Genomic DNA, 243,793 nt, shown 5'->3' on the forward strand with positions numbered 1-243,793 from the left:
AAATGTCTAGACAGAGGAGGCTTGTAATCAGTAAACTTCTTACCAAGAGATCCTCCTAGGGGCTCTCATTTGTGTTAATAAAATTCTCAGTAGTAGGTCCCTTACCACTGATAATATTTTCAACAATGCATCAGTGCCAACTCTGGGGCTATAATGCAGCACTACAGTTGAAGACATGAGTACAATCTGACCACAGAGCACTGGAACACCTCTTAAAAATTCCAAAACAAGTTTTTAAAAAGTGAGTTAGGGCTTTTTCCTCTTAAAGGATGAAGTGCAGCCACTTGGCAAGAAGCTCTGTGAGCAGTATGTTATTATAAACATATTTAGCTTTGGGGGAGTAAAGTGACTAAAACTAAAACAATCTGGTTAAACCATTAACTACAACAGTTCAACTCCCAAAAGCAATGGTTCAACTTAAAAATAAGTTAATATTTACTGAGTGCAAACTATGTACCAGGCATCATGATAAGTGTTACGGGTTAGCTGAAAAATCTATCAGACATAAGTTTCTGCTGTGTCTCAAGGATATATAGTTTAATAGTGGAAATGGGCTGTACCCAGATAACAAAAACAGAGGGCAGGCCATGGTAAGGATTAATCCTTTCTGGGTCAAAACCACCCGTCATTCAGTGTTACACTGACCAAGGTCCAAGGTTTTTGTTCCTGTCTTAGCTCTGGCTTCATACAAAATACCATAGACCGAGTGGCTTAAACAACAGAAATTTATTTTCTCTCAGTTTTGGAGGTTAGAAGTTCCAAGATCAAGGCAATTCAGCTTCTGCTGAGGTCTCTCCCCATGGTTTGTAGGTGGCACCATCTTGCTGTGTGATCACATGACCTCTTCTTTGTGGTCATGTGGAGAGGGAGAGGGAGGGGGTGGGAAGGAGAGAGAGAGAGAGATCACTGATGTCTCTTTTTATAAGGATACAAATACTATAGGATCAAGGACTCCCCTTATGATCTCATTCAACCTTAATTACTTCCTTAGAGGCTCTCTCTCCAAATAAAGACACACTGGGGGTTAGGGCTTCAACACATAAATATGATGGTTGGGAAAGGGAGTAGTTTGCACACAAACATTCATTTCATAACAGCTCCCAAACCTGATTTACACTGGAAATTATATTATTTTCCTAATAGAATGTAAATCCAGGTAAAACAAGGGTAAGCTCTGTAGTAGGCAGAATAATAGCTTCCCAAAGTTGTGCACACCCTAATCCCCACAACCTATAAAAATGCTAGATTAAATGTCAAAGGAGAATTAAGCTTGCAGATGGAATTAAGGTGCTAATCAATGGCCTTTAATATAGGGAGACTATCCTGGATTATCCAGTGGACCCAATGTAATCACAGGGGTCCTCAAAAGTGGAAGAGGCTCTCAGAAATTAACCCCAGAGAGATAGCAACATAAGAAGGAATTGGTAGTGTATATATGTCAATGCCACTCTCTCACTTCATCCAGCTTACCCTTCCCCCTCCCCCATCCTCAAGTTCATTCTCTACATCTGCATCTTTATTCTTGTCCTGCTCCTAGGTTCTTCAGAACCATATTTTTTTTTAGATTCCATATACATATGTGTTAGCCTACAGTATTCTTTTTTCTCTTTCTGGCTTACTTCACTCTGTATGACAGACTCTGGGTCCATCCACCTCACTACAAATAACTCAATTTCATTTATTTTTAGGGCTGAGTAATATTCCATTGTATATATGTACCACATCTTCTTCATCCATTCATCTGTCGATGGGACACTTAGGCTGCTTCCATATCCTGGCTATTGTAAATAGTGCTGCAATGAACATTGTGGTACATGATTCTTTTTGATTGAGATAGTGGCACTGACATATATACACTACCAAATGTAAAATAAATAGCTAGTGGAAAGCAGCTGCATAGCACAGGGAGATCAGCTCGGTGCTTTGTGACCACCTAGAGGTGGGATAGAGAGGTGGGAGGGAGAGGCAAGAGGTAGGGGATATGGGGATATATGTATACATATAGCTGATTCACTTCGTTATACAGCAGCAACTAACACAACAATATAAAGCAATTATACTCCAATAAAGATGTTTAAAAAAAAAGAATTAAATGAAGACACAGAACATTTTCAAGGTATTGAAAGAACTGTTATCAAAGAGCTTGGGTAATCCAGCTCTTTGGTAACAAGTGATAAACCGGGAATAGAGTCCTGATTCAGCCTCTGCCACTACCCTGTATCATGGGCTCAGACAACTCAACCTTTCTAACCTTAGTTTAGTCATTTGTAGAATGAAATGGTCAGACTACTTGATTGCTCGAATTTCCCCTAGAAGGTGCTAAGTGCCGTCTTCCTGATCTCTTTCTCCCTGTTTGGATGGAGGGATGGGTCGGGATTCTTGGAGAGTGAGACACAAACTCTTTCTTCTCCTTTCTTTTCTGGAAGCTGTAAAGATTCAGTCTCATTTGTGAATACTACACTTTAGACTTGATAAATGCATAACTGATTAAACTTTACCTCTCTACAGAAAAACATCTTATGGAAAGAGAAGTGTTCCATGACTTTTAGGTTGAAGAAAGGTATGGTTGGTTTGAAGACCTCAGCTGGGAATATACGCTCACGCTCTTGTACATCTGTTAGAAAAACCAAATGCCATAGGAAGTAAGAATGTTTAACGTATACAGTAGACGTTTGTTTCTAGAAGTTGCTCAGAGATTGCTCCTTTTAAAACGCACACCGTTGGTAATTGAAGGACGATTTGCTGCAGCCAGTGCAGGGCAGTATGCTGCAGTCTCCTATTTTCAGGACTGAAGATGGCTACTCAGCATTTTAAGGAAACCCCTCTGGGTGACAGCGATAGGGCAGTGAGATTGTGTTCTGCGTTAACATGTCATGTCAGAGACTCTCACTGGTAATGCTGGAGCTGTGTCAAATCACAGCCATTATATATTTAAGGGGCAGCAAGTGTTTTAAAGCTGTGAATTAGAATTGTGCAGACATACATTTTATTTCTAAAATGCCTGTTTGGATCACTATGCTTTTTTGGAATTGAGATGTCTAAAATCCCCATATCTTGGAACAAGTCTAGCCCTCTCTGTTTGGGATAAACTCTTATCTACTGTGCATGAATTCTGCTTTACTTCTGGTCTGAGGACCATAGGTGGTCTAAATCCAGCTTTTCTATATCTTGGTCAGAATATCAGCTGAAACATTGACTGCTGGCTTTGTTTTCCTTATAACCATAAGAAAGTCACATTTGCATAAAAATTCTTGTGAATACTTGTTAAACAGAATTTTCTTCCATTGATGGTCCCTTCGTATTGGATTCCATGGTTACTGTAGGCTACAGACGACCTTGTATGTTTTGTGAACTGCTGTGTCCACAGTGCCTGGAAAACAGTAGGCACACAAGAAACATTTGTAGAATGAGTGAGAGAATGAATGAATGCTCATGTCTTCTAACCTTAAAGGATTCAAGGTTATTATCTGTTACATAAACAAGTAATTAAAGTGATTGTTGGAAGCATCAAAAAAAAAAAAAAAAAAAGAAAAAAGAAGGAATTGACCTGACACCTTTGGCTTTAAAGATGGAGGAGGTGGGATCATAAGCCAAGGAAATTTGACAGCCAGGAAACATATTCTCCCCAGACCTTCCAGAAAGTATCACAGCCCTACTTTGATTTTACCCCAATGAGATACATTTTACCCCAATGTGTTGGACTTCTAACCAGAACTGGAAAGTAATAAATTTGTGTTGTTTCAAACCACTAACTTTGTGGTAATTTGTTACAGCAACAATAGAAAACATAGAGAAAAAAGAAAATAGAGGTCCCACATTTTTTTTTTCCCATAAGAGATGGGGTCATGCTTTGGAAAGACTTGATAACAAGTTAAGTCAAAATTGGGCTTCCCTGGTGGTGCAGTAGTTGAGAGTCTGCCTGCCAATGCAGGGGACGCAGGTTTGTACCCCGGTCTGGGAAGATCTCACATGCCGTGGAGTGGCTGGGCCCATGAGCCATGGCTGCTGAGCCTGTGCATCTGGAGTCTGTGCTCCGCAACGGGAGAGGCCACAACAGTGAGAGGTCTGCGTACCGCAAAAAAAAAAAAAAAAAAAAAATTGTTGTCATATTAACTGCAGGTCAGACCCATTTTAAAACATTGGTGGAGGACACCCCTGGTGGCACAGTGGTTAAGAATTTGCCAGCCAATGCAGGGGACATGGGTTCAAGCCCTGGTCCAGGAAGATCCCACAGGCTTCAGAGCAACTAAGCCCATGCACCACAACTACTGAGCCTGTGCTCTAAAGCCCTCGAGCCACGAAGACTGAGCCCACATGCCACAACTACTGAAGCCCAAGTGCCTAGAGACTGTGCTCCTCAACAGGAGAAGACACTGCAAGGAGAAGCCTGAGCACTGCAACAAAGAATAACCCCCAGTCTCCACAACTAGAGAAAGCCTGCGTGCAGCAACGAAGACCCAATGCAGCAGAAATAAATTAATTAATTAAATAAATTTATAAAAAATAAAAATAAAACATTGGCAGAAAGGCAAATGGGGCAGAAGCAATAGCTGAAGACTTGATGGCTAAAAATGCATTTTAAAATTATGGAAAGATGCTTAGCCACAGATTCAAAAGACATTATATATCCCAATGAAAATATCTTTATAAAATTGATTTAAAAAGACAAATAAAAAGAGAAAATATCAAAAAAAGAAAATGGATCTAAAATAAAATTATCTTCAGCTGACTCTTACCAGAAACAATAGAAGCAAATATATATATATATATATATATATATATATATATATATATATATATATATATATATATGATGTCTTTGAAGTGATAGAGAAAATTACTGACAACTCAAATTCTTGCACCCAGGGAAAATATTCTTCAAAAACAAAGGTAAAACAAAAACACTTACAGACCAAAAAAGAGAGAATTTTGTCACCAACAGACAAAAAAGAATGCTAAAGAGAAGGAAAATTGTCACAAATAGAAGTTATATGGAAGGAAAAATAATTACTATGTGTAAATCTAAATGAATAAATGGATAAATAAGAATAAATAAAAATAAAATTTCTTATGGAGTTTGATCTATAGAGAGAATTTAAATAACCAATAACAATAACAGATATGTCAAAAGTAGATAAATGCAGTTAAAGGGTTCTATCATCCTTCTAGGGACTAGGACATGAAAAAGGCAATAATTATATTGCATTTTATAAGTCATAAAAACATATTGTAGAGGGAGACCTTCAAGATGATGGAAGAGTAAGACATGGAGATCAACTTCCTCGCCACAAATACATCAGAAATACATCTACATGTGGAACAATCCCTACAGAATACCTACTAAACACGGGCACAAGATCTCAGACTTCCCAAAAGACAAGAAACTCCCTACATACAAGGATAGGGCAAAAGGAAAAAGAAAAAACAGAGACAAAAGAATAGGGATGGGACCTGCACTTCTGGTAGTGAGCTGTGAAAGAGGAAAAGTTTCCACACACTAGGAAGCCCCTTCAGTGGTGGAGACAGGGGGTGGTGGAGGGGAAGCATTGGAGCCGTGCAGGAGAGTACAGGAACAGGGGTGCAGAGGACAAAGTGGAGAGATTCCCACACAGAGGATTGCTGCCAACCAGCACTCACCAGCCTGAGAGGCTTGTCTGCTCACCCGCCAGGGTGGGTGGGTGCTGGGATCTGAGGCTCCGGCTTTGGAGGTCAGATCCCAGGGAGAGGACTAGGATTGGCTGCATGAACACAGCCTGAAGGGGGCTAGTACACCACAGCTAGCCAGGAGGGAGTCCAGGAAAAAGTCTGGAACTGCCTAAGAGTCAAGAGAAAATTGTTTCGGGATGCACGAGGAGAGGGGATTCAGAGCACTGCCTAAACCAGCTCCAGAGACAGGCGGGAGCCGTGCTTTTCAGCACCAACATCAGAGAAGGGCATGAAATGCTAACGCTGCTGCTGCAGTCACCAAGAAACCTGTGTGTGAGCACGGGTCACTATCAACATTTCCCCTCCCAGGAAACTGTTTAGCCCGCCACTCACTGCCAGTGTCCCATGATCCAGGGACAACTTCCCCAGGAGAACGCATGGCATGCCTCAGGCTGTTCCAATGTCATGCTGGCCTCTGCCACCACAGGCTCGCCCCACATTCCTACCCCTCCCTCCCCCAACCTGAATAAGCCAGAGCCCCCTAAACAGCTGCTACTTTAACCCCATACTGTCTGAGCGAAGAACAGACCCCCTCAGGTGACCTACACGCAGAGGTGGGACCAAACCCAAAGCTGAACCCCAGGAGCTGTGCAAACAAAGAAGAGAATGGGAAATCTCCCCCAGCAACCTCAGGAACAGCAGGTTAAATCTCCACAATCAACTTGATGTAAGCTGCATCTCTGGAATACCTGAATAGACAACGAATCATCCCAAAATTGAGGCAATGGACTTTGGGAGCAACTGTAGACTTGGGATTTGCTTTCTGCATCTAATTTGTTTCTGGTTTTATGTTTACCTTAGTTTAGTATTTAGAGTTTATTATAATTTGTAGATTTGTTTCTTGATCTGGATGTTTTCTTCCTTTTTTTACATATAGATATATACTTATTTTTCCTTTTTCTCTTTTTGTGAGTGTATATGTGTATGCTTCTTTGTGTGCTTTTGTCTGTATAGCTTTGCTTTTACCTCTTGTCCTAGGGTTCTGTCTGTACACTTTTTTGATTTTCTTTAGTATAGTTTTTAGTGCTTGTTATCATTGGTGCATATGTTTATTGGTTTGATTTCTCTCTTCTCTCTATCTTTCTTTCTTTTATGACTTTTTAATTTTTTAATTTTTAATAATATATTTTTAAATTTTAATTATTTTATTTAATTATTTTATTTTTTCTTTCTTCTTTTTTCTCCCTTTTCTGCTGAGCCGTGTGGCTGAAAGGGTCTTGGTGCTATGCCCAGGTGTCATCCTGTGCCTCTGAGGTGGGAGAACTGAGTTCAGGACTTTGGTCCACCAGAGACCTCCCAGCTCCACATAGTATCAAATAGCAAAAGCTCTCCCAGAGATCTCCACCTCAACGCTAAGACCCAGCTCCACTCAACAACCAGCAAGCTACAGTGTTGGAAAACTTATGCCAAACAACTAGCAAAACAGGAAAACAAAATCACCTATTAGCAGAGAGGCAGCCTAAAATCATAATAAGGTCACAGACACCACAAAACACACCACCAGAGGCTGTCCTGCCCACCAGAAAGAAAAGATCCAGCCTCATCCATGTGAACACAGGAACCAGTCCCCTCCACCAGGAAGCCTACACAACCCACTGACTCAACCTTAGCCACTGGGGGAAGATACCAAAAATAACAGGAACTAACAACCTGCAGCCTGCAATAAGGAGTCCCCAAACAAAGTAAGTTAAGCAAAATGAGAAGACACAGAAACACACAGCATATGAAGGAGCAAGGTAAAAAATCACCAGACCAAACAAATGAAGAGGAAATAGGCAGTCTACCTGAAAAAGAATTCAGAGTAATGATAGTAAAAGTGATCCAAAATCTTGTAAATAGAATATAGAAAATACAAGAGATGTTTAATAAGGACATAGAAGAACTAAAGACCAAACAAACAATGATGAACAACACAAAAAATGATATTAAAAATTCTCTAGAAGGAAACAATAGCAGAATAACAGATAAGTGACCTGGAAGATAAGTCAGTGGAAACAACTATCGCAGAGCAGACTAAAGAAAAAATAATGAAAAGAATTTAGGACAGTCTCAGAGACTCTGGGACAACATTAAATGCAAAAACCTTCGAATTTTAGGGATCCCAGAAGTAGAAAAGAAAAAGAAAGGGACTGAGAAAATACTTGAAGAGATTATAGTTGAAAACTTCCCTAATATGGGAAGCGAAATAGTCAATCAAGTCCAGGAAGCACAGAGAGTCCCATACAGGATGTATCCAAAGAGACACAATCGAAGACACATATTAATCAAACTACCAAATATTAAACACAAAGAAAAATATTAAAAGCAGCAAGGGGAAAACAACAAATACCATACAAGGGACTCCCCATAAGGTTAACAGCTGATCTTTCAGCAGAAACTCTGCAAGCCAGAAGGGAGTGGCAGGACATATTTAAAGTGATGAAAGTGAAAAACCTACAACGAAGATTTCTCTACCAAGCAAGGATCTCAGTCAGATTCAATAGAGAAATCAAAAGCTTTAGAGACAAGCAAAAGCTATGAGAATTCAGCACCATCAAACCAGCTTTACAGCAAATGCTAAAGGAACTTCTCTAGACAGGAAACACGAGAGAAGGAAAAGACCTACAAACACAAACCCCCCAAAATTAAGAAAATGGTTATTAGAACATATATATAGATAATTACCTTAAATGTAAATGGATTAAATGCTCCAACCAAAAGGCATAGGCTAGCTGAATGGATTAAAAAAACAAGACCTGGATATATGCTGTCTATAAGAGACCCACTTCAGACCTAGGGACACATACAGACTGAGAGTGAAAGGATGGAAACAGATATACCATGCAAATGGAGATCAAAAGAAAGCTGGAGTAGCAATTATCATATGAGACAAAATAGACTTTAAAATAAAGACTATTACAAGAGACAAAGAAGGACACTACATAATGTTCAAGAGATCAATCCAAGAAGAATATATAACAATTGTAAATATTTACGCACCCAACACAGGAGCACCTCAATACATAAGGCAAAAACTAACAGCCAGAGAAGTGGAAATTGACAGTGACACAATCATAGTAGGGGACTTTAACACCTGCTTTCACCAATGGACAGATCATCCAAAATGAAAAAAAATAAGGAAACACAAGTTTTAAATGATACATTAAACAAGACGGACTTAATTGACATTGATAGGACATTCCACCCAAAAAACAACAGAATACACTTTATTCTCAAGTGCTTATGGAACATTCTTCAGGATAGATCATATCTTGGGTCACATATCAAGCCTTGGTAAATTTAGGATAATTGAAATCATAACAAGTACCTTTTCTGACCACAATGCTCTGAGGCTAGCTATCAATTACAGGAAAAAAATTGTAAAAAATACAAACACATGGAGGCTAAACAATACAATACTAAATAACCAAGAGATTATTGAAGAAATCAAAGAGAAGATCAAAAAATACCTAGAAACAAACGACAATAAAAACACGACGACCCAAAACTTACCGGATGCAGCAAAAGCAGTACTAAGAGGGAAGTTTATAACAATACAATCCTACCTCAAGAAACAAGAAACATCTCAAAAAAAACCTAACCTTACACCTAAAGCAATTAGAGACAGTAGAACAAAACAACCCCAAAGTTAACAGATGGAAAGAAATCAAAAAGATCCAATCAGAAATAAATGAAAAAGAAATCAAGGAAACAATAGCAAGGATAAGTAAAGCTAAAAGCTTGTTCTTTGAGAAGATGAACAAAATTGATAAACCATTAGCTAGACTCATCAAGAAAAAGAGGGAGAAGACACAAATCAATAGAATTTGAAATGAAAAAGAAGTAACAGCTGACATTACACAAATACAAAGGATCATGAGAGATTACTACAAACGGCTATATGACAATAAAATGGACAACCTGGAAGAAATGAACAAATTCTTAGAAAAGCACAACCTTCTGAAACTGAACCAGGAAGTAATAGAAAATATAACCATACCAATCACAAGCACTAAAATTGAAATTCTGATTAAAAATCTTCCAACAAACAACAGCCCAGGACCACATGGCTTCACAGGTGAATACTATCAAACATTAAGAGAAGAGCTAACACCTATCCTTCTCAAACTCTTCCAAAATATAGCAGAGGGAGGAACACTTCCAAACACATTCTACAAGGCTACAATCACCCTGATACCAAAACCAGACAAAGATGTCACAAAGAAAGAAAACTACAGGCCAATATTACTGATGAACTTAGATGCAAAAATCCTCAACAAAATACTGGCAAACAGAATGCAACAGCACATTAAGAGGATCATACACCATGATCAAGTGGGGTTTATCCCAGGAATGCAAGGGTTCTTCAATATACACAAATCAATCAATGTGATAAACCGTATTAAAAAATTGAAGGATTAAAACCATTTGATCATCTCAATAGATGCAGAAAAAGCTTTTGGCAAAATGCAACACTGATTTGTGATAAAAACCCTCGAGAAAGTAGCCATAGAGGGAACATACCTCAACATAATAAAGGCCATATATGACAAAACCACAGCCAACATCATTCTCAATGGTGAAAAACTGAAAGCATATCCTCTTAGATCAGGAGCAAGACAAGGTTTTCCACTGTCACCACTATTATTCAGTATAGTTTTGGAAGTTTTAGCCACAGAAATCAGAGAAGAAAAAGAAATAAAAAGAATCCAAATCGGAAAAGAAGAAGTAAAGCTCTCACTGTTTGCAGATGACATGATACTACACATAGAGAATCCTAAAGATGCTACCAGAAAACTACTAGAGCTAAACAATGAACTTGGTAAAGTAGCAGGATACAAAATTAATGCACAGAAACCTCTTGCATTCCTCTACACTAATGATGAACACTCTGAAAGAGAAATTAAGGAAACACTCCATTTACCATTGCAACAAAAAGAATAAAATACCTAGGAATAAACCTACCTAGGAAGACAAAAGACCTGTATGCAGAAAACTATAAGACACTGATGAAAGGAATTAAAGATGATACAAACAGATTGAGAGATATACTGTGTTCTTGGATTGGAAGAATGAACTATGTGAAAATGACTCTACTACCCAAAGCAATCTACAGATTCAATGCAATCCCTATCAAAGTATCAATGGCATTTTTCTCAGAACTAGAACAAAAAACTGCACAGTTTGTATGGAACACAATTAGCCAAAGAAATCTTGAGAAAGAAAAATGGAGCTGGAGGAATCAGGCTCCCAGACTTCAGACTATACTACAGAGCTACAGTAATCAAGACAGTATGCTGGCGCTAAAACAGAAATATAGATCAATGGAACAGGATAGAAAGCCCAGAGATAAACCCACACACATATGGTTACCTTATTTTTGATAAAGAAGGAAAGAATATACAATGGAGAAAAGACAGCCTCTTCGATAAGTGGTGCTCGGAAAACTGGACAGCTACTTGTAAGAAAGTGAAATTAGAATACTTCCTAACACCATATACAAAAATAAACTCAAAATGGATTAAAGACCCTAAATGTAAGACCAAACACTCTAAAACTCCTACAAGAAAACACAGGCAGAACAATCTATGACATAAATCACAGCAAGATCCTTTTTGACCCACCTCCTAGAGAAATGGAAATAAAAATAAACAAATGGGACCTAATGAAACTTCAAAGCTTTTGCACAGCAAAGGAAACCATAAACAAGACGAAAAGACAACCCTCAGAATGGGAGAAAATATTTGTAAAGGAAGCAACTGACAGAGGATTAATCTCTAAAATTTATAAGCAGCTCATGCAGCTCAATATCAAAAAAACAAACAACCCAATCCAAAAATGGGCAGAAGACCTAAATAGACATTTCTCCAAAGAAGATATACAGATTACCAACAAACACATGAAAGGATGCCTAACATCACTAATGATTGGAGAAACGCAAATCAAAACTACAATGAGGTATCACCTCACTCCAGTCAGAATGGCCATCATCAAAAAATGTACAAACAATAAAGGCTGGAGAGGGTGTGGAGGAAAGGTAACCCTCTTGCACTGTTGGTGGGAATGTAAATTGATACAGCCACTATGGAGAACATCATGAAAGTTCCTGAAAAAAACTAAAAATAGAATTACCATATGACCCAGCAATCACACTACTGGGCATATACCCTCAGAAAACCATAATTCAAAAAGAGTCATGTACCACAATGTTCATTGTAGCTCTATTTACAATAGCCAGGACATTGAAGCAACCTAAGTGTCCATCAACAGATGAATGGATAAAGAAGATGTGGCACATATATACAATGGAATATTTCTCAGCCATAAAATGAAATGAAATTGAGTTATTTGTAGTGAGATGGATGGACCTAGAGTCTGTCATACAGAGTGAAGTAAGTCAGAAAGAGAAAAATGAATACTGTATGCTAACACATATATACGGAATCTAAAAAAAAAAAAAAATGCTTCTGTCGAACCTAGGTGCAGTACAGGAATAAAGATGCAGACATAGAGAATGGACTTGAGGACACAGGGAGAGGGAAGGGTAAGCTGGGGATGAAGTGAGAGAGTGGCATGGACATATAAACACTACCAAATGTAAAATAGATAGGTAGTGGGAAGCAGTCACATAGCACAGGGAGATCTGCTCAGTGCTTTGTGACCACCTAGGGGGTGGTATAGGGAGTGTGGGAGGGAGATGCAAGAGGGAGGAGATATGGGGATATATGTATATGTATAGCTGATTCACTCTGTTATAAAGCAGAAACTAACACACCATTGTAAAGCAATTTTACCCCATTAGAGATGTTAAATAAAGTAAATAAAGTAATTACAAAACAATAAATAAATAAATAAATTTTAAAAGATAAAATAAAAAGTCCAAAAAATAAAAATTGTAAATCTCAGAGTTACCAGTAAAAGTATATGTCAGTAATATATTACATTTTTTAGTAAAACTCATTATGTATGTTTTGTATAACAATTATAATATGTATAGTGCAGTAAGTTACAATACAGTATGTAAATTTTAATAACATGCTCATAGAAGGGAAGATTAGAATAATTTTTTGAAAGAAAATAGTAAAGAAGAGGAAAAGGAATAGGGTGGAACAAGTTTTTAGATGGGATTGACTCCAATGAGGCAAGATAGAACATTATAGAGTGACAGAAATATTCTATATCTTGATCACAGTAGTGCTGACAAAGCTATATAACTTTTTAAAAATTAATTAAACTTTATACTTATAGAATGTGAGTTTATTGTATGAAATTATACCTCAATAAATTGGATTTAAAAAGTAAATACCTGGTATGACCCGGTAGACCTTAAGGAAGAAATATTACTAAATTGGAAGAGGGCCATTTTATGAGATAAAAGTTTTATTTATCAGGAAGATGTAGTATCTATAAACAAACATGAAAAAAAATGGCCTCTAGACATCTAAAGCAGTAATAATAAACAGATCCAAACAGAAAAATATGCAAATCCACAGTCAAATGGTGGATATTAATACAGCTTTCTCCTTAATCAATAGAACAAGTAGACAAAAGCAATACAAATATAAAAGATTTGACAACATGGTAAACACAATCAACCTAATTTACTCACACAGAATGCTGCAAGCAATAACTGCATAATACATAAGCTGTCAAGTATACATGTGGGGTATTTACCAATACATTAAAATAAAGCAAGTCTCAAAATTTTTCAGAGATTGAAATCACACAGAATATAGTCTAACTACAGCAGAATTAAGCTGGAAATTAATTTTTAAACGATAACTAGAAAATAATCTTATATTTGAAAATAAGGAAGTATTCTTTTGAATTAACTCTGAAGTCAGAGAAGAAATCACAATGAAAAAATATAAATATCTTGAAATTAATAATAAAAATACAATATATCAAAATTTCTAGAATGTAGATAAGTTGTGTTTAGAGTGTAATTTATAGTCTATTAGAAAAAGATAAGTTAAAACTCAGTGATCTAGCATCAATCTGAAGAAGTTCAAAGAAAAACAACAGTATATTAAATCCAAAGAAGAGAATAAAAAAGATCAGAAATCAATGAAATAGAAAAGAAACATGCAACAGTGAGACTCAACAATGTCCAAAGTTTGTTATTTGAAGATACTAATACAACTGATAAACCCCTAGCAGGAATAATAGGACAAAAAAAGAAAAGGTTGAAACCAACATCATAAATGAAAAGGACGATAAAAGTAGAAAATTCTAGAAAAGAAAAATGTAATAAGATCAATGGTTTCCTGAGATTAAAGATGTGGGATGTTACTGACCAGCCGGGGGGAGAAGAAGGGTTCTATATCTTGTCTGGTGTAATAACCTCCTGGTTACACATGTTTGTCAACATTCATTGAACTGTATACTTAAAAGTCATTCATTTTATTGTATATGAATTTTTCCTCAAGAAAGTTTACTTTAAGGAAAAATGTAGTAACTATTAGAAAGCAAGGGGAAAACTACCAGTATTCAAAGATATGTAGAGAAGCCAAAGGAAGTACACATAAGCTGTGGAAATTAATAAGTTAATATAGCAAGATTGCTTGGTACATGGTCAATATCACAAGAATCAATTGTATATCTAATTACCAATAACAAACAGAAAATGAAATCCAAGAGAAGGTATTATTTACAACAGCATTAGAATATACTCCATGGCTTAACTATCAACAGAGCTTACACAGTCATTGTAAAATATCCATTGAATGTTGATATTAGTTTCTAAGCAAATTATGATAGAATTGAAATGGTGAGATAGGAGAAATGTGATAACAGCAGAGGCAGGAGCTGGGAAGAGAGGTAAATACCTATATCCAGTGACTGGAAGTGAGAGGGTGAAGATTAAAACAGATCAACAAGTGACAATGTAAGTAGTTTATTTAGAGACATAAAGGTAGAAATATGAGTATGCATTGTTTTGACAAATTTAAAATGACTTTAAAACAAGAACATGAACTTTGGAATCAGATGGCCCTGAGTTTGAAATCTGTCTCCTTCATTTTCTAGCTGTGTAAACTTGGTGGATTCACATAACATTCCCAAGGCTTAGATGTTTTAACATGTAGACTAGGAATAATAGCACTTACTTTATAGGGTTGCCAACTAAAGTCTATGATTCTCTGTCTTCTACTGAGGGAATCTATCAAGATGGTAAAGGCATGGAATTCACCTACCCCCCACGAACACATCAAAAATACATCTACATGTGGAAGAATTCTCATTGAAAATTAACTGGAAAATGGCAGGAAGACTTTCCTGCAACCAAAGCTGTAAGAAAGATCCACAGGTAATTGGGTAAGAAGGAAAGAAAAATGATCAGGTCAGTACCTGTGCCCCTGGGAGGGGACTCAGAGGAAAAGGGAGAATATATGTGCAGAGCCCCACCTTGGGGAGTGAGGAGTGAGAGCCACAGACTGGATGCCCCAGTCCTGGTCTCCTACGACGAGGATGACAAGCCTCCTTAGTTGGTTGGAGGACCACTGGCTGAGACAACCAGGAGGGCTGTGGGAAGCCTGGACTCCACTCATGAGGGACACACTCACTGGCTTACCCCCAGGCAGGGTGGAAAGGGTGGTTAGAGGTCTTCTCTAGAGGCTGCCAGGTTTCCTGTGGCTGCCTGGGTGCACACTCCAGCTCCACTCACTCCACGTCACAGTGTTGTACTGGATGTGGGACAGCCAGGTCTGGGGAGAAGACTCAGCTCTGGGACATAGAGGAGACCCAGTCCTGGGGCAGGGCCTGGGCGGGGTTGCTGTGGCCACTGTTGGTGCGTATTCAACCAGTTCATCAGAAGAAGCCCAGAATTCTGACAGCGGCCACTCCACCACCACTCAGGCCCCGGGAATCCACGCCAGCACTACCTGCCTTGTGGTGTGGCTCCCCATCAGGGAGGGGGGAGACGGCTGGGGCCAGTGATCAGCTGTGAAGGAAAGGGGACTTCCACGTGATGCTGTGCCTGAGAGGAACGAGGGAAATAATTGCAGGTGCTGCACAGACAGCGCCTCAAGGACAGTTCAGAACCCTGTCTGTGGCCAACATTGTGGCAATTTATAAACCAAGCTAGCATAGGAGCAGCAGAAGATTTAAAAATGATTGGAAAAGCCTTTAAGTAGCCCATCCCACCCCACCCTAAAATCCCTTCAGAGATTGGAAAAGAATTCTCTGTGTACAGAGTGGGATTCGAGTCATTTTGTTTGGATCTCCAAAGACAGCCTGGCTCAGCTGACATTTGGATTCAAAACAAGAGCTGGACCAGAAGGAAATACATGGAATCTTCTTCAGATGATGTAGCCTTGAATGGGCCCTGCATGGGTCCCATTTTCTTCAGCACTCCTCTACTCTGGGGCAAGGGTCCCAATCCTGGGAGAGGGGTTAAAACACACACTTAAAGGGAACAGAGCCAGCTCAGGCCCAACCCACAGGGCTTCTGCTCCAGCAACTTGGGATCAGACCCCACCCCCAATAGGGTGGTGATGGGCATTGAGCAGAGGGGAAGACCCACTTCACTCGCTTGAGCTCCAGCCCCACCCCCTACCAAAGTGATAGCTGTCAGCACATCCTGAGGAAAGATGTGACTGCTGTGTCCATGTCAAATCCAGTCCTCTCACCAAAGGCACTGGGCACATGTAGTCAGTATAGGGACTCTCCCACAAAACAACACCCTTTCAACACCACAATGGGTTATTGTTTCATCTAAATTCATAAAGGCAGAGAAAGTTAAGCAAAATGAAAAGGCAGAGGAAGAGCTCTCAATTGAAAGAGCAAGAGAAAACCCCTGAAAAAATAAATAATGAAACAGATAAACAATTGACTAGATAAGGAATTCAAGGCATTGTAATAAAAATGTTAACTGAATTAGGGTAAAGAATGATAAACACAGTGAAAAATTTTACAAGGAACTAGAAAATATAAAAAAAGACCCAATCAGAAATGAAGTTAATGAATTCAATAACTGAAATAAAAAACAAACTAGGAGGAATGAATAGCAGACTAAGTGATAGAGAAGAACACATAGGTGATCTGGAAGATAGAATAATGGAGATCACCCAATCAGAACAGCAAAAATAAAAACAAATTAAAATAATGAAAACAGCTTTAGAGAGCTTTGGATAATTTTAAGTGTACCAATATGTGCATAATAAGGGTCCCAGAGGGAGAAGAGAGAGAGAAGGGGATTGAAAATGTATTTGAGAAAATTATGGCTGAAAACTTCCCAGACCTGAAGAAGGAAACAGATATCCAAGTACAGGAAGCACAGAGGGTCCCAAACAAGATGAACCCAAACAGACCCACACCAAGACATATCATAATTAAAATTGCAAAAGTTAAAGAGAGAATTCTAAAGACAGCAAGAGAAAAACAGTCATATACAAGGGAATTCCTACAAGGCTATCAGCTGATTTCTCTACAGAAACTTTGCAGGCCAGAAGGGAGTGGCATGATGTATTCAAAGTGCTGAAAGGGAAAAATCTACAACCTAGGATACTCTATCCAGCAAGATTATCATTTAGAATCAAAGGAGAGATACAGATATGATCAACAAGGGGTTAATATCCAAACTATATAAACAGCTATTTACCACTCAATACCAAAAATCAAAAAATGGGTAGAAGACTTGAATAAACTCTTTTCCAAAGAAGACATACAGATGGTAACAGGCACATGAAAAGTTGCTCAACATCACTAATTATTAGAGAAATGCAAGTCAAACAAGCACTGAGGTATTGCCTCACACCTATTAGAATGACCATCATCAAAAAGTCTACAAATAACAAATGTAGGCAAGGATTTGGAGAAAAGAGAACCCTCATACACTGTTGGTGGGAATATAAATTGGTGCAGCCACTACAGAAAACAGTATGCAGTTCCCAAAAAACTGAAAATAGAACTACCATATGACCCAACAATTCCACTCCTAGGTATATATCCAGAAAAAAACAAAAACACTAATTTGAAAAGATGCATGCACCCCAAAGTGCATAGCAGCACTATTTACGATAGCTAATATTAATATATGGAGGCAACCCAAGTGTCCATCAACAAATGATTGGATAAAGAAGATGTAATATATATATATAGATAGATAGATATCTATAGATATATAAATATTATATAATAGTACTATTATATAATATATAATATATGTATATATATAATGAAATATTACTCAGCCATAAAAAAGAATGAAATTCTGCCATTTGCAGCAATGTACATGGACCTAGGGAATATTATGCTTAGTGAAATGAGTCAGACAGAGAAAGACAAATACTCTATGATATCACTCATATGTGGAATCTAAAAAATGAAGCAAGTGAATATATACAGCAAAACCGAAACAGACTCACAGATATGGAAAACAAGCTAGTGGTTACCAGTGAGAAGAAGGAACAAGGTGAGGGGCAAGATAGGGGTCTCAGAGATATAAACTATTATATACAAAATAGATAAGCAATAATATCTTGTACAGCACAGGAAGTTATAGTCATTGTTTTGTAATAACTTTTAGTGGAGTATAATCTATAAAAATACTGAATCATTATGCTGTACACTTGAAGCTAATATAATCTTGTAAGTCAATTAAAAATGTTACTATAATCTTATTGTATTGAGTGGTAGGCATATTTTAAATATTAAGAGAATAAATTGCCAACTACCTTCAAAGTTCATATACCTACATTTCATACCAATAATTGACATACCTCTCCCTTAACTCCTCCTTGGAAGGAAACTATGTACAAATCAGAAATAAATGGTTAATATGTACATTTTTTAAATAAATAAAGTCTATGATTCATATGGGTAAGATGAGATTAATACAGTGCCATTCATCTTTCAGCTGCTAAGGAACATTGTCCACAATGCCTCCAAATCCTCCATCCTCCACGGGTTCAGCTTCCCATCACTGCCCACTGCTCTGCAGTCTCAAATGAGGGCACTTATTGTTTCCTTTTCTCCAGGCTTTGAGACTTTTGCATGAATGAGATCTTTGATCTCCCCTTGATCAAAGGCAGCAGGCAACCTAGAAGGGAAACCTCATTTACAACAGGTACACCTCACTGTGGAATACACAAAAATTACAGAGAGACAAGGAGACAGAGAAGAGGCAGATTGATGTAGAGCTTATCCAAGATGTGTAAAGTTAAAAAAAAAATCCAATTGCAGAACAACATGTTAGTATGATACCATTTTTGTTAAATCTCTCTCTCACACACACACACACACACATCGGTTTATTCATTAAATAAAATGAACACGATAATATGCAGAACCTATGAGAGAAGGTTGGGATTATGGACAATGTTTTCTTTATAGGCCACATGTTTCTGTACTCTTTCAATTTTATTTACAGTAATCACATTTTACTGTTGTAGTAATAAAAATAAGAACTTTAAAGATTTAAAGGAAAAGAAGAAAAGCAGTCCATTCTGCCAACAAGGACCCCAAGATGCAGACCCAGGGCAGTTTTCCTGAGTATACGATACAGGAAACATTGGCCTTTATAATAGAATACTATTTTTAATTAGAACTAAATGTGAACAGAAATGGGGTCAGCCATGTTATCTTCAAACATAAAAAAAAAAGACAGCAGAATTTTCTTTCTAATGGCTTTCAGAGTACTCTCTGACAGAAAAACACGTGGAAAAAAAAAATGGACAAAGCCCATCAGTAAGAAATTTTCATTATCTGATAGATTGCTTGTAGCTTACCAGGAACCTAACGTCAGGAATAATTCATCAGATAAGACTTCACATCACTTTTGAATCTTGAATGCTTTCTAAGTTTATATAGATATCACTGTTTAACAAGCTTGCTTTTAAAAGTATTTATTAATCTATCGCTAGTACTTTCTTTCTCATGCCTATACTTATTCAAGTTCTCATTAACCTTTTCTAGTAGATTATCCTTTCTTCTTTTGTTAAATGAGAAAACAGAGGTTCAGAGTGGCTAGAAAACTTGTCACAAGTCCAGTTAGTAACAGAAATAACCTGATTACTGATCACCTTGATAAGAGGTAAAATAAGGAAAGTGTGTATGAAGGAAACAATGTTCCAGCTAGAAGAATCACAGTGATAAGCGGACACCAGTCTCTCATTTCATGGAGAACTTGCCTCAGACAACTAGCTTAGAGTTTCCCATCTATTTGGATCTGACACTTCCCTAAATGTTTTGGGAATAGGGCTCCCAAACAAAAGTTTAAAGAGTCCCTGAGGTCCACACATGGGTTCCCCAGGAAACATTCCTGGAATTTGGGAACTGGGAAATATCTTAGGCTCCTAAGAACTCTGATCCATTACGATCCCTATAAACTCGTGAAGGGTGGTATTTGAGCGGACATGACCTGCTCTATCACAATGAAAATAAGATGCCTTATCATTTTCCTGACTTATCTAGAAGAGTTCTTATTTCATATATTCTAGCCATTTGCCCCTTTAGGTCATTCTGTTCAGACTTTGGGATTTGAAAGATATGGCCACCACACTGATAGTTTATTAATTTCATTTTTTGCCTCAAATTAAGAATTAATCCATTTCTCTCCTGATAAATATGCCAGGAAGATTATGAAATGACATTTGATTTTCTCGTGTTTTTAAATCTACCTATTTTCTTATTAGTTTGAAGGAGATGCTGAAGGGCTTAGATTTTCAATCTTCATTTCCATTGTTAACTTTCTTGCCAAAAGTATGTATAAAACATGAGTTTCTTGTTTATTAAGTGTTCATTTCTATGCTGTCAGCTGCTTGATAATTGGTTATTTGTACCCCTTCTGGTACTTACATCACCATGATGGTTTTGTGTTCCCATCTAAACCTATGCAGTCATGAATCAGCTGTAACTTCTTACCTGTTATAACAACTCTTAAAATCAACTTACCCTGACAAAACTCCACAACTGATGGTCTTCTATTCAAAATTCTCTACTCTAGTGATGGTGGTGCATGCCCATAGACATGTTTTACCCTAGAAGTAAACAAAGGTGAAGTTGTGGCTATATTTTATACAACCACGAGGGGGCAGCAATGTGCAAATAACTGCTCGGGGTCTCACCTTTTGGCCTAGTTTGGGAGGAAAATGTGGTTCTCATTCCCCATGTGCTGCTCAGATTTAAAATAATGGTAATGTAATCATTTCAGTCTTGCTCTGGAAACTGTCAGAGCTAATTCATTTCAGACAAAAATATACTGACTATCCACATATGCATCCAAATCAGTCTTTTCAAGATTCAGGCTCTGTTCATTCAGGCATGTGTTCATCTAGCCTGTACTCAGAACCTATTGCCTAGGTGCCAGGCATTGCTCACATCCACACCACCTTCTGAGGGGCTTCCCCAGCAACCCCGTCTAAAATCACAACTCTCCCTCTTCTTCAGCTTCTCTTAAGCACTCACTTGCTTGTTCTATCTTAATTTTTTGTTTGTCTACCCTGCTCCTTAAGAGCTGAAGTTTTATTAGTTCTGTTCATCAGTGTCTCCCCAGCTCCTAGAACAGTGACTGACACATAACAAGGACTCAAAAATATTTGTGGGGCTTCCCTGGTGGTGCAGTGGTTGAGAGTCCGCCTGCTGATGCAGGGGACACGGGTTCGTGCCCCGGTCCAGGAAGATCCCATGTGCTGCAGAGCGGCTAGGCCCGTGAGCTATGGCCACTGAGCCTGCGCATCCGGAGCCTGTGCTCCACAGTGGGAGAGGCCACAACGGTGAGAGGCCCACATACCGCAAAAAAAAAAAAAAAAAAAAAAAAAAAAAAAATTTGTGGAATAAACAAATATAAAGTTACCAACACATGCTGCCATGGAGGTGGGTCTGAACCTCTTCATCTGAACTAGGTAGTGCTAAACTGTTTCCATTTTTCATTCCCACCAGCCATGGATGGGAGCAATGCCCAAAAGGAATGTTATTTGATATTAGCATTTGAAGGAACTTGGGACGTCACTTAGACTCTCCTTTTGCAGAAGAGAGAATTGAAGTCCATGTGGAGGAGGGATTTGCCCAAGGTTACATCTATCTTGAATGGTTGAATCGTTCCAAGCCAGGATTCCTGACCTCTGCCTACCTTGCTGCCTCCCTGACTTTTTCATTTTCCTTAAATACCACCTCCTGGAAAAATAAGTTTCATTCATTGATCACCTGATCTGTATAATATTTATTTGGTAATTGGCTGAGAAAAGACTTGGGCATCTGCTTCCAGGTTCCCCAAACCAGCACTCGCAGAGACATCTCTGATCAGACTCTGCATGAGACCCAGTACTTCTCTGCCAGCACCTGCCTTGTGCTAGGTCCTTCAGAAACATCCAGCCATTTGTTCCTCACAAAAACCCTATGTACTTTTATCCCCATCTTACCAATGAGAAGGGGTACATCATATCCACATGGTGCTTATCATGGACTTGGGGTTGTCATAAGGGGTCCATGCTTATAGCTCACCTATTTCCCTTAAGAAATTTTGAGGTAAGTACAGCTGTTTTCACTATCATAGATGTGGACACTGAGGTCGAGAAAGGTAAGAACCTTGTCCAAGTTCCCTCTGCTATGAAGAGGCAAAGCTGCCATGTGTTTTATTACTGTGCTCTGCTTCCCGACAGAAAACAAGGGCTGGGAATGGTGCAGTGGGCTGCTACCATCTGACCCTCCTTTTGTGCATGGTTTTTCCACAATATTAGGTTGTAGATTTGGGCCAGAATCCTTTTGTTAGAAACTCACAGGTTTGAAACTGGGCAGAAAAGAAGAGACAATGTTAATGCAAAAGCTGCCCAGGCTGAAAACAATATTCCTCCCCTGTCTATTCTCCTCTAATTTGCTGTCGTCTGCCAGGATCTTTCCCTGGTGCCACAACTGCTCACAGAAAACTCTTTAAAATATGGCATTAACTTGCCACGCTTCTGTCTGGGCATCCAGATGCTGGCTGTGCCATGGGTGTGGAGGACTCCCCAGAGCTTGTCCATTCCAGTCTCAAATGGACAGTGAACTGAAGTTACCTCATAGAGACTTGGAAATGGTGTTTGTGGGAACGAAGCTGGTTAGCTCTGTTATTCTGTCAAACGAATCTGGGATTGAAGCCCCTTTGCAACTCATCAGGAAAATACAGTCTAAAAAGTCTACGCTGGCTGGAGATGTCCTTGCTGATTGAACTTTTACATCTGGTGTGAAATAAATGAGCAGAAAAGGCTTGGTTTACCGATTCTATACCTCTAGTTCATCTCTGGATGTCTGGCTGGAGTTCTGACCTCTGGAAATGGAATGTACTGGTGACTCACAGAGCCTCTTTCTGGTGGCAGAAAACAATGTGTTGAAAAAAGTCTTCAGAGTCCAATGGACCAGGGATGCTTTACCAAGCACTAGGTGAATGAATATGGGCAAGTAACTTTACCTGTCTGAGCCTCAATGTCCTCAGCTGTAAAATGGGAGTCATGATAAGGCCCTTCTCATGGGGCTGCTGTAAATATCTGGCATTTAGTATATGCTCAATAAAAGGTGTAAAAAGCACAAAGGAGCAGACCCGAGTCCCTGCTCCACCGCCTGCTAGGTAGGCGGCATCAGACACACCACTTCCCCTCTTGAAGACTTGAATTCCTCCTCCGTGAAGGGAGGAGATTGAAAGATCCCCCTCTCTAGGGTCTCTGACCACTGTGTTCTCCTACCAGATGACCACTCCCTCCCCTGTAGCTGTTTTTCTAGAGTTTTCAGGGGGATAACACAGAGATCATCAGGGTCTCCACTGCCAGTCTCTGAGAGGAAGACAGTATTTACTGAACATCTGCTAAGTGCCAGTCACTGATCCAGACACTGTTCCTTTGCTATCCCACATAAACCTGTCAGTAAACTTCAATGTGCATTCTGCTATCACTAGATTACGAAAGAGGAAACAGGTTGAGAGAGCATAGGTAACCTTCTCAAAGTCACACTAAATGAGAGTGGCAAAGTCTATACCTCCATCCAAGTCTGCCTCTATCCCAACCACCCCTGCCCCCAGACAATCTCAAGACATTGGATAAATGAAAGTTATCCTTTAGCAATCTTGGGTCTATGAAAAACTGACTTCAAGTATTGCTGCTGATAATACTCACTTTTCCAATGCCATTATGATGCTCAAATGGGAAGCAAATAAAAAGGGTATTTCCCAGCTTTTTGCAATGGACTAATTTACAATTTAATTTAGCCATACTGGTCTTATAGAGTACTAATCATTTAGATTTAACAAGAAACCTCATGGTAAACAATCCCAAGTAGCCTTTGGAATTCTCCCCAGATACAAGGTTTTGGAGTTTCCCATATTTTGGCTGATTATCTCAGCTGTAGCAACATTGGCCAGTTCATTGCACATTGCACATGGCAGAAGAAAAGGCAGATATCAATTGGAGCAAAAAAAAACACAGAGGAAAAAATGAAGTTCTTCTTGCCTTGGTTTTTCCCCTATTATATTTTTGATGATATCTCTTAGAGAAATGATCAAAACAACTAGGAAACAACTTGAAGTTTTCCTCATTTCACATGCCCTGGGCAGCAGCTGTTGGAAAACCAAATTACTGAAATGCATGAAGTTGTTGGCTAATTAGGGGGAGCATGCCCTATCTGAGGATTCAGACATGATGTAGCTGGCACACTCTACAGGGCAGAAACCTATCTGTTCTTTCCTCATTGTTAAATTCCTCTCTTAAAATCCTTCTCCAAGGGAAAACTTTAATTTAGAAAGGTCATAAGTTGGAGCTTCTGCCAAAAACAGCACAGGCTGGGAGAACAGACAATAATTTTGCCACAGTAATCATTGACCACCAGAGACAATGGAGATAGCTTCTTTTTTCCCCTTAAGATGTTATTTTTCTATTTGGTCATTTTAGTTGTAACAACATATACCAGATTATTAAACCTCAAAGCCAATCTGTTTACTTTACTGAAAGAATTTCTCTCAACCTTGAACACAAACACACACACACATACACATATCATTGGAAAGATATTTAAGGGAAATATTTCTGTCTAAACATGTACTTCTTGATATAATTCTGTTTTAGAACTGGTCAAATTTCTCCCATGAGAAGTGCCAGTTTAAAGATTCAAGGAGGCTGATCTGAAGCCTCAAAGTTTGGGGCAAGTGAATGTATTGAATTAGAGAGCAAATGCGGTAACAAACAGCCCCACATCTCAGTGGCTTGATACAGTCAAGGCTGTTTCTTGTTAATTACAGTGAAAGTCAGCTGGTAGAGGCCTCTCTGTTGCATTCAAGGACCCAGGCTCTTTCATCAGTTGCTCTGCTATCATTTCTAGGGACTCAGACTCCTTCATCTACTGGCTCCAACATCCCTGAGGCCTCAGAATCTGTCACTGGATACCCTGACTCCAAAGAGCAAACAAAAGAGGAGAGAGATGGAACTTCCCTCGTGGCACAGTGGTTAAGACTCCACGCTCCCAATGCAGGAGGCCCAGGTTTGATCCCTGGTCTGGGAAATAGATCCCACATGCATGCTGAAACTAAAAGTCTGCATGACACAACTAAGGAGCTGGCAAGCTGCAACTAAGACCCAACACAACCAAATAAATAAATAAATATTAAAAAAGAAAAAGAGAAAGAGAGAGAGCACTGAGGTTAGCATGGGAGATTTTAGGGATCAGGCTTAGTGGCATACATCTCTGGTGCCCACATTCCATTGGCTGGAACTCAGTCACATGACCCCCCCCAACTGCAAAGGAGTCTGGGAGATGCAGTTTAGCTATGTGCCCAAGAGGGAAAAGGAAATAGGAGTTGATGAATGCATAGCAGTCTCTTTATTACCAAATGTATTGAGAAACTACTGTGACAGTCAAAGTGTGTGACAGTTTGTCAGGACAGGTTAATTATGGCTTTTTGTTGCTGAAGACATTTAAATGGTCTAAGCAGTTTAATTGTTCAGTGAATGATAAACCTTTCTGATAGGAGTTTAGGAAATATGAGTTAGGGATGAAGTAAAGGTCAAAACTGAGATGAGGCTGAATGATGGAGACCCATTTGGCACATAACTTGCTTTTTCTGTGGCATCTAAAAGGATATGTTTGGGCTGTAGTTTCCTGAAGCACATGAGTCAGTGTGTGAATGCAGACTCCACAGGTGGCAATTATCAAAGGCCAGTTCTGGAGCAGCCAAAGCCATTATTGGTTCCAAGGAGAAAATATGGAGCCAGGAATGGAAAATTAGGTCAAAAGGGGTTAAGAGACAGGAAAATACAGAATCAAAATCGGATTGAAGGCAGTGGCATAAAGGAGCCAGGAAATTCTGTCACAAACATTTATTTCCTCCATTTTCTGAATGTTCATTGAGCACTTTCAATGTGCCAGTTTCCATGCTGGAGAACTCAGTCTCTGCCTACAAGGAATCCAACATTCTCTTTGGGTGGACACTGGCCACATGGTACATGGGTGAGCTTGTCTGACCTAAAGTCCAAGCTCGAGGGGAGAGGCAGACCTCTTCATGAAGAGATCTGACAAAATAGCAGCTTTAACAACTGCTAAGATGTCTTCAAACAAAAGACCCTCCTTCTGAGATTGTTTCCATCCTTCCTAAGAATTCTATGCCATGCCACAGCCAGCCCACATCATGGAAATGCTGAATCAGGGAATTTTAGAGTTGAAAGATCTCTTATAAATAGTCTTAGTCTGGGCTTTTTTTTTTCAGCAGAGGAAAGGAAATCTGTGATATGGCGGTTGCCATATCACTGTGGGTAGCCCAGCCCCAAAGACTCACTTTTTACACCAAGATCATGCAGCCAGCCCCATTCCCTTGAAGTGTGATCTACGTGGCATGGAAATGATTAAAACTATTTCACTTCACAAGCATCTATTGAATTCCCACTTATAAGACCCACTCACTCTCCTTGATGATCGGCTTTCACATGTCTATCATGTCTTTTTCTTTAAACATGCCACTACGTTTCACTGAAGTTTCCCCACAATGGTCTTAGTTCTCCTCCCTGGAACTCTATGGAATGTGTATGATTTTTCCCCCATTTTAATATATGTAATTAAATTTTATCAAAAAACTACTGAAACCGTTAAGAGTTTCAGCAAGTCAGGGAGAGCACATTCAGATGGAGCCCTTGAGAAAAATTTAATAAAGTATTATATGTCCAAAGACTTAGATAGGATTAAAATGAAACAATGGTGTGATGCACTAACCAGAACTGGCCACAGAGGGGAGCCATTACCACCTTCAGCACCCAGGAGGGGCTGGGGTAGGAAGTGGTTAACTTCAAGAGAGAACCAAAGACTGAATCTGTGTTTTGGGTGGAAAGATTCGCCAGCACCCTTGGACCTACTTGAGAAGGTGCAGAGGAAGGAAAACAGATTTCCCCCTTCCCCTGCCTGCCCCTCCCATTGCCAGAACCTGACCAGAAGTCAGAGGTCAAGGGAAACCTATTGATGCAGGTAATGAAAGTCAGCTTCTCAGCTCCAGAACAGGTTGGAGTAGACGGGGTGGGTGCAGAGGGGCAGATGGAGAATACCGAGCCCTCCCATCATTGCCAGGCACTATGCTATCCCTGAATGTGGAGGAGTTGGAGAAATAGTCTTGGTCCATGACTTCACAGAATTTACTGTAAATTCTGCATTGGTGCATGTACCACTGGGTCATTGGTGCATGCACCAATGAACTTGGCTAAGCATTTGAAGGAAAAAATAGGCACCATAGGAGGTAATAATAAGGGATCACTTTTAGACTGGAGATCTTCTTGTGGATGTACCATTTCAGCTGAGCCAGCCAAGTGGATGATTAATAAAGATCATCCCAGACCTAGGTAGAGCATGAACAAAGGCCTCTGACACATACAGCTCTTTAGATATTTGACTCCTTGAACTTCATTTGAATTTCTGTGAAATACATGGGTGTTATTTCTTAGGAATTCCCAGAAGTGCCCAGATCAAACGGAAAGACAGTGGCTTGGGAGTCAGGAGGCCTGCTTCACCAGCCCTGTGTCTGGACCTCACTGTCCAGGAGACGTGGCCCAGGTCACTGTGTCTGTCTTTGCTTCCACTTATTATCTGTAAAGTGAAGATGTAAGCTTGTTGGCCCAAGGCCCTTCCAGTTCTAAATTCAATGCTGGTCATGGACTTTATCTTTTTAAATATGTTTTTCAACACTTTCAAAATTCTATTTTCTGCTACGTGAATGCCCAAGAGCAATTTAAATTTTCTTTAGATCTTAAGATGAATGGCAGTTGAACAAGATCTGTGCTGAGCACAAGCTGAGTTCTCTGCACAGTTCTACAGGGATTAAATAATATTCTTTGGTATTTGGCCAAAGTAAAAACACCAAGTCATAAAACTAAGGGAAGAGGCTCCAGTTGTATGTGTGGTTTTTAGATAGATTATGTTTTATAGGATCAGAGAGTATCTGGGTCATCTCTCTGACCCCATCCCAAAACTTGATTCCCCCTCCAGCAGCCCCACCCTGATTACACACACCTGTGACAAACACTGAGGAAGGCCATGATGTCACCAGTCAATGCTGGTTTCTCTGAATGTCCCTTTACATCAACCTGAAATCTGTCTCCAAGATGTTCCCTCAGATTCCCCATCATTCTGCTTTGGGTCCTATGGAATTGGATGCCCTTCAGAAACTCTAATTACCATGTTCCCTCTTCCTTCCAAATTCTCAAACTCTCCATTCTGTCATCCTGGAACACTGCTCTCTTCCTCTCCAAAAAACTCCTTGCTTCTCCCTCCCAAGAGTGATACTTCAGGTCTCAGCTGAAACGTCTCCTCCATGGGGCAGCCTTCCCGTACTGAGTTAAGTAGGATGCCTTCCTATCATTCAGGCTTAGCAGCTGTCTGTCACCTGCCTTTGCTTTATCACTTGTCTTCCCTCAAGACTCATGCTCAGAGGGAGCCCAGATCGTGTTTGCTGTTCTAACCTGGCACCTAGAGCAGCAGTGAGGGACGTTTGGTTAATTTCCACTGGAATGAGGGATTTTAAGAAGACCTGCGTTTTGCTAAGAATTTTGGAGTCCACAGACTAGAGTAAGAACTAGGAACACTTTACTACAGAGCTTTAGATAAATGACCTATCACAGGCATTGGGTGCCTTTGGATATCTGTCTCCACTTGGTGAGAACACTTTAAAAGATGTGATAAAAACCATAGTCTCTGTTCTGGCTGATTCTGAATTATTTTCTGTGTGTCACACATTGTAAACAATGATTTGTTGTTAAGTTGAAAGAGCAAATTTCCAAACAGTGTCAGCTGTGAACCCTATTTCTGTGAGCGAAGGTTTACACACACACACACACACACACACACACACACACACGAACACAAAGAGAAGGTCACAGCTTTTGTGGATCTACAGTGGTGGGATATAGAAATGTTTAGAATCTCAGGATAAAATCAAAATACTATAAATCCATACAAGCTTTTAAAAAACTGTCAGGATTCAACGAATTTGAAATCTAAAGGTCTGAGAGAATGTTCATTGATGTTTGTGCTATGAGGAGGGCCCCCTTTGCTGCTAATCAGGAATCTTCACCATCTTGGGGTCCACATGGCTGTCTGCTCTGGCCCTCAGATGAGGGATTTCTTGGACTACCACACTGTTAAAGATTCACTCTTTTTAAAAAATTTGTTTTTATTTTATTTTTTAATTGACGTATAGTTGATTTACAATGTTGTGTTAATTTCTGCTGTACAACAAAGTGATTCAATTATACACATATATACATTCTTTGTTATATTCTTTTCCATTATGGTTTATCCCAGAATATTTAATATAGTTCCCTGTACTCTACAATAGGACCTTGTTGTTTATAACTGTTTTGATTTTATATTCTCAAATAATGTTGACCAAATTTTCATTAGAAAGTGATACTTGAACGGGAAAACCTTTCTGAATAATCAACTTTGGAATTGAATACTAGATGCAATTAGGTGTTACAAAGAAGGTCATAATATGGCCTGAAATGAGATGTTGTAGTGTAAATTTTGGAGTGAGAAAAGCATGAAATGAGACAATGGTTTACCAAAGTCATCATGTAACCAGCAAAGGATAATGAAAAACTGGAAGAAAAAAAGTCTGGTTACTTGGTTACAAGATGTACATGGTAAAGGTGTCCTTCAGCATAAGGGTTGTAGATTCACATGAACCAAGAATACAATCCCAGCTGCTTTATATTTAATTCCTATGAAAGAATCAGTTTCAATATTTGCTATTTTTAAATTAGGTGAACTCTTTAGAAACCAATCCCTCAAATCAAAGGGAATTATGTAGATTAAAGCTGGGATGATATACATTAAAATATTAAATATGGCAGGTTCTTGGGGATGGGATAAAATTATAAGTGGCTTGTATTTTCTTCTTTATACTTACATTTTTTCTAGTTTTTAAAAGTTAGTATTTATTGGCTATAAATAAATAAATGAAGTGTTACATAATCAGCTTTTAAGAAAGAACTAATGCCAAAGGCAGTAGACGGTTGAAGCCAGCAGCATCTGTACGGTCCGGAAGATTCTTCATGCCAATGTGTCATAGCCTGACACAGCACAGATGTGTCCCAGCACCCTTGTTGGGAGGAATCTCATCCCCTCCAGGAGAAGTTGGCTCCTGAGGATACATGTGATTCATGACATACATCATTGAACATGGGCAGGAAAAGGAGAGAGGATGGGAGGCAAAGAAAAATACATAAAAAAAGAAAAAAGAAAAATACATAACCACCCTCCAATATGTTTAGACTGTTTTAGAGCCTAAAAAGTTAGGAACTGATGTGAGTCGACAGTCAGTTTATACACTTAAGTCCCAGAATATTTGAGAAGGCATTTTTCATTCCTTCAACTAGAAGGGAGATTCCTATTCTAAGTCCTTTATCTGAAATAATGTATGACTTAAACTACCACACCAATGTCCATCTCTAAGGATAGGGTCTGAATTATTCTTCTGTCTAAATTTCTAAAGGTGTCTCTAGTGGTTCCCCAATCTGTAAGATCGAATAGAACCAACTGTTAATTGTGAGAATGTCTCTAGTTCTGAAGAGGGATATGGCCCTCTAGGGAATTTCTGGTAATGAAGAAAAATGGTAGAAGGAAAAAAAGCCCTCTTATGAGCAGGTGTCTTGGGCATATGATTTTGTCTATACAACCATTTCTGGAAACCTTCCTCACCTATTCTTATCCCCGTTCCCAGGCATGAGCAACTGACCAGGACTGGACAATCAAAGATACTTCCACTTTCTGGCCACAGTGACTGGCTTAGGTATGGACACTTGAACTAGACCAGGTCAGTCGGTTACTCCCCAGATCTTTTACTGGAATTTTCTGAAAAGAGATGCCCTCTTTCCCCTGGGATCATGGTCTGGAAAGATGCTACAGTCCCAGAGTTGCCCTCAGTCATCTTAGCCTCCTCAGGCAAGTGAAGCAATGTTAAGGAAAAGAGACACAGGCCTCAGAGCATCATTTGCACACTTGGTCCAGCACCTGGAGGCCAAGTGCACCCTTTGAACTTCTCAGTTGTTGGACACAAATTTCCTTTTTTATGACAGTCATTTTAGTTGACTTTGAAAGGTGGAAGGAAAGTCTTGCAAATGAGAAACTCCTGAGTAATAGGATAGATCTTATTCTAAGAGTGAATTCTGCTCGAATATAAAGTATAGAAAAACTACTTGGGTCTCAGAATAACTCATTCTTCTAATTATCAGAACTCTGGGGCTATTCATTTGTTACCTGGTCTGACATATCCCTGCTAATACAAACTTACTGGTTTCTGATATTAATAATAAGCCCCATATTTTGAGCACCCATTATGAACCAAATATTATATTAAGCACTATATTTACGTTATCTCTCATTTTACCATGACCTTCAAGGCTGGTGTTATTATCCTTGTTTTATAAATGGGGTAAGTGAAGTGAAGAAAGATGAAGAAATTTGCCTGAAGTCTCCCAGCTGTTAACTGGCCACACTGGCCCTCGGATGCAGCAGTGGCTGGTCCTACTACACATGATTTTCCATCATGGCACGTTGCCACTTGTCTGCCAGGATCCCCAGGTCATCTCCCTCTCCAGAGGCTTATGGGACCCTTGCCTCCTTCCAGTCAGAGTGTCTGGTCAAGGAGAAAGGTCAGGCTTGGTGAAGGTCATGCACTGCTGATCCCCAGTCTGGCTCATTGTTCAGAACTCTCACCAACTCCTTCGGCTTCCCTGATCTTGACCACCACCCCGTATCAAAATCTACATGCCAAATATTTTATATTAACCCCTGTGGGGTCCATTTAAATTTCCAGAACCGTCCTGATCATGGACGTCAGGCACCACCTAAAAAGTGAGCCTCCCTAAGCACTTGATGTTCTTCATTTTCAACTGCCCTCCTAGGTCCATTTTTCCCTCCTGATCCTGTTCTGCTTCCCTCCTTGCTACTGACTTGACTAGGCCTTTCGCCAGTTCCTGTGCTTCTCTTCTTTCAGAGGTGGGCTTGTTCCACTTGCTGTCCTGGGGGAACCACACTCCCTCGCTGACTCGGCCCTACAGCCCTCATACTCCAGCCCAGCTGCACAGATGCTCATTGTTCTGGGCTGGTTCTCGTGGGATCCACAAGCAGCAGCCGGGCCATTTAATCTGAATTCCCAGAAGAAAGCAGGATGTGGCAACTGGCAGATGTGTTAGTCTAGGCCCTCCAAGAAGCAGATGCCAAGGCAGGATTAAAAGTGCCAGGATTTTATTGGAGGAAGTGCCAGTAAAAGAGAATGAAAAGGGAGACTGGAAAGGCTGGGAGGCCATCAGAATATGATGAGAATCTGACTAGGTGAAGGGGAGAAGAAGATGAGATTAAGTGGAGGCATCGTAGACTGTCTGCCATCAAGTAAAAAGAGGATTTGGCCAAGGGACCAGTGAGTCCTTGAGATAAAGCTGCCCATCAGAGAAGTCCCTTAGTCTTCCTAGTATCTCCAGTACCATGTTCAGTCCTTAGCAGCAACAGCCGTGGAAGGCACAGCCTGGGCACAAACGTGACAGATGATTTCAAAGCCTAGCAGCTGGGCCTTCGTAGGACTCAGCTCTCAGTGTTCGAGGGTCTGGAGACACATTCTCGTGGCCCCCATGGCAGGCCACTCTTGCTAGGATTTGCCTCTGATTCTTTAGACTCTGAAAGCCAATCCTGCTTGAGGAGCACAGAACATGAGAAACTTCACTGAGTAACACAGAAAGGCAGCTCCCATTGTGGGGCAGTGGATTTCCAGCTCTTCCAGGCCGCTCAGGAGTCCCCAGGGAATTGACTCAGGAGCAGCTTTGGGAGACAAGTGGATGCTGATCTGATGGTACTCCAGACCTATCAACATTACGTCTACTAGAGAGGCTGACTTCTGACTTATTTCACACCCTGGGGTCACAAGTAGGAACATTTATGTAAAAGAGCAGAACACTTAGAGAATTTTAAAGTCTCATTTGCAATGGGATCAGATGGGTCCAATTCTCCTACATCTCTATTTCTCCAGTTCCCTAGCACAGAGCCTCACCTGCAGAGGCACTTAGTAAAGGCCTCTACTAGTGTATGAACAAATGAGTGAACGAATGGAATTAGTCCATGTAAATTCATTCTCAGAATGGCTCTTTGAGTTAGATTATCATTGTCCCCATTTTACTGATCACAACTTAATATTCACAGAGCTGATGTTAACTGGTCATGACCAAGAGATTATCCAGCAGGAGCACTGAGAGTGAAATCCAGGTCATTTGAGCCCAAACCTTGAGACCTTCATACTGCACTCCTCTGCAGACACTGTGTTCTAGGGCCTTCTTTAAATTTCCCCACTCTGTGTCTGCAGCACCTAACTATAGACAGTGTAAGTCTCTAACATTTTCAGTTTTTCACAGTTTTTCTCTCTACAGGCCGTTGGCAACAACTACGCCCCATTCTGGGTTGTCAACAAGTTTAAAAACATAATCTTCACTCTGCTTATTTCTACATTCCTCAGAAAACTTTCAAATGCTCAGAGGCCATATCCTCTCATGGTACAGATGAATTACAGGCCTGGGGTGAGGGAACTTGCAGACTCATTGGTTCTCTTGCCATGTTGTTTTCTCTGTACTTGAGAAGGTGCACCATGTCCAGAGCAGAATTATTCAATTGTGGGCTGCTGCCAATGATGATGCAAGAGATGCTGAGTGAACAGGATGGATTTTTGCTGTGGCTCTTGCAGGAAATATATCTTCTTGGTGCTTAAAAGTTTGAATTATGTCTTTGATGTGAAATTTACATGGAAGGAAAACCTTGGACAATTGGGCTAGCTAGGAAGATTGAAAATAAAAATAATAATAAATACTTTCTCGGGGGACCAGATGCAGTGCTAGCACTCCATGAAATTCATCTCATTTAATCCTCCAACAGCCATAACAGTAGCTACAATTAATATCCTGGCTTTATAAATAAGGAAACTGAGTCTCAGATGGTAACTTGGCAAAGGAAATGCAGCAGGTAAGTAATGAAGTTGACCTGTAAATCTTAGCAGAGCACAATTAAAAGCAAATGCAAGTATTAAGGACAGAATTCTGAATTAATGCTGGTTATATTTTATATACTATAAGAACAGGGATGTTGCTGTTAGTGTATTTTTAAATTTTTCTTAGATTAACCGGATTCCAGTACTTAATGGCAATAAGGGTATTAGTCGATACGTTACATCATTGGATTACAGGATGGTTTTATTTATTTTTTTAACATCTTTATTGAAGTATAATTGCTTTACAATGGTGTGTTAATTTCTGCTTTATAACAAAGTGAATCAGCTATACATATACGTATATCCTTATATCCCCTCCCTCTTGCATCTCCCTCCCACCCTCCCTATCCCACCCCTCTAGGTGATCACAAAGCACTGAGCTGATCTCCCTGTGCTATGCAGCTGCTTCTCACTACCTATCTATTTTACATTTGATAGTGTATATATGTCCGTGCCACTCTCAGTTCGGCCCAGCTTACCCTTCCCCTTCCCCGTGTCCGCAAGTCCATTCTCTACATCTGTGTCTTTATTCCTGTCCTGCCCCTAGGTTCCTGATTTACAGGATGATTTTAAAAAGCCATCCTTGGAAACCTCATTAGAGTCCCTGGCTTCCCAGTTTCTAAAAAACTTTTCCATATTAAAACCATCCCACTTCCTGACATGATAAATGATTACAATTTCATGAGCCTCAATTCTCACATTTGTTTCATTTCTTCTACTAAATCTACACAATTACTTGACATCTTTGCAAATGTTCTTAAAAAATGTCTCTTCATGGACTATAATAACAAAAACTTCACTATTAAGATACACTGATAGCAGAATATAGCACTTGTGGAATTCAATCCGTCACTAATGCTCTCTTCCAAAATCCTCAAGCCAGCTATTACTAATGCTTCCAAGAGTTATTCTTTTTTTTTAAAGGAACATTTATTTATTTATTTATTTATTTATTTATTTATTTATTGGCTGCATTGCGTCTTTGTTTCTACGCGTGGTCTTTCTCTAGTTGCAGCAAACAAGGACTACTCCTGGTTGCGATGCACAGGCATCTCATTGTGGTGGCTTATCCTGTTGTGGAGCATGGGCTCTAGGTGCACGGGCCTCAGTAGTTGTGGCTCACAGGCTCTAGGGCACAGGCTCAGTAGTTATGGCGCACGGGCCTAGCTGCTCCGTGGCATGTGGGATCCACCCAGACCAGGGATCGAACCCATGTCCCCTGCATTGGCAGGTGGATTCCTAACCACTGTACCACCAGGGGAGTCCCCTCAAGAATTACTCTTAAAAATACTCACTATATTATGCCCGGTAATATAGATTATATACATATATTTTTTATATATATTTATATATCTTAATATATATATATGAAGTAATACAAAATTCCTTTAGTGTGGCCCTCCATTAGGACTTTTTAAAAAATTTACTTATATATATATTTCATCTTCTTTTTGGCCTATGCAGAGAAAAAAGCAAAGGATTCATTCAATAGTAGGTACAAGAGAGACTCCAATGGAAGACAACTCCCATTAAAGATGAATTCATATTTTTAAAAGTTACAAAGCACCCAAATATTGCAACTGTTAAAGGAAAGGGTGGGCCAGTTGATTCAGTAGGTAGGATAATTCACAACTAAACAGTTAGTGATAATAGAATAACATGAAAAGGACTTATAAATAGGTAAAACATGTTTAAATAGTCAAGTCAAGAAATAAGGTAATATAAAACAGAACTTTTTGAATAAAATAGCAGGTACAGTCAGCCCTCCATATCTGTGTGTGTGTGAGTTTCACATCTACAGAGTCAACCAACCTTGGATTGAATATTAATTCCAGGATATCCATGGATACTGAGGGCAACTGTAGATTTCAAAATGAACTCTAAAATAACCTAGAAATGAAGAATTTCCAGAATTTCAGCAGAAGATGAACCAAAAACTCATTAAACAATTAAATTCAACTAAACACAGTTGAGAGAGAATAAGAAAACAATAGAATAGAGATGAAGAAATCAATCAGAAAGTAGCTCAAAGAGATAAGGAGATGGAAAATATGAAAGTGGAGGTGAGAGATGGGAAGGAGAGAAGTACAGTATTGAACAGGTATCTAATGAGAGTTCCAGAAGTTGAGAAGAGAAAGAATGAGATTGAGGACAGGAATCTTTGTCTACTTTGTTTACTAATGAATCTCAAATTACTAGAGCAGAGGCCGCCATAGTAAGTGCCCAGTGTGTGTGGGGAGGTGGGGTGGGTGTGCATGCACATGCACATGTGTGTGTGTGTCTATTAAGCAAGTAGCATAAATGGGCACTTGGATAAACAGAAAATTTTAAAAAATACCAATTATTATCCGATATGATATCAGCAGTAGTCTCTCTGAGATTCTCTTGGTCTTTCCCTTATGCTTGTCACCTCGTGGTGACAAGGTGGTAGCTTCAGGCTTAGACATCAGATCTTTATTCAAGACAGGAAAAAAGAAGAATAGTTCAGGATAGATTCTGCAATTTTTAACTTATTTCTCACTGGCCAGAACTGAGTCAAATTATTATTGGAGCTACAAGGAAGGTTGGAAAATCAACGATTTCACCTTTACAGGTTCTATAATGGAGGCAGTCATAGAAAATTGGGTTGATTTTAGAGCTTGGGTAAGCCAATCTGTGTCAGCCACATTCAAAAAGAAAGGATTTGAACCCAATAGGAAGGAGAGGAATGTAAGAAAGAATTTTAAAAATAATAGAAACATCATATCATAACAAGAAAATAAAGCAAGAACTTTTATTTTTGTAGTATCTCAAAGGTTACAGTCTGAAGAAAGATATGATGACCAGAAGGAAGGGGAACAAGAGGGGAACAAGACAGAAGAGCAGAATGCCCCCTATGATACCATAGCCTGCCTCATACAACAGCTGGAAAAGTGTTTTCTTCTCAAATCTCTCTCCCCTCCAAATTGGAATTCATTCCCAATAAAACCAAGGCTCTTAATTACCAATAGGCAGAGGAATCCTTCCTCCCACTTCTGGATAAAATTATTTCTGTGGTGTCAACAGTGCAGCAGTCTTCAGACAGCAAAATAAGAAAGAACCAGACTTTGAGATGGAAGAAAAGATACCATTCGGCCAGATGGCTGGAGTTTGACACCCTTCTTCTCTGCATTGCCGAGAAACTGTGGAATGTGGTCAGGCCTTGTTCATGAGTAAAGAAGCTGCAGCTGTCGCCTGGGTTTTCCTTTTAATGATGCATTGGAAATTCATTTAGAAATATATACACCCTACTGGCCACTGGTATACGTGGGGACCCAAGGACAGGACAGTAAATGTCACAATTTATCAACATGTCATGTAATTGTTATTCTCTTAACAACACTTATTAAAAGCCTGATTTTCTAAAATATGGCACAAATGAACCTACCTACAAAACAGAAACAGACTCACAGACATAGAGAACAGACTTGTTGTCACCGGGGGTGGGGGGTGGGGTGGGGATGGAGAAGGACTGGGAGTTTGGGATTATCAGATGTAAACTATTATATACAGGATGGATAAACTACAAGGTCCTACTGTACAGCACAGGAAACTATATTCAATATCCTGTGATAAACCATACTGGAAAAGAATATAAAAAGATAATGTCTAAATGTGTATAACTGAGTCACTTTGCTGTACAGCAGACATTGGCATAACATTGTAAATCAACTACACTTCAATTTTTAAATTAATTAATTATTATTATTTTTTTTTTAAAGAAAAGAGGTTGAAATGTCTCCTGCCAAGAGGAAAAGGATGTTGGATTGATGTCTGTAAGCCCTTGATTGGGACCCAGGCCCGGCTCAAACCCCTTCTCTGTCTCTTCCCCAAAGCTTCTCCCTGACTTAGTGCTGTCCATGGCTGTGATGACCTGATTCTGGTCACACCAGGGGAGGACATAAAGGGGGCTTGGGAGAGAAAAAAGAAGGCTTACATCCAAGTTAGGCCAGATCTATTTGAAGGCAAGTCACACCAAGACTTGCACAAACAAGAGAAATGCACTGACAAGAGAAAGAAACTCACATCAAAGGCAGACTGTGGGAAGGTAGGGGCAGGAATCCACCCAGGCTGCCTGCTGGGCATCAGCCATCCAGCCAGAGCGGGGGCAAACCTGGCAACGGCAGTTTCTGCAGCTGTTCTTTTTGTTTGTTTGTTTGTTTGTTTGTTTGTTCGTTTTTGGTTTTTTAACATCTTTATTGGAGTATAATTGCTTTACAATGGTGTGTTAGTTCCTGCTTTATAACAAAGTAAATCAGCTATACATATACATATATCCCCATATCTCTTCCCTCTTGCGTCTCCTTCCCTCCCACCCTCCCTATCCCACCCCTCTAGATGGTCACAAAGCACCAAGCTGATCTTTTGAAAAACAGGGTCCAGGTAATTTCCCGATCAGCCCTGTTTTTCTCACTAAGTCATTAAACAGAGAGATGCCTTGTGGCCTTGGACACTGGATTTTCTTTATCTAAGTGGAAGTCATCCTGCAGAGGGAACTCTGGGTTTCTGCCATTGCATCCAGAATCCACTCTCTCTCAAAGGTGGTTTTGCATGCAGGGGCTGTCGGCTCCACTGCGCTTTATATTCAGGTAGAGTTTGCTGCTGTTTTCCTATTAAATCTGAAGAACAGTGATCCTCTTTCCATGCACACCTCCTTCAAAGCAGGGAAAAGATGACTTATTATAGCAGAAGGCAGTGGTGGAAAGAGAGAAACTTTGAAACAAGCTGGACCTGATTTGAAAACCTGATTTCTGATAGTTTCCTCATTCTCAAGGATAATACCCATCCATCCTGCAGAGTTATTATGAGGACTACAGGTAATGCATGTAATGTTCTCAGCATGTGCTCTGTATGGATCAAGTGCTAAATAAATGACTCCTATGTATTCTGATGCCTATTTTACTGGGCTAGATGCTTTCCTGTTACCTCATCAGATTCAACACACACACACAAACACAAACACATATGCACATACCCCTGAATCTCCAGGTCCCATTAGGTGGACAAACTAAGGAAACACTATGTGTGTATTATGTTGATTCTGTGTTGCCACCAGGTATTGTGTTATAGAAAATGGAGTGTGGTAGGAAACGTAGTTCTAAACCACCCTGAAGATGGCCCAACCCTGGGTAATATACTCACATGTTTAATCGTAGAGGAAAGAATAATGGACTAAGTGTCTGGGTTTGTGGGCTTGCTTCTGCCAACACCACGTACTATCTTTATATCAAGAACATACAGTGCAGAGGGCATCAAACAGGAACTTTACATGTAGCACCTCATTTAAAGGCCCTTAAAGGACAATGATCTGAACACACAGGGCTTTTCTCCACCCTTCATATCCCCTCCCCAAGGGAGAAAGAAAGGCTTCCCTAATGTATGCTCCCAAGAGAAAGAAGTTAGCAGCAGCACCCTGCCCCACTCCCATTCATGGACACACATACTCTCTGATCCTGGATTTGACAAGCTTCCAGGGGAGCACTCTGCTGCTTCCTAAGATGTAAGTGGTTCTTGGACTCCACCTGGCAATAGCAAAGGAGATAGAATTCAGGGAGGACATTTTAGGAAGCTCACGTAGGTATAGAGTCACACCACATTTCTTCAATTCAGCCTTGATGCTAATAAAACTGAGGTTTTGATCTCCACCTGTGTGATTCTTGCAGGTGTCTTTCAAGGGGCTCCAGACACAGTGGAGGTGACAGGGGTGTTATTTAATGGTTCCCTTAAGCCCCCCAAACAGGTACTTCCATTCCCATTTTAATATATGAAGAATCTGAAGCTCAGAAATTAAGTAACTTGCCCAGGGCTGTTGAGAGACAGTGGATCATACAGGTGGAATTGAACCCAGTCCTTCTGGCTTCGAAGCCTATGGCCCATGCTCATGCTAAGCTGCCATCCCAGAAAGCTATGTTCCACCCTGAGTTAACTTGAACAAGCGATCTTCTTTTTACGACACAATCTGGGGAAGTAACCTCCCCTTCTTGCTCTTGTTTTTCCATATCAACAAAATCAAGAGCTTGGATAAACACCAAGGAAGTTCCTCCCAGATCAAAGACTTTCCTTCAATTCACATGATTTCTCCCTCTCCAGTGTATCTTCAGTGCTGTGGCTCCACAGGTTTTAAACCTCTGAAAGCAGAGGAAATTAAGTTTTATACCTTTCATTATAATGAAACATATAAACCTGAATTTATAGATTAATAATTTTTAAAAATAAAATAAAAGCAGAGCTGGTCGGGTTAAGGTGGCAGTTGAGAATGTGTAGTCAAATGTTTCTGGTCATCACCAACCTCCCATCACAGTTTGAGGCATCTCAGCACAAACCTGGATCACCCTGAAACCCAACTAGAAATTCACTTAAGTAGCAGGAATAACATGAACTTTGGGGCCAGAAGGCCTGGGTTTGAGTCTCAGCCACTGCATTTATGAGCTGCTTGCCCAAGACAAGCCATTAACATTTCTGAGACTCAGATTGTCATCTGTAAATTAAGAGTCTAATTATCCTCAAAGTTGCTAGAAATGCTCAACATCATTAAATATTAGAGAAATGCAAATAAAAACTACAACGAAATATCATCTCACACCAGTCAGAATGGCCATCAAAAAATCTACAAACAATAAATGCTGGAGAGGGTGTGGAGAAAAGGGAACCCTCTTGCACTGTTGGTCTGAATGTAAATTGATACAGCCACTATGGAGAACAGTATGGACGTTCCTTAAAAAACTAAAAATAGAACAACCATATGACCCAGCAACCCCATTCCTGGGCATATACCCTGAGAAAACCATAATTCAAAAAGAGTCATGTACCAAAATGTTCATTGCAGCTCTATTTACAATAGCCAGGACGTGGAAGCAACCGAGTTTCCATCAACAGATGAATGGATAAAGAAGATGTGGCACTTATATACAATGGAATATTACTCAACCATTAAAAGGAATGAAACTGAGTTATTTGTAGTGAGTTGGATGGACCTAGAGACTGTCATACAGAGTGAAGTAAGTCAGAAAGAGAAAAACAAATACCGTATGCTAACACATATTTATGGAATCTAAAAAAAAAAAAAAAAAGGTCATGAAGAACCTAGGGGCAAGATGGGATTAAAGATGCAGACCTACTAGAGAATGGACTTGAGGATATGGGGAGGGGGAAGGGTAAGCTGTGACAAAGTGAGAGAGTGGCATGGACATATATACACTACCAAACGTAAAATAGATAGCTAGTGGGAAACAGCTGCATAACACAGGGAGATCAGCTCGGTGCTTTGTGATCACCTAGAGGGGTGGGATAGGGAGGGAGGGTGGGTGGGAGGGAGATGCAAGAGGGAAGAAATATGGGGATATATGTATATATATAACTGATTCACTTTGTTATAAAGCAGAAACTAACACACCATTGTAAAGCAATTATACTCCAATAAAGATGTTAAAATAAAATAAAATTAAAAAAAGAAAGAAAAAAAAGTTGCTAGGATGCAAACTGTTTTGGAAAATGTTGAACTGTACAAATGTGAGTCATATCAATAAGTATCAATTGTATCATTGTGAGTATAAATAAGGTAGTAATTTTTTTATCATTCATAAGACCATATCTTCCTATGAAAATGATCAGGGAATGCCATCTTAGAGGCTCAGAGAAGCTTTGTGAAAAATCAACAACTCAGACTAAGCAGGATTAAAGACAAATGGGATTGAAGATGCTGATGCAACTTCTCAACTACTCCCTAAAATGCTAGCACTCTCCATGCAATTGGGTAACATGTGTTTTCAATGTCATGCAACTTTGTACTGTGACTGGAAAATCTAGTGTGTGGCAAAGAGCTCAATTTAAAACTGGAAAGTTGGGATATTAGTCACTTCTCTTCCTTCTACTGCCTTTAGCCAATTGGACATCATTTTCCTAATGAACTTCTGTATAATTTTTAGGAAGCTCATCTTTATGACACTTAACCTTCTCAAAGAGAATTGATCACTTTCTCCTTCTCTGTGTTTCTATTGCAACTTGTATTCTTATATCTAGAGTTTATTCTCATTATCTGCAGGAGTTATTTCCTGTAATGTCATCATAAAAACTAATTTGGTTAAGTACTGAACAATTGCTCCTAAGGGAAATACAGGGTTAGGTTCTTGTGAACCTCTGATCACAAGTTTCTTGTCAACTGATCAATACATAACCTTGTTTCATGTACATTTCAGTCTAGAGTCCCTTATGTGGTATATTATTGATATTTTGTTGATTCATTAACACCAAACTCATGACCAAGAACATTGTAACTCATACTTGAAGAAAGCTTATCTAACACATGTATTTTCTCCAAAAGGCACATCACATCCTAAGTGTTCTTGTACTCAGGAACACTAGACTGCACTTTAGTGCTATGCCCAAGGGCCATTTTAAACAGCAAAATCACCACAAAAGGTACAAAAATGCAGAAAAACATGGCACTAAACAGACCATGGAAAGAACAACTTGTTTATAGTAGAAGAGCTAAAACAAGAAGGTAAAGCATCAACTCATCTAGCTTCAGCTGGCAATGTGTGTTGTGAGACAAACTTTTCACTGCTTTGTGCATATCTGCAAATGACCTGGAAAATGCTATGATTTTGGAGTTACAAATAAATTTTAGCAAGTAGGCACATTTGCAAATATGGAATCACAGCTTGTGGGGAGAGTCTATCTCTACTATACAGCTTTTATAAAGTAAATGACCCAAACTAGGTAAAACACCTAAAACTTCAAATATGATTATTTTGCAGTTACTTTCTACACATCTGCAGTTCTAGCCCCAAACTTACTCCTCAGTGTTAGAATCAAGTTCCCATCTGCTCATCACGAAGGGGACACAAGCTCAACAAAGCCAAAGCTGAAGTCACCCACTTTTTCCCTAAGTTTGTCTTTTCTTCTTCTATTTTGCAATATGGATCTCTTCTTTCTAGAAAGCCTCAGTGTCCACCATCACAGACATATTTCTTGAGGGTTTACTCAGAGGCAGTTATCCCTCTGAGCAGTTTACTTTTATTATTTCTTTTGATCCTGACAAGAACTCTATGAGATAGGTACAACTATTATTTCCATTTTACAGATGAAGAAACTGAGGCACAGAGACTATAAGCACATGGCCCCAAGTCTTCCAGCAAGTAAGTATTAGAGCTGGGTTTTGAACCCAGGTAGTCTGACTCCAAAGAATGAGTTCTTTTCTTAACCACTCTGTTACACTGATGTAATCTTATTAAATGTAAGCCATTTTGACAGTCAACTGCGTAAGTCTTCAATAACTCTGTATGGCCTGCAGAAAATAAATAGATAGATTGATAGATAGATAGATAGATAGATAGATAGACAGATAGGTAAAATAAAAGCTCCTGGACAGAAATTCAGGACCATTCCTTATCTCGTGCCAAATTTTCTTTCCTGATTTAGAGTCATTTATTTCTTTCATGAATGTTACACTTCCAATACCAAGGATGACCATTTTTCATGTTACCTTCCTGCCTTTGTGCTTTTATGCATATAAAAGTCCCTTCCACCTAGAATACTTACTCCAGCAATGTGGACCTAATCCTACCCATCTTTGTGCACAACTCATCATAACATAATCAGCAGAAGAGCCCAACACAACAGAGGCCACCATGTTTGTTTAGTGGTAAAGGTCAAAGAAAGTTTCTGCATGGCATAAATTTTCAAAGCAAGAGGAATGGCAGCATATTCCTAGCTGGAGGGACAGCATTCCACTCCCCCACAAGGATGCTAATGCCGTACATGATGCAAGGTTCTGCCATTCTCACTGGGTGTTGTTTGAGGGGCAAGAGTCAATATTTTCCTACCCTTCTGGCTGTTGCTGGACCCCAGGAAGTATGCCTGCCTGTTAAGAAAGGCAATATAATCTCTATACATCCCTGAGTGTTTTCTGCAAAACTGGTTAGTTAGGGACGAAGTCTTGCTTATTTTTAGGTATTTTAACACTAGCAGGACCCAAGCATCCCTTAACCCTGCTTTTGGAGACACCATCCTCACTGGCCTTGCATCTGGGTGGTGCTTGCTCTGAATTTGTTTGGTGGCCCATGACCCCATATCCAGTTGCCCATATTTTAAAAATAATTTTAGGGACTTCCCTGGTGGTCCAGTGGTTAAGACTTCACCTTCCAATGCAGGGGGTGTGGACTCAATCCCTGGTCAGGGAGCTAAGATCCCACATGCCTCATGGCCATAAAACCAAACCAAAACATAAAACAGAAGAAATATTGTAACAAATTCAATAAAGACTAAAAATGGTCCACATCAAAAAAAAATCTTAAATAAAAAAATAATAATTTAAAATGCATTATGTCTTCCAATAGGACTTTCTTTCCCCAACCAAGTCATGAACTTGTATGTGGGGGAGAGCAGCCATTTCCTGAGTACTTTACAAACCACTTCACTAAGAAATATTTCAAATACACCAGCTCATGTAAACACCAAGTGTAAGAATTATATCTTCCTTTCACAAACAAGGAAGCAGAGGTTTGAGGAAGGCAAAAAATACACTCAAGTCCACACAGACAATGAAAGAGAGAGTCAGGAATTTTTTCCCATTAAACAGCAATATTTAACTGACCATTAGGTTCCAGGTACAGTTCTCGAATACAGTAAGCCCTCTGTATCCACAGGTTTTGCATCAGTGGATTCAACCAACTGCAGGTAGAAAATATTTTTTAAAAAATTTCCAGAAAGTTCCATAAAGCAAAACATGAATCTGCCACTTGCCAGTAACTATTTACATAGTGTTTATGTTGTATGTACAACTATGTACATAGCATTTACCTTGTATTAGGTATTATAAGTAATCTGGAGATGATTTAAAGTATATAGTATATGGGAGGATATGCATAGGTCAAATGTAAAAACTGTGACATTTTATGTAAGGAACTTGAGCATCTGTGAATTTTGGTATCCACCTGGGTTCCTGGAACCAATCTCCTGCAGATACTGAGGAACAATGGTACTGAGAATACCATGAGGGTAAAGTCAGGCAAGCTCTCTACTATCATGGATGAGACAAATATTAATCAAATAATCAAAAAATTCAATGTATAGTTGCAAACCATGATAAGTGAAGAAAGGGGCAGCCATGCTGTGAAATGGACAACGTTTGAACCTCTCCTTGTCTGGGAAGTCAGAAAAGGCTCTTTTCTCAAGGTGAGTTGCTTCTGCTGCAACCTGAACAATGATTTGGGGCTAACTGGGAAAAGAACGGGAGTGTTGGTAGGGACAATAGAAGTGTACAGTTGTGAGAGATATTTAGGAGATAAAATTATAGGACTTGCTGAGTGGATATAGGACTGTCAAGCGTGACCCTAGATTTCCAACTGAATTGGAAAGATTCTGCTGTTCTGTTCTTGAGAACAAGAGAGTGGAAGGATCTTGGACGGGAAGGCAGAAAGGAAATTGTGAGTTTGGCTTTGGAGTTGGTGAACGTAAGATGCCTTTGAATTACCGTGGTGCAGAGGTTGAGTGGAGAGATGGAAGGAAGGCCTTGACTGATATAAATGCATGTCACCAACATACAGATGATGAAATTGAAGCCATGACGCTGATGAAGTTGTTTGAGGAGAGACTAAGGAAATGATTTAAGAAAATGATCTATGTTGGAGTTTAATGTAAGGAACAAAAAGAGGAGGATAAACCTGCAAAGATTATTGAAAACAAAGAATGTATTGTATCATTGAAAACAAAACCAAGCGCTTGTTTCAAAAACATGAAATTCTTCTGACATCAAGTGAGATTATAGTTGAAAAATATCCTTTGGATTTAGCAGCTTAGAAGCCTTTGGTGACTACTAGCAAGAGCCCTTCTGGGGTGATGATTATCCAAGCCAGATTAAAGTGGCTGATCAGGAAATTGAAATGAAGATTATAGATGACCGGTGTGAGAAGGATGGGTAGCACAAGGGCTGTAGATGACGGGCGGTCCAATAACAAGGCCGTGATCCTGATCACTTCACTATTTCACCTCTCCCTCTTAAGGCAATGAAGGGATTCTATTTTATATTGGTTCTATTTTTCCTCATCTTCTAGCTAATCAGTGGTAAACTGAGTCCTGTGTCATTTTAATTAACCAACTAATAGAGTTTAAACTATAGTCTGACACATAGTAGAACCTCAGTTATTGTTTATTAAAGGAGCGGTATAAGGAAGGAAAAAAGGATGGAAGGAAGGAAAGGAGGGAGGGAAGGAGGGAAAGAGGGAGAGAGGAAGGAAGGGGGGAAGATTTAGGAGCTAAAAACATGAATCTCTTTATTCTGAAACAAGGTTCTACTACATAGCACAGAGAACCATATTCAATATCCTATGATAAACCATAATGGAAAAAATGTTTAAAAAAGGAATGTATATATATGTATAACTGAATCACTTTTGCTGTACAGCAGTCATTAACATTGTAAGTCAACTATACTTTAGTAAATAAATAAATAAATAAAATCTTTATTCTGGAGGGTGAGGAAATGGTGAGACAGTTAATTGTCAAAAAGAAATATATAGGCAACTAACAGCATAAAATGTTTAACTCACACTATCTTCACAATGGTTTCCTCTCCCTAGTGAGAAAAAAAAAATCTTTTGGGGAAAAATACCCCTAAACTAATGTTTTTATGAATAACTACTTTTATGATCATACTATATAAAGTAAATTTTGCAAAACCAATTTGGCATGAACCAGCCTTTAAAAAAATTACTTCAGATAGAAAGAATTTTGCATAGAAGCCAAGTTCTTGAAAGGGTGTTAAGGCAATTTACATCTATTACCGAGGTACACCACTGCTGTAAGTGTCCTGGAGGGTATGTTATCCGCAAGTAATGACACGTCTCTGTTCCCTCAGGCTTTCTCCTGAGCACTTGTCTCTTGATCCCATTTGAGTAACAGATCATCATTCATGTATGGGGAGAGCTGACTCACCCTGAAAGATCTCACTTGGGTGTGCTTGCCAGGTTCTGAACATGGGTACCCTTTATTTCATTGTTTCAAGAAATATGAGTCATTGCACACAGACAATAGCACACAGCATCCAAGTTTCATATTTTTGGCTCTGTCACTCTGAATCTAAACATCATACCTTTGTTTATACAGAGCTTATAAATTCTGCTCATGCTACTGTGTTGACTGAGCTTAAAACATAAATTACATTCCTTGTGTTTCAACAATGTTCACATTAGGAAAACATTGTCCAGTGGACAGATTGTATTCACTGTTTGGCCAGGTGATTTGGAGCAGATTCATGTCATCTCAGGATGTTTCAGGGTCTAACTTCTAGAGAAGGAAAATTAGTCAGACTTACAGTCCCAGCGGCTTTGTAAGAACTGATGGGTTCAGGCCATATTCCCTTCAGGAGACTGATGTGTTAAGTTGCCAACATATAGCTGGTCATTTATCAATTGCCATGAGAAAATAGCATGCAAATTATTAATTCAGTTGCTTTTGCTTTAAGCTAGTCTGGTATGCAGTAAGGAGACACTCAGTTTAGTGAGGGGGTTAAGGAGGAACCAACCAACTTACCTTAATAAGAACCTATGAATAAAACATGCTGCGTCTGATGACCATGCACTCAGCTCCCAAACTGTTGTTGGCCTTGGTCCTTTACCCTTCCCATCTCCTCCTCAGACGTGACAATGGAAACCTCTTCTTCAGTCTCGACCCTTCATTTTTCCTACTAAATCATCAACTTAGAGTGAATTCTTGGTTCAGTCACCTTCTGGCCATTCTGGGAAAATGCCAAAGCCCGCATCCCATCCCAGGAACATCCACCTCCCGCTCCTCACCCTGGATTCACAGCTGTGCAAACCTGGAATAAGCAACCTACCAGTCTTTCTAAAAACCCTACTAACTCTCATTCCTTCTAGAGTGACTACTGTCAATTAAATGTATAGGTTCAAGTTAATACTATCAATGATGAGGCTCTTACATGAAATTTAAAACCCCAAAATTCAACTTTTTAATAACAGTAATAATAATGCTAGCTAATATACTCTGTGTGTTGTGGACATCCTTCAGAAACAGGGGGGACCTCACCCATTCCAAATCTGGTTCCGACGTCAAGACTGATAATGTACACCAACCAAGAAAGTACAAAAAGTTTTATTATTTACATAATAAGGCTTTTCAGGGAAAGCAGAGCAAGCCTCCCAGGCTAGCCTGAAACTGGTTTGAAACAGCAAGGAGAGGAGACTGGCTTGAGGTTTTGATTGTGGTTAAGGGGTGGAGCTGGTTGGGGATTTCAGGGGCTTAAATAGTTTGAATCTCCCATCAATTCCAAAGGAGGGACCACCCTGTCTTTCTAATCAACTTGCCCAGATATGAGGCAGAAGTGGGAGAAGGGAGGGGTAAATCTTAAGAGCTGTCAACAGTCAGATACCAAAAATGGATTCAGACTGTTTATTACACTGAGGCAGGTCCTGTACTAAGGACTTTATTTGTCAGCTCATTCATTTGATTCTTTCCTCAACTTCATGAAGCAGCTGATTAGCCCCATTTCACAGATGAGAAAGTCAATGCCCAGAGAGGGCCAGATGCTCCCCAAAGCCAAAGAGCTAGAGCTGGGACTTGGACCTATGTCTGTCTAAGGACAAATATCTTGACTTTGACTTTGACCAGACAGCCAGGGCAGCCTAATCCAGCCTGAAACCTGGCAGGTAATGAAACTCACAGCTAGGCACCCTCACACCATCAACTTATGTCCTTGTCAGTACATACACTGGGGGTGGAAATCATGTTTTCAATAATGAACTTGGTGGAATAGAGTCCAGATCTTGGGCAGAAAGTTCACATAACAAAGCAGGAAGACCTCAGGCATTGAAATCAGAGAGATCTTGAATTGAACCCTACCTTCCTCATTTGGGGGAGTTCAGAAAAGTTCCTTATGCTCTCTGAACCTTAATATCCTAATCCATGAAATGGGGACAAGAATATTTACCTTAAAAAGTTTTTATAAGTATGTTAGAAAATGTCAGGTATCTAGTACCTAATGCCCAGTAAAGTAGCTATCATGATCCCTATTCCTAGGTGCCTAATATAGCCTGCTAATTAGCACATTGAGCAATTTAAGAATCTAGAAGCTTCTATCATCCTTTTTTTGTGATCATTATTGAACATAAGACTTGGGAGTAGATTGGTTGCTATGTATGCCTACACATCCATTTTAGCATTTATGTCCAGATTAATGTTTACTGGCCAGATGCTAGAAAAATGGCATCAGGTAAAAGCAAAAAGTTACAGACAGGTCCTCCGAGAGCTATCAATGAGTTGCTGTGAAAACTGTTTCCTAATCTAATCTAATCTAATCCTAATCTGTCTTAATCCAGTTACTAAAGAAAATCAGGAGTGGTTTTTAGTTCCAAATGGTTTCTCCTTCTCATCTGATAACTCCTCAGGACAGATCTGGTGAGGCTACCCCAATCTAATTCAAAAAGTGTATGTTGCATTTTCCATTAATTTCATGTAAAACACAGAAAGAAATCCCAGGAGAAACTTAATGTCAATGTCCATAAATGAAGCTGGTTTCTCTTCAGAACAGCTCATGTTCCAAGGTGTGCCTGTACTGTGGCAGCGTCATTCCCATTTCCTTGTGGTTCTTCCATGTTTACGTGTGCCAATTTAGTTAGATTTCCTGAGGTAACGTTGAAAAACAGTGAGGATAAATGACTCAGAGAGCCACTCTGCAGGGTGGAGAGAGCTTAGATAGCCTGGGTATAAAGCTGGGTGTACCATCACTAGTCATGGGAACATGGGTGAGTTCTCACTGCTCTCTGAACCTCTGTAAAATGGGAATGATATTCCCTATCTGTAAACTGGGGACAATGTTCTCTCATGCCTGTGGATGCTGTGTGGATTAAGAGAGATCCAGAGAGAATGGTGTCTAACCATTTGCCTGGCACACAAGTAATGTTTTGTGGTATACGCAAATGACAGATATCTAACTCAAACCATGTTAATAGAAGGTGGAGTTGATTTTGTATGCTGTTCATAACCAACCATGAGTCCAAGGGTGGGTTCTCTGTATGGCTTAAAGCCAGTCTAGGCTGATAAAGTCAGTACAGAAGGGAGATGATCAAGGCTATGCCTTCTCGCCACCCTTCAGATCTAATTGCCTCTTCTTGGCTTTATTCTCATACTGGTTCTATTCACCTGGTTGATAAGATAGCCACACAGAACTTTGGACTCACAGCCTCCTGATTTACTAATGCTAGTGGAAGGAGGACTTCTTTACCTGATGCCCATACAGCAATCCCAATGAAGACCTGACTGGCCCTGCTTGGCTCGTATGTCCAACTCTGAATCAATCATTGTGGCCAGGGTAATATGGTACTATGATGGACCAGCATGAAACTAGCATCTCTGAGTAGAGGGCAGAATACCCAGACCATGGAGTGGGGAAGACTGATTTCCCAAAGTAAGAGCCACTGATACCTGAAAAGGAGAATCAACGCACTGCAAGCAAAACTTTAGGACACAATCCCTTCCCTAAATAGGTGAATGAAACCACTAATTAAGAATGTTTCCCTCCACCCTCACTCCTCCCTATACAGCTCAAACCCCATCTGGCAGAGTGAGCTAAAACAAATACATGGAGCATGAGCCAGTATCCACAGAAAAAACATAATATGCAATACACGATTTCTTATAGATTGTCTTGCAATTTTCTAAGCAGCTAAATACAATTTCTTCAGTGAATTGGATAAATAGAAGAGCAGGTTGCATTTAGCCAGAGAAATGGTAGGGTGGTGATGTTTTTTGTTCCCCAATATTTGAAAAGTAGTGACACATTATTGTCTTGGCCTGCAATCTTATGGAAATTCGCATAACAGTTCCCTTCCTCTCATAAGCAATTTCCTTCCTGACAGGCTTAAGTGGATGAGTGATTGCATACCTGCTGTCTTCTTGAGGATCTGAGTGAAAAGTGTCTTGGAACCAGTACCGCAATTTTAGAATGTTGTCTGCTCAGCTCAATTGTAAAGACTTACATTCAGTCTCTGATGCAAACCTTTATCAAAAAATGTAAGGCTCCTTAATCTACAATTCAGACCACCAGTAGAAGCATAATTGTAGCTGAGTGGACAAAAAGAATATCCAATTTATTACAACTAACTTTCAAGAAGTTGTGTTGCCCATCAGAAAAACACTGTGACTCTTTGAGCCCCATGGCAGGTGGCTGGATCTTCCATGGGGGATAATGGTTGATGACACTAATGGAAAAAAAGCATCCGTGAGAATGATGAGTGGTGTTCCAGAGATCTTGGTTAGCGCTCAACTTTTTTTTTTTTTTTTTTTTTTTTTTTTTTTTTTTCGGTATGCGGGCCTCTCACTGTTGTGGCCTCCCCCGTTGCGGAGCACAGGCTCCGGATGCGCAGGCCCAGCGGCCATGGCTCACGGGCCCAGCCGCTCCGCGGCATATGGGATCCTCCCAGACCGGGGCACGAACCCGTATCCCCTGCATCGGCAGGCGGACTCTCAACCACTGCGCCACCAGGGAGGCCCAGCGCTCAACTTTTTACAGCAGGTCTCGGATGAAAATGAAGATTAAACCACACCCGCTTTCAGCCACAGGAGTGTGTCACCAGGAGCATGCACACACACGTGCTGTGTGGGAGAAGGATGTTGTGACAATGGGAGTGATCACACATCCGATCACCTGGGATACATGTGAAGATGGAGCCCTGAGACCAGTTTTCCAAAATAAGAGGATGGGACAGGAGGAGAAGGTGTGTGTCTCATGTCTATAGCTTTGTCACTGATGACAGGTCACAGATTAATTTCCTCATGATGCTTTTGTGCACCGGCAGCTTTTTGGCATGAGCCTAACTTCACTGAAATGGAAATATGTGCTTCAAGAAATCAGCCCAGGCTGTCAGCTATGACTGATGACTTAGAAAGGATTTTATATTATCCAGGTTACTGCTGTAATTGGATAAAAGCGAGAGGCAGAGATGATGTCATTTGGGGCACTGAATTCCCTCCAACAAGTGAGTGCCAGACAGCAGCTTGAGCTAGACATGTTTAAAGATCTGAAGATAATTTAAATACATAAAGTAACATACAAGTAATGATTCAGTACCTAGAAAAAGGTCCTTGTACCTGGTAAGTAGTTTGTGAATGTTCATTACATAAATGAGGGAATTCCAATCCCTTTTCTTTTCTATCATACACTGTACCAGAATCACAAATGTTTTCAGGTTTAAACTAATGGGCCTCTAGCAACATCTTTACGGGGTGCCAAAAAGGGCCTATGAATTCCTTTCCTCTCAATAGCTGAGGAATCTGAGACATGAAGAAGTTAAGTGATTTGAAGATAATATTCAATAAATCCTGGATGAGGTGGACAGAAAACATATCTCAAAATTCCTGCTTCCCCTCCAGAGAATATTCCATTTCTTTCACTATTTCCGTCAACTTGCTGCTTGAAGACACCCTATTGTACAACAATGTGAGTAAGAACCTTGATTTTCAAGCAGTGACCTGGAGCAGATCTGTCTCTAGGTCCATTTAAGTATGATGCCAAGAGAAATGTCCTTCCTCCTTTCTCATAAAGTTAAATTGCCCCCCCTCCTTGACTTTTGGGGATTGTTGCACTCCTGCTATGAGTTCATACTAAAATGGCAACTTAGAGTGGATTCTTGCCTCAGCTGGCTACTCTGGGAAAATGCCAGAGCCCACCAACCCAGCCCAGGAATATCCACCTCTTCCTGCACTGGAGCTGGACTTGTCCCAACCTGGAGAATGGGGACAGAGACGCCCTGAGAAGATGGGCAATAGGTGTGACCTCAGCCCACACCCCACCTTCAGCCTGTACTATGGCTGAAATCATGCTCTGAGCATGCCCAGTGGACCCAGGGCCCTAAGCATCTCCAGAGTCACAGAGAGAAATTCTAGGGCAGGGCTGGTCATTCCATTATGCAACTGGTTTTCTTGGACTGCATGCTTTGTGAGATTAAACAAGGTATTCTCCCTCATCTGTGTTTGAGATGGACTGGACATCCAGATTGAGTGAAGGATTCTAATCTATACTAAGCAGTCAATGTGTTTAGCTCTTGAAAGAAATACTCAAAAAAGAAAAGGAGTCAAGAGGTGAAGGAGTCTTCTTTATCATTATAGCAACACTAAATTAATTGCCTTTTGAGTAATATTCTTTATTATGGCTAGTGCAAATGTTGAGCAGTTGGCCTTATGCCAAATAATTGTTCCACCTTTAGAAATTTAAGAACCTCTAGACAAAATAGACATTTTCAAAATCCCCTGATTCAAATACACACAAGCTGCATGACCCTGGGCAAAAGGATTCAAAGTCTGGGGTTCTTCATCTGAAAGGTGATCTTCCAGATTTCCTAGGTTTGTTTGAGGATTAAATGAAATCAGGTTTTTCTAGGGTCTAACACAGTGTTTGACACGTACAAAGTTTCAAGACACTGATTGCATTTCTCTTTCAAGTACAACTGAACTCTTTTTCTTCCCACCTGGAGATGTGCTCCTGATAACATTCCTTAGCTGCTGTGTGATAAAACCCAGTCAGACCCTCTCTGGGCCCAATTTTCCTTCTTCATAAAAAGAGGATGAAGTTGAGCAATATATGAGACTTCTGTAGACTGTGCTGTTTTGATCTTCCCCAGAGAAGATGTCTCCCATTGTGAGGTCCTCAGCAGTTTCTGTTCCCTCCCAGTTCTATTCTTGTCCCTCCACGTGTGAGGTATGGCAGTAGTTTTCTAGTGTCTGTGACCATGATGCTGCCTTTTTTGCCTAAAAGACACAAGAAGGGAACACGCTGGCTTCTCTTCTTTTCCATATGCCCAGGCAGGAACCTTGGCTGAAACTGTGAGAAAGGGGACCTGGATCTCAGCTTCCACTTCAGTAACTCTTTAGTCCAAGCACACCCAAGGATAAGGAAGAACATACACTGCTATCAAACCAAGTGCAGAAAGCCACCCACCCATTATTTCATTTATATTTCATGATAAGCATTTACACTCTATAGACTGACTGGGACCATAGATCAGAACTCCAACCTTCCAGCTGTGCAACTTTGAGCAAGTTACCTGACCACTCTGTACCTCAGGGTCTTCATCTATAAAAGAGGCATCATAAGAGAACTTGCCTCATAGGGTTGTTGTCAAGATTAAAAATGTTGTAGATAGGTACTGAGGAGCTTCCGGGTAAGATGGCGGAAGAGTAAGACGCGGAGATCACCTTCCTCCCCACGGATACACCAGAAATACAGCTACACGTGGAACAACTACTACAGAACACCTACTGAACGCTGGCAGAAGACCCCAGACCTCCCAAAAGGCAAGAAACCCCCCACATACCTGGGTAGGGCAAAGCGGAGAGATCCCCACACAGAGGATCGGTGCCGAGTGGCACTCACCAGCCCGAGAGGCTTGTCTGCTCACCCGCCGGGGCGCGCAGCGCTGGAAGCTGAGGCTCGGGCTTCGGTCAGAGCGCAGGGAGAGGACTGGGGCTGGCGGCGAGAACTCAGCCTGAAGGGGGCTAATGTGCCACAGCTAGCCGGGAGGGAGTCCGGGAAAACTCTGGAGCTGCCGAAGAGGCAAGAGACTTTTTCTTCCTTCTTGGTTTCCTGGTACGCGAGGAGAGGGGATTAAGAGCGCTGCTTAAAGGGGCTCCACAGACGGGAGTGAGTCGCGACTGAAAGCGCGGAGCCCAGTGACGGGCATGGGACGCTGGGGCTGCTGCTGCCGCCGCCAAGAAGCCTGTGTGCGAGCGCAGGTCACTGCCCACACCGCCCTTCCGGGAGCCTGTGCAGCCCGCCACTGCCGGGGTCCCGGGATCCAGGGGCGGCTTCCCTGGGAGAACGCACGGCGCGCCTCGGGCTGGTGCAACGTCACGCCGACCTCTGCCGCTGCAGGCTCGCCCCGCACTCCGTGCCCCTCCCTCCCGCCCGGCCTGAGTGAGCCAGAGTCCCCGAAGAGGCTGCTCCTTTAACCCTGTCCTGTCTGAGCGAAGAACAGACGCCCTCCGGCGACCTACACACAGAGGCGGGGCCAAATCCAAAGCTGAGACCCAGGAGCTGTGAGAACAAAGAAGAGAAAGGGAAACCTCTCCCAGCAGCCTCAGAAGCAGCGGATTAAAGCTCCACAATCAACTTGATGTACCCTGCATCTGTGGAATACATGAATAGACAACACATCATCCCAAATTGAGGAGCCCGGAGTCAGTGCTGTGCCTCTGAGGTGGGAGAGCCAACTTCAGGACACTGGTCCACAAGAGACCTCCCAGCTCCACATAATATCAAACAGCAAAAATCTTCCAGAGATCTATCTCCATCTCAACACCAGCACCCAGCTTCACTCAACGACCAGCAAGCTACAGTGCTGGACACCCTAAGCCAAACAACTAGCAAGACAGGAACACAACGCCACCCATTAGCAGAGAGGTGGCCTAAAATCATAAAAAGTCCGCAGACACCCCAAAACACACCACCAGACGTGGACCTGCCCACCAGAAAGACAAGATCCAGCCTCATCCACCAGAACACAGGCACTAGTCCCCTCCACCAGGAAGCCTACACAACCCACTAAACCAACCTTAGCCACTGGGGACAGACACCAAAAACAACGGGAACTACGAACCTGCAGCCTGCAGAAAGGAGACCCCAAACACAGTAACATAAGCAAAATGAGAAGACAGAAAAACACACAGCAGGAGAAGGAGCAAGATAAAAACCCACCAGACCTAACAAATGAAGAGGTAATAGGCAGTCTACCTGAAAAAGAATTCAGAATAATGATGGTAAAGATGATCCAAGATTCTATTTCCCAGATCCAAAATCTTGGAAATAGAATAGACAAAATGCAAGAAACAGTTAACAAGGACCTAGAAGAACTAAAGATGAATCAAGCATCGATTAAAAACACAATACATGAGATAAAAAATACTCTAGATGTGATCAATAGCAGAATAACTGAGGCAGAAGAACGGATAAGTGAGGTGGAAGATAAAATAGTGGAAATAACTGCTGCAGAGCAAAATAAAGAAAAAAGAATGAAAAGAACAGAGGACAGTCTCAGAGACCTCTGGGACAACATTAAACGCACCAACATTCGAATTATAGGGGTTCCAGAAGAAGAAGAGAAAAAGAAAGGGACTGAGAAAATATTTGAAGAGATTATAGTTGAAAACTTCCCTAATATGGGAAAGGAAATAGTTATTCAAGTCCAGGAGGCACAGAGAGTCCCATACAGAATAAATCCAAGGAGAAATACGCCAAGACACATATTAATCAAACTGTCAAAAATTAAACACAAAGAAATCATATTAAAAGCAGCAAGGCAAAAATAACAAATAACACACAAGGGAATCCCCATCAGGATAACAGCTGATCTCTCAGCAGAAACTCTACAAGCCAGAAGGGAGTGGCAGGACATAATTAAAGTGATGAAGGAGAAAAACCTGCCACCAAGATTACTCTACCCAGCAAGGTTCTCATTCAGATTTGATGGAGAAATTAAAACGTTTACAGACAAGCAAAAGCTGAGAGAGTTCAGCATCACCAAACCAGCTTTACAACAAATGCTAAAGGAACTTCTCTAGGCAAGAAACACAACAGAAGGAAAAGACCTACAATAACGAACCCAAAACAATTAAGAAAATGGGAATAGGAACATACATATCGATAATTACCTTAAATGTAAATGGACTAAATGCTCCCACCAAAAGTCACAGATTGGCTGAATGGATACAAAAACAAGACCCATATATATGCTGTCTACAAGGGACCCACTTCAAACCTAGAGACACATACAGACTGAAAGTAAGGGGATGGAGAAAGATATTCCATGCAAATGGAAACCAAAAGAAAGCTGGAGTAGCAATTCTCATATCAGACAATATAGACTTTAAAATAAAGACTACTAGAAGAGACAAAGAAGGACACTACATAATGATCAAGGGATCGATCCAAGAAGAAGATATAACAATTGTAAATATTTATGCACCCAACATAGGAGCACCTCAATACATAAGGCAAATACTAACAGCCATAAAAGGAGAAATCGACAGTAACACAATCATAGTAGGGGACTTTAACACCCCACTTTCACCAATGGACAGATCATCCAAAATGAAAATAAATAAGGAAACACAAGCTTTAAACGATACATTAAACAAGATGGACTTAATTGATATTTATAGGACATTCCATCCAAAATCAACAGAATACACATTTTTCTCAAGTGCTCATGGAACATTCTCCAGGATAGATCATATCTTGGGTCACAAATCAAGCCTTGGTAAATTTAAGAAAATTGAAATTGTATCAAGTATCTTTTCCGATCACAATGCTATGAGACTAGATATCAATTACAGGAAAAGATCTGTAAAAAATACAAACACATGGAGGCTAAACAATACACTACTTAATAACGAAGTGATCACTGAAGAAATCAAAGAGGAAATTAAAAAATACCTAGAAACAAATGACAATGGAGACACGACGACCCAAAACCTATGGGATGCAGCAAAAGCAGTTCTAAGAGGGAAGTTTATAGCAATACAATCCCACCTTAAGAAACAGGAAACATCTCGAATAAACAACCTAACCTTGCACCTAAAGCAATTAGAGAAAGAAGAACAAAAACATCCCAAAGTTAGCAGAAGGAAAGAAATCATAAAAATCAGATCAGAAATAAATGAAAAAGAAATGAAGGAAACGATAGCAAAGATCAATAAAACTAAAAGCTGGTTCTTTGAGAAGATAAACAAAATTGATAAACCATTAGCCAGACTCATCAAGAAAAAAAGGGAGAAGACTCAAATCAATCGAATTAGAAATGAAAAAGGAGAAGTAACAATTGACACTGCAGAAATACAAAAGATCATGAGAGATTACTATAAACAACTCTATGCCAATAAAATGGACAACCTGGAAGAAATGGACAAATTCTTAGAAATGCACAACCTGCCAAGACTAAATCAGGAAGAAATAGAAAATATGAACAGACCAATCACAAGCACTGAAATTGAAACTGTGATAAAAAATCTTCCAACAAACAAAAGCCCAGGACGAGATGGCTTCACAGGTGAATTCTATCAAGCATTTAGAGAAGAGCTAACACCTATCCTTCTGAAACTCTTCCAAAATATAGCAGAGGAAGGAACACTCCCAAACTCATTCTATGAGGCCACCATCACCTTGATACCAAAACCAGACAAGGATGTCACAAAGAAAGAAAACTACAGGCCAATATCACTGATGAACATAGATGCAAAAATCCTCAACAAAATACTAGCAAACAGAATCCAACAGCACATTAAAAGGATCATACACCATGATCAAGTGGGGTTTATTCCAGGAATGCAAGGATTCTTCAATATACGCAAATCAATCAACGTGATACACCATATTAACAAATTGAAGGAGAAAAACCATATGATCATCTCAATAGATGCAGAGAAAGCTTTCGACAAAATTCAACACCCATTTATGATAAAAACCCTGCAGAAAGTAGGCATAGAGGGAACTTTCCTCAACATAATAAAGGCCATATATGACAAACCCACAGCCAACATTGTCCTCAATGGTGAAAAACTGAAACCATTTCCACTAAGATCAGGAACAAGACAAGGTTGCCCACTCTCACCACTCTTATTCAACCTAGTTTTGGAAGTTTTAGCCACAGCAATCAGAGAAGAAAAGGAAATAAAAGGAATCCAAATCGGAAAAGAAGAAGTAAAGCTGTCACTGTTTGCAGATGACATGATACTATACATAGAGAATCCTAAAGATGCTACCAGAAAACTACTAGAGTTAATCAATGAATTTGGTCAAGTTGCAGGATACAAAATTAATGCACAGAAATCTCTGGCATTCCTATATACTAATGATGAAAAATCTGAAAGTGAAATCAAGGAAACACTCCCATTTACCATTGCAACAAAAAGAATAAAATATCTAGGAATAAACCTACCTAAGGAGACAAAAGACCTGTATGCAGAAAATTATAAGACACTGATGAAAGAAATTAAAGATGATACAAATAGATGGAGAGATGTACCATGTTCTTGGATTGGAAGAATCAACATTGTGAAAATGACTCTACTACCCAAAGCAACCTACAGATTCAATGCAATCCCTATCAAACTACCACTGGCATTTTTCACAGAACTAGAACAAAAAATTTCACAATCTGTATGGAAACACAAAAGACCCCGAATAGCCAAAGCAATCTTGAGAACGAAAAATGGAGCTGGAGGAATCAGGCTCCCTGACTTCAGACTATACTACAAAGTTACAGTAATCAAGACAGTATGGTACTGGCACAAAAACAGAAAGATAGATCAATGGAACAGGATAGAAAGCCCAGAGTTAAACCCATGGACATATGGTCACCTTATCTTTGATAAAGGAGGCAGGAATGTACAGTGGAGAAAGGACAGTCTCTTCAATAAGTGGTGCTGGGAAAACTGGATAGGGACATGTAAAAGGATGAGATTAGATCACTCCCTAACACCATACACAGAAATAAGCTCAAAATGGATTAAAGACCTAAATGTAAGGCCAGACACTATCAAACTCTTAGAGGAAAACATAGGCAGAACACTCTATGACATAAATCACAGCAAGAGCCTTTTTGACCCACCTCCTAGAGAAATGGAAATAAAGACAAAAATAAACACATGGGACCTAATGAAACTTAAAAGCTTTTGCACAACAAAGGAAACCATAAACAAGACCAAAAGACAACCCTCAGAATGGGAGAAAATATTTGCAAATGAAGCAACTGACAAAGGATTAATCTCCAAAATTTATAAGCAGCTCATGCAGCTCAATAACAAAATAACAAACAACCCAATCCAAAAATGGGCAGAAGACCTAAATAGACATTTATCCACAGAAGATATACAGACTGCCAACAAACACATGAAAGGATGCTCAACATCTTTACTCATTAGAGAAATGCAAATCAAAACTACAATGAGATATCATCTCACACCAGTCAGAATGGCCATCATCAAAAAATCTACAAACAATAAATGCTGGAGAGGGTGTGGAATAAAGGGAACACTCTTGCACTGCTGGTGGGAATGTGAATTGGTACAGCCGCTATGGAGAACGGTATGGAGGTTCCTTAAAAAACTACAAATAGAACTACCATATGACCCAGCAATCCCACTACTAGGCATATACCCTGAGAAAACCATAATTCAAAAAGAGACATGTACCAAAATGTTCATAGCAGCCCTATTTACAATAGCCCGGAGATGGAAACAACCTAAGTGTCCATCATCGGATGAATGGATAAAGAAGATGTGACACATATATACAATGGAATATTACTCAGCCATAAAAAGAAATGAAATTGAGCTATTTGTAATGAGGTGGATAGACCTAGAGTCTGTCATACAGAGTGAAGTAAGTCAGAAAGAGAAAGACAAATACTGTATGCTAACACATATATATGGAATTTAAGAAAAAAAAATGTCATGAAGAACATAGGGGTAAGACAGGAATAAAGACACAGACCTACTAGAGAATGGACATGAGGATATGGGGAGGGGGAAGGGTAAGCTGTGACAAAGTAAAAGAGTGGCATGGACATATATACACTACCAAACGTAAGGTAGATAGATAGTGGGAAGCAGCCGCATAGCACAAGGAGATCAGCTCGGTGCTTTGTGACTGCCTGGAGGGGTGGGATAGGGAGGGTGGGAGGGAGACGCAAAAGGGAGGGGATATGGAAACATATGTATATGTATAACTGATTAAATTTGTTATAAAGCAAAAAATTTTAAAAAAAAATAAAAAAAAATAAAAAAATAAAAAACAGGGACTTTCCTGGTGGAAAAAAAAAAAAAAAAGTTGTACTGAGACACAAAAGACCCCGAATAGCCAAAGCAGTCTTGAGGGAAAAACAGAGCTGGAGGAGTCAGACTCCCTGACTTCTGACTATACTACAAAGCTACAGTAATCAAGACAATATGGTACTAGCACAAGAACAGAAACATAGATCAATGGAACAAGAGAGAAAACCCAGAGATAAACGCATGCACCTATGGTCAACTAATCTTTGACAAAGGAGGTAAAGATATACAATGGAGAAAAGACAGCCTCTTCAATAAGTGGTGCTGGGAAAACTGGACAGCTACATGTAAAAGAATGAAATTAGAACACTCCCTAACACCATACACAAAAATAAACTCAAAATGGATTTGAGACCTAAATGTAAAACTGGACACTATAAAAGTCTTAGAAGAAAACATAGGAAGAACACTCTTTTTTTTTTTTTTTTTTTTTTTTTTTTTGGTGGTGGTGCGCGGGCCTCTCACTGTTGTGGCCTCTCCCATTGTGGCGCACGGGCTCGGGGCGCGCAGGCTCAGTGGCCATGGCTCGCGGGCCTGGCCGCTCTGTGGCATGTGGGATCTTCCCAGACCGGGGCGCCAACCCGTGTCCCCTGCATTTGCGGGCGGACTCTCAACCACTGCACCACCAGGGAAGCCCCGAAGAACACTCTTTGACATAAATCACAGCAAAATCTTTTTTGATCCACCTCCTAGAGTCATGGAAATAAAAAGAAAAATAAAGAAATGGGACCTAATGAAACTTCAAAGCTTTTACACAGCAAAAGAAACCATAAAAAAGATGAAAAGACAACCCTCAGAATGGGAGAAAAGATTCGCAATCAACAGACAAAGGATTAATCTCCAAAATATATAAACAGCTCATGCAGCTCAATACTAAAGAAACAAACAAGCCTATCCAAAAATGGCAGAAGACTTAAATAGACATTTCTCCAAAGAATACATACAGATGGCCAAGAAGCACATGAAAAGCTGCTCAACATCACTAATTATTAGAGAAATGCTAATCAAAACTACAATGAGGTATCACCTCACACCAGTTAGAATGGGCATCAACAGAAAATCTACAAACAACAAATGCTGGAAGGGTTGTGGAGAAAAGGGAACCCTCTTGCACTGTTGGTGGGAATGTAAATTGATACAGACACTATGGAGAACAGTATGGAAGTTCCTTACAAAACTAAAAATAGAATTACCATATGACCCAGCAATCCCACTACTGGGCATATACCCAGAGAAAACCATAATTCAAAAAGACACATGCACCCCAATGTTCATTGCAGCACTGTTTACAATAGCCAGGTCATGGAAGCAACCTAAATGCCCATCGACAGACGAATGGATAAAGAAGTTGTGGTACATATATACAATGGAATATTACTCAGCCATAAAAAGGAATGAAACTGAGTCATTTGTTGAGATGTGGATGGATCTAGAGACTGTCAAACAGAGTGAAGTAAGTCAGAAAGAGAAAAAGAAATATCGTATATTAACGCATGTATGTGGAACCTAGAAAAATGGTACAGATGAACCGGTTTGCAGGGCAGAAGTTGAGACTCAGATGTAGTGAACAAACATATGGACACCAAGGAGGGGAAAACCGCGGTGGGGTGGGGAGGGTGGTGTGCTGAATTGGGTGATTGGGGTTGACACGTATACACTGATATGTATAAAATGGTTGACTAATAAGAACTTGCTGTATAAAAAAATAAATAAAATAAAATTCAAAAATTCAAAAAAAATAAAAATAATAATAAAAATAATAAAAAAATAAAAATAAAATGTTGTAGATATAAAGTGCTTCCAGTAGTGCCTGGCATATGGGGAAAGTGCTCACTGTTGTGTTTGCTGTTCTTTTTGATTTTACTGTTCTGTACCAGAGTCTTTGCTGATGACTAGCCATCAGTTATAAAATAGTTATGGCCCCTACTCTCAAAGAACTTGCAGCCCCACAAGACAGACCTGTGCGTGGCTTACTTCTGTATGTGATCAGTCTGCCGGCCAATTCTAGAGTTCTCACCATGCACCAAGCCCTCTGTTGGGTGCTCAGGACACGAAGATGGACATGCCATATCCCTGACTAGATGGAGTCAGGGGAGTCATGGGGAGGCCCATGTAGAGTTTGGCTGCCTTGATTTGAATCTAAGGTGCCGGTTGTTAACCATGCATGTGACCTTGAGCATGTTCCTTGATCCCTGCAACCTTCCATTTCCTCATCTGCAAGATGAAGAGGCCAATGGCACTGACCTTGAGCTTTGGATGAGATGTGATGCATAAAGACCTGGTCCAGGACACAGCCCATGTAGACCCAAGCAGCTCCTTCTAGGTACTTAGAGCAAAGGGTGGGGAATGCCATGAAGGCAGTAGACCACAGGGGCTATGGAAGCACAGAGGAGGAACACCCAACTCAGACAGGGATGAGAGGAGGTGCCAGTGAGGCTTTCTGGAGGAGGGGGGTCCTTGGGGTGACTGTCAAAGAACAAGCCAGGGCTGACTATATATGGTGTCGGAGAACACTCGAAGCAGAAAAATCATGAGATCCAGGATATTATGCAGATAGCCTTCTGCAGAGTTCTCTCACCACGGGGGTACCCTGGAGGATAAAACAGCTTTACTGCCTAGTTTAGGTCAAAGGAAGTTGAATCCTGAAGTTTAAAAACTTGATCTTGAGTTAACTGCCCATAAGGGACCAGTTTAGCTTCAACTGCAGAGCCAAATCTCCCAGATTTGTTTGGGACACTGGAACTCAAAGGGAAGGATGGAAGGTATGTCTCGGGAGTGTCATCATCCCTTGCTACCTACATTCGATGTGAAATTTGACACAGATTAGAGAGAGCTTGGCAAAGCCTGTTTTGATTGGTTCAAAGTTGAGCTAGATCATACCCATCCGTGCTGTTCCTCAGAAGAACAAAATTATACAGCGAGGAGACACAGCGTAAGGAAGATCAGCACATCCCCCATCTAAGAAATTAGCAAAGCTGAAAATTCTGGCAGCTTCTCCCCAGGCCCAGGAGAATCACAAGGACAGACTACAATTACATTTTGCAGACATCAACTACAGGGGGAAAGGCTGATATTCAACATTCACAGGACACCTCTGAAAACAGAAAATAAATTTTCTGCAACAAATGACCCCAGGAAACAAAGCCACCCCAGACTCCTAGCTCCTGCAGCTTTAAACTAGAAGTCACATATGGGAAGGGTACTCGGAAAGGCCAGTGGGATACAAGCCTGTGTCCTTCAGGGGATTACTGGAAAAACTCAAGAAAACATGGAGGAAGATGCAAAGTATGAACAGTGCAGGAATATACCTCTGCTGCCCTTTTCTTCAGCTTAAGCATGCCCCATTTAGATAAAAAGATGTTGTGATTTGCATTCACATGAGAGTTTTGCTTGCTTGTTTGTGGACTGGTCTGTACACCCTTTCACTGGTTCTTTGGTAAACGCAGCTTCAGGGTGTGAAGTGAGCCAGGAAAACCCAAAGGTGGCATTTGCTTCCCTTGGCAGTATCTCTATATTAATTAAAACCATTAGTCCTTATCATACATGAATTTACAGAAAAAAAACATTAGGATGTGGAGTTGTCACCCAAAGATTTATCTCTTTGTTGTTGTTGTTGTTTTTAATTTTCAGGAGCTCCTTTTTATTTTTTTTTATTTTTCTCACATCTTTATTGAAGTATAAATGCTTTACAATGTTGTGCTAGCTTCTGCTGTACAACAAAGTGAATCAGCTATATGTATACATATATCCCCATATCCCCTCCCTCTAGAGCCTCCCTCCATCTTCCCTATCCCATCCCTCTAGGTCCTCACAAAGCACTGAGCTGATCTCCCTCAGCTGTGCAGCAGCTTCCCACTAGCCATCCATTTTACATTCCGTAGTGTATATACGTCAGTGCTACTCTCTCACTTCATCCCAGTTTCCCCTTCCCCACCATGCCCTCAAGTCTGTTCTCTTCGTCTGTGCCCTTATTCCTGCCCTGACACTAGGTTCATCGGTACTGCTTTTTAAAATTCCATATACATGTGTTAGCATACAGTATTTGTTTTTCTCTTTCTGACTTACTTCATTCTGTATGACAGATTCTAGGTCCATCTACCTCACTACAAATAACTCAGTTTTGTTCCTTTTTATGGCTGAGTAATGTTCCATTGTATACATGTGCCACATCTTCTATATCCAATCATCTGCTGATAGACATTTAGGTTGCTTCCATGTCCTGGCTATTGTAAATATAGCTGCAATGAACATTGTGGTACATATCTTTTTTTGAATTATGGTTTTCTGAGGGTATATGCCCAGTAGTGGGCATTGTGGGATTGTTGGGTCATATGGTAGTTCTATTTTTTTTTTTTAAGGAACATCCATACTGTTCTCCATAGTGGCTGTATCAATTTACATTCCCACCAAAAGTGCAAGACAGTTCCCTTAACTCCACACCCTCTCCAGCATTTATTGTTTGTAGATTTTTTGATGATGGCCATTCTGACTGGTGTGAGGTGATACCTCATTGTAGTTTTGATTTGCATTTCTCTAATGATTAGTGATGTTGAGCATCTATTCATGCATTTGTTGGCCATCTGTATGTCTCCTTTGGAGAAATGTCTATTTAGGTCTTCTGCCCAGTTTTTACTGGGTTGTTGGTTTTTGTGATATTGAGCTGCATTAGCTGATTGTATATTTTTGAGATTAATCCTTTGTCAGTTGCTTCATTTGCAAATATTTTCTCCCATTCTGAGGGTTGTCTTTTTGTCTTGTTTATGGTTTCCCCTTCTGTGCAACAGCTTTTAAGATTCATTAGGTGTCATTTGTTTATTTTTGTTTTTATTTCCATTTCTCTAGGAGGTGGGTCAAAAAGGATCTTGCTGTGATTTATGTCATAGAGTGTTCTGCCTATGTTTTCCTCTAAGAGTTTGATAGTGTCTGGCCTTACATTTATTAGGTCTTTAATCCATTTTGAGTTTATTTTTGTGTATGGTGTTAGGGTGTGTTCTAATTTCATTCTTTTACATGTAGCTGTCCATTTTTCCCAGCACCACTTACTGAAGAGGCTGTCTTTTCTCCATTGTATATTCTTGCCTCCTTTATCAAAGATAAGGGTCTGAAGTCAGGGTGCCTTATTCCTCCAGCTCCATTTCTCTTTCTCAAGATTGCTTTGGCTATTCGGGGTCTTTTATGTTTCCATACCAATTGTAAAATTTCTTGTTGTAATTCTGTGAAAAATGCCATTGGTAATTTGATAGGGATTGCACTGAACCTGTAGATTGCTTTGGGTAGTATAGTCATTTTTACAAAATTGATTCTTCCAATCCAGGAACATGGTATATCTCTCCACCATGTTTATGTTATCTTTTATTTCTTTCATCAGTGTTTTATAGTTTTCTGAGTACAGGTCTTTTGCCTCCTTAGGTATGCTTATTCTTAGGTATTTTATTCTTTTCGTTGTGAAGGTAAATGGGATAGTTTCCTTAATTTCTCTTTCTGATCTTTTGTTGTTAGTGTATTGGAATGCAAGAGATTTTGGTGCATTAATTTTGTATCCTGCAACATTACCAAATTCATTGATTAGTTCTAGTAGTTTTCTGGTGGCATCTTTAGGATTTTCTATGTATAGTATCATGTCATTGGCAAACAGTGACAGTTTTACTTCTTCTTTTCCACTTGTATTCCTTTTATTTCTTTTTCTTCTCTGATTGCTGTGGCTAAGACTTCCAATACTATTTTGTATAATAGTTGGAAGAGTGGACATCCTTGTCTTGTTCATGATCTTAGAGGAAGTGGTTTCAGTTTTTCACCATTGAGAATGATGTTGGCTGTGGGTTTGTCATATATGGTTTTTATTATGTTGAGGTAGGTTCCCTCTATGTCCACTTTCTGGAGAGTTTTTATCATAAACAGGTGTTGAATTTTGTCAAAAGCTTTTTCTGCATCTATTGAGATGATCATAAGGTTTTTATTCATTAATTAGTTAATATGGTGTATTATATTGATTGTTTTTAGTATATTGAAGAATCCTTGCATCCCTGGGATAAATCCCACTTGATCATGGTGTATGATCCTTTTAATGTGTTGTTGGATTCCCTTTGCTAGTATTTTGTTTAGGATTTTGCATCTATGTTCATCAGTGATATTGGTCTATAATTTTTTTTATATATATTTGCCTAGTTTTGGTATCAGGGTGATGTCAGCCTTGTAGAATGAGTTTGGGGTTGTTCCTCCCTCTGCAATTTTTTGGAAGAGTTTGAGAAGTATGGGTGTTAACTCTTCTCTAAATGTTTGATAGAATTCACCTGTGAAGGCATCTGGTCCTGGTCTTTTGTTTGTTCAAAGATTTTTAATTAGAGTATCTACTTCATTACTTGTGACTGGTCTGTTTATATTTTCTAATTATTCCTTGTTCAATCTTGGAAGGTTGTACTTTTCCCAGAATTTGTTCATTTCTTTCATATCGTCCATCTTAGTGACATATAGTTGCTTGTAGTAGTCTCTTATGAGCTTGTGTATTTCTGCAGGGTCAGCTGTAATCTCTCCTTCTTCATTTCTAATTTTATTGATTTGAATCCTCTCCCTTTTTTTCTTGATGAGTCTGGTTAAAGGTTTATTAATTTTGTTTATCTTCTCAAAGAACAGCTTTGAGTTTTATTGATCTTTGCTATTGTTTTCTTTGTTTCTTTTTCATTTATTTCTGCTCTGATTTTTATGATTTCTTTCCGTCTACTAATTTTAGGTTTTCTTTGTTCTTTTTCTAGTTGCTTTAGGTGTAAGGTTAGATTGTTTATTTGAGATTTCTCTTGTTTCTTGATGTGAGCTTCAATTGCTATGAACTTCTCTTTTAGAACTGCTTTTGCTGCATCCCATAGGTTTTGGATCATCGTGTTTTCATTGTCATTTGTTTCTAGGTATTTTTTGATTTCCTCTTTGATTTCTTCAGTGATCTCTTGGTTATTTAGCAGCACATATTTAGTCTCCATGTTTTTGTGTTTTTTATTGTTTTTTTCCTGTAATTGATTTCTAATTTCATAGAGTTGTGGTCAACAAAGATGCTTGATACGACTTCAATTTTCTTAAATTTTCCAAAGTTTGATTTGTGACCCAAATATGATCTATTCTGGAGAATATTCCATGTGCACTTGAGAAGAAAGTGTATTTTTCTGCTTTCGGGTGGAATGTCCTAAAAATATCAATTAAGTCTATCTGGTCTATTGTGTCATTTAAAGCTTGTGTTTCCTTATTTATTTTCTGTCAGGATGATCTGTCTTTTGGTGTAAGTGGGGTGTTAAAGTCCCCCACTATTATTGTGTTACTGTCAATTTCCCCTTTTATGGCTGTTAGCATTTGCCTTATGTATTTAGGTGCTCCTATGTTGGGTGCATAAATATTTATAATTGTTATGTTTTCTTCTTGGATCAATCCCTTGATCATTTTGTAGTGTCCTTCCTTATATCTTGTAACACTCTTTATTTTAAAGTCTACTTTATCTGATATGAGGATTGCTACTCCAGCTTTCTTGCGATTTACATTTGCATGGAATACCTTTCTCCATCCCCTCACTTTGTTTGTATATGTTCCTAGGTCTGAAGTGGGTCTGTGTCTTTTGGTTGGTGTATTTAATCCATTTACATTAAAGGTGATTATTGATATGTATTTTCCTATTACCATTTTCTTAGTTGATTTGGGTTCATTTTTGTGGTCTTTTTCTTCTCTTGGTTTCCCGCTTAGGGAAGTTCCTTTAGCATTTGTTGTAAAACTGGTTTGGTGGTGCTGAATTCTCATAGCTTTTGTTTGTCTGTAAAGCTTTTGATTTCTCCATTGAATCTGAATGAGATCCTTGCTGAGTAATCTTGGTTGTAGGTTTTTCCCTTTCATCACTTTAAATATGTCCTGCCACTCCCTTCTGGCTTGCAGAGTTTCTGCTGAAAGGTCAGCTGTTAACCTTATGGGGATTCCCTTGTATGTTATTTGTTGTTCTTCCCTTGCTGCTTTTAATATTTTTTCTTTGTATTTAGGTTTTGATAGTTTGATTAATATGTTTCTTGGCATGTTTCTCTTTTGGGTTTACCCTGTATGGGGCTCTCTGTGCTTCCTGGACTTGATTGACTCTTTCCTTACCCATATTAGGGAAGTTTTCAACTATAATCTCTTCAAATATTCTCTCAGACACTTTCTTTTTCTCTTCATCTTCTGGGACCCCTATAATTTGAATGTTGGTGTGTTTAACATTGTCCCCAAGGTCTCTGAGACTGTCCTCAATTCTTTTCATTCTTTTTTTTATTCTGCTCCCTGGCAGTTATTTCTACCATTTTGTCTTCCAGCTTACTTATCCGTTCTTCTCCCTCAGTTATTCTGCTATTGATTCTTTCTGGAGTATTTTTAATTTCTGTTATTGTGTTGTTCATCACTGTTTGTTTGCTCTTTATGTCTTCTAGATCCTTGTTGAATGTTTCTTGTATCTTCTCCATTCTGTTTCCAAGATTTTGGATCATCTTTACTATCATTACTCTGAATTCTTTTTCAGGTAGGTTTCCTCTTTTGTCTTCATTTATTTGGTCTGTAGGTTTTTACCTTGTTCCTTCATCTGTAACATATTTTTTTTGTCGTTTCCTTCTTTTTTTTTTTTTTTTTTAATAGCTGAGGCTGTATTCTTGTCCTACTGGTTGTTTGGCCTGAGGTGTCCAGCACTGGAGTTTGCAGGCAGTTGGATAGAGCCGGGTCTTGTTGCTGAGATGAGGACCTCCAGGAGACCTCACTTTGATTAATATTCCCTGGGATCTGAGGTTCTCTTTTAGTCCAGTAGTTTGGACTGGGAGCTCCCACCACAGGAGCTTGGGCCTGACCTCTGACCTGGGAACCAAGATCTCACAAGCAGTGTAGCATGGCAAAAAAAAAAAAAAAAAAAAGGAGTTATACAATAACAAAGAATAAAAACAAAATAAAATTAGAAACATAAAAAAATTAGGAAAAATAAAAATATAATTGAAACAACTCCAACAAGGTAAAATAAAACCACAACAGAAGAAAAAAAAAAAAACCTTGGCTATGGGGGTAGAGTTTAGGTGGGAGTGGAACTAGGCAGGGGCGAAGTTTAGGTTGGGGCAGAACCTAGGCGAGTGGGGGGTGACGTTCAAACGTGGGACAGTGCCTCTGCTTAGGACCTGTGTGCAGAAGGGGAGAGGCAGCACCTCCAAAGGAGGGCCTCCAGAGTGTGGAGTTCAGGAGTTTGGAGGTAAGGCCCTGGGTGAGGGTTTGTGGGTGTGGTTTAGGTCCAGCACAGTTGAAGGGGGTCTCCGAGGGGGTCTCCGAGTGTAGAGGTGGGGCCCTGGGTGGGGGTGTAGGGGCGGGGCTTGGGCTCTGCTCAGTAGGAGGGAAGCTCCGAAGACAGAGGATTAGGCCTGGGAGCCCAACAGGCTCCCTGGTGCCTAAGTGGACAGGGAAAGTGCTGGCTGCATTCCCTTCTGTTCCTCCATGACCCCCAGCCATGGGTCTCCCCCAGGGTCTCACCCGTCCCTGCTGGACCCCTAACCATGGGTGGGTCCCACTTGGTGTGAGAACTCCTCCCCTCCCCCAGCCACCACTCAGGGGTGCCGGTCCTGTAGCTCTGTACTTTACTTTTGCTCCCCCTTCCCTCCCTCCCACTGCCTCAGGACTGGCACAGCTGGAGGGGGCCTCAGTGGGCAGAGGATCAAGCCCAGATCTCAGCAGGCTCCTGGGGGCCCAAGTGGGCAGGGGAAAACTGGCCACACTACCTTCCGATTCTCTGCCCTCCCAGTGGCCCCTGAATTTCCCCCTTCAAGCGTGGGATCCCTTCCCCTCCCCCAGCCACCCCTCAGGGGCACCAGTCCCGTCCCACCTCCACTTCTCCTCCCCCCTCACTCCTCCCCATGCCCCATGTCGTACCCTGTCACTGAGGATTCCTCCCATCCCCTTAGGTGTCCATTGTCCCCCACTGGTGCCTGGTAGGTGCCCTAGTTGTGTGGAGACGCAAATTCTGCATCCTCCTAGTCTGCCATCTTGACTCTGCCCCCCAAAAGATTTATCTTTTTAATGGCTATTTTGCAAGCTTCTCTCTTTCTCCCTAATTTGTAAATGTTGCAATTACCCCAGACTCAGTCCTGGACACACTTTCCTGCTTTCTTTAGGTCATCTGTCTCTGTGGTTTTAACTGATCTATGATTTTCACTTCTATACTAGTCAGCAAGGATTAGGATATGCTGTAATAACAAACAGTCTCCAAGACTGAAAGGCTTTAAACAACAAAGACATATTTATCTTTCACACAAAGTGCCCTGAGGGTCTGGGTGACTCATTCTATTGGCTTTCCTCCATGTGATGGTTCAACCTTTTCTTCTGTCTGTTATTGCTAAGGTAGGAGAAAATTGGGTGGTTGAATCTCACATGGGCAATTAGTTGATTGGCCTGGAAGTCATATCACTTCCACTTACATTTGGCCTGGCAAATCAAAGCACATGGTCCTACTTCACGCTTGCTTTTCCACCCTCACCTCATGACCCTCACTCCTCTCTCACTTCCATCATACCAGATTGACGCTCTCCAAAAAGAGTTGCATTCCCCATGAGGACTTCCCAAAGTGTGGTTGACTGTTGTTGTAATTGCTCCCGAATGATTCACATCTCCCTGTTCTCTTACCCTCAGCCCCCTGTCTCATTGACTTTGAAATTTGCTTTGGCCACAAGACAATAGAACTTGTGATATAAGCAGTTAGTTGATCACTGGGGTTTTCTCTTTCTTTTGCTCTTTGGAACCTTGAGACTACCATGAGGAGAAGCCCAAACCAGCCTCCTAGAAGAAGACACAATGGAAGGAGAAATGAGGCAACCAATTGAGGACCCTTGAACCAAGCATTCTACCAGCCACTATACATCTGAATGGAACCACAGTAGACCCTCCATTATGCCAGCTGAAGAGAGAGATCAGCCCAGCCAGCCCTGAGCAGAAAACCACCCAGCTGGCCCAAAGATTTGTGAGGAATAACACATGTTTGTTATTTATGGCTGGTTTGTTATATGGCAAAAGCTACCAGACACAAAAGAACTGTCTTGTTGAGAAGGTTCTTTCTCTTACTTCTTTACCACACTGCTTCCCTTCTTATCTTTCAGGACTTGGGTGAAATGGCAACACCTTTAGATCCTAATCATAATGATAGCTTGACTTACACAAAATCATCAACAATCATTCTTGATTTATAGCTTCTGATTGTCTGGGGCCATTGCATGGTTTTTGTTAAACATTTTCTATTGATCTAGGCAACAATATTTTTTATACCCACTGCACTGTTCACCTCCATTCCTTTTATGTACTAAAACCACCGTCATTCTTAGATTTTTACCTTAAAGTTTCTCATTTTGTTTCCTTACCTACCATGTCAACAACTCTTCCTAAGATACTTGATTTAGCTTAATAAATGTTTCTGGGAATCTACTACATGATAGAATAAGCACTGAACATTTATAAGTAAGTAAACCACATCTCCTACACTTGACAGTTTACAGTAATGGAGCTAATGACAAGTGAATAAATAGAGTGCAGAAAGAAAGATGCTTGTAACAATAGATATGCAAGGAGGGGCAGATCTAGTACAGAGATGGAAGGGAGGGAAGGGGGATGGAAAGCTTCATCCATTGAATAGGGCTTCTTGGAGATTACTCTTGGAGCTACATTTTAATGAATGAGAGACAGACAAAGCAGGGAAAGAGTGTTCCATGATGAGAAAAAGACCATGAGTAACTTAAAGCAGTGAACAACACAGGGTGTGGGTAACCAGAGTCGGGGGAGGCTATAGGCAGCCGTGTGTCACGGAAGGTAAAGTGAGGTGGGCTGACCGAGCAGGAAGGCGCCAGATGACTGCAGACATCTCCTGCCATCTCAAGGAATTTAGATGCTTCTGATGTCCTCTTCCGTCTCCCTTTATTTCATGGATTATTGGGCCTGGAAATGGTGACTTATCTGTATCTCACCCATCTCCATTCAATCTCCACCACCTCAACATGAAGGTTTTCCACCTTCCTTTAAGATAATAATTTCCCGCTTTCTTAATCTGTTCTTACTCTTTCTCCTCCACCCCAACAGCTCCCTCTATCCTTATCTCCACCAGCATATGCCCCCATACCCCGCCTGCTGTTTCTCCTGTCATTGTTGGTTTCATCACTAATAACCTCCTTCCTCTTCTCCTTTTCTGTCAGCCTACATCACAAGTGGAATGACTTGATGAAGAAGACATTCCAGACAGAGATCAAGGTGTGACCAAAGATTAGAACAAGACTGACTTAATGGCAGGATGGGGGTTGGAGTGAGAGGGGATCCCAACAGGGATTTATTTGTTAGGCTGAAGTCAAAGATTCATGTTTAGGGAGCAGTGAGTAGGAAAAGAAGGCTGTGGTCAAACAGTGGTGGACCTTGAATAATAGGCCGAGAAGTTCATATGTCTAACCTGAAGGCAACAAAGAGCTTCTGAAGATTTTTCACCAGATGATCCAGTATTTTACTGGGTGGAGGGGAAAGGAGTTGTACACTGCACTGGTATAAATTACACGACACATAATTAAGGAAACTGTTACCAGAACAAGCAAGAGATGAAGGGACCCAGAAAGAATAGAAGAGTAATCATACAGCGTAAGGAAGTGTAGTCAGGCTCTGACTACGTGTCAACTGTCATGTGTTATATGTCCAATAACATGATAAGCCCTTTACATATGTTCTCTCATTTAACCTCATTAATCCTCACAATAGCCATGTGAGTTAGATACCATTACCCCCATTTTCCAGTTGAGAACGAGGCCCTGGGAGATTTAATTATTTGAACAAGGTTGCACAGATTATCAGAGATGGAATGTAGGTCCCATAATCATTTTATGACACTTGGAATACTAATTCCAGGCCCCCTAACAGGAGGCCATGGCCTGAGGGTCTCCACACAGCCCGAGTTTAGACAGGCTCTTCCTTTTCTATCTGTTGAAATAGAAATATGTGCTTGGTTGGTTTCCCATCTGCAATTTCATGTCAAAATGAACTTTGTTTCCACGTTCTCCTCTTTTGAGTTCCAACCTCTGTCTCTGTCATTAGTTTTCAATGTGAAAGTGACCACAGAGGCCTCCTTTGCTAATGCCTCCTCTCTCCCTTTGCACTTGTGTTACTATGATTTACAGGTTGGGGCCTCCCTGCTGAGGGTGAGAGGAGGGGTGACGTGTCTTCCTGAAGGTGTCCGTTAAAACCCAGTTACTGAGCCAAATGCAGTTATATCCCTCCCATGATGCTTTCTCTTTCTTACACCTGCAACCACTTTCTCATCCTGTATCATCCTGTTGTTTGTCCTTCAGGTGTGCTCTGTCCTCCCTCCATCCATCTTCAGCCAGTCCAGGCACTTGCCCTGTAGGGTGGCTCTCCCCTACCACCCCTCCTCACCCTGAACGTCTCTCTTACTTTGCTCTTCTGCCCCAGTGTCTCACTTTCTACCCATGAATGTCCAAACTCTCCACTTCTTCCAAGCCCAGCTGTCACTGTTTTCTCTCACACCTGGATATTTACCATTTCCTCCCAATTGTCCCTTGTGACTTATTGATACTTCATGTGGTGTTACTCAATGAGGTTGACTGATTAATGGCCCCTCAAAGATATCCGTGACCTAATCCCCCACTAACTGGGAATATGTTACCTTACCTGGTAAAAAGAGGCTCTGCAGATGTGATTAAATTAAGGACTTTGAGATGGAAGATTATGCTGGGTTTTCTGAGTAGCCTCAGTGTAATCACAAGGGTCCTTACAAATGGAAGAAAGGCAGGAAAGGAAGAGAGTGAGGTAATGTAAGGACTCAAGCTATCACTGCTGACACTGTAGATGGAGAACAGGGACCATAAGCCAAGGAATCAGGACAGCTTCTAGAAGGTAGAGAAGACAAGGTAATGGGTTCTCCTCTAGAGCCTCCATAATGGAATGCACAGATGAAGGAACTGAGGCCAAAGATCATGTGAGCAATAAAGGATAAGGGCAGCTCTTCCTAGTACCAAAGCCTGAGTTCTTTCTATTAAACCTTACTTCTATGGTAGGCTTGTCAGAAAATAAGAGTCTATTGTATTAGAGAAGTAGAAGGACTTAGGTCTTCTGAAGACCCTTCATTAAGCACAGATGCCTCTCCTTATTGAACTTATTCTACCATCTCTAAGTTCTTGCATATCTGCCTCCCAGCTCTGGGTGTATTTCTGCATCTTCAGGGTTTAGCACAGTAATCGACAATACACAGTAAAAGCTGACTGAAGAAGGGAAGAATAATAATAGCCAGTGGTTATTGCAAATTCACTATGTGCCAGGCACTATTCACTTCATCTCTTCTGGCCTCAGTCTCTTGCTTTATAAAATGGATGGATGGATGAACAGTTAGGTGGATGGGATGGATGGATGGAAGGATGGATGAATGGATGGATGGATGGATGGATGGATGGATGGATGGATGGATGGATGGACGGACGGGCTGACAGATGGAGAGATATTTGGTTGGCTGGTCAGATGCTCAGATAGGGGAAATATATCTTAATATCTAAAATTTTTTTTTACCAAAGTATTGAATCCGATTGCAATTCCTCCTCTTTTGTGTAATTAATTGCGAGCACAATCAACAGAGTACAGAGCTGGAAATGTTCTCTAGATGGTCTTAATCCAACCATTCTGGGTATTAATGAGTTATTGCCCAGAAAGTGCTTTAAAAATACAATTAGGAGGAAGTTTCATGAAGAAATAGGAAATGAATTGCTGGACTCTATCACAGTATATACATGCCTCCTTTTTAGGGTTTTTAAAAGTTCTTTTTCTTTTAAGTTCAATTTTGTGGCTTTTTTATAAAGTTGATTATTTTGATAACTGTTTCTCACAATAGCTCTAAGCAAGTAGATGACAAGGATAATATTTTATTCTCTCTATTTCTACTATGAAGCATAGAATCTGAAATGTATTGTTTGTCAATAAATACAAAATAAATGAATAAATGAAAGAACTTGATTACTCTCACTACACATTTGAATATTGAGAGTTTATAAACTTGTCATTCTTCTAACAAATGCTAATTTTAAAAATCCTGCTGTCCCCAAGGTCCTGTCCTGCTCACACTGATAGATGCACATGATACTTTAGAGGCTAACATAACTTCACATTGGCTGCATGTGGAGAAACTGAGAAATCAGGTCACTGAATAGGCCCATTCACACAGCAAACGTCTATTGACCACCAGCAACATGCCAGTGAGTGGTGGTGACTTTGTGAAGAGCCTGGTACTTTATGCAGGGACCACGCGTAGTCATTAGTGGGCTCGGTGTTGAAGTCAGAGCTGAGCTGCAGAAAGAAAAGGGAGAGAAACTACTGTTATCAAATTGATAAGTAGCTAAACATTTTCTCCCATAAATGCTGAGCCATGTGTGTCTCTGTCATCTCTATCAAGTTCTTTTTGATTTTCTAAATCTCAAAAATAAGAACTTTGCTGTATCACTGCATGGTAATGGAGAACATGAAATCTGAGGTCAAAAGGACCTGATTCTGAGTCGTGGCTGTGCCTTTGATTAAGAGTATGATTTTGGGCAAGTAAGGATCTCTCTGGGCCTCAGTGTCCATGTCTGCAAAATGGGAGAAATAATGGTACCGCTTGCACGGAATTACAGTGAGAATTCAATGAAGTAATAAATGTAAAAGACTTAGGTCTGTGCATGGCACACAGTAACCACTCAACAAATACCTGCCAACCGGGGCACTGTAGACATTGGGTGGAAGGGGCCAGCCAGTTATTGGGCACCGAACATACGACAAGTCCTCTACTGGGTGCTCATGCATGCATTTATTCAGTGAGCTTTATTAAACCTCTACTAGGTACCAAGAACTGTTCTAAGGACTGAGGTCACAGCAGTGAAGAAAACAGAGCAGGAGAAAAAGTCCTTACCTTCAGGGAGCTCTTATTCTAGTGACACTGCTTAATCCTCATAATGTGCCTCAATTTCCTCATCTGTGAAATAGTAATAAAAGCTGAACTTTCCTCATGGGGTAGTAAGGGAAATTTGCTTATTAAATATGAAGTTCTCCAAACTGCATCTGGCACAGAGTAGGGACTACATAAGGACTTGCCGTCTAAATAATATCTGCTGCTGTTGTTATTATTATTATTATTATTATCATCATCACCATCTACCTTTGTACCTCTGGCATCAGCTACAGGGATTTTTATCTATTTTTTACAAAGAGGTTGAGTAGTTTTATTAAAATGACACAATTAGTAAAGGCAGAGCCAAAAGTTGAGCAAAATCTGTCTCCAAAATTGATATTCTTACATGCTACAAACATTCCCAGCTCCCTCTCCACCTGCCCTTGAGAAAAACTTATTTTACACCCACTCACTAGTATAAACAATTATATCATATACTTCCTTTCCCAGAGTCATTTAAGTTCTTAACAAACGGGTTTTTCTGATTATTTTCAGTGATGAATGATAGAATTAGCAGCGCCTTTGGAATTTTTACTTCCAGGTTGACCTCATTAGCCTTGTTTATAGACCAAGCAGGGCAGACAATGTTAGATCCTGTAAAACAAGGAAGGAAGGTCTATTGGATGGGGCAGCTTGCTTTGATTACCCATTTTGGACCATGGAAGCCTATACAGTAGTTATTTTATTAAGTGTTTTAATATGAACCAGTGAGACAGCTTTGGAGTTCCAAAATGCAGACAGGGATTCTTTTGTGTGTGTGTGTGTGTGAAAAGTGACTTTTAAAAGTCTGAAAATTTGTTGTTCTTTCTTCCTTCCAGTAATGAATAGTATAGACCTTTTTTCTAAAGACAATTTGAAGTCCCCTTTAATCTACAGATTAACACCTTGTCGGAAATTACATTCTTTCTCCGATAAAAGGGACAAATAAGACAAAGATCAATATTGTGTGGTGATGTTTCTCAAAGAGCAAAGTTCAAAGTTAAAGCCGAAAACTTCATGGGGGGAAATATGCAAAGTATATGAGAGGAAAAGTTGCAAGATGCAAGGGAAAAAATAGATTAATAAAATCTATGCCAGTGCAGGAAATCAACCTAGACATATTTTATTTAAGCCTTTGAGTTTCTGTTTGGGTTGATTTCCAATGGCTTTGAACTTTTTCAAAAACATCTAAAGATATTTCTTCCAGAAGGAGGATGCTTGGTGTGAATACAGGAACTCAATGAGATCCATTAATTATGTCAGTTCCTGAAGTCCTTGTTAAAGTGCCGAGATTCTTCTGGTGAATGAGACTCTCTTGCTGCTTACATTGTACCTGAGGAGCTTATTAAAACTATCAGTTCCCTGGGGCTTCCCTGGTGGCGCAGTGGTTGAGAGTCCGCCTGCCGATGCAGGGGACACGGGTTCGTGCCCCGGTCCAGGAGGATCCCACATGCCGTGGAGCGGCTGGGCCCGTGAGCCATGGCCGCTGAGCCTGCACGTCCGGAGCCTGTGCTCCGCAGCGGGAGAGGCCACAACAGTGAGAGGCCCGCGTACCGCAGAAAAAAAGAAAAAAAAAAAAAAACTATCAGTTCCCTGACCATATCTGAATTGTACTGAATTAAAAGCCCAGATGCAGGGGTGGGGGTGAGTGAGGAGCTCGTATTTTCAACAAGACCATGCATGACTCTGAAGCAGACAAGGACACTCTATTTCCATCTTTCCTCACTGGTCTAGTGGTCCATTTTGTGGATGGGAAAGCTGAGAACCAGAAAGGGCAAGTAACTCACACTGAATTTTTTTATTATGGTAAAATATACATAAAATTTACCATTTAACCACGTGTAAGTGTGCAATTTTATGGCATTAAGTACATTCACTCTGTTGTGCAACCATCACCACCATCCATCTCCAGAAATGTTTTCATCATCCCCAACTGAAACTCCATCACCTTTCAACGATAACTCCCTGTTCCCCACTCCTTCAGCCCCTAGCAACCACACCTTCTTCTTTCTGTCTCTGTGAATTTGACTACTTTAAGTACCACATATAAATGGAATCATATGATATGTAACCTTTTCTGTCTGGTTTCTTTCATTTAGAATAATATCTTCAAGATTCATCCATGTTGTAGCATGGCTGCAAATTTTATTCACTTTTAAAGCTGAATAGTATTCCACTGCATACATGTATATATCACATTTTATTTATCTAGTCATCCATTGATGGATATTGAATTTGGATTCTTAACCCTCTTGGACCAAGGACAGGACATTTCACTTAGATATCTTTATTCTCTCATCCCCTTCATAGGGTTACCAAATTTAACAAATAAAAATACAGAGTGCCCTGTTGAATTTCAGGTAAAATATATATATATATGTACATTTTGAGTATAAGTATGCCCTATACAATATTCGAGACATAGTTATACTGAAGATTATTCATTGTTTACCTGAAATTCAAATTTAACTGTGTGTCTTGTATTTTATCTGGCAGCCCTATGGTCCACAGATAGTAAAACCATAAGGAAGGAGATTCCTGTCTACTTGGAACCTTGAGTTGCCAGAGTTCTTGTTTTTGAAGCTTATCTTAATCAAGATTAATGTAAAGCAAGCAAAAGCACAGTATAAGCAAGCAACCTTTGTACACATCTTCTCAGGTTCCAAAGCTTTGTCTGATACGTTGCACCCTCTCCTTAATCCTGCAACCACCATCTCCATTTTCTACATAAGGAAACTGGGGAGTTCCTAAACTCAAACAAGTGGTAAAAATCAGAGGTTTGGCTCAAATCCAAGACTCCCAGATTTCAAATCCAGGCCATTTGAAATTTTATTTTTCACTTTAAGCATAGAAATATGATAGGCTTTGGAAGAACAAGTACACTCATTCAATGCTGGAGGGGATGCAAAGTGCTGCTACTCCAAGAGAGGGAAATTTGGTAATACCTAACAAAATAACCTAAACATAAAACATAAGCACATCAACCCAGTAATCCCACATTTAGGAATTTACCCCAAACATACACTTTCAACAATATGAAGTTACATGTGCATGTGATTATCCATTGCTTTATTTATAATTAAAAATAATAGAAACTACTTAAATGTCCAAATATAGGATATTGGTTGAATAAAGTATAATACATAGATACAATGGAGTACTATGCATCTGGAAAAATAGAATGAGGAGGAGCTCTAACAACTGATATGGAGTGATTTCCCGGAAATAATGTTAAATGATGAAAGCAACATGCAAAAAATATATCCTTTGTGTAAAAAAGAAGAGGAATTAAGAAACATATACCTGCTTAACTTTACAAAAGGAAACCCAGGAAGGATAAAGCAGAAAGTACTGATGTTGGCAGAGGGAATACAGGGCGGAGGAAATACAGGAGTGGGTGACATTTCTCTGAGTAAACCTTCTGCATAGATTTGACTTTCAGAAGAAAGTTTATTTTCTACATATTTTAAAAATAATCTTAAATCAACGAGGATGGAAAGGAGGAAAGAAAACCTAAAGCAGAAAATAAACTAAAATAAATAAACCCAAATGTATTTAAAATGAATACTGATGGGGTTCAGTAGGTGGATAACTAATTTGAGTAACTGTGACACAGTGTGTCACTGTGTACTCTTAGTCTTAAATGTGGTTGAGGACTGGGGAACAACTGAATTCCTCTTAGTAGATTTGTTTTGCTTAGTGGTGTGGGTAAAGCAATTTTAAAACTATTTTAGATGTATAATAAGATTGAGCAAATGACTAATATGTCATTGAGGTTGTTTGTATCCAGGCTTATCACTAAGGAAGAAGGGAAATTTAAACATGGAACAGGGATTGGTTGAAGAAGATATGGTATACATATACAATGGAGTATTACTCAGCCTAAAAAAGAATGAAATCTTACCATTTACAGCAACAAGGATGGACCTAGAGAATATCATATACTAAGTGAAATGTCAGACAGAGAAAGACAAACAGTATATGCTATCACTTATATGAGGAATATAAAAAATAATACAAATGAATTTATATATAAAACAGAAACAGACTCACAGGCATAGAAAACAAATTTACGATGACCAAGGGGGAGAGGAAGAGGAGAGTGACAAATTAGGAATATGGGATTAACAGATATAAACTACCATACATAAAATAGATAAGCAACAAGGAATTACTGTATAGTACAGGGAATTATACCCAATATCTTGTAATAAACTATAATGGAATATAATCTGCAAAAAATAAAAACCTGAATCGCTATGCTGTTCATCTGAAACTAGTACAATATTGTAAATCAACTATATTTCAATTTTTTTAATTAAATAAATAAAAATAAATAAAGATGGAATGGGAAAAAACAAGAACAACCACCCAGACTGGAGTTGGAGTTTTCAGTCAGTGCACACACATGATTCCCAAAATGTACATGTATGTGTGTATGCATGTGACTGTGCATGTGTGTGTATGTATGTGTGTCAGTGGCATGCCAGACACAGCCGTACTGGCTCATGAGATCTCATTTTTAAATTTCCAGACACTCTGTGAGCCCATTGTTAGCACAGCTGTTATTAAAATTAAATTATATAAACTTAAAGTTAAATAAATAATATTAAAAATAAAGGTAACAAATATAAAAAACTCATAACACCTTCAATATTTTACTACATTTTATTATTATCTATGCTCTTGATGTTACTTGCATTTATTGTACCTGTTCCCAACTCCATATTCAGTGGTGACATCACATTGGTAGCTTAAAATTGGCTGTAGTGGGAGTAATTATACCATTGAAATCAGTAATTACTACAAAGCAGAGTCTTATTTGCTTGTTTGTTTGTGGTTGTTATAGGTACCAGGATACACTGAGTGTGTGTATATGTAAGTATGCAAACATATTTCCAGTTTTTATTATTGCAACTTTAAAAATGCACATCTAAGAACTGGTGAAATATGGTCTTTGTTCAATTGACCTCTGTGGTCTGCCCCAATCCTTTGGGACATACATTCTGGAAGAGCAGAACTTTGTTTATTTTGTGAATTGCTTTAATTAAAGCCTAGGACACAGCCTGCCATGCAGTGGGTGGTTGATAACTGTTTGCCAAATGAGTGAAAAGACAAATAAGTGACTAATAATTCTCATTTAAAAGTTCAAAGCGGTCCCTGATTCATCACAGTTATATCAAGATGAGCCTACCAAAGAATCCCAAGCTTCTAGCCAAATTTGAGTTTAAGAGACCACTCTCTCCAGCAGTGTAAATAGAATGTCACATGAATTCATGGGCTTCCACACACAAACTGGTGTCTCCCAACCTCCCGCTCCACCAGTGCCGCCGGGAAGATGGGCCTTTTGTGATCACTGCCAAATCCCCAGCTCCATGTAGTAGTCCCTTGACTAATGAAAATGGATTTTTTTCTGGTAGTTCTTCTCAAAGAATGAACTTGAGCCTTTCCCCTTTTAGATCAGCACCGTATTCCCCCCATCAGCATTTACAGGCACAGCCATTGTCCCTTAGTTAACATCTATGTGACTTCAGATAAATCGAGGGAAGTTATTCATGGAAAACAAAAAGTTGAAAACCCAAGTATTCAAATTCAGTGAAGAATACTTTTGAAATCAAAGATTATTCATTGAAAAGCAAAATTGGCAAAAGGATAAGTCACTTTGGAGAGTCAGCCAGGTCAGGTAGCACAGGAGGCCCACCTTATGATGTTCTGGTCCACGGTCTGCTTAAGTTAGGAATTCAGAGTTCAGACTTCTTTAGACACGGGCTCCACTGCAAACCTGTACTGTGAATTGCTAGCAACTCATGTGGGCTCCCTCCCTGTTTGAAGATAGCTCTGACCTCTGATTTTTTCCTGCTGCTTCCTTTGCAAATCCTTCAAAATATCATATCTTCCTCTGGGATTCTGGGCACCTCATCCATTACTTAGATCCTGAACTTCTTCCCATTTGAGAGGGGCCCCAGACACCATACTTCCCTCTATGTCATAGGCTTGTCTCCCTTTCCCACTTGGAGGGGAGAGCTGGGCTCCAGCTGGTGGTTTTCCAGTTTCCCCAGGGAGTGTGAACCTGAGCTCTTGCCTTATGACCAGGAAGGATAGAACTGTTTGGTCCTAGAGATGGAGATAGGAACACCATGTCCTCAATAACTTGACCTGTAGATGTCATGTTTGGTTGGACTCCCCAGTTCTCCAGAGTAGCCTTGACTCTCCACTATCTTGTACACAGCCAGCACATTCACTTATCTTCTGGCTCCCAAAAGCATTAGAGTTTGAGCATCTCTGGGATGTATAAAATTAAATGTGCCTCGCCACCAAGAGAATTAATTTCTTTCCAAAAATTCTTGTCTGGTCCACATTAAAAAATTTATAATCCTGCTCCTCATGTAACTGACCTCATTTCTTGAGCACTAATAAATTTAGGCATATTATGCATTTGTTGGTCCCTATCCTTCCTGCCAACTCCACCCCCTCCTTCCTGCCCTGAGTCACATTGCAATGGTTCCAGCATTGAAGGGCCCCATGCCCCAAGAGTTTCTCTCTAATCATTAGGCTTCTCCACTCACCATAGGAGGGAAGATCAAAGAAGAGTTTCTGATGCCAGTGATTTTTGCAACCTTCTGGATTGCACAGATAGGATAGAGATGGCTATTGCAGAGATAAAGGGACTGTCTTAAAACCAGACAGACCCAGGCTCTGCATTTGACTTGCTGGGAAGACTTGCACAGAGAAACCCCCAAGTCTTAGAGCCTCCATGGTTTCATATCTAAATGGAGATAGCAACGCACTACTTATAAAAGTGAGACAACATAAAGAAATGAAAATCACTTCTTACGGTGCAAAAACCATATAGATACAGAAAATTGCTACTATTTTTCAATCCATGCACTTCCAGTTTCTCCTACATGAAGTGATCCTTCTATCCACATCCAGAACCAACAACCAACCCTTGACTTCTTCAGTGTGCAAACGCTGCTGACAAGCCCGTTAGAAGGCAGATGTGGATAATCAGAGACATAACTTCAAAGGGGAAACAACAGCACCATCATCATTATGGTACTGGTATGATTTCAGGAGAAGGGCTTCCTTTCTGCCCATCTATCCCCAGCAATTGCTTTCAGGTTCCCTTCACAGAATGATTATAACTTGATCCCCAATTTGGCTGCTCATGTCAATGATAATCATCTCCATTGTCTGTAATATATTGAAACCTGCTGAATCTCTACCACCACCCACCCTTGGAATAGGAAAAAGGACTAAGAACATGGTCAACAGATGTGACCAAATAAGGGGGATGAAATATGGGAATCCACAAGGAACTCTTCCTTTGTACATTCCTCCATCTACTGCAACATGGAGAGATACAAATTAAAAATAATAATAAACATTTATTAATGCCTCCAATATGCCACTATTTCTCTTAACTCCTGTGGATTCTCTAGAGAAACAGAACTCAAAGAGATGATAGATAGATAGATAGATAGATAGATAGATAGATAGATATAGATGGATAGATATAGATAGGTAGATATAGAGAGATCTAATATATATATATATTTTAAAGGAATTGGCTCATGTGATTGGGGGCTGCTAAATCCAAAATCTGTAGGGCAAACTGGCAAGCTGAAAATTCCATCAGGATTTCTATGTTACACTTTTGAGACAGAATTCCTTCTTCTCTAGGATACCTGTTTTTACTCTCAAGGCTTTCCTTGGATTTGTTGAGGGCCACACATATTATTGAGGCTAGTCTCCCTTACTGAAAAGTCATTGATTATAGGGCTTCCCAGGTGGCGCAGTGGTTGAGAGTCCGCCTGCCGATGCAGGGGACACGGGTTCATGCCCCGGTCCGGGAGGATCTCACGTGCTGCGAAGTGGCTGGGCCCGTGAGCCATGGCCACTGAGCCTGCGTGTCCGGAGCCTGTGCTCTGCAACGGGAGAGGCCACAGCAGTGAGAGGCCCGCCTACCACAAAAAGAAAAAAAAAAAAAAGCCATTGATTATAGATGCTAATCCTATCTACAAAACACCTTTCCAGCAACATCTAGACTGGTGTTTGACCAAACAGTTGGCACCATAGCCAAACTGAGACAAGATTGACCATCACTCTCTGTGAGGAAGGCTGTAGTAGGCCCATTAGTGTGGGGAAGCTGAAGCTCGTGAACATTAGATAATTTATGCAAGGTCACATCACTAGTGAGAAAGGTAGATAGAATTTGACCCTAGACGAAGGCCATTCTCTCCACTCCAGCACATTACGATATGGAGAGACAACTGAACTTGTAAAATAAGCAAACTACAAGAACAATCCTAGAAAAAAAGACTGCCAGGAAAAAAAGTAGAGCTAATAATAACAATTTATTTATTTCCTAAATGATATAATACTGGTGGAAAAGAGAGTTTGACCAGCATTACTGTAATGTTTGTGTTCTTTCGCATCTTGCTACCCAATTTAATCTCCAGACCAGCAGCATTTGAATCACCCGGGAGCTCATTAGAAATGCAGAACCTCAGGCTCCGTGCCAGACCTACAGATTCAGAATGATCATTTTAGCAAGAGCCTCAGGTATTTGTTTTCTATTTCTACATAACAAATTACCATAAACTTATTTTTTTAACTTTTATTGGAGTATAGTCGATTTACAAGGTTGTGTTAGTTTCAGGTGTACAGCAAAGTGAATCAGTTATACATATACATATATCTTAGTGACTGAAAACAAGACCCATTTATTAGCTCCTAGTTCTGTAGGTCAGAAGGTGGGGTGGGGTGCAGTACAGGGTCAGCTGGATATCATATTCAGAGGCTTAGAAGCCCAAAATCAAAGTATTGGCCTGGCCACTCTTATCTGAGGGTCCTGAAGGAGAATTGCTTCAAACCCATTCAGGTTGTTGGCAGAATTCATTTTCTTGGGGTCATAGGACTGAGAGCTTAGCTTCTTTACTGTCTGTAACCTGGGGTCCACTCTCTGCATTTGCATTTCTCCTCACTGGGCCACCTCCAAATTCAAAACAGCAACAGCACATTGAATCCTTCTCACCCTTGGAATTCCTCTGACATCTGGCGTTGCCACCAACTAGCCAGAAGAATCTCTCCACCTTGGGGGGTGCCTGTGATCAGATGAGACCCACCTATATAATCCCCTCTCTTCAGGTCAACTGTGCCGCATCGTAAAACACAATCACCAGAGATATATCTCATCACATTCCCAGGTTCCAGGGATTAGCCTGTATGATAAGTGTTTTTTTTCTAACACCTCAAGCAATTCTCCAATTCTCAGCAAAAACTGACCTGGCCTCCCACAAACTTAACTCAATTCTGACACTACCTATCTGGAGATGGTGTCAGATATCACAGATTAAGAGCTCGGCCTCACAAGACTACCCCTCCTGCAATGGTTAAGAATCCGCCTGACAATGCTGGAGGTACAGGTTCCATCCCTGGTCCGGGAAGATCCCACATGCCACGGAGCAACTAAGCCCCTGCACCACAACTACTGAGCTTGCACTCTAGAGCCCTAGAGACACAACTACTGAGCCTGAGCACCACGACTACTAAAGCCCACGTGCCTAGAGACAGTGCGCCACAAGAGAATCCACGGCAATGAGAAGCCCATGAACCACAATGAAGAGTATTCCCTACTCACCAAAACTAGAGGAAGCCCACACACAGCCATGAAGACCCAACTCAGCCAAAAATAATAAATAGATTTGTTTAAAAAAAAAAAAAAAAAAGGCTGCCCTTCCACCCTTCAGACACCAATCACAAGTCCAGGTTATCACCTGCGCTTCTGAGCAACCCGCTGTGAATGGGAGGTTCCCACGACCTCTTTCTCCCCAGATTCAATTAATTTTCTAGAGCAACTAACAAAACTCAGAAAAATATTTTACTTACTAGCTTACCAGTTTATTACGAAAGAGTATAACTCTGAAACAGGCAATGGAAGAAGTGCATAGGGCAAACTATGAGCAAATATAGCTCATTTTAGATTGCATTTGCATTATCTCATTTAATTCTTCAATCAGCTTACGTACGATAATGGGTACTTTCCTTCTGAAGATGAAGAAGTTGAGACTCAGAGAGCCTCAGTGTTCCACCAAGGTTACAGGACAAGTGCACAGACAGCTGGTATTTAAATCTAAACTCCTGCTTAAAAGTTAAGCATGCTTCCTTTCTCTCTCCTTCCTGCAAATAATATTCCTATACACTTAAGGAGGCTGGTTTTCCTAAATTATTAGAAAAGCAACTCTGGTATTAAGTTCATTTTTTTCTGACATGCAAAAGACTGATAGAATAACCAATTAAATAGTTCAGTGTTTAGTGGGTGACTTGCTCTAGTGAACAAAACCAACTATCATCCCTGTCCTCACTGGAATGGGATATCAACAGTTAGCAGACAGGGCACTCCAGGAGCTAATGGCTCAGGGCAATGATGAGGGGTCTAGGAAGCTCAGGAAATCTTTCCAGAATGACTTGCAATTTATGGGAGTCATTTCAAAGACAAGGCACCCAAATAGCATTTTTGAGAAGATATTTTTAGATGGAGGGCCTTGCCTCTTAAATCTTTTAAATCATACCCTGGGAGTGATATAGGCGTGCCACTGAATCTGTGCATAACATAAAGAACATTTGCCTTGGAGGAAAGTTTGGAATCTAGAGCTCAGGCTCTCAACCAGGCAACAGCTGTTGTCATTGGAGTATCATGTACTACCTCTGAGCCTCTGATTTTGAAAAACCTTGGTTGGTTTTTGAAAAATCTTGGTTGGTAAATTAACTTTATGATCCTTCTGTTCAAGGATGCTGCCCTAGAAAGAGCTGTAAGGTGAAGGAGGAGCTCATGAAAGGAGGGGACCAAATACCTGGAAACAATTTCTTGGAAAACATCCCAACCCTGGTGGCCCCAGGCTCTGCTCTTAGTCCACATGGCTGGGTGCAGAGCTGAATCTAAGTCATAAAGCAAAAGCCAGGAAGGCTGGTAGCATCAGAGTGGGCCAAAAAGAGGTAGCCTGGAGGAATTCTGTTATTGACAATTATCTAAACATAGCAGCCTTGTAATTTGGATTAAGTGTTGCTGTTGCATGTGTGATGCAATCTCCTCTATTTCCTCTCAAAAGCTTTAGTAAATATACATTTTTCACCAGTATGTTTGAGATTAAGTTTGTATTTATAAGCCAGGTACCTAAAGTAGAAGTTACCCAGCGAGATCCCATCACATTCATGCTACAATTATTATAAACTTTGATAACATTAAAAAGTATATAACACTATATGCATTATATTACTGAACTCTTAACTTTATTCCAGTCTAATATTTTGGTTTGAAGAAGAAAGACAGAAATCACACAGCAAGTTTAAAGAACCACTATCATCAATGAAAATATATTATTTCAAGTTCTGGCCAATTCTGAAATAAATCTGAAGATCTACCCTAACATTTTATTTTGACTTTTTGTGAATTGAAAGAATCACGCTCCACAATCAGGTACAAGTTCATCCATGAAAGCAAAATAAAAGTTGAGCCAGGGATTTTTGTCCGTCCCTGGAACCGAATCCAAGCAAAAATGTTTTCTTGACTCTCTTCCCATTTTCCTCTTTCATTCTGGCAATGAACTACCATCAGAATGTAATAATTTCAATTTCACACAGTCTCTCTCTTCCTTCACAGGGTTCACAATATGGTAACATCCAGTCCCAAGATTATATCTGGTAGTACTTCACATCTGTTTGAAAATGGATGAAAGCATACATGCCCACCTTAAATTTGCTTGGTAACTCTGAACATGTTTTTACAACATAACCTTCCAAATGGTTTTTCCCTTATGTGGTTTCATTTGGTAGCTTTTTTTTTTTTTTAGTATGCTCATAAATACAAAGTATCATGTGAGGCACCATGGGGATAATAGAAAGTTACAACAAAGGCTAAGACATAATCCCAGCCTTTGAGAAACTTATACTTCAATATGAAAAAAAAAAAAAGCAGTCGTATAAAGAACTGACATAAAGCAGAAAGTGATAAATACCTTGTGAGTGAGATAAATGACTACAGCTTGAAAGTATTGAGTGTCCTTGTAGGCAGGGTTTTGCTGGGACAAGAGAACTATGTATGTAAAAATTAGTGGCCAAGTGAGGAATAAAATAATGCTCTTTAATAGCTTTGCAAATGCCCATTCATACCACACCCTAGTCAAGGAGATCGAAAGCTGATTTTTTCTCATGCTTAGTGTTGAAGCACAAGGTTTATGCTTCAAATTCCAAATGAGCATTGCTACTTTCCATCTTCCACCCCCAAATCCACAAACCAATGCCAAACCCACTTACTTAAGCAATTGTTTGGCCCAAAAGTCTAACAGAGTGAAAGAATGGTGGACCTATCTCTGGGCAGATGACTTTCCTGTTATTACATGGAAATAGGAAATTGAAAACCACACACCTCACCAGGGGAAGAGGAAGTGAAAGGGTAAACAGGATAGTTGTCTTTGCCCAGCCCTGAGAGCAGAAGTCATCCCCTGTTCTATCACAGAATCAGAAGAGAGCTCAGACAACAAAGCCCCAGGCTGTCAAGGATGTGTCTCCACCCAGTGAACTCTGACTAGTAAATTTCAGTCTTGGACCAAGCAGACCAAATCTTGGACCAACTTTTTCTCCATTAAAGGGACACTAGACAAGGAAAGGAAGATTGTGGAAAGAAAAAGTAGTAGTATTATCTCTTTCTCTCCTAAGGGCTGAAGATGAGATGTGAGGAGAGGGATGGAAATTTTCCTTTCTCCCAAAAAGTGTAATTACCTTAGAACAGCCTCTTCCTAAATCTGCTTTGCACAATATTTGTACCATAATGTGTGCCTCAAAATAGGCATTCTTTGAATCAAGTGTTTCTTTAGGAAAAAAGATGGAATATTTTTTCCCCTTAGTGGAAGATTGATAGCACCCATGGCACAAACTTTTGCACATTCTTGCATCCATATCTGAATTGGTAGACTCTAATGCTGACCCTGGGCTTGAACATGTGACTTGCTTTGGCCAATGATTCAATAGCAAATTTGATGCAAGCAAAAACTTGAAAAATGTGTTGCGTATTTCAACTTCTTCTCTTAGACTCTTATAATTACCTGAGGACATGTCCAGACTATCTTTCTGGAGAATGAGAGCCACGGAAAGGAGTCATGTGCCATAGCCAAGGCCATCCAAGATAAGCCAACAGCCAGCAGACCACAAGACATATGAGGGAGTGCCTGCCAAGACCAGAACTGCCTAGCTAAGCACAGCCAAGATCAGTGGAACTGTCCAGTCAACCAACAGATTCATGAGGAATAATAAATGACTGCTGTTTTAAAAGCCACTAAAAAGCTGTTTTAAAAGCTGTGGGGGTTTTTGTTTTGTTTTGTTTTTTACATAGAAATAGCTAAGTGATACACCCTTCTTAGAGAGCGCTACGGACTGAACTGTGTCAACCCAGAATTCATATGTTGAAATTTCAACCCCAAATATGATGGTATTTGGAGATGGAGATTTTAGGAGGCAATTAGGTTTAGATGAGGTCATGAGGGTGGGCTCACTTTAGGATTAGTATTAGTAAACATGTGCTATCTTTCAAGAAAAGGGAAGAAGAATCAGAGACCATCAGTGTTGCCACTCTCATAGCAGACCCAGAATACACTGCATGCAGCAAAGCTGCCTCCACGTCTGTTTCACAGAGTGGGACCACCAGCAGCAAAGTCACATGGGTTGTGTTACCCCACTAAGACATGGCGATGACAACCACCCCAGTGGGTCTGAAGGGCAGAGCATTGAACCAAAGAGAATTATCCTAGAGTCTTAAGATCTAATGCAAACTGACATGCTATGTTTTGGACTTGCTTGAGTTCATCACCTCTTCCTTCTTATTTCTCTCTTTTGGAATGAGACTATCTTATGCTGTTCCACTATTGTATTTTGGAAGCAAATAATGTATCTGGTTTCACAGGTTCACAGCTGGAGAGGAATTTTGCTTTAGGATGAGTCATACTTCAAGTCTCACCAACATTTGATTTGATGGTATTTAGATGAGAATTTGTACTTTAGACTTCAGTTGATCCTGGAATGAGTTAAGACTTTGGGGGTTATTGGGGAGGAATGAATGTATTCTGCATATAAGCACAATATGAATTTTGTGGGGTCAGGGGCAGAATGTTATGGACTGAATTGTGTTCTTCCAAAGTTCACATGTTGAAATCCTAACACTCAATGTGATGATATTTGGAAATGGAGCCTTTGGGAGATAATTAAATTTCGATGTCATGAGAGGAGGGCCATCATGATGAGATAAGTGCCCTGTAAGAAAAGGAAGAGATGCCAAGGCCATCTAACATGTGAGGGCACAACATGAAAGCACCTCTACAAGATAGGAAGAGACTTCTCATGTTGGCACTCTGATCTCAACCTTCCAGCCTCCAGAACTGTGAGAAAATAAATGTCTGTTATTTAAGCCACCACTTTGTTACAGCAGGCCAAGTTGACTAAGAGATTCCCATATATAACTAGTATCATGCAAACTTATTTTACCATTATGTCCCTCTCCATGGAACATTTCACAATATGATCCCATAGACTACAGTCCAGAGAGACACTGGGGTAAATAAATTGCAATAAATAACTGCTCCAGGATGTCATATTTTAGAGACGTAATAAAGAAACGACAATTAGGATTTAATGATGGGATGTCTTAGGGAAGTAGAAGAGGGAGTAAAAGCAATAACATATGTTTAAAAGCCTGAGAACTTGAGAGGATTGTGGTATATTTTTGTTCACACATACACACTGTATTTTATTTTTACAAGAGATAAATAAACTGACACAAGCATTGTAAATGGATGACCACAACAAAAGCAACAATGATTGCAATTACCAAACATGAAACACACTCATACTATGTCATAATATTGACATTCAGTCCAGTAATCCTCCACTCTAACAGCTCCTATACTTTACAGCGAAAATTGATTTGTATATCTATTGTCTCTGAGTCCTTGTGGGATTTTTTTTTTATTCAAACAGAAACTCACAAAAATTATAATCATCCTCATCAGTTCACTCAGTCTCATGTAATTAATTTTTTATCTTTATCTTTTGCTAGCACTTTTATGAATTCTTTGGTTTTCCATTAGAGTTCTGAAAATGCTTATTCATTCAGTTCAGCAGTATAGTCAGTTACCAGAAACCTGTACTTGTCAGTCTTTTCCATGAATTCCTTGAAGATGAAACCTTTTATAGGAACATTTTTGCAAAAGCATCAGAGATGTTTTTACACCCAGAACTGTCTGTAAGTGACAAAAGACTTAAAAATGACCACACTTAATGATTTGATGAAAGTTCATAATAATGCAATTGACAAGGAAATTTAGTTATTTCTGAGATGTACATTTTAAAGTAATAACTAGAATTATGACTTATAACATTATACCAGAATATATGATTTTTAGAAATTTCACATAATGTCTGAAACATTTATATTAACATATGTCCATACAAATAAACCAAAGAAAGTTTAGTATTAGTTGTTTTCTTGGTTTGTTTGTTTTTTTATACTGAAGGTTCTTATTAGTCATCAATTGTATACACATCAGTGTATACATGTCAATCCCAATCGCCCAATTCAGCACACCACCATCCCCACCCCACCGTGGTTTTCCCCCCTTGGTGTCCATACATTTGTTGTCTACATCTGTGTCTCAAATTCTACCCTGCAAACAGGTTCATCTGTACCATTTCTCTAGGTTCCCCATACATGCATTAATACAGGATATTTGTTTTTCTCTTTCTGACTTCCTTCACTCTGTATGACAGTCTCTAGATTCATCCATGTCTCAACAAATGACTCAATTTCATTCCTTTTTATGGCTGAGTAATATCCCATTGTATATATGTACCACAACTTCTTTATCCATTCATCTGTCGATGGGCATTTAGGTTGTTTCCATGACCTGGCTATTGTAAATAGAGCTGCAATGAACATTGGGGTGCATGTGTCTTTTTGAATTATGGTTTTCTCTGGGTATATGCCCAGGAGTGGGATTGCTGGGTCATATGGTAATTCTATTCTTAGTTACTTAAGGAACCTCCATACTGTTCTCCATAGTGGCTGTATTAATTTACATTCCGACCAACAGTGCAAGAGGGTTCCCTTTTCTCCACACCCTCTCCAGCATTTGTTGTTTGTAGATTTTCTGATGACGGCCATTCTAACTGGTGTGAGGTGATACTTCATTGTAGTTTTGATTTGCATTTCTCTAATAATTAGAGACGTTGAGCAGCTTTTCATGTGCTTCTTGGCCATCTGTATGTCTTCTTTGGAGAAATGTCTCTTTAGGTCTTCTGCCCATTTTTGGATTGGGTTTTTTGTTTCTTTAATATTGAGCTGCATGAGCTGTTTATATATTTTATAGATTAATTTTTGTAGATTAATCATTTGTCCATTGATTCATTTGCAGATATTTTCTCCCATTCTGAGGGTTGTCTTTTCGTCTTGTTTATGGTTTTCTCTGCTGTGCAAAAGGTTTGAAGTTTCAATAGGTCCCATTTGTTTATTTTTGTTTTTATTTCCATTACTCTAGGAGGTGGATCAAAAAAGACCTTGTTGTGATTTATGTCAGAGTGTTCTTCCTATGTTTTCCTCTAAGAGTTTGATAGTGACCTGTCTTACATTTAGGTCCTTAATCCATTTTGAGTATATTTTTGTGTATGGTGTTAGGGAATGTTCTAATTTCATTCTTTTACATGTAGCTATCCTGTTTTCCCAGCAACACTTATTGAAGAGACTGTCTTTTCTCCATTGTATATCCTTGCCTCCTTTGTCATAGTTTAGTTGACCATAGGTGTGTGGGTTTATCTCTGCGCTTTCTATCTTGTTCCAATTATCTATGTTTCTGTTTTTGTGCCAGTACCATATTGTCTTGATTACTGTAGCCTTGTAGTATAGTCTGAAGTCAGGGAGTCTGATTCCTCCAGCTCCATTTTTTTCCCTCAAAACTGCTTTGGCTAATCGAGGTCTTTTGTGTCTCCATATGAATTTTAAAATGATTTGTTCTAGTTTCATAAAAAATGCCATTGGTAATTTGATAGGGATTACATTGAATCTGTAGATTGCTTTGGGTAGTATAGTCATTTTCACAATGTTGATTCTTCCAATCCAAGAACATGGCATATCTCTCCGTCTGTTGGTATCATCTTTAATTTCTTTAATCAGTGTCTTATAGATTTCTGCCTATAGGTCTTTTGTCTCCCTAGGTAGGTTTATCCCTAGGTATTTTATTATTTTTGTTGCAATGCTAAATGGGAGTGTTTCTATAATTTCTCTTTCAGATTTTTAATCATTAGTGTATAGGAATGCAAGATATTTCTGTGCATTAATTTTGGATCCTGCAATTTTACCAAATTCATTAATTAGCTCTAGTATTTTTCTGGTGGCATTTGTAGGACTCTCTGTATACTATCATGTCATCTGCAAACAGTGACAGCTTTACTTCTTCTTTTCCAATTTGTATTCCTTTTATTTGTTTTTCTTCTCTGATTGCTATGGCTAGGACTCCCAAAACTATGTTGAATAATAGTGGTGAGAGTGGACATTCTTGTCTCGTTCCTGATCGTAGAGGAAATGCTTTCAGTTTTTCACCATTGAGAATGACGTTTGCTGTGGGTTTGTCATATATGGCCTTTATTATGTTGAGGTAGGTTCCCTCTATGCCCATTTTCTGGAGAGCTTTTATCACTAATGGGTATTGAATTTTGTCAAAAGCTTTTTGTGCATCTATTGAGATGATCATATGGTTTTTATTCTTCAATTTGTTAATATGGTGTATCACATTGAGTGACTTGCATATATTGAAGAATCCTTGCATCCCTGGGATAAATCCCACTTAATCGTGTTGTATGATCCTTTTAATGTGTTGCTGGATTCTGTTTGCTAGTATTTTGTTGAGGATTTTTGCGTCTATATTCATCAGTGATATTGGTCTGTAGTTTTCCTTTTTTGTAGTATCTTTGTCTGGTTTTGGTATCAGGGTGATGGTGGTCCCATACAATGAGTTTGGGAGTGTTCCTTCCTCTGCAATTTTTTGGAAGAGTTTGAGAAGGATGGGTGTTAGCTCTTCTCTAAATATTTGATCAAATTCACCTGTGAACCCATCTGGTCCTGGACTTTTGTTTGTTGGAAAATTTTTAATCACAGTTTCAATTTCATTACTTGTGATTGGTCTCTTCATATTTTCTATTTCTTCCTGGTTCAGTCTTGGAAGGTTATACCTTTCTAAGAATTTGTCCATTTCTTCCAGGTTGTCCATTTTATTGGCATAGAGTTGCTTGTAGTAGTCTCTTAGGATGCTTTGTATTTCTGCAGTGTCTGTTGTAACTTCTCCTTTTTCATTTCTAATTTTATTGATTTGAGTCCTCTCCCTCTTTTTCTTGATGAGTCTGGCTAATGGTTTATTAATTTTGTTTATCTTCTGAAAGAACGAGATTTTAGTTTTATTGATCTTTGCTATTCTTTGTTTCTATTTCATTTATTTTTGCTCTGATTTTTATGATTTCTTTCCTTCTGCTAACTTTGGGTTTTGTTTGTTCTTCTTACTCTAGTTCCTTTAGGTGTAAGGTTAGATCGTTTACTTGAGATTTTTCTTGTTTCTTGAGGTAGGCTTGTATACCTATAAACGTCCCTCTTAGAACTGCTTTTGCTGCATCCCATAGGTTTTGGATCATTGTGTTTTCACTGTCATTTGTCTCTAGGTATTTTTTTTTTTTTTTTTTTTTTTTGCGGTATGCAGGCCTCTCACTGCTGTGGCCTCTCCCGTGTGGAGCACAGGCTCTAGATGCGCAGGCTCAGTGGCTCACAGGCACAGCCGCTCTGCAGCATGTGGGATCCTCCCGGATTGGGGCACGAACCCATGTCCCCTGCATTGGCAGGTGGACTCTCAACTACTGCGCCACCAGGGAAGCCCTCTAGGTATTTTTTGATTTCCTCTTTATTTCTTCAGTGATTTCTTGGTTTAGTAACGTATTGTTTAGCCTCTGTGTGTTTGTGTTTTTTACGTTTTTTTCTCTGTAATTTATTTCTAATCTCATAACGTTGTGGTCAGAAAAGATGCTTTATATGATTTCAATTTTCTTAAATTTACTGAGGCTTGATTTGTGACCCAAGCTGTGATCTATCCTGGAGAATGTTCCATGTACACTTGAGAAGAAAGTGTAATCTGCTGTTTTTGGATGAAATGTCCTACAAAAATTAAATCCATCTGGTCTATTTTGTCATTTAAAGCTTCTGTTTCCTTATTTATTTTCATTTTGGATGATCTGTCCATTGGTGTAAGTGAGGTGTTAAAGTCCCCCACTATTATTTTGTTACTGTTGATTTTCTCTTTTATAGCTGTTTATAGCTGTTAGCAGTTGCCTTATGTAATGAGGTGCTACTATGTTGGGTGTATATATATATATATATATATATATAATTGTTATATCTTCTTGGTTTGATCCCTTGATCATTATGTAGTGTCCTTCTTTGTCTCTTGTAATAACCTTTGTTTTTAAGTCTAGTTTGTCTGATATGAGAATTGCTACTCCAGCTTTCTTTTGATTTCCATTTGCATGGAATATCTTTTTCCATCCCCTCACTCTCAGTCTGTATGCATCCCTAGTTCTGAAGTGAGTCTCTTGTAGACAGCATATAGATAGGTCTTGTTTTTGTATCCATTCAGCAAGCCTGTGTTTTTTGGTTTGAGCATTTAATCCATTCACGTTTAAGGTAATTATCGATATGTATGTTCCTATTACCATTTTCTTAATTGTTTTGGGTTTGTTTTTATAGGTCTTTTTCTTCTCTTGTGTTTCCCACTTAGAGAAATTCCTTTAGCATTTGTTGTAGAGCTGGTTTAGTGGTGCTGAATTCTCTTAGCTTTTGCTTGTCTGTAAAGCTTTTGATTTCTGCATCGAATCTGAATGAGATCCTTGCTGGGTAGAGTGATCTTGGTTGTAGGTTCTTCCCTTTCATCACTTTAAGTGTATCATGTCACTCCCTTCTGGCTTGTAGAGTTTCTGCTGAGAAATCAGCTCTTAACTTTATGGGAGTTCCCTTGTATGTTATTTGTCATTTTTCCCTTGCTGCTTTCAATAATTTTTTCTTTGTCTTTAATTTTTGCCAAGTTGACTGCTATGTGTCTAGTCATGTTTCTCCTTGGGTTTATCCTGTATGGGACTCACTGCACTTCTTGCACTTGGGTGGCTATTTCCTTTCCCACGTTAGGGAAGTTTTCAACTAAAATCTCTTCAAATATTATCTCTGGTCCTTTCTCTCTCTCTTCTCCTTCTGGGACCCCTATAATGCAAATGTTGTTGTGTTTAATGTTGTCCCAGAGGTCTCTTAGGCTGTCTTCATTTCTTTGCATTCTTTTTCTTTATTCTGTTCCACACCAGTGAATTCCACCATTCTGTCTTCCAGGTCACTTATCCATTCTTCTGCCTCAGTTATTCTGCTATTGATTCCTTCTAGTGTAGTTTTCATTTCAGTTATTGTATTGTTCATCTCTGTTTGCTTGTTCTTTAATTCTTCTAGTTCTTTTTTAAACATTTCTTGCATCTTCTCTATCTTTGCCTCCATTTTTTTTCTGAGGTCCTAGATCATCTTCACTATCATTATTCTGAATTCTTTTTCTGGAAGTTTGCCTATCTCCACTTCATTTAGTTGTTTTTGTGGGGTTTTATCTTTTTCCTTCATCTGGTATATAGCCCTCTGCCTTTTCATCTTGTCTATCTTTCTGTTAATGTCGAGGATTGTGGTATTAATGACAGAATTAAGCAACTCAGGAGAAGTGGGTTTGAGTGAAAATAGATTTGCTTTAGAGACATTAAACCTGAAGGGAATGTATTATCTCCAGGAAGTGAGACTTAGCAGGCATCAGAAAAACAGGAGTGATGCCAGGGGAGAGAGTTGGGTTGGTTCTGCAGATTTGAAATGGTGAATGACCAGCTCATGAAAGAAGACCCTGCAGAGGGAAGAAAGTCAGGAGCTGAGTGAGACACCTCAAAATGCCATGATATAGGTGAGCCATACATACAGAGGCAAAGAGTGGGATAATGAGATTGTACCTCATTTTGAGGTACATTTTAAGGCAGATTTGAGAGACTGTACTTTAAACTGTTGATTTCTTGGTAACCTTACAACAGTGCTCATGTGTTATTTAGCCATTAATTGGATATTGATTCACTGGAGGGCAACCAACCAAGATGGTGACCTAATTGCTATCATGTTGCATGAAGAACAGTTGAAATCACCAGAATCAATGAACATGGAAAAAGGAAGAGGAAGCTGTGGTGGAGGAGGGAGACTGAGAGTTGCCTTCACATATTGTAAAGGCTTTTATGGGTGGAAAATGGAGCAGGAATAGTCACTGTTATTTAGAGTATTCTTCTATGTTTTGTTGTGGTTCCTTCCCCTGGGAATCATCAAGCAGAGTGAAGTAGCCAACTGCCAAGGCTATGAAGATTGATCATGAATAGTAGGAGAGTGAATTAAAACACCCTCAATTCTGCTTCCAAATCTGTGATCCTGGATCTACAAATAAGTCATCTCCTTTCCTAATTTTGACTATTTTCTATAGGCTGATCTGCTCCCCTATATCACTAAGAAAGTAAAAAGGGAATTCAGATTTGCTCCCCATTACCAAAATCCATGATGAGTTAGCCAGAGACTGCAAACTCAAAGAAATGTCTTCTGCTTCATCTGTGTCTCCAGTACCCAACAGTGATGAGCACAAAATACACATCTGTGTACTACCTGAAAATTTGGAGAAGATCAGCACCTCCTGTGTGGCTGCACCTTGAAGTTAGGATTGAATTACAGTCAGCCCTCCATATCCACCAGTTCAACACCTAAAGATTCAACCAACCATGGATAGATTTTTTTTTAATTCCAGAAATTTCTAAACAGCAAAACTTGAATTTGCTGCTCACCAGCAACTGTTTACGTAGCATTTACACTGATTTACAACTATTTACATAGTATTTACTTTTTATTAGGTATTATAAGTATTCTGGAGATGATTTAAAGTATACAGGGAGGATTTGGGTAGGTTATATGCAAATACTACATCATTTGATATAAGGGACTTGGGCATCATCAGATTTTGGTATCTGCCAGAGTCCTGGAACCAATCCCCATGGGTACTGAGGGATGACTTGATTTCCTACCACTCTCAATAAATAACATTTCATTTGGTCTCCAATCTCCAACCTTTAATAATGTCTTCCAAGAGGAAGATGAAGTTTCCCATCAAGGTTCATTTCTTCTTTGGCCTCTTCCTCGATGTCTTCACATGTTTGATAAAATTCAGCAAAGGCTTTATTATAAAATCCAGATGAAACCATCTGGGTTTCAGGATATAATTGGAAACTTGGCTGCTTTGATGCATGCAAAGGAGATGAAATAAAGTCAACTATAAGAACACAAAGCTTAATATATGAAAAATGTTCAAACTTTGTAATTACATTCAGATAGGGAAGTACATGTTTTCCAAGAAAAACAACCTGCTGCCTCTAAGAGTTTAGAGTGTCTTTCAGAAGTAATCAGTACTCCAATGCAATGGATGCTAAGGAAAATACATGATGTAAGCATATTTTCTTTATTTGGCATGAAGAATGTGTTTTAACCAGCATTTAAAATTCAGGTACTGGAACCAGACAACTTGGTTTAAATCCCAGCTTTGCTACTTACTGGCTGTGTGACTGGAATTAGTCACCTAATCTCTTTGTGCTTTAGGTTCCCCAGCCATAAAATGATGATAATGTTAGTATATACCTTATAGGATTATTGAAAGGATAAAGTGAGTTAATACATTTACAGAGCACATGAAACAGTGCCTAGTATGTAGTTAGTGCTCAACAAATTGTAATTATTGTTGCTGTTGCTTTAAAATAGTGGAAGAGAAAAAGGCCTACCTCTTTTTGAGTTTGTGGAATGAAGGAAGCCACATGTCTATTGGGAATTGCTCAAAATACCTGAGGTAGAACCAAAATATATCAACCAGGGCTTTCTATACCTCTGTTCAAAGACAGTATAAAAAAACACATGGGGGCTTCTCTGGTGGCACACTGGTTGAGATTCCGCCTGCCGATGCAGGGGACACGGGTTCATGCCCCGGTCCAGGAGGATCCCACATGCCGTGGAGCGGCTGGGCACATGAGCCATGGCCGCTGAGCCTGCGTGTCCGGAGCCTGTGCTCCGCAACGGGAGAGACCATGAGAGGCCCGCATACCGCAAAAAAACAAAACAAAACAAAACAAAAAAAAAAACACATGGCCTGAGTGGGGGGCAATTTTCAGAAAAATTAACTCTCAACTAGTATTAATGGGATATTTACCCATTTCTACAGAGGAGTAAGTAGCCTGGAACAGTCAATGTTAGGATGATGGATTTGCTCTGTATACATAGTAAAACAAATGTATTTTGTTTTGGAGTTTCCTAGTTAAAGGTTAAGGAGAGTACTTAACTTGTAACTTGGAATTTGTAACTTTCTTTATCCCCTGCTTTGAAGGTTGCTTGTGAAATCTGACAGTAAACCACTGGACAATTTTCTTAATAAATGCATATATTTTGAAAGACAGGGAATAAGTTTTGTTTTCAACATCTATTTCTCTCTCTAATCTTTCCATGGTTTACAATTTATCTTGCCAATTAGCACACAATGTAGAAAACCTAAATTTACAGAAGTACTCACAACTGACATTTAGCTAGACTCATTTTGCAAGAGCAAGAAAGTGAGAAATTATCGTTAATATGAAAATAACTATCATTTGTTGAGCACTTATTGTTGTGTCAGGCCCTGTTCTGCATTCTTTACCTCTATTATCTCAGTCAATCTTCCAAAAATCTTTCAAGATAGCTATCTGTGTTAGAGTAACTGATGCTAGCTAACTCTGACAAATAAACCCCCAAACTCAGTGGGGGAACTCAATAGGTTTGCATATTACTGAATAATGTCTGATGCAGGTCACACAGCTTTCCTGGGTAGCAGGCCTCTAAAGGATGCCTTGAGGCATGGGCTTCCTTCTATTATAGGGCTTCAGCACCTCTGAGTCTTTTGCTTCTTGCCCTGTAGACAAGGAGAAAGAAAGAATGTGGCATAGTTATACCAGTTTCTACCTACCTCAGCCCACAATTAACCTACATTACTTCTGCTCAAATCCCATTGCCCAGAAATCAGTCACATGGTCAACCAAACTACAAGAGAGGCTGGGAAATGGTGAGGAAAATGTAGACACCAGTAGACACTTAAAATATCCTCTATAGTTTACCCTCTGGTCACCAAATATATTAAGATTTCCTTCCCTCTTTTCAAACACAGAGCACACTTAACCCTCCCAAAAGGAACTCCCATCTGGTCACTGCAACCAGCTCAAAGTCCAGGACTTCTGGTTCTGTGAAGTTCTTGTTCTTGTCTAAGTCTGGATGTGGCATCTCTTGATCCAGTGTCCTATGAACCAAAAAGAAAGTGATCAATAAACCAAAGTAACAAGTGTGCTCTTTCTCTCACACACACACAAACACAAATACACACAAAGTACAAATGGCATAATAACAATAGGATAACTATAATAAAAATTCCTGTCTAGAAAAGGAAAAAATGGGAGACACACAGCAGTCATTGATACTGCATATGGCCAGGCTGACACACCCACCCTCTGCCTTGTGGGTAGAGAAGATTCTTCATAAGGCACCAGATCTGCTCTCTTGTGGGACTCCTTGTCTGTTTTTCTCTATGGCCAGAAGTTACTCCTTCCGAGAGGGTCCTCTTGTCCACCTCTGAGGTGTGTGTTGAAGACCTGGCCCTTCATGCAGCCAACAGTCCACCTTCTGCTTGTGGAAGAAGTGGTTTTCAGTCTTTCATGACATTTTTCAGATAGGCTTATGGTTATTTTAACAATATAAGTCCCTCAAAAAAATTGGCAGTCTCTTGCAAGCCATCAAATTTATGTACTGTCTCTATTCCCTTTTATTTCTCTTTGTAATTTAGCTATTTCTTTCCCGGGCTCATCTCATTCTTGAAACACTTGTCAATGCAGTCAATAGTGGCCACCACACACAACTAATGATTTTCTCCGCATTTTCTCCTTCTAGTTCTACGAGGTTACTTGGTACACAGAGCCTTCCAAGTTGAGGAAGGCGTCAGTTTAACCAAATGTTTTGTCACTGCAAAACGTAACATCTCACCTTTCCAGCATTTGGTATCAGTTTCCTTGCCACCCACATCCTGACTATTAGGCCAATACCACCAAGTTTAGGATTTTGTTAGAGCAACATCTCATGTCTATTACCAATTTTGGTACTGGTCAGGGGAAATAAGGCTAGGTGCTGTGTTACATCAAGGTGACTCATAAATAGGTCTTGCTAAGTACCTTATATGTAGTTAGGTGCTTATTAATATTATTGGAAAATGCAGTATTAGGTGTATATTTGCAAATCAGTTGTTTGAACATATTTGTATTTAATCTTTCGCAATTAAGGAAACCAACACTTAAAGAAATTAAGTAACACATCAGAGATGTGTTACTGGAATCTGGAACAGATTGATCCAGATATATCTGGAATGGTTGATTCAGGTCTATGACACCACCTGTGCTTGTGCCTCTGGACGTCTCCTCAGTAGAAGCCAGAGCAAAAAATATGCTCCACCTTGTTCTCTGCTTTTATAGCAAAGGAAATCTGAAACCTGACCATTTCCCTGTAGTTTCCTATCCTTTCTCTCTTTGCACTATTTCAGAGGTATTACTCTCTGTCCATAGCATAATAATAGTTACTTAAGATGACTCAAAAACACAGTGGAAAATAACCTGTAGTTTTTTACACAATGAATGAGGTATTTGTCTCAAAATTTATTTAAGTAAGCTTACACAGTGAGCTTACTTAATGGATTGTGCCGGTGTCAACATTTCTATTCTCCACTGAATGGTTTATTTGTTTAATGAATGTTTTCTGTATTCATTTAGGGAATTTTATTATACCATAACCATTAATTAAATGGCAGAGGTACACATTGTCGTATGCTTACTCTCTGTACAAGCTTTGACATATTAACCTTCCCTATGGGAACATATATGCAAACCAAAATTGTCAAAACTGTTGGTTGATCTGAGCCTACACAATACTTTATTCATCCAGTAAATATTTATTAAGCACTTACCATCTATCAGGTGCTGAGCAAGACATGCTTTAAGATAGACTATAAATATGTTTTAAATCACCATTTTCAGTTGACCACACTTTACATTTGCTGAAATGTCAATTCACAAATGTGTGTGTGTGTGTGTGTGTGTGTGAGAGAGAGAGAGAGAGAGAGAGAGAGAGAAATTAATGGCAGTTTGGTAAGGGTAGTGGAAATCATAAAAATTGCTAACATTGGTTGCAGACAATGTCAGAAGGTTTCTTCAGCTACACGGAAAGATTGCAAAGCAAATTTCCTTCCCTGAGGTTATGATTTGCATACAGAATAAAGGTTAAAATAAGACCAATGCAAATAACATCATTTTAGATATTTTCCCCTCTTAGTAAAACATAATGTACACTAATTTAAATTTTCAAACAGATACATTAGGGAGGAATTGTATGGAAATAATTGTGTCAGCAAAAGTGATGTTTAAACACAATTTCACTAACATTATTGTTCCATAAGTAGGGACCTAAACTTTCCTATGTGCTTTTTGCTTCTAGTGAAGTGATACCACTTGGTCTTAAGGCATCACTTTAAAAGGCAAAGGCCACTTGAAGGAACACGGTGAGAAGAGCAATGCAAAAAAGAGAGAAACAGAACTGTTTAGATATCTGAACCCTTGCTTTTCATTTGCCTCAGCCTGAGGTTTGCAGAAGGACGTCGCCCACTCCCACTGATTCCTAACAAGAGTATATATTAAGCTCTTTGAAATGTGAGTATTATGGAAAGGATCACAGCTGCTTTAAATTATAGAAGTTGGCAAGTGCCGGGGAGGAGAGGGAGGTTTTTTAAACTGAGAAAGACAGTTGCAAAACTTTGCACAGCAGCATGAACTCCAAGCTTCAAAAGCATTCTCACGCGCAGACGGGCACTTTATTTTTCATCAAGTTTTTTTTATGTGTGTTGTTTTGAAGCTGCTTTGAATGATAAACACATATTTCTGCTGTAAACTTTTTTAATGGTTTCTAAACTCATGGGACAACCAAAGCAAGAAAGCCTCATGATTTGGGGCAAGGTTTGATGTCAGCAATGCCTAGAAAAGGTAAGCTTCTATTTTCACTGCAGTTTTTCTCTGGTTTTTTTTCCCTTCTATTTGGCCTTTGTCAACAATATTTACTGGAAAGACTTAAGACAGCTACTTGTAGAGAAATGGGGAACTTGTAGAAAGTATGTCAACAAATGATAAGTCAGAGGTCGGAAAACCTCAGCTGTAGTGTTTTCTCCTACTTTCTATTCCGCTTGTCGCAGGAACAGCTGTGAACTATTTTTGACTATGAAAAATGCCATTTCTCTCAGAAAGTATGTGCACATCTTCAAAATCTCCAATCTGATGCACCTAGCATTCACCAGTGTGGTGATGGGCTCATTTATTGTAAAGGTCAGATTACCTATGTTTTCTTATCCCATTATATGCAGCTCAACTTCCAGAGCTATGATCTTTCTATTAACTCAGAAATCTTTCCCATGGAAGATTTTAACATCCTTCCAGAATTTCTCTGAAGGGTGCTTACTCTGACTTCTTATAAACTTGTTTTTCAGCCTATGTTTTTTAAAAGTTAAATAAATCGTTTTACTTTTCCTTTGGAGTGACATGAGAGGACCATTATAGATATTGTGTCCTGGGCAGAGTGAAAAAGTTCAACTCAAAATCTGTGAAGTTTTTGTTGACTGGCAATGCTCTCATCTGAATAGGGTGGCTGTGTCTTCTTGATTGCCTCAGAAACAGGTAGGGAGCAGAGAGCTTAAGACAGTCCTGGTTTTTCTATGCATGGGTCATAGGAGAAGCATCCTGTGGTGTTAGGTGGAGGGGCAAGTAAATGTCTGCTGTGTCCTTATTATTTCCTTGAGAAAGTCTCTCTTATCAGTGTTGCCATCTTTCCGAAGCAGAATTCCAGGTGCAAAAAACTAGATATCCACGGAGATCTGCAAATCCCCCCAGCAGGGTGCGATTTTAGCAGAGCTCACATTCATTCTTCACTCACACACATGTACTCAGAAAGCCCTGTAGGTTTGCTGGAGCTTGAGTGCTTTGGGACATCCAAGCGACCTCAGTCTGTGAAACCCACTGCTGCAGAAACTCTAGCAACAAGGCAGTTAGGCCTGGGTGAGGAAGTGAGATGCTGCCCCGAAGCCATGGCTCTTGGGGTGCAAAGGGCTCTAGCTGCTTTGCTGTACAAGCTGTTGATCTGTTTCTGGACTGTGTTTCCCTGTGTGTCAAATTCTGTTGACATAAAGTGGATTACAGCGACGTCCCCTGCCTTCTGTGATCTCAGGGAAGGAGAGAAATTCAGATCAGAGAGAAGGATGTGATTGTAGAAAACCGAGAAGGCAGTTCCATCAACTCATGGCAAGGTCGCAGGGAGAAAGCATTACTTCCTTTCTCCATCCGCATTTGTGAATGGAGGAAGTGAGGGACCCCGCTTATGGCTTCACTGTCTTGCTCCTTCCCAGACCCTCTCTGCTCTCCCTCTCTCCCTCCTGTTCTGTCCAAGCCAGCCATGCAACCTCAAGAAAGGGAACGGTGGGTTGGACAGACAAGATGATTAGCATCTGCTCCTTCTCGTCCTCTTGGCCATTCCCAGTCCAGTTGGGGAAGTCCCCACCCTATTTGGAGGGGCGTCTCCAGGACCCCACCCTGTGACCTCATCGCAGGCAGCCAGAGAGCTGGGATGGCCAGGGGTTGCGTGGCGCCTGAGTGCACCCTGGGGATGGGTGCGGCCACGAAATGTGCAGTGTGGCGTGAGGTGACTGCCAGGGATGGAGTGCGCACTTCCCATCTTGGGCTCCCATGGCAGCTGGCGGCATTTCTGGAAGCCAGACCCTCCAGGCCCCACCTCTGGGCCCGAGGAGGCCCCAAAGAGGACAAAAACAAAAAAGGAGGGAGGGAGATGCAAGAGGGAAGAGATATGGGGACATGTGTATATGTATAACTGATTCACTTTGTTATAAAGCAGAAACTAACACACCATTGTAAAGCAATTATACTCCAATAAAGATGTTAAAAAAAAAAAAAAGCAATTAGAGTTTCTAATGAAGCCCCAAGCCAGCTGACTCATCTGAGGCGCAGCCACTTGGGGGTTTTGTGATGAAACCTGGACAGAGCCCTGGAAAGGAGAGGTCAGGGTTGTCCCGAAAAGGACACTGATGATCAGTCCATTGCGACCTAATAGTGTCTCCTCACCTCAGAGAGGCTGAGAGAAAGGCAACATCTGCGAGGGACAAGGGAGGAGAGTATTAACTAATGAGCTGCCAGGGAGTGCAGAAGCCACGCTGTCTGAACCTGTAAAGAGTTTGAACCAGGTTTAGCCCAGGTTGCCAGCTACAGCCTCACACCCCAAGTCTGTAGATCAGGACCTGAGAAGCCCCAGACTTTGGAATCAACCCCTAGGGCACCTGGGATAAAGACACCATCGCAATTCAATAAACCTTAATTGTGTGTCTACTCAGTGCCAGAAACTTTATCAAGGCTCTTTGAACTTGACCCTTGACAGAGAGACCAAATGATAACAGCCTGGAAAGTTCATGGCAAACACAAAGAGGGGCTTTGCAAATCAGCCTTCTGAAATCAAAGAGAGCTTCTAGTTGCATTTGAACTAGACCTTGGAGGAGGAGTAAAATATCATGGGAGAGACAAAAGGGTCAAGAGCATCCAGGCAGAAGCCAGGGGACAAAGGCACAGAGATGTAAAGGTCATGGCTGCTTCCCTGTGGGTGTTGAGGCGCTATTTCCCCAAGTGCATTTTAAGGAATACCAGTTTCATGGGTTATTAATAAGAGGATAACCAAAAGTATTTCCTGGACAGGCAAATTTAGGAAAGTGAAAAACTATACACCACAGAGGATCAGAACTCAGGCTCTCGGGTCACAAACATCTGACTTCAGATCCCTGCTCCATCCCTTAACTGCCATGTGAACTTGGACCCATTCAATCAACAGTTTCTTCATCTGTTAAGTGAGGTTCTTATATACATTCTTATGGGGGCATTTTGAGGATTTAATTAGAGAATTCATGAAAAGGGCCTACTATCAACGTGTCTGGCATATAAGAGCTCCATGAATTTTAGTTATTCTTACTAGCTATTAGATGCTGGTTTCTTTACTGCAGGAATTCTCACATGCTTTAGTTCCTTAACATGTCCTCTGTCTCTCCATGAGTGGGTTATTAGACTCTAATGTTTCCAACATGTTAGAATATGAAACCACTTATTTTCCCCAAAGAGTATCACACAAACCATGCAACTCAGAATGCATGCTGGAAAATGATTGGGTTGGCCCAATGAGTTGAGGATATATGACCTTCAAGCCAATGACGTTTCCCAAGATTTAATTGAAATTTATCAATCTCCACCAGCCACTTCACGAATTGTCTTCCATATTTCTATGAAAAAAAAGCTCCCAAACTGGGATTCTCCTGTCAAAGGAAATTGACTTTTTTCTTAAAACTATTGTCAATTTTTAGAAGGAAGAGAAAAGTAACAGCAAAGCAAATTCTTGTCTGTCTTAGCTTTCACACCCAAAAGGCCAACCTCTGCCTATGGTTTGAGGGCCTGTGTATAGAGGGCAAAGCAAAGGCAAAAACTAGGATAAAACATGATCCCACCTTCAAGGAGTCATCAGCTGAGTGGAGAAAATAAAATGTGTGCTCTTATGTCTAAAATGCAAAATTAGGTTTACAAGGAAGGCTATAAGAGGGGTTCAAAGTGAATGGGAATTCAGAGAAAAGGAGACCTTGGGTCCCTGGAATAATCAGAGTAATAGGTAACATTCTTTGACATATACCAAGTGTAAGGAATTGTGCTAAGTACTTTCCAATATGATAACCCATGTGTACTTTATAAGGATACAAGGTGGGTGTTGACTTGCCCATTTCACAGATGAACAAACTGAGCCCTAGAGAAAAGCAGTAACCTGCCAGAAGTCTTCCAGGAAGTAAGGGGCAGAGTACGGTCTCAAACTCAAGTCCATGTGATGCTCTGTATCCCTTACCCAGGAAAGACTCTTCAGAGGAGATAATGTGTCACTTGGTCTTGAAGAATGGATAAGGATTAATGGGAGGGGAATTTCAGGCAGTGAAAAGAATATCAACAAAAGTATGAAAGAGACCAATGTGAGGAGTAGGAGGAAAGCCGCCCTGGTAGAACAAAGGGTGTGCATAGAAAGAAGAGGGAAATGAGCTCAAAAGACTTGGTTGGATCTTAAATGTTTTCACCACAAGAACAAAAATTTATAAGTACGTTTGGTGATGGATGTTAACTAGACTTATTGTGGTGATTATTTCACAATATATACAATTACTGAATCATTATGTTGTATACCTGAAGCTAATATAATGTTATATGTCAATTGTATCTTAATTTAAAAATAGAAAAAAAATTAAGAAAATTCTATAAAAGAAAATGTAGGAAAATGCATTAAGCTAGAAAATGTTGGAAAATAGTGTTATATCATTATAGAAATGTATAATGAATAAAAAGTTATGTTATTTTCTGGAAAAAAAAAGACGGTTAAAAAAAAAAAAAAAAAAAAAAACGTGGTTGGAATCAGATCCTAGAAAGCCTTGAATGCCAAACCACAAAGTTTGGATATTTTTAATGGAGGAATCATTAAAACTTTGTAAACAAGAAAGTAACAAGAATGTAACTCCCTGGTGGTTCATTAGAATAATAACTTAAGATGATTAATCGGTCTGTACAGCAGGGGAAGAGACTAAACCTCCAGTTAGGAAGAGATGTTTGTCCAGGTGGGAGATGGCAGTAGTTGGTGCCACAGCAGCTAAGGGATGAAGATGCTCATTGGACCCAGTCTCCTAAACCTGCTACACCAAAGCCTTGACTGTCATAGTGGTCTTTCAAAACAACAACCTTGAGGCCTCACTAAATCCAGATTTAACCCTTAAGATGACAGGGGGTGGGAATGGAAGGTCCAAAAGGAGCTGGTTGACCTCTGAGAGCCTTCTCAGCTTTCAATCTCCATGGAGATAAACTCTAAGCACTTTTATGGAAATCACTAACCATACAGTTCCCTATTCCATCACCAGTTTCCAGACTTCGTATCAAACAGGCATATTTCCCAAAGAACTTCAGAGTCTGCAAAACTTTTATGAGTTTCCAGCTATGGCAATTACATAACAGTGGTAGCGGCATGCAGTGATTGGGGGAGAGTGTGTTTTAATATATCCCTTCAGGGGAAATTTTTATCCATCCTCTTGGCTGTCTGCCTTTTGCAAAATTCAGCTGTCTACCTCTTGTGACTGAAAACTCTTCCTGCAGTGCGCTACCACATCAGGATCTTGTGGTGCTTTGAATGACAGTTATTCATGCAGGGCTCATATGACTTCCGCCAGTTCCCACATAGGGTGAGTTTCAGAGAGTAGGAATGAATTCATCTTTAGATTTTCCAGTGCCTTACAATTATAGTAGGTCTGAATCAATCTACAAACACAGGTCTGCAAGAAATTTCATATTTTTCCATTTTATTTAATACAACTTAAATTTGATTCTAAGAGTTAATGGCAGCAGGAACTTTACTTTCAGAAATGATCAGGCTCCTACTCCCACAGATACCGATAACGGCGAGGTCTTCCTTCACGTCAGCTATGCCTACCTTTATAAATTGCCTGTTCTTTTGATGTCTGTGGATTCTGCTTTCCAGCCCTGCTTGGGAACTGGCAGTCACTGTCCAGCCAGGAACCTGGGGTCTGAGCAGTCCTAGGCAGCCCTCCCCTCTGAGGTCTGGTCACACAGAGTGAGCATTTCCACCTCTCACAGATCCACAGTATCTGACACCCAGTCCCTCCAGGTCTGGGGAAATCTCCCATCAAAGGCCCTGCCTTCTCCCCTTTCCCACCATATACTCTTGGGCTTGGACTTTCAGAAAAGAAAGGAAAAAGTATTATTTTCAAGAAACTTCTGCTTTCTGCTCTGCCTATACAACCTTGAAACAAGGAAGAACAAAAAGCCGGGCAACATTCTTGGGATAAGTTGGGAGTGGAGAACACACACAAATAAATATTTCCCTAAGTTATTTTGTTGCATACCCAATAGGTATTCAATAATGGTCAGTGGATGCATGTCCCAATAATTGATGAAATGGTTTCTCCAAAGTTGCTCCGTTTGCCACAAGAGTTTAGTAGAGGCTTTTTATTAAGAACCTACTATGTGCCAGTACTTCACATGTACTTACTACGTGTCCCCATTTTTCAGATGAGAGAGGTGAGTCACTTATCCAATGTCCTATGAGCACTAAGGGATGGAGTAGGTGTTTAAAGTTGTTCCCATCTCTAAAACCCATACATTTTCCACCCTGCCACATGGAGTCCTGGAAAGGATTCCTTATTCTCTAACAGAGCTCTGTTCTTGACTAATCCTTCAGTAGACATTTCCAGTTAACATTTTTAAAATTTATTTAATTGAAGTAAAGTTGATATACAATGTTGTGTTAATTTCTGCTGCAGAGCAAAGCGATTCAGTTATACATATACATATATATATATATATATATATCTTTTTCATATTCTTTTCAATTATGGTTTATCACAGGATATTGAGTATAGTTCCCTGTGCTATACAATAGGACCGTGTTGTTTATCCATCCAATATATAATGTGTTGCATCTGTTAATCCCAAACTTCCAACCCATCCCTCCCACCCTCCTCCCCCTTGGCAACCACAAGGCTGTTTTCTATAACATTTGTTTTAAACAGATATTTTTCCCACCATGAACATAGTGTGATTCTCTTTGACATATTGATAATCTCATGGAATGGCTTTTTACCCCATCTCATCACTCATCTGCAAGGCAGCAGAGAGGGAGACTTAATCCTATTTGAAAGATTAGAGCAAGGTAATGTGACTTGCCCAAGGCCACAGAGCTAGAAGGAAGCTCAAAGTCGAACATGCATTTGTCTGTCTCTGCCTCCAAGCCAAGGGGAAGAAGTTAGTCCTAATCAATCAAAAGCTAGTTACAAACCAGTATTAAATATTTACACTTTTAGTGCCTTCTCATACTACCAATAACAGAAAACCATAGCTGATGTCATTGCTTTAAAACGCATCCTGCCAGATGTACACTATGATACTTGAGAGCTGTCATTAAAATTTTAGCTGGTGGCCTTGCCACCTCAAAGCAGCTTATTCTCTTAAACTGGTAAGTGATTGTTTCAGTTTCTTTCTTGCATCATTAACTTTTTTAGAAAAGACTTCTTAGGAGTAATTTTGACCCCCGGCCACTCTAAAATCTAATTTAACATCAGTAGAATCTCAGTTTAGGGATTCTATTTTTTTTTTTTTTTTTTTGCGGTATGTGGGCCTCTCACTGTTGTGGCCTCTCCCGTTGCGGAGCACAGGCTCCGGACGTGCAGGCTCAACGGCCATGGCTCACGGGCCCAGCCGCTCCACGGCATATGGGATCTTCCCAGACCGGGGCACGAACCCGTGTCCCCTGCATCGGCAGGCAGACTCTCAACCACTGCGCCACCAGGAAAGCCCTAGGGAGTCTTTGAATTATCAACGCATTTTATCACAGGTGTTCATATCAGTTCCTCAGATCATTAGCATCCCCTCTTTTCTTTCACAATAAAGACCATATTCCTTGACATGGTAATCGGGGGGCTTTGAAAATTTGTCTCTTACCCACCTTCCTCATTCCCTGCACCCCTACTGCTCCCCTCCATATATCTATATGCCCATGTACACCAAATACCACAAACTAGGTGGTTTAAATAACAGAAATTTATTTTCTCACAGTTCTGGAAGCTAGAAGTTTAAGACCAAGGTGCCATAGGTTTGACCCTTTCTGAGACCTCTCTCCTTGACTTGCAGATGGCTGCCTTCTTGCTGTGTCCTCACGTGGTTTTTCCTATGTGCAGAGCATCCCTGGTGTCACTTTGTGTGTCCCAATTTCCTCTTCTTATAAGGATACCAGTCAAATTGGATTAAGGCCCATCCTCAGGGCCTCATTTGAACTTCATCACCCCTTTAAAAGTTGGTATCCCCAAATAATCATATGGTGAGGTACTTCAACATGTGACTTTTGGGGAAGCCCAATCAGTCTAGAGCAACCCAAAAGCTATGCACAGTGAAGTCTTCACAGTTTCTCATGCATCCCTTTTCTCCATATGACATAGGTCTAAAGAATTGAGTCTATTCCCTTGCCTTTGTATAAATTATGTTGAGCCTTATACAACTGCTGACCTTCAACTATTCTATTACCTACAAAAAATGGCAATTTAATATAATTCTAATATAATTTAGAGACTTAAAAACTCTCATTTCTTGAAAACAATTTATGTGTGGTGTCCTTATAATATTACAGAAATTGTTGGTCGTCCTCCTGTTTGTCCTTGAGTCTGAGATAAAATGGTCTCCAAAAAGACTTTGAGAATTTATTCACACTACAGACCCTACCTTCAGGTTCAACACCAGCCATAGCCAAAAGCTCATACTTAATAAAGCAGCCTCTTCCATTAAAATACCACTGGTCACCAGAAAGTTCTTTCTTATGCCAGAATCTGGCTCTTTTTTAATGGTTCTCCCCTGGTCCTTGTTCTGCTTTCAGCAGTAGCAAGAAGTCCACCTCTTTCCTCTGGCTTCTTAAATATTTAAAGACCATCACCATCTCCCTTCCTAACTCTCTCTAGGGTATCCCTGGACTTGCAGGGAGGAATTTCCCCAGACACTATGTGGTTCACCAAAAATATTCATGCCTCTCTTGAAATGATATCTATACCTGAACACCGGACACCAGATGAGTTTCACATCTAGAGCTAGCTCCATATCAATTTCCTGGGATGGGTAACAGCTACGCAGAGCCCTGTATTGAGAAAAATCTGAACCCAATCTAAGGTTAGCAGGAAAGAATGTAGAGTTTGATTAGTGATGCCTTAGGGAGAAGCAGATACTCTCCAGAGCTGCACTAACTATTACTCTGGATACTGTCTGACAGCCTAGGGCACAGGGGAGTTATTACTGTCTGTGATTTAAATACTCTATTTTCCTTAATGCTAAATTTGCATCAGCTTTGCTAGTCAGCCAATCTCATAAAAACAACAACAACAACAACAACTAAGACACTCAGATTATTCTTTAACTTAGTTACAGCAAAGCCTATTTTCATCCATGCTGTGGTGCTGCGTTTCTTCCTAGTTAACTAAAGAAATGAAGAATCTGGAATTGTGATCTCCTTGTGTGGCAGTTTCAGTCCTAACCCTTCCTGGTTGTGTGATTGTAGGCAAGTTATTTGAATGCTCTGAGCCTCTGTTCATCACTGAAAATGAGAAAAATAAGTACCTAGTCCAGTGGACCCATTGGTATCTTAAATAAGATATTATGTGAGAAAAATTTGCAAGTCAGAAGGTGAAATGCAAATACTAGTTAATGTTAGGAGCCTGTTAGTTTTGGCTGGCCAGCTAATTTTTTACCTTAGCCTCTTTGTCTTAGGGGATTTCTTCTCATTGGACAAACTGACATCTAGTAAGGGATTAGAAACAAAAGTACAAGCAAGAGGAATGGACACACACTAGATACTCAGTGAATGGACTTGCACGTGAATGTAAACTCGTCAAAGGAAATAATTTCGGCCAAGATGAAACTGTTTCCACCATGTTGTCAAAGCAAAATGATGAGTGAAATCCAGAGTGCCTCTCCCTGGTTGTTTTGATTATTCAAGGCCAAAGATGTTTGGTTTGGGATGATTTGTGCTTTCCATTTGCTTACACAAATCTACATTGCTGACCTAATGCTTTTGCCTGGGAAAGAAAATATACCCAGTTCTCTGGCTGTTGTCAGCAACACATTAGCGTAGCTCTGCACCATATGCTGTATCAGGGGCGACAATCCTAAATCTACAGGACCAAGCTGTTGTGCATGAATGAATAAGCATATGGCAGAGACCCAGGAGGCCTCAAACCACAAGCTCCACCTAACATGGGCAGTCACCACCTGCTCCAGCGGGGGGTGTCCAGGTGCAATGTGACCTTATGGCGCCAGATCTTCAGATTTTTCAAGAAAATCCACATATCTGGATTTTTATGTGACATGTTCCTATTTTAAAAACACTTACTGTGTTTCTGACCTATAGAAATGACAATGTCATATGGTTCAACCTAATATAATCTAGAGACATAAAATCTGTTCCCATTTTCCTGCTATGTGGGAAACCTCAGGAGCCCTCACCCTTCAAAAAATTTTCTTTTTTTTTTGCACACACACACACTATTAATAACAATAGCTAACAGAGACCACTTCCTACACAGAGGTATACATCTAGATAAATCCTCATTTAATCCTCCCAACACAGCTGTAAGTTTGGTACTATGTTTAATCCTATTTTACAGATGAGACTCAAAGCCCCACCATCAGTTTTTAGTGACACATATGTACGTGAATACATGATCCCCTTGCCAACAGAGCCGGAGTCCTTCTGTCTCTTGAATTTCAGGAAGAAAAGTAAAATGTATTTTACTGCCCATGTGCCCAGAGATGGGCAAGGTGGGGTGAAAAGTGAGTCTCCTGGCCGCTTCTGCTAACTTTAAATCTCCATATGCCTTGTGTTAGTCCACTAAGGCTGCCATAACAGGATAATGCCACAGGCTGGGGGCTTAAACAACAGAAATTTATTTCCTTGTGGTTCTGGAGGATGGAATTCCAAGATCAAGGTGACAGCAGGGTTGGTTTCCAGGCAAAATGTTCTTTCTGGCTTGCAGATGGCCAGCTTCTCTCTATGTCTTCACATGTCAGAGAGAGAGAGAGAGAGAGAGAGAGATCTGGTGTTGAGTCTCTTCCTTTTCTTATTTTTTAATTTTATTTTGTTTTTTCTAATATCTTTATTGGAGTATAACTGCTTCACAATGGTATGTTAGTTGCTGCTGTATAACAAAGTGAATCAGCAATATGTATACATATATCCCCATATCTCCTCCCTCTTGCATCTCCCTCCTACCCTTCCTATCCCACCCCTCTAGGTGTACACAAAGCACCGAGCTGATCACCCTGTGCTATGTGGCTGCTTCCCACTAGCGATCGATTTTACCTTTGGTAGTGCATATATGTCCATGCCACTCTCCCAATTTGTCCCAGCTTACACTTCCCCATCCGCGTGTCCTCAAGTCCATTCTGTATGTCTGCATCGTTATTCCTGTCCTGCCCCTAGGTTCTTCAGAACCATTTTTTTTTTAAATTCCATATATGTGTGTTAGCATACAGAATTTGTTTTTCTCATTCTGACTTATTTAACCCTGTATGACAGACTCTAGGTCCATCCACACCACAAACAACTCGATTTTGGTTCTTTTTATGGCTGAGTAATATTCCACTGTATATATGTGCCAATCTTCTTTAACCATTCATCTGTCGATGGACACTTAGGTTGCCTCCAAGTCCTGGCTATTGTAAATAGAGCTGCAATGAACATTTTGGTACATGACTCTTTTTCAATTATGTTTTATCAGGGTATATGCCCAGTAGTACGATTTCTGGGTCATATGGTAGTTCTATTTTTAGATTTTTAAGGAACCTCCATACTGTTCTGCAAAGTGGCTGTATCAATTTACATTCCCACCAACAGTGCAAGAGGGTTCCCTTTTCACCACACCCTCTCCAGCATTTATTGTTTCTAGATTTTTTGATGATGGGCATTCTGACTGCTGTGAGGTGATAACTCATTATAGTTTTGATTTGCATTTCTCTACTGATTAGTGATGTTGAGCATTCTTTCATGTGTTTGTTGCCAATCTGTGTTTCTTCTTTGGAGAAATGTCTATTTAGGTCTTTGCCCATTTTGAATTGGGTTGTTTGTTTTTCTGATATTGAGCTGCATGAGCTGCTTGTAAAATTTGGAGATGAATCCTTTGTCAGTTGCTTCATTTGCGAACATTTTCTCCCATTCTGAGCGCTGTCTTTTTGTCTTCTTTATGGTTTCCTTGGCTGTGCACAAGCTTTTAAGTTACATTAGGTCCCAATTGTTTATTTTTGTTTACATTTCTATTTCTCTAGGAGGTGAGTCAAAAAGGATCTTGCTCTGATTTATGTCATAGAGTGTTCTGCCTATGTTTTCCCCTAAGAGTTTACACTGTCTGGCCTTACATGTAGGCCTTTAATCCATTTTGAGTTTATTTTTGTGTATGGTGTTACAGTTTGTTCTAATTTCATTCTTTTACTTGTAGCTGTCCAGTTTTCCCAACACCACTTATTGAAGGGACTGTCTTTTCTCCATTGTATATTCTTGACTCCTTTATCAGAAATAAGGTGACCATATTGCGTGGGTATATCTCTGGGCTTTCTATTCTGTTCCATTGATCTATATATTTTTTTTTGTGCCAGTACCATACTGTCTTGATTACTGTAGCTTTGTAGTATAGTCTGAAGTCTGGGAGCCTGATTCCTCCAGCTCCAATTTTCTTTCTCAAGATTGCTTTGGCCATTCAGGGTCTTTTGTGTTTCCATACAAATTGTGAAATTTTTTGTTCTAGTGCTGGGAAATATGCCACTGGTGGCTTGATAGTGATTGAACTGAATCTGTAGATTGCATTGGGTAGTATAGTCATTTTCACAATGTTGATTCTTCCAATCCAAGAACATGGTATATCCCTCCATCTGTTTGTATCATCTATAATTTCTTTCATCATGTCTTATAGTTTTCTGCATACGGGTCTTTTGTCTCCTTAGGTAGGTTTATTCCTAGGTATTTTATTATTTTTGTTGCAGTGGTAAAAGGGAGTGTTTCCTTAATTTATCTTCCAGATATTTCATCATTTGTATATAGGAATGCAAGAGTTTTCTGTGCATTAATTTTGTATCCTGCTACTTTACCAAATTCATTGATTAGCTCTAGCAGATTTCTGGTCGCATCTTTAGGATTCTCTATGTATATATCATGTCATCTGCAAACAGTGACAGTTTTACTTCTTCTATTCTGATTTGGATTCTTTTTATTTCTTTTTCTTCTCGGATTGCTGTGGCTAAAACTGACAAAATTATGTTGAATAATAGTGGTGATAGTGGGCACCCTTGTCTTGTTCCTGATCTTAGTGGAAAAGGTTTCAGTTTTTCACCATTGAGAATGATGTAGGCTGAGGGTTTGTCATATATGTCCTTTATTACGTTGAGATAAGTTCCCTCTATGCCTACATTCTGGAGGATTTTTATCATAAATGGGTGTTGAATTTTGTTGAAAACTTTTTCTGCATCTATTGTGATGATCACATGTTTTTTCTCCTTCAATTTGTTAATACGGTGTATCACATTGATTGATTTGCATATATTGAAGAATCCTTGCATTCCTGGGATAAACCCCACTTGATCATGGTGTATGATCCTTTTAATGTGCTGTTGGATTCTCTTTGCTAGTATTTTGTTGAGGATTTTTGCATCTATGTTCATCAGTGATATTGGCCTGTAGTTTTCTTTCTTTGTGACATCTTTATCTGGTTTTGGTATCAGGGTGATGTTGGTCTCATAGAATGAGTTTGGGAGTGTTCCTCCCTCTGATATATTTTGAAAGATTTTGAGAAGGATAGTTGTTAGCTCTTCTCTACACGTTTGATAGACTTCACCTGTGAAGCCATCTGGTCCTGGGCTTTTGTTTGTTAGAAGATTTTTAATCACTGTCTCAATATCAGTGTTTGTGAATGGACTGTTTATATTTTCTATTTCTTCTTGTTTCAGTCCCAGAAGGTTGTCTTTTCTAAGAATTTGTCCATTTCTTCCAGGTTGTCCATTTTATTGGCATGCAGTTGCTTGGAGTAATCTCTCATGATCCTTTGTAGTTCTGCAGTGTCGGTTGTTACTTCTTCTATTCATTTCTCATTCTATTGATTTGTCTACCCCCTTTTTTCTTGATGAGTCTGGCTAATGGTTTATCAGTTTTGTTTATCTTCTCAAAGAACCAGCTTTTAGTTTTATTGATATTTGCTACTGTTTCCTTCATTTCTTTTTCATTTATTTCTAATCTGATCTTTATGATTTCCTTCTTTCTGCTAATTTTGGGCTTTTTTGTGCTTCTTTCTCTAATTGCTTTAGGTGTAATGTTAGGTTGTTTATTTGAGATGTTTCTTGTTTCTTGAGGTAGCACTGTATTGCTATAGAGTCCCCTCTTACAACTGCTTTTGCCACATCCCATACATTTTGGATCGTCGTGTTTTCATTGTCATTTGTTTCTACTTATTTTTTGATTTCCTCTTTGATTTCTTCAGTGATCTCTTGGTTATTAAGTAGTGTATTCTTTAGCCTCCATGTGTTTGTATTTTTTACAGTTTTTTTTCCTGTAATTGATATCTAGTCTCAGAGTGTTGTGGTCAGAAAAGATACTTGATACAATTTCAATTTCTTAAGTTTACCAAGGCTTCATTTGTGACCCAAGATATGATCTATCCTGGAGAATGTTCCATGAGCACTTGAGAAGAAGGTGTATTCTGTTGTTTTTGGATGGAATGTCCTATAAATATCAATTAAGTTCATCTTGTTTAATGTACCATTTAAAGCTTATGTTTCTTTATTTATTTTCATTTTGGATGATCTGTCCATTGGTGTAAGTGGGATGTTAAAATCCCCTACTATGATTGTGTTACTGTTGATTTCCTCTTTTATGGCTGTTAGCATTTGCCTTATGTGTTGAGGTGCTCCTATGTTGGGTGCATAAATATTTACAATTGTTATATCTTCCTCTTGGTTTGAACCCTTGATCATTAGGTAACGTCTTTCTTTGCCTCTTTTAGTAGTCTTTATTTTAAAGTCTATTTTGTCTGATATGAGAATTGCACTCCAGCTTTCTTTTGATTTCCATTTGCATGAATATCTGTTTCCATCCCCTCACTTTCAGTCTTTATGTGTCCCTAGGTTTGAAGTGGGTCTCTTGTAGACAGCGTATGTACAGGTCTTGTTTTTGTGTCCATTAAGCCAGTCTATGTCTTTTGGTTGGATCATTTAATCCATTTACATTTAAGGTAATTATTGATATGTATATTCCTATTACCATTTTCTTAATTGTTATGGGTTTGTTTTTGTAGGTCCTTTTCTTCTCTTGTGTTTCCCACTTAGAGAAGTTCCTTTAGCATTCGTTGTAGAGCTGGTTTGGTACTGCTGAATTCTCTTAGCTTTTGCTTGTCTGTAAAGGTTTTAATTTATCTGTTGAATCTGAATAGGATCCTTCCTGGGTAGAGTAATCTTGGTTGTAGGTTTTTCCCTTTCATCACTTTAAATATGTCCTGCCCCTCCCTTCTGGCTTGCAGAGTTTCTGCTGAAAGGCCAGTTCTTAACCTTATGGGGATTTCCTTTTATGTTATTTGTTGTTTTTCCCTTGCTGCTTTTAATATTTTTTTCTTTGTATTTAATTTTGGTAAATTGATTAATATGTGTGTTGGCATGTTTCTTCTTGGATTTAGCCCGTATGGGACTCTGTTCTTCATGGACTTGATTAACTATTTCCTTTCCCATATTTGAGAAGTTTTCAACTATAATCTCTTCAAATATTTTCTCAGTCCCTTTCTTTTTCTCTTCTTCTTCTGAGACCCCTATAATTCAAATGTTGTTGCATTTAATGTTGTCCCAGAAGTCTCTGAAACTGTCCTCCATTCTTTTCATTCTTTATTCTTTATTCTGCTCTACAGTAGTTATTTCCACTATTTTATTTTCCAGGTCATTTATCCGTTCTTCTCCCTCAGTTATTCTGCTGTTGGTTCCTTCTAGAGAATTTTTAATTTCATTTATTGTGTTGTTCATTGTTGTTTGTTTGCTCTTTAGTTCTCCTAGGTCCTTGTTAAACGTTTCTTGTATCTTCTCCTTTTTATTTCCAAGATTTTGGATCATGTTTACTATCATTACTCTGAATTCTTTTTCAGGTAGACTGCCTGTTTTCTCTTCATTTGTTTGGTCTGGTGGGTTTTCACCTTGCTCCTTCATCTGCTGTGTGTTTCTCTGTCTTCTCATTTTGCTTAACTTACTGTGTTTGGGGTCTCTTTTTCACGGGCTTCAGGTTTTAGTTCCCATTGTTTTTGTGTCTGCCCCCAGTGGGTATGGTTTTTTCAGTATGTTGTTTAGGTTTCCTGGTGAAGGGGACTGGTGCCTGTGCTCAGGTGGATGAAGCTGGATCTTGTCTTTCTGGTCAGCAGGACAGCGTCCAGTGTTGTGTTTTGTGGTGTCTGTGACCTTATTATGATTTTAGACAGCGTCTCTGCTAATGGGTGGGTTTGTGTTTCTTTCTAGCAGGAAAGGAACACAGTCTCTTCCTCTTCTTATAAGGACACATGTCCTGTTGGATCAGCGCCCCACCCTCATGACCTCATTTAAACTTAATTAACTCCTTAAATGTCCTACCTCTAAATATAGTCACATTGAGGATTGGAGCTTCGACCTCTGCATTTGGGGGGTGGGGACACAATTACGTCCTTCTCACCCAACCTCTTCTACAGATAATCAGCCTCTCCTGTCTTTTTCTCTTTTCCACCCTTACCCTTAGACTTCTTCCCACCCAGCCCACACCATTCAGCCATTTCCCTCTTTCTACCCTATTCTTTGTGTCCTTCAGTTCATTATTCTACACAGCTTCTCTTTTCTCACTTTCTGTAAGCTCCTCTTCATGTATTCTCCTCCTATTTCTCTCTTCCTCTATTTTCTCAGCCTTTCTCTTTTATCCCAACCATCACCTTCTCCAAAGTCCTCTCTCCTCTCTTCATTTTCCTCTTGTCCTCTTCTCCACAACAACCCCTGAAGTCTAAATTCTATGTTTCGTTTGTTCATCTTTACACTTCATACCCTGTAGAATGTATGCCCCTATAACTGGAGTGCCCCAAGCAGTGCCTGGTACATAGTACAAATCTCATAAGTGTCAGAATGCCCCTTTTACACAGGATTTGAAGCAAGTTAAAAGAAATGTGCAAAATGAAGCAGTTTAAGTAGAAATTAAAAAGTCAAGGCCCTGAGGCAAAAGGGAAACAAAATATGTGAACCACAAGACCCAATTTGGTTACTGTGATTGAGCATGAAATTTCACTTCCTGGCAGCCAAACGCAGAGTCCTTTCAGGCTTAAAGTGACCCATGTGTTCTCTGGTGTGCTGGGGTAAAGTACTGGAGGAGAAGAAATGAATTCCTTTCCTCTTTCCCTGACCCAGGCAACTGTTTTCTCCATATCTTGGAGCAACTGTTTTCTCCATATCTCAGCTTTCTTTTCAACAGCTCATTAATCTCTCACTGGCTATCCAGTGTTGTATTGTGTTAAAAGCTCATTCAAATCCTATTTAGAATATTGTTTTTTGTAGTAAAGAATGCAAATCTTATAATGAAGGAATTTTGTAGTTGAAGGCATTGCTAGGAGGTTGCTAAAAGAAATCCTCAGTATTGTCAGTGTCGTGTCAAATCCAGAAATCACAAAGCAGAGCCAGCGATATTTTATTTGTAGACAATCAACTAGAATGTATAAATTATTACTGGCAGATGATTATAATTCCGAATCCCTAACACTAATAAAAGGAAACCCAGAGCATCTTGATAATAATTTTTTTCTTTTTCTTTTGTTCCTGGAAGTCAGTAGAACAGCAGTTGTATGTGGTTATATTAGTCTCAAGATACTTAATTTGCTAACCTTAGTATTTCAGAAAAATATTTGTATGTATTATATTTGTGGGAAGCAAAAATAATGGTGTGAGATTTTTATCAACTATGGAGAGTAGTTATGTATGAAAAAAAAGTTTACTGAATGTGGGTTCAAGCAACAGCTGTGAAGTTCATGAGAGAAAAATAGCAAGGAAAGAAGGAAGAGAAGAAGGGAGGGGAGAAGGAAGGAGGAAGGAAATGTTTCTCTGAATCTTTTTCTACTTTCCCCTACAGATACTCAGTTTCCTCATCTTCCCTTCCATTGTACTCTTTCCTCTTTTCTGTCACTGTCACCTTCCCTCTGAAGCCTGCAGAGAAACCTGTATCTCCATCTCAGACTACTCCCTCTCCGTGAAAACCTAGTTCTTTATTTTCAACACTTTCTCCTGAACATAGAAATGTAACCATCATCACAGATTTTCTGTATTGTTACTGATTCAGCCATATCCCAAAATGTGCCTAAGGCTATCACTGTTATACTAGACTCTGGACACCACATGCCAATAGGGCCATTGTCAAGCTGAAGTAGAGGTAGCTTGTGTGACCAGAGGATGAGAAATATTAAAACCAAAGCACACAAACAAGGATTGCAAGGTCCTACCCTGGAGACGGGAAAACTAATGGGAGATGTGAGTATGATTTCAGGTATTTTAATATCTCCCTCAAGTAGGACTTTGGAAGCAATTCTCCAAGATTTGGCATCAATTACTTAGGATTCTAATACAGAGAGGATTTGACCCGAGTTAAAAATCACAGTTTTGTCATTTTTCTAGGATTGTGTCCTTGGGGAAATAACTCTGCCCATCTCCATTTCTTTGATGTAAAAAATGAGGATAATAGTATCCATCTCATTGAGGTTGCTATGAGGATATACCATAGTGCTCAATCAGTCATAGCTAAGATTAATATTCCTGGTATTTCTGTTGAAATGCAATAGAAGAGAAAGCATTAGATACACAGGGTTATTTTTTGGATCATAAAGCATAAGATTTTCTTTCCTTCCTTCATTTCCTCATTCTTTCCCCATCGTATCCAGCCATACCTTGAACCTGCATTTGGTAAGCTTTCTGATTAACCACAAGTGGCAGATTTCCTTTAGCAACACCATAGCAAAAAGTCTAACTATAAATTGCCTTAACTGCAACACTTGACTCCTTTATTACAGAAAAATACACTGTAAGAGTAAGATTTGAGGAAGACCCCAAAAGAAATTCAGAAGATGTGAAACAGAGCTTTGCAATATTATACAAATAAAAGAGAAAGAGAGTCTTAGCTGTAGTTCTCAACCCTAGCTGCACCTTAATCATCAACAAGGGAGCTTTGAAAAAACCTAAAGCCCAGTTTGCACCCCAGACCATTACATCAGAATCCCTGATGCTGGGATCCAGGTGTAAATAATTTTTAAAGCCCCCCAGGTGATTCTAATATACAGCCAAGTTTGAGAACTACCTTTTTAGAGAAAGTTACTAGCCAATGGTGTGGAAAGCTGCAGAGCTGACGAGGCTGGATGTGTACACACTGGTGTGAGCACATCGATAATTTTCTAAACTCTAGAGATACTTTTCAGGAGAGCTGTGGGAACAGAAATCAGGCTTAAAAGGAAGGAGTGAGTGACTAGGAAGAGTCTACAGCAGGTGTAGCTTAATCCTTCAACAAATATGGTGGAACACAGAAAGGAAGAATGAGGAAGACAGCGTGAGGAGTTAGCAAAAGCAAAACGGGTTATTTCTAGAATATGGGAGACCTAAACATATTTGAACCAAAGCTGAGTCTACCACGTCTTGTACACTTCCAAATTAAATTTGGGGAAATAGTGAAAAAAATGTTTGCACTGATCAAATAGATTTCATCTTGATGATTTCAGATACATCACAGGATCTTGACCAATTATGCCCTCTGCTTTATGTCTCACCACTCCTTTCATCTTAACTGCCAATTGTTCCATTTTCTGCTGTGTGTCAAATATGTCACTTGATGGCTGCTCTTAATCCTCACAAAATCCTGTAAAGTGGCTGCCTCCCATTTTACAGATGAGGAAACTTTTCAGATGAAGAAATGAGATTCAGAGAGGCCCCGTGGTTTGTCCAGAGTCAATAAGTGACAAAACCGGGCTTCCCTGGTGGCGCAGTGGTTGAGAGTCCGCCTGCCAATGCAGGGGACACGGGTTCGTGCCCCGGTCCGGGAAGGTCCCACATGCCGTGGAGCTAGCTAGCTCCGTGAGCCATGGCCACTGAGCCTGCGCGTCTGGAGCCTGTGCTCCGCAACGGGAGAGGCCACAACAGTAAGAGGCCCGCGTACTGCCAAAAAAAAAACAAAAAAAAAAATAAGTGACAAAACCAAGATTCGAACTTGAGTCTCTATGACCCCAAAGCCCACAGTCTTTTTACCCTGGCCCTGTGCCTCCAGATAAAGCACAAGTTCAATCCTTGGAGAGTTGTGTGCTTCCTTTGAAATCTGCAAAATGACAAAAACTATGCTGTGAAAGGTGATGTCCTGGCTCCAGGACCTCTGGATGAAATGAATGAAAAAGTGAAAATGTATCCGAGGCTGCAGAAGGGCTTGAGCAAGGGACAAAGCATTTCAGAGAGAGGTGGGCATGAGGTCTGTCATCACTGACACAGATGCCCAGGAAGATAGTGGAGGGGCAGCCAGAATTGAGGTTGCCCACAGCAGACACTAACCTGAAAATGCTCCATGCGCAAGTGCAGCGGGGTTTGGACAGCAATGGTCATTCTCAACATCATTCCTCTCCACCATCTGTCCATGTCTTCCTCCTTCCCTGGACTTATCATCCTTGCTGACTTCTGCCTGCCAAATCATCCAACTTGTGCCAGCTCATTTGGCCATCTTCTCTTGCTCAAACTGAATCTCCACGCCCCTTGATTACCCCTGAAAACTGATCAGTATCCATTTGCAAGCAATATTTTCCTCCTAGTACGTCCAGGTATATAGGGTCCAGAGGGCTGTTTGATTTCTGGGATATTAGCTTAGAGGAGAATGAAATTTAATAAAAAAGTATGGGTTCCAAATAGCTGCATCATGTGTCAAAGAGATGATTTCCATTTGGGCTGCCACCTGTAGATATTATTATCAGTTATCCCTTATACTCAGATGGGGGAGTGAGCAAAACATTGTTTTTCCTTCCAATCAAAAGGCCTGGAAATTGCTGATGCAATGTCCACATGAAAGAGCCAGAGATATTTTGTGTTGCCTTTTTAAAACATATTTTAATATTATATTTTAAAAGAAACTGGCTAGCAAGTTCATTCCATGACAAGTTTTAGACTCTTTGGGAATCAAGTTGGGTAAGAACATAACAGAGGCTGTTTAGTTTGGACAGAAAAATTGCCAAAATGCCCATATAAGGAAGGATCAGCTGAACATTTTCTTCTGGCTCTTATTTTCAGATTTTCTTCAAAAATTAGTCTAATAAAAATTCAAGAGAAGCCATGCAATACACCTATGAAATACAAACACTTCAGGTAGAGCTTGTATCTCAGACAAAAATCAGTCCAGGGAACATGTGGTAATTTGGACAAGATTCCTCTCTGTGATGTCCCGGATTGATTACAAAATTCATCAGAAGGAAAGCTGGGCATTTGCTAAGTGCCAATTTTGTGTCTGGCATGTGCCTTACACATGCCAGACACAATAATCGATGAACATTATCTCATTCAGTCCTCCCAGTTACCCCTTCAGAATGGTATTAGTCCCATTTACCAAGAAAGAAAAAGAAGTAGAAAATGTGGCAAGTGTGTGGATAAGATATGAGTTGAAGCATAGATTGAGACTACTATTTATCCAAACTCTGTTTGAATCAGTGAATGAATGAAACTTAGAAGGTAACAAAAAAGAAATATATTATATACTGAGTTGATAAGCCTTGTATTCATTTCAACACTTGGAAACTGGAAGCCAATGTTTTGTGTGAGTCTAAAACTTCAGTCAAGGGACATCCCAATATTCGTGGATCTCCATGAAGAAGCATGACCATCTCCTCCTCCTCCACAGCAGTTTTTGTGGTCGGCTAGTTTAATGAACTTAATCCTCAACACAACTCTCTTTCCAACTAGGGAAAATGAGAATCAGAAGTCTTCAACATCAAAAGAGAGAAGGTTGGACTGGGTCTTGAAAGAATACAGACCCCCACACCCAGTGGAGAACAGAAAAAAGAAAAATTTGCAGATGGAGTCTTTGGTGAAGGCCAAGTATCCCTGTTTGATCAGAGAAGAATGTTCCGGAAGGAAAGTAGTGAGATGAAAGCTAGATAAGGGTTGGAGAAGGTTCAAGCCGTGAAGGACACAGAACACAGGAGAGGTAATTCTGACTTTATTTTCAAGGAACTGGGAACACATCAAAGGCTTTTGAGTGAGGGAGACAAGAAGGAAACAGAGTTTTAGAAGGATTAAGCTGGCCATGGTTTGGAAGAGGGACTGGAAGTGGGGAGACCAGCTGGGGGACTTTCCTCAGAATTCCATGACACTCAAGGCCATGGCTGTCGGGAGGCTCTGCATGCCATTTTGGCTGTGCTGTGTGCTGTTTGGATGAGACAGGCATCTTTAGGTTGTTTGTGCTCTGTCCGATGGGCTCCCATGGGATGGCCTAATTCCTGTGGCCTTTGATGTGGAAATGTCACCCTGACAGTGAGCGAATTCCAGGAACTCTTCCAGCAGAGAACACCTACTAAAGAAGGGGAGCCCCCACTACCAGGATGTTGACCTTAGGAAGCAAGGAGATGGTGATGAGAAGCAAGCTGCTTGGGGAAAAAAAATGTGCTTGCCTCTTAGAGAATTGTTCCCAATGCCCTAGAACACAAATTTAAACTACGGTCCCAAAGCAGGAATGGCAGAACATGGAGGGCTCACTTGAACTTCACACTTAAAGAACAATTTTCCATAGAGACATTGTTGCCTCACCCCACCCCTGCTCTGCACCGCTGGATCCTCGCTTTTATCAGAGCAATCTCCAGAGTCCATTGCATTAGGAACATCTTAACCAGACCTTGCTTTTCGCAGGTAGTGGGTCTGTGCATAATTCAAGAAGACGGTGTAGGAGAAGAGGCTAGAGAAATAACATTGCATCTCAGCTCACTTAGACATCTGATCTTGGGCAAATTCCTTCGGCTGCAGAATAGTCATAAAAGCATGAGAATGAGATGAAATAATATACATGACAGCATTATACTCAAAGTAAGGGGCTGACTACAGAGGTCAGCATGATCATAAATCAATGCCTCCAGAGCCAGGCAGGAAATGCAAATGAATGCACTGGGCTGAGTGAAGACCTGAAAACCAGAGCTTCCATGCTCTGGTACCAGTTTCTCGGACACCCTCAATTTACTTCCCAATGTTTAAATAATAGCAACTAATTCAGATCACCTGTAAAACCCCAAACAAAGCAGTGGATCAAATTCGGCTGCCAGTTTTCAGACATGGACTGGCTACTTGAAAACTGTTATGCTCAAACCCCAGTTCTGCCACTTTCTAGTTGTGTGTGTTAGACACGTCTCACACCTTCTCTAAAGCTTATTTTTCTCATCAAAGAAATGTGGATAAGAAGGGCAATGTAGAGAGCAGTGCTGGAGATTAACTGAGATCAAGTGCTCCGGGCTCAGCAATCTGGAGGTTGGAGCTGGGGGGTGGAAGCCCCCTGCTCTGCCAGATATTAACCCTTTAGTTACTGGTCTGCAGAGAAATCTGCTGGGTGGGAGATTGGCACAACAGCTTTCACCAAAGCCCTTCATACATTTTTTAGTCTTCTTAATGCTCAGTAAGTGTCAACAGTTATTTTTATTAACTGAAGTATAGCTGATTTACAATGTTGTGTTAGTTTCTGGTGTATAGCAGTTATACATATATTTTTTTTTCAGATTCTTTTCCATCATAGGTTATCACAAGATATTGAATATAGTTCCTGTTCTATACAGTAGGTTCTTCTTGTTTATCTATTTTATATATAGTAATGTGTATATGTTAATCCCAAACTCCTAATTATCCATCCCTCACTTTCTTCTTTTTTTTTTTTTTGGCTAGACAAGACTTTTATTGGGTACAAGATGATCATTTTTGATAAAGAATTATAGTAGAGATCTTAAATGAAGATAACAAGGCTCAAAGAAGTTTGGTCAAAAGACCAAAGCAGATCCAGACTTGCTACCTGCCTTGGAATATGGGATTATTACCTGTTACCATTTCTCTGCAGTGCTTCAAGGTGCTACTACTTGTTACAGGGCTTAAGAAGCAACTATCCCCTAAATAACAGTACCTGCCTCAGAGGGTTATTATGGAGACTGAATAAATACGAAATAGTGCCTGGCATATAATAAGCTATTATTAAAGGCCCCGGGAATCCTATACTGCCGCTCATAGTTCTTGCTTGTCTGAATACTGGAGGGGTAGGTAGGCTGGGGTAGCCATGTCTGGAAGGTGTCTAGAAGGGCACCACATGATATACAGAAGGATTCTCAGTCCTGAATCTGCCCTAGCCTCAAGAGCCCAGGAGGAATCCGCCTTTGCCCCACTGACAACCCTCCCTCAGGACAATAATATGAGGACAAGAAAGAACTACCCTTAAATCAAGGATAGAAACCCAGGGAAGCTACGAGGTGCTCAGCACTGTGCTTTTGACACAGAAAGTCCTACCCTATGAGCACCAGTGCTTGTGTTTTTCTCCCCCTCCCGCTTTTAGTTCCAAAGCTACTGAAGCCTATATCTCTGATCTTTTACAGAACAAGTACCAGGCATTTATCAGAAGAGGCCAAGCTTCAGGTTTTCATACAGCCCTCCCAGTAGTATAAAAGTAAATGTCAGTAATCTCATTGGGCTCTTAACCTGCTACCCAGTTTATGCATAAATTGCAGTGCCTTGGCCAATACTATAGTAGGTCTTGCTTTTCTCCAGATATGGTGAAATGAAACACCTTGCTTCAGGTCCATTCCCTGTATCTACTTGCATTTCCTCTCAATATAATTTCCTGATTCTGAGGCAGCTCTCACACCTCATTTTCCCCTAAAGAGGGAAAGCAAAAAGTGAATTCCTCTTACACTCAAAGGCTAATGCCCCCCTAAAATGAAGAATCAACAAGGTCTCAGCTCAAGTTTAATAAAACTACAAAAGACAAAAAGTGATACCCTACAACTATACACATCAGTTTGCCTGCTCCATAATACAGCTCAGGCTATTCCCTCCAGAGGAAGAAAGGCTGGCCTCCCCAACCCCTGCAGGAAAGGCCTGTCCTGTCCCACACCACATCTGGGCTGAGTGTAAGGTCTGTGTTTTAAGCATGACAATAGTACAAAAGACAATAGTTTTGTTCTCATGGCCATCTACTGCAGCCTGGCCCTAAAATGGCCCAGTGCTCACTTCTGCTTAGAGAAATATTCTTTGCTCTTCTGGACATCAGGCTTGATGGTATCACTGGCAGGCTTTCAGCCAGCTGGGCATACTTCCCCATGTTTGTCAGTAAACTAGAAGGCCTGAACTAGTCTCAGTGTCTCATCCACAGAACGGCCAACAGGAAGGTCATTTATGGTAATCTGTTGAAGGATACCTTTTATCATCAGTAATAAAAAGGCCCCTGAATGAGATGCCTTCATCGTCCTTTAAGACCCCATAGTCCTGAGCAATGGTGCACTTGGGGTCTGATATCAAGGGAATGTTCATGGGTCCCAGTCCTCCTTGTTTCTTGGATGTGTTGATCTATGCCAGGTGACAGAAGTGAGAATCTACAGAAGCACCAATCACTTGGCAGTTGAGTTTCTTAAATTCTTCTGACCTATCAGTGAAAGCAATGATCTCCATGGGGCACACAAAAGTGGAGTCAAGAGGGTAAAAGAACACAACATATTTTCCTTTGTAGTCAGATAGGCTGATATCTTTGAACTGACCATCTGACATTACAGCAGTTGCTTTAAACGGGGGGCACGGTGCCCAATTTTGGCATTTCCTGAAGACATATTGCTATCAGCAGTTTTCACAGACAAACCACAGAGGAGAGTCAGGAAGGAGACATGCCCCCTTTCCTCTTTGGTAACCATAAATTTGTTTTCTATGTCTGTGAGTCTGTTTCTGTTTTGTAAATAAGTTCATTTGTATCAGTTTTTTAGATTCCACATATAAGTGATATCATATGATATTTGTCTTTCTCTGTCGGACTTATCTCACTTAGTATGATAATCTCTAGTTCCATCCATGTTGCTGCAAATGGCATTATTTCATTCGTTTTTATGGCTGAGGAATATACCATTGTATATGTATATACCACATCTTCCTTATCCATGCATCTGTTGATGGACACTTAGGTTGCTTTCATGTCTTGGCTATTGTAAATAATGCTGCAATGAACATTGGGGTACATGTATCTTTTCAAATTAGAGTTTTGGTCTTTTCACAACAGTTATTTTTAAGGCTTGTTAAGGTTCACTGCTATTCCCCATCCAGAAAGATTTTCATGTCACTTGAAACTGTGCTCTATATTAAGGGAGATTAAATAGGAGGAAAACACAGGCCCTAACTATTAGAGGACAGACTATATTTAAATAACTCATCACAGAAAAAGGCAATGTCACTAGACTTGGGCTGTCCCTAACCCCTGACTTGGTTGGGTTTGGCCTCCTCCATCAAGGTCTGGCAGGTGTAATAGCATGGTCTGGCTCACTGAAAAGCCTCAAGTACTCCACATGGACAGCCAGGTATCCTCTGAATAATTAGGGTTTTGGGATTGGAGTGGGTGACTAGGCATTTGAGAGTTGGGTTCTGTGAGCAAAAGGACTCCATCAGTGTTTTAAGAACACATATAGTCAATTCTTGCTGTTCACAGTAGCTATGTCCTATTTAAGGTCATTCTAAAGGCTGAATTAGCAAATTCATTTCTCCTAGGGGAAATACAAAGTTAGGTTCCTAGAAGTTTCTGGTCACAGCATTTTCAGCAATTGACCTACACATACCCTTGTGTTACATGTGTTTCTGTTTAAAGACACTTTAATACATATGTTGATTCATTAGCATTGAATGCAGGCAACAGAAATGCAACTCATGCCTGAATGATGCTTATCTAACACACGTATTTTCTCCATAAGGCATATCACAGCCTTCTTGTGCACTTAGGAACACTAGACAGCACTTCTCTGCTTGGGGGTCAATTTAAACAGCAAAATCACCAACAAAAACCAAAAAGTGCAAAAAACATGACAGTACATAGACTGTGAAACAGATTCTTGTTTATAGTACAAAAGCTGAAAGAAGAAAGTAAACCATAGCCTTGGTCGACCTCAGCTGGGAACATGCATGTCAGGTGACTCAAATTTTTGCAGTTCTGTGCATATCTGCAAACAACCAGGAAAGCACTATGAGTATTGATTTGGGGGTTGCAAATAAATTTCAGCAAGTAGGCAAATTTGCAAATACAGAATTCACAAATAATGAGTATTGACTGTATCTAAAAGTTATTCACACACTTAACATTTGCATTTAAACTCAGCCTGGCAGGACTCTGGTCAATTTCTATCAACTCAATTTATTTTTAAGATGTGTAAGTATTAACTAGCACAGAGGACACCATGGATGTTGAAAAAGATAAAATGTTGCATTATAGAATTGTTTTTTTTCCTTGAAAGGACACAGACAACAACTGGAATTATCCCTGAGACATCTTACCAAGATACTGAATCAGCCATTTGCATATTTTAGCATGAAATTGATTTAAAAAAAAAAAACTTCCTCCTATTAAGGCAGACTCTCTTCCTGGGACTTCTACTAATTGATCCTAGCTCTGTCCTTGAGAATTACCCAGAACAGGGTCAAGCCTCCTTCCACACGGTGGTCTCTCAAATATCTGCAGATGCCACCAGTTCCCTCTTTCAAGTTGGCAATTTTCCACATTCGAAATCCCCATTCCTCATAATTACTCTAATTTCACCATCTTTGTTGCTTTCTTGGAACATTGTTTCTAATCTATCAGAAATTAATTGTCATGTCCTGCTCAGGCTCTAGAATGAAATGAGTAGCCTCAAATTCTGTTGGTTAAGGTATCAATAAACAATTTTACTGAGGAGTGCCTTGGCAATATATGTGACACTCTTTAAAATAAGCACATCCTTCCATGTCTTAAAGTTTATACTAAGGAAATTATTATGGACATGTGCTATAATTTAGTTACAGGGAATTCCCTGGCAGTCCAATGGTTAGGACTCCATGCTTTCATTGCCAACGCCTCAGGTTCAATCCCTGGTTGGGGAAGTAAGATCCCGCAAGCCGCGTGGCACCGCCAAAATTTAAAACCCACAAAAAAATAAAATAAAATAAAATTTAGTTTAGATGTTCATTACAGGGATCTTTATTATCCCAACATGCGGAAACACCCAAGAATAGAACAATATTAAATTATGGCACATCAATACAGCTATTAAAATGACAATGTGAACAAATCTACATTGACTTACCTAGGTATTTATAAAATTGTAGTAGAAAAGAAGATTATAAAAGAATGGTTACAATCTGATTACATTTTATTAAAACATCCATCTATAAAAAAGGAAAACATTCCCAAGAAGTTAACAAACCTCTCGAAGTTTGGTTCAAAGTGTTTCCCTTCTTCTTTATCTATTTTTTTTCTACAATAAGCTATTACATTCATAATTTAAAAAACACAGTTCTGTTCAGTGTTTTAAAAGACTACAATTAAAACAACCCTTTGTTAGTTCCCTATTGCTTTCAGGAAAGAGTCCAAACACCTGGCTTGGGAAACAAAACTTCTTATGATCTTACCTCTTAGGTTCCATCACCTAACTGGCCTCACAAGTAATTTCCACTTTGGTCATAATGAACCATCTTAAATATCCCCAGTTTTTATCCTTGCTTTCCACCTCACACCTTCTGCTTGAGATATCCTCTAGGTTTAGAAACTGGTTTGGGGAGATTATCCAGAAATTACACAACTGGCAAAACCAGTCTTGGCTGCCTGACTCTGAAACCCATGCTGCATCCCCAGGATCAGAATGAAAAACTGACACAGTCAACCTGATACTTTTCTAATTATCTTGGTGCCATATTTAATCTTAGCATGGGCAAGTGAGTCACTTGAGCATTTACAAAGTTATCTGGAAGAGAAAGAAAACCTTGAAATACAGCCTATTCCATTGACATATATTCAGAAGGTCAAAATGATTTCAAAAATGTGTTTTTTCTTTTGGAGAGGAATGGTCCGGGGTATTTAGAGGAATATTTTAGCCAGAGAGTAAAGCCAAGTTCGCCAATCTATGTCCTGTTTGTCAGATTTCGCTAATCTGGCCCACTCTGACTTCTTCTCTTTCATTATAAGAAGTTAATATTGAATTTCAAAACCCAAATGGCATAAACAAATTCCAGATGTCTTCCCAAATTCCTAAATCTCACATTAGAATAAGGAGAAACTTTGATGTATATGAGTAGAGGGTTACATTTTAATTCACTGAAAAGCCAAAAGGATCTCTGGGCAATCCTTCAGCCTTTATTTCACCAAGAAAACACATGAACTCTTTGGACTTTCTTAAGGAAATGAGTCCTCAAGATTCACAGCCCAGCTGTCTGACATATGTTCTGCTTTATTTCTCCCCTTAAGAGGTAAAACAACATCATCATGAAATGCAGGGCCCTGGAGCCAAGCTACCTCTATTCCAATCCAACTGGGTGATTTGGGGCAAGTCACTTAAACTCTCTATTCCTCAGTTTTCTCATCTGGAAAATAGAGGAATAGAGAGGGATAACCATAGTACCTACCTCACAGGGTTGTTGTGGTGATAAGTGACTTAATAATTTAAAGTATTCAGCACAGTGCCAGCCACACAGTAAAATGTTTGCACTCATTATTACCTAAGAGGTGTAAGTATGGAGAGCTGATGGAGCCCATCTTAATGGTTAGAAATTATTTTCCCTTCTTCTCCTCCAGATAAAAGGGCTTAATCCAAGGTTAAGGAGGCTCTCATCCTTCCATGAGTGATTAATAATCTAACTTCAGATCCCAGACCTTTCCCCTCAGCCTGGTCCAAACCCAGACTTACCTATCTGAGTCATCGTTCCTCAACCTTCTTCCTTAGCCATGCCATCCCACCAACTTTGCATCCAGGATAACTCCACTTACGTAAATGTAAAAGCTCTGTCCTTGGAGGATTTGTGGATGCAGCTTCACACCTCCAATTAATTATAGGAAATCCTATATGTAAAACACCAAAGTGCCATAAGTGCTCAAAAAAATTATCGTTTTCTTCCTTTTTTCCCCACCGCCATTAATGTCTGATGCCTACGTTTGCAGAAACATTTAATTATAACCATGCAAGACCTTGATCGATCATCTTCAACAGAGAATTTACAGTCCATATATCCTTTAGCATCTCAGTTTCACACCTCTAGACCATGCATCCGTGCTAGAAAGCAACTAGACAAACAGTGCTATTTCATACTTGACGTGTATTTTCACCTCTCAATAACAATGAAAGCTTGTGTAATATTTTAGTACGTACAGATCCCTTTCACATATATCACCTTACTTTTACATCAACTCTTTAAGTAGGTACTGATGTTGTTGTTGTTCTTATCATTATCATCATAATTTTGCAGGATAAAAAACTAAAGCCTAGACCAATGAAAAGGCTTGCCCCAAATCCTGCAGCTGGTAAGTGATTCAGCGGGGATTTGAAGCTGGATTCTCTGCCCTGAAATTCTTTGCTTTTCTTCTAGCAAATTTCATTGCTGAAGTTATAGGATTAAAGAGTGCAAGCCTTAAAAGAAGCCTTATGAATTCCTTGCTTGCATCACTTTCCATTGGATGTCCTTTTTTATTTTAAGCTCTGATTTTTGTTTTCTCTTATGTTGCCATGGTTGGCAAAATCAAGCTCAGCACAGTCATTCAGCCAGCTTGGAGCTGTTTCTGTAGGCTATCATGATCGTGTATTAGATGACTGGTTTAAAAAAAAAAGACATGTTTAATTGGTGTTTTCTTTCAAGCAGCATTTTGTTATACTGCAGCCAAATAATGCCTCATTTAGAAAGAAAAATGAACTATTCCAGAAAGTTTGTTCAAAAAAGAGGCCAAATCTTTTGCAACCATGAAGTATTATACACAAATCTGAAAATAGTCCATATTGAGAACAGGGTGGGAAGGTGAAGTAGAGCTGTGCCAATCAAGAATGTCTGACTTCATATATTATAACCGAAACTCAACTTCAATGCCCTGGCTAAATAGGGGCTTGTGGTTCTCACCTAAAAATAAGTGAGTTTGGAGGTTTGCAGTTAGGGTTGCTACAATGGCTCCACAAGGTGATCAGAGACCCAGGTTCCTTCTACCTTTCTGCTTTTCCATCTTGGTATATGACTCCCTTTATCAGGATCACAAGATGTCGAGTCTACATCAGTGTCATAACTGTCTTCTGCGTGAAGACAAAATACAAAGAACAAAATCTGAACAGGTGACACCAGCTGTCTTTCCCTTTTTGGAAGTTTCCTAGCAACATCTTCCATCAACCTCTGTTTACATATTATTGTCCCTACTGGGTGGGTCACATGACATTCACTGACCACAGGGAGTCTGGGAAGATGGGTATTTACCAGGTGCCATTGCTGTCCCCAAACAGATGAGACCTCAGTTAGTAAGAAAGAATATCAAAATCAGCATTGAGAAGCAACTAACAGAGTCTGCCAAGAAGACTACCATTCACTGGGGTCCTGCAATGTGATAGACACAAACTAAAACAATGCTAAAAAAGAAAGAACACTATCCTTGTATTAGAACTAAAGAAAATGATATCCAGAGAGATGTGAAGTGTGAAATGCATTTTTCTCAGAAGATCTCCATGTGGATTTTTCTCATGTGACAATGCCTGGCACAGAATAGACACTCAAAAATGGTTTTAAATATTTCCCTTTTCTTTGTCCTCTCTCGCAAAGGAAATTAGAAATGCAGTACCAGCTTCCCCTTGGAGTGCCTTTATATCTGCATTGTCTAATTGATCTTGTTATGATCTAACTATAGCTACTGGTCTGGCCAGTGTGTCCATATCCCCAACCTCTGGCAAACACAGCACTGCTGACTTTGTTAGATCATGTCAAATTTTTCCTGCATGATATATTCTCTATTTTTGATTTTCTCTCCAGAGCTGTAATGATATTGTTTTCACTTGCAATGTCATCAGCTAAGACATAAATAGCCTTTTGTTTGGTTTTTATCAGCATCTTCTTTTGCTTGGCACTTAGTAGGAGCTCAATGATATCCATTGAACAAATGAATCTCAGCTTCATCATTTACCAGGTGTGTGATCTTGGACAAGTTTCAGACCTACCATGGTGATAGAAAAGAAATGCTTGTTTTAGAGATCTTTTATCATGCTGCAGTATTATAGCTGCAATAGCTGATGACTATAGCCTGCCACCAGTTAGTGAGGGAGGGAAATTCATGCAAAAGAGATGCTCAGCAGTTACTGCCAAAGATATTTATGATAGAATAACATCCATGCTGTAACAAGACCCTTTTCTCTACCATTTGTTAAAATTAATAGACAATCCTGAATTATAATAGCCTCACATATAAAAAATGCTCAAAAAAATGACACAGGAATGTCTCCAAATCCTACTCTGAGGTTTTTAGAGCATGTAGAGCACCACCATGGAAGGAAATGTTTTCCGAGCAAGCATCATTCTGTTGCATTAGTGGGCAAGTGCATGGGATGCCGATGATAAAGGAAAATACCCAGAATGCTTATCTCACTGGCACAACTGCATTATAAATGCATTAAGTTTGAGTTATGGGAAACAATTAAGCAATCCCTGTACAGAGAGCAGAACGGGCAAGGAACCTTTCCTTTGTAAAAAATTGTATCTCTTGATTGTCAGTGAAAACCAAAGCTGGAGTAAATTTGGAAATCTGATACGTGGTCACCTGGAGGTTTATCCCTACCAAAATGTAAATTCACACCAGTGTTGAATGGGGTTTCCATCTTGCTTGACACACTTATGTATCAGACCTCTCTTCATAAAACATCCAGTGAAACTGGAATTTTGGAAGCAATAAGCAGGTGTTTGGCACCATATACAACTTCATACGTAAGGTATGAGTCATAACCTAGTGTCTTTTCAAGGCATTTGTTAGATAGCAAAAGGTAGCTCTCAAGATATTTCTTTTTGTCAGGCAGCATAAACAACTGGAAATGTATTTGTGTACTTAAGAATCAAACACACCTGGATTTGATTCCAGGTCTGCTATCTAATAAATGTGCAACACTAGGCATACTACTTATCACCACTGAGTTTTTTCCTCACCTGTAAAATGGAAATAATACTTAAGTTGAACCAAGTGAAATTGCCATATTTGAAGTCAAGAGAAGTCAAATATTGGAGATTTCATATGGTTCAGCCTGTACCTGTTTCACAGGACTGAGTCCAGATTAGAAGACTAAGTCCATGAATGCCTACGAGTCATAACTCTACTGTTGCACGTGATAGGCACCCGACTCAAAGTAGCTTTAGAAAAAGGGAATATATATCAAATCACCACAATGTACACTTCAAATATCTTTCCATTTTATTTGTCAGTTATACATTGGTAAAGCTAGAATGTTTTTAAAAGGGGAGAGAATGCACTAACTCATGTAATTGGGCAATCTAGGAATGGTGCCACCTTCATGCATGGCAGGATCCAGGGGCTCAGATAATGCATTGTATCCTCACTCTCTCTCTCTCTCTGCTGCCCTACCTCCTTCTGTGTCTGTTGACTTTGTCATGTATGGTGGACAGGATGACCAGTGATAGCCTTCACCAGAAGCAAAAGGGACTGCTTTCTCCCAAAGGCTGTTTTTCTTGTGTTACGTGTTCAGCCCTCAACTAATCACTGTTTCCATTGTGTCAGGTGCCAACTACTAGGCTTGGTCCAGCCTGGTTGATTTTCTCACCTCCAGGGAGATGGCGGGAGTGAAGGGCACTATACATGAGAGCCTGATTAGAGCCACAAAAGATAGTGAAGCAGTACCCAAAGAATACTGGGGTATTAGACAGGAAGGGAAAAAATGTCCACTACAGTATGTACAACACTTATTACAGATCCTGGCACACAGAAGATGTGCTAAAATTAGCTGAACAGTTTCCTACACTATAGTCAAAGGACATAAGACAAAGTGACCAACTTTTCTCAGTTTGCCCAGGATTTTCTTGGTGTTAGCAATGTATAAGTCTCACACCCTGGAAAATTCCTCAGTCCCATGCAAACCTTCCTGATTTATCTAATGTATCCTTATTTTAAAACTGAAAGTCCCACGTTGGGGAATTCCCTCATTCCCAGGCAAACCGGGACAGTTGGTCACCCTGATCAAAGATAGCACTTGTAAGTGTAAATCTTAACTGCATTTGAGGTCTTGTTAGGTCAGTTTATTAGTTTGTTGCATCAATAGAAGAATGACGTGCTATGGTACACCCAAAACCAATGAAATAGTAGGGAAATACTATTTCTATAGATAGTCCCATGGAAAAATGCATAGACCATGTGTTTTATTTAGAGTTACATGATCTGCTCCTTTGCTTTGCATTCCCCCTGTTCTCTTTGTTTTTATCTCAGTGTTTTTCTTTCTCCCTTTTCCTCTTTCCTTTCATACTTTCCTTCCTTCCCATCTTCCTTCTCTCCCTTGTTTTCTTCTTTTTCTTTTCCTTTCTTGTTTGGCAACATATTCACCTTTCAAATAACATGTGATTTAGATTTGTTTGTGATATCCAAAGGAGCTTTTATGTGTTGTCTGACTAAAACATACCAGCCTCACTAAATACATTTATAGTGGTTAATCCACCAAGTAAGTGGAAACTTCACTGTTGATTAGGACAAGAAGTGTATGTGCAATTACTGTGGGCTTGCTGAGCCAGCATGGTCATGATGCAGAGCATGAAGAATGAAAAAATTGGGGCGGGGGGAAGCAAAGCAAAGAAGATGGTGATGATTGTGAAATGAGTAGACTGGAGACTGGAAGAACTTTAGATTGAATTCTTTCAAGAGACCTTTTGGTTTAACTGTTTACATAGGGGTTGCATCTACTACTAATGGAAATTGCTGAGATTTGGGAACTCTTTCTTCTTTTAAATCAATATTATCATTAATTAAGCAATGTAAACCAGGAAATCCTTCTTGGTTACAAACTATGCTTTGAAGCCAGGCCTGCATTTGAATGTTTTCAATCAAAATCTTAAAATAAAATTAGAAAGAAAGCAATGTCTAGTCTTTGAAGGAGAATCATCTTGAGGAAAACAGAGCCTTCTGAATTAAACTTTAGTGAGGGATGAGAATTTTGTTGCCATTATTAAAGTGCTGAATTTCTAAAGAATTAACTCCACTTTGGAGGCAAATTCAAATGTTCCCTCATGACAGGGGTTCCATCCACAAGTCAGGGTCACATACTTGGGACTTCCACTACCTTTGGGTTTTCCAAATAACAGCATTCACATCAATTTCACAATTTTTGCCAATACATAGTATCACTTGTACCATTTATTTACATAACATTTTCCCACAAATTTACTTTTTCAGACTAAGATGATGTAGCCAATGCAGTTCATTAGGGCTCATGCATAGCATGAAAACCCAGGCTGACTCTCAGACTCTAATGATTTTTAAACTTTTGTGGGAAGAAAAGTATTTTCACCCACAAGAAAAGCACTATATTCTGGTGGCATTGAAAATACTTGGAGCCTCACTACCTGATTCTTATCTTGGTTTTACATTTTGGTAGCCTCGAGATTTTGGATAAGTGATTTTAATTTTCTATCCATATGAGTGTGAGGATTAATTAAGACAACGCCTAGAAATAATCAATGAACAGTGCCAGCACTTAACAAATGTTAGTAAGGATTTCTTCTTAGTTCATTAGTGGAGAGAATGAAGGCTTGCATAGTCCTGTAGGGCAGACAGTTCATTTATTCTGGGAAAGCCAATTAAATGTGGAATGTAATGCAAAGATTAAGTTCTGAAATAAATGGTTTCAAGTCATTTTGATGCATTATGGGAAATAATTTTTTAAAAAAATTTAATTTGAAGCCAGAGGGCATCTCTGCAGATGAGGGCACTTTGGGAGGAAATGTATCTAGCTCCTTAGGGACAAACAGTGTTATAGCGTTTGTTGCTAAACTGGCTTCCCCAAGGCCAGATTTATATCACTTGTAGTTATTGAGTCAGAGGTAAGAATCTGAAGGGAAAAAAATATATTTTACCAAGATTTTGTGAGCCTCTTTGCACAAGTTAAGCTGATTAAGTGCCCAAGGGAGAAAACACAGCCTAGAGTTAGGGAGAGGCTGATCTCCCCTTCCTCTGCAGAGAAGCCAGCCTCATTTTGCTATCACAAGGATTTTTGATAATTTTTTAAACATTCTATTCTATATATGATTATTTTGGGAATATAGGAAAGCTATTTTTAGTGTATTCTTTTTTTACTCTGGCAGCCATATTGAAGATACATAATTTCTAATAGCCTTTTTAAAATGTGTTTGTGTTGTTTAGGTGCACAATTGTATTATCTGTCAATAATAATAACTTTGCTTCCTCCAATCCAATTCCTATACCTCTAATTTTTTGTTTCCTGTGTCATCACATGTAAATTATTTTACCATTATTTAGGAATGATTAAAATAGTATTGTATTTTTGATCCACTGTAATAAGGATGACTTTGAGAGTATAGCAATTAAAAGCCCAAGAAATAACTAAAAATCTGTTGCAGTAAATGATGTAATGTGACAATGCCCTGGGCAAAGCCAATGGGTAAAAAAAACAGATGGAAAAAAGTACCAATGAGCAATAATTTTTTTCATTTTTTTATTGAAGTATAGTTGATTTACAATGTTGTGTTAATTTCTGCTGTACAGCAAAGTGATTCAGTTATACATATATATATATATATATATATATATATATATATATATATATATATTCTTTTTTTAATATTCTTTTCCATTATGGTTTATCATAGGATATTGAATATAGTTCTCTGTGCTATACAGTAGGACCTTGTTGTTTATCCATTCTATATATAAAAGTTTACATCTGCTAACCCCAACCTTCCATTCCATCCCTCCCCCAACCCCCTCCCCTTTGACAACACCAGTCTGTTCTCTATGTCCATGACCCAGTTTCTGTTTCATAGGTAGGTTCATTTGTATCATATTTTAGATTCCACATATAAGTGATATCATATGGTATTTGTCTTTCTCTTTCTGACTTACTTCACTTAGTATGGTAATCTCTAGTTGGCATCTATGTGGCTGCAAATGGCATTATTTCATTCTTTTTTATAGCTGATTAGTATTCCATTGTATATTTGTACCACATCTTCTTTATCCATTCATCTATCGATGGACATTTAGGTTGTTTCCATGTCTTGGCTATTGTGAATAGTGCTTCAATGAACATAGAGGTGCATGTATCTTTTTGAATTATAGTTTTTTTCTGGATATATGCCCAGGAGTGGTATTGCTGGATCATATGGTAATTCTATTTTTAGTTTTCTGAGGAATCTCCATACTATTTTCCACAGTGGCTGCACCAATTTACATTCCCACCAACAGTGTAGGAGAGTTCCCTTTTCTCCACACCCTCTCCAGCATTTGTTATTTGTAGACATTTTAATGATGACTATTCTGACCTTTATGAGGTGGTATCCCAACGAGCAATATGTTAATTGAGTAAATAAATGTAAGAAACAAAACTTAACTACAAGGCTTTAAATATGAGATAACACCAGGAAATTATCCATCATACCAGTCAGGATTCAGTTAGGTAAAATCACTCTAGGTAGGGATTCAAGATGAGAATCAAAGCCTTAAACAATCATTGAAAGAACTATAGAGAATCTATATGTAGGATCAAATTTCATTGACCTATACAACACGCAAAGGAATCCATGCAAAAACTGCTAAAATCTGAATAAGTCCTGTAGTCTAGTTAATACTATTGCACTGATGCCAATTTCCAGTTTTGATCTCCTATTACAGTGATGTAAGATGTCACCCTTGAGGGAGGCTAGTTTTTGTTTTATTTGGTTTTTATTCAATTTTTCAACTTCCTCTGAATTAAAATTATAATTATAAATTATTAGTATATATTAAGTATAATAATATTATATATTAGTATATTATATACACTAGTTGATTCATGTATAATTATTTCTAAGTAAAAAGTTTTTTAAAAAGGGGGCTGTAGGGGCTTCCCTGGTGGCGCAGTGGTTGAGAGTCCACCTGCCGATGTATGGGACACGGGTTCGTGCCCCGGTCCAGGAAGATCCCACATGCCGCAGAGCGGCTGGGCCCGTGAGCCATGGCTGCTGAGCCTGCGCGTCCGGAGCCTGTGTTCCGCAACGGGAGAGGCCACAACAGTGAGAGGCCCGCGTACCGCAAAAAAAAAAAAGGGGGGGGGCTGTAGTACTAACAGTTGAAGAAAGAACATACTGTTTTGCTGGAAACCCAGAGTGCAGGATTGCTAGGAAGCCACACTAATGTGTGATTACAGGATCTCACATAGAAGCTCCTGTAAACCTTGCATCAGTTGACTGTCTTCACGCTGCCTGCAACTGCCACCAAAGAATGTCCTCTTAGTCCTTTCTGCCTTTTACATACCTGTGATTACCCTCCTTGTCTGTCTCTGATCAGGGACCCTGACTGCAAGGGATTCTGGGAAATTTTGTTCCAGGCTCCCACTCCCTGGTCTGTAAGAGAGAGAGAAGAAAGGTCCAGGGATGGATGATGCCAAGCTGAAAACATATACCCCAGCTGACTGATATTTAACAGATACTATAAATTTATAATCTAGTCTTTAAAAAGAGGATTAGAAGAAGGAAATTAGACAAAATTTTCAGTTTATAAATAAAAGAAATTCTTAAATAATTTGGTTTCCCAGCATAATTCCTTGGTATCTCTTCCAAGCTATCTTCATACAAAATAATTTATAATAAGCAAGTTTTCATAGGATTTTTCCAGTTTTTAAAACAATTCCACATGAACTCTCTCACTGACCCACCAAACAATGCTGAGAAATAGATAATAATGAAAACACAAAATATTTATCTAACTCTTTTATTTATAGTATCACATTTCCTTGCCAGCCACCAACAAAAGTGTGTTCCTTGTAGTTCTCTGAAGAAAAAACACCATCTTTTCATGTCTTCGTGCATGTGGTTTCTTTAGCTGAGAATGTCTATCCCTCGTAACAAATTCCTCCTGGCAGGCCCTATACCACTTCATACCCTGTCCCACCAAGGTCTTACTTCCTCTCTTCCCTGAAAGAAACTGAGTCTGGTGGGATATGAACAGGCATCTCCATCATGCAAAGAGCCAGGCTGTGCTGCCCTTGCAGGAATCCAGATGTGGACAAGCAGGCCAGCAGGTGTGACACAAGATCTGTTCCTCAGCTACCCCTCCTTAGTCTAAGAATTCCATCTTTGATCAGCCAAATCTAGAACCCCCATGCAAAATAACAAGGAGAAGAATAAAATTGGTGGTATGCAGAAGACTTAATAAAGCTTCCAGTTAGATGGAGCTCTCTCTCAGGCATATATGTGCCAGTCACATGACTGTAAAGGAATCTGTTATCCTCTTTCTACTATTTATTTTCCTTGGTTCACCTTTTCCTACCCTTCCCTTCCTTCCCTGTATGTCCTCCTGTTAGTGGTCTAATTGCTGCAGATACTTCAGTGGGAAAAACATCCCTGCCCTCAGGGAGTTTACAAACCAGTAGAAAGACAAACATCATGCACATTTTCTTAGAAGTACTATAGCTATTGTAACAACTACTACAACTGTGAAGAAACATTCATGAAGTTTTACAAAAGGAAAAAAATTATGAAGGGGAAGTATAGGATAATATGTAAGAGAGAGCAAGGGAGAGCTAAAGTAGGTGAGGAGCAGGTCAAAGAAAGCTTCCCTGAGGAAGGAACACAAGTTGAGTTTGAAATGATGAGAAAAATGTATCAACATAAAGGAGGCTGAGAAGAAAGCAGGGAGAGAACATTCTGGGCAGGCTCTCCACAGCTGTCAGCCTAAACTCAGTGGGGACCCCAAGGGAAACCACAGAACTCCCTCTACCCACTTTGCCTTCTCAAAGTGCTGTGGGTAACAATGTCCTGCCTCAATGCAACTGAGCTGGGATTTAGCATGAAAGAGAAATAGAGGTTCCTGGATCAGAATCAAGGAGAGAAAAAGAGGTGGAGGCAGAATGTGTCTTGGAAAGAGCAGAGCTTTGGTTACCACAGTTTACATTTGGACACGGCCCCTTATTGACTTTGTGACCTTGGAAAAGGAAATACCGACTATCATAGTTGTTGTGAGGATTGACTGAAAAAAGAAACAAGCAAGACCTTATGCCCGGTAAGGGCTCAATAAATGTTAGTTCTCTTCTCTCACTTTCTCCAGGTTCACTATGGACCGAATTTGTGTCTCCCCCAAAATTCATATGTTGAGACCCTGACCCCCAATGTGAATGAATCTAGAGATAGGATCTTTAGGAGGTAATTAAGGTTAAATGAGGTCATAAGGGTGGGGCCCTGATCCAAAAGGACTGTGGCCTTATAAAAAGAAGAAGAGAGAAAGAGATGTCTCCTTCTCTCCATTGTGAACAGACACAGCAAGAGGCAGTCTACAAACCAGGGAAAGGGCTCTCCTCAGAACCCAACCATGCTGGTTCCTTGATCTCAGGTTTCCAGCCTCCAGAGCTGTGAGAAGATAAATTTCCATTTTTGAAGCCACCAGTCTATGATAATTTGTTATGTCATCCCAAGCTGACTAAAACGAGGCTCACTTAGAAAATTGCTCTTATAAGATGATCAAGTGCAAATCTTAATTGCAATGACATTTAAAGAATAGATTTATGAAAGGGCAAAGGAAGTGGTGGAATAACTAAACATGAGCTGGTTTGGGGCTGAGCATTTTAAAAAATGAGGCTGACCTTGATTCATTTGGTGTTTGGTTGTGACAACTTCCAAAACAAAGATCCAGTCTGTGTCAAGACTTCAGATACTTTTCCATGTGATTGAGCAAAATGTTTTCTCCTTGTTTTTATTCTTACTGTTGCATGAGAAATGGAAGGACACTTAAACTCTAAGAAAACCAGTAGTGGCCAGCATGGGGAGACAAGTGCCAAGAGATGGGATGATGGGGAAGAAAGGTGAAATATACTCCTTAAAAGGAGAAGAAAAAAAGGCCAAGAACCCAGGATCTCAGGCACTAAGTGTTGTGAGCCAATGCCACAGATGAAAGGGGAAGTGATATTTGCACCACCCCATCAACAATGTGTTCTGTGTGAAGTGCTGTGCTGAGTGCTGGCAAACACTGCTTTCCAATTTCAAAGGCTGCACAGGCTGATAAGCACCATCTCAATGAAGACCTCATTTGAATTTCACCACAGCAAAAGGAGGTGAGCACAGCAGGACAAGGATCATGTCTCCAAGGATGACACTGTGGTTTGGAATATTTAAATGGGGCTCCCTTGGCTGGTAAGTGTTAGAGACAGAGCGGCCAAGCCTTGATTTTCTGATTCCAGACCCGGTGTCCTTTCCATAGCAAATGTCAAGCCTTGCTCTACCTAGTCATCTGATCTTGACCTGGTTTTCCAAGGTTAAAATTTTCTCCATGCCCCATACCATTCTCCAGCCAATATTTTCCTTTTCCCCCAAGGTCACTTGATGGCTTCTTCTAGCACAGAAAATAATGTTGGTGGAACATGAGAATGGAAAGGAGAAGAGAAGCATGTAATTTGGGCCAGGTTGATAAAAGTCCATCATATAGTGTAATTGCTTTCATCCTTGATGATGCTTATTCATAGAGATCACCATATTGTATGACCAAGCAAGGAGAGCTGTTATTAGGATTCCCATTTTGAAGCTGGGTAAACTGAGGCACAGAAGAATTAAGGACAGAAGTATCCAGTGACATGTGTCCTAAAGATCAAGAGCCAGACCTCAAAATTTTGTGTCTGTCTCCACCTACCTGTAGGGGACAGAGTTCTGGTTTGACTGCCAGGAGGCCTTTTGGTTCCAATCCTTCCCCTCACAGCCTGTGTGATCCTGGTCAAGGCCTGTCACCCTTCATCTTGATCTTCTTCCTCTGTAAACTGAAGGGGCTGGATAGCCTGGTCTCTAAGAACATTCTTTAAAGTGGCTCATGAGAAAACAACCACGACCTGCCCTGAAGACCCATCAAAGGTGCCCCCAATTTCCCCCAGCAAGAAATATAAGATGCCGTTCAACTTGAATTTTACACTTTTAGAGCAAATATTCTCTAGACTCTTTGTGCTCTTTCTCAAGTGTGATTCGGGGAGTGAGTTAACTGATAGAGGAGGAGATTTATTTTTGTTTGTGAAGTTCACAAACCCTTCTTTCAGGCTCGATCGAACCATTGGGAGGTCTGTGTAGGCCGTGACATCTCCGCACAGTGTGGGCCTGGCTGGTTCCTCTCCCTTTGCCTCTGCTCGAAGCCTGGGAGGATGCTTTGGAAATGAATCAGGAAATTACTTATCAATCTGAAGCCCCGAAGAGCTATGAGTCCTCCTCACTGCCAAAGGGAGGGAGATTTCAAGTGAAAGCTCCACATCTGTGTGCAGTAGAGTTCAAAGACTCAAACTGTTGGAAGGTCTTGCAAGCGATGTAAGTAAAGATCCCCATCTCCCGATTGAAATGAACTTCTTCAGGCTTTTTTTCCTCCCAGAGATGAGTCATTTGGCTCACGCTGGTGTTACTCTTTCTCTGTTCTTCTCTGAGGTTTGGGGGTGTTTATTGACCTGGACTTTCTCAATGAAACATCTCCTCTGGGGGCAGCTCATGTGGAACAGAAGAGAGAAAGCAAAAGTCAGAATCGGCTTTGCTTGGGTTAGTTTTGAAAACAGCCCTTGACTTGGCAGATATGCTCTCTCATGGCTATAGATCCATAAACAAGAGGAGTAAGAGGCTGATGGGCACATTTGTGGGAGCAAACAGAAGGGGCTCCGTCACCTCCCCTGAAAAACAGAATGATCATCGAGTCAGTGGCTACATAATTCAAGTTGAAGGTTTTTGCTTTGTTTTGTAGGCTTTAAATAGAGGAAAAAGAAAACATTAAAGCTCTTATTGTCTTGTGGAGATTTCCTTGTAGCAGTATAAACCCTGTGCTCAATTTACTTTTGGTTAAGGGTGCTGATTTATTTACTGTTTATTTTATTAAATAAATGTGCCCATAACTGCATATAGCTTTGGAAAAGACAATGCATTCATTGCAATATATGTATGTAAATATCTAGACTGCACTGGTAAAACTACGAGTTTGTATTAATAGTAATTCTATGAATGGATTGCATAGTTTCATAAATAATACATTGTTCTAGAATATGTGTCATTTATAAGTATTTTTTTAACATCTTTATTGGAGTATAATTGCTTTACAATGGTGTGTTAGTTTTTGCTTTATAACAAAGTGAATCAGCTATATAAATACATATATCCCCATATCTCCTCCCTCTTGGGTCTCGCTCCCATCCTCCCTTTCCCACCCCTCTAGGTGATCACAAAGCACCGAGCTGATCTCCTTGTGCTATGTGGCTGCTTCCCACTAGCTATCTATTTTATATTTGGTGGTGTGTATATGTCAATGCCACTCTCTCACTTCGTCCCACCTTACCCTTCCCCCTCTCTGTGTCCTCAAGGCCATTCTTTACGTCTGTGTCTTTATTCCTGTGCTGCCCCTAGGTTCTTCAGAATCTTTTTTTTTTTTTTTTAGATTCCATATATATGTGTTAGCATAGGAATTTGTTTTTCTCTTTCTGAGTTACTTCACTCTGTATGACAGACTCTAGATCCATCCACCTCACCACAGATAATTCAATTTCGTTTCTTTTTATGGCTGAGTAATAGTCCATTGTGTATATGTGCCACATCTTTATCCATTCATCTGTTGATGGACACTTAGGTTGCTTCCAAGTCCTGGCTATAGTAAATAGAGCTGCAATGAATATTTTGGTACATGACTCTTTTTCAATTATATTTTATCAGGGTATATGCCCAGTAGTAGGATTTCTGGGTCGTATGGTAGTTCTATTTTTAGATTTTTAAGGAACCTCCATACTGTTCTGCAAAGTGGCTGTATCAATTTACATTCCCACCAACAGTGCAAGAGGGTTCCCTTTTCTCCACACCTCTCCAGCATTTATTGTTTGTAGATTTTTTGATGATGGGCATTCTGACTGGTGTGAGGTGATAACTCATTATAGTTTTGATTTGCATTTCTCTAATGATTAGTGATGTTGAGTATTCTTGCATGTGCTTGTTGGCAATCTGTATATCTTCTTTGGATAAATGTTTATTTAGGTCTTCTGCTCATTTTTGGATTGGGTTGTTTGTTTTTTTGATACTGAGTTGCATGAGCTGCTTGTATATGTTTGAGATTAATCCTTTGTCAGTTGCTTCATTTGCAAATATTTTCTCCCATTCTGAGGGTTGTCTTTTTGTCTTGTTTATGGTTTCCTTTGCTGTGCAAAAGATTTTAAGTTTCATTAGGTCCCATTTCTTTATTTTTGTTCTTGTTTCCATTTCTCTAGGAGGTGGGTCAAAAAGGATCTTGCTGTGATTTATGTCATACGGTGTTCTGTCTATGTTTTCCTCTAAGAGTTTGATAGTGTCTGGCCTTACAGTTAGGTCTTTAATCCATTTTGAGTTTATTTTTGTGTATGGTGTTAGGGAGTGTTCTAATTTCATTCTTTTGCATGTAGCTGTCCAGTTTTCCCAGCACCACTTATTGAAGAGGCTGTCTTTTCTCCATTGTATATTCTTGTCTCCTTTATCAAAGATAAGGTAACCATATGTGCATGGGTTTATCTCTGGGCTTTCTATCTTCTTCCATTGATCTATATTTCTGTTTTAGTGCCAGCACCATACTGTCTTGATTACTGTAGCTTTGTAATATAGTTTGAAGTCAGGGAGCCTGATTCCTCCAGCTCCATTTTTCTTTCTCCAGATTGCTTTGGCTATTCAGGGTCTTTTGTGTTTCTATACAAATTGTGAAATTTTTTGTTCCAGTTCTGTGAAAAATTACTTCGGTAGTTTGATAGGGATTGCACTGATTCTGTAGATTGTGTTGGGTTGTATAGTCATTTTCACAATGTTGATTCTTCCAGTCCAAGAACATGGTATATTCCTCCATCTGTTTGTATCCTCTTTAATTTCTTTCATCAGTGTCTTATAGTTTTCTGCATACAGTTCTTTTCTCTCCTTAGGTAGGCTTATTCCTAGGTATTATTTTCATTTTGTTGCAGTGGTAAATGGGGGTGTTTCCTTAATTTCTCTTTTAGATTTTTCATCATTAGTGTATAGGAATGCAAGAGATTTCTGTGCATTAATTTTGTATCCTGCTACTAGACCAAATTCATTGATTGGCTCTACTAGTTTTCCTGTAGCACCTTTAGGATTCTCTATGTATACTATCATGTCATCTGCAAACAGTGACAGTTTTACTACTTCTTTTCCAATTTGGATTCTTTTATTTCTTTTTCTTCTCTGATTGCTGTGGCTAAAACTTCCAAAACTATGTAAAATAATGGTGGTGAGAGTGGACAACCTTGTCTTATTCCTGATCTTACAGGAAATGTTTTCAGTTTTTCACCATTGAGAATGATGTTTGCTGTGGGTTTGACATATATGGCCTTTATTATGTTGACATAAGTTCCTTCTCTGCCTACTTTCTGGAGGATTTTTATCATAAATATATGTTGAATTTTGTCAAAAGCTTTTTCTGCATCTATTGAGATTAACATGTGGTTTTTCACCTTCAATTTGTTAATATGGTTTATCACATTGATTTACGTGTATTGAAGAATCCTTGCAATTCCTGGGATAAACCCCACTTGATCATGCTGTATGATCCTTTTAATGTGCTGCTAGACTCTGTTTGCTAGTATTTTGTTGAGGATTTTTGCATCTATGTTCATCAGTGATATTGGCCTGTAGTTTTCTTTTTTTGTGACATCTTTGTCTGGTTTTGGTATCAGGGTGATGGTGGCCTGATAGAATGAGTTTGGGAGTGCTCCTCCCTCTGCTATATTCTGGTTGAGTTTGAGAAAGATAGGTGTTAACTCTTCTCTAAATATTTGATAAAATTCACCTGTGAAGGCATCTCGTCCTGGGATTTTGTTTGTTGGAAGATTTTTAATCGCAGTTTCAATTTCAGTGCTTGTGATTGGTCTGGTTATATTCTCTATTTCTTCCTGGTTCAGTCTCAGAAGGTTCTGCTTTTCTAAGAAATTATCAATTTCTTCCAGGTTGTCCATTTTATTGGAATACAGTTGCTGGTAGTAATCTTTCATGATCCTTTGTAGTTCTGCAGGTTCAGTTGTTACTTCTCCTTTTTCATTTCTAATTCTGTTGATTTGAGTCCTCTCACTTTTTTTCTTGATGAGTCTGGATAAAGGTTTATCAGTTTTGCTTATCTTCTCAAAGAACCAGCTTTTAGTTTTATTGATCTTAGTTATTGTTTCCTTCATTTCTTTTTCATTTATTTCTGATCTTTTATTTATGATTTATTTCCTCTGCTAACTTCTGGGGGGGGTTGTTCTTCTTTCTCTACTTGTTTTAGCTGTAAGTTTAGGGTTTTTATTTGAGATGCTACTTGTTTCTTGAGGTAGGATTGTATTGCTATAAAGTTCCCACTTAGAACTGCTTTCACTGCATCCCATAGGTTTTGGTTCGTCGTGTTTTCATTGTCATTTTTTTCTAGGTATTTTTTTATTTCCTTTTTGATTTCTTCAGTGATCTCTTGGTTATTAAGTACTGTATTGTTTAGCCTCCATGTGTTTGTATTTTTTACAGTTTTTTTTTCCTGTAATTCATATCTAGTCTCATAACATTGTGGTCAGAACAAATACTTGATATGATTTCAATTTTCTTAAATTTCCCAAGGCTAGATTTGTGACCCAAGATATGATCTATCCTGGAGAATGTTCCATGAGCACTTGAAAAGAAAGTATATTCTGTTGTTTTTGGATGGAATGTCCTATAAATATCAATTCAGTTCATATTAATGTATAATTTAAAGCTTGTGTTTCCTTATTTATTTTCATTTTGGATGATCTGTCCGTTGGTGAAAGTGGGGTGTTAAAGTCCCCTACTATTATTGTGTTACTGTCAATTTCCACATTTATGGCTGTTAACATTTGCCTTATGTATTGAGGTGCACCCATGTTGGGTGCATACATATTTACAACTGTTATATCTTCTTCTTGGATTGATCCCTTGATCATTATGTAGTGTCCTTCTTTGTCTCTTATAATAGTCTTTATTTTAAAGTTTATTTTTTCTGATATGAGAACTGCTGCTTCAGCTTTCTTTTGTTTTCCATTTGCATGGAGTATCTTTTTCCATTCCCCCACTTTCAGTCTGGATGTGTCCCTAGGTCTGAAGTGGGTCTCTTGTAGACAGCATATATACAGGTCTTGTTTCTGTATCCATTCAGCCAGTCTATTTATTTCGGTTGGGGCATTTAATCCATCTACATTTGAGGTAATTATCAACATGTATGTTCCTATTACCATTTTCTTAATTATTTTGGTTTTCTTATTGCAGGTCTTTTCCTTCTCTTGTGTTTCCTGCCTAGAGAAGTTCCTTTACTATTTGTTGTAAAGCTGGTTTGGTGGTGCTGAATTCTCTTGGTTTTCATTTGTCTGTAAAAGCTTTAATTTCTTCATTGAATCTGAATGAGATCCTTGCTGGGTAGAGTAATCTTGGTGGCAGGTTTTTCCTTTTCATCACTTTAAATACATCTTGCCATTCCCTTCTGGCTTGCAGAGTTTCTGCTGAAAGATCAGTCGTTAACCTTATGGGGATTCCCTTGTATGGTATTTGTTGTTTTTCCCTTGCTGCTTTCAATATTTTTTGTGTTTAGTTTTTGATAGTTTGACTAATATGTGTCTTGGCATGTTTCTCCTTGTTCTTATCCTGTATGGAATCTCTGTGCTTCCTGGACTTGATTGACTATTTCCTTTCCCATATTAGGAAATTTTCCACTATAATCTCTTCAAATATTTTCTCAGTCCCTTTCCTTTTCTCCTCTTCTTCTGGGACCCCTATATTTCAAACATTCATGTGTTTAATGTCCCAGAGGTCTCTGAGACTGTCCTCAATTCTTTTCATTCTTTTTCTTTATTCTGCTCTGCAGTAGTTGTTTCCAATATTTTAGCTTCCAGCTCACTTATCACTTCTTCTCCCCCAGTTATTCTGCCATTGATTCCTTCTAGAGAATTTTTAATTTCATTTATTTTATTGTTCTTCATTGTTTGTTTGCTCTTTAGTTCTTCTAGGTCCTTGTTAAACATTTCTTGTATTTTTTTCTTTCTATTTCCAAGATTTTGTATCATCTTTACTATCATTACTCTGAATTCTTTTTCAGGTAGACTGACTATTTCCTCTTGTTCTGGTGGGTTTTTACCTTGCTCCTTCATCTGCTGTGTTTCTCTGTCTTCTCATTTTGCTTAACTTACTGTGTTTGGGGTCTCCTTTTTGCAGGCTGCAGATTCGTAGGTCCCGTTTTTTTTTTTGTTGTCTGCTCCCAGTGTGTACGCTTGGTTCAGTGGGTTGTGTAGGCTTCCTGGTAGAGGGGACTGGTGCCTGTGTCCTGGTGGTTGAGGCTGGATCTTTTCTTTCTGGTGGGCAGGACCACATCCGCTGGTGTGTTTTGCTGTATCTGTGACCTTATTTTGACTTTAGGCAGTCTCTCTGCTAATGTGTGGGGTTTTGTTCCTGTCTTGTTATTTGTTTGGCATAGGGTGTCCTGCACTGTAGCTTGTTGTTCATTGAGTGGAGCTGGGTCTTAGCCTTGAGGTGGAGATCTCTGGGAGAACTTTCACTGTGTGATATTACATGGAGCCAGGAGGTCTCTGGTTGACTGATATCCTAAACTGGGCTCTCCCACCTCAGAGGCACAGGGCTGACATCTGGCCAGAGCACCAAGACCCTGTCAGCCATACGGCTCAGAAAAAAAGGGAGGAAAAAAAGAAAGAAAGAAAGAACATAAAATAAAGTTTTTTAAAAATAAAAAATTTAAAATGTTATCAAAAATAAAAAATTAAAAGTAATTTTAAAAAAAGAAATAAGAGAGCAACCAAACCAAAAAACAAATCCACCAATGATAACAAGCACTAAAAACTAAACTAAGATAAATATAGATCAGAAACTAGTCAGTTGCATACAGCAAACCCCAAGTCTATAGTTGCTCCCAAAGTCCACTGCCTCAATTTTGGGTTGATTCTTTGTCTATTCAGTTATTCCACAGATGCAGGGTACATCAAGTTGATTGTGGTGATTTAATCCACTGCTCCTGAGGCTGCATGGAGAGATTTCCCTTTCTCTTCTTTGTTCGCACAGCTCCCTTCAGCTTTGGATTTGGCCCTGCCCTTGCGTGTAGGTTGCCTGAGGGCTTATGTTCCCCTGCCCGAAGAGGACGGGATTAAAGGAGCAGTTGATTCGGGGGCTCTGGCTTACTCAGGCCAGGGAGAGGGAGGGGTATGGAATGCGAGGCAAGCCTGCAGCAGCAGAGGCCAGTGTGACACTACAACAGCCTGAGGCACACCGTGCATTCTCCGGGGAAGTTGTCCCTGGATCACAGGAACCTGGCAGTGGTGTGCTGCACAGGCTCCCAGGAGGGGAGGTGTGGATAGTGACCTGTGCTTGCACACAGGCTTCTTGGTGGCTGTAGCAGCAGCCTTAGTGTTTCATACCCGTCTCTGGGGTCCGCACTGACAGCCGCAGCTCACGCCCATCTCTGGAACTCGTTTAGGTGGTGCTCTGAATCCCATCTCCTTGTGCACCCTGAAACAATGGTCTCTGCCTCTTAGGCAGGTCCAGACTTTTCCCGGACTCCCTCCCGGCTAGCTGTGGCGCACTAGCCCCCTTCAGCCTGTCTTCATGCAGCCGACCCCAGTCCTCTCCCTGGAATCTGGCCTCCGAAGCCCGAGCCTCAGCTCCCAGCCCCTGCCGATCCCGGTGTGTGAGCAGACAAGCCTCTCGGGCTGGTGAGTGTTGGTCGGCACCGATCCTCTGTGCGGGAACCTCTCTACTTTGCCCTCTGCACCCCTGTTGCTGTGCTCTACTTCGTGGCTCCAAAGCTTCCACCCTGCCATCCCCTGTCTCCGTCAGTGAAGGGGCTTTCTAGTGTGTGGAAACTTTTCCTCCTTCACAGCTCCCTCCTAGAGGTACAGGTCCTGTTCCGATTCTTTTGTCTCTGTTTTTTCTTTTTTCTTTTGCCCTACCCAGGTACGTAGGGGAGTTTCTTGCCTTTTGGGAAGTCTGATGTCTTCTGCCAGCATTCAGTAGGTGTTCTGTAGGAGTTGTTCCACATATAGATGTATTTCTGATATATTTGTGGGGAGGAAGGTGATCTTCACGTCTTACTCCTCCGCCATCTTGAAAGTCTCCCTTTACGTGTATTTTAAATTAGATTGTGGTTAAGGGCTGAGAAGTAATTGCAGGAGTGTAGCTCACTTAAAAGAAATAGTTCTGTTTAGATCAACCTCTGTTCCATGAGTCCCTACAGCTTCCCCAGGACCTCATGTCCTTTTCCAGGGTCCCTCATCAAGAGCTCTATGGCTGCTGGGCCTGTGCGTCCGGAGCCTGTGCTCCGCAATGGGAGAGGCCACAACAGTGAGAGGCCCACATACCGCAAAAAAAAAAAAAAAAAAAAAAAAAAAAAAGAGCTCTATGGCTGCAGGGAACATGTGTGATGCAGTGAATCATAAGGTGGAGGGATGTATGTCTGGAATGTGAACGGAAATTCTTCAAATATTGGGAAACATTTACTGAGCATTTGCCATATGTTTGGCTGTCTACTGGCCATGTATCATGTGGTCTTTGGAGCAGGTGGCTCACTGGTAAAGAGTAGTGTCTCTGCAACCAGAGCACCTGGGGACACATGCTGAGTAGCCTCTGTGTGACCCAGGGTTGGTTATTTAACTCCTCTGTGCTTCAGTTTCCTTTCCATGAAATAAAGGTAATAATAGTGGGGTTTCCATGAAGCTTGAGAGTTGATGTAAGTAAAGTATTCTTTTCGTCTCACATATATGAGAAACTGAGGCTAGCAGTAACTAAGTAACTTGTCCATGGCCACACAGGTGATGGCTGGCAGGGCTGGATTTGGGAGTAAATGATCCAGCTTTATCATAATGGAGGAAGTCCACATTTCTAACTACTGCCTCCTTCCCTTGTGTTTTTGGGTTCTTTCACATGCATCCTTTATCCATTCTTCTTTGTCTCTTGAAATAGTCTTTGTTTTAAATATATTTTGTCTGAAATGAGAATTACTAATCCAGCTTTCTTTTGATTTCCATTTGCATGGAATATCTTTTTCCATCCCCTCACTTTCAGTCTGTATGTGTCCCTGAGTCTAACGTGGGTCTCTTGTAGACAGCATATATATGGGTCTTGTTTTTGTATCCATTCAGCCAGTCTATGTCTTTTGGTTGGAGCATTTAATCCATCTACATTTAAGGTAATCATCGATATGTATGATCCTATTACCATTCCTTCTCTTGTGTTTCCTGCCTAGAGAAGTTCCTTTAGCGTTTGTTGTAAAGCTGGTTCGGTGGTGCTGAATTCTCTTAGCTTTTGCTTGTCTGTAAAGGTTTTAATTTCTCTGTCAAATCTGAATGAGATACTTGCTGGGTAGAGTAATCTTGGTTGTAGGTTTTTCCCATTCATCACTTTAAATATGTCCTGCCACTCCCTTCTGGCTTGCAGAGTTTCTGCTGAAAGATCAGCTGTTAACCTTATGGGGATTCCCTTGTATGGTATTTGTTGTTTTCCCCTTGCTGCTTTTAATATTTTTTCTTTGTACTTAATTTTTAATAGTTTGACTAATATGTGTCTTGGTATGTTTCTCCTTGGATTTATCCTGTATGGGACTTTCTATGCTTCCTGGACTTGATTAACTATTTCCTTTCCCATTTTAGGGAAGTTTTCAACTATAATCTCTTCAAATATTTTCTCAGCACCTTTCTTTTTCTCTTCTTCTTCTGGGACCCCTATAATTCAAATGTTGGTGCATTTAATGTTGTCCCAGAGGTCTCTGAGATTGTCCTCAATTCTTTTCATTCTTTTTTCTTTATTCTGCTCTGCAGTAGTTACTTCCACTATTTTATCTTCCAGGTCACTTATCCGTTCATGGCTTTCTAGGTAAGTGTTGTTGACCATGGACCGTGAGGATTTCAGACAAGGAAACTGAAGCTCAAAGACTTGAAGACGTAACCCAAAGTCATACACTTAGAAATTAGCAGGGCTGGGGGTGAAGCACAGAGTTTTGAAGTCCTGTGCTCTTTTCACAACCCCATCCTCTGGACCGGGTCAGGCCCATACTGCACCCTGCAAGGAAGACTGAGCTAGTGAAGGATGATTATGTTTGTCATTCAGGAGGCCTTTACTCTGTGCCTCATTAACTAAATAAAGCAGGTCCCTGGGTCCCTGTGTTAATCATTCACCAGAGGATTCGGATCTGCATCAAAGTTTGACAGTCACTCTGCTCAGCATGTTTTGTAATCTGGAGAAAAATGGATTGTGGCATCCCATACGACCTTCACCTGAAGGAGGTGAAAAGTTCTGTTAAGGACAATAGATGGAGCACTTTCCCCCATTCAATTTTTTGGATTTCCCTGTGGTCAGAATCAACATTATTTCAGAGTGATTTACTGTTTTGTTTCTATCCCAGTGTTTTCCTCATCTTTCAGCACATGTTGCCTTCTAAGCCCTGTAACCATATGAACTTCTTGTCATAAACCCCTTTGATTGCATCAGGCTCCAGTGTCAGCAGATGGGTCGATTTCTTTCCCTTTATAGGCCTTTTATTATAAGTCAGTACAACTCAGTGGAATTCACCACCGTGTTGGAAGAGCATGAGCTGTATCTATAATCTGAGAAAATTACTCAATGAACTTTACACAGAGAAACCAGCAACATAGAATATTCACAGTGCTGAATAAAACATAATCATATTGATTTCTCTGGAGATTAGGGCAGCACAGAGACATACAAGCCAACAGGGAGATGTCAAAACACATACCGGGAAGTCCAGATACCTCAAAGAGAGGTCACGGAAGGTGTGGTAGAGCAGGAACCATTGAACACTGGAAATAATTCCCAGTGTTGGCCAGCTTCAGGATTTGAAGTGAGTATCCCTGGCTTTGAATCCTGGCTTCACCACTTTCTAACTCCAAGGCTCCAAGTATGTCATTTACCTCTCAAGCGTGTGTAACAGACATAAACAATCAGCATAATACCCAGCATAGTAGATGCCCAATGAAGAGAAGTTCCTTTCCTCCCAGTTATGGTCCATTCAAGCCACAAATATTTATTGGGCACCTACTATGTACTAAGTATTATTCTAGATATAGTAGTGAAGAAGAGCCCAGGTCTCTGCCTTCAAACCTTTAGAGGAGGAGTCAACAGAATTATAAATCAGAATGTAATTTGGAAGACTGATAAGTGCTATGAAGAAAATAAAATGTGGTCATGAGACAGAGTGACTACAAGTGTGGGGAAGGGGATACTTCTTTAGCTAAGGTGTTCTGGGATTGCCTCACTGAGGAAGTGGTAGTTAGCACCATCACGGATCATAAGAAAAACACCAAAGCCATGGTTAAGCCACTAACTCACCACATGACACTAACCAAATCATTGAAACTTGTTAGGTCTTGGTTTCATCACCTCCAAACTGCAGAGGTGGAGGAAATCTATGGGGCTTCTGTTAGTACTGAAAGTGGGTTTTGTCGGTTACTTTCCCTGTGTTAGGATATTATGCTATGAGTGATTGTATAAGAACAAGAAAAACAAAATCCCTGAACCAAACTATACTACAGTTATTTCATTCTTTCATTCTCTGGTTTTTTCAAAAAGTTTTTCTTAACAAAGATAAATGAATAAGTCCTAAGTGAATGACGATTAATTAGTGATTCCTTTTAAAACGTTCAAATCATCACAATTCCTAGGGATTACATTGCTGGAAAAGACAAGAACCACTGTATGGCAGATTTTTAGAGATGAATTGTGTGAGCTTCCCAATGACTTCATGTGTGTCTTCAAGTCTGAAATTGCACATATGATAGTGGAGCCAAGACACAAAGCTGCCAGAAGTTGGCTGATCCAACATTCTATTAGCCAAGAGTCATGTGCATGGCTTTAAGAAACAATCCATGGTCTGAAATGTTTCCTTTCTTAAAATTGTGCAGCAGAGCTCATTTGGGGCTGAGACAGCAACCATCCAAAGTGAAGGTCACAGTGCAGATAACTTGTACCAGAGGAGTCTTTGTCTCCCAATCCACCAAATATTTGTGGTCAGAGTATTGTTGGCTGGAACAATCCAGATGATTGTCTAATTACTCAATTTTGCTGTTAGCACCATGGTGTAAACCCCAATTATGGATCAACAACTTTTGTATGCATGGCAACCTAAAATGTACAGGTCAATGTTTTTGATTCTCAAATACTGATATTTGGTGTTTAATTTATAAAAATGTGATCTCTCCAAATTGCAAACACATTTTTAAAAATGATTTTGAAAACAAGGTCCAAAGTTAGAATCCAAGCATTGAAAAATAAGAGCAAAGAGGATGAGATTAGGCCTTTGAATTTAATTAACTGGTAGTAGAGAGTTATGGGCAATTCAGGGATGCTCCTTGAAGCTCTAAAGCTATTGTAAGCAGTGAGCTGCTGTCCAGTAGGGAGAGCAAGGTGGGAGAGAACTACTATTGTATACTCACTGTTTTATTTTTTTATTTTTTTGGCTGTGTTGGGTCTTCGTTGCTGCGTGCGGGCTTTTTCTAGTTGCGGAGAGCAGGGGCTACTCTTTGTTGCGGTGCACAGGCTTCTCATTCCGGCAGCTTCTCTTGTTGCAGAGCACAGGCTCTAGGTGCGCAGGCTTCAGTAATCGTGTCTCATGGGCTTGTTGCTCTGTGGCATGTGGGATCTTCCCGGACCAGGGCTCGAACCCATGTCCCCTGCATTGGCAGGCAGATTCTTAACCACTACACCACTAGGGAAGTCCTGGGTACTCACTTTCAATGCAAATGATATTCCAGCATTTTACGTACATTAGCTCCTTGCCACAATCCAAGTATAGTGTGGCTATGTCTCTGCTTATTTTACAGATGAGAAGCTGAGGCTCAATGTAGTTAAGTAACAATCAAGTTCACTGGCTAGGAAGTGGAAGAACTACAACTTGAATCTAGGGCTGCCTTACTCCACAACCAACCAACTTGCCACTCCACTACTCTGCTTTAGAAAGATAAAGGGCTTTTTATTCCCACATGCAATGCACATTCTATTTAAATAAAAAAAGAATTTACTGCAAGTTTTTAAGTGTTGAAATGGCCTCCTGGGGAAAAGTCAGAGGATTTGTCATCTTTGGAGAAGAAGAACTACTATGTATGCTATTTTAATTACATTTTTCTTTATTAATACTAGAACCAGATATATCGACCAATAAGCAGTACAGATTTAAATGATGTTCCTGGTAGTTATGGTGTTGCTGGCAGTTTCTTGGGCTTTATCAGATTCTATTAAAACAGGATTGGTTATCATATGTCTGGTATAACTCCAGAGGGGTCCTTCCCCAAGGGGAAAAGATGGACAAAATGATTCCCCAAGTTCCCTTCTAGTTTTTCCAACCAAAGACTAAGTCTGCATCCAAGCAAAGCAAAATGGTGGTGATGGGTTAAGTCCAGCCACCTTACTCTCCCTTTCCTGCTCCTCACCGATTGCTTTGGGTGGAGTGATGTCCAGACTTTTTGGAAGAAACATAGTCTCTATGATCACAGGCTCTGCTGGCCATTTTCCCACAATTAGATTGGGGACTTAACTCTGTTCCAGTTTGTGCCCAACTAAATGAACACCATTCCAATGAATCTAGTATCTAACTTGAGTCTGTACTTCCAATGCTTCAGAACTATAAATCAGGACCAAAGTCACATAAAAAATGGAACACTGTTGGAAAGCAGGAGTGTCTTAAAATTCTGGCTATTATGTGTATCAGTTAGGATTGCACTTGTCTGTGAGTATCTGAATGCCCAGTTCCTTTCACGTGGAAGGGGCTTATTTTTCTCACATAAAAAGAAGCTGAGAGGTAGGTGATCAAAAGATGGCATAGCTGTTCAGATGTCACCAAGAAACCAGGCTCCTTCTATATTCCTGTTTCACCAGCATTAGCATGTGATTTACATCCTCATGATGGCAAGACAGTTGCTGTATCTCTAGGCAGTGAGTGCATATTCCAGACAGGAAGGCAAAAAACTTCTTGTCAAACCTTGGCTTTTTATTGGGAAGGAAAGTCCTCTTCTGGGACTCTCTGTGTGCATCTTATTGACCAAACTGTGTCAGATGGCCACCCGTAGCTGCAAGGGACTCTGGAAGCTTGTGTATTCTGTTTCCAGTCTTCTATATAGAGAAAGGCAGGGAAGAAGTTGATTGGGATGGTTTGTTAGCCGGTCTACAGTATTTGCCAAAATATGCTATAAATTCCTATTTTTGAAAGCAATAAATTTGGAATTTGATACATAAATAGAACTACATTACATAGATATTTTTAGCTGCATTTATTTTAATACTTAATTGTGAGCATGACAATATTTTAAAACAAGTAATAAGAAGTAGGTGGGGACAGGATTCTACCTAAAGTGCTACAGAGTAATGGAAAGAAGTGGATTGGACATCAGATGAAGGTATGGATTCCAGCTCTATACACAACTAGGTGTGGAATGTCTCTGGACCTCATTTTCTTTATATCCAAAATAAGAGTAATAATAGCTACCCATAGAATTGCTTTAGAATTAGATTAGATACCCTATAAAGAGTCTGACAGATAATAGACATTCGAGAAATAGTAGTTCTCTTCTCTTTTTGCTTTGCACCTTTTATTTGGCAAGTGCAAAAACCTTCATAAAACCAAATTCAGCCAAGAGCTGACAGTTGAAGAATCAACGCTTTGACTCCAAGAAATTAGAACAAAGCCCCTGAATGGTGTGTAGGCTTTCTTGATCAGCACACACCAAGATTCTTTCATTTTGGGCTTCACCACATTATCTTAGCAAACCAGACAAAAATGTCTAAGCAATTATGTTTTTCAAGCTGCATCATATACTTCAAAGTGCCATCTGCTTATGACATGTTACAAAACAGAGTCAATAAAGCCATTTGGTGACATTTTAAAAAGTGACTTCAGTGTTTGTTACCAAGGGATATAATTCTTAGAATTTGTGCAACTTGTTCTGTGCTGTTGAGATGTAAACTGAAACCTTCACGGAGACGTTCAACCGTTTCAATACATTATCTTCATCTTAACCCAGGAAGCCAAGTTTTAAATTGAGTTTCTTTCTATTTTAATTATCTCCTCATGTCACTCTGACCTTTCCAGTCAAAGATGGATGACTAAAGCTTATTACGTCATAATCACCATTGCAAAATTAAAAATGGAAACAAAACAAACCAAAAAGAGATCACAGAATCGAAATCTGGTCATCAGCCAAAACCTCATTTCTGCACTATGGTAAGGTGGGAAAAAATGATAGAATGTAATTCAAAGCCATGGATTATTGTTCACGTATGAATTCTGTGACCTTTAGCAAGATATTTAAACTTATTCTCTGGATCTTTACCTGGAAAAAGGAATGAACACACGTGTCCCACCCCTCTCACCTGGTTGATAGGAAGGTTATTGAGATAATGCAAGACCTGCTAGTCAAAATAATGTATGATCTTCTCAAGTCTATTTTGTATTTCCTACCTATTACGGTACAGTTTGTACCACATTGTAGCATGTAATGAATCCCATAACCTTCTCAGACTTCCATCTGAATTCTCACCTTATTTTTACAGCCAAACTTTCTTAACAAGAGGCCATTATCTTTCTCCACTCTCTTTTTCATACGCTTAGTCTGAACTTAGCCACTTCTTCCTGGAGTGTAGCACGTCAGACTAAATATCCAGCTCTCTGCAGGCTGACCACTTTTTCTGTCCCCAATGCAATCAAATTCATCTCATTTTCATTGGATATATGTATATTTTTTCATTTTTATTGGAGTATAGTTGACTTATAATGTGTTAGTTTCAGGTGTACAGCAAAGTGAATCAGTTATACATATACATATAACTGCTCTTTTTTCAATTATTTTCCCATATAGGCCATTACAGAGTATTGAGTAGAGTTCCCTGTGCTATACAGTAGGTTCTTATTAGTTATCTATTTTATATATAGTAATGTGTATATGTCAATCCCAATCTCCCAATTTATCCCTCCCCCCCCTTACCCTCTGGTAACCTTAAGTTTCTTTTCTACATCTGTCTAAATATATATTTATTTATTGAATCAGGAGTGATCCAAACAGACAAAAATCTCTTCCCTTTTGGAGATCACATGTCAGTCCTCTGGCCTCCCCAGGCCAGGCATACTGATAAAGACACTGATAATATCAACAATCCAGTGTCATGCCCTCTCCTCTTTCTGAGCAACTTCCCCCAAATATCTCTGTGCTGTGCCCACATGTGCTCCTGAATTCCTTTGCGACAGTCCTTATGCAAATCATGGTCCAAATCACAGTCCACTATGCAAGTCATGTACCTTAGTGGTGTCATCTTGAGAATGGTAACTTTCTTATGAAGAATGCAATCTCTTGTCTTCCCAAAACTGATCATCTCCATGCAGCCAGTGTTACTAAGTTCTGGGCAGAGATGGAGAGAAAGCCACCTCTCCATGTTGAGTCACCTGGCCCCAAAGTAGTTGTGCTTGTACCCAAAGACTCAAGTCTTTACTGGAAATGTCTTCCTGAAAAGTTTTCCTAGAAACACTGCTTTCAGCCCCTGACATTAACAACTCTCTCTATAAAGCCTCAAAACCAGAACAGAAAAAAATCTCTACTCCCCACTGTCTTTATATATCCCCCTCCCTATTCAGACACTTGTGCAGACACATCCCCCAAGACTTTCACCCTTAATTGTCAATCTCTAATGTCTCATTGATCTTGGCTAGACCACTCTAGAAACCAAGGAAATCTGGGAAATTTATGGCAAGTTTTGAGCCTTCAAACTGATATAGTTTGGAAATAGTCATCACCACCTACTCCTAAGCACAGAAAGGCCGGGCACATATGGATGCTTTCAGAAAGTGGTTTCTGAAGAGTTGATATGCTTTCTTCACCCCTTTTTGGACCTATGAGATGCCATTAACCTACAGGTTTTGTTTTCCTTGGAAGAACAGAGACGCATGGTGGTTACAGGTGGGTCAAGGGAGCAAAGTCAAGGTTATTTCAAGGATGGAAAGAGACTTGAACATTTGTACAGGCTGAGAGAAAGCAGTCAGTGGTGGAAGTTGAAGATACCTGAGAATTAGAGAAGGTCATCTAGGTAAGGCAAGAGGTGGGTGGAAACAACCACCAAGGGGGAAGGCTTGGTTTTAAAAGATCATGAGTCTTAACTCACACCTGTTTCCACTGAGACAGGCAGGAAGTGAGTGAGGATGGTTGGGAATGTGAATAAATTAAGGTGAGAAGGGAAATTGAGGGAATTATGATGATGCTTTTTTGTTTTTCTCTAGGAGGTTGAAACTGGGGTCATTGCTCAAGATAGGACAGTGAGCTGGTCAAGTGTGCACTGCAAGCACCCAGACTAGTTCTTGTCATAGAGTAAGTAAGCACGAGAAAAAAAATTATATTCCCTTCTTTTCCCCTGACAGATTGAAATTTATAGCAAATGTTTATCTTCAAAAGGCCTCATATAAAAATAGCCAGCATGACATCACCCATATATTTTGCACTTTAAGCGAAACACATGAGTCTTCCTGAAACTTTTATTTTAAATCCTGAACTATAATGACCTCTCTAAACTCATCTCAGTTTTGAAAATAACTTGGCCCAAGTGCAGACTGTCAGAGAGGCCCCCTGACCACACATATGCTCTCTTTGTGACCCACAAGTCTGAAGAATGTTCTGGAACTTCTCCAGCAAAGAGGTGTGTGTAGGAGGAAAAAGGAACTCTTGGAGCTTTTGATTTTAGTGCTGTGACAATTGTTGCAGACATGACGAATGAGGGAGATAATCTAAAACATGGGCCGTTTGCATGTTTGGCCTTTGAAGATTTTAATAAGCATCAGCTTTCCTGGGCCAGATCAGGTTCTTAGCTCCCAAATGTTTCAGATTTAGACTGTCTTCCTTTGATTATTTAAAATCCTAAGGGTCAGTTCAGGGAAGTTTCGTGCTCAGACTTGTGGGCAGCTGGCGGGTGAACCAGAGCAGGTAGTGACCTCTGGGGGAAGCTCCGACTTCTCCTTCCCTGGTCCTACCTTTCCTCTCCCACATCACAGTGGGAGGAGCACAGATATGGGTGGACCGGGTCTAGATTCAGCCAGTGTTTCAGGAATCCCCAAACAAGAATTCTCTTGTGAGAACAAGGGTAAAACTTGGGGGTTTCCTGAACAGTGGTTTTCTCAATCTCTGTCTCTGTCTCTCTGTGCCCCTCTCCCTCTCTCTCTCCCCTCTCTCTTTTCCCCTTTCTCTCTTTCCCTCTCTCTCATCTCATCTCTTGCAAATAAGTAAGTACTGGTCTCTTTGGCTTGCCTGTTACGACTTCTGGTCACTCACAAAACCAGTACAGTCACAGGGAGGCAGGATTAAGTATCCACAAAGTGCCTGGCACTATTCTAGGCACTTGAAACAGAGCCATGATCAAAACAAATTCCCTCCTGCCAGAGTCCAGTTGAGGGATAGACAGACAAAGAAAACACAAAGATGTGTGTGTGTGTGTGTGTGTGTGTGTGTGTCAGAGGTGATGAGGACCACAAAGAAGGAAGTGGGGTAAGAGAGGGCAAGTGTGCTGCTTTAGGCAGGTGGGTCAGAGAAGGCTGGGGGCAAGGAAAGCTAACATTTGAGCAGAGACTTGAAGGCGAAGAGGAATGAGCCACAGCAGCATCTGGGAGAAGAGTGTTCTGGGCTGGGGCGTTAACAAGCAGGAGAGAAAGCAGGATTGATGACTCTTGGCTTGTTGCAGGAACAGGAGGATGCCAGGTGGCTGGAAAGAAGCACATGAGGTGGACACGTGAGGTCAGAAAGGAGTGGGGATCCAGAGCCTCTAAGGCCTTTGCAAGGGCCTTTGAGCTTTATCCTGAGGGATTCTCGAATCTCTTCCTGGGTTTTGAGCAGGAGAGTGACTGACAGGTTCAGACTTAAATTCTGTAAGACCACTCTAACTGCTGTTCAGAAAATGGACTGTAGGGGTGGCATCATCCCCGATCTAGCACTCAGTAGACTTTCCAGGACTATTGTGGTTTCAACACCAGTAGCAGGCTCCCTTGATAAATAATTCACAATAAAATGGACATACATTAAAAGTTTGACAATCTTCACCTTATGGATTACATTTTACATTATGCTGCTCTGCCTAAGAACAGACAAAGCCCATCATAACACAGTAATAAAATGTAATTAAGATGACTAAGGACATTCTATTTGTGGCATTTTATTTTGCCAGTGAAAAAGCTCAAATACCAAACTGTTATTTCAAAACCAGACCTAGAAGCCAAAGGAAAAAGCTGTCTGTTTGTCTTTGTTTTCCCTGGACCTGCCTTTCCTGGCAATCAGAGTGATATCCACAGAGAACATGAATGATAACTGTGTCCCAGCTCAGCCCACCAGGGTTCTGGGATCCTTCTCAGGCATTTGTGACCAAAGCACCAACTGTAACAAGATGTTCCTTTACCTGGTCTGTGTCCTGTGCATGAGACCCTTCAGGTGACCATGTGAAGGGAGGCTTACTACAGAAATTAGCTAAATGAAGACTTAGATATGAGCAGTCATGGGTCCCAATTAAATATTGTTTATCAACATTGCTAGCTTTGATTTAATTATTTCATCAACACATACACGTCCCTAATACTCACCAGACACTACTCTAGATGCTCAACACTCGGCCACCAAAAGCACAAATGAAAATACCTGACCTCATGCATCTCACCTCATGCATCATGGGGAAAAAACATGGTAGAAAAATAAATAAGTAAAACACACAATGTTGACAAAAATAAAAACAAACAAACAAAAAACACACAACCTAAGAGTTATAAGATATATTTTATTCGGGGAACTTACTGAGGACTATAGCCCAGGATACAGCCTCTCAGATTGCTCTGAGGAACTGTTCCAAAGAGGTAAGGGAGGAGCCAGGATAGAGAGGAGTTTCTTCTGAAAAAAAAAAATGTAATCAAACATTAAAAGAGTACTGCTAACCACAAAAAAGACATCTCAAGTTAATGATTTAGGTGCTTTCCTATGTATGGGAAGGTGCGAGAGTCTGGCCTTTTTGAAGTCATTCCTTAGATACGCATCTTAACTATCTAGAGCCAGTGTTCTGTTTTTCTTCATCCTGAATCCCCTCAGGGTGCACTGTCTGGGGTGCTGCAGTGGCTGAGGGCTTGATGGCAGCAATGTCCTTTGTTTACTGGAATGGCAGGCAACCTTCTTTCTCTACTGAAGTGACAGGAAACATTTTTTTGTTCACAATAGTATGTTAGATAATGATACATGTAATGGAGAAAATAAAGTTTAAAAGGGTACAGAATGGTTAGATTTGCAATGTTAAGAAGAGTGGTCAGGAGAGGCCTCACTGGCCAAGTGAAATTTGAATGCAAACTTAAAAAAAAGTGATAGAGCAAAATGATGATACAGGTACAGATATAGATGTAGATGTCAGTGTATAGGTATAGGTATTGGTGTGAGTGTAGATAGAGGTAGGTATGTATGATAGAGAGAAACGAATGTAAAAAATTAATAAACAGAAACCTCAATTAAATAAAATTAGGAGGCAAGAAGGGGGAGTTCTCATGCCCTGTGATCAAAGACGCCTGTTCCTTCCTGACAAGGACTCACCAATAAAAAGCCATGAACTCTTTGTTTACCAGAGCCTCAACTTCCTTTCCCCTTCATAAAAGCATTCTCTTTCCCCTGCCATGTGGGGACCTGCATGCAGCTCGTCATGGTTTTGTAGATGACAAATTGCAATTCTCTGATGATTCCGAATAAACATTTTTTTTTCTGGAGAAATTACTGGAAGACTATTTGATTTAGGTCAAAAAGAGATGATAATGGTAGGGAGAGATACAGGTTTAGATGTAGATGTACGTAGATGTACGTGTAGGTGTAGGTATAGGCAGGTGATATAGATATAGGTATAGATGATTACAATTCTAACTCCAATTGCAATGTGTGAAGATTTTTCTCCACAATAAGAAATTCTCTGTGACACCAGCTATGATTCTGCTCCTGTGCCAGCTGGGTGTCCTAAAATTCAACTCAACTCGGACTCTCTCTACTCAGAGATAGCATCAGATCCTACATGTTAAGCGCTGTCTTACAAGGCTGCCCCAACTTAGATGCCAATCACAAGTCCAGGTTGGGGCCTATGCTCCTCACAGAAAAGCTGTAGATTAGAGGTTCCAACGACCAACTCCTTGGGTTTGATTAGTTTGCTAGAGAGGCTTACAGAACTCAGAGAAATACTTTACTTACTAGATTATGATTTGCTATGAAAGGATATAACTCAGGAAAGGCCAGATGGAAGAACTGCACAGGGCAAGATACGTGGGAAGGGCACCAAGCTTCCATACTCTCTGAGAGCACCACTCTCCCCAAATCGCCACGTGTTCCCCAACTAGAAAGATCTCTGAACCTTGTCCTTTTAGGTTTCTATGGAGGCGTCTTTACAAAGGTATGACTGATTAAATTATTAGCCATTGGACTGAACTCAATCTCTAGCCCCTGCCCCCTCCCCTGAGGTGGGGATAAGGGATGGAGGCAGAGGTTGGGGCATGGGACCAAAAATTCCAACCCTCTAATGCAAGTGGTTTGTTCCACTGGCAACCAGCCCCCATCTTAGGAGCTTTCCAAAAAATCACCTACTTAACATAACAAAAGAAACCTTTAACGCTCTCATCATTTAGGAAATTCCAAGAATTTTAGAAGTCCTGTGTCAGAATCTAGTGGAAGACCAAGTATATACTTCTTATTATATATATCACAATAACATAGACAGAGACAGAGATTGAGATAGAGACACACATCTGAGGGAAAAGCTTTCCAGGCTGGAAGAAAGGTGTGTGCAAATATCCTGTGGCAGGAATATGCTTCAGGAGTAGCACAGAGACAGTATGATTGGAGCCAAATGAGTGAAGAAGAGAGGAGACTATGAGGTAACATGGTGGGGAAGAGCAGGCCTGTGGCTCCTTCTAAACCTTCAATTTTCACTCTAAGAAGGGTCACATGGACCTCTTATGAAGGATCAATCAGGGAGTCATAGCATAACATTTCTCTGTTGAGTGCCTTCTCCAAGGGCAGGAGCAAGAGGACCAGATGGATGTCGTCACAATAATTCAGGCAGGAGACACTGTTGAAAGGGACAAATGTGGCAGCGGTAGACATGCTGAGCAATGGTGAGATTTTGAGATAACAGTTAAGATAACTGAGATAACATTTAAGGAGAGTCAGAAGGATTCTGGGAAGGAAGAGCATCAAGGGGTTTCCAAGTTATTTGGTCTGAGCATCTGAAAGAATGTTTTACCAATTAGTGAGCTGGGGCAGAGCAGGGGCAGCAGTTGAGGAGGGAGACAGGAGCTCCTATGTTGGACACGTTAGGGTCATGGCATCTAGTAGACACACACATGAAGATGTCTAGTGGTGGCTGGATGTGAGTCCAGAGTTCAGGAGGAAACTCTGAGCTGGAAATAGACATCTCAAGCCATGTGACTGGATGGGATCACCAAGGGAGAGGGTGTTGATAGAGAAGAGAAGGGGTCTGGGGACTGAGCCTGGGCTTCCAACACTTACAGGTTAGGAAGAGAAGCAGGACCCAGGAAAGGATGCAATGAAGAAACAAAGAGGCAAGCAGAAAACCAAGAGACAGTGGCTTCTCAGGGATGAATGAAGAAAAAAAGGAAGAGCCATAGGTCAACTACCAAGAAGTCTGAGAAGTGACCACTGATTTAGACATGGGGTTGTTCATGACTTTGACATAGGTGATTTCAGTGGAGTGGTGGGACAGAAGCCTGACAGGGTAGGTTTGAGAGAGAATGGGAGGAATGAAATTGTAGATAGTGAGTAGAGATCATTTATTCAAGGAGTTCCCTAAAAAGGGGACCAGCGAAATGGGGCAGTGACTGGAGGGGAAGTGTCTGGAGAAGGTAACATATTAGTAATGTATCTAGTAAATATAGTAATATGTTTTACTACAAAAATAATTTACTTTATATATTCCTATACATTATTGTATGATTATGTATGTATATATTTTACCACATACATAATTTCTATTCCTATATAATGTATATATTGTGTCTATTACACTATCACAGGAACTCTGAAGCCAGGGTATGTGATGGGTTTTCTAAGCAGATACTGAAATCACTGAGAATTATGACAGTGGTGTTGGAGAAAATGACAGGAACCAGGAGCAGACATCTCCAAAATTGAGGGGCATGATATAGATTAGTAGATGACTGGTGGGTGGCATGGACTAATGACATGAGATTCAGTGCTGGAGGGATATAAAGAGGCAGGAGAATGAATGATCTGGTAACATCAGGGAGGAGCTAAGAGGTGACCAACTTCACCTCCAGGCCCAGTGGAATGAGGAGCGAGGGTAAGAAAGAGCTACCACTTGAGTGGGCTGCAGGAACAGAGATGTCCCCAGGGGAGACCCAGGCTTCAGTCAGAACAAGAAAGTGAAAGAATATCCAGAAAGGAAGATGAGGATACAGAGGACTTTGCTGATATGAGTGGAACTTCAGTTCCAAGAGACACCAGGGAGGGACTTCTGGTCCACCCCTGGAAAGGGCGGGAGCTGGGTTGGGAAAGGGGCCATCAGACTGAGAGTCCACAGGATGAGTGATGACCTGGGAGCTTGAAGGACATGCATTGGCATTAAGGGTGTGATGAGGCTCCCCCGAGAGTCTCAAGGCAGAGTGGTGGTAAGTGAGGCTGTAAGTGGAAAGGAGAAGTAAGCTGGGGTCTTCAAGAACTGTGACAGGTCCACAGAGGCTTGGAGCTGGGAGAGTGAGAAACCTTACCTGGAGCACCCAGAAAGCTCTGGGGTGCCTTCCTTGCTCCCAGTATAGATTTTCATTAACTATCTAGAGAGGCCCAGGAGCATTGGTAATCCTGGATTATAAAGCGTGAGAAAGTTGAGGAGGCAGGAAGGGAGGCTGACAGCGTCAGCAGGGGCAGGTTATGGAGAACTGTGCATCGTGCTGAGAACTTCAGCCTTTATCCCATAGACTTAGTCTTTGTGATGTGACAGGGTCCTTATGAAGATTATGGTCTTACTTCCACTCCACATAACCCTCTGCATCCATTCCACCTACAACTTCAGGGAGTTAGGGGTTTACCAGTTGTATATATCAATGTTCAACCAGAGAAACAGAACAATTAGGAGATAATATATATTGAGATGTATTGTGAGACATTGGATTATGGAGTTGTGGAGATTGTCTAGAGAGTCTGAAATCTGTCGGGGAGACCTCCAGGAAGGGCAGAGTAGAATTGTCAGGGATGAGCTGATACTGAGGTCTCTATGTGGAATTTCTCCTTTATGAGGGAAGCCTCTGCTCTGTGTTTAAGATCTTTTAACTGATTGAATCATGCCCACCCAGATTAGCTAGGAAATCCTCCCTTACTTAAAGTTAACCAGTTACAGATTTTAATCACATCTATAAAATACCTTCTCTGCAAAACCTAGACAAATGTTTGGTGATAAAATAGGGACTGAAGTCTAACCAAGTTGATACATCAAACTGAGGATGATGACATCAATGTACTCCCTAAAATCTATAGACCCATGGTAGGAGTTCCTTCTGTGAGCAATGAGGAGTCCACAGAGCATTATAGGGAGAGGAGTAATATGGTTCACCTTGCACTTCAGAAAAATCAAATCTTTGGGCTTAAGTGGTAAAAATTCTTAGGAAGGAATTTGAGCTAACAGTACTATAAATAAAAATGACTTGCTCCAGTGCAAATCCATGTGAATTATAGTTTATCTCAGTGGGAAATAAAGCAAGTTGGAAAGAACCCCAAAGAAAAGTTATTCCAAATTCCCCTGGATATTTCAAGAAAGGAAGTATTTGTCCAGTGTGCAAGAATTTTTAAGTAATAGTTCAAAATTCCCAACAATTACCCCTTCTTCCACTAAACTTATGATTAATGAACTGACAAATATTTATGGGCACCTAATCAGTACCCCACATCCTAATGAAAATAGGAAAAAATATAATTAGCCACTGTTCCTGCCTCTTCCCCAAGAGGCAGTTTCTTTGGAGACGCTATCAGCTAGCACTTTCTCAATTGAAAGTGAGAGAACATCAAAATCAAGATGCTTCGAAGCAAAAAAAGGGGAGGAGGAATTCATTAATGCATATAACTACAGTCTGGGGTAGATCTCCAGCTTCAGGTTCAGTTGGATCCAGGTACTCTAAGAACATAGTCTGAACTCTGTCTTTCCGCATCTCTTTGTTCTGCTTTTCTCTGAGGCGGCTTCATGGTTGGTCAGATCTCTTCTGGCATTAGCAGAAAGGGTCACCAAGAGCTCCAGGCCTACATCCTAGAGCAGTTTAATTCCAGCAGAAAAGTCCCAGGGTTGAGTTTCACTGGACTCCTGTAAGTCACTAGCCCTCTCATGAATGAATCATTGTGACCAGAGCAATGGAACAACCTGGAGAGGCTGAGCATGGGTGGAGAGAGAAAAAGGTCCCCAACAGAAAATCAAGAGGTTGTCCCAGAAGTAGGAACAGATATTGGGTAGACAATAAAAGGCAGGGCCCTCTACAGGAACATCACAATTCAAGATCCAGAAACCAGTGCAAGTCAGAACAGAGCTGAGAATCCCACTGGACATCCTGCCCTAACCTCGAGGCTCAGTTTCCTCATCTCCAAAGTGGGGCTAATAACAAAACTTACTATGTCTCATAGCTACAAGTATTATTAAAAGTCAAATGCAATATATGTGAATATGCCTTATAAATAATAAACCATATGCAAATAAGATATGATGAGAGCCTTAACCATGGGGTGAGGTTCGAGTTTGTGCTGCAAAGGGGAAGCAGGGAAAAAGAAAGCTAGCAGGAAAAAATATCACTATCTGGACAAAGTTACCCCCAGGAGAAGAGAGGTTTGTTCTGTTCTATTAACATAGTTAATACAGGTGATCCTCTGTGTTCAGAATTTTCATCTGAGAGAATGAATTGGAATAATAGTAGTGAGAACTATAAATTTATTGCTTAATAGCTATGTGACTTTGGGCAAGGTTTTTAATCTCTCAGTTTCCTCATCTGCAAAGTGGGATAATAGTACCTGTCTCATAAGATAACTGAGGATTAAGTGTGTTAACATAGGTAATGCACTGGGCATGTACTAAGTGTTCTATAAATTTTAACTATTGCTATTGGTCCTCAAAATCATCTGAGTTAGTAGCTATTCTTATTCCCATTTGTTTCTGGATTTAAAAATTAATGCATAGCGCTTTCCTGGTGGCGCAGGGGTTGAGAGTCCACCTGCCGACGCAGGGGACACGGGTTCGTGCCCCGGTCTGGGAGGATCCCACATGCTGCAGAGTGGCTGGGCCCGTGAGCCATGGCCACTGAGCCTGCACGTCCGGAGCCTGTGCTCCGCAATGGGAGAGGCCACAGCAGTGAGAGGCCCGCATACCGCAAAAAAAAAAAAAAAAATTGATGCATAAAGGAATTAAGTAGATAAGGTAAGATTTGAAGCCAGATCTGACACACTTCACCTCCCAACTTCAATATGGCCTCATAAACACAGGCAGGCAAAGAAGGAGACATTGGACCAGAGAGGGAAGGAGGGAGGGAAAAGGCATTTATGATATCCAGGTTATTGCCTGGACTTACTTTAAGCAGGAGTAAACCAGGTATTCTAGAATATTCCTTTAGCCTTGGATTGAGTGATAGTAATCAGAATGGCTTTGTTAGAGAAAGTTTTAGCCAGCACCAAAAAAGAAAACTGAAAATTCTGGGAATGTGCCATAGATACCACATTGCACTTAAGCGTTCTTTTATCAAAATCCCTAAACTCTCCACTCCAGACATGGAGAAACCTGACTTCATTTCCTGCCAGGAGACTGAGATTGCATGTTCATCCCATCGTGGTCCATGCCCATGTGTATCTAGAGGCACGTACCTTGCATCACCTTGTTTTCTCCTCACCGCAATGGCCCCAGCATGGATACAAACTTCATGTCAGCTCCACCGTACAGATAAGGACAGAGGGGCAGAGCCCATAGGTGAACCAAACCTTCTCTCCCAAACCTAGTGCTTCTTCAGTTTCTTCACAGGCATCTGTCCAGGAGAGCAGCCCAGCCCAAGGGTGCTAGCCCTGCCTTCTACAATCCACAAGCCCTGAGGGACATCCCTGTTCATCTGGCCCTTGCTCAGCCTCTCCAGGAATGCTTAGAGGCAGGCTTCTTTCTAGGAGCATGGAGTGAGGCCATGAGGCTCCCAGGGAGAGCAGATTAGAGGGTATAATGGGAGAGATGTCTAAGCCAGAAATTCCTTGTGAGTCTGCTTTGTCTCCCTATGAACATATTTCCTCTCTCCATCTCTTAGCAAGAAACTGCAATAATTCTCATTTTCTAAAAAAAACATCAAGAGTGTTTTCAAGAAGGATTTCAGTGAAAGTGTCGAGGTGAGAGGAACCAGGAAAACAGGCGAATGCCAAAGCCTGGGAGTTTGTTAACCTCCAACAAGGCAGAATCATAACAATTGCAATAAAAGCCCAGAAATAGACTGTGAATTTGCCTGGAGACACTGTCTCCCTAACTGGACACTCCTCTCACGGGGCCACTCTGCAGTACTCCCCCACAGTGTCTGCAAGAGGGCAGGAGGGATAAGACCCCCTGGGAAAGCTGACACACGTTCTAGGCCAGTGGGTTCCCAACCCGCACCTTCCCCAGAATCACCTGGGAGCTTGTTAAAATGCAGAATCCCAGGCCCTACCCCTAAAGATCCTGATTCTGAACATGTAGTGTGGGGCCTGGGCATCTGTGGTTTTAAAAGGGTCCCTTGGATATTCTGAGGACTGGATGAGTTAGAGAACCATCACTCCAGGTAACTCCCACGCTGTGTGACCTGAGGCAAAGGAGGTACCTCTCTGAGCTTGTAGCAGAGAGAGCTTTCAAGAAATCGTTGAGTTGACAAAACTAGACAGCCTGACGCAGAACAGTAGGGGAATGCCCAGATGACTCAGAGTCCTCTCAGACCACAGAAACTCAGATGCAGGGGCAGAGACAGACACTCACTGAACACTGTGGAGTGAAATAGCATGTTGTAGAAAACAGATATGTATGGATCCCACTTTTTAAAGAAAATTATCTCAATATGTGTACATGTTTGTGTAGAATTTACAAAAAAAGTGTGGAAGGATGTGCACACAAGTCTGTTAATGGGATTCTTTGAGGACGAGGATTCAAAGGAGGATATTTGTGGAAAGGGATTCACATTTTTCTTTACATACTTCTATATTGCTTTAATTTTTCACAGCAAAGATATTTATTTTATAATTTTCAAAAAATACCCCAAATAAGTGTCTGATCCAAATTGAATTGGAATCCAGTCTTCACATTTCAGGGATCACAGGTGAGATGGTGAAGAGTCTCACTGGTCATAAGCCATGAGACCTGGCTCTAGCACTTTCTTACCTAGAGCACCCTAAAGGGCCTTGGTTAAGAAATTTGTACCCAATTAATAATTAGAATCATTAATAACAATTTAAACACTCCATCTGTTTCCCAAAAGTAGGAATATCTCAAAATGGAACCATGGGATTTTAATTTATAGAGGTGCCTGATGATGACATGGAGAGAGCACGACACCCAGGGCCACCTGGGGAAGCACCTGGTTGGTCAGGAGGCAGAGGGATAGAGAGAAAATGCTAGACCAGGGCCTTTATTACATTTTCCACTGGAAAGATGAGGCAGGAACAGGTAAAGGGGATTGGTTAGTTTCAAAACTTTCAGCCAATTTTGGGGCATAGGGACTGTCCCCAGGTGCCTGGCACTTGTCACTGGGTTGATTTAGGGCAGGGAGAGTGTTGGCTTGGTGTGTGAGACCTGGGTAAAAGAGCTCTTTGGGGGTCTGGGCTCTGGATTGGACTTTGCATAGGAGAGGCACACTCCCAGTCCAGCCCTTTGCTATCTCCACAAACTGGTGAGCCCTGGGAGGAGCAGTCTCTCCCAGAGCAGTGAGGCCATATATGCTAGAGCATCAAGAATATAGAAAATAATAAAATATGGTGAATACAATTGGCTCTGTGATGAATGGATGTCAAAGAGACAGATTCAGAATTGAAGAAAACACAATTAGAACAATGACCCAATTAAGAGGCCAGTCTCCTGGGTCATAATTCAGACCTCCTCTGCAGTAGGCATGATGGGCTGGGAGTTGAGATGGAGAAAGAAGAAGGAGGCAGGGTCAAGACCAAGGGACCACAAGCAGGGCCAACAATCCAAACGAGACTGAAGAGACAGCAGAAAATCATTAGGCCTACTATGTGCTGAACAAATATAGAGCACCGTAAATTTATTATCTCTAGCCCCTTGAAACAGGTATTACTATCACCATTTTACAGATGAGCAAACCAAGGCTCAGGGAGGATAACTATCTTACCCAAATTCATCCTGCCAGTAAATGGTAGAGGTAGGATTTTAACCTCAGTCGGTATGACTCCAAATTTAAAGCCTGATTCCTCATAAATCTGGGCTTGAACCTGGGAAGATGCTGCCCTGAGGAGATTGGTTCTGGTGAGTCAGGGGGAAGGATGAGGGCTTTCAACAACAGTGGTTCCTGATCAGGGCACAACCACATGACAATTCCAAGCAGAGCTGCCAAGCAAGAAATTTAGCACAGCTGAGATTTTCACAAGGATCTTATCAAGGCAGATGTCACTCCAGTCCTTGTGGGCAGCAGGCATGCAGGAGGGCTGCAGCCTGAGGGCAGCCAGGTGTGGACACTTGGCCACTAGAATTGCATCCTGGGCCCCATAAGTCCAGATCTGCACCGAGGTGGGCCTGAGCCAGCCTCGGGCAAGTTTGAAGATGAGAATGGACCATCTGTGGATGGGAGGGGAGCAGTGTCTCCAAACGGGAGATCCAGGGGCAGACAGGGACTGATCCAAAGAGGCCCCATCCAGAGGTCAGTGGATTAGCACAATTGTGCACTAACTCTTCTGCCAGTGTTAATCGTGGTTTGAGGGTGGGGGTGAGGGGATTAAGTAAATCTCATACATTTCAGTAATATTTATTGAGCATCAGCTGTATACATAACACAGGGTATCATAGTACTTGCCTGGCAGCTTGGTCTTCCCTAAAGCAAACCCTAAGACAAAGATTTGGTGACATAAAGTAGGAGGTGAGGAAAGTGAGGCAGAATAGGGATAATAAACCCAAAAACATGGTATGTTACTGAGTAGATTAACACCGTGAGCAGCTGAGGCTCCATCCCTCTGGGGACCCTGAGGGGCTGTGTAGAACACACCTCCGAGTGGTCTCATCCAAGATGGGAGGCTGGGGTATTTATCCACCATCCAGGTCCCACATGGGTTGAGGTTTTCCCCTGGGGCTTCCCATTTCCAGCCCTCCTGGCAGCCCACAGTCTGGCTGAACAGGCTCCAAAGCAGGCCTCTCGGGTAGGGAAGCAGAGGGCCATGGGTAACTCTGGGGGCAGTTGTCAGTGTGGAGGGGCATTTCCCACCACAGCGGCAAGTGGGTCTGAGTTCGGTCGAGGGTCATGGAGCAGGGCAACCCTAGTTTCTGATCCTCAGAGAACCCTCTCAGACTCTGTGTTTCCACACTGAACTGTCTGCAGTTACCTGGCATACCTGCTCTATAACCAGGCCCGCACTCCGGGTTCCTGCATCTGATTGGGAATCCACTCATCACACTTCAGGGCTGATCTTGGGCATCCATTTCTCCAAAAGGCCTTTGGTGACCATCCACCCTTAGGTGGTAGTCTGCTCCTAGTTCCTATGGGTATCACTAGAGACTCCATAGATAGTGGTTAAACACATGTGCTCTGAGCCACACTGAGCTTGAGGGCACTAAGTCACGGCCCTTACCTTTGAGGGGCTCACAGGCATAAGAGCAAGATGATCTCAAACCCCTCCAGGCTGTGAACACTCCCAAGAGTCCTTAAGGCTTCACTCAGAAACATGCTTTCTGAGAAACAAAAACAAGCAACATTCTTTGGAATCAGCTTCCCTCTAGATCCTAAGTTATCATAGGACACCTAACAGCCCACCTCAAAAAACCCCACCCACAGCCTGGGAGTTGCTTTAACAACCCACATGAAAATCTCCCACCTGAGGCATGTAGCTACATAATCCTGCTTCCAAAAATCCCCAGATCATCCAAACTGCTTTTGAAGTTGCCAGAGCACACAGTGGGATAGAGTCCCACCACTCACCTCCCATCCCCAAGCAGAGCCCATCCTCTACCAGACCAGCACTCAAGCATTCCAACAAATCTGGTCTGGCTGTTTTCCTCCATCTTGGCTACTATACCTAATCTACTTAGTCTTTCATTTATTCACTCACTCAGCCAACAATTTCTCGAGTGCTAGTCACGGGTCAGATGCTATACTTGGTTCCAGCAATGCAAACATGATGAGATATGACCCTAGGTGAAAAGGAGCCTATAGACCCTAGAAACAATAGCAATTTTATTGTTCCACACCCAGCTGGGAATTTTAAAACACTTGGAGTTACCAAGAGTTCTAATTAACCCTGGCTAGAATCCATTTACCAAACACTAATGGCAAACCAGTCATATTAGCCTCATGTTTAACAATCGCTGGTCTCATCAGCGTCTGAGCACCTTTGTTTGATGTCTTGATCAGATTCCTGCCTACTACTCAAGCCTTCTCCTCCAACGTTGACCTTCAAAAACTCCATGCTTTTAATATTTCTGTTCTGTGACCATATTTGCCCATGCTCAGGTCTCCTCTGAGTGGGCACCGCCTACTCAAACTTTAGGGCTGAGCTCATGCAGCCATTTCTCCAGACGACCTTTCGTGACCATCCATCCTGAGGCAGCAGTTGGCTTCCAGCATCTATGGTCTCTCTGCAAACACTCTAGATAAGCATATGCACTCTGAGTCACACTGCCTGCACCGCCCATCCCAACTCTGCTGCTTTGTGAGCTGCACCAATTCCTTCACATTCCTAAGCCTCAGTTTCTTTCTGTCTAGAATGGGGATAATGATAGTAATACATGGAGAGTTGTATGGATTGAATGAGATGGCCCATGTAAAGCCTTAGCCTGGTGCTTGAGCACAGAGTAAGCATGCAAATTTAGCTGTTGGAATCTCAGGATATGTACAACACTTGACTTTAATTGGTACCTTAATTTGACTATCACTTCTTTATGTTACTATAAATAACTCTATAGGTGTTGAGTACATGAATGAATTACGGATATGCCATTTGCAAAATTTATAAGATACTTTCAAGAAATCTGTCCTGAGTGCCCACTTGGGACCAGGCACTGCTCCAGGGGCTTTCCCAGATATCAGCACATCTGCTGTTCTCAATATTCCTAAGGGATGAAAAAGTTCATTTTTATTATCACATTTTTACAGATGAGAAAAATAAGCCCAGAAAGTTTATGCAATTTTTCCATGGCTGTGCCATTAAAGAATGACAAGACAGGGGTTTTAGCCTAGATTGCCTGGTTCCAGGGAAGAGATATTATTGTGGTCTAACATGCATGCTGGATTTTAGGGAAACAAGACTGGAGCTAAGATCACTGTCTCTAGGCTCAATAGTACATCAAAGGTGTAATGCTTTATTCTTAGAGAATGTCTAGGATTGCACATGCATTTTTTAATTGTGGAGAGGAGAAATACCTTATTTAAAAAAAAATAGAAGAAAGCATTTACAGACCATAAATTGCAGGAAGACCTGAAGACAGCAGTTCCCATGAGCTCCCATGATCACCTTACAGGGTTAGATGATCAGGATAACCCATCAGAAATCAACCAAGTTTGTTCAGAGGTAGTAAATAAAGCTGTCAATGGCACTAAATTTGGTGCACAAGAGGATATATGAAAGGAAGCAGAGAGAAACAGAAAAGTTCTATTGTTTTGTTTCCTGGTGAACACAAGAAATCTGAAACCCTCTGCAACAAGAGACCTTCCTTTGGAGATTCTATGAAATTGCCCCTCCAACACTTAGGGAAACCATGAAACTGGTCAGCGTCCAGGACGGCTGATGAATGCTCTGCTCTGATGCGCACCTTCCAACCAGCCCTTCCAACCTCCTCCGTGTCTGCACTTCCTACCATTTGATACGGAAATTGTTGGCTTTTCTTTCCCTGTTTTAGTCAAAGAGGCTAGTTTATGCAGGAATAACAAATAAACCCCAAATCTCAGTGGCTTAAGACAGCAAAGATTTTATGTTGTTTATTGCGGTTGTTATTATTGCTACATTTTGTTGTTGCTACAATATTGCTATAGCTACATGCTCAACACAGGACAACAGAGTAGGCACTCAGGGACGTGGCCAACTCCACCATCTTCCTGTACCACAATCATAACTTGAGACTTCATAGCTCACTGTGGAAGGGAATGAAAGCATGTAGGTGATTTGTGTCACTTCCACTCACATTTTCCTGGCCAAGCAATCCATCTGGCCATGCTTAGCTTTGAGGATGGAGGAAGGAGGTGTTACAGAAGGGGACAGAAAGGGAGATACTGGTGGGCTCCAGTGTTGTGGACCTCACATAGGAGAAGTCAGAACATTCCTGTAAAAATCTGTTTCCATATTACAGATAGCCAGGGGGAAGGGAGGGGCAAATATATGAAGAGGAACCAGGAAGACTCGCCATGTTTGTTGTTTACAAAGAGCCTCTGATTGGGAGAACCTGGACATGAAAAGGGGTGAGTAGGGCTTGGAGAGAGAACCCTGGGGTCATAGCTTTAAATGTTTCATTATGAGCTACACTGACCCTCTGGAGACAAAAGCCTGAAGGAGACAATTCATCAAGGCTTGTTGGGTAGGAGGGCAGAGACCACAACCAAATTTGGAGCCCAGTTAACAATGCTCCTGCCCCCCTCTGCACTACTGTTAGTCAAACAGCTGGATGCACCTACTCACATTTGAGTAATACTGAGAAAGAAACCAGGCAGCAAGGGCCCCAGCATGGGTATTGCAAGAGGAAGAAAAAAACAAATACAGAAGGCAGATTAAAAATACACACGACATGAATGATCTATTCCAGAGAACAAAGAAATAAGTTCTCTTCAGTCTTAAATGAACTGACAGCATAGTTTTTCAGAAAAGAAAGTTCAAAGAAGCAATAGAAGTGATCAAAAGAGAAATAAGAAGAAAACCAGTTGAAAAGTGAACCGGCAGAGCTCAGGAAATAAATGGAAGATAAAAATAAAGCAATTAGAGAGATGAAAGTCAACTTAGAAGCAGCAGAAAATAGATAAATACTGTTGAGAGCACAGGCCAAGTGTAAGAAATCACATGAAACGAAATAGAAAGGAAAAATGAGATAAAAATGATGACAGACAAGACAATACGAACTGAGGAGTACAAACTGGTATTCTGAACAGAAAAAAAAAGAGGGAACAGGAACAAGCTTAAAAAGCTCTTGAAGTAAAGAAAGCTAGGTATCTCTAGATTTAAAGGACACACTGTATCCTAGGGGAAAAAAAACAGAACTGGCAACATCGGCGAATGCACTGTGAAGATACTGAAATTCAAGGGGAAATGTTCCGTCTGCCTCATGCAAAGAACAAGAATCACAAGATTTTTCTCATTCCGAAACAACACTCAACACGAGTAAACAGAACAACATCTATCATGTTCTAAGGGGAAAAGAGTGGTGACCCAAAGAGTTTTCTACTTAGTCATATTCTGCTGTGTCTATAAAAGAAACAGGCATTAACATGCAAGAATATTAAGAAACATTCTTAAACATGCAGGAATTCAAGGGCTATAGTAACAAAACACTTCCTGAGAAATATCTGATGATGAAATCCAGAGTACAAGGCATGAATCAAAACTAAACACCCAGCCATGGAGAAAAGGACAACAGTAAGCACTGAACTCATTTAATCACAGAACCACGACAGACGAACAGTGGGAATGAGTTGGCAGAACAGAATATAAACATGATCATTCCAGGCAATCCCAAAATAATAATGTAACTAACAAAAATCAGGAGGTTGGGGTTGGTAGGGAGCAAAAAGTGCATAGAATCCCCCTCTTTCATGGCAGAAAGTAAATATATAAGTGGAAACATACAGAGGTTTTTTAAAGAAAATAATGTCAAACAATATTTTTTCAAAATTGTCTTTTAACCTTGGAAACATCATTTAGGAAATAATATCCATTGTTATGAACAAATATTTATCTGAAGTTCAACCATTCCTTCAGTTTGATTCTAGTTTGTTTTTCTTCAGGTAATATCAAGTAGACTTAGGTATAGCATGGAGATCATGGACCCTAATCCACAAAACTCAGGCTTCCCAAGTTGGGTTCAGTAATCATTTCAATTTAAACACATTGAGTTGTTCAGAATTTTAATGATATACATATGATTCTGGGGAATCACTAATGAAGTCAGCGCTCACTTTTCCTCAGTGATAAATGCATCACTTAGGAATGCTTTGGCTGCAATCAACAGCATATCTGAGTAACAGCAGCTTAAACTAGCAAGGGTTTTTATTTCTTCACACAACAAAAAGTCAGGGGGTCGTTGGCATGGGTTCAGCTGCTCATTAAAGCCCCTGAGACCCAGACTGCTTCTCTTTTCCCACCATTTCATCCTTAACATGTTATCTTTCATCCTCATGCTTGTCATCAAGTTGACTCTGTGCTTGAGACATCACCTCTGTGCTCATCACAGGCAGAGGAGAAGGTGGGGGTGAGTACCAATTGTGTATGGTGCTTTCAGAAAAGCAAATCTTTCCAGAATTCTCCATTCAATGTTTGTTTGTTTTATATATATAGACCTTATTGGCTATAATCATGTCACATGCCTCCCAAGGCAACTGGCAAATGAGGCTAGGCAGTGGGCATATAATGCCAGCTGACAAAATTGGAATTGTAGTAGCAAAAGTAGATGGGGAACAAATATTGATTTTATAACAGTATCTGCCACAAAAAGAAAGTTGGAAAGCTCAGGAAACTAAAACTCAGAAAACCCTGTTCCTTCCTCTAAGTCAGTATCTGCTGAGGAGTTATCATTCTCCCTGCTGAGTGTTTTGTCATCTGGATAACTTTGGCTTAGGATAAATTTTGAGCAGAGTGATCTTTTGAAAATGAAAACCAGATCATGTTCCTCTCCTGTTTCCTTCAAGGCCTTCCCATTGAACTTCAAATACAATTTAAACTCCTCCCCATGGCCTCCATGACCTAGCATGATGTAGCCCAGCATAACCTAGCTCATCTTCAACACCCTGGCCCTTGTTCTCTCCCGGCTATCTCATCTCCTTCCTGGGAACAGGCAGGATTGTTTCTGCTGCACGATCCTTACAGTGGCTACTCCTCTACAGGGACTGCTCGTACACTCAGATTCATTGGTCACACCTTTGCCTCATTTAGATCTCTACTCTAACATTGCCTCGGACCATTTTCTGTCTTATTTGCCCTGTTTACCTAGTGTCCGGATTCCTGCTTTGCATGTCTTAGGTTCTCAACTGATCTCTACTGAATGAGTAAGGGGATGGACCAGAGTTAAGAACCCAGACATCAATATCCAAGCAGAACCAGCAATGGGAGCACAAGTTCAAGGTGGCAGACACGGTAGGAACACACGGAGAGCTCATAATGGTGCCATGTATCAGAGAGGAGAAGATGAATAACAAGTGCTTGCTGCCCTCAAAGGAGCATACCCTTCACCACACGCATAACAAACCACACAGGGGACTCTGCAAAGGGAAGCAAGAGGAAAGGAGGGTGTGGTCCGAGCATGAGAGCTGCCAGCTTCAAATTTCCAAATTGGAGAATAGTGCACAAAGATTTCACTAGAGGGATGCATATTGCAATGTTACTGGCAAAAGCAAAAGTTAAAAACAACCAAACCATCCCACAATAGGGAATTAGTTAAGACAATTTCCATACAAACTTATAATATCATTTTTAAATTACATTATAGAATTATATTTATTATATGGAAATATGAGTAAATATAGAGTAAATGACAATAGGATTCCCCAAAAAAGTAATGCATAGAATAATATAATTTAAAAGAGAGAGAGAGAGAATATGTATCTTTTCAGATGTAGATGCCAAAATGATAACAGGATTATTTCTGGGTGGTCTGATTAACAGCTGATTTCTCTTTTCTTTTTTGTTGTTGTTGTTGTTTGTCCATATAGTCTAATTTCTCCATGATTAATATGTATCAATTGTGTAATGTTTTTCTAGTTTCAAATAAATGAATCAGGATGCATGTTTTAAATCCCATCTCAACAGTATGAAGAAACACTGGATATCAGAGGGCCTTTCCTTGGAGCAGGAGAGCAGCCTGCCATTAGATATTATTCCAGGCACATGCACATGTTTAAAAGGCTCAGCTGGCATGGGGACAAGAGTGTCAGGAGGACAGCACCAATAGTATAGCTGAGTGGTGACCTAGGCAGCCCTAAAACTGAGGGTCAGTAGCACCATATGGATGTGGAAAAAAGCCCCCAGAGCCAAAATGTCACTTACAGTTGCATCTTGTGCCAAACTCACTTTATCTTCAGAATGTGCAAATTAGGTGTTACTCTCCCATTTTACAAATGAGAATCCTGAAGTTCAGGGAGGCTCAGTGAATTGTCCGATATCCTTCAAGAGTAAAAGCTAGACCAGCTCTGCCTGACTCCGAAGACCTTACTCATCTCCCTGCATCAGTTAATCTTCATACATGTCTGCCTTAAGCCCAAATAAGTGGAAGACACCTAGTGAGCAGTTAACCCAGTGGATATCAAGCATTTTGTGTTGTTATTCTGGAACCATTAATTTGAATAAAATCTAATCAAAGGCAAAATCAAATAAAACACTAACTGAAATGTGGTTTCCTGGATTGGGTCCTGGAAAAGACAAAGAGCACTAGTGAGAAAGCTGGTGAAATCTAAGCAGTCTGGAGTTTAACTAATACTAAGATGATGATAGAGGATAGATAGGTAGATAGATAGATGATTGATAGATAGATAATAGATAGATAGGTGATTTGATAGAGACATGATTTGATAGATAGATAGATGATAGATAGATAGATAGATAGATAGATAAATGGTCTTGAGGAAAGATGAGGGTGAGGAAGCATCTGGTCTATTAAGGTAGATACCTACCTGCCCAATTACCACCTCCTTCCTCCATCTCAGCCCCAGAGAGAGCTCCAGATCCCACTAGAGATCACTTTGGAAACCCTTGAGCTGGTCCAATCAACTTACTTTATAGATGAGGAAACTAAAGCCTGACAATCAAAGTAGCCCAAGAACTCTCAGCTGGACATTGGCAGAGTGGACTGGAGCCCGGTGTTCTGGACCGAATGTTTATGTTCCTTCAAAATTCTTATGTTGAAGCCTTAGCCCCCAGTGTGATGGTATTTGGAGGTGGGGTTTTGGGGAGGTAATTAATTTAGATAAAATCATGAGGGTGGGACCCCCCTTGGTCAGATCAGTGTCCCTATAAGGAAAGGAAGAGAGACCAGAGTGCCCTTTCTCCATCATGTGAGGACACAACCAGAAGATGGCATCTATATGTCAGGAAGAGAGCTCTCACCAGGAATCAAATTGCCTGGGACCTTGATCTTGGACTTCCTAGCCTTAAGAACTGTGAGAAATAAATGCCGTTGTTTAAGCCACCCAGTATGTGGTATTTTGTTACGGCAGCTTGAGCTGACTGAGACACCCAGTCTCCCCTAGGTCAGTGCTCCTTCCCGGACAACAGCTGGAGTCAGGATACATGGAATCCTGAGATCATTTTCAAATCTACCTCTGCTGAGAAACATTTCCAAATAAAATATACCACTCTCTAAAATTGTTGGATTTTGCAAATCCAAGAAAAGGTGAACTAGTTTTATCAAACACCTATATTCCTGAAAGGCTGTATGCAAGTGAAATATTGTTGACATAAGCAGTGTGAATTTGCTATTTACTATTTTTTTCTTTGGTTAGACACCACTGTATCACTGAAACAATGATTCTCAGCCCCAGGCCCTTCATCCAAACTATCAGGGAAGCCTGTTAAAAAATTCAGGTTCTTGGGCAAACCTAGGTTTTAAGTCATTAAAACTTGAGAATGGGTCCCTGATACCTGTATTTATTTAGTGCTCCCCAGTTGCGAAAAGACAAACTGGAGAATGAGAGATCGCTGTGGGAAGGAGACTTACTCTCACTATATATACTTCTATTATATGAATTTTTCAAACACCATTGTGTTGCCTATTTGAAACTAAACTAAACTTAAAAATTCCCCTTGCACAGCCATGGCAGGGAATTACAGATCTAGTGAGACAGTGTTGCATCTCTTAAAAACAGAGTATTATGCAGAATTAGCTTAAGGTCCCAGGGAAGCCTAGTTAGGTCAAGTTCCTGGTTGAAATAATGAGTTTAGGAGTCCAACAGTTCAGGTCTGAGCCTGCCTCTGCCCCAACGAGTGTTCAGTCTTCTGAGCAACTCATCTGTAAAACCCATATAATGGTACCCACCAAACAGACCTGTGAGGATGAGCGAAGACAGTACATGTAAAAAACTCAACACAGAGACTGGCATACAGCCAGCCCTCAGTAAATAATAGATATTCTTCCTCTTTCTTTTTTCTGTAGCCCCTGTGCTGGAATGGGGATTATTGACATGATCAGAACTGAATTATTTTGGAAGAAAAAATTCTTCTTTGTTTCATGAAACCAAATTGGTTGACTTTAAGCTAGAAAGTGTATGTGCCAGAAAGGTCTCCACATGCCCTGATAAGTGCTAATGGCCAAGCCTTCTCACCCCTGTTTTCTTGCCATCAACACTGATCTAAGAAATTAGAACTCTTTAGGCGTTTTCATTTAGATAAAAGTGTGCATTCATAGTTTTCTTGGACATCCTCCATACTGTTTTGAAGCTTTGGCTTATTGCTTTGTTTTTTTTTAACTATTTTTTCCCTTAGATATGTAAGTATATTGCTAAATATTTGGAAAATAGAAGGGAAAATAACCAATTCAAAATTCCACCAGCTTAACACAATGGATGACAGTATTTTGGTATATTTCCTGCTAGGCTGTTAATGTGTGAGTTATAATCATAAAAAACATTATATTTACACTGAACAGATTTCATCTTCTGATTTTTCTTTTAACAGTGGATTGCAAATATTTTCCCTATTATAACCACACTTTCAACTAGCTTCATAATATTCCACTGGGTGACTATCCCACAATATATTTAACAATTCTCCTATTTTGTAACGTTATAGTTTATTCTGATTTTTTGGTTGTTTTTAATGCTGCAATGAACATCTTTATATGTAGATATTTTTATTGAATTAAGAACTATTTCCTTAGGTTAAATTCACACAAATGGTATCTTCTGTTTTTCAAATATAAAACCACATTAGAGAACAGTATGACCTTAACTAGATAAACTTAGAAATATCACAACCATTTCATGTGAACGTGCTTTCTCCCTGGTTTTCAGAATTATCAGGGGGAATAACTCTGTGCAGAGCAGAAACAAAGCAGCCTGTGATCTACCAGAGACAAATGGAATTGCAAAAAGTTCAAAGGGCAACATTTTATTTGGCTGCTAGAGCTTCAACATGAATTTTGAATTATAACCAAGACAAAACAGTTTTGAGAAGCATCTGTCATCCAATTTGCGTCCCCTTTCCATATGTGAACAGGAAAGACACTACCATTGGCCCCAGCTGAAAGAGACTCTCTAAGGAAATGAACATGTATACTAACTAAAATCATCTTTCATAACATTCAAAAAACTGGTGAGTTTCAACCAGCACCTTGGCAACAGTTCATTCATCCTCCACTATTCCAGGGAGACAGCCATTCATTTCAGTAAGAACTCATTTATGTTAACAATTTTTGTTCATTGAGCACTCACCCGTGCCAATGTCCTAATATATTTTCTAAATGTATGCTTTCATCCTATTTTATAGAAGGCACACCAAGGTACAGAGAGACTGTCACATTCTCAAGATCACACAGTTAGTAGGTGGTAGAGTTGGGCTTCCAACCATGCTTTCGAGCTTCAGAAATCATGTTAAGAAGCCCAGCCCCAGAGACTCGTACTCTGCCTGTTGCCTGGAACTCAGGCAGGGTCTCCCGTTGTTACCTGTGTTCATTTTCTGTTGCTGCTATAACAAATTATCACAAACTTAGTGGCTTAAAACAACACGGTTATTATCCTACAGTTCTGGAGGCCAGAAGTCTGAAATGGGTTCACAGGGCTGTGTTCCTGTTGGAGGCTCTAGAGGAGAAGCTGTTTCCTTGCCTTTTCTGTCTTCTCGAGGTCGCCTACACTTCTCATCTCCTGGTCCCCTCCTCCACCTTCAAAGTCATTATAGCATCTTCTCCCTATGATTTTGTTTCCCTCTGCCTCCATCCTCACATCACCTTCTCTCTGTAATTCTGACCCTCCTGCCTCCCCCTTATAAGGACCCTTGCGATGACATCAGTGGCCTACATAGTTAATCCAAGATATTCCTCCCTCTCTCAAGACCCTCAACTTAATCATATCTGCAAAACCCCTTTGCTATATTCACAGGTTAGAACATGAACATCCTTGGGTGGCCATTATTCAAATTATGACCAGTAAAGAAAGCTAAACAAAACTGGAAAAGTCACAAGTGTCCTGCAGAGCTACTTTTCCAGAGATGATACAACAGGGAAAAGCTGTTCGATTTAGGATTCCCGCAATCCCAACAGAAACAGAAATAGGAGATGCAGATAGCGTAAAAAAGAGCAGGTATCACACTACTATATATACAATAGATAACTAATAAGAACCTACTGTATAGCATAGGGAACTCCACTCAATACTCTGTAATGACCTTTAGAGTGGATATATGAATATGTATAACTAATTCACTTTGTTGTACAGCAGAAACTAACACAATATTGTAAATCAACTATACTCCAATAAAAAAGAACAAGTATCTCAGTTTTTGAGCACTGAATATGATCCACGTACTTCACTTACCTTAATGCATTTCATCATCACAACAACCCTGATGGGGAGTATCCTTGTCCCCAAAGCAGAGATGAGAAAAACTGAGGTTCAGAGTAGTTATGTAACTCTCCTGAGGTCACACAGCTAAGAATGCCGATGGGCACCACTCCTTTGATTTGGACCCAGGTGACTCTGACCCCAAAGTCCAGGTGTTGTCCACCCTGTCCAGACAACTGACACCAAAATTGATCTAAATGCACATCACCAGCAATGCGGATCTAACAAGAGGCAGCCTCTGCACACAACCCTTCCATCACCCATTTCCTTATTTATTTGTTTGTCTACATGTTTATTATCTATTGCTCCATGAAGGTAAGGATCTTGTTTTTTTCTGATCACTGTCCCCTCAGCTCTGAGAAAGGCCAAGAACATAGCAGACACTAAAGAAATATTTTGTAATAAATCAATAACAGTCCTTTGACTCAGAGATAAACAATGTGAGCAAACTCAACCACTTACAACATGGAATGGATGCTAAAAATTAACAAACACCACAATAAGACTTCTCAACAGCCAAAACAAACAACTCTCAATCCAAATTAATGCTCTATCTCTTTGGAAAACCCCTGGAGACCTAATGCAGAACCTGTGTTCTCATTCTGAAAAGTGATTTCTAACTAAGTTGTTGAGCTCTTTATCACTCTACTTCCTGCTAAAAAGGATATACTTCTGTTATAGTTAAAATTTTAAAAGAAGATCATCCATCTAAAACACAGAATCCAAGGGAGCGAGGTAACTGTACATCAATGTTATAATATTCAAGAGATGCATCAGTAAAGTTATGGCCTCTGTAGATGGAGACAAGATTCAGAGAGACTAACTCATGACATTCCTCAAACTGACAAGTTGCCAAGCCTCAACCCCAGCACATGTGTGTGCCTCACTCAGCTCCCTGCAGAATGGACCACCTCAGTCTTTAGGTCCCATGCTCTCAAACACACATAACTAGACAGAGTGACCCAGACCCAGACTCAAAGAGATGATATTCTTTCATACATAGAAAACTTTGTCTCATGGTCAAGTCATGTGCATTCATTTATTTTAAATTTTTGACTCTGCACATAAGTATAATGGCCACTGCTTTTTGTTGTTGTTGTTGTTAAAAGCAATATTTTTCCTGAATAGCAGAAAATTATCTTCCATTCCATAACAAGAGACTATATATATAAACATATATATGTACAACACACACATATATGTATATATACACCCGTATATGTATATATACACAGATATAGCATATATGTACAAATACACACAAACATACATACACATAATATTTAATTAATTTTCAATATGCCAAAGTATTCCTTTGTAGATGTAATTTCATTAATTTCTGATATAGTCAGTTCTTTTTTTATTTTCACACACACACACTGTATTTTATTTTTACAAGAGATAATAAACTGACCAAGCATTGTAAATGGATGACCACAACAAAAGCAACAATGATTGCAATTACCAAACACGAAAATACTATGTCATAATATTGACATTCAGTCCAGTAATCCTCCACTGTAACAGCTCCTTTACTTTGTAATGAAAATGAATTTGTATATTTTTTGCCTCTGAGTCCTTGTGGGATTTTTTTTTTATTCAAACAGAAAGTCACAAAAATTATAATCATCCTCATCAGTTCATTCAGTCCCATGTAATTAATTTTTTTCATCTTGATCTTTTGTTAGTGCTTTTATGAATTCTGCAGTTTTCCATTAGAGTTCTGAAAATGCTTATTCATTCAGTTCAGCAGTATAGTCAGTTACCAGAAACCTGTACTTGTCAGAGTCCTTTCCATGAATTCCTTGAAGATGAAACCCTTTTATAGGAACATTTTTGCAAAAGCATCAGAGTACACCCAGAACTGCCTGTAAATGACAAAAGACTTAAAAATTACCACGGTTAAAGATTTGATGAAAGTTCATAATAATGTAATTGACAAGGAAATTTAGTTATTTCTGATATATACATTTTAAAGTAATAACTAGAATTATGACTTATAACATTATACCAGAACATACAAGATTTTTAGAAATTTCATGTAATGTCTGAAACATTTATAATAACATATTTCCATACAAATTGTCCAAAGAAAGTTTAGTATTAGTTGTTTTTTTGTTTGTTTGTTTATACTGCAGGTTCTTATTAGTCATCCATTTTATACACATCAGTGTATACATGTCAATCTCAATCGCCCAATTCAGCACACCACCATCCCCACCCCACCATGGTTTTCCCCCCTTGGTGTCCATACGTTTGTTCTCTACATCTGTGTCTCAAATTCTGCCCTGCAAACCAGTTCATCTGTACCATTTTTTCTAGGTTCCACATACATGTGTTAATATACGATATTTGTTTTTCTCTTTCTGACTTCCTTTACTCTGTATGACAGTCTCTAGATCCATCCACGTCTCAACAAATGACTCAACTTCGTTCCTTTTTATGACTGAGTAATATTCCATTCTATCTATGTACCACAACTTCTTTATCCATATGTCTGTCAATGGGCATATAAGTTGCTTCCATGACCTGGCTATTGTAAATAGTGCTGCAATGAACATTGGAGTACATGTGTCTTTTGAATTATGGTTTTCTCTGGGTATATGCCCAGGAGTGGGATTGCTGGATCATATGGTAATTCTATTTTTAGTTTTTTAAGGAACCTCCATACTGTTCTCCATAGTGGCTGTATCAATTTACATTCCCACCAACAGTGCAAGAGGGTTCCCTTTTCTCCACACCCTCTCCATCATTTGTTGTTTGTAGATTTTCTGATGATGCCCATTCTAAATGGTGTGAGGTGATACCTCATTGTAGTTTTGATTTGCATTTCTCTAATAATTAGTGATGTTGAGCACATTTTCATGTGCTTCTTGTCCATCTGTTTGTCTTCTTTGGAGAAATGTCTATTTAGGTCTTCTGCCCATTTTTGGATTGGGTTGTTTGTTTCTTTAATATTGAGCTGCATGAGCTGTTTATATATTTTGGAGATTAATCCTTTGTCTGTTGATTCGTTTGCAAATATTTTCTCCCATTCTGAGGGTTGTCTTTTCATCTTGTTTATGGTTTCCTTTGCTGTGCAAAAGCTTTGAAGTTTCATTAGGTCCCATTTGTTTATTTTTGTTTTTATTTTCATTACTCTAGGAAGTGGATCAAAAAAGATCTTGCTGTGATTTATGTCAAAGAGTGTTCTTTCTATGTTTTCCTCTAAGAGTTTTATTGGCCACTGCTCTTTTGATTTACACTTTGACCTCAAACATACCTCCCTCATGGCAACTGTTCACTCCAAATCTATTTGTCTCTTTCCCCTGGGATGCTATAAGCTTCTTCATGGCAGATATGTGGTTTAGTTATCTTTGAATCTCTAACGTTAGTGATTGGCACCTCTCTGTTGGATAAATGAATGAGTCTCTTATTATAAATATAATGCCTGACCATTAAGAATTTCAGAAATAGTGAAAGGTAAAGAGCAACAAGCATAGTTCCAAGATCATAAAAAAAAAGGAAAAACAAGAAACATTTTCTTATAGTTCTCTCTGACCTCTTTTTTTTTAACGTAGAGTGTTTTTTTTCTTTCTTTTTATTTTCTCCTTACAAAATCCTATGTACACATTTCTGTGTTGGGACCTTCTTACTAAGTATTAACATAGCCAATGTTGCATGCCATCTCATACTTCTGAAGCTTGATAAAGATAAAGAATGTTCTAACATGATTCTTGAAGACACAAACTAATTTTATGCCATTGGGCACATTATTAACCTCAGCTCTGGTGTGAGCCAAAGAGAATTTCAGCTATGTCCCAACTATTATAAATCAGGCTTCAGTTCCTCAGCTCTGCTGGAAAATCCCTTTCTTTTTCTTCCTTTACCTTTTAGAATCCATGACCAAAATGAAGACTCCTCCATTTCTTATTAGTGTGGTAAGCATAAACAGCCATTTCAGATCTATCCCTAAACCCTCCAGCAGGAGTTTTTTGGTAAAACATGGTGTCGGGCATTTCTGGTTCATTTCTAGTGCTATTCTATTGGGGTTTTTCCTATTAAAACAAACGTTTTCATGAACTCACAAAATGTGTTAGTCATAACCATCACAAAGTTCCAGTCGATGATTAAAAAACAAACTAAGTTTGGGAAAAAATTCAAGATGCCTTCCATACTCTAAACTCGTTCCTAGTAAACAGAGAACAGGGGCCAATGCCTTGAAACCAAACATATTTTTATGAAACCAAACACCATAAAACATGAGTGAGCATACCCTTACATCACTCTGGCCACTAAGATTAATAGACATGCTGAAAGCATTTGCTTCACACTTGCTCAACTGAACAAATACATCTTTTCACAAAACAAATCCAAAATCACAGCCATTCCCAGATGTCTAAAATTCAAGACTCTTTGCTGTCAAATTCATCAATGAGTAAGTGTAGAAGAAGAGAATTTGGGACTTTAACCAAATGTTTAAATCTGGTACCAGGAAGAGAAGGAGCTAAAATTATACATTAAAGAAACAAAAAAAAAAAAAAGAGAGAGAGGAGGAAGAGAAAATACACTGAGATAAATATCCACAAATAATATTTTATATTATCAATGTTTTATTTCTTTTAGAAAAAGAACATTCTTTTCATCCACACAGGATACTGTCCATTGCATAGGTAGAGTGGGTTAGTGTTTATTGACTTTTTAAAACCAAAAGGAATATGCTTATTGTCCCTCATGGAAAACTTAGAAAATGCACTAGAAATTAAAGTAGAAAGTACAAATCAACCATAACCTTCTCACAAGGCAATATAGCCACATTAGTATTTTAGAATTGAGGTGTCTCATCTTCTGATAATATATTATTTTGTAAGCCAAAATGAATGTTCCAACTCTAGAGACAGTATTTGGTAGCCTCCTTTCTTCCTTTAAGTAACATATTATAAACACTTGTCTTTGTCATTAAATGTTCTTACAGAACATAGATTTTAATGACTACAAAGTGGTCCTTTTGTTGATGTGTCATTGACTTAGTCAATCTATAACTGTAGAACAGATAAGACCAAAATAAAAAGACATATTATGCTGTGATCATCATCATTGTATATATAGCTTTGCCTACATTTTTAAAATTTTCTTCAAATTAAATCCTAAGAATAGAAGTGTTGAGACAAAGAGTTGCAAAATTTTCAGACTCTTCATATGTATTTGTCAATATAAATGTGGTACCACTGAATGACTGTACCGTTTAATATTTGCACAAATAATCTATGAGCACACCTGACCCTTAGCTGGTTTGAATTCTTTGCATCTTTAACAAACCACTAGGCCATTAAAAATTTGTCTTGTTTTGCTACCATTCATTTATTCATTGAACAAGTGCTGATCCAACACCTTCTATGTGCCAGGGTCTGCTCTCAGGCTGGAAGCACTGCAGTGAACACAGGTTACTGGCACCAGGCAGACAGGGTGGAATCCCAGCCCTGTCTTATTCCCCTGTGATCTTGAGCATGCTCCTCATTTGAGCCTCCATTTTCTCAGCTGCAAAACAGAGGCAAATGCAACCCACCCAAGAGGTGACTCTGAAAGTAAGCCATGTTGGCATTTGCACAGTGGTGGGGCCCAGGCAGTGTCCATGGACCCCTCAGTAAGTGTTGGTGCCTGAACCCCATTCCCCTACATGCATGAGCACTACCAGCTCTTTTCATGACATTGGATTTGGCTTCGACTGGGGAGATCCAGCCCTCCACTCTGATGTGCCCTGCTGTCTCAGACAACTCCTCTGCCAATGGAGGGAAGAGAGACTAATTATGGGAAGCTGGTCTCTGTAGTTAGGTCTCACTTTGACATTGCATTCATTCTGCGACAGGTACTGTGGCCACAACACACTGTATGAAGTTCCTCCTGTACGTTAAAGCCAGAGGCTTTCTTGGAAAGAGAATTATGCTGAAATTTGGCCAACCCTGCCTCTTGCTCAGCTATTGCACTCTGTTTTCTCTTAGCTCTATTTCTTTATATGAAAGAATTTCCAGCGACAACTCAAGTAATGGCAGATTTTTTGTTTTTTGCTTCAGATCTTTTATAAAAAATAAAAAAATTATTTATAAAGAAATAAAAAATTATAGGTTAGCTAAAGCCTCATTTTTTATCCCTTTCTTGCTCCTCAGTTAACTACTACCCTGAAGCTAGTATCAATACGTTTCATTCCCATGTATTATTTTTTTTATCAAGGTGTAACTTATATAACATAAAATTTACCATCTTAAACAGTTCAGTGACAACTAGTATAATGACAATGTTGTACAGCCATGACCTCTATCTAGGTACCGAAACATTTTCATCACCCCCAGAGAAATCTCTGGACCAATTAAGCAGTCACTTCCCATTCCTAAATCCCAGCTCCAACCCTTGGCAATTCCCAATCTGCTTTCTGTCTCTACGGGTTTACTTATTCTGGATATATCATACAAATAGGCTCATACAATATGTGGCCTTTTGTGTCTAGCTTCTTTCAATCAGAATACTGTTCTCAAAGTTCATCCGTGTTGTAATACGTATCAGTACTCCATTCCTTTTTATGGCTGAACAATATTACATTGTATGTCTATACTAAATTTGGTTGAGTTTCATTCACACCTACTTGCTGCCTCCTGTACTGGGCCAGGATGTTTAATGCAGTGATGATCCAAGCAAGAATCCTGCTCTCCTAAGAGGCACATCTGGAGGGAGGTGCAGGCAGGAAGCATAGCTAGGTGACCCACACATGGTCTTTGTCACCAGCAGACCTGGATTCCAGCCTTGGCTCTATACTTCATAGCTACATGAGTGTGAAAAAGGAAATTAACCCTTTATGACTTTGTTTCGTCTGTAAAATGAGGATGAAATAGTAACCACCTCATATGAGATTGCCGAGCATAGCATACAAGATGATGTATATAAAACTTTGCTCAGAGACTGGTACACAGTAAGTGACCCATTCAACAAATTTTAAAAACATTTATCAAGCACCTACCAACTGACAGGCGCTGTTCTAGAAGTAGGTGTGCAGCAGCAAGCAAAACAATGAACAACAGATAGCTCACAGTCCAGAGAGGAAGCAGAGGAGATAAGGTGGAGATCATTGCCCATGTGACAAGAGGCTGAGAAGAGGGTGAGGTCCCATGGGAGCAGAGAGAAGGTGCTGGAGCTAGCTGGTGTTGACAAGTGTGGAAGGAGTTTCCCATGGGACACCATCAGGACTTAAACAAAAATATGTTCAAAATCTCGCCATCTCTTTATCTCCTGCCACTATAGTGACCAACCATGATCATCTCTTGCCCGCTTGGCTGCATCAACCTCCCACTGGTCAGCAACCTCCCCTGCCCAGCCCTCTCTGACCCATTCCCCACATAGTAGCCAGAGCATCACTTTCAGCATAACAAAGATCATGGTTTCCCCTGACTGATGGCTCCCATTGCTCTTAGGATAAAAGCCAAATTTTTCAAGCTCTGAAATGATGTGACCTTGCCTATTTCTCTGACCTCCTCTCTTAAAGGCTGCCTTGTCCTGTGAGCTGCAACCCACTGTCCTTTCATTTCCTAGAGTTCCCAAAGCCCTCTCCCGCCACAGGACTTTTACATATGCTGTTCTCCCTTCCTGGGAGGCTCTTCTCCTATCTTTACCCAGCTATGTCACCCTCAGGAATCCTGTTAAATGTCCCTTCCTTACAGTGGTCTTCCTAGACCCCCTGTACTAAAGTAGGTCCCCCCTTTTTAATGTCTATCACCAGCCTCTCTTCTTTTTCTTTGTAGCCCTTGCTGTCTTTAGTGTATGTAGTTACTAAAAGAAGCAGTAAAATACAGTGGTTAAGAGTCTAAGACTGTGCGGCCTCAGACAGGAGACTTACCGCTTGTGCCTCAGTTTTGCCATGTATAAAATGAAAATAATGGTCACTGTAACTACCTTCTAAGGTTGTAAGAAGAGGAAGTGACTCAATGTTGGCCAGTGCCTGGGCACAGAGTTGAATATTAATGAAGATATTTTGAATGAGTGTGGGGGTGAACCAGGTAAAGAAGCAGAGAGAAAGATCTTGAATGTTGAAAAAGAGGAACAACATACAAAGTTGTAGATCTCTAAGAGAATCAAGTGTGTGCGAGGACTAGAACAGGCTTGTCTAACTGCCGCCCTGAGCACACGGCCAGGAGCTGGTACCTAGGGGATGCTGGATAAATCTCCATGGAATGAATAAACTGCATGGAGTTAGCAGAGCCAGCTTTCAGCTGGATCTTGAAAAGTGGTGAGTTCTATATAGCCTGAAGGGCAAGGGAAGGCCAGATTGAAGGACATGACCAGGGCAAATGTCACAGGTAGGTCTGAGTCAGGGTAGTACCTTGAAGGGAGGGCCAGGAGGGCTTGACACCTTGGGTGAAGAAGAGATAGAAATAGATTCTACCTCCCTGGTCACATGATTCCTCCCTGGTCATGCGACTGTTTGAGCAGGGGTCTCTAGGAAGATTTTTAAGAGTGTCCCACACTTCAAAGACCCTATAGAAGAGGAATCTTGGAGACTGAGGGTCTCTGGTGCCCTTGAACTCTGGCCATACCAGGGGCCAACTGTTCTGCCCCAACACAAAGCTGCCTCTGGTGTCCTGCCAGACTGTCTACCTAGGGAAACAATGAGAGAGCTTCAATCCGGGCAGTATGTCTCATCACCTATATCCAATCTGCCAAGCTGGATTGAGCACCCACTATGTGTCCAGCATGGGACAGGGCTGTGAAATTTCTGTGAAATTACAAATGAACAAGGCTTAACCCCTGGCTAAGGTTGTGTAGAGAATCTGGGGCCAACCAACCCAGAGAGGGTACAATTATCAACACCACTGTGGAAGAAGATTTGATGTGCTCTCCACAAAACACACCTCTGTGATCGAGCATCAGTAGGGGTCAGCTTTGCTGACCTTTAACGTCACCTCCAATTTGGAGTTTCTTGGCTCTGTCTGTGTTCCAGGGACTAGGAGTGCCTGACTGTTAAGGGGCTTACATTCCTTTGAATTCATTTTCATAAAAGGATGGGGCAGTATAAATTCACACAGCATTTTGGAAAGTAGTTTGGCAACATGTACCAAGAGAGACATAAAACATGCAAGTATTTTGACCCAGTAATTCCATTTCTGGGAATCTATCCTAAGAAAATAATCCTAAATAAGGATGAAGGCTTATGCACAAAAGTTTTCAATATAATCTCATTTATAATAGGAAAAAAATGGAAACAGCTTCATTGTCCAATAAAGGGGGAGGTAGAGATTAAATAAATTATGGTATAATTTCTTGACAGATATTGTTTGGCAATTACTTCTTCCAAAGAATAACAGAAGAGAAATCCTTATGATATTATATTAGGTTAAAGAAAAAGCAAACTGATGACCCAGGATTCCCACTTCTGGGTATATATACAAAGGAAATGAAAACAGAATCTGAAAGAGATATCTGCACTCCCATGCTCATTGCAGCATTATTCACAACAGCCAAAATATGGAAATAACCTAAGTGCCCAATAACAGTTGAATGGATAAAGATGATATCATATACATAATGAAATATTATTCAGCCATGAGAAAGAAGAAAATCCTGCAATTTGAGATAACAAGGATGGAACTTGAGGGTGTTATGCTAAGTGAAATAAGTCAGAAAAAGAAAAATACTGTGTGACATCACTTATATGTGGAATCCAAAAAAGCTAAACCATAAACACAAAGAGTAAAATGTTGGTTCTCAGGATCTAGGGGTGGCGGAAGAGGAAAGATGCTGTTTAAGTGTATAAACCTGCAACCAGTGGACAAATGTAAGTCCTGAAGATCTAATGCACAGTATAGTGAATACAGACTACAATACTGTAATATAATTATCAAAACTGCTAAGAGACTAGATCTTAATTATTCCCACCACAAAAAAAGAAATGAAAATAATGTTACATAATAAAGGGGCTAATTATCACTACAATGGCAATCATATTACAGTATATAAATATATCAAATCAACATGCTGTACACCTTAAATTTACCCAATGTTATATGACAAATATATTTCAATTAAAGAGTGAAACTGAAAGCAAAGAGCAGAAGGCACCTTCAAGATGGCAGAGGAGTAAGATGTGGAGATCAACTTCCTCCCCACAAATACATCAAAACTACATCTACATGTGGAACAACTCCTACAGAACACCTAATGAACACTATCAGAAGACCTCAGACTTCCCAAAAGATTCCCTTAGGCGACCTACAAGCAGAGGCAGGGTCGAATCAAAGCTGAACCCCAGGAGATGTGTGAGCAAAAAAGAGAAAGGGAAATTTCTCCCAGCAGCCTCAGGAGAAGTGGATTAAATCTCCACAATCAACTTGATGTACCCTGCATCGGTGGAATACCTGAATAGATAACAAATCATCCCAAAATTGAGGCAGGGAACTTTGGGGGCAACTGTAGACTTGAGGTTTGCTTTCTGCATCTAATTTGTTTCTGGTTTTATATTTAAATAAGATTAGTATTTAGAGCTTATTACCATTGGTAGATTTGTTCATTGATTGGGTTGCTCTCTTCCTTTTCATATATATATATATATTTCTTCCGTTTTCTCTTTCTGTGTGTGTGTATAGGTATGCTACTTTGTGTGATTTTTTTTTTCTGTATAGCATGGCTTTTTCCATTTGTCCTAGGGTTCTGACTGTCTGTTTTGTTGTTGTTGTTTTAGTATAGGATTTAGTGCCTGTTATCATTGGAGAATTTGTTTTTGGTTTGGTTGCTCTTTTCTTTCTTTCCCTCTTTCTTTTTTTGTATTACTTTTTTATTTTTAATACTTCTTTTCTATTTTAATTATGTTATTTTTTTTCCTTCCTTCTTTCTTTTTCTCCATCTTCTTAGCTGTGTGGTTGAAAGGGTCTTGGTGCTCTGGTCGGGTGTCAGACCTGAGCCTCTGAGATGGGAGAGCCAAGTTCAGGAGATTGGGCCACCAGAGGCCTCCCGGCCCCATGTAACATCAAATGGAGAAAGCTCCCCCAGAGATCTCCATCTCAACGCTAAGACCCAGCTCCACTCAACAACCAGCAAGCTACAGTGCTGGACACCCCATGCAAAACAACTAGCAAGAGAGGAGCACAAATCCACCCATTAGCAGAGAGGCTGCCTAAAATCATAATAAGTTCACAGAAACCTGAAAACACACCACGGGACATGGTCCTGCCCACCAGAAAGATAAGATCCAACCTCACACACCAGAACACAGGCACCAGTCCCCTCCACTAGGAATCCTACACAATGCACTGAACCAAAAGTACCCACTGGGAGCAGACACCAAAAACAATGGGAACTACAAACCTGCAACCTGCAAAACAGAGACCTCAGACACAGTAAGATAAGCAAAATAAGATGACAGAGAAACACACAGCAGATGAAGGAGCAAGGTAAACACCCACCAGACCAAAAAATTGAAGAAGAAATAGGCAGTCTACCTGAAAAAGAATTCAGAGTAATGATAGTAAAGATGATCCAAAATCATGGAAGTAGAATGGAGAAAATACAAGAAACGTTTAACAAGGACCTAGAAGAACTGAAGAGCAAACAAACAAAGATGAACAACACAATAAATGAAATTAAAATTTCTCTAGAAGGAATCAATAGCAGAATAACTGAGGTACAAGAACAGATAAGTGACCTGGAAGATAAAATAGTGGAAATAACTACTGCAGAGCAGAATAAAGTAAAAAGAATGAAAAGAAGTGAGGAAAATCTCAGAGACCTCTGGTACAATATTAAACACACCAATATTCGAATTATAAGGGTCCCAGAAGAAGAAGAGAAAAAGAAAGGGACTGAGAAAATATTTGAAGAGATTGTAGTTGAAAACTTCCCTAATATGGGGAAGGAAAGAGTCAATTTAGTCTAGGAAGTGCAGAGAGTCCCATACAGGATAAATCTAAGGAGAAACAAGCCAAGACACATATTAATTAAACTATCAAAAATTAAATACAAAGAAAAAATATTAAAAGCAATAAGGGAAAATCAACATACAAGGGAATCCCCATAAGGTTAACAGCTGATCTTTCAGCAGAAATGCTAGAAACCAGAAGGGAGTAGCAGGACATATTTAAAGTGATGAAAGGGAAAAACCTACAACTAAGATAACTCTACCCACAAGGATCTTGTTCATATTTGATGGAGAAAGTGAAAACTTTACAGACAAGCAAAAGTTAAGAGAATTCAGCACCACCAAATCAGCTTTACAACAAATGCTAAAGGAACTTCTTCAGGCAGGAAACACAAGAGAAGGAAAAGACCTACAAAAACAAACCCAAAACAATTAAGAAAATAGTAACAGGAACATACATATCAATAATTACCTTAAGTGTAAATGGATTAAATGCTCCAACCAAAAGACATAGATTGGCTGAATGGATACAAAAACAAGACCTGTATATATGCTGTCTTCAAGAGACCCACTTCAGACCTAGGGACACATACAGACTGAAACTGAGGGGATGGAAAAAGTATTCCATGCAAATGGAAATCAAAGGAAGGCTAGAGTAGCTACCCTCATATCAGACAAAATAGACTTTAAAATAAAGACTACTACAAAAAAACAAAGAAGGACACTACCTAATGATCAAGGGATCAATCCAAAAAGAAGATATAACACTTGTAAATACTTATGCACCCAACACAGGAGCATCTCAATACATAAGTCAAATGCTAACAGCCATAAAACAGAAAATTGGCAGTAACACAATAATAGTAGGGGACTTTAACACCACACTTTCACCAATGGACAGATCATCCAAAATGAAAATAAATGAGGAAACACAAGCTTTAAATGATATGTTAAACAAGACAGACTTAATTGTTGTTTTTAGGACATTCCAACCAAAAACAGCAGATTATAATTTCTTCTCAAGTGCTCATGGAATATTCTCCAGGATAGATATCTTGAGCCACAAGTGAAGCCTTGGTAAATTTAAGAAAATTGAAATCATATCAAGTATCTTTTCTAACCACAACACTATGAGACTAGGTATCAATTAGTGGAAAAAATCTGTAAAATATACAAACACATGGAGGCGAAACAGTACACTACTAACTAACCAAGAAATCACTCAAGAAATCAAAGAGGAAACCAAAAAATACCTAGAAATAAATGACAAAGGAAACACGATGACCCAAAACCTATGGGACGTGGAAAAGCAGTTCTAAGAGGGAAGATTATAGCAGTACAATCCTACTTGAAGAAACAACAAAATTCTCGAATAAAAAACCTAACCTTACACCTAAAGCAGTTAGAGAAAGAAGAATTAAATAAACACCAAAGTTAGGAGAAGGAAAGAAATCATAAAGATCAGATCAGAAATAAATGAAAAAGAAATGAAGGAAACGATAGCATAGATCAAAGAAACTAAAAACTGGTCCTTTAAGAAGGTAAACAAATTGATAAACCATTAGCCAGACTCATCAAGGAAAAAAGGAGAAGACTCAAATCAACAGAATTAGAAATGAAACTGGAGAAGCAACAACTGACATTGCAGAAATACAAAGGATCATGAGAGATTATTACAAACAACTATATGCCAATAAAATGGACAACCTGGAAGAAATGGACAAATTCTCAGAAAAACACAGCCTTCCGAGACAAAACCAGGAAGAAATAGAAAATATAAACAGACTGATCACAAGCACTGAAATTGAAACTGTGATTAAAAATCTTCCAACAAACAGAGTCCCAGGACTAGATGCCTTCACAGGCGAATTCTATCATTTAGAGAAGAGCTAACACCTATCGTTTGCAAACTCTTCCAAAATATAACAGAGGGAGGAACACTCCCAAACTCATTCTACCAGGCCACCATCACCCTGATACCAAAACCAGACAAAGATGCCACAAAAAGAAAACTACAAGCCAATATCACTAATGAACATAGATGCAGAAATCCTCCACATAATACTAGCAAACAGAATCCAACAGCACATTAAAAGGATCATAACCATAATCAAGTGAGGTTTATCCCAGGAATGCAAGGATTCTTCAATATATACAAATCAATCAATGTGATAAACCATATTAAAAAACTGAAGGAGAAAAACCATATGTCATTAGTTGCAGAAAAAGCTTTTGACAATATTCAACACCCATTTATGATAAAAAAAAAACCTCCAGAAAGTAGGCAGAGAGTGTACTTACCTCAACATAATAAAGGCCATATATGACAAACACACAGCCAACATCATTCTCAATGGGAAAAAATTGAAACCATTTCCCGTAAGATCAGGAACAAGACAAGGTTGCCCACTCTCAACACTATTATTCAACATATTTTTGGAAGTTTTAGCAACAGCAATCAAAGAAGAAAAAGAAATAAAAGAATCCAAATCAGAAAAGAAGCAGTAAAGCTGTCACTGTTTGCAGATGACATGATGCTATACATAGAGAGTCCTAAAGATGCTACCAGAAAACTACTAGAGCCAATCAATGAATTTGGTAAAGTAGCAGGATACAAAGTTAATGCACAGAAATCTCTTGCATTCCTATACAATAATGATGAAAAATCTGAAAGAGAAATTAAGGAAACACTCCCATTTCCATTGAACAAAAAGAATAAAATACCTAGGAATAAACCCACCTAAGGAGACAAAAGTCGTGTATGCAGAAAACCATAAGACACTGATGAAAGAAATCAAAGATGAAACAAACAAATGGAGAGATATACCATGTTCTTGGATTGGAAAAATCAACCATGTGAAAATGACTCTACTACCTAAAGCAATCTACAGAATTAATGCAATCCCTATCAAACTACCAATGGCATTTTTCACAGAACTAGAACAAAAAAATTCACAGTTTGTATGGAAACACAAAAGACCCCAAATAGCCAAAGCAATCTTGAGAAAGAAAAATGGAGCTGGAGGAATCATGTTCCCTGACTTCACACTACACTACAAACCTACAGTAATCAAGACAGTATGGTACTGGCACAAAAACAGCAATATAGATCATGCAACAGGATAGAAAGCCCAGAGATAAACCCATTCACATATGGTAACCTTATCTTTGATAAAGGAAGCAAGAATATACAATGGGGAAAAGAAAGACTCTTCAATAAATGGTACTGGGAAAACGGGACAGCTATATGTAAAAAGAATGAAATTGGAACACTAATTAACACTATATACAAAAATAAACTCAAAATGGATTAAAGACCTAAAGGTAAGGCCAGACTCTATAAAACTCTTAGAGTAAAACATAGGTAGAACACTCCATGACATTAATCATGGCAAGATCCTTTATGACCCAACTCCTAGAAAAATAGAAATAAAAACAAAAATAAACAAATGGGACCTAATGAAACTTAAAAGCTTTTGCACAGTAAAGCAAACCATAAACAAGATGAAAAGACAACCCTCACAATGGGAGAAAATATTTTCAAATGAAGCAACTGACAAAGAATTAATCTCCAAAATGTACAATCAGCTCATGCAGCTCAATATCAAAAAAACAAACGACCCAATCCAAAAATGGGAAGAAAACCTAAATAGACATTTCTCCAAAGAAGATCTACAGGGTGCCAAAAAACACATGAAAGGATGCTCAACATCACTAATCATTAGAGAAATGCAAATCAAAACTACAATGAGGTATCACCTCGCACCAGTCAGAATGGCCATCATCAAAAAATGTACAAACAATAAGTGCTGGAGAGGGTGTGGAGAAAAGGGAACCCTCTTTCACTCTTGGTGGAAATATAAATTGTTACAACCACTATGGAGAAAAGTATGGAAGTTCCTCAAAAAACTAAAAATAGCACTACCACATGACCCAGCAATCCCACTACTGTGCATAATCCCTGAGAAAACCATAATTCAAAAAGAGTCATGGGCCTCCCTGGTGGCGCAGTGGTTGAGAGTCCGCCTGCCGATGCAGGGGATACGGGTTCGTGCCCTGGTCTGGGAGGATCCCATATGCCGCGGAGCAGCTGGGCCCGTGAGCCATGGCCGCTGGGCCTGCGCATCCGGAGCCTGTGCTCCGCAACGGGAGAGGCCACAACAGTGAGAGGCCCGCATACCGCAAAAAGAAAAAAAAAAAAAAAAAAAAAAAAAAAAAAAAAAAGAGTCATGTACCACAATGTTCATTGCAGCTCTATTTACAATAGCCAGGACATGGAAGCAACCTAAGTGTCCATCAAGAGATGAATGGATAAAGAAGATATGGCACATATATACAATAGAATATTACTCAGCCATGAAAAAAATGAAATTGAGTTATTTGTAGTGAGGTGGATTGAGCTAGAGACTGTCATACAGAGTGAAGTAAGTCAGAAAGAGAAAAACAAATACCATATGCTAACATATATATGGAATCTAAAAAAAACAAATGGTTCTGAAGAACCTAAAGGCAGGACAGGAATAAAGACGCAGATGTAGGGAAAGGACTTGAGGACACAGGGAGGGGGAAGGGTAAGCTGGGACGAAGTGAGAGAGTGGCATGGACATATATACACTACTAAATGTAAAATAGCTAGTGGGAAGCAGCTGCATAGCACAGGGTGATCAGCTCAGTTCTTTTTGTCCACCTAGAGGGGTGGGATAAGGAGTGTGGGAGGGAAATGCAAGAGGGAGGAGATATGGGGATGTATGTATATGTATAGCTGTTTCACTTTGTTATACATGAGAAACTAACACACCAGTGTAAAGCAATTATACGCCAATAAAGATGTTAAAAACAAAAAAGAAATGTTAGAATACAAACATGCAAGAAATCTACTGTAAAATAGAACAATGAGAGGATAAAAAAATAAAAAGCAAACAGCAACAGTGTATGAGCAATATTAAAAATCTTTGAACAAAAGATCTATGAACAGACACACATATAGAACAACAAAAAATAAACATTTGTAATAAGTAGGTAATAATACCTACTTCACTAGGTGGTCATGATTACTGTGGCTAGCATAGAGTAGGTGCTTAATAAATGGATGCTATTATTTGCTGCCTTCAAGTTAGGAATCCCAATAAATGGTGTTGACTATTAGCCCCTTGAGGAACTTCCTCTGGGATGCCAGGGGCAACCCTTCAGATAGGTCCCTTGTCCTGGCCGCTGGCTAATATCCTGAGAGGCCAGATATGTACGTCTCAGTGACCACATCTGCCCATAGAAAAAGAGCAGCCCTGTGTAACCAGCTGCACAGGACAGCAGGTGTTTTTGGCTTCCAAGTTGCTCCAGAATCCAAGAGCAAGGTGAATCTCCCCATTCCAAACAATGGCACCGATGTACTAATAAATAATCCCACTTTCCCTTTGCACCTTCTATGATTTTCCCTGGTATTTGTCAAATGGCCAAGTTCTGCATAATGGATGCCTTTGAACTCATTCTTTATTACTCTTAACAAAGTGGAGGATATTGTTAGCTGGCCGCAAATGCTGCCTACTTCCTCTCCAGGCAAGGAGATGAGATCTCAGGTCCCCCTTCCCTTTTAACTCCTCTCTTTCCTGTCTTGTGAGGGTCCCAGGAGAATTGCTCCCAGGACCAGGGATATAACCTCAATGAGCCACTCTAAAGCCAGAGTTGACCAGCTGACCTCAGAGGCGCCCTCCTTCATTTTTGCTTTGCCTCAAATCAGCCTGCTGGGCTCCAGCAGAGTGAAACTCCACACAGGATTTCTTGATTCCTCAAGTTCCATCTGTGGTCTAGCTGGATATCTTAGGAGAAGCAGTTATTGTGGAAACTTGGGACCTAAGAACACTCTGTTTGAAACCAAACACTTCATACCTTGATTCCAAAAATTACCAACTGGGTGACTTCGGACAAGTCCCTTACCCACCTGAAGCTGTAGTTTATGTAGATACGCAGTGGGAATAATAATATCAATTCAGCGTTTTTTGTTTAGGGCCTCCTCTGATCCATGCACTTTTCTGGGAAGGAACAAGTCCTTGATTGTTGTCCTCAGGAGCTTAGAATGTGGCATACCAACCTCATGCAACTGTTAGGAAGATAAAATAAACTTTAGGTGCTGGGACAGTGCTGGGCATGTAGTAAGCATGAAATACCAGTTAGCTCTCGTCTTTGTTATCAGCATTATTATGATTATCAGCATTGCTGTGAATGATTTCATTCTTTTACAATCCAGTTGAAGATTCAGACATTCAAAACGTTTTCAAACCAGGCATCTAGCTCTCATCAACACTTTAACATGGGAACTACCAATGAATGAGGTCTGAGTTCAATTAATATTGGCTTGTTTATTTATTTATCCATCCTGGAAAATAGTAGATTTTCAACACATGTTTGTTTACTGTGTATTTCCTGCCTTTGTAGATTTTTTTTTCTTTAGGTCATAAAATCACAGAGTAGTTTGAATTATTGGAATGGTTTTAAACAGAAGAATGCTATTCTTCTTTCATTTAATCAATATTTATTTATCAAATGCTCATTGTTTGAGTTCACTTTAGCAGCAGACTAGAGGTTGGACTTGAAGGCAAAAAACCACAAGGGCAGAGAAAGCCATTAAGAGGCTGCTGCAAGAAGTCAAGTATGAGACATCCAGGCCTAAACTGAGGAAAGTAGGAAAGTAGGAGAGTTATTTACTTGGCTGTTCATACATACGTTGTGTTTACTTCCAGAACCCAATCCTCATTGTCGACTGCTTTTCATGCTTTTATTTGGGCATCTAATTAGAATTAGTCATTATATCAACTGGCATATATTGAGCAATTCTAGATTTTAGGCCTTGGTTATAAGTGGGTGATACAAAGATGAATAAGATAGGATTCTTGCCCCAAAGGAGCATACTGTAAGGTGCACATTCTTATCCCTGAGTTTATATCAAGTGTAACTCAGGTACAAAAGACTGGCTTCCCCCTACAGACTGCAAACCCCTTAAAAGTAGGAGTTGGCTTTCCCACACTTATTGGGGGCCTCAATAAAGAGTACCCCTGCTTCCCTGCCAGATTTTATGCAAATTGAGAAATAAAACGAAGCAGCTTGCATCCGTATTGTGGAAATAAATGAAGACCAACTAAATGAGAACAATAAAAGGCTATTTATTCAGAGCTGACTATAGCAAGGGAGTCAGCCACCAACACTTACATTTTGGCAGAGATTCAAAAACAGGCAGAGGAGTGGGAAAGCTTTATACTGGAAGACAGAGAAGGTTTCAGGTATGCCCTGACTGGAGGGAATTTTCATAGAAAAGCTGTAGGTGGGATTACCAGACAAGGGACATCCTATGTGATTGATTGGGGTGTATATTTGGCTTTCTTTGGTTAGACTTACATTGGAAGTGGAGACAAAAATTAGGGAAGCTGTCAGTTATTAATTAAGTCCTGGCTATGTGGGTCTGATTGTTGCAGGGGTTATTGTTTGGCTTCCAGAGTTGTTACTAGAGACAGTAGTCTGACTTCCTGCACATCTAGCTTATAACAACAAGTTGGCCTCCTTGGCTGTTATGATAGGTAAGAAGGTTGGTTTCCTGGGTAGGTTGCCTAAGGTTGTAGGTCAGAGTCTGTTGTAAATATGGTCTGGCCATTATCTGTATATTCAGTCTCTCAATTCCCGACCCCCCCCCCAAAAAAAACTTGACTCTTACTTCACCCCATATAAAAAATTAAAAGATATCATAAACCTAAATATAAAACCTAAAACTATACAATTTCTAGGAGGAAATATTTGTAACCTTGAGTTGGGCAAAGATTTCTTAAATAAGATATAAAAACACTAAATATAAAAGAAAAACTTTAATAAACTGCACTTAAAATGAAATGCTTCTCTTCAAAAGACATAGCTAATAAAAAAAACTCAAATCAGACTGGACAAACTATCTGTAAAACACACATTTGATATATATCTAGAATATATATTCTTACAACAAATGATAAGCAGATAACCCAAAGTGAACAAAAGATTTGAACTGATTCTTCAGCAAGGAAGATATATGGATAGCAAATAAGTACATGTAGAGATACTCAACATCATTAGGGAAATGCAATTAAAGCCACAACACAATACCACCACACACCAATTAGAATGGCAAAAATTTGAAAGCAAAATCAGTAATACAAAATGCTGGCAAGGATTTGGAGCACATAGAACTTTCATCCATTGCTGCTGAAAATACAAAATGGCATACCCTCTTTGGAAAACAGTTTGGCAATTTCCTATGAAGTTAAATATACATGTAACATATTCACCAACAATCTATCTCCTAGGTAATCAGCCAAGAGAAATAGAAACACGTTTACAAAAAGACCTGTGCATGAATGTTTATTGCAGCTTTAATTCAGAAGAGCTAACCACTAGAAACAAGTTTAATGTCCGTCAGCTTGTACATAGACAAACCAGTTGTGGTACGCCCATACGGTGGAATAGTGTTTAGCAGAGAAAGGAACATGGATGACTCTCAAAAGCTTATGCTCCATGAAAGAAGACTGATTCAAGAGCCCACATGTTGTGTGACTCCACTTATATGAGATTCTGGAAAAGGAAAAATTACAGGGACAGAAATAAATCAGTGGCCGCCAGTGGCTAGAATGGGGGAGAGTTTTTACCACAAAGGGGCATGAGGAAACATTTAAGAGGGAATGGAAATGCTCTGTCTCTAGTGTGTGATGGTTATACTACATTGGTCAAAACTCATTCAACAGTACACAGAAAAAAGAATGACTTTTACTCTTTATAAATTATACCTTTTTTAAGAATATTGCTTTGGTGTGATGGTAAAGGAGTTTCTTAAACCAGATTCCCTGAAACTGGGCAGAATTTCATCCCCAGTCAACAGAGCTGAACACACCTAGTTCTTCCCATATATCCCAAATTCATCCATTCTACCTTCTCTGGGGAAGAATAAATAAAGAGGTAGAGTGCTTCGGGAAATCCCTCCTCCATGAAAACGAAAGGAACAGGGAAAATGCAGTCTCCTCCACCACCATTCCATGTTCCTTTAGTGTTAAACTTTGAAGTGGCACAATTTTTTTCCTGCAAATGCATTATGTGTCCCTCTTTTTTTTTTAACATCTTTATTGGAGTATAATTGCTTTACAATGTTGCCTTAGTTTCTGCTGTATAATAAAGTGAATCAGGTATATGTATACATATATCCCAATATCCCCTATCTCTTGTGTGTCCTTCTCACCCTCCCTATCCTACCCCTCTAGGTGGTCACAAAGCACCGACCTGATCTCCCTGTGCAATGCAGCTCCTTCCCACTAGCTATTTTACATTTGGTAGTGTATATATGTCAATATTACCCTCTCACTTTGTCCCAGCTTACATTTCCCCCTCCCTTTGTCCTCAAGTCCATTCTCTATGTCTGAGTCTTTAATCCTGTTCTGCCCCTAGGTTCATAAGAACCTTTTTTTTTTTAGATTCCATATATATTTGTTAGCATATGGTATTTGTTTTTCCCTTTCTAACTTACTTCACTCTCTATGACAGACTCTGGGTCCACCCACCTCACTACAAATAGTTCAATTTTGTATCTATTTATGGCTGAGTAATATTCCATTGTATATATGTACTATAACTTCTTTATCCATTCATCTGTTGATGGATATTTAGGTTGCTTCCACATCCTGGCTATTGTAAATAAAGCTGTAATGAACATTTTGTGCATGTGTCTTTTTGAATTACGGTTTTCTCAGGGTATATGCCCAGTAGTGGGATTGCTGCATCATGTGGTAGTTCTATTTTTAGTTTTTTAAGGAACCTCCATACTGTTCTCCATAGTGGCTGTATCAACTTACATTCCCACAAACAGTGTAAGAGGGTTCCCTTTTCTCCACACTCTCTCCAGGATTTATTGTTTGTAGATTATTTGATGATTGCCATTCTGACCATTGTGAGGTGATACCTCATTGAAGTTTTGATTTGCATTTCTCTAATGATTAGTTATGAGCATCCTTTCATGTCTTTGTTAGCAATCTGCAGATCTTCTCTGGAAAAATGTCTATTTAGGTCTTCTGCCCATTTTCGGATTGGGCTGTTTGTTTTTTTTAATATTGAGCTGCATGTGCTATTTGTATATTTTGGAGATTAATCCTTTGTCAGTTGCTTCATTTGCAAATATTTTCTCCCATTCTGAGAGTTGTCTTTTCATCTTGCTTATGGTTTCCTTTGCTGTGCAAAAGCTTTTAAATTTCATTAGGTCCCATTTGTTTATTTTTGTTTTTATTTCCATTTCTCTAGGAGGTAGGTCAAAAAGGATCTTGCTGTGATTTATGTCAAAGAGTGTTCTGCCTATATTTTTGTCTAAGAGTTTTAGAGTGTCTGGCCTTACATTTAGGTCTTTAATCCATTTTGAATTTATTTTTGTGTATGGTGTTAGGCAGTGGTCTAATTTGATTCTTTTACATGTAGCTGTCCAGTTTTTCGAGCACCACTTATTGAAGAGGGTGTCATTTCTCCATTGTATATTCTTGCCTCCTTTGTCAAAGATTAGGTGACCATATATGCATGGGTTTATCTCTGGGCTTTCTATCCTGTTCCATTGATCTCTATTTCTGCTTTTCTGCCAGTACCATATCGTCTTGATTACTGTAGCTTTGTAGTATGGTCTGAAGTGAGGGAGCCTGATTCCTGCAGCTCCATTTTTCTTTCTCAAGATTGCTTTGGCTATTTGGGGTCTTTTGTATTTCCATATTAATTGTGAAATGTTTTTGTTCTAGTTCTGTGAAAAAATGCCATTGGTAGTTTGATAGGGATTGCATTGAATCTGTAGATTGCTTTGGGTATTATAGTCATTTTCACATTGTTGATTCTTCCAATTTAAGAACATGGTATATTTCTCCATCTGTTTGTATCATCTTTAATTTCTTTCATCAGTGTCTTATAGTTTTCTGCATACAGGCCTTTTGTCTCCTTAGGTAGGTTTATTCCTAGGTATTTTATTCTTTTTGTTCAATGGAAATGGGAGTGTTTCCTTAATTTCCCTTTCAGAATTTTCATCATTAGTGTATAGGAATGCAAGAGGTTTCAGTGCATTAATTTTTATCCTGCTACTTTACCAAATTCATTGATCAGCTCTAGTAGTTTTCTGGTAGCATCTTTAGGATTCTCTATGTATAGTATCATGTCATCTACAAAGAGTGACAGTTTTACTTCTTTTCCAATGTGGATTCCTTTTATTTCTTTTTCTTCTCTGATTACTGTCGCTAAAACTTCCAAAACTCTGTTGAATAATAGTGGTGAGAGTGGGCAAGCTTGTCTTGTTCCTGATCTTAGAGGAAATGTTTTCAACTTTTCACCATTGAGAACAATGTTGGCTGTGGGTTTGTCATATATGGCCATTATTATGTTGAGGTAAGTTCCCTCTATGCCTATTTTCTGGAGAGTTTTTATTATAAATAAATGTTGTATTTTGTTGAAAGCTTTTTCTGCATCTATTGAGATGATCATATGGTTTTTCTCCTTCAATTTGTTAATATGGTGTAACACATTGATTGATTTGTGTATTTTTTGTAATGTCTGAAACATTTATATTAACATATTTCCATACACATAACCCAAAGAAAGTTTAGTATTAGTTATTTTGTTTGTTTGTTTATACTGAAGGTTCTTATTAGTCATCTATTTTATACACATCAGTGTATACGTGTCAATCCCAATCTCCCAATTAAGCACACCACCATCCCCACCCCACCGCGGTTTTCCCCCCTTGGTGTCCATATGTCTGTTCTCTACATCTGTGTCTATGTCTTCAAGGATTTTGAAGAATCCTTGCATTCCTGGGATAAACCCCACTTGATCATGGTGTATGATCCCTTTAATGTGCTGTTGGATTCTGTTTGCCAGTATTTTGTTGAGGATTTTTAAATCTAGGTTCATCAGTGATATTGGCCTGTAGTTTTCTTTTTGTGTGTCATCTTTGTCTGTTTTTAGTATCAGGGTAATGGTGGCCTCATAGAATGAGTTTGGGAGTGTTCCTCCCTCTGCTACATTTTGGAAGAGTTTGAGAAGGATGGGTGTTAGCTCGTCTCTAAATGTGTGCTATAATTCACCTATGAAACCAACTGATCCTGGGCTTTTGTTTGTTGGAAGATTTTTAATCACAGTTTCAATTTCAGTGTTTGTGATTGGTCTGTTTACATTTTCTATTTCTTCCTGGTTTAGTCTTTCAAGGTTGTGCTTTTCTAAATATTTGTCCATTTCTTCCAGGTTGTCCATTTGATTGGCATACAGTTGCTTATAGTAATCTCTCATGATCCTTGGTATTTCTGCAATGTCAATTGTTACCTCTCCTTTTTCATTCCTAATTCTGTTGATTTGAGTCCTCTCCCTTTTTTTCTTGATGAGTCTGGCTACAGGTTTATTAATTTTGTTTATCTTCTCAAAGAACCAGGTTTTAGTTTTATTGATCTTTGCTATTGTTTCCTTCATTTCTTTTTCATTTATTTCGCATCTGACCTTTATGATTTCTTTCCTTCTGCTAACTTTGGGGTTTTTTGGTTTTTCATTCTCTGATTGCTTTAGGTGTAATATTCGGTTGCTTATTTGAGATGTTTCTTATTTCCTGAGGTAGGATTGTATTGCTATAAACTTCCCTCTAAGAACTGCTTTTGTTACATTCCATAGTTTGGGGGCCATCGTGTGTTCAGTGTCATTAGTTTCTAGGTTTTTTTAAATTTCCTCTTTGATTTCTTCAGTGATTTCTTGGTTATCTAGTGGTGTATTGTTTAACCTCCATACGTTTGTATTTTTTACCTTTTTTTCCTGGAATTGACATCTAGTCTCATAGCATTGTGGTTGGAAAAGATATTTGATACGATTTCAATTTTCTTAAATTTACCAAGGCTTGACCCAAGATATGATCTATCCTGGAGAATGTTCCGTGAGCACTTGAGAAGAAAGTGTAATCTGCCGTTTTTGGATGGAATGTCCTATAAATATCAATTGAGTCTATCTGGTCTAATGTGTCACTTAAAGCTTGTGTTTCCTTATTTATTTTCATTTTGGATGATCTTTCCATTGGTGAAAGTAGGATGTTAAACTCCCCTACTATTATTGTGTTACTGCCAATTTCCCCTTTTATGGCTGTTAGCATTTGCCTTATGTATTGAGGTGCTCCTGTGTTGGGTGCATAAATATTTACAATTATTATATCTTCTTCTTGGATCAATCCCTTTATCATTATGTAGTGTCCTTCTTTGTCTCTTGTAATAGTCTTTACTTAAAGTCTATTTTGTCTGATATGAGAATTGCTGATCCAGCTCTCTTTTGATATCCATTTGCATGGAATATCTTTTTCCATCCCCTCACTTTCAGTCTGTATGTGTCCCTAGGTCTGAAGTGGGTCTCTTGTAGACAGCATATATACGGGTCTTATTTTTGTATCCATTCAGCCAGTTTATGTCTTTTGGTTGGAGCATTTAATCCATTTACACTTAAGGTAATTATTGATATGTATGTCCCTATTACCATTTTCTTAATTGTTTTGGGTTTGTTTTTTTAGGTCTTTTCCTTCTCTTGTGTTTCTTGCCTAGTGAAGTTCCTTTAGCATTTGTTGTAAAGCTGGTTTGATGGTGCTGAATTCTCTTAACTTTTGCTTGTCTGTAAAGATTTCACTTTCTCTGTCAAATCTGAATGAGATCCTTGCTGGGTAGAGTAATCTTAGTTGTAGGTGTTTCCCTTTCATCACTTTAAATATGTCCTGCTACTCCCTTCTGGTTTCTAGCATTTCTGCTGAAAAATCAGCTGTTAACCTTATGGGGATTCCCTTGTATGTTAATTGTTGCTTTTCCCTTGCTGCTTTTAATATTTTTTCTTTGTATTTAATTTTTGATAGTTTGATTAATATGTGTCTTGGCTTGTTTCTCCTTGGATTTATCCTGTATGGGACTCTCTGCACTTCCTGGACTAAATTGACTCTTTCCTTCCCCATATTAGGGAAGTTTTCAACTACAATCTCTTCAAATATTTTCTCAGTCCCTTTCTTTTTCTCTTCTTCTTCTGGGACTCTTATAATTCGAATATTGGTGTGTTTAATATTGTACCAGAGGTCTCTGAGATTTTCCTCAATTCTTTTCATTCTTTTTTACTTTATTCTGCTCTGCAGTAGTTATTTCCACTATTTTATCTTCCAGGTCACTTATCTGTTCTTGTACCTCAGTTATTCTGCTATTGATTCCTTCTAGAGAATTTTTAATTTCATTTATTGTGTTGTTCATCATTGTTTGTTTGGTCTTTAGTTCTTCTTGGTCCTTGTTTAAAGTTTCTTGTATTTTCTCCATTCTATTTCCAAGATTTTGGATCATCTTTACTATCATTATTCTGAATTCTTTTTCAGGTAGACTGCCTATTACTTCTTCATTTGTTTGGTCTGGTGGGTTTTTACCTTGCTCCTTTATGCGTCTTCTCATTTATGTGTCTTCTCATTTTGTGTAACTTACTTTGTTTGGGGTCTCCTTTTTGCATATGCAGGAATGTAGTTCCCATTATTTATGGTGTCTGTCATCAGTGGGTGAGGTTGGTTCAGTGGCTTGTGTAGGCTTCCTGGTGGAGGGTACTAGTGCCTGTGTTCTGGTGGGTGGGGCTGGATCTTGTCTTTCTGTGGGGCAGGGCCACGTCCAGTTGTGTGTTTGGGGGTGTCTGTGAACTCAGTATGATTTTAGGCTGCCTCTCTACTAATGGGTTGGTTTGTGTTCCTGTCTTGCTAGTTGTTTGTCATGGGGCATCCAGCACTGTCACTTGCTGGTCATTGAGTGGAGCTGGGTCTTAGCATTCAGAAGAAGGTCTCCGGGAGAGCTCTTGCCAATTAATATTATGTGGAGCTGGGAGGTCTCTGGTGGTCCAATGTCCTGAACTCTGCTCTCCCACCTCGGAGGCTCAGAGCTGACACCAGGCTGGAGCACCAAGACCCTGTCAGCCACATAGCCAGATACATGGGTATTTTCTTGCCTTTTGGGTAGCTGAGGTCTTCTGCCAGCATTCAGTAGGTGTTCAGTAGGAGTTGTTCCACATGTAGATGTATTTTTGATGTATTTGTCAGGAAGAAGATGATCTCTACATCTCACTCCTCTGCCATCTTGAAGGTCCCCATGCAATAGGAGACTCCACTGAAGACACCAACATCTGCAATAGCTAGAGATGCAGAGGCATTTTTTTTCAGAGGGTTTGTAGCTTGCATTTTTTTTCTCTCTTTTCCTTTGTGCCTTATCTAGTTTCACTTGTTCTCAGGGTGCTTCTTTCAGAGGCCTCACACTCAGCACTTCAGATCAGAGTGCCCATTTCCCTTTTTCCCCTCCAGGAGTAGCTGGTTGCCTCTGCATGATGTCAGTTGAACTGTTCCCAGTGTAACATATACTAACATATACTAACATATACTAACAATAAAAATAGAGAGGAACTGTAGAGTAGGTATAGGGAAGAAAAGTGAAGTAGCACATTTTAATAGAAGTTTCCCATTCTCATTGCTGTCGAGTGCATTGAATGTCATGGAGACAGACCCCTAAGCCAAAATTTGAATAGGCCTTCGATTTTACCCATATGGGTAATGTGATCACTCGTGAAGGTGAAGGTTTTGGAGTCCATCTCTGCCCCTCACCAGCCTTGCCCTTCTTTCCCTAACCTCAGCCTCCTCACTTATCATAGGGAAATCATACCAGCTACCTCATGTGTTCTTGGTAAAGAATAAATAAGAAATGCATATAAAGCAGTTAGGACAGTGCCCTGCCATAATAAAACTCTTGATAAATGGTAACTATTTTTTTATTTTCTATTATTCAATGTTATGGCATTTCAGAAACAACTTTAAGTGTCCATCAATGGATTAATGGATAAATAAAATATTGTATATATATATATATTATATATATATATAATATATATATATATGTATACACACACACACACACACACACAATAGAATACTATTTAGCCATATAAAAATGAAGGAAATCCTACCATCTGCAACATGTATGGACCTTGAAGGCATTATGCTAAATGAAATAAGTCAGACAGAGAAATACAAATACTATATGATCACACTTCTACATAGAATCTTAAAAAAAAAAAGAAAACTCAGAGATACAGAAATCAGATTGATGGTTGCCAGAGGCAGGGATGGGAGGTAGGTGAAATGGGTGAAGGGGGTCAAAAGGCACAAACTTTCATCTATAAGATAAATAAACCTGGGATGTAGTATACAGCATGGAAACTATAGTTAATAATACTGTATTGTATATTTGAAAGTTGATAACAGAGTAGATCTTGAAAGTTCTCATCACAAGAAAATAATTTATAACTATGGATGGTACTACATGTCAACTAGACTTACTGTGGTGATCATTTTGCAATATATGCGTATATGAAACCATTATTTTGTACATCTGGAGTTAATAAAATATTATGTGTCAGTTATATGTCAATTTTAAGAAGAACACACACAACACCAGAAAATAAAAATTAAAAAAAAACCAAAGGTACAGAATCTCTCATATGCCAAATATTTATCAAGGAAATGTGCAAATTGAGGTCGCTGCTACAAGAAGCATAGAAGTGGCACATAACCTGCCTTCCAGGTTAGGTTTTCCCCTGACCTCGCCTTTCCATCTGCACCATGGTAGGGATGGAGGTGGCCATGTCCAGCTGCACTGAGATCCTTCCCCAGGGTTGACAGGCTTCATTCTGTGCCTGTTGATTCTTAAGTGCCCAAGACAATGCAGATCACTCTGTTAGCCTTTGCATCCCAAGATTCCAGGACTCTCTAACATTTTAAAAATGTATGAACATGAAGGGGAAAAAGGAGGGGTGGGATGAATTGGGAGATTGGGATGGACATATATACACATATATACACTAACTAATATGTATAAGATAGATAAATAATGAGAACCTGCTATATAGCTCAGGGAACTCCACTTAGTAGAAAGTAATACAACATTGTAAAATAACTATACCCCAATAAAAACATAAATTAAAAATAAGATGATGCTAGTTCTCTCGTGTTTCCTAAACAACTTTAGGATGGTATGACAGGTTATGTTAGTAAAAGCCAAAAATTGCACGTGGCAGCAGTACCATCCACCCTTGACATATGGCAGGACTAAAGGCCAGCTCTGCACCATAGTCTTTCCTGGAACCCTCGGACCCACAGACAGGCCTTTACTGGGCTCAAAACTTCTTGGAATTTCTGTAACAAGACATCAGAGAGCTCCCCTGTGGACTCTGAAAACTTCACTGAAAAAGCTTGAGACTACATAAAATTACATTTCGCAACTTTTAGTGCACAGCATAGCAGTTTGTGAGTAAAGTGCTTTTAGGATTTTTTTTTTTACATCTTTATTGGAGTATAATTGCTTTACAATGGTGTGTTAGTTTCTGCTTTATAACAAAGTGAATCAGTTATACATATACATATGTTCCCATATCTCTTCCCTCTTGCGTCTCCCTCCCTCCCACCCTCCCTAGCTTTTAAGACATTTTAAACTACTATAAAGTAAGCCCATTTTTGGTTAAAAGTCTCAAGGGCTGAAGAAGCTGCATGGTGTCAATCACTCTGTTATTTATTATCCAAGATGATAAAAATTCCTAGGTTTTCCTGAAATAGTTATGAAATAGATGATATGATGTGTGGAATTTACTTCTAAACATACCAAATGCAGGGGTAATGGATTAGTTGAGTAGGGGTATCAATGAGATTATATTCCTCTCAGTAACTCTTGAGCTGGGTGGCGAGTACACAGCAACTCATTTTCCATTTGGTCTCTACTTTTGTGTATGCTCAAAATTTTCTGTAAGTTTTAAGAATGTTTATATGATTTAAAATATAAGAAGTGATATTTGGGGTAGAAAGATGAGAATCGTATTATGATCTGCGATAATACTACCATGTTAACTCTCAATTATCCACAGTAATAGGTATTTATGTCTATGAAAAATACTGCAGTGTCTTCTCTGTGTGAAGTCAGGAATCAGGTCCTGGTAACCAGCTACGCTTTACAGAAGAGAGAATCTTACAGCGGACCTGAGTTCTAACTCTGGTCTTATCCATAAATGGGGCCTTTGGAAGAGTCACTTTTCACTGAAGGTATTTTCTTCTCTATAAAATGGGAAAATCAGGCAGATGACCTTGGAGGCCCCTTCCTTCCCTAATGACTTGAAATTCTCACTGGAGTGAGTTCCAAGGCATTAGAATCCTGTCTTCCTCTTTCAGCTCCTCATCTCCAGGGCCTGCGGTGGCACCTGGCACAAGGTAGAGGTCATGACATTTGTTCATTCAATGAGTGTGTGAATTGCCTTTTTTTAAATATGCAAACCACTCTTCTCACAAGAACTTACATCTTTCTCAACAATGAAAGCAGATTCAGTTCATAAGCCAAATGAAGTCTGTATAGCTTATTGAAGTCACCTCAACGAGAGGCAGGAAAATGGCAGCAAGCATCACCTCTATTTGTATCAACTTCATTATTGTAACAGACTGGGGTTGAGGGAGAGTTGGAAGCCTGCCCCATAAAACCCTGCTCACAGACTTTCAGGATAAAGACCAGAACCTTCCAAGCCCAGCAGAGCTCTGCTAGTTCCAGGCATATCCTCCAGGCATATGCTCTCCTTTACTCTTTTCAATGACCTTCTTTCAAAATCATCCTATTCCACCTCAGTGCCTTTGCACATGGCATTCTCTCAGCCTGGAAGTGTTTTCTAATTTCTCTTCCTGGTTAATGACTGTTCCCCTTTTATATTTCAGGTCACATGTCATTTCTTTAGACAAGCCCTAGGTCTCAACTAGGTTGCCCTGCTTAAACACTCCCATAACACCCTTTACTTTCCCTTCAGAAAACACTTTCCAGAGTTTCCTGAATTTATCAAATGATTGTCTTATGTCTTAAATATGATATAAATAAGAAACAACTTCATTTTTCTCCCACCACTTTTTCTAGTCAAATTCTGTTGGATCTTTTTCCCTGCCCTTTCGTGACAACTCAAGCAAATTCCTTAGCTTTCTGGTCACTTTGAATGACATGAACAATCTCGTTGGTCAATTGTGACTCATTTTCAGACATAAAAAAGACAAATCTAGGGCTTCCCTGGTGGCACAGTGGTTGAGAGTCCGCCTGCCAGTGCAGGGGACACGGGTTCGTGCCCCGGTCCGGGAGGATCCCACATGCCGCGGAGCGTCTGGGCCTGTGAGCCATGGCTGCTGAGCCTGTGTGTCCAGAGCCTGTGCTCTGCAACGGGAGAGGCCACAATAGTGAGAGGCCCATGTACCACAAAAAAAAAAAAAAGTTAAATCTAAATCAACACCTCAATATCACATCCAATAGAAAGCTTGTTCTTTTCCAAGTCTTCACCTCAGAATATGTTATGCTTTTCACTCTTCACCCATCTCCTACCTCTCATTCTACTTTGGGCATGTCCAGAGTCAGATCAGAAGGGAGGAGGATTAGAAAAATGTGACCAAAGTATGTTTACTTAATAGGTACTGGTATGGTTCTTTTCTGGCTGCCGATACCTGTTTGGTGCCCCAGATATTCAAATGCTGGGTCTCTCTGGTTGAACATTTCCCGTGGCCGTTAGAGGCTTTCTGAGGGACCTCCATGCTTTACAGTTTCCTAATATGGGTGATAAAGTCCTTGGGTGATACCCTGCTTTGCCCCCATACCATCCTCAGCTTCTGCAATCAGTGGTATGCTAGATGGCTTCTTACTGGCTTCCTCATCCTAGAAGGACACCCTCCTGGCTCAAGACGTCCCACCTAAATGGCCCAATCCCAGTTGCCATCCTCAGTGTCATCTGCCTCTTGGGAAATTCATACATCCTTGTCTCTCCAATAGCTGCTTCTATACCGCTCTCTCTTCTCCAGACAGCCTTCTGCCTTCAGAATTCTCTAATTTCTATGATCACATAAGACATCAAACTTTAGGGGTAGGTCAAACTCCCCCACATTTCTCTGATCCCATGAGAACTGCAAGGCTTTCAGTTTCACAGTTCAGTTAATATCCAACTGGCGACCAAGATGGTTTCTTTCTCGCAGGCACCTCTAATACTATCAGTAATCTCTTGGGGTCCCTGCCACTAGTGTGGGAGTTGCGGAGGGGGTATGAGTCCTCCATCTCCTCTCTCATAGGAAGGGAGAGGAGAGGTCCTTGACACTCCCTTATCACCTAATGACTCTCTACCTTGATGGCTCCCTTCAACTATTCATCCTTTTTGAATTTCTAGTTTTCTCTTATTTGGGTAAAAATGGACTATACCTAGTATCAGATCCAGCTGGTTTTTGGCAAGTCTTAAATGGATGTATGAGAACTGATTGCCCATTATTCTCTGCCTTGAGTGAACTCCAAGATGTTGGAAAGTCCCAATTAACAACTGCTAAACATAGCTTATTTGATGAATGTCTGTCTTCCCTACTAGACTTTTTCTCTCTAAGGGTAAGGGCTCCATGTTTGCTCCCCATTGAATACCAAGATCAAGCACTCGGTATGTGGCATATAGTAGGAGCTCAATAAGTATGTAATGAGGTGATTAATAAAAGAACAGAATAAAAGAGTGAGAAGACCAGGTCAGATTTATAACACTGACACTCCCTGGCTTGGAAGGACTAACAGAGGAGGCATCATTTGAGCAAAAGTAGATAAGGTAAAGATTCCCAATTTCTGACTGCCTATCAGAATTACCCATAGAGCTTTTGAAAAATATCAGTACCTAGAACTAATCCACTAGTGTGCTGATACGGTAGATCTAGTTAAGAATCCATGAGTTAATGTGCATAAGAGAGATCCAAATAATATGCTAGGAGGGTTCGAGGGAAGGGAAGGCTGTACCTGCTGAGAGTATCAGGAAAGCTTTCTGGAGAAAGCAAAGCATAAGGAGGACAAAAGTGAGCATACGAAGAAAAGGGCATGGGAAGGACATGGCCAACAGGGACTTGTAAGCAAGAGGAGATGATATAAGCGAGGCACTGAGGCTAGAAAGACAAGGTTAGATTCCCGCCCGAACCCAGTGCTATGGGAAGGAAGAGGAGGAGTCAGGCGTGCAATCCACCCACCTGCAAGCTGTGTGGATGCAGGAACCTGGTTTTGTAAAGTTAGAAACACCTTATGGGGGTACATGGTACAGTGGTTAGGTGGACCAACTGTGGATCAGCCTGCCCAAATTCCTCATCTACGAATGGAGGATAATAAAATTACTTACCTCAAGAGGTTATGGTGAGGATTAAAGGAGAAAATGATGTAATGTCTTAGCACATAAGCTAGAACCTTCTTTTTAAAATAATTCTAGTACCGAGAATTGGCTTATATATATTCCCAGTGCTGTGCTGATTTAGCTTAGACCAGCTAGCCAGGGCCAACTCCACACACCTTTGCATTTAGTGAATATCAGGTTGGTAGCTTGAAATTGGCAGTGATGGAAGTATTTACACCAAGGAAACTGACAAAGCTATCAATCTGTACCTGTTTCTTGAGAGCTGGTTCACCAGCACACTGTGAGATGCTCTGTGAACGTTGATTGGATTGATCTAGATTGAACTGAATTCAGTTGAAAAGTGAGTTAAGGCTACAGGAAAATAATCAAAAGCTGAGAGGATAAAAAAATGTCTGCCTAGAAAATACAGAATAAGACCTTGGCCTTGGCATGAGTGGCAGGTGTAAATAGAACCCGACTTTTTTACTTTAAGCCAATACTTCCTTCAGCATATTTTTCTACCCATTTTTTTTTGCTACTGTCTCTAAAATAAGTGTGAAAATGATGAGTGAAATAGGCAATAACAAGCTTTAGTAACATCTGAGGTCTGAATGCTCTAGGAGACAATTTCAAAGGTTTTATTCTCTCTGTGAAGAAGAGTAAATCCAGGAAGATATAGATTATAATAAGTTAGCTAAGATGAAAAATAATGAAAAAAAAATCAAATATTGCAGAACAGAAAAAATATTGTGATACTTTAATAATATAAGAAACCTTGCCATCAAACACTAAAGGGAATTTAAGGAAGTTATGAATGACACAGAAAAAGCAAATATGAACACCCATAAATTGTGTCAACACTTGGTCAAGTTAAGACAGAAAAATAAGAACACATCTACCTCTTTTGGACATCAAAACATTTACCCATTTCTAAGCTCTTTGATGGAGATTGTACCAATCCAAAGAAGAATGAATGAGAAAAGCCCTTTAAGAAGTCATCACTTACATGCACCCCAATATTCATAACAGCATTATTTACAATAGCCAAGAAATGGAAACAACCTAAGTGTCCACTGACAGATGAATAGATAAAGAAGATGTGGTATATATATACAATGGAATAGTACTCAGCCATAAAAAAGAATGAAATAATGCCATTTATAGCAACATGGATGGACCTACAGATTATCATACTAACTGAAGTAAGGCAGAGAAAGATAAACATCATACCATATCACTTATATGTGGAATCTAAAAAAAGATACAAATGAAGTTATTTACAAAACAGAAACAGACTCAGATATAGAAAATAAACATATGGTTACCAAAAGGGAAAGGGAGGGGAGGGATAAATTAGAAGTTTGGGATTAGCAGATACACACTACTATATATAAAATAGATAAAAAATAAGGTCCTACTATATAGCACAGGGAACTATATTCAATATCTTATAATAAGCTATAATGGAAAAAAATCTGAAAAAAGAATATATGTATATATATAACTGAATCAACTTGCTGTACACCAGAAATTAACACAATATTGTAAATCAGCTATACTTCAGTAAAAATAAAGTCATCCCTTGTATACAAATAAATGAACATATCCACAGGCTGACATCCCAGAAATTAAGATTATAAGGACTGCTATTCTAGTCCAGCCTTTTAGAAGACCTCAGAGGGGAGTGTGAGGAGGTTACCTTCAAGTCAGATAGTCAGGGCCTTCTTACACAAGACAGTGGGTTGTTCTGTGGTATTAGGCTAGGAGTGAACTAATGAAAGAATTCAGCCTCTATGACCTACGTGTCAGTTCAAGTTCAAATATAGTCATGCTATTTTTCTTTCTTCCAATTAGTTCTCAGGATCCCATTTTCTTTTATTATCAGGTAGACTAGTCAAGATCTAAATCCTCCCCTCCATGAATGATCTAAGAATTCTAGGGGCATTCTTGGTTCAAATGGGGTCATGTCTACTTCTATCCCAGGCAGAAAGTGAAAAACAAAAGTTTTGTCCACTAGTCCTGTTGCTTTAGCTGCCACCAAATTGCCACACTCTAATTGTGCAGAATCTAGTAGATGCTTGTCCATTTGTAGGAGATGCTCTCACTAACCCCAGTACTACCGCCTTACTAAGCTTTAATATAATGACCCTCTTAATTCACCACTGTGTGTTAACCACTGTTCCCCAAAGGAGAGCTACGATGAGAGAATCACTGAAGACAGACGAACTTTCAGCTTCATCCACGTACTCCACCAAAACCAGCCACCCCCAAATCCTTTAATGCTTTTGGCCCAGACTCCCAAGTACCTCCCTCTCAATTCCATTCTGTAGTCCACAGTATTCTTTCTTCACAGCAGGCTTTGGACCAAACCAACCCTGTCATCCATGACTAATTTCTTTAGGTTTACATCATGGAAAGAAGGGACTGGTTCCTTGGTTCCTTCCTTTCCAGAAGGCCCTGGATGCTTTAAGTAAATAGTCTCAACCCCTCTCCAGCCAAGGGTCCCTGAGAGGAAAACCATCATCAAACCACTACCAAGTGCTTCCCTTTATGTGGAGAGTCACCTGAGTAACCTCTCTCAATAACAAGTATCCCCTTCCAGGTGACTTGTATCTCTACTTGTATGTAAGGTATAGAGTGGCTGACATTATTTTTTAAGTTCCACCTCATAAGGCACAAGATGAGAGAATATTAAGAACGGTGAGAAAACTTAGAAATAATCAAGGACAACCATTTTATTTTTTTATATCATTATTGGAGTATAATTGCTTTACAATCGTGTGTTAGTTTCTGCTGTACAACAAAGTGAATCAACTATATGTATACATATATCCCCATATCCCCTCCCTCTTGAGCCTCTCTCTCACCCTGCCTATCCCACCCCTCTAGGTCATCACAAAGCATCGAGCTGATCTCCCTGTGCTATGCAGCAGCTTCCCACTAGCCATCCATTTTACATTCAGTATTGTATATATGTCAGTGCTACTCTCTCACTTTGTGCTAGCTTTCCCTCCCCCACCATGTCCTCAAGTCTGTTCTCTACCTCTGTGTCTTTATTCCTGCCCTGCCACTAGCTTCATCAGTACTGTTTTTTTAGACTCCATATATGTGTGTTAGCATACAGTATTTGTTTTTCTCTTTCTGACTTACTTCACTCTATATGACAGACTCTAGGTCCATCCACCTCTTTACAAATAACTCAATTTCATTCCATTTTATAGCTGAGTAATATAAGGACAACCATTTTATTTTGAGGATGAGGAAACTCTCTCTGATTAAGATCCTACTCTACTTTAGCAAAAACTGTGACTCACTTCTATGCTCAAGCCATTATTTTTATGGCTCTATGTTGGCACTCAGATTTTGGACAGCCAATAAATTCAAAAGACTGTCCTCCAGATGGGAGGGTGGATAGCTAAGGCAAAATAAAGCCCACGAATCTTCTTGGTCAAATTTTTGATTCGTGCCCATTTCCCCAACTGGAAATATTTCTTTCAATTAGCATTCTTAATAACTTGAGAAGAATGGTGGGGAAAGCAAGATAAAAAAAAAATTTAAGTCCCTCAGTTTCCATAAACGTCATCATGAATTACATACTGCTGTTGTAAGGATATACATGAAGTTCATATCAAAAGGACAAAAAGAAATTGATAGCACTGAAGATGAGTCGTCATAAGGTCTGGAGAACCATTCTGCCTTTTGAGTTGTGATCCATTCTCTATACGAACAAAGACCTATTAGTCTTCTGAAAATATCCAATCATTTATCCATTCAGAGAACAAAGAAAACAGCAGTACAGTATTCATTACCCTCTTTCATTTTGCAGCACATAGGATGAGGGACCATTTTCCTGCCGTATTTACCCAGAATAGGGACATCTTTCCTTGTTATCTCATGAGACACAATCCCACTTCCAGAATCTGAATATTCTACGTTGAAAAAGCTCAAAAAGGATATAACCTTTTCTCTCTAAGATAACAACTAATTTTCAGTCAGTGAGTAATTATTTTTCCTGAAACATCCACTCAGTGGAAAACAAATGAAGAGGGGAAAAAATTAAGTAAACAAATCTGAAAACGAGGCCACAACACACAGAGATGGAGGCACCTCTACAGTTAACGGTCAAGAAAAGCAGGCACTTTCAGGTTTAACTCAAACAAAATAGCGGTTTTTAACTGGCCCTGATTGAGCCTCACCCAATGAATGACTTCCAGTGCCTCTGGCTCTTTGGGACTAATGGAGAGAATTATTTTTAGCACAACTATTTGGAAATCTCTGAGAACTTGGATCTGCTTTTCTGTCTGGTACCAAAGCAAGATTTTCTCTGAGCTCTCATGAAAGATCCTCAGTCTCTTGTGGATTTAGAATTCTGGAGCAACCCACCATCCCAGAGCAAGGTATGGTGTTTACTCTTTTTTTAGAATTTTGGCAGATGTGGCTGCAATGTCCTATTTCATTATGGTAGCTTTTGAGTTTATTAAACAGATGGCTCTGGAAGAAGAATCCATGAAACTGAAAACCTGGGTTCAAATCTCTGGGCTGACACTAGCTTTGTGACCATAAACAAGTTAGCTGACTTCTCTGGACATTGGTTCCCTGTCCGACCTACCACAAAAGCGTCCTTGGGAAGATGATACAGGCTTAATGTTACTCTGTAGATGACAAAATATTTGACAGATGTTAGAACAGATTACTGTTGTGCCATCATAGCCTTTTACATACAGCAGACAGAGCTTTATAAATTATGAACTGTTTATAAGAATAAATATTGATGAATATTTTCCTTCATTCAACCTTTGTTGAGCCTCTACTGTAGATCAGTCTTTGTCCTAAATGCTCATGATAGAGTTTGCATTTTGGTGAAGAAAAAGCAATAGTTAGCCATAACACAATGTGGTTGTGTGGCTATGCTGGGTGCAGTAGAGACAGGAGAAGGAAGGGACTTCATGGCCAATAGAAGAAGCCGTTCTGAGGAAGAAAACCAGGGCCCCAAAGGGAGAGCTGAGGAAGAACAAACAGAAGGCACTGGGGTGTGATCAGCTCAGGTCCGATCCCGTCTTGCGCACAGTGCACTCCTAGTGCAGACAGAGGATGACAAACCCTTCTGTTGTGAAATCCCTTCCCTTGCAGGCCAAGGATATGTCTTGTTTTGGCCTCCATGGTTACCTATCCTCCTCCTAATGATTTCCAAGCAAAACACATTTTCAACTTGAATTAGTAATCGAGCCCTTTGCCATGAAGTAATGTTACAGCTTCCCTCACATGATGTCAGGGAAAACCCAAGTGTTTAGAGACAAAAGAGCTCAGTTCAAATCCTGCCTAGGCCATTTTTAGGGCTGTGTGGACTTGAACCCTCAGACTCTCCATTTTATTATATGTAAAGTAAAGATAATAGCACCAACTTCATAAAAGTGGTGTGGGGATTGAGTAAATGGTGTTTTTAAAGAACAGTAATAAGAATACTAGTAGGTTCCATACATCCCAATTAATCTTTTTTTTTTACTTAGTTTTTTTGTGGTAAAATATACACAACATAAAATTTGCCAGAGTATGCAGTTCTACAGCATTAGTACATTCACGATGCTGTACAACCATCACCACCATCCATCTCCAGAACTTTTCATCTTCCCCAACTGAAACTCTGTCTTCATTAAACACTCATTCATCATTTCCCCCCCCCCTCCAGCCCTTGGCAATCACCATTCTATTTTCTGTCTTTACAATGTTGATTATTCTAGACACATCATATAAGTAGAATCATACAATATTTGTCCTTTTGTGACTGGCTTATTTCACTTGACATTAAAGTCTTCAAGATTCACCCATATTGTAATATGTGTCAAAAATTTCTTCCTTTAAAAGCTGAATAATATTCCATTGTGTGTATGTGCCACATTTTGTTTAACCATCCATCTGTTGATGGACACTTGAGTTGCTTCCACCTTTTGACTATTGTGAATAATGCTGCTGTAAATATGGGTATACAAACATGTTTGAGCCCCTGCTTTCACTACTTTTGGGTATACCCAGAAATGGAATTGCTGGATTATATGATAATTCTATATTAAATTTTTTGAGTAATCACTGTACTGTTTTGTACAGCAGCTGGACAATTTTACATGTCTACCAACTACATTTTAATTTTTTTCCAGCTTTATTGTGATATAATTAACATATAACGTTGTGTAAGTTTAGGGTATATGACATTAAGATTTGGTACACATATGTATTGCAAAATGATTAACACAATAAGATTAGTTGACACATCCATCACCTCGGGTAATTATTATTTTTTGTGTGTAATGAGAACATTTAAGATCAACTCTCTCAGCAACTTTCAAGTGTATGATACAGTATTGTTAATTATAGACACCACGTTATACATTAGATCATCAAAACATATTCATCTCATAGCTGGAAGATCCTTTGTTTGTACCCTTTGGCCAACAACTCCTTGTTTCCTCCACACTTCAGCCCCCAGTAACCACAATTCTACTTTGTTTCTATGAGTTAAGCTTTTTAGATTTCACATATAAGCAAGATATTTTGTCTTTCTCTGTCTGATTTATTTCACTTAGCATAATGCCTTTAAGGTTCATCCATGTTGTCACAAATGACAGAATTTCCTTCTTTTTTGTGGCTGAATAATATTCCATTGTATATTTTACACACACACACACACACACACACACACACACACACATATCACATTTTCTTGATCCATTCATCTGTTGATGGAAATTTAGGTTTCTCCCACATCTTGGCTATTGTGAATAATGCTGCTATGAACATTGGAGTGCATGTACCTTTTCGAATTAGAGTTTTCATGGGAATACAGAGATCTCTTCAAGGTAATTATTTTCATTTCCTTCAGATAGATACTACCAAAAGTGATATTGCTGGATCATATGGTATTTCTATTTTTAATTTCTTGAGGAATCTCCATATTTTTTTCCCTAGTGGCTGTAGCAGTTTATATTCTCACCAACAGTGTACAGTACTCCTTTTCTCCATGTTCCCACCAACACTTGTTATCTCTGGTCTTTTTATGATGGCCATTCTAACAGGTGTGAGGTGATAGCTTATTGGGGTTTTGATTTTCAATTTCCTGATAATAAGTGATGTTGAGCATCTTTTCATGTACCTGCTGTCCATTCATATGTCCTCTTTGGAAAAATGTCTATTCAGATTCTTTACACATTTTTAATTGGATTATTTGGTTTTTAGTATTGAGTTATATGAATTTTTTATGTATTTTGGATATTAAGCTCTTCTCAGATACACGAGTGGCAAATTTTCTCCCCCATAGGTTGCCTATTCATTTTGTTGATCATTTCTTTTGCTGTGCAGCTTTTTAGTTTGATGTAGTCCCACTTGTTTATTTTTGTTTTTGTTGCTTACGCTTTTGGTGTCATATTCAAAAAACTGTTGCCAAGACCAGTGTCAAATGCTTTCTCCCTGTGTGTTCTTCCAGAGGCTTTATGATTTTAGGCCTTACATTTAAGTCCTTAACCCATTTTGAGTTATATTTTTGAGTGGTGTGAGATAGGATTCCAATTTCTTTTTTTTTTTTTTTTGCATGTGAATATCTAGTTTTTTCCAACACCATTTATTTATTGAAGAGACTATATTTTGCCTGGTGAGTATTCTTGGCTCCCTTGTCGAGTATTAGTTGACCATGTATGCATGGGCTTATTTTATTTTATAATAAAGAAAAAACATGTTATTTACTGAAAGCTCTCAAATTGTGGGCACATTTCCTAGAAGTTGAATCTTTGCACTGATTTATTCAGTATTTCTCAATGTATTTTCTATAGCTAATTTAGCCAAAACAAAGGGTTTTATGACTTAAAATATTTACAAAACACTATATACTACATTCCTGACTTACAGATTCAAAATATACATTAACATGAAGGCTTCAAAATCTACAGTACCACAAAGTATTATAATTTTTAAAATAGGTATTTAAAAAAATTAAAGATCTGTTACTTTGTAATCCTTACAGAAAAATAGAATAGAGAGTCATTTACAACTAACATCCAGGACAGATCTGTTCAAATTAACAATATTTCCAGAGCTTTGATTTTCTAACTCCAAAGGAGCACACTAGTGGAAAAAAGTAATACATTTTAGCACATATTCTGCATAAATGTACATAATTGAATGAAATCTTTCAAAGTGTTTTGTATGAGGAGTGACTGCTAATGTGTATGTTTCTTTTTGTAGTTTTAAAAATGTTCTCAAATTAGATTATGGTGTACATTGAATTGTATACCTTAAATTGGTCAGTTTTATGGTGTGTAAATTAAATCTCAAAAAGCTGTTTAAAAGTATTGTAATGTGTATAGAGCCATGACTCACATAGTTCATTCCCAGCCAGAATAACCAAATTCATCACAAACAAGTGGGGCAGTGGTTAAAGGATGGATTTTTTTAATACAAGGTATTGAAAATATAAAGTTGGATCCCTACCTCACACTTTTTAATCAGAAAGACTCCAATGGCTCAAATTTTAAAGGTGAAAAAATGAAAATAAAATTGAAAGAAAAGTGGGAGAATTATTTTTATTATCTTGAAGTGGGGAAGACCTTCTAAACACAAGAAATTGAACCCCCAAAAATGTCTTCAAGATAAAAAGATTTTTTAAAATACATGAATGAAGTGAAAAAACATACTGGGAAAAGCTATTTGCTGCTCATGTCAGAAACCACATGCAAAGAATATACATATAGATATCTATCGCACTATTGTTTGTAATACCACAAGAATAAAAATGTCCCAAGTATCCATCAATAGGTGACTTGTTAAATATAATAGATTCTTACAATGGATATTCCATAGCGACTAAAAAAAGAATGAGGCATCTCTGTCTATATACTGATATCTCCAAGCTAAGTGGAAAAGCAAGGTGCAGGAATTTGCATACAGTATGCCTACAGGCAGAAGGACCCACAAGAAACTAGCAACAGTGATTGCCTCTAGAGAGGGAACCTACATGTCTGGGAGACTGAGAGGAAAGAGAAGAGATTTCCTTTTTGTTGCGCATCTTTTTTTAATTTTATGAAGGTTCATGTTTTATCTATACAAAAATAAATATTTTAAATACTTTAGACTATACAAAATTAAAACAACTTATATCCTTTATCTGTATTTCTCAAACAGATACTGCAAAAGGGACCCATAGACCCCAGGAATATTTCTTTAAATTCTCTGTTTCCTCTTTCTTTTGTAATATTTTCATATTCCATAATTTCTATCTAGTCTTTTTCCCACAAAAATCACACCTTCCCTGCCCCCAAAATCTCCTTTGCCCTCAGCCTGAGTTTTTTGTGCTAAGCACTATTCTAAGTGGTTGGAGACATCAATGGCTAAGACAAAGATCCCTGCCCTCATGAAGCTTACATTCTATCAGATAGAGATATTTACAAATTTAAAATCATAATAAAATTAAGAATAATCTAGTAAATTAGAGGATGATGAGTACAATGAAGAATAGAAAAAAACAGAACAGAAAGAGGGCACGTCATGGGTAGGAGAAGATCGTTTGCAATGTTAGATGAAGAGGTGAAAGTTGGCTTTAATGAAATGGTAGCATTTGAACAAAGGCAGAAGCAGATGAGGGAGGGAGACATGTAGGCATCTTGGAGAAGAGAGTTCCAGACAGAGGGAAGAGATAGTGTGAAGGCCCTAAGTCAGAGCGTATCTGGCATCTTTGAGAAACATCAAGGAATCCAGTGTGACAGATGATGAGGAAGTGGGAAGGGAGTAGAAGAAGATGAAGTCAGGGAGATAAGAAAGGTGGGCAACCAATCAAGTAGGGCCTTGTAGACCATGTACCATGAGGCTTTTGACTTTTAAATGAAATGAAGAACCATTACCAGATAATGCCACTGTAGTTTTCCGTTATAACCCACACCCCTTTGTCATCCTGATGATCTGAGTCCCAAGCCTCAACCCAAGCCACTCACCATTATGTCATCATCACAGGTCAGGTGCAACAACACCTCATCCCTCAATTCTGATGAGGATTATTAATGGATAACCATTCTGAGCACCTTTCAAAGTATTCAAACTGGGAATGCTTTCAGCATTTAAACTACTGTGCAAAGAATATTCTAGTGCATTTGTCAAAGAATTGCAAACCATTTGTTCAACGAATATCTTTGTTTCAGTTGTTTTAATTTATTCTTTCTTTGAGTACCTTTGCCTGGCTCTTGGAAATATTAACATCCTTCTTCCAAGCACATCCTTAAAATTTTTGCATCCTCTATCCATCATAACCTCAACTCTGACCAAACGCTCCTTCATAGACTGATCCCCAACTATTGACGTGTGTGTTCTCAGCATCTCCACCAGTGTCTGAGATGCCACTGCCCAAAGCACCTTCTCACCAGATCGTTTCAAGTCCCTCTTAGGACCAGCTCCTGGCTTCAGCTACAGCATCGCATTCCATGTCTGGTTAAAAGCCTCCTTATAAGTATCTGTTCTCCTCTTTTAAATCCCTTCTCAAAGCTTCCTCTAATCAGTTTTTTGCAAGGTGGAAGATCTAGCAATTTAATCATCCTGTCTTGTTTTAACTGACAAGGGTTTGAATAAAAGATTCTTTCCATTTTCTTTCATCTGAGGCACCTTTGGAAGGGCTGGTATGTTTATCAGATCTGCTGGGCTTTTCAAAACGTGCCTTAATCCCAGGTGAGTAATAAGATAAATAATTTTGAGTTTGTGTTCTATAAACAGACAGGGCATAGAAAAATGTTCTCTTTGATTTTTTTTGGTGGGGGGGTAAGAGCACTGGTAACATGGAGATGTGGTCAAGGATACAGAGCCTATATTTGGATAAGTTGCTTCAGTTTTTCACTAATTAGATTTCTAGGAATCAGACTTATTTTGAACCACATATGCACACTATGTTTTTCTCAGTTTGTCATTCCTATGCTCTGGCAAATTTCTGGATCTAATTCCAAGATGTTACAATTTCCTCATGGGCGCTATAAAAGTGGTACAGTGTGCTGGTTCATTTTCTGATGTGGCTGTCAAAAAAAAAAAAAGAAACTCTTATCCAATTGCTTTTCCCACTTGTTATGATTATCTCCTTTTGGCAAGTATATACCAGGCATATACACAAGCATTGTACAGATGTCTTTTTTTTTATTTTATTGATGTATAGTTGATTTACAATGTTGTATTAATGTCTTCTGTACAACAAAGTGACATATAAATACATTCTTCTTCACATTATTTTCCATAATGGTTTGTCAAAGGATATTGAGTATAGTTCCCTGTGCTATACAGTAGGACCTTGTTTTTATCCATTCTATATATAATAGTTTGCCTCTGTTAATCCCAAACTCCCAATCCTTCCCTCCCCTACACCCTCTCCCTTGGCAGTCACAAGTCTGTCCTCTATATCTGTGAGTCTGTTTTCATTCTGTAGATATGTTGATTTGTATCATATTTTAGATTCCACATATAAGTGATATCATATGGTATTTGATATGGCATCATATCTTTCTCTTTCTGACTTACTTTGCATAGTATGATAATCTCTAAGTCCATCCATGTTGCTGCAAATGGCATTATTTCATTCTTTTTTATGGTTAATATTTCACTGTGTATGTGTGTGTGTGTATGCATATATATATACCGCATATTCTTTATCCATTCACCTGTCGATAGACTTTTAGTTTGTTTCCACAGATTTCTTATTAAAGCATAGGTCCAACCGTGCAAAAACTGCTCATTTATACCACCCCAGAATCACATGTATACTCCCACCCAAGATGTTGATAGCTCTAAGACATTAGCCTAGAAAATCATGTGTCCCAAGCCTACACTACACACCCCTCAGCCTATATGCCAAATGTGATGCTAATAAATGATCTATCATCCTCAGTGGCCAGGCTTTGTGGAGGGAAAAACCAAATCCCATTAGATCAGAGCTGAAGAGATCTGTTGCCTGCTTCACTCGGACCATGTGGCAACATGCATGATTTAATTTCACTCAGCTCTTTAATTGAGCCCCAGTGCTAACAGCTTAATGGGACAGTAGGGCATTATATCCTGCAGATTTTAAATTAAAGTTTGAGACACTTCCACTCAGGACATGCACAGTACTCCAATTAACACTAATTGGCATTATACATGATTATCAAATGAAAAACATGATTTTCCTGAAAATGTCACTTCCTTTCTCTTGCTTTAAAAAGCCTATAAATTCTAAGAAAATGACTGTGTAAGCATGCAAAGATTAGATATAAAGATGTCTATCTAGCATGGTGTTTATACTAACAGAAAACTGTAAGCAAATGTCTATAATGGGGAATGTTGTACATAAAGGATAGTAGAGGAAAATGCAACAATTTTTTTTATATTATGAATAATTTTTGACATGGGAAGATGCTCACGACATATTGTTAAGTGAAGAAAAGTTAAAGACTTGCAGGAATGTCATAACATCACTTTTCTTCATAGCATAGAAAGAAAACACCAGAAGGATGTATACGTCAAAATGTAAAGAGTAATTATCTGTGAGTGGTGAGAATAACTTTAATGTTTATCTTATTCATTTGCATCTCTAATTTTCCTTTTAAAAATGTGTACTTTTGCAAAAGCAAAACATTGTTTTTCAAAGTCCACCATTGATTCCTGCAGAAAAGAAAATGCAGCAAAGTGATTTATTCTGGAATTTTAAAAATCTTCACCGACTTCATCTCCACCAACCCTTGTGTGGGGCACTGAGAACTCTCTATCAATTAAGTGTTAATAATTTTCAATGGAATTATTAGGGCAAACAGGGTATTTAGACACACATGGAGAGGTGAGCCCTGGGGTGAATTTTTGCAAATGTCCATTCTCATGTTCAGTATGCCAAAAACCCCACCTAAGAGGGTGCATTTATGTCCGTGTGTTTCTCTTCCAGAGCCAAAGATGTTTGTCTTGCTCTATGTTACAAGTTTTGCCATTTGTGCGAGTGGACAACCTCGGGGTAATCAGTTCAAAGGAGACAGCTACTCCCCAAGATATATCTGTAGCATTCCTGGCTTACCTGGACCTCCAGGCCCCCCTGGAGCAAATGGTTCCCCTGGGCCCCATGGTCGGATCGGCCTTCCAGGACGAGATGGTAGAGACGGCAGGAAAGGAGAGAAAGGTGAAAAGGGGGCTGCAGGTAATGAATGAAGTTCCATAAAAAACACCCTCTGTCACCCCCACCTGAAAATCACTCCCTTGTTTTGTTGCTTTTTCTAATGAGAATTGCCCTTTAAATCCCTTCTCAACTTCACCTTCATTAATCATAACAATTTACTGAGTCCTCACTATGCTTCAGATACTGCTCTAAACCCTCTACCTGCATTCTCATTGCATCGTAATGGCAACTCTTTCAAGGGGACGTGATCACGTTTTATACATGAGAACGCAGAGCGGTAGCATGATTAAATGAATTACTGAAGACGGAAGTGCATGTATAGTGACTGGCAGAGCTGGAGTCATCTGGAACATCTGATGTCCATGACCTCTGGGCTGGTACAGCCAGCGGGCAATGGCTGCATGCGAAAGAGCATGGATGGATACACAGACAAATGGATGGGGAGGAGACAGAGAGATGAAGGAGAGGCGGGAACTAGGAGCCAAAAGCACAGGGGCCATCCTGCTCTGCACTCATATCCTTAACAAAGACACAAAAGGCTTACTTGTCACAAAGGAAATGACAATAATACTGTATAGCCTACCTTTCCTAGTTCAACACTCTCCCACCTGTCCTGTAGCAGCTGAAATATAGATGTCTTATTGCTCTTTACAGCAACACAATTGTGTCCTACTCTTTCAGTAATTTTCACTTTTTTCCCCACAAATAAGTTGGCCCATGAAGCTTGCCAGATTCTGCAATCCTTCAAAGTAAACAGAATTGAAACTCTAGCAAGGCTGTGTTAACCCTAAAAGAGGAAAATTTGGATGGAATCAATCTTTGAAAACAAGCTTCTGAGTCTAAAACGTGGAACAAAAGACAGGAAGAAAAAATCAGTAGATCTAAGAAATACATCTCTATCTAGTCATCGCACGTGATTTACTGTTATTATATGAAACAATATCATAATATATTCAGAAGATTAGATACCAATTCATTGCTGAATTTATCATGCAGAGAATATTTGGCAAATAAGAAGCTACTGAATCTATGACCCTTAATCAACACTAGATAAAGTATATTTAGGTAAATTTTCAACATCAGATAAAGAATTTTTCATTTGGAGCTTACATTTCATCTTTCAAAGGCTCTATTTGGTAGCACATATGAACACTCTTACTGCTGTATCATGATCATGAATACATTTGAAATCCTATAATAATAACACCAGGATCATAGTTCGATATTACTGGCCCTTTTAGTTTATTGTGTCTAGAAGCAATAATGTGGGAGTCACAGAAACATTCACTGGAGTCAGAAAGACATGACATCTTCAATTACTAACTTAGCATCCTTGAGAAAAAAACATTTTTGAGCCTCAGTTTCCTTATTTGTAAGTCGGGGGTAGTAAGTGTCATTGTGAAGATTAAGGAAGATAATACATGTAAAGTACTCAATAGAATAAGTGTCATGTAGTAAGCATTCCGTAAATGTTTGCTGTTATTATTTATTACACTATGATCTGAAAATATTAGTCTCAGCTAAGTTTGTGAATATCCAAATCCTTATAATAAACTAGAAATGAGCTATCCATTTCATGAGGTAGTTCTAGTGTTATTTAAAGATATGTATACGGATATGTATTCAGAGCAAATTGAATGTTCGTAATTGCGACAATTTTAACCATATATGAGATCAGCTATCCCCATATTCATCAATCCATTCATTCATCCATCCATTCATGCATTTTTCATTTAACAAATTTTTTTGTGCACCTCTTGCTCTCCAGTATTGTTCTAAACCAGTGTTTCTCAACCTCCACACTGATGATATTTGGGTCCAAATAATTATTAACTGTGGGATGGCTATCTGGTGCATTGAATGACATTTAGCAGCATCCCATTTGATGTCAGTGACATCCCCCACCAATTGTGACAACCAAAATGTCTTATGGCATTGCCAACTTTCCCTTGGTGGGCAGTGTTTAATTGCTCCCAGTTGAGAACACTGTTCTAGGGAATGCAAACATGAACAAGACATTGTCCCTGACTTAATATGCAAACATTTGGGTGGGGGAGGCCAATATGGAAACACATGATTACAATATGTCACTATCATCATCATCATCATCACCATCATCACCATTAATTAAGAACTTACTGTGTATCAGCAATTTTACATTTAGTACTTAATTTCAGCCATAATCTTATTAGCTAAAATTATAATAAATAATAATAATAATGTTACAAATGACAAAATTGAGATTCAAAAGTAAAAAAATAAAACTTTCCCAACCTTAGTTATTTAAATCTAATATATATTGATACATACACAAGTAAGGATATACGACAGCTAAGAAAGGTAAGAATGCCTTTGTGATCAATGAGGAGAAGCACACCTCATTTACAAACAATAAGAACAGAGTCCTCTGGCTTTTTAATGTGGCTGGAACTGGACACAACTTGGCTGGAAGCTTCTGCTTCCTGTTTCCCCTTTAATACCATATATGTCTTCTCATTCATCCCCACCGCATCCACCTCAACCCCCTGGCAAGGTCAAGTATATGTCTTCTCCAGCTTCCCTCCTCTAAATTACAAATACAGAGTTTATTATACTGAATTATCAATTTTCTGTAAAAATATCTGTCTCCCTCATGGGTCTATAGCAATTATTGTGGTAGCATATTTTTTAAATTTAATTTAATGTGAATGCACATCCACATAAATATCTTCAAATAACACTAGAACCACCTCATGAACAGATTATTCTACTTCATTATATGGCTTCGGATATTCATGAACTTAGCTATGGCCCATATTTGCAGATCACAACATAATATGTCATAACAGCTAACTTGAGGTTAGGACAGGCGTCATTCATGTCAACGGCATTCAGCCCTTGGAACAGTGCCTGGCATGTAGTGGATGACCAATCAGTATTAGATGGTTTAGATAAATGTATGCATGCACACATACATATATGATGGATGGATGGATGGATGGATGGATGGATGGAAAAAAGAAATGGCACTGAAGAAAAAATTCTTGTAGCTTGTTTTGTGGAGAACTAAGAAGAAATTCTTTCTCTCTAAGCTTCAGTATCTAAGCATAGACTAACACTCCATAATTCTCCTCTCTACCCAGCATATGTCTGACTGAATAGGGAGGGGGAATGATTTATCCCTTCATTCCATTCTTCATTAATTGGCTTTTATCACAAGGGTAAATCCTTCATACAAACAGAAAGAATTACTGTAAATTATTACCACTAGTCCCTGATTATCTAACTCTCAGCAGTTCAAAATATTAAATAGCTATAGAGATCCAAGTGTTGAGATTATAAAGATCTTTTCACAGCTAGCATTGTGAAATTGCATCTTAGTATTTACGGTTTCATCTCAAAGAATTTTCAAGAGGATGAAACTTCAAGCAATCTAGTCCAACACCTTCGTTTCAAGGACTGGGAAACTAAAGTCAGAGAGGTAAAGCCCCTTCTTCACAGTCACCTAACTAATCCATGGCTGAATTAGGGCTTGTCAAGTCTACTGTGTCACTGTTTACTACTTTCCCAATGGCTTTAGAGTGAACTTAGATCCAATTTCTTCACAGTACAAAAGGGGCATTTGAAACTAAGACAATAAGTGACTTGCCCAAAGTTATAGAGGCAAAGAAATTTCAGTACATAATGAAATTTAATGGCAGAAATTGTTACTGATGCCAAAATGTCTTTTACTGATGCATCAGTCACTGATGAAGACAGCAAAAGTTAGCTCCTATTGAAAATAAAATAACAATGTATAAGTTGTAGTCCTTGATTCGAAAGTTAATTTAATAGTAAAATAGTATTCATATTTCATTTCTACCAAAAAGAAACAAACATTGAAAGATTAGACTATTATGGCCTTATTTCCAGAAATAAATACCAGTTTGTTCTGGCTGGAGCTAGTGGAATTTCGACTTAATAACAAAAGTCATCTAGAGCTGGAGGATGGTCCTATGATCAGTAACAATGCTGATCCTAGTCACCAAAAAAAGGTTACATTCATTATTAGCATTTTCTAGGCATCATAAATTATTACACAACCTCTTTCTAAAATTACTGAAACAAAATACTTGATGTTTTAAGGATAAAGCTTTAATTCTCCTGAAACTTGTATTATCCAGAACATTTCATTGCTAAATTTGCCAAATAACTGAAAAATGATCAAATTCATACATTGATGTATGTGTAATATTCAAATAAATGATATCAAAGCACTATCAAGATAAAAGGTTTAGCTTAATAAAAGTTCCTGAGAACAAATACATAGTTAAGAGTAAAAGTACACAATATAACAACAATATGCTTTCCCTGACTACAAAAGTGCATTACAAATTACCAATCATTTGGATACTTTTCAAGAAAATATTTATGGAATGGATTTGGCCATAAAATTGAATGATATTTTTTATGCTTTTAAGTCACTGTTATTACATATAAGGTTTAAAAATTAAATAGATTTTGTTTATCACTTTCAACCTATGATCACATTTTCTCTACATTTAGCTTATGGTTGATCTGTAGATATAAATATTTGAACAAACAGAAAATATTCCAGTATGATGATTTTGAATTTGTTGAAATCCTTTCACAGCCCTTATGTATTTTCTACAAATATGGAGACCCAGAGAAAGTAAAGGACTTGCCTAAAATAATACAACCATTTAGCTGCAGAGCCAAAAAGAATTAAAGTTTTTTTTTATTTCAGCCCCAAAAGTAAGAGGCATTTTGATGAAGGAGAAACATCACTAGGCTAAGACTTGGATTCCAGTCCTAGTCTTGCTACTGAAGCAAGTTTCTTCACCCCTCTGGGATTCAGTTTTCTCCTCCAAAAAAGAACTCCTGCACAGTGGTGGCAGTCACTGTTGTCTGGTTATCGTGACATATTGAAGAGCCCTTACTGTGGTGCACTATACAAATGACACTCTGGCCACTGCCCCAGATGTTCAGTTGCCAGAGTCAGGCAGGCATGAGTTCAGATCACAGCTCCATCACTCCCTAGCTCTGTTTCCTTGAGCAAACTAATTTCTCCATGGCTCAGTTTTCTCATCTACAGCTGAAGTAATAATAATTCTTAGTTCATAAAGTTGTGCAGGGCTTAAAGAATATAATGCATGCACCTAAAGTATTGACCCTGATACATTGTAAATGTTCAATAAATATGAGCTAATCTCACTTTGATTAACTTTTTATTGGGTTGGCCAAAAAGTGTGTTCGGGTTTTTTTCCAAACCCAAACAAAACTTTTTGGCCAACCCAATATTAATAATCCTGATAGAAGTAGAATGGCGCATAAGGCTAAGTAGCCTCTAAGGATTCATCTTGTTCTGTCTGCCCCCATGACCTCACTCTGGGGAATAATATCATGCTCCTTGAATTCCTCCTATAGAGATAAGTATCTATATGTGTCTAATTTAGCAGCAGGTAATGTGTCATCAAAATGACGGTTACTTATTTTAAATTAATCAGGTTTTAAATGAGTTCTCACATATTCAGGAAAATGTTCTTGACATTTTGATGAAATTTTTCTATTTCCATTTTAGTGCATCAGTGATTTATTTAAATATTAATTATGTAGTAGTATACTGTTGAAAGTTGACTGAGGAAAAAAATTTAGGGTATGTGGGCATGTTGTTTGTGACTCTATATTTACAGAAACTGTTAATTAAACTATAAACTCTTTTTGAAGGTTTGAGAGGTAAGACTGGACCACTGGGCCTTGCTGGAGAGAAAGGGGACCAAGGAGAGACTGGGAAGAAAGGACCCATGGGACCTGAGGGAGAGAAAGGAGAAGTAGGTCCTGTTGGGCCTCCTGGACCAAAGGGAGACAGAGGAGAGCAAGGGGACACAGGGCTGCCTGGTGTTTGTAGATGTGGAAGCATCGTGCTCAAATCTGCCTTTTCTGTTGGCATCACAACCAGCTACCCAGAAGAAAGGTTACCAATTATATTTAACAAGGTCCTCTTCAATGAGGGAGAGCACTACAACCCTGCAACAGGGAAGTTCATCTGTGCTTTCCCAGGAATCTATTACTTTTCTTACGATATCACATTGGCAAATAAGCATCTGGCAATTGGGCTGGTACACAATGGGCAGTACCGCATAAAGACCTTTGATGCCAACACAGGAAACCATGATGTGGCTTCGGGGTCCACAGTCATCTATCTGCAGCCAGAAGATGAAGTCTGGCTGGAGATCTTCTTCACTGACCAGAACGGCCTCTTCTCGGACCCAGGTTGGGCAGACAGTTTGTTCTCTGGATTTCTCCTATATGTTGACACAGATTATCTAGACTCCATATCAGATGATGACGAGCTCTGATGAGGACTGCTGGTCTGAATGTCCCAAGATCCTTGTGGCAGACACATTGATTTAATCTGGGGCCCTGGAAGGTGGGACAAGCAGAAATGAGATCCAAAAAGACACCCACTCAGATTCCAGAGAATTTACAGATAGTTCTAGTAGAATTTATTAAAACAGGTTGAACCACCAAACCATTGAAACCACACCAAAATGAATTCTATAAAACAATAACCCCAGATATGTTTTCTCAAAAGTGATGTTCATAAATATTTAAACAAATTAAAGACAATGTTACAAATTTTCTATTAAACTCCCTGAGTGCTAAAACCAGCTGGCAATGATATTATATCATTAAATCTTCATAAAATTACATTTTTGCCTGTTACTTAAGAGAGTCATAACATCCCAAAGTCCTTGATATTCTCAAAAAGTAAAAACCCAAAGGTAAGAGAAGCCAAGTAATTTCAAGCAAGCTAAAGAGAATTGATTATTTTACTATATTATTCACTCCTTCATGCTTGTATATATTCACTCAACAACTCTTTAATGAGCCCATATGAGCCAGACACTCTGATGCTGGGTCAGATTTAATGATATAAAACAATATCTGTACCTTCATACAGGCTAATGTGTGATGAGCACACTCTCACAGTTCAGTGTGATGAGCACCATGGCAAATAAATTGACTGGATGCTGGAGGCATCTGTTCCTGGTGGTTGGGGGCAGAGAAGATTTTACACATGGAAGGACATTATGTGTGTTAAGTGTATATTATTAAGTAGGTGGGAGGTATGCAAATAAAACAAGGAATTCAGAAGCTGCATTCTCCCCATCTCATCCTTCAAACACCATTGGTATTTGCAATCAGGAATGGGTGAAAAATCTAGACATACACTGGGAGGAGTAATGGAAATGAAGAGAAACAGGTTACAGAGACCAGTCAGTAGATCATTCTCCTAAATTCTTTATTGTGATGGTTTCCCAGGACATATATTTGTCCTCTTAGCTTTCTCACAGATAAGAACACTACTTTACATTATAGTAAGACATTATTTCTTATGGATTTCCCAAGTATTAAATTCAAATAAAGCAAAGCATATGACCATTGATTTATGAATAAGTTGATGGGAGGAGTGAACAGGAGGAGAAGAGGGTGTGACCAAATATCTGAGCAAATAGCTGTCTCTTCAAAGTTTCACACATACCTTAGTTCCACTTTCTCTTAGTGTCAACATCTTGTTCACCACTGAACTGCAATTCCTCAGTTAATCTCACCCATAATACTCTCACCCACACTCCCTTGGCTGATAGTAATGGTGTTCTCTTGCTGCCTCCTTTTTGGCATCATCTGATCCTCCTTCCATGTATTCCTCTCTTTGCTCTTGCATTTAATAAATATCATTTAATGTCTCTTATGTGTGAATCATCACAATGGGTTCTGTGGAGGAAGAGCAACACTAAGATGAATATAGAGCAGCCCCTGCCATCAACTTTCTAAGGACATAAGAAAGGAAATGACATGCACACAAACACAAAATACCTAGAATTCTGGAAATAAATATGCTGAAATATGCTAAGTGCTAAACTGGAGATAAAGTCAAAATATTTTAGAAGGAATGCTGAGGGGAACATGTTAACTCCAAAACTGGATGTAAGAGGAAACAACTAGGGAAGTCTCTGCCCCCTTGGCCTGAAGTGACAGATAAGAAGTGGAGTGGCCAAAATGGAGGAAGGGAACTTCCAACAGAGGAAACAATGGGGACAAAGCATGAAAGTGAGAACAGAGACCAAAAAGAAGAATCCATAGGCCATATTTCAAAAGTCTCAAATGTCTACCTGAGGATTGGGGACTTTATTCATGAGAAAGTGTGAAACCCCTGTGTGTTCCAGAGCTGGGTGCTACTATTATCAATGGTGAAATTTACAATGATCAAGCAGCTGTGCATAAAGACAATACTTCCTTCTCCCATCTTGCAGGTCTATCTTGCTTTCATCATCTTCCTCTGCCTACCATGCATTATCCACTTGTTTCTCTCCTTCTGAGTCAGGACATGTATCTGGGAGACCAAGGGCAATAAAGATTAGACAAAGAACAGAGAGAAGAGGTGTTTGAGATAGTCACCTACCTCTAAATAGCATCTGAACCTGGAATTCCAAACAATAAAGTATTTAAAAAACAGCCAATGGAAGAAGCTAATGTGGGGAACAACAAAATATTGGCCCTTTGAAGACTATGGGATTTGCTGGAGAAACTGAAAATGGAGAAGTCATTGCAGACAGTCAAAACCCATAAGAGTATTATGTAATTTAAATTTTCTTCTGATCATGAACCTTTAATGCATTCATTTTTGGACATTGTTTACTTACTTATCTCTTAAATGTTTTTCATTACAAAACCTATTTTCAGATCCAGAAGGATTTAAAGCCACTTACAAAGATTGATAAAATACAGAAAGAACACATTAGTCAAAAGAACATGAGAACAACAACAAAAAAAAAAACCCCACTTAGCAGAAGGAAAAAAATCATAAAGATCAGATCAGAAATAAATGAAAAAGAAATGAAGGAAATGATAGCAAAGATCAATAAAACTAAAAGCTGGTTCTTTGAGGAGAAAAACAAAATTGATAAAACATTAGCCAGACTCATCAAGAAAAAAAGGGAGAAGACTCAAATTGATAGAATTAGAAATGAAAAAAAAAAGAAGTAACAACTGAAACTTTAGAAATACAAACGATCATGAGAGATTACTACAAGCAACTATATGTCAATAAAATGGACAACCTGGAAGAAATGCACAAATTCTTAAAAAAGCACAACTTTCTGAGACTGAACCAGGAAGAAATAGAAAATATAAACAGGCCAATCACAAGCACTAAAATTGAAACTGTGTTTAAAAATCTTCCAACAAACAGAAGTCCAGGATGAGATGGCTTCACAGGGGAATTCTATCAAACATTTAGAGAACCTGTCCTTCTCAAACTCTTCCAAAATATAGCAGAGGGAGGAACACTCCCAAACTCATTCTATGAGGCCACCATCACCCTGATACCAAAACCAGACAAAGATGCCACACAAAAAAAGAAAACTACAAGCAAATATCACTGATGAACATAGTTGCAAAAATCCTCAACAAAATACTAACAAACAGAATCCAAGGGTACTTTAAAAAGATCATACACCATGATAAAGTGCGGTTTATCCCAGGAATGCAAGGATTCTTCAGTATATGCAAATCAATCAATGTAATACACC

The 243,793-nt window shown here is 39.6% G+C and overlaps 1 protein-coding gene and 1 pseudogene across 3 annotated transcripts; one reads left to right on the forward strand and one right to left on the reverse strand.

The window, feature by feature from the left end:
- Positions 1–104,186: 104,186 nt before the first annotated feature.
- On the forward strand, positions 104,187–241,897 carry C1QTNF7 (C1q and TNF related 7). 2 transcript variants are annotated; one of them, XM_082605240.1, is made up of 4 exons: positions 104,187–104,207; positions 134,337–134,391; positions 233,994–234,239; positions 239,925–241,897. In XM_082605240.1, exons 2-4 carry the CDS (start codon positions 134,361–134,363, stop codon positions 240,554–240,556), a joined length of 909 nt encoding a protein of 302 aa, XP_082461366.1. In that variant the 5' UTR covers positions 104,187–104,207; positions 134,337–134,360; the 3' UTR covers positions 240,557–241,897. The 2 variants fall into 2 exon arrangements, with proteins under 2 accessions (XP_082461366.1, XP_082461367.1); XM_082605241.1 differs by lacking the exon at positions 104,187–104,207 and adding an exon at positions 125,975–126,063.
- Positions 129,021–129,700, reverse strand: LOC309815365 (peroxiredoxin-1-like; annotated as a pseudogene). The gene has a single exon. The product of its transcript is annotated as a peroxiredoxin-1-like (transcript).
- Positions 241,898–243,793: the final 1,896 nt, after the last annotated feature.

This window comes from Mesoplodon mirus (assembly GCF_964341445.2).
Source record: "Mesoplodon mirus genome assembly, chromosome: 2".
Classification (NCBI taxonomy): domain Eukaryota; kingdom Metazoa; phylum Chordata; class Mammalia; order Artiodactyla; family Ziphiidae; genus Mesoplodon; species Mesoplodon mirus.

What these genes read in the sequence shown, in the direction of transcription:
- C1QTNF7 (XM_082605240.1), top strand. Translation starts at nt 134,361, where the DNA reads ATGAAAAGGCTTGCCCCAAATCCTGCAGCTG. An exon ending in TGCCCCAAATCCTGCAGCTG is followed by an intron (nt 134,392 to 233,993) that starts GTAAGTGATTCA and finishes TTTCTCTTCCAG; the next exon opens with AGCCAAAGATGTTTGTCTTG. An exon ending in AGGTGAAAAGGGGGCTGCAG is followed by an intron (nt 234,240 to 239,924) that starts GTAATGAATGAA and finishes CTCTTTTTGAAG; the next exon opens with GTTTGAGAGGTAAGACTGGA.